Source organism: Ciona robusta, chromosome 6, assembly GCF_009617815.1.
Source record: "Ciona robusta chromosome 6, ASM961781v2".
NCBI lineage: Eukaryota > Metazoa > Chordata > Ascidiacea > Phlebobranchia > Cionidae > Ciona > Ciona robusta.
In genome coordinates this window covers 1,864,914-2,152,010 of record NC_143240.1, presented here as the reverse complement: position 1 = coordinate 2,152,010, position 287,097 = coordinate 1,864,914, and the positions used below count along the sequence as shown (strand labels likewise).

General features: G+C 35.0%; 27 protein-coding genes, 1 long non-coding RNA gene and 3 other non-coding genes across 55 annotated transcripts; 19 read left to right on the top strand and 12 right to left on the bottom strand.

Moving 5' to 3' along the window:
- The first annotated feature begins 388 nt into the window (after positions 1-388).
- On the top strand, positions 389-9,642 carry LOC149734842 (uncharacterized). 3 transcript variants are annotated; one of them, XM_089879704.1, is made up of 23 exons: positions 389-508; positions 817-883; positions 1,177-1,209; positions 1,345-1,503; positions 2,113-2,235; positions 3,205-3,237; positions 3,686-3,844; positions 4,798-4,920; positions 5,190-5,222; positions 5,557-5,712; positions 5,936-6,058; positions 6,120-6,152; positions 6,228-6,392; positions 6,624-6,749; positions 6,930-6,962; positions 7,164-7,289; positions 7,559-7,705; positions 7,845-7,877; positions 8,196-8,354; positions 8,519-8,641; positions 8,695-8,727; positions 9,071-9,199; positions 9,464-9,642. In XM_089879704.1, exons 1-23 carry the CDS (start codon positions 449-451, stop codon positions 9,538-9,540), a joined length of 2,253 nt encoding a protein of 750 aa, XP_089735830.1. In that variant the 5' UTR covers positions 389-448; the 3' UTR covers positions 9,541-9,642. The 3 variants fall into 3 exon arrangements, with proteins under 3 accessions (XP_089735830.1, XP_089735832.1, XP_089735831.1); XM_089879706.1 differs by lacking the exon at positions 8,196-8,354; XM_089879705.1 differs by lacking the exon at positions 817-883 and having other exon boundaries at positions 425-508.
- Positions 9,643-9,835: 193 nt separating this feature from the next.
- On the bottom strand, positions 9,836-52,288 carry LOC149734838 (protein CMSS1-like). The gene is made up of 8 exons (XM_089879728.1): positions 51,409-52,288; positions 24,290-24,393; positions 22,309-22,426; positions 21,950-22,012; positions 21,642-21,777; positions 20,950-21,068; positions 10,659-10,747; positions 9,836-10,041 (listed from the first exon to the last, which is right to left on the bottom strand). Exons 1-8 carry the CDS (start codon positions 51,482-51,484, stop codon positions 9,958-9,960), a joined length of 789 nt encoding a protein of 262 aa, XP_089735854.1. The 5' UTR covers positions 51,485-52,288; the 3' UTR covers positions 9,836-9,957.
- On the bottom strand, positions 10,928-16,324 carry LOC149734841 (uncharacterized). The gene is made up of 7 exons (XM_089879715.1): positions 15,617-16,324; positions 14,662-14,784; positions 13,975-14,097; positions 13,231-13,499; positions 12,321-12,913; positions 11,855-11,967; positions 10,928-11,671 (listed from the first exon to the last, which is right to left on the bottom strand). The coding sequence occupies exons 1-7, from the start codon at positions 15,905-15,907 to the stop codon at positions 11,459-11,461; spliced, it is 1,725 nt and encodes a 574-aa protein (XP_089735841.1). The 5' UTR covers positions 15,908-16,324; the 3' UTR covers positions 10,928-11,458.
- On the top strand, positions 26,894-41,601 carry LOC149734840 (uncharacterized). Of its 3 annotated transcripts, none has more exons than XM_089879701.1 (19): positions 26,894-27,037; positions 31,760-31,835; positions 31,990-32,245; positions 33,728-33,845; positions 34,191-34,335; positions 34,524-34,621; positions 35,030-35,161; positions 36,100-36,258; positions 36,405-36,596; positions 36,833-37,048; positions 37,281-37,472; positions 37,870-38,028; positions 38,371-38,523; positions 38,815-38,913; positions 39,065-39,172; positions 39,371-39,595; positions 39,877-40,120; positions 40,508-40,668; positions 40,921-41,601. In XM_089879701.1, exons 1-19 carry the CDS (start codon positions 27,014-27,016, stop codon positions 41,047-41,049), a joined length of 2,886 nt encoding a protein of 961 aa, XP_089735827.1. In that variant the 5' UTR covers positions 26,894-27,013; the 3' UTR covers positions 41,050-41,601. The 3 variants fall into 3 exon arrangements, with proteins under 3 accessions (XP_089735827.1, XP_089735826.1, XP_089735825.1); XM_089879700.1 differs by lacking the exon at positions 26,894-27,037 and adding an exon at positions 30,848-30,993 and having other exon boundaries at positions 40,511-40,668; XM_089879699.1 differs by lacking the exon at positions 26,894-27,037 and adding an exon at positions 30,848-30,993.
- Positions 43,479-50,754, top strand: LOC149734839 (uncharacterized). The gene is made up of 14 exons (XM_089879710.1): positions 43,479-43,687; positions 44,220-44,292; positions 44,599-44,662; positions 44,770-44,979; positions 45,698-45,844; positions 46,208-46,373; positions 46,769-46,950; positions 47,005-47,139; positions 47,413-47,543; positions 47,930-48,076; positions 48,420-48,529; positions 48,832-48,976; positions 49,201-49,344; positions 49,685-50,754. Exons 1-14 carry the CDS (start codon positions 43,539-43,541, stop codon positions 49,913-49,915), a joined length of 2,034 nt encoding a protein of 677 aa, XP_089735836.1. The 5' UTR covers positions 43,479-43,538; the 3' UTR covers positions 49,916-50,754.
- Positions 52,289-53,107: 819 nt separating the features above from the next.
- LOC149734837 (uncharacterized) lies at positions 53,108-66,369 on the bottom strand. Of its 2 annotated transcripts, XM_089879713.1 has the most exons (11): positions 65,857-66,369; positions 64,819-64,887; positions 64,652-64,768; positions 63,990-64,108; positions 59,489-59,664; positions 58,947-59,035; positions 57,976-58,209; positions 57,623-57,802; positions 57,030-57,253; positions 55,224-55,427; positions 53,108-53,622 (listed from the first exon to the last, which is right to left on the bottom strand). In XM_089879713.1, exons 1-11 carry the CDS (start codon positions 66,323-66,325, stop codon positions 53,536-53,538), a joined length of 1,968 nt encoding a protein of 655 aa, XP_089735839.1. In that variant the 5' UTR covers positions 66,326-66,369; the 3' UTR covers positions 53,108-53,535. The 2 variants fall into 2 exon arrangements, with proteins under 2 accessions (XP_089735839.1, XP_089735840.1); XM_089879714.1 differs by lacking the exon at positions 64,819-64,887.
- An 8,929-nt stretch (positions 66,370-75,298) lies between these two features.
- On the bottom strand, positions 75,299-80,377 carry LOC149734836 (dynamin-like GTPase OPA1, mitochondrial). Its single transcript, XM_089879702.1, has 2 exons — positions 77,335-80,377; positions 75,299-77,000 (listed from the first exon to the last, which is right to left on the bottom strand). Exons 1-2 carry the CDS (start codon positions 79,939-79,941, stop codon positions 76,719-76,721), a joined length of 2,889 nt encoding a protein of 962 aa, XP_089735828.1. The 5' UTR covers positions 79,942-80,377; the 3' UTR covers positions 75,299-76,718.
- Positions 80,378-80,515: 138 nt separating this feature from the next.
- On the bottom strand, positions 80,516-85,120 carry LOC149734835 (rRNA methyltransferase 1, mitochondrial-like). 3 transcript variants are annotated; one of them, XR_016385166.1, is made up of 9 exons: positions 83,750-83,863; positions 83,525-83,567; positions 83,296-83,410; positions 82,930-83,077; positions 82,237-82,433; positions 81,852-81,945; positions 81,393-81,516; positions 81,079-81,206; positions 80,516-80,763 (listed from the first exon to the last, which is right to left on the bottom strand). XR_016385166.1 is itself a non-coding variant. In XM_089879724.1 (9 exons), exons 1-9 carry the CDS (start codon positions 83,837-83,839, stop codon positions 80,726-80,728), a joined length of 981 nt encoding a protein of 326 aa, XP_089735850.1. In that variant the 5' UTR covers positions 83,840-83,863; the 3' UTR covers positions 80,516-80,725. The 3 variants fall into 3 exon arrangements, 1 of the variants encoding a protein (XP_089735850.1); XM_089879724.1 differs by having other exon boundaries at positions 81,079-81,210; XR_016385167.1 differs by lacking the exons at positions 80,516-80,763; positions 81,079-81,206; positions 81,393-81,516; ... (1 more) ...; positions 82,237-82,433; positions 82,930-83,077 and adding exons at positions 84,493-84,679; positions 84,940-85,120 and having other exon boundaries at positions 83,312-83,410.
- A 3,944-nt stretch (positions 85,121-89,064) lies between these two features.
- On the top strand, positions 89,065-98,278 carry LOC149734834 (uncharacterized). 4 transcript variants are annotated; one of them, XM_089879719.1, is made up of 6 exons: positions 89,065-89,274; positions 92,826-92,891; positions 95,481-95,578; positions 96,095-96,228; positions 96,621-96,778; positions 97,379-98,278. In XM_089879719.1, the coding sequence occupies exons 1-6, from the start codon at positions 89,119-89,121 to the stop codon at positions 97,982-97,984; spliced, it is 1,218 nt and encodes a 405-aa protein (XP_089735845.1). In that variant the 5' UTR covers positions 89,065-89,118; the 3' UTR covers positions 97,985-98,278. The 4 variants fall into 4 exon arrangements, with proteins under 4 accessions (XP_089735845.1, XP_089735846.1, XP_089735847.1 ...); XM_089879720.1 differs by lacking the exon at positions 89,065-89,274 and adding an exon at positions 90,629-90,699; XM_089879721.1 differs by lacking the exon at positions 89,065-89,274 and adding an exon at positions 91,474-91,602.
- Positions 98,279-100,920: 2,642 nt separating this feature from the next.
- Positions 100,921-106,736, top strand: LOC149734833 (uncharacterized). Its single transcript, XM_089880342.1, has 6 exons — positions 100,921-101,177; positions 101,976-102,198; positions 102,720-103,023; positions 103,503-103,677; positions 104,101-104,612; positions 105,048-106,736. Exons 1-6 carry the CDS (start codon positions 101,117-101,119, stop codon positions 106,572-106,574), a joined length of 2,802 nt encoding a protein of 933 aa, XP_089736468.1. The 5' UTR covers positions 100,921-101,116; the 3' UTR covers positions 106,575-106,736.
- A 1,765-nt stretch (positions 106,737-108,501) lies between these two features.
- On the top strand, positions 108,502-116,873 carry LOC149734832 (uncharacterized). Of its 5 annotated transcripts, none has more exons than XM_089880338.1 (11): positions 108,502-108,685; positions 108,848-108,918; positions 110,989-111,173; positions 111,457-111,591; positions 111,894-112,329; positions 112,709-113,023; positions 113,351-114,155; positions 114,344-114,474; positions 114,843-115,078; positions 115,262-115,607; positions 115,811-116,873. In XM_089880338.1, the coding sequence occupies exons 1-11, from the start codon at positions 108,591-108,593 to the stop codon at positions 116,212-116,214; spliced, it is 3,159 nt and encodes a 1,052-aa protein (XP_089736464.1). In that variant the 5' UTR covers positions 108,502-108,590; the 3' UTR covers positions 116,215-116,873. The 5 variants fall into 5 exon arrangements, with proteins under 5 accessions (XP_089736464.1, XP_089736466.1, XP_089736463.1 ...); XM_089880340.1 differs by having other exon boundaries at positions 108,503-108,685; positions 108,851-108,909; positions 110,986-111,173; positions 114,840-115,078; XM_089880337.1 differs by having other exon boundaries at positions 108,503-108,685; positions 108,851-108,918; positions 114,840-115,078.
- Positions 116,874-117,678: 805 nt separating this feature from the next.
- Positions 117,679-119,334, top strand: LOC149734831 (uncharacterized). The gene is made up of 2 exons (XM_089880343.1): positions 117,679-118,163; positions 118,537-119,334. The coding sequence occupies exons 1-2, from the start codon at positions 117,792-117,794 to the stop codon at positions 119,200-119,202; spliced, it is 1,038 nt and encodes a 345-aa protein (XP_089736469.1). The 5' UTR covers positions 117,679-117,791; the 3' UTR covers positions 119,203-119,334.
- Positions 119,335-119,774: 440 nt separating this feature from the next.
- Positions 119,775-164,151, bottom strand: LOC149734830 (rap guanine nucleotide exchange factor 6-like). Of its 5 annotated transcripts, none has more exons than XM_089880331.1 (36): positions 163,854-164,151; positions 163,515-163,642; positions 162,537-162,620; positions 144,735-144,810; positions 143,724-143,861; positions 143,552-143,653; positions 143,113-143,254; positions 142,482-142,618; positions 141,946-142,107; positions 140,375-140,527; positions 139,433-139,594; positions 138,838-139,017; positions 138,488-138,611; positions 138,057-138,173; positions 137,606-137,764; positions 135,862-135,943; positions 134,425-134,612; positions 133,429-133,583; positions 132,836-132,921; positions 131,678-131,786; positions 131,134-131,251; positions 130,696-130,846; positions 130,189-130,400; positions 129,742-129,862; positions 129,197-129,408; positions 128,632-128,862; positions 125,573-125,739; positions 125,233-125,299; positions 124,725-125,057; positions 124,092-124,267; positions 123,636-123,832; positions 122,096-123,273; positions 121,712-121,892; positions 121,047-121,213; positions 120,509-120,634; positions 119,775-120,212 (listed from the first exon to the last, which is right to left on the bottom strand). In XM_089880331.1, the coding sequence occupies exons 1-36, from the start codon at positions 163,923-163,925 to the stop codon at positions 120,175-120,177; spliced, it is 6,231 nt and encodes a 2,076-aa protein (XP_089736457.1). In that variant the 5' UTR covers positions 163,926-164,151; the 3' UTR covers positions 119,775-120,174. The 5 variants fall into 5 exon arrangements, with proteins under 5 accessions (XP_089736457.1, XP_089736459.1, XP_089736458.1 ...); XM_089880333.1 differs by lacking the exon at positions 135,862-135,943 and adding an exon at positions 136,277-136,349 and having other exon boundaries at positions 163,854-164,150; XM_089880332.1 differs by having other exon boundaries at positions 133,429-133,580; positions 163,854-164,150.
- Positions 164,152-167,796: 3,645 nt separating this feature from the next.
- Positions 167,797-178,540, top strand: LOC149734829 (glutamate receptor ionotropic, kainate 2-like). The gene is made up of 21 exons (XM_089880021.1): positions 167,797-168,075; positions 168,334-168,452; positions 168,685-168,814; positions 169,196-169,302; positions 169,968-170,096; positions 170,510-170,654; positions 170,959-171,095; positions 171,376-171,492; positions 171,683-171,784; positions 172,138-172,338; positions 172,739-172,876; positions 173,627-173,792; positions 174,200-174,408; positions 174,700-174,940; positions 175,211-175,343; positions 175,797-175,920; positions 176,111-176,280; positions 176,542-176,621; positions 177,016-177,135; positions 177,475-177,534; positions 177,896-178,540. Exons 1-21 carry the CDS (start codon positions 167,877-167,879, stop codon positions 178,108-178,110), a joined length of 3,042 nt encoding a protein of 1,013 aa, XP_089736147.1. The 5' UTR covers positions 167,797-167,876; the 3' UTR covers positions 178,111-178,540.
- LOC149734828 (solute carrier family 2, facilitated glucose transporter member 5-like) lies at positions 178,155-182,317 on the bottom strand. 2 transcript variants are annotated; one of them, XM_089880025.1, is made up of 5 exons: positions 181,329-182,317; positions 180,720-180,844; positions 179,861-180,552; positions 179,369-179,763; positions 178,155-179,223 (listed from the first exon to the last, which is right to left on the bottom strand). In XM_089880025.1, exons 1-5 carry the CDS (start codon positions 181,467-181,469, stop codon positions 179,095-179,097), a joined length of 1,482 nt encoding a protein of 493 aa, XP_089736151.1. In that variant the 5' UTR covers positions 181,470-182,317; the 3' UTR covers positions 178,155-179,094. The 2 variants fall into 2 exon arrangements, with proteins under 2 accessions (XP_089736151.1, XP_089736152.1); XM_089880026.1 differs by lacking the exon at positions 181,329-182,317 and adding an exon at positions 181,054-181,225.
- A 1,633-nt stretch (positions 182,318-183,950) lies between these two features.
- Positions 183,951-189,883, top strand: LOC149734827 (gap junction alpha-4 protein-like). 2 transcript variants are annotated; one of them, XM_089880035.1, is made up of 10 exons: positions 183,951-184,022; positions 184,240-184,330; positions 184,789-184,901; positions 185,091-185,228; positions 185,522-185,623; positions 186,016-186,123; positions 187,922-188,110; positions 188,452-188,573; positions 189,054-189,187; positions 189,684-189,883. In XM_089880035.1, exons 1-10 carry the CDS (start codon positions 183,990-183,992, stop codon positions 189,752-189,754), a joined length of 1,101 nt encoding a protein of 366 aa, XP_089736161.1. In that variant the 5' UTR covers positions 183,951-183,989; the 3' UTR covers positions 189,755-189,883. The 2 variants fall into 2 exon arrangements, with proteins under 2 accessions (XP_089736161.1, XP_089736162.1); XM_089880036.1 differs by having other exon boundaries at positions 189,054-189,191.
- A 759-nt stretch (positions 189,884-190,642) lies between these two features.
- LOC149734826 (gap junction beta-2 protein-like) lies at positions 190,643-198,901 on the bottom strand. Of its 2 annotated transcripts, none has more exons than XM_089880034.1 (10): positions 198,805-198,901; positions 198,392-198,482; positions 194,838-194,950; positions 194,155-194,289; positions 193,772-193,876; positions 193,419-193,526; positions 192,719-192,907; positions 192,439-192,560; positions 192,058-192,201; positions 190,643-191,254 (listed from the first exon to the last, which is right to left on the bottom strand). In XM_089880034.1, exons 1-10 carry the CDS (start codon positions 198,835-198,837, stop codon positions 191,200-191,202), a joined length of 1,095 nt encoding a protein of 364 aa, XP_089736160.1. In that variant the 5' UTR covers positions 198,838-198,901; the 3' UTR covers positions 190,643-191,199. The 2 variants fall into 2 exon arrangements, with proteins under 2 accessions (XP_089736160.1, XP_089736159.1); XM_089880033.1 differs by having other exon boundaries at positions 192,062-192,201.
- Positions 198,902-198,904: 3 nt separating this feature from the next.
- On the bottom strand, positions 198,905-204,099 carry LOC149734825 (uncharacterized). The gene is made up of 2 exons (XR_016385190.1): positions 201,195-204,099; positions 198,905-201,110 (listed from the first exon to the last, which is right to left on the bottom strand). It is a non-coding gene; the product is annotated as an uncharacterized LOC149734825 (long non-coding RNA).
- A 574-nt stretch (positions 204,100-204,673) lies between these two features.
- On the top strand, positions 204,674-204,745 carry Trnaq-uug (transfer RNA glutamine (anticodon UUG)). The gene has a single exon. It is a non-coding gene; the product is annotated as a tRNA-Gln (tRNA).
- Positions 204,746-205,732: 987 nt separating this feature from the next.
- On the top strand, positions 205,733-205,804 carry Trnaq-uug (transfer RNA glutamine (anticodon UUG)). Its single transcript has one exon. It is a non-coding gene; the product is annotated as a tRNA-Gln (tRNA).
- A 399-nt stretch (positions 205,805-206,203) lies between these two features.
- Trnaq-uug (transfer RNA glutamine (anticodon UUG)) lies at positions 206,204-206,275 on the top strand. Its single transcript has one exon. It is a non-coding gene; the product is annotated as a tRNA-Gln (tRNA).
- A 19,935-nt stretch (positions 206,276-226,210) lies between these two features.
- Positions 226,211-230,705, top strand: LOC149734821 (ras-GEF domain-containing family member 1B-like). The gene is made up of 9 exons (XM_089880024.1): positions 226,211-226,366; positions 227,153-227,234; positions 227,303-228,019; positions 228,140-228,361; positions 228,500-228,637; positions 228,719-228,901; positions 229,100-229,561; positions 229,649-229,772; positions 229,939-230,705. Exons 2-9 carry the CDS (start codon positions 227,166-227,168, stop codon positions 230,079-230,081), a joined length of 2,058 nt encoding a protein of 685 aa, XP_089736150.1. The 5' UTR covers positions 226,211-226,366; positions 227,153-227,165; the 3' UTR covers positions 230,082-230,705.
- A 144-nt stretch (positions 230,706-230,849) lies between these two features.
- On the top strand, positions 230,850-237,655 carry LOC149734820 (uncharacterized). The gene is made up of 16 exons (XM_089880022.1): positions 230,850-231,502; positions 231,664-231,887; positions 232,061-232,201; positions 232,418-232,556; positions 232,819-232,981; positions 233,141-233,285; positions 233,439-233,594; positions 234,058-234,098; positions 234,574-234,699; positions 234,777-234,964; positions 235,190-235,441; positions 235,823-235,995; positions 236,414-236,543; positions 236,707-236,798; positions 236,883-237,040; positions 237,378-237,655. Exons 1-16 carry the CDS (start codon positions 231,362-231,364, stop codon positions 237,470-237,472), a joined length of 2,364 nt encoding a protein of 787 aa, XP_089736148.1. The 5' UTR covers positions 230,850-231,361; the 3' UTR covers positions 237,473-237,655.
- Positions 237,656-237,743: 88 nt separating this feature from the next.
- LOC149734819 (uncharacterized) lies at positions 237,744-247,875 on the top strand. Its single transcript, XM_089880042.1, has 16 exons — positions 237,744-238,823; positions 239,124-239,335; positions 240,251-240,391; positions 240,605-240,743; positions 240,859-241,018; positions 241,341-241,485; positions 243,611-243,766; positions 243,971-244,011; positions 244,367-244,498; positions 244,705-244,892; positions 245,292-245,546; positions 245,829-246,001; positions 246,208-246,337; positions 246,582-246,682; positions 246,940-247,121; positions 247,420-247,875. The coding sequence occupies exons 1-16, from the start codon at positions 238,701-238,703 to the stop codon at positions 247,596-247,598; spliced, it is 2,457 nt and encodes an 818-aa protein (XP_089736168.1). The 5' UTR covers positions 237,744-238,700; the 3' UTR covers positions 247,599-247,875.
- A 579-nt stretch (positions 247,876-248,454) lies between these two features.
- LOC149734818 (vesicle transport protein SFT2B-like) lies at positions 248,455-253,781 on the top strand. Of its 2 annotated transcripts, none has more exons than XM_089880041.1 (5): positions 248,455-248,771; positions 251,532-251,633; positions 251,920-252,081; positions 252,286-252,321; positions 252,610-252,914. In XM_089880041.1, the coding sequence occupies exons 1-5, from the start codon at positions 248,703-248,705 to the stop codon at positions 252,736-252,738; spliced, it is 498 nt and encodes a 165-aa protein (XP_089736167.1). In that variant the 5' UTR covers positions 248,455-248,702; the 3' UTR covers positions 252,739-252,914. The 2 variants fall into 2 exon arrangements, with proteins under 2 accessions (XP_089736167.1, XP_089736166.1); XM_089880040.1 differs by lacking the exon at positions 248,455-248,771 and adding an exon at positions 250,019-250,183 and having other exon boundaries at positions 252,610-253,781.
- LOC149734817 (C-X-C chemokine receptor type 4-like) lies at positions 253,202-259,811 on the bottom strand. The gene is made up of 8 exons (XM_089880030.1): positions 259,674-259,811; positions 259,281-259,397; positions 258,413-258,599; positions 257,802-257,969; positions 257,318-257,508; positions 255,606-255,807; positions 254,897-254,983; positions 253,202-254,478 (listed from the first exon to the last, which is right to left on the bottom strand). The coding sequence occupies exons 1-8, from the start codon at positions 259,753-259,755 to the stop codon at positions 254,286-254,288; spliced, it is 1,227 nt and encodes a 408-aa protein (XP_089736156.1). The 5' UTR covers positions 259,756-259,811; the 3' UTR covers positions 253,202-254,285.
- A 3,663-nt stretch (positions 259,812-263,474) lies between these two features.
- Positions 263,475-266,459, top strand: LOC149734816 (U8 snoRNA-decapping enzyme-like). Of its 2 annotated transcripts, none has more exons than XM_089880038.1 (5): positions 263,475-263,612; positions 263,902-264,036; positions 264,565-264,680; positions 265,069-265,210; positions 265,738-266,459. In XM_089880038.1, the coding sequence occupies exons 1-5, from the start codon at positions 263,598-263,600 to the stop codon at positions 265,942-265,944; spliced, it is 615 nt and encodes a 204-aa protein (XP_089736164.1). In that variant the 5' UTR covers positions 263,475-263,597; the 3' UTR covers positions 265,945-266,459. The 2 variants fall into 2 exon arrangements, with proteins under 2 accessions (XP_089736164.1, XP_089736165.1); XM_089880039.1 differs by having other exon boundaries at positions 263,554-263,705.
- LOC149734815 (palmitoyltransferase ZDHHC3-like) lies at positions 266,198-267,986 on the bottom strand. Its single transcript, XM_089880037.1, has one exon. The coding sequence runs from the start codon at positions 267,870-267,872 to the stop codon at positions 267,033-267,035; it is 840 nt and encodes a 279-aa protein (XP_089736163.1). The 5' UTR covers positions 267,873-267,986; the 3' UTR covers positions 266,198-267,032.
- A 414-nt stretch (positions 267,987-268,400) lies between these two features.
- LOC149734814 (uncharacterized) lies at positions 268,401-270,209 on the top strand. Its single transcript, XM_089880031.1, has one exon. It carries the CDS (start codon positions 268,581-268,583, stop codon positions 269,775-269,777), a length of 1,197 nt encoding a protein of 398 aa, XP_089736157.1. The 5' UTR covers positions 268,401-268,580; the 3' UTR covers positions 269,778-270,209.
- Positions 270,203-275,671, top strand: LOC149734813 (coiled-coil domain-containing protein 83-like). Of its 2 annotated transcripts, none has more exons than XM_089880028.1 (11): positions 270,203-270,341; positions 270,521-270,605; positions 271,039-271,207; positions 271,679-271,788; positions 272,313-272,370; positions 272,731-272,905; positions 273,557-273,664; positions 274,125-274,246; positions 274,618-274,766; positions 275,065-275,269; positions 275,448-275,671. In XM_089880028.1, the coding sequence occupies exons 1-10, from the start codon at positions 270,229-270,231 to the stop codon at positions 275,266-275,268; spliced, it is 1,293 nt and encodes a 430-aa protein (XP_089736154.1). In that variant the 5' UTR covers positions 270,203-270,228; the 3' UTR covers position 275,269; positions 275,448-275,671. The 2 variants fall into 2 exon arrangements, with proteins under 2 accessions (XP_089736154.1, XP_089736155.1); XM_089880029.1 differs by having other exon boundaries at positions 275,065-275,274.
- A 2,707-nt stretch (positions 275,672-278,378) lies between these two features.
- On the bottom strand, positions 278,379-286,245 carry LOC149734812 (G protein-coupled receptor 84-like). Its single transcript, XM_089880027.1, has 8 exons — positions 283,781-286,245; positions 283,159-283,356; positions 282,043-282,198; positions 281,423-281,603; positions 280,381-280,581; positions 280,039-280,130; positions 279,704-279,814; positions 278,379-279,322 (listed from the first exon to the last, which is right to left on the bottom strand). The coding sequence occupies exons 1-8, from the start codon at positions 283,900-283,902 to the stop codon at positions 279,085-279,087; spliced, it is 1,299 nt and encodes a 432-aa protein (XP_089736153.1). The 5' UTR covers positions 283,903-286,245; the 3' UTR covers positions 278,379-279,084.
- Between the last annotated feature and the right edge of the window lie 852 nt (positions 286,246-287,097).

Here is a 287,097-nt window from a genome sequence, read left to right as displayed (position 1 = left end):
TACAAACAAGCTTGGAGTGTTTTAGACAAATATATTAACCAGAACAAATATATTATAACAGCGGAACACGTGAACTTACCGAAATACTAGAATCTTTTCCAATAATTGTCAAAATTTGCAGTCGCTGGACGTCTGATCTATTCTATTTTTTGAGGGTGAGGTCCTTTTTCTTTTCAAAGACAGGGGATGAGGTCCTTGTCAAGGATCTGGGATTTAGGCCAGATTTGGCCCATTACCCCAACACCTAGGAAGCCCATTTCAGTCTTTTATACGACCGGTGCCGCTCCATCACGAGCTCCATTGACAACAGTTCAACCAACTCCATCACAGTCGCTAGACGTCACTAGAGATGAAAATATTTTCGCTTGCAGGTAGAAAAGAAGGAAAATATGGCCAAAACGTCTGGGTTTCATTCTGTAATGGGATTTTGGATTAGTTACAGTCAAAAATGGAAGCATGGACCGCCTGGTTAGTTATTATAATGCTAAATTTCACCCTAGCATACAAGGTAATCTGTAAATATGTTGCATCAGCTGTTTTTTTGTGTATGCTGCCGTGTGCGTAGATACCTTTATGTAGATTTATCTATTAAAACAAAAACTTTGTTTCTACATATAAAATAAAGAAGGTACATAAAATATAGCAAATGGGTATAACGTAGCTATCAGATATGACGTAGCAGATAGATATGACGTAGGGATTAAATATGGCGTGGTATAGCGATCACATATTAGATGTGACGTAATATATATGCGATGTAGCAGTTAGGTATGACGTACATAGGTAAATAACATATTTAACTTTGTAACGTAACAGGTACATTGTGCCGGCCTCGGAAACGACGACGAATTGATTTTAAATACAATAGAAAGAGATTATCCTGGTATAAAAATTCATTCATTATATATTTTGCATGTTTCAATTTAATCCCCCCAAAAATAAAAACTTGTAAGCGGGTACAAGGTGTATGAAACAGAACACCCGTTTTATAACGACTGTCTTTACCCCGCCAGCAGGCGATAAATAAGTTACATTCGTTGGTTTGAATTACAACATTGCAAGATTTATACGGTTAGATATTTATACTTAATAACCATCGCAGTATTATTTTTATTTAATTGTTTTCATTTTACGTTTCGTTAAAGAAAAATTTAAAGTTGATTTTATTTATTACAGAAACAGTAAGCGAGGTACATACTACATTAGCAGGTAAAACTTTTTAATGCTATTTTTTTTCATTTTCTAATTACAATTTTTTAATTAAAAATATACCTAAAGTTAAAAGAAACTACCTTTTTTCCTAAACATTTATTTTTGGCGTTTTCTAATTACCGTCGTTTACAGTTTCCTGTTACGTCACTGCCGATAACGTCACCAGCACGGTCCAGTCGATACAATGCCCGAGCGGATGTGACGTCACAGACGATAAATTGTGGGGCACTGGGGTGTACTCGGGAAATTCCCGTATATGTGCTGGGGCAATACACGACGGCAGAATAACAGGTACTTACTAGCTACCCTGGGATTCGAATCGACGAACTTCGGTTCTCATTTATAAAATAGCTTGGATCTGTAAAATGGAAACAATTATAACATAACGTTAAATGTTTATTTTACTAATCTTTTACATTATAACAGAGTAATACAGTAAATTTCGTATCGTTTTTTCTTAGTGTATAATATCTGTTTAAAATATAGTTTTGTACTGTGGGGTAAGATGGATACCGTTAACACATAATATCCCATCATTTATACTTGTGTTTTTAACAATTAACAACGCTATTTTATGGTCACGAGAGGATATAATATGTAGGCTATAGTAGGGTGGGGAAAGATGGGACACCTTTAGCATATACCATCCAAATATCCTGATCGTGTTTTAAACAATTAACAACGGTTTATGGGAGTCGTGAGGATACGGTTTTATAATTCTTTGAATTTTCATTGTTTCGTACCAAATGGGACGAGAGAATAGAAAGAAAAGGTGTTCTATCTTCCCCTACCCTACTATATACTTTATGGTAGGAACTGGGGGTCACAATACATAGTCTCCGCTTTTTAGGTTTATTTTTTTAACTGTTTAAAATATTAATGAGAACATTTTTAAAACAGCTGAATCCGGGGGTCTAGTCACAATACGAAAGCTTAAAGGCCAAACTTATTACGACGGCACAATGCAATTCAACGTCACAAGCAGAAATCATACAAGATATAACTCATCATTTCAATTTCAAAGTAAGATATTTTATATGAGCCAACTCTGGCCTGAATCTCAGGTCTAATAACGTGTCATGCTGCAGGACCTCGTCCTTATAGAATAGAATGTATATATACAATGTTGGGGTAATGGGCTAACTTTAGCCTGAATTTTAGGTCCAATGGCGTGTCCCGCTTTGAGGCCGCGTCAGTGTATAGAATACAAGAAAAAACTCCTATCTAAACTCCGACTAAATTTTGTTCATAAAATTTTTGGCGATCTTCTGATTTAACAGAATATTGACTATATATGAAAATGACGTGCGTTAAATTTTCGTAACATTTTGACTGGAAAACTGCAAACAAACACATGGTATTATAATTATTTATAAGCTTGCCCGAGGACCTACACGTTTAAGGGTGGCATGGTAAAGTGTTTGTATAACATACAGTTAACGTTGACGTACATATACTGTTGACATAAAAGCAATATTGCCCTTTAGGTCAAAATTCTAATACAGTGGGGTGGGGAAAGATGGGACACCTTATCATTCTATTTTCCCGTCACATTTGGTAGTAAACAAAGCAAATTTAAATAATTATAAAGTTGTATTCTCACGACTTCCATATACACCGTTGTTGATTGTTTCGATCAGGATGTTTGGATCAAAAAGATTAAAATTGGTTTTAATCTCTTTGTTTAGATATAATGTGCTAAAGGTGTCCCATCTTACCCCACCCTACTATATAATAGCATAAACCGTTAGCACCTAAATTGCGTATTTCCTAATCTCGTTTTGAACAATTAACAACGCTCTAATAGATCTACGGTTATATAATTCTGTAAATATTTTTTTGTGTACTACCAAATAAGACGAAAAAAAGAATAACAATTATATAAATTATGTGAACATTTTTTGTTTAGTACCAAACTTGACAAAAAAGAATGAAAAAATTTCCCATCTTCCCCCACCCTACTATAACACTTAAAATGTTGTTCTATTTCAGGCTCCTACGCAGGCAGACAACCGCTTTACGCAGGTAAATGTGTTGTGATAAAATATAGCTCTTATATGGTAAAGTGTGAACCTTTTTAACGTATATACACATAACATTATTATAGGAGTTATATCCCTGTGAATGTACCTTACGGCGATTTCTGTGGTTTGACGAGTGCACGAATAGACAAATAGACGTTACCTTATTAATTAAATCGGATTATCGTTTGAATTAAATACGGATTATTACAACAGTTGTATTTTGAAGGTTATATATATACAAAAAATTCGCATGTTTATATACCGTACTCCCACGACTTTAAAAGCGTTGGTAATTGTTTAAAACACAATTAGGAAACATTGTGCACTAACGCTATACATCTTACCCCACAGTAATATAATGGCTGCGACTTTCTCTACATAAAAAATAAACATTTTAATAAAAATGTTACATAAAACATACTAACTGTTTTAATTTTCACCGTTTTTAGTTTCGTGTTTGGCCACAGCAGAATTCACTCACGAAAACGAATATCTTGTCATATGTCCGCCTGGTTGTGACGTCATATCCGGGGGGTTATGGGGCACGGATCGTTACAAGATGACGTCATATTTGTGTGGAGCTGCAATACACGCAGGAGTGCTGAACGGTAAGTATAAAAAGTTGTAAAAAAATAACTTTATTTCGGCACTTAGAAGGGTTATTTTTAAACATCAACTTAACAAAAATTTAATTACCCCCAATTTCCATGACCATATTAGTTAGGCTATTAACTATTTGAGAAGGTATATGTAATGATTATATATATATATATACATAATGAAAGGCATAATGAAAGCCTTTACATAATGAAAGGCATAATGAAATAATGAAAGGCTTTATTTAGTAATAATTTTTTTCCAAAATCAAGAAAAGTAAAATTAACAATAATGAAGTAAACAGCCCACCTTCTTACTAAACTTGATAGTGACAAAAACTCTTTTGTCTTCACAGCGATTGTATATCCGAACTTTCAACAGGTGCCCGCATTGACCGCACATTTCTGTGGATAGAAAACATTTAATTAAGACTTCAGTTGTTTTAATTACAAAGCAAAGGCTAGATTTTAATTGAAGTTTGGTCATAAAACGCGCTATGTGGTTCTGTGCAAAAAGTTTACAAGTGTTTGATTTAGAACTTTAGAAAAATAAAGCGCTGTACAAGTTTATTTTAACTATAGATTAACGAGACAGAAAGAGGAGTTCATTATGTTAAAAACCCACAAATGCGTAGAGAGTCGCAATTCATGGCAAGTATACGTGTGAGAGTGCACGTTCTATTATCCTTTGTTTAAAATAAAAACGGAGATAAAAAACCAAAGTGATTAAATCGCGTGAAAATCACGTCGCAATATAACGAACATTATTAGATAACGCAAAAGCGCCTGAACTTTTTTGTACAATAAAATACAACATTATTAAATACGTGCATTTTGACATAGCTAATCTTAAAGTAAAATTGCAACCTAAAACACAATGAGGAAATATGGAACGTGGGTGCTGGCGGTATCCCATCTTACCCATCAGTATTATATATATAAAAAAAATATTTTATTTTTTCAAGCTACAATTGGAGGTCGTTTCTCTGTAATGAAAAAGTCGGGTCAAAGGTCATTTAACGGGTCAACCAGCAACGGTGTGACGTCACGAAGTTGCGGTAAAGAAAATGTTGGATTCGTCATCAGAGGTGACGTCATAAAATCATGGAATTTATTAGGTCATGAAATAAATAACAGGCTAAAGTCTTTAACACGGAGTTAAAATTGTAATTACAGATTTTTACTTTTGACATTTTTACTCAAGTATTTTTACCCATAGACTACGTGTAACGACTGTCAACTAGTTGCTAATTCCATTCTTTTTGCTGTGTTAATCAACTATTTTCATTTTTGTTTTGAAGGGAATATTTAAAACGATATGGTATATAAGTATATAACATTTTATCGCGTTTTTCAGCTTGCCCACAAACGCTCTCTGCAGTAATAGCAGGTTAGTACCTTCAGCCCTTTGTCTGTTATTGTGTATTCTCTGTATGATGTGTATATGCGGTTAAGGACCGGTAGAACCAGTTCTCTATGCCTGGTATAATCAGCTTAACTGAATAGGAAGAGCTAGAAGTGAAAACAGCTTTACTTTATATGCTTGTTGGTGTATGACGCATATAATCTGGTCGACTGTTATGGGTTGACACATAAACTTTAAAACGCCCGCTATTTAAAACTTTCAAAACTAGTTTAACAGGTCTAAAAATTTTTAAGAACTGTAAGTCCGAAAATTGTTAAAAAATTTACGATAAAATTTTGGAACGTTAATTTACCCGTAGTGACGTGCGATTTCCGAGCTGATGACGTCATCGAAGATGTATTTACCGTTTCGTGCCCGTCCGGCTGCGGTGTGCTTGGTGCTGTTATAGGCAGTGGGCCATATTCTGTTACATCAAATGTGTGTGGAGCTGCAGTACATGACGGAATACTAAAAGGTATTGTCTATATATAAATAGTATACTGTGGGGTAGGATAGAACAACTTTAGCACAAAGTATCCAAATGTTCTGATCTTTTTTTAAACAATTAACAACGGTCTATAGAGAAGTCGTGGGAATACGGTTTTATAATTCATTGAATGTTCTTTGTTTACTATCAAATGTGACAAAAAAAAACAGTAATAAGGTGTCCCAAAAAATGATAAGGTGTGATTTTTTAGAATTCTTGGGCGGTGACGTCACAGTCCGCAAAGTAACGTGGTCAAATTCGTACCAATCAAGTCGTCGTAACGGAGTGACGTCAGAAATGGGAACTACATACACTAAATCGTTTGTTCTTAAAGGTATATATGTTGGGAATAGGAAAAATTATGTAGAATGTAAATTATCTTCTTAAATTTGCAGACTCAACTATGCCATACCCTGAAGTGTTAGAAGGTAAGTTTTAAAGTACAAATATACAAAAGCTAAAAAAGGCTAACAAATATTTTTTACATTTGCTCGTTTCTCCAGTTTCGTGCAGCACCAAAGCGTCGGATATTTTGGACGACACATTTACAGTCGCCTGCCCTGGGAACTGTCAAATTTTCCAACCGCTAGACGGCGTGGTTGGGACTCGAGTTTATGCAGAATCGAGTTCTATTTGCAAAGCAGCGCTACATTTTGGCAGCATAACTGGTAACTTTAATTGCTCTACTATAAAACTGAACGCGTTCAGATTGTGTCATTTTTGTGGCTATATAGGGTGTTGTACCATATGTGTAAACGACGTCATAAAAGTGACGTCATTAAATTATGACGTAATATTTGCTCCATAAAATAAAAGAGGTGGGCCATGGCATAATGAAAGTGACGTCGTCAAGGTGCGTCGTTAATGACGCCATAAAAGTGACGTAATAATATTTTCAGCAAACAACGGAGGTGTGGTAATTGTAAGAAAAATGGGTAAACTGCAAAGATTTGAGGGGTCGCTAAGAAACGGGATTCAGAGTCACTCAAGTAACTTGGAAGCTGAAAGGGCGTTCGTTTTTGGAGGTAAGAAATGATCATACCTGAATAGGTCTTAAACTCGGAACCCATAGATCCGCAAACACATTCAAATTTAGAATGACATGATAAATTAACATATCATTTAAACGTCTTGTGAAGTTCTCGTGATTTAATGTGTTTTGGGAGCACTGTTTTTAAATCATATAATGTTAATTTTTATTGCAGGAAATTTAGAAGAATTAGATCTTCCTTTGAAAGGTACGAAAAGTAAACATGACTCAATTTTTCCACCGCTTAGTAACAATGCATTTCAACCAATAAAATTCGCTTTGTCACTTTTGGTGACTCGTAAGCTGGCACGCGGTGAAAAAAAAAACAAACAAACAGAACGCCCGTTCCATAACGACTGTCGCTTTCCGGCCATGCGAGGGTAAATAAGTTACATTCATTTATCTACAGTGTCTTGCAACTTTGCGGCACACAACTCACTGCAAGCAGAATTCAACGTAAAATGCCCAACGGGTTGCCCGCAAGTAAATACAGACAACGGAAGATTCCCAGCATACACAAGCGTTTGTGGAGCAGGTAAGACTAAAAGGGGCGCAGAAAGATAACAAGTTTAAGAACCACTGATCTAAATCGTAAATTTCATAAATCGTATAGTTAGATTACTATATAAAAAACTTGCTGCACTTTTCGTTTATTTTCGGACTAAAACAGCTTGACTTTATAGAATGCCACTGTCGTAAAGACAAATGTATTACAATAGTACGACCATAAGAAAATCGCAAAATTCCCTTGGCAAATTTTAACCCGAAAGCAACTGATTACATTTTCTATACTGCATATTCCAGCAAATAATTTCGGCACTGAATTTGTGACCGTTATCAAAACAACTGGAATGTTGGACAATACAGCTGCGTTTAAAGACCGAAGGGTTGAACGTTCGAATCCCATTAACACCGAAATGTTCGCTTATAAAGGGGAATTCGTAGTAATTGGTAAGAAGAATTGGGGTTTGACATTTGTATAAAATAGAACACCTGTGTTATAACGACCGCGTTTTCCAGCCACGCGAGGATAAAGTAAGTTACATTCATTCATATTTGAGTAAAATTTTACAAATACATATTTTTTCAGAACAACAACATCCATCTTTACGAGTTGCAGCAGGTAAGTGTTTTTGTTTCTAGTTCATTTTGGTGCATATTATTGGTACCAAAAACTCAGTAAAAGTATTGCAATTGTCAACAATTTTTTTGTTGTCGTTTTTTTTGCTGTATACACCAGTTTACTAAGCTACCACCTATTATACATTTTCAAGGCTTCAGAGAAACAAAGTTATTTTGTAATTCCCAATGCTTAAAACTCTATAAGATGTACATGTTTTCTTCATAGCTAACTCTGGTCCAAACACCCCATGGTGTACCTTACCATTACAGGATAGAATACCGTTTTCTAAACCCGAAATAAAATTGTTAAAACCTTTAGTTTCTTGCACCACACGGGCGGACCAAATTTCCAGCCAGGTGTTTATGGCAGTTTGCCCACAAGGCTGCTTAAGTGTCCAGCATAAAGTATGGGGTACTGACGTTTTCACTGATGATTCTTATATCTGCTCTGCTGCTTTGCACCAAATGCGAATAACAGGTAATTGTATTATCATGAACATTGTTTTCACTATGTTTGCCATGCGTTGTTTAACATACAATTGGCAAAAATGGGTAGAATGTCCCTATAAATCGCATGGCGTGCCTCGTCGTATAAGACCCTATCCATTTATAATAGAATTTGTATATTTCGCTTTATTCCAGATTTTGGAGGGCTGGTGACAATACGAAAACAGCCAGGTGTTCGTTCTTATCTGGGTTCAACTGAGGAAGGCGTCACCAGTATGTCACGTGACCAACCCTGGGATACGTCATTCGTGTTCCAAAGTAAAGCATGTTGAAAATTAGTTTAATAGATTTTTAATTCGTATGTTTTTTAGATACCTACAGACACAGTTCTTCGGTTTTCACAGGTACAAAAAATAAACTATTGCATGCTTTTTTAGTTAGTGGAAAAATACTAGTCCCGGTATGATTTAAATAACTTTACCACATAATACACTTTTCAGCAAACATTGTCGGTGCGCGTGTGTTTGGGCAATTGCTCCAACTCAGTGATCACTTATTACAAGTTGTCTAAATTGTCAGCCATATATTCAAAATGTTGCCTACAACTTGTATGCGGGCACGAGGTGTATGAAACAGAACCCGTGTTCGACGGTTGTTGCCCAGACACGCAAAGATAAATAAGTTGGAAATACTTTTTAGATTTATTCAACAACCGTTATACCTAACAAATAAACGTATTTACTGCAGTGCGATGCGACACGGTATTTTCTGCGTTTAGCGACGAACGATTCGCAGTGCTCTGTCCACCCAATTGCTTATCAATGACAGACGAAACTTACATTTGTGTTTCAGCAATTAGAAATGGAACTATAACAGGTAAACCTTTAGCACATAATATTTAAATCTCCTGATCGTGTTTTAAACAATTTACAACGGTTTATTGGATTCGTGAGGATATGATTTTATAATTCTTTGAATATTCTTTGTTTACTACCAAATGGGACGGCAAAGTAGAATGAAAGGTGTCCCATCTTTCCCCACCTTATTATATTATACGTGCTTGGACTTTATGCATAAAGTCATAACAACAGACTGTTTAAATTGGCTTTAAAAGTCTAACAAATATCATTTTAATTTCAGACGCTGGCGGTGTAGTGACTGTACAAAGCATCGCTAACGCAGACCGTACGATGATCGAAAGTTATAGATTTGTATAACCAATTAGGCAACAATATTGGTGTAACTGTGTTTGGATGTGTGTTTTTACACCATAAGTGACTTTTTTTGCCGAAGAAATTAAATCACCCTTTGATTGTGAACGTGAAAATGGGACATTGAAAGCAGGTTCTAAAACACGGATATTCTATTGTGTGACGATTAGATCACTAGAATATAAAAAAAAAAAACTTTAAAAGATCAAGCTGAAAGAAAAGAGCAAAAACGTTTTTTTTATGGCCTAGCAATCCCCTTGTACCTTATTTTTATCTTTAAAAAAAAGTATACATACTACACTAACTTAAAATGGCAATTTATTGCATGAACGTAAACCATTTACTGAAAAAACGAGCCATGCACACAAGCAAATTTTGAACCTGTATGACGTCAGAAAACCTCATTTTTTGCACAAATTCAAATCAAAACAACCCGATTTTTACATGGTGTTTCTTACAAGCTGGGATCACGCAATCTTTTAACAAATTCATCAACGACGCACGAGCCTGTAACGAATATTGCGTGTTTGCTTGATAATTTATATTATACCAACTTTGGTTAGTGCTTAATGGCCATAAAGGAGTTGTACTAATTGCCAACTATAAATGCATGAATGAATGTAACTTGCTTTATCCTCGGGTGACTGGAAAACGACAGTCGTTATAACATGGGTGTTCTGTTTCATACACCTCGTGCCCGCTTACGAGTTACCACATATGTAGCTTTGTACTTTTTGTCTGCCTGACAACTCAGACCGTCAGTGACCACTGGGTCGGAGCAACCATAAAGAAAAAGTAAACACTACCAAAATTGCCTGCTTTGTAATTTGCAAGCGGATAGAAAGTATATGAAGCCTTAACACATAGCACGCCATAGGATACCCATGTTATACCTTTGTCAAGCCAAAATAAAAAAAACTTTTTGTACCAATTTGGTTTAAAAATCACATCAAACTATTTTTTTGTGAGAAAATAATAATAAATCGTTAATAATAAATCTAAATTTTAAATTTGGTCTTTCTGACTGTACTTCGTCTAAAACTTCATATTTTTTAAGCCTGGCACCAATTTAAAGTCTATATAACAAAAAAATTATATTAAAAATTTAGATATAACCATTTTACCTCTCGTATGTCAATTAAACGCTTTAGTTTTACATCTCTCCAATTCCAATCGATGACAAACGCTCGAGTGTGTTCTAAACTGAGAGCATCTGTAAGAAAAAAGGTATTTTGAGAGCATTATTTTCCAATCTAGTAAAAAAAGTGTAAAAAATAAAGAAAAATGTGCAATGGAAATAAAACTAAAAGTATATTGTTACATAATATGTAAAACATGGGGTGAAATTTACACCCAACACTCAAAAACCGATTTAAGTCAAAAACAATCAAAGTGTCTGTTGTAGTACTGTATTGTAAAATAAAAAAAAGAAATAAAACACACAGAAAATAGTCACAAACTATGAAGGTACAATAACAAGACAAAGCGACAACATAAGCGGAAAATAGCACTGGTAATGTACAAGTACGTTTGGCAAAACACTATGCAACAAAAAAATGTAGTATCATGTAATTAAACGGTCAGAAAAATCCTCATGGGGTAAAAATACACAGAAACATTTAAAGAGTGTGAAACCATAAGATAGACTAAGAGCTGTTAACAAAGTATAAGTTGTTTTCACTGATTGTTTGGTGTTTTTAAAGTGGCAAAGACGATAATGATAGTATGTATACAACTGAATTTGTAAAATAAAAGCGCATTTTAGTTTTTAATGTTGTAAAAGCACCTAGTGTAAGAAAGTGCAGACACTTGAGGTTACTACCCAAGAAGAATCGATTTATTTTGGTGTGCTAAAGTGGAGCCCATTCTGAAATTTGAGTACCCATCCCTCTTAAAAAGAGACTTCTTAAAAATAACTGCTATTTCAAACACTTGTGTTCTGATTGGTCAATGGGGAGGGTGGGGCAGGGAAGCCTTCTGATTGGCTGCTTTGTGATGATGTAATGGATAATGAAGGGCTGTGATTGGACCGTCTCGTTGATGTGGTTGAATGGTTTTCGTCAATACCACTATCAACAGCGGAGGGCGCTGTTACAGCCGAGAATGTGTCAAGAGCGCAAGGCTTAAGATTGGGGTTCTAAAAATAAAAATATAAATGTTAGTTTCTGCGATGTATAATATAATATGAACTTATTCGATAATCTGGCATGCAAATAAAATAGTGGGACAAAATTATGGTTTTTTAACCCAAGCACAAATTCAAACATTCACATACCAATTTAAAGCAGTATTAGAAAAAAAAAATTATAAAAAAACTTACTGAGTCTATTCTGTTGATCGTCTCTTCTACACCATCTAGTGATACATCATAATACATTTGCGAAACGCGCACTGGCTCCCTCTCGTGGTAACGTCTACGAGGAATCCATTTACCTGGAACATAGAACAACAATTAATTATATTTCTGTTAAATTAACATTTTTTCGACTAGTTCTATTTGGTATGATGCATTTTTTGTATAGTTAACTTTTTTTATTGCAAGGCTTGACAGGTGACCTGGGATTTTATGCTTGAATTGGTGCAAAACTTTGTGTGTTTTTGTGTATGTTAAATATATACAGGTCAACTATTTTTTTTATGTAAAATTAACTAAAAGAAAATCTTTAGCCTCTTCTAGTTTGGACTTTATGCTCTTTAGTTATAAAGCAAGGTTTCATAGCATGAGTTATAGAGAGGCCCATATAGAATACAAAACAATAAAAAAAACTCAGTCCAATTTAGCCTACCTGTTTTTCTTCTCCTTTCAGTGCAGCAGAATATGCAAGCCACAATGAGTATGATAACAAAAAGGACTGCTATGCTTATAAGGGCAATAACAAGGGGTAAGCCTAAACCACTTGCTCTTGGTTGGTGTGTAGGTATACTTGCATCAGTAACTACATAGGTACTGCCATTGGATGTGTTTAAATCTGATTTTGTTACAGCATCAAATGTAGTTGATTTTTCATACGATGATGTCATAATGTTGGATTGTGATGTATTTTGATTGACAGCTTGAGTAGTGTAAGTTGTAACAGAAACATTATCGTTGTCAGAACTACTTCCTTCATAAGCTGTTATGTCTGTTGTAGATAAATGAGTTTCTGTTGTAGTTGAATTGACTGTTGTTGGTGCTAAAACTGTTGTAGGTTCAATTTCAGTTGTTGTTGTAGCGAGTGTTGTCGAAATTGTTGTTGTTGTTGTTGTTGTTATACATTCTTGGCAAATCTCAGTTTGATTTTGGCCACCCGGTGACCCATCTTTGTGATGGTAGTCTTCCACATGGTGGCAGTGGTGAGCTTCTACAATATTTCCAGCTTTGTTTAAGCAATCTCGAGTTCTGTGAATGGAAACAGAAAAAATAAATCGGTTTCCTGAACTGTCAGGCATCAATTACAAAAAAATAAAAATATGCTAAGAAATAATCACCCACAAAGTTACATACATACAGGATCAAAGTGTGTAAACATCCACTTTGTGGTTGCTGCCCCACCACGCAAAGATAAATAAGTTACATTCATTATTTTACAAGTTGTTAAATACGGTGACAAAAACAGCTAAATTTCCTAAATTCTAATCATCATATCTATTCTACACGGACTCGTATAAATACGGCTGTAAATACAAAAACAATACAAGCATAAACATTCCATTTACCTTGTCCTTTGACAAGCTACAGGGCTTCCACATTCACCCCATGTTGTCCACTCTTTCCAACGATAACAATTTGATTCGTCCAATCCATTTAAACAATCCTGCTGGCCGTCGCATACGCGAAATGAGCCAATACATTCTGCAGTGGTTGTGTTAACACCAGGGTCTTTAGGGTCAGCACGGAGAAAAACTGAACACCTGAACTGCATTAGACAGTAGCGACAATTGTGTTCGTCTGAGCCATCCATGCATTGCTTTGTTCCATCACAGACCTGTAACAATATGTGCTGAATAAATGCATGTAACTTATTTATCATTGGTTGACAGGGTAATGCAGAAGTTATAGGTATATATGTTGGTACGAATGTAATTTGTTTTATTTTTGCGGTTGTTGTTGAAACTACAGTTATTATAACATAGATGTTCTGTTTAATAATTGATACACCTCTTGACTGCTTATGTTTGTAACTTGGTGCGTAATTGTTTATTTGTGTATGACTAACAATTTTGACAACCCATTTGGAGCAAGTGTCTTGGCCAAAGACACATATGCTTACAATGGTAACAGAGACAAGTCTTAAACTGTAATAATAGCTAATAGGTAATGCATGGTATGTATGTGAGTGTCTTGCTTTGCAAGCATTATCGATATACATGCGTTGATGTTGTGTAGTTTAAGTATCTTGTCTACAGTGCAGGCGTAGTTTGCACTTGACAAAACACTTAAATTGCTCCAAAGTAACTAACCTGTGATAAAGGTATGCATCTTGGGTGTGCTCCACCACATAAGAAACCATCACATTGGCCACCATACCAGTTACAACCGGTTTCATCCAGTCCCATTTCACAATCTTTGCGCCCATCACAAACCTGCAAAAAAAATCAATGTAAATTTTTGTTGACAAAATTTCAAATGTTTTAAAGATATAGTAGGGTGGGCGGGGGAAGATGGGAAACCTTTGGCACATAATATCCTAATTTCCTGATCCTTTTTTAACAATTAAAACGGTCTATTGGAATCATGAGGATACGGCTTTAAAATTCTTTGAATGTTCTTTGTTTACTACTAAATAGGACAAGAAAATTGAAGAAAAGGTGTCCCGTCATTCTCCACTCTGCTATATATAGAAATTAGTTGCCACACACGAAAATGCATATTTTCTGTTTCCTTTTAACATAGTTTTTAATGACAGATGTATAAGGTGTATCAACTGTATTACGAAGTATCAAATCGGAATGTTATATATGCCCTAAATAGATCTATGACAAATGTTATAACAAGTATGTGAAGATAAATACGTCTTTTTGTAATATGTATAAAACATAGAAAAGTTACCAAAAGTTTAACATGGACTTCTTTAAAACAAACAAAACATCTATGGCTTCAAAAAGATCAACACCAGTTGGTTTAATGACCAGTAAACGACAAATTACCTGGTTGGTTCCAACGCATGGGTCTGTATCATGGGAATCGTTGCATGAGAATTTGTTTGTACCGTTACATTCACGGCAGTTGAGTTCGTCGCTCCCATCCACGCATTGCTTCACACCATCACACTGAGTGAAAGTAAAGTTAACATATGGAGGCATTGAATTTAACAAGGTAGTATTAATATTTTGCTATATGCTATGCATGTGGGTATGAACAATTTGTGTATAAAAAGACATCCCTGTTATAAATCGGCGTGGGCATAAAGTGTAGGAACACACAATGTGTGTCTGACAGTGAGCATGAGGTGTATAAATACACCATGTACGTCTGGTGTATAAGGTGCTCGTGTTATAACTCGACAGTGAGCATGAGGTCAAGGAATGCAGCAAGTGACGAAACAAAACATCACAAATCCAGGTCAACTACATAATAAGCTTTATCCAGTCGACAACGGGTATAAGCGCCATAAGAGCGTCTTAACAGTAATCTGTACTCTGTTTTACGCCTACGATATATCGAAAGCAGGGACGACCTGACCTAATTATGCAGTGGGGAAAAGGCCAATTAAACGACGCATTAGAGTCGTAAGAATTTTTAACGACTTGTATTTCGTTTCACATAGGAAATAAATAGGACACGATGCAGCAGTTGGTTTGTTTGTAACTGTGTTAGATTTTTGCCGGTAATTAACAAAATTTATTAGCTGCATTTGACTTGTAAGCGTGTACCTAAAAATTGGCAATGAAAATCGTTATTAAAAAATAACTGTCGCGTTATAGCATCTGTCTTCTACACCAGTCACACATGGTGTAATACACCTCATGCTCACTGTCGAGTTATTAAATGAGTGTATTTATACCAACATGCACATACGTGTCGTATTCACACACCTCATGCTCACTGTCCAAAAGTATGGAAAAGATAGGATATCAAATTAAATAAGTGAACATAATTTACCTTTTCCCCAGACGAGCAGGTTCCTCCTGGCAACGAGGGTATTACGTCACAATTGCCCCTGGCAACCAGTTGCCCACTACAGCATTCGTAATTACTTAATCTTCTTCGATTGATAAGTCGTGTTTGTGACGCATTTCCACACGTCACACATGCGAATGTGATGTCATCATATTCGACCCAACCGTCGCTCGTTATTGTGACGTCATAACGGGATGGCTGGCACCACCTGCGCTCGGCTGCACCGAGACTAATTATAACAACCAATAAAAAACCTTGAATCCAGTAATACATATTTTCAAATAATTTCCGTCTTGATGCTAAAATTGTGTTTTCTTCGTTGTTTACAGTTTTTAACTAAGTCCTTATTAAAAAAAAACGCTGGATAATACAATGTATTGTGTTGAATAGAAACTCTTTTCTTTAAAACTGACACTCTATTTCAATTTAAAATAAAATCAAAGCTGCAAAATTGTCCTGTACTTATAGTTTAAGTGAAAACTGCCCTACGTGGACGTTCTTAAGTCTTGTAAACGCCCATCCTTTTTCCTTGTAAGTCTAATCTGCATTTGTAAGAGTAACAAAGTAATCTGTCCCTAATTAACATTAACTACAAGTACACACATCATGGGAAAAGCAAATATTTAGATTTCGGATTAACTCAATTGTAATTGAAATACAATGTGTACCACAGCTGCTTTATTACATTATTAGACTTGTTATTAACTGCCTTCGCATAATTTGTTTGTTAAATTTGCAATAAAAAGTAGGCCTTATTAAAGCTAAAATGTATTTTACACCATAAAACATTAAAGTAAAACGCCACAGTCAACGCCAAGTGACCTGCTTTACTAATGCCTACCAATCTACCATTATTTCAGACATTTGCCTTCATTTTACAGCTGGCAGCGACTGAAATACAAAACATTTAACGAAAAACGTCAACAGTATACTACGCAAGCAAAAGGGTCTTAAAGGCGTTTTTTACTATAGAGTGGCGTTGTTTCTCTTTTAAAAGCTCGCTTTGTATAACGAACCAACGACTCGTGAAATGCAACCTAATTCGAATTTCAGAGCACTAAAAACTAAACATATAAAACATTTCTGCATTATCAGTATAGATTGCTATTGTAAACCGCTAACTAGGGTAATGGGCCAACATAGGTTTAATTTCAAGTCCCCGGTGTCTCGCCTTGGGACATAGCCCGCATAGAACCTTCACTGTACGTTATAGCGTAACTGTTAACATATGCACCAGTTGCCGGGATGAGCAACTGTCTAGTGACTCTTGTCGACCATTGCACCTGGTATGTGTTATGCTTTTTCTTTAGAGACCGCCGCGTTTCTCGGTGGTTGTATTATAACACCAGCACCTCCGCTTTTGAGCGAAAACTGCTTTGAAATTGAACCCAGAATATGAGATCTTATAGCACGGATTAGTTATCACAAGATCGGCGCCTTTTCGGTACCACGGCGGGGTCCGCGGCACCTCAAAGTCGGCGGTTTGCAACCCGATCGCCCGATCTTCTATCTAAATCGATTCATAAGCTAAACTTAAACGGGCGATAACTTTATTACTTATAATGAAAAGAAAACAAGTGTCTTGGCATCGACTTATATATGCCCGGAAAGGGGTTTAGTGTAACGGTATGTGATGCTTATGTTAAAAAGACATATATACAAATACAGCTATACAATACATTAGAAAAGTGATTATCAAATTTTCTACTTGCGTGCACCTTTATATTCATGCAGAGATTTTCTGCAGCTCAATTCAAAAAAGGTACTAGTCATAGATTTCGTCATTTGCTATTAACTTGATTGATTTTAATAAACCTAAATAGTAAATAAGTTGTACGGATAATATCTTCACGCTTACAAGTATTACGCGTGCAATACCTTACGAACCACTACTGTATAACAAAATACGTATATACCAAACACCGTAGAAAGGTATCATAATACCACGTTAACTACGTTCTAAACGTTCTGCAGGTATTCCATATATAATACGACGCAGTTATGTTAATGCAGCTGCGTAATTCGAGACTGGTGATTTAGCATTCACATTACCAAATTATGTTTGCAATCCTAATACATGTGACAGGCGGTTTAAATATTACCTACACTCTAAGTACTATTTAATATGCTTAGACCTTTGGCTTAGGCTAAGCAGAAGGGTTCACATTATTAGACTTGTCGATGCTAGCTTATGGGTTTAACTAATACTAATTAAAATATAGACCGAAAACACTATATGTAATAGTCCCTACAATTTATAGAAGGTTGGGGTAAAATGGTTCATGTTTTTATTCTCTTTGCTGTCCTATTTGGTAGTAAACAAAGAATATTTACATAATTCTATAACCGTATACCCGCGACTCCAAAATATCGTTGGTTATTGTTAAAAACACGATTAGACAAAAAAGGACAATGAGTGTTGACGATTTTTATCTTAACTAAGAGTACTATACTAAAATAAAGGCTAAAAACATTCTGTAACTACTTCATATTAAATTGCCTACTATAAACGTTTTCTAACTAAACTAGTTGGGCAAATGCTGATAGAAAATATAGGCACTGTACACAATAGCTAACACACATATCGTTCGCTTTGACTTTTCTTAAATTATTCAGAGTTCTAAAACAGAGAAGGCACCTGTTTAGGTAGATTACTACGATTGCGGTAACATTTTGTTCGGTAAAGTATAAGCGTCGATAATTAGAAAAAAGCTATTTCAAATTAAGACTGCACTAAAACAAAGAACAACGAAACGCAATTAAGGGCGAATATAGATTAGTCTGTACATGCGCAATTAAATACAAAATAAAAACGAAAATGCATTTGCATGTTCTCTATCTACGCAATATACTTATATATATAAACGTGACGGGTATAAAGAAAAACGGCCCTCGTATAAATAAAGCGAAGTTATTTTTTATAAACACGAGGCAGAATAAAAACAATCTCTAAAAGCTAACACGCATCCCTATATCGAAGACATGTGCAGGACTACCCAGCTTTTATACTTATGCAACGAAATTTAAACAAGCAAAACGACCCGATTTAAACCCTGGTTACTTAGTAAAAAAAAATCGATTTTTTAAACAAAAACACGTAAGTAATGATGTCCAAAATGTCGGAAACGCGTCATAGCACTCATTATTAGGTAACAATACATTACGAATTGTGCTGCCAATGCCTAATAAGCGTATTTGGTTATGAGTGTGTTCATTTAACCCCAGAATGACCTTAAATGTACCGGAACAAAAAAAGGTCAAAACAGCAAAAAATCGAAACTATACGAAATGTAGTAAAACTAAAACACAACGAATATTACTATATTAGGTGTACATATAATCGCAATTATTTTTTAAAGTGACGTTTATTGTTTAATAACCAATTGGTATCAAACTTTAGACAAAACGGAACACAACTTGAGAAATTTAGCTCAAAACAGACACTTAAATACGTCCTCAAACGGCCTACGTATATAGTCAGAACTTGTCAATTTTTGATATAGCTAAATTTAACAGTCGTCTTTGAAGTAAGCGGTCGTTTTATAAAGGCCAATAGTTTAGTTAATATTCTCAGGGATTAGAGTTACATATAACGCGATAAATGTACGGAATTGACCTGGAACACAAACCAAAACACATCGACATATGAGAACGAAAAACAACGGCAAATAAACTAATAAAATCTTCACTATATTATAAATTTAAACTGTGAAGTAATAGGCCCTCTGTCCTAAATCTAGGCCCATAACATATATCACGCTGTAGGACCTCACTAGTATAAAGAATAGAATTAAAAAATTTTAACTGTAAACTATAGGGTAATAAGCAAACTCTGGCCTACAGTATAGTTCCCCTGGTGTACTGTGCCGTAAGACCTCATATAGTATAAACCGTGATATACTTCTATATAACCTTTAAGACCTGTAACTGATCAAAAATATTTTCCTTTTTATAACTAATACAATTTTTTTTTCGGTCTAAATAACAAATACTTAAACTGCAGCGTAGCTCTATGGTAGTCTCTATTGTTGGCAATAACAAATAATTCAACTTTACGTAACGCAGCGCCAAGTTACGTTAAGCAAGCATATTTCGCTGCATGATCTTTTTAAAACAGTACACACGCGTATACATGCCTTGCTTAATACGCTGCAAGTTGTAACGACTTTCTCTGGTATTAAAATACTTTGCTATATCGCTTTTAAAGAATAAACGAAGAAGTCTATTGACATACATACGCCCTACGTATTTACACATATTCACGGATATTACTTATTCCTAAACGCTAGTGTAATAGTAGGTAGGGGTAAGACAGGATTTACTTTACAGTGCATTCTCACGGCTTTAAAAGAGCGTTGTTAACTGTTAAAACAAGATTACGAAATATGGGTATTATGCGCTAACGGTATTCATCTTATACCCCACAGCACTATATACTAACTCAAGTTATTTGAAACAGTTTTTGGATTGCACTTGCATTTTATAGCAAGCATGACGTCATCATGACGTCATATTCGGTGCCCGTTCGTACCGGTTTGAAATTCGGAAGCCTACAACACCGGATATCGCGATTACTACTGTATTGCTCTATTATGACGTCACAATAGTAGGGAAATCGGCGCGTGAGTATGAGTCGGATAAGGTGTCAGCAAAAAACACGATAATGAGAATTTTAAAAGTTATTACATGGCAGAAGAATCGTCACAAAAATAATCACCCTTAAGTTACATATGTGGTAACTCGTAAGCGGGCACGAGGTTTGTGAAAAAAACATCCATGTTATAATGACTGTTGTTGCCACGTGAGAATAAATAATTGACAAAATAAAAAAAAACGGAAAAAATCCGAAAAATACAAAATGCGTCAAAATGTCTACGCGCGTGTGTCGTCATTATTTTTCATAGCCAAAATTTATTTTTGTAAAAATTAAATGTCTCGTTTCGATTTCATTCATATACGGCTCACGGAATATGTTTTAGGGCGTTAGCAGTATGAAGTTACAATGATAGAAATTGTTTTAGGATTAAGTTGGCAGTTTCCGGACAGGAGGTATTATGACGTTATAAGGAAAACGCGCTTTGATTTATATGTATTTTGTGACGTCATAATACGGTACGTAATGGCACGGAAATGGAATAAGCAACAACGTTTTTTTCTTTTTTTTTAAAATTAAAAGTATTTTAGACGAACATATAAAAAATATGGTTACCCGTATATTAGTTACTGTACTATATGCCCCAAATTAAATTAATTTGAGACTAAAAATAAAAAATTGTTGTTACTACTGTAAAAATAGAAAGTTAAATATGGTGTACCTTGTAGGATAAGAGATCGGATTCTTTCCGGTGTGCCGACGGCGAAATGAATGACGTTTTCCCGCAGAAGTTTGACTTGATCGTCGATCTTCATGTGGCGCGCAAATAGCTTTATCGACCTGGTTTATACGTTATGGACTTTAATTATACCGTTAAATGATATTCCTAAAGAGATATTATTTCTATTTTATATAGGTGAGAACCTATGGCGAGCCAGCCATGGAATTTAGTCCCAAATTAGAAATGGAAATGTTCACTATAAAAAAAAAATAGAAAATGTTGTTTCTCTGTCCAATTTTAGGAAATATATTTCTGATTCAGCATCATGTATAAAATAGACCATATCAAAATGGTTGAAGTTTACATATTCTAAAGAGTGAGGCCATATACGGCGTAACACCCTGGAACATATATAGAGGCCTACAGCGTGTTTGCTCGTTACCCTGACACCCAGGGTGCTACAATTAACTAATCACCGACCACTGGGTTGGGGCAAAGTTCGGTATAAGTGTTAAGCATCAAATGGTAGCTTAGTTTATGTTAAGCTGAAGTAATAGTGTTTATGCACACATGCACAAGAATTTAGCTATTTATTTGCTATAGTTATCTATTCACACGCGTAAAACGTGCGCACATACGCGTCCTGCTGCGTTAAAGCATGTAAAAAGTGCCTATTTTTGCTAATATATTACCTTGCATCTTTGCCCTTAAAAGTCTTTGCTTCTGTGTTAAATTTCGACGCTCGAAGTGCGTTGCCACAAACCACGATGATCAGAGGCGACATCTTGTGACTGTGAGCTGTGCTTAAACGATGCCACTTGGGGGCGACTGTAACAACACATTAGTTACAAGCATTCTGTTACTTCTGCTACCAGGAAAAATGTAAATAGTCTTATTCTGAAGACGTTAATAAAGTCTTGTCGGACGGCATACAAAACGTTGGAAATACACTATGTTTTTAATACCAGATGAGTTTATAAATTAGGCATTAGGGACTTACTTTGTTTAAAATACGACGTGGTAGTGTGTTCTTTGTCGACATTGCATGCTGTGAAATTGGATTCTAAAAAATGTAAGAACTTTGGAATTAATCACTGTTCAGTCCTTTTTTAAGACATTATAAGACAATAATTTTAAAAAAGTTTGGGCAACAACGATAGTTATAACACGGGTGTTCTACTTCATACACCTTATGTGCCTGTTTACGATTTACCACGTATGTGAATTTGTGGGTGATAGTTTTTTTCGATCTGGCTAAAACTTTAAACAATTTATTAAAAAACACTGGGTTGGAACAATTCCGTTTTTTCCCAAGCACAACTCGAAGATGTTTACGTCATGATGACGTAACAAAATCACCTGTTAGCGAAATGTCCTCAAATTCGAGCTTGGATAATTTACTAAAGTGAAGTTTGAGATAATCTCGTAACATCGTGGGTGAATCCCCTTGATCGGGAAGCTTAGCTTCAGTAATTCTCTGTTAGTAAAAATAGAAAAAGAAATTATTATAATTTTTTAAGTAGTGTTATAGGAGCAATGGTAAACTGTTTAAAAAAGAAGTTTTTCTAAAAAAATTAAATAAAACGGTGTTCTGAAAAAATATTAATTTTTCAAATATTGTCAAAAGAAGGAATGTTTTAAAATCGCGAAAGTAGAGATATCGTTTGTTTTTTACTCAAAGTCCACTAATAATTTTAGATTTGTCTCCCCATAACTTAGAACTTGGGTTGAAAACACAATATTGCAGTCTGTGCATAAACCCTGCGTGTGACCTGTATGGCTATATATGGCTTCGTAATGTATTGTTACCTACTCATATCACGGCTTTCGTTTTTGTTTAATTTTTAGTAAATATTTTTATGTTAACAAATAAGTGGAAGCTAAAAAACAAAGCTGTAAATTGAGTGCAGATTATAGGTCATGTGGCTAATGCATTTTATATCAAGATTTTAAGTTATTTTTACATTTTAATTTTTTTTATTAAATCTCCGTTTTAGTGTTGCAAAACTACTGATGTTTGAAACCAGTATATGTTAGCGCACATTGTCATGTTTAAACCTTGTGCAACACTGCATTTTTTGAAGATATTTTTACATTTTAATGTTTTATTGAACTAAACTCCGTTTTAGTGTTGCAAAACTATAGATTTTTTGAACCGGTATATAGTAATCCACATTATAAAGCCTAAGCCTTGTGTAACACTGCGGCAGCATATATGCAAAGGACCGGATGCTAAAGGTTAATTTAATCAAGGCTTAATACTGAAGGTTCTAACACGCTTATTTATCTATTATAAGATCAAAAGCACGCTGTATTAACCCTGGACACTTTAACGCATGCTTTTACGCAGCGGAACGCGTGTGTGCGCGCGTTTTACGCGTGTGAATGGATAAGTATAGCAAGGAAATAGCTAAACTCTTAAGCATGCGTGTGTGCATACTATACGTAAACACTATTACTTAAGCTTAGCTTAAACCAGCTGTTAAGAGTTTTGATATGTGAAACTCTAATATAAGTGTAGCAAAGGGATGTGTTTATGCAAAGCATTTAGCCAACACAATAATAGCTTCAGTTAGACTGTATACAGTGTATGGTGTATAACAGTGAGGTTCCATTTACTTGCACATAACTGTATTATAGGTGGTAGCACAGCGTGTAGGTATGTATTCTACAGTATAGTGGAAAGACAGTCTAATATTGCACATTAACAAAATAAACATTAAAATTAGTTTTAAAGTCTTGAAAACGGTTTCAAAACGAAACACAATTGCAGTTATATTCCAGAAATGCAAAAGCCATTGTAGTTAATATTCAATAAACTGTCCCAGTTTTAATGCGACAGATTAAATTTGCATTTGAGCAATACATATACTGTATAGCTGAAACACATTTTCTGTTACACAAGGCTAAAGCGTTTTAAAATCGAACCAAGTATGATTTTAAACATAACATGTTTTAACATTTGTTAAGGTTCAAAGTCAAACGGTGGCACATATACCCTTTTGGCATGGTCACTTTTATGCGGGTAAGTACTCGCATATTTACTCGCAAAAACAAAGTTAACACGCATAACGTCATAAGCGTGTTACCTGCTGTAGAAGGTTGGTTGTTACTCGCATTATGCGAGTAAAGAAAAGTATTGTGATAGTACAGTTTCACTTTTAAGAGATTAATCATTTTCGGATATTATTTTTACAGTTTTTAGTTGCGGATCGTTATTCGCATTAACTTTTTACCATGCAAAAAGGATACTAGTGTGTTAGGACAATGTGCTAACTAAGGCTTAAATGCCAGTCCTCACAAGTATATGAAAAAAAAACAAAATACCCAAAATACCCACTTTTCTGTTTCGCCTTTTTTTCTTTTTCACTTCTGGTTCCTCGTTTTCTGAAACTACTATTCCTGAAGTCGGTTCGTTCAGTTTACGTTTCATTTCTTTGCGTTCTGAAATAAAATACAATTGGTTTAGGATACAATTCATAAAATATTGCTTTATAGTTCTCTTAAAATTGGTAAATATGTTTAAAAATGAATATAAAAAATATTTGTTTGGTTCAATACAACGTTACAGCTCATATATGGTAGGGTTGGGGAAGATGGGACAACTTTAGCACATAATATCCAAATATCCTCATCGTGTTTTAAACAATTAACAATGGTCTATGGGAGTCGTGAGAATACGGTTTTATAATTCTTTGATTTTCTTTGTTTACTACTAAATGGGACGAGTAGGTGTCCCATCTTCCCCCATTCTACTATATGAAAGTGAAACAATTGTCTTTATTTTTTCCAACAGTCTGGTTAAAATAGTAAACCATCTTTAGTTAGAAATTAAAAAACAACAAAAGCGTTTTGAGTGTTTGACGTTTTAAGAATATTTATATTGAAACTGTAGTAAAAACGTTATTTTTTAACTTCTGACATTACTGAAGATGGGTTTAATTTTAAACTGAAATGTTTGGAAAATTCAAAACAAATCTAGGATATATGTGCATAAAAAACGAGATTTTTTCGTCAGTTTTAACACACGAACATTGCAATATATCTGGGTTACAATTTCTGTATTGAAAGCAAGTTTATTTTATTAATAGACCAAGCAGGGCATTGCTATGTAGTTTTATTGCTCCTGGAAATTATCATGAGTTTTGAAATATTTTAGCGCACAGGGCACTTTGTTGTTGTTGTCATGACTAAGAAATTTGCGGTATATGTTCCATTTATTAAAAGCGTTGCGGGAATTTCGATACTTGGCAAAAATGTCACGCTTGGGAATTCAGTATCTTATTCAATGTTGTTTTCGAATAGATCAAGACAACGCAATTATGGTGACGTCACTGTGACGCAATTGATTGAAAGGATCGATAGACAAGGTACAAATGAAGTGTGAACTGAAAGAGAAGTTACTTTAGAGCAACACTATAACTGGTAGCATGGTTTTCGCACCATAATTTAGATCAAAGTGTTTAAAAGTTGGAGACCATAATAGGATTGTAAAAGAATTAGAAATATATTCACTGGTAATGCTAGACGTTATATAGTAGGTTGAGGTAAGATGGGACATGTTTTCATTACTTGTTCCTGTCCCATTTGGTAGTAAACAAAAATCTTTACAGAAAGCATTAGAAAATGCCATTTCTAGTTGAAAATTAATTTAGTATGTTTGGTAAAGACGAATAAAAGTAGTTATATGGATTCGAGTAACACAGAATATTAATTTTTTTAAAGAAAATAGCATTCGCTATAAAAAACGGCTGTCATAGCTCGGTTGTTTATTCAATAGTGTTGTTATTACAGAAACAGTGCCAAAACAAATGTATTAACCTATACTCGTGCATATTAATTAGAATTGATCTAGTTAGAATAAAACTGTCTCTAATGCCTTAGAGGGCAATAACATTGCACACGAGCAAGACGCATTCTGCATTATTGTTCCTAAATCACACCTTTAGGACTAAGAGCTAACGGCTGGCAGAATGGGTCGCAGGGTAATGTACTTAGCAACTGTTGGTATGCTGTTAACGACCAAATGGCATGTAAGATAAATACAAACTGGTTAAAGTTGATAATGTGTGTTAGGACTGTAGGCGTACACGATAGGAAAGTTAGTTTAGATAAGAAAGTTAGGTGTAATTTGCGATGATACAGTTTACCAGGCTAAGGTTTTAGTATTAGTTAACTGTAGGGTTAAAGCAGAAACTTAAGGTTTAGGCGTCAGAATGTAACAACAAAAAAGTGTATGTTTCAATTCAAGTGAATGGTTGAAAGTTTTCCAGTGAATGCCAACACTATTTTAAGAATATCAAAACACTGACTGAACATTACAAACCATGCAATTTTTAAAATAACATAACATTAGAGTACATACTAGTACAAGGTAAGAAAGACAACCATATCAAAACAATATCCATACACCAACAAACGCTAATTCACAAATGGTGTGCATTTATACAACAACTAATAGAACTACTTTAAAAAGATGCATTAAGATAGTTCAGGTCAAAAGCAAGACTAGCAACAGACTAAAGACCACGAGTTCAAGGTTATTGATTTTCGTTTTAAAGCAGTTTCGTAGCTTTGGAAATGATTTCAATGCTAAATAAGACTCATAAGAGTAAAGTATTTCTTTGCGCCGTGTGTTACAGTGTACTCTTAAAAGTGTTTGCGTTTTAAATATTTGAATTTTCGTTCTGTTGCTTTTTTGGGGTGGTATACCTTATTATAAGGCCAAATTTTTGACGTTTTCGAAAAAAAGAAGTGCTACTATAATAAAAAGACTTCGAAAAGCTGCAAGGATACTTGTTCAAGTAATAACAATACAGAAAAACTACTTTTCCTCTGCTTTGCCGACACTTATAGGCTGAAAAATGACACATCACCTTCAAAATTTAAATATTTCAGAACCCCATGCGTACTGTCGAGATAAATGCAAATTAATGATTAAAATATTGCATTTGGATATTGGAGTTATGTTCAATCGATTTAATTCTTATCCCAGAACGGTAGGTGAATGCGAGTTTTAATACAGAATGATCTGCTTTGACTGAAAGGCTTGGATTAAACTGCGATGTTTCGAAGCAAGAAATCTTCGGTAAGTTTACATTATTTTTCTCGTGTATTGGAAATTGGTTGGGGTAAGATAATTTATTTTTTTCAATTTTATTGTCCCATTTGGTAGTTAACAAAAAATATTTATAGAATTGTAGGAACGTATCCTCGTGACTTTAGAGAGCGTTGGTATTTGTTTGTAAACTAGAAAAGATGGGGTAATATATGATAACGGTATCTCATCTTACCCAACAGTATACTAAATTATTTAATGCTATTAAAACCAGGCAAAATATAACTGATTTTTTGCACGCAAAAAAATCCAAAATGTCTATTAAAAGCCAATGTTTCGTCAGTCATACCTAAATTTTGTATTTCTTGGACACATTTTAGTTTTTAACTCGTAAACTATTACTTAGTTAAGTCTAGTTACCAGACGAATCTTACAAACAAGAGTGTTTTTTGTATGGAATTTTGTTAAAAAACAACAATTTCATATTCATTACTTTGTTGTTATTAATACGACAACGGGTGTAGTGTGGGTGTGATTAACGTTAAACAAATCGTAATACGCAATCGTGTGTTTGAATTGCAACAGTTTCGTTTTTGCGAGTGAAATACTGCGTATGAAAAGGTAGTTGCTGTTGTAGTGCAAGCGGTATGAAAACCTGTCTGGTTTTATATGGGTATAAGGCTATACAGTGAGACAAGGCTAGGGACTTGGGGTTAGGGCCAGAGTTTGCCAAGTGTCGTAGCACCCAATTGTAAAACTATACGAAATCTTATAGCAATAATTCTGTGCCTAGAATATCGACAGTGCAGTTAATTGTAATATTTTATTGGTATTGTTTATAAAAAGACTGGTTTAGTATTGGTTGTAGGCTAACGCCTTTTATCCAACAATCTTGTGCTTTGCATATTTTTCAAAACTACAACCGAAGCAAAAATACTTTGGTTAAAAAATACAACTCCAGCAATTACTCTTAGACGCAACCCAACGCACACGTGCGGGGCATGCATGATTATAAATTATTTATACCCCGTGAGAAATTCCCGTGAATTCGACCCGAGGCGGCCAATACATGTCACAAGGAATGGCTGCGTCTAGACGATATCATTTCCACAACTTATCTAAGGTTGGCATGATATAAGCTGATAGCCTGACCTAGAGGTCATTTAGACGAGACATTTCAGTCGTTTTAACGCAGTGTCTATTAGTGTTAGACGATGTGAAGAGGCGAAATGAAAATAAGTGTCATATATCATTCGAAACGGGTTACTTTCTCATGCTTGTACAGTAGGATGGGGGTGGAGCGTGTTTCATTCTCTTTTCTCAGCCTATTTCGTAGTAAACAAAGAATATACAGTGGGGTGGGGGAAGATGGGACACCTTTAGCACATAATATCCAAATATTCTGATCGTGTTTTAAACAATTAACAAAGGTCTATATGGAAGTCGTGTGGACACGGTTTAATAATTCTTTGAATTTTCTTTGTTTACCACCAAATTGGAATAGAAAATGGAATGAAACTGTGTCCCATCTTCCCCCACCCTACTATATACAAAACTTATATAATCCTAACCCGGCGATTTTTGAAAGTGTTGTTAATGGTTAAAAACACAATCAATAAACACGGGATATAGGAGTTACCGGTATCCAATCTTACCCCACAGTGCTATATCAAGCACCTAAATAAATGAAGATTACATAAAATATTTAAATTACTTCTAAAAGCAAAGTGAAATCCAACGTTTGATTCCTAACCCTGCATGTATAACATTACAAGCAGTATATTGAGTGTTCAAAGCAAACTAGGTTTTAATTTCATAGTGAACAGTGAACACTTTCGTTTTTATATATAATAAGGTGGGGAAGATGGGACACCTTTTCATTCTATTATCCTGTCTCATTTGGTAGTAAACAAAGAACATTCAAGAAAATATAAAACCGTATCCACACGACCCCCATAAACCGTTGTTAATTGTTTAAAACACGATCATGGTATTTGGATATTATGTGCTAAAGGTGTCCCATCTTCCCCCCCCCTACTATATATAGTTTCTGCAAGAAAGGCGTGCCAAGCGATGCCTAAGTTTCGCAGTAGGCGTGAAATTGTACGAGGGATAGTAAATTAAATCTGAAAAGAGGTCAACGACTTCGAAATCAACACGCTGAGTTAAAATACTTTGTAGAGTGTAAACAGAGCATGTTGTAAAAAGATATAAACTATGTTAGCGCTGTAGCAGCAAACGCTATTGCAGTCACGCGTTTTAGCAAGTTTTGTTTAGTGTTTTACAATATGCGAGATTTTGTTTACAGTTTTTTTTGCCAGGATACCTTTCGAGAGAGTAAAGCGTATGATATGAGTGACTTATTACACGTAATAATGTATTGGCATGACTTGTACTGATTGTAGTTTACATTATGTGATATAGTAAGGTGGGGGAAGATGGGACACCTTTTTATTCCATTTCTCGTCCCATTTGGTGGTAAGCAAAGAACACAAGAGTTTAAAACACGATCAGGATATTTAGATATTGTGTGCTAAAGATGTCCCATTTTACCCCACAAGACTATATACGAGCTTATATATGAATTTTTCTAATTACACTCAGATTTGTGACATTTCATACAAGATAGCCCAACGTATGCTGATAGTGACTTATTTCATGTAGTACTGTATTGCAATGGCATAAACGTTTCTGTTATGTGATATATGATGCCAGTATTCTATGCGCATTCTTTAATTACGTTCAGCTTGAATCAATACTATGTTACGAGATAGCCATTTCCCATGAGTTTAGATTGGTGATGACGTAACATTATGGGAACGTTTGGCTTGCCAGTAGCAATTGAGGTAGCGCGTCGACAGAGTACCAGTATATGAATAGGCCTATATATCAACAGCATGGGATATTAAAGGCAGAGGCGGTTAGACTATTTATTGGGCGAAGTTGGTGCCCAATGGTCAATGGGAGTTATAAAGATACAGTTTTATAATTCTTTGAATGTTCTTTGTTTACTATCAAATGGGACGAAAAAAGAGAATAAAGAGCTGCCCCATCTTATAATACACAATGTACTAGCATAACAAAGTGTACGGATATAGACTGTTCCTGTTTTATATAAAGGAAGTATATTTCGTGCAAATATCGCTTCAAAATTTGCATAAGCTGCCCAGCGATTTGCGCAAATTAAACGATCGTTTATGACGTAATGTCAGACCTATTGTATAAGATTTGTTCTACGAAACGAACAGACAGTTTTTCGCACATTTTGTCAAATCTGCATTATTAAACTCAGTGTTTCAAACGATAAACCCAGACACGCAGAATCAGAATAGCTACAACTAGACATTGCAGCTGTGGTTTTGTAAACGGAAACACTGCTTTTATCTCTGCCACAATGCAGATGTATTTCCGATTAGAGGGCTATGCCACAGACAGAAGCATTCTGCGGGTATAGCGCTGATAACGCTTAACGGGAGGCGTCTGTTTCGTATCAACTCTCTTTTACAAGGGCAGTAATAACATAAAAACAGCTGCGCTAATAAACGCTCAGCAGTCTTAGAGAACAGGTGTCTATTTGTAGTCGCAGTCAAAGCCGATCCGATTTAAATTCCCAGTCGCAGGTTTTAAACCAAGATGAACACGTTTATTTTGCATGCAAACAAATGCTTTGTATTAAGTAAACGTTAATACATCGGATTTTAAACTTAAAACGTCATAATTCTGAGATAGCCGGAAGGTAGAAGTAGTTATTAATTATTTTGACATTGATATTGTGTATTAGTATATGGTAGTGTGGGGTAAGACGGAACACCTTTAGCACATAATATCCAAATATCCAAAAACGGTTTATCTAAAAATTTAAAAGTTTTTCTCAGAATGGACTGAGTGTAGATTTTGTATTTGTTTAGGATTTTTGTTTCTTTTATTCTTTCTGTTACCTTATGGATACTGATAATGAAACGACGAACATTGACTTAAGCTTTATGGTGAGCAGGTGTTTTCTACTATATAGTAAACGCCATGTAGATACATTATTGATAAGCAAAGAGCTTGTCAGAATGAGATGGGTTATCTATAAGTTGTACATTTACTCGAACAAGCGACTCTAAGCTTTTTAAACTTCTATTCTATATGGGTTTGATCCTATCCTAACTCGTATGGGGACCCGGGATTTGAGCCAGAAGTTATAGTTAAATTGTAGTTATGAGACGTATGAAGTTAAGCATATAGTTTAAAAACTTGCATATTAAGTCGCCTTTGACCCTAAATTTACGGATTTTTGAATAGAGTTTTTATCATACGGATTACTTTATTTTTTTACCATTTATGATTGTAATTCATAATGATACATTCAGTATTGATATAAACTATGTTAATCGAACACAGCATTAAGCTAAGTTGACTTATCACTACTCTTAGCAACTTATACTAAGTAGCGAATTTCCGCTCTATAATAAGATTAGTTTAATACTCGACAAGCCTGATTTGGATTATTAGGGCAATGCTTATGCTAGGATAAGTAAGCTACATTAGACTTATAAATGCTCATGCTTTGCATTTCGCCCACAAATATATTCGTTGATTTAAAATTTCAAAAACAAATAAAGTAAATTGGTCTATACTCTCTATAGAATAGTGTAGCGTAGTCAGTTCGAAATTGTGTTCTATACTATATAACCAGTTGTTATAGTTCGTTTGTACCATGTGTTAATTCGCTGTGTGATAAGTATTGAAATGAAAATGCTCTTCTAGGTTCCCAATAAAAGCTCGCTGGACAGAGACACGGGAACCGTGGTACGAAAAAACAAGAAAAAATCGAATCATAGAGGTATCCTTTTCATGTATTACAAATATTAAATAAGAATTTCACATTTCCGGACAGAACAACGTTTTTTTAGAGTCGGGAGGATACGGTTATATAATTCTGTAAATATTCGTTGGTTACTACCAAAAAAAACTTTTAAATAAAACTTTTATTCAAGAACCGCCGTGCGAAAACGATGACGTCAGTGGTGACGTACACAAAGACAAAAACGATCAACATGACGTTATCATTGCCAACGGTACGAACGACATGGATCAAAAACCAGAAACTGGTGAAAATACTTCAGAACCGAATATTAACTTAAGCAGAGACGAACTACTGAAACTTTTAAGCGTTTTTGAAGGGGAGTTACAAGCTAGAGATGAAGTTATATCAATATTAAAGACAGAATGCTCACAAAACCCGGAAACGAGGTATGTTTATGTATTGTATATTTTATTATAAAATCAATACCCTGCTGATACAATTAACGGTGAAGATTGTGTATCTTTATATATAGGCCTATCACTCGGAATGTAATCAATACTACTTTAAAGTTATTTTTTTTAAATATATTTAATAAACCAAATATTACTGTTACCAGAAAGGCGTTATAATTAGTATTCCGTGTATGGTATTACGATTTTATATTTCATACGTTCTTAAAATTTATGTTATCGCAAGAAAAATTGGTAAACAAATACCTTTAAAAAATTTGCAATGCAAATCTGAACATTTTAAACGATTTTGAACTTTGCATTTTTCGCTCGATTAAAATGTGCCATTCGGGGATTTTAATCCACAGCATCTACGCCAGGCAACTGTTAAATACTGTGCGAGCATGACTAAGCTTGTACTATGGACAGGTGGTTCAGTTTAGCTGTCACAGGTGTTTTGTTTCCTGTCAAACAAGAACTATGAACTGTCATTCACAACGTGTGCGTGACATTTTCATATACTGTAGCGTAGCCTACTCTTGTATAGCAGTTCCATTTAGTATTACTTAACAATTTCAAACGAAACAATAACCATAAACTAAAACTACGAAAATTTACGACCAAACGACGCTATACGACCATTAACAACTTTGATACCAAAGCAGCTGCAATCTCGTGTCTTTAATTTAGACAAATCATATGAGCGTTTTGACATATTATGTTTAACTGACTTAACCCCCCAAATGATTGCAAATAACATGACATTCAAAACGTTAGTGGAATATAATTTACGTCTTTTTTACAAGACTAGCATTTGAAAGTAATACATTGTGACTGGTAAAAACGACAACAAAAAACATTGGACTTCAAAACAGGGTCATTAAGACTATGCCGGTACCTAAGGTTTTGCTGCGTGGTATACCTTGTCACTAATTCCATTAACATGTTCTCGTATATTAAACACACAGTGTACATCATCTGCTAAAAGTTAAAACGGTTGCGGTTTGATATATTAATGGCATACCAGCGATATGAATAGGCGGCCACAGTCTTGGCCACGAAATGGGGCGTGCTTTTTACTGATGAATGATACGTTCATTACTCACTATCTACATAAGGCAGCTGTTATCGTATCCATTATCACTATAGAAATATTAACCGGATTACGAAGTGGAATACATACCAAACAGAATAAAGCTGTCAGAAATATATAATCCGACACGCCTAAGCCATAAGCGCTAACAAATATGTTAAACTATTCGCATTTATATGTTGACAAATACAAAAGTGCACAGGTGCTTTTTCTGCCTTTTTCTCTAACAAAAATTGTGTATAAATAAGAGACAATCTACTACAAAATTGAATCCACCCCTTAGAAAATTACTTTATTCTTAATAAAGTTATGCTACATATATTGCTATGTATACTATTATGTATACTAAGTGTATTGAGAGTTTTTAACTATTACTTCTTTATCAGGTACGGACTTACAAGTCAGCCGTTAAAGGCGCTCCAACGTGACGCTGCGTCTTTGGATCTTACAACACAAACGCCCGAAAGCGAACAAACAAAAGAACAAATGAAAAAGATAATTCAGGTTCGTGATGACGTCATAAAATACGCATTTTACGAAACAATGTAGTCCCGATTCCCAAGGGTAACAATTAAAGAGATTATACAGAACGTGACCGTGTATACTTCTTTGGTATTGCATATGTACAAGCTTTATATAAGACGTATGATTAATCAATTAATTAGCATTGGGTCAACAAGTATACAGCTATGGACAAAGAACAATAAAAACGTTGTATAAATACAGATACCTTTATAAATATAGACACACATAAAACACAAAAACATACACACAGGGCAATCTTAAAATTACGTTGTACCACTAAAAAGACTCCTACAAACGACTAACAACAAAATAATTACGTTGTAGCATCAAAAAGACTCCTACAAACGACTGAAACAGATCCTTCTGACATCGGAGGACAAATATCAAAGGATGGGAATCGAACTAGAGGAAGAGAAACGGAAGCACCAAGAGTACATGATGAAATCAGATGACTTCGTTAACTTATTAGGTATGGTAAGATGACGTCACTATGACGTATAATATTTTCAATACGTCATTGGAAAATGTTTGGAATTTAGTTACGATGGTGTTTAGTTTTAGTATGCAAGCGATTTTCGGGTGACGTATCTATGACGTATATGGGTCGTGACGTCACTGTTATGATTTGGACTTTAATCTTTAATGAGTTTATTGCAGAACACGATAGAGAACGTCTAAAGCAAATTATTGAACGGGAAAAATCAACCCATGACCGAAAAGAAAGAGAACTCGTTCGAAAACTTCGTGAAAATAAAGTGGGTTTTGTAATACTAGATATTATGCTTTTCGTGGCTTAAAACAGTTACATATTCCGTTCTTATATTAATCCTGGTCTGCTAGAAAATGGGCTTGGCATGCGCGTTAGGCAAATCGCATGGTTATGCACATATGGGTAGCAAAACACATGAAATAAAAACAAACACAATTTAATAAAAATGGGGAAATCGATTGGACCTAGGGTCAGAGTTTGTCCATAGCCTTGCTATGGTCCTATGTAGTTTGGCCTCGGTTAGGAAGTAGCGCTTTAAAAGGGGCAAAGGCCATTATAATAACCTTGAGTTCAACTGAAACCACGTAAGTACGTGGCTAAGTTTACACGCACGTCGTGGCGTCGGGTACGTCTTTAATGAAATTAAAGCGCTAACATATATGTTGGCATATAGGACGAGCTATCGCGGTTGAAAAGTTTATCATTGGAGCTTGTGGAAGAGAGACAACGACAGCTGCAGGCGCTGAATGAACAGAGGCAACTGGCTAGCACGCAGAAACGTCAGTTCGACGAACTACAAGCGAAGGTGGGAATGATTGCAGCCACTAACACATTATATATGTGTTAAAGTAATCGTATGTTTTACAGACAAGTTGTACTGGTCACATTATTATATGTGTTGTAACTGCCGTTCATTTTATCAAAATGTTCAGTTAACAGAATACTTATTAACCACACGATAAACTTTAACAAGTGAACTATCGCTCTTCTATTTAAAAGAATATCGCCATAATGCTAAATGTTGTACGCCGTTTTTACTCCATTTTAAATCAAATTTTACTTAAATTAGATAGCATATTAATCACAACATGTTGTAGAATCTTAAGTTAACCGTATAACGTAGTTACGATAAAATTTAAGCGAATTTTTACTTAAATTTACCTGACTTGTGTCGCATTTATTAAATTAGCAGTTTTAACCTAATGGTAAAACATAACGGCTGTTTAGAAGTTAACATAAATCAACTTCCAAAGGCAATTTAAACCATATATATTATCCACAACTTGCCGACGAGACAATCTATAAAATCGTTAGATTGGAAATCGGTATGCCCGTCGATAAACACGAAGATAGACCTTGTATAATGGTCTTGGAATACACAACGCCGATGGCCTACGTTTTAGTGGGCTATAAAAGTATGCGGAATCGTTGCGTAATCTAATTACGCTTCACTGTAAACGTAGCTACAATTAGTAGCACGTTTGCATAAAAAAAACTAGGTTAAAATCAGTAAATAAATGTCACAAAGATTATAATAATTTGAATCAACAAAAAAGAGGAATGATTAATAAAACGGCATTATAGCAGCGTTTCACACTCTACAATTTATGCCGTCTATTACCTCATTTGGTCGTGAAGTAAACTCGCAAACTTGGTATGGTTAAGACATGCATTAGGGCCTGGGAATTAGGCCAGAGTTGTCTTAATACCGATCAGGCAAACTTATGTTTAACCTACATTTAGGTGACAGAGGCAGAAAAATTGACTGAAACTGAAAGAGAACACGCACTACAGCTTGAGAATGAACTTGAGGAACAAACAAATAAATTCTATAATGAAAACGAGGAACTTACAGCAAAACTTTCGGCACAAGAAGAGAAAAATTCGCAATTGGAGGACAAGGTTATAAGTTGTGCAAAATAGAAAAACATCAAGTGTATTCATATTGATAAAACATAATGTCACTAAATGTATGCTCTATGTGTTTTGTGTATAAGAATACACCCATGTTATAACTCGACATCAGGTAAAACGAATGACAATTCCAGATTACGACTATGAGCAAGCAGATGCGAAAATTAAAGAGCGTGGATAAAAATCTTCGAAAGACAGATGATCAGCTTTTCCGGATCAGAGAGAAACTAGAACAAGAGGAGAAACATGAAGACCTCTTGGAAGAGGTTGAACTCCTTAGGAAGACTGTAAAGGAGATGCAAGAAGCAGAGAAAATATATGCACAGGTAAGATTAACAGTCAAATACTGCCATGAAAATATAAAAAAATCTTGAATAAATACATCTTATCAGTTGTAATTGAATATTTCTGCAAGTATATGAATGGTAATGATAGACATTGTTATTTCTGTATGGGTGACATCAGGGTATGTGCAAGCTTATGATTTATCATGTATGTTACTTTGTGGGTGATTAATTTCTAAAGATTTGTTCGTTGTTTTGTCACCATCTTCATTATCTAGGCTCAGGAAGAATGCAAAGATGTGAGAACCGCTCTTGAATTGGAAGTTGAATCGACCAAGCTGATGAGAGTAGACATGGAAAAACTAAGGAAGAACGCTCGCAACCAGAAGGAGATGGAAAGATGCATTGAAGAGGCAAACTTTCGTTTTGATGAGATCAAATCTCAGTTTGAATCGGAGAGCAAAAAAGCGGAGAAAATGAGAAAGCAGTTGGAGGTAAGGGTGGTGGACATAAATCACTTATTTATTCTCACTTAGTGATATGCTGGAAGAGCGGGTTTGAACATGGGTGTCCTGGTATGCATGATAAACAGTACCATCATGCACAAGTTTTAGGAAAAAGTTCAGTCTCATTTTTGTGGTGGTTTGGCTTTTTTGCAAAGACGAAAAAATTCGCAATATTAAAATGTCTGAGAGAAACCCAATTTACAAAAATTTATATTTCCAGGAATACGAAACTAGAATTGCAAAATATGATGAATGTGAAGCAGCCATGAAAATGGGGGAGACAAAAATAAAACAATGCCATCTAGTGATCGGGGAGCTACGTGAAGAAAGAGATGCCATGGAAACAAAATACACGCTGGAAACTGACAAGTGTGGTCAGTGTAAAGAACTACTGGAAGATGAAAGAAATAAGGTGGGCAAGGGTATATTGGACATTACAGCTGTTGGTAATATTATTTATAACAAAACAGTACAAATGCTATGGTACAGGATACGTCATTTTAACAAATCATGTCTAGATATTTGCCAAAACAACAATATTACAAAAACAACAGAAGCCATATATGCCCACATATGTTTCCATGTTGGTATTAATATTCTTAACAAAGCAGGGCTCAATGCTTTGGTACAGGACATTTGAATAAAATTATGTTGAACTATTTGCTAACTAAAATAACAGTCTTTTTCCAAAACAAAAAAAGCTATACATGTTCATAACATTATAGTATTAGGAAAACGGATATGTCTGAACTGTGGCATAAAGCAAACGTAACAACAATACAATAAACTTTCTTTATTACACCATAAAGGTTACAGAGGTCACACAAAAAATGATCGAAGAAAGCAAGAAGGTTCTCAAACTTAAGGAACAGCTGGTGGCACTAGAGAGCAAAAAAGCTGAAGACGCAGAAGTTTTGCATCAAAAAGTTGAAGCGCTCAAAGACAAACTTGACCAATCAAGTTCTAAGGTTAAAACAAGTTAAACATTTCAGTTTGATGTATGTATACACTCCAATGTCATTTTAATGTTATTATTTGTATTCTCAATGTGAGTTCCCCATTACATGTGTGTAATTACACTCAGTAACATCTGTACTTAGTTACACCAAAGTTTAAAACAAAAGTTATAATTGTTCTCATTTTTGTAACAAAATATACAACTTTACAGCTTTACAAAAGCAACTTTACAAAAATATAAAAGTAAGGCATATTAAATTAAATTACCACCACATTTTCTTACAGAAGAACCACTTATACACACTCAGTTTAACATAAGTTTTCTATATTAAACTATGTGCATCCTACTGTAGGAAAAGGTTGTGCAACTAGAAACTACAATCAACAATCACCGAAAGCAAGTTGCAATGCTGAAAACTAGACTTGATCAGTTGGAAAATGAAAACAGTTCCCTGGAAAAGCAGGCAGCTGGTGCAAAAGAGGAAGAAAAGAAAGCAAAAACAAATGTAAGTTAATTATATGGATGATTATGGGACAACAGGCTTCATTTGCCTTGTCATACATGTATAGTCATTAAGATTGAAAGACCAATATAGTGGTTAATGTTACTGAACAACTTAAGAAATCAGTTGGACATTTAGAAAAACCAAATTAGAAGTTTTCTTTTTTAAACGAACAAATTCTCGAAAAAGTCAAATGTTTGAGCTGTTATTTCAACTTGATTTACTAGAAAAGTATATTCATTATGGGAGAAGCAGTTACTACGTTTCACAATTTACCCAATATATCTTCTTCAGTTAAAAATATCCACTGATAAACTGAAGAAACTGGTGTCCCTTGGACTTAATGAACAAGTGGTAGTAGCCAAGTATGAGGAGTATAAGCAAAGACACAATGTAGGTTACAACTAAGTAAAGTAGGCCTATTTTAAAAATATTGATAATTATAATTTGTAGATTATAAAGATTTGTGAAATTTTCATTTTTTTAAATATGAAAATATTATACTTTAGTAGTGTTAACCACACTTCATTGCCCTTTACTACAGGAACTAGAAACTACAAACGCATCTTTAAAAAAAGAACTAGAGCAATTAGAAGGCAGGATCTTACAACAGAAGGATCCAAATGCAAATAACAATAATATTCTATTAAAGGTAACATCAATAAACAATAGAGAGACCATAGGCACCAAACCTGGGGTAGCAGGGTAGACAGGCATGGAATTTTTGACACTGCATTAATCAGTAAACATTTTAACAAAAATTTGTATTAAAAGATTGTACATCTAACTACCCCTGCATTTTCATTTTTTAAAGTTTTGTGACAATAAACCTAACTCGTTTCCTTCACAGGGAATATCAATGTTACATGCATCTACGCAAACAACGGAAGAAAGAACAAAATCTCCTTCTTTGTCCAGCAACGTACCAATCCGAAAGCCTTCTCCCACTCCTGGGGAGTCAGGACGCTCTTCTTCAGTCAGGAGGTCATCCGGACATACTTTAACGAAGAGGGATTCAGTAACATCAATAAATGGAAGACATAAACAAAGTGTGACTTTAACTCCAAGTAAAAAGGTGCATTTTTAAAATACCAACATGTAGTAAAAGAAAACATCAGTCATACTAAGCTGAAATTCTAATCATAGCCCTTATGGGAACAAAAACATGTTTGAATTAAACATTAGAAAGACAAGGACTGTTTAATTACCAACTTACAAGTCCTAATACTACACATACTATATAGCAAGTACTTAAATATACACATGGTATAACAAATGTTAACAACAAAAATTCCTAGCCTGTCCTACTAAAGGATCTCATAGCTTTAATAAATGGGACATAACTTTTAATTTCAGCCTGGAACCATCATAAAACAAGACAGTAGCAAAACAAAAGGATCCATTATGGTGAGACTAAATGGTGCCAGTGATCCTGCACCTCATCCTGTTTCCATGACGATCACACATGATCCTGGAGAGGAGACTGCTCCAACTTTTAAAATCATCCGCGACCAGAAAACGGGAAGTCCACACATTGAAACAAGTGTTAATGAAGGGAAGAAGGGAATTCAAATTCGAATGAATAACACAGGAAAGACAGGTAAGGGTTATAATGGTTTGTAAACTGAACAAATGGAATTGAACTATCTAAGCATACTTATGTGAAAGCTTGAACATCTGCTAAGGTATATGTGACAGCACTTTTGGTGTCGGGCTACAAGACATGCTTTGCTGTAGGACCTCATCCATATATATGATATATAAACCCCAGGTCCATAGGGCTTCACCAATATACAATATACGGCTTACGGTTATATAATGAGCGTTAGCACCTTGGGTTTTGGGACAATGGAACAACTCTCAGTCACTCTCTAACATAAGTCTCCCAGCAAATCAACTTGTATTAAACACATATATAAATACACCTATAAAATATAATACTCTCATGTCTCTTCTAATGCTAGCTCCTTACAAATAATGCTACCAGCAGACAAAACACCTACCACAAATCGTCCACCTAGTTCCTCTTCATTGGGAAGATCTACCATGAAAAGTAAAGTGACAAGCAGAGTAAGTATAACTCCAACGACAAGCAAAACACGTTCAGAAAGTAAAACAAGGTCGGAGAGCAAAACTAGGAAATCACTGGTAAGCTAAATAAATTTTATGTGTGGGCAATATTGGGCAGACTAGATTAGGAAACGATTTTCAAATACAATAAACCTGGAAGATGCACAAATATGGAAAATGTATTTCTTAATCTTTAACATTATGTATAAAGGTGGCTGTACACAGTATCCGGCATGCGAATTCGCTTGCGTTCATATGCGTCTTTGCATACAGCAACAAAGAAAACATTTTAAGACAATAAAGACCTTTAACAATTTGTTTCATATGCAGCAAACCACACGCAGACCATCGATCTCACCAACAAGGATTCCTAAATTCCGGACTGGTGCTGCCACGCCCCCTGCCACACCCACTATAAGTAGAGCATCACGCACAATCATACAAAGCAAGCCACGTTAGAAACTCTACACTGATGCTGCTCACTTAAGTTTCACTCCATGAGGTACACTGTGCCTATTGGCGCAAAGTGAAGATAAATATGTGTTTTCAGTACAAAACACACCAAGTTTAGAAACCTAAACTTAGCAAACTAAAATATTAAAAATAAACCACACTTTTAAGGCAAATTTTGCTGTTATTGAAACACCATTACAATATGGCCTAAATGAAAAGGTATAAACTGCCCTTTTCTTTACAATAAATAATAATATCTACACTCTTATAAAGTTGCAATTTCTTTTACACATACTATCTTTTAAACTCTAATTGTACATTATTTTCAGAAGCAAAAATCTAACCTATGATTTCTCTTTTATATCTGGTGACTCTATAATGTGGACAAATGTTCTAGAAAGAATTCGTATCTATTAGTAAACATTTGCAATTTTTCCGCCACATATTTTTCAAATGCTACTTTACTTTTACACTGCATGTCCACAGTCGCTTGTTTTACGATTATTTATATTTCTAACAAAGCTTCCGAATAAAAGATGGTATTAGATTTTAAACAAATCTCTGTTACAGGCAGACATATTTTATTCCATAACTTCTGCAACCAGACATTCTGTAAATAATCTTTAAACAGCTTATCTGGTATAAAATGAATTGTGTTTCTGCCGTTTCATCTGCTGTCCAGCAAGACTTTAGACATATTTTAAATCTAAAGAAGCTATTACGAGAAATTTGTTATAAGTCCCCACATAATGGTAACGACAATGCATGCAACAAAATAGGAATGTTGTATGGTTTAGCAACTGAAACTAAAGTGTAAGAAATAGAACAGGTACTAAGATAGTGTCAATAAAATTATAAAACTACCAGTGATTTGTCCTTAAACTCTATTAGTGTAGATGACCCTGTCTACCAATTAATAAATGAAAGAAAGACATGAAATTGATTGTAAAAAAAATCTAAATTTTACAAAGTAGAACATAATTGTACGACATCTTAATGTGTCAATAACCCCAAATACTGTAAAACCAATTTTCAGTGTGAAAAGAAAAACCACAGAAATATGTGTATGTTTCATTAACAGTTATTGCTGTAAATTGGCTTGACAGGGAATATAATAAAAACATAGAAAAATAAATCTTTAACATTCAAACCCTGTTAATAATCTATGCATCATATACATCTACATTAAACTATCCCAACTGGCATGAAATAAAAAAGCTGATGACTAACCGAATAACTTCCTGTTAAACAGGAGTTTAGCTTTCTTAACTAGATTGATGAATAAACAAAACAGTTGAGTGTATATTGTACTGGGTAATATACAAGTTTCATACATAAGGAAATAATAGGTTTATTAGTAATATAAGATGAGGTAATTTAGCCAGTAGTGCAGCTTTACTTATGGAAAGACCAAGTATGTAAACGGATGTTTTAGCGTGTAAGACTCTGTAATTTAGTTGGTTCAGACTCTAAGATGCATATATACATATTGTGCTTGAAAGGGTTCAAAGAATTAGATTGGGTTTGTAATAGTTTATCAATTTATCATAGCATGAGCGGGCAATGTTGACAGATTTAAATAGAACAGGCGTAATGAAATAGGTGATTTTGTTTACATATTGATTAAACAGTCTGTCCCTTTTGATTTTATTATCTACATGTTTAAAACAGGTTCAGGATGTACGAAAAATAGACCTACAAATGCCAAGCAGTTATGCAACAAAATATTCAAATTTCTCAAATAAGTAAACACAAATCAGGAAGTAGGTATTATTATTATCACCCAGTCTATATACCACATATAAGTAGCAGACAACACAATCAGAAATCAATATATTAGATTCTATATGTGGGTGAGGTCTAGGGGCTTGTGATTTAGACCTGAGTTGGCACATGACTCGAGGAAATCAATAGATTTATGGTTTCTGTTTACAGAGCACACAGGGGTCTTATTGTAAGCTTAATAAATGGCAGATTGTATCCAAGGCTTGTGGTCAATAACAGTATTAAAATCATATGTTACCAATATACACAATGTATTAGCACAATGTAGTGAAAGTGTATGTTGGTGCCTATATCAGCAGTTTCATAAATTCAGCTCTTGATAGGTCTTGATAGGTCTTGAAAACAGTAAGTTTAGCTAAGCCTAATTAACATTATAGAATTAACTAAAATGTTTGAAAATACTTCGGGAGTTCAATATTTTAGATCTAACTCAGGTTTTTACTTAAAATAGTAAACATATATATAAAGGTTTTCCAGCAAGAGTGCAAGACACAGTAAAACAGTTCCTGGATAGCAAATTCCCTGTCTTATTCATTTATATCCATCAAACCTTTGATTTACTAACATAAATTTAAAAAACAAACACGAATCAATTTTTGAAAATACCTTAAAAGGCAGTGTGTCTAACCCATGTATTTTTCTTACATAGGTTCTGATTTAGCTGTTTAAACTTAAAAATCAAAAGTGTTTTATCAAAGACATGTTTAAGAATGTCTGGGACCACAAACTACGAAAGAAGGTCAAGATCACGGACATATACGTCAGGTAACCTCCCAGAAATGCCCGATCAAGGCGAGCTACGACGCTCCCATACCACAAAGCAAGCAAACTATGAGAATGTTGCAATAGAAAAGTACAAGTAAGATGGAATATGATATTATGATTATTTGGTTTTAATAATTGTAAATTGAATGCTTTCATGTTGTAAACCAGAGTAGTGGGGTAATGAGCCAACTTTGGCATAAATTGATGCCCCTGGCATGCCTCAGGGGAAATATAAACAGGAAAATATACTTGTGCACATGTAAAAACACCCACGCAAGCAAAACTGTCAATATATAATGCAGAAACCAGAGTGGCAATTCAAACAACAAGGAAGAAGATAGAACTTAAGGCTTCAGTATAAATGAGATAGTATTACAACTTTAGCTATGTGTATATAGACAGCATGTAACTGATGTAATTTTCTAATTCCTCATATAACAGACAAAAAAAAGACAAATATAACAGACAAAAAACAGACAAAAAAAGGACAAATTGTATAGCTATTTGTGCCATAAAGCAAAAAATGCCAAATTATCCAAAGTGTTAGCGTTTATTATATTTATATGTTTCGTCTAGTTATGCAGTTTATATACAATGAATACTTATGTGAATATAACCATATGCAGTTCAACAAACACAAGCAAAGAGAATATACCAAAGATACCACCCAAGAAAAACAGGCATGCAAGAAATCAGAGCGTAAGTAAAATAGGCAAAACATATTCTCTGGTATAACTGTAATAAATTCTGTGAATCTAACCCTGATCTGGTGCTCATAGAGTAAAAGACTCTTGTGTGAAGAAATGGTTAGAATATGATGCTACAAAATATGTAACAGACAAAAATCCAACAAATTGTATAATATATATATATTGCCTAAATGGCATCGTCAGAATTTTATTCCAATAGAATAATTGGTTGGACTTGATTGAAGTCTGTTACGTACTTCGTAGCAAGAGATTGATTCTCAAATACATTTTGAATTTTACCACCTTTTATTCACAGGACAATTTGCTCTATAAAGCAACTTCTTTTGACACAAATCAACACTTTGACGAAAGTGAAGAAGGTGAGCGATTTTCTAAACTTTTAGGCTGTTTGTGCCAGGCATTTGATTATCCACACTATAGTAGTATCTATGCTTCTGTAATACAAAAATGATTTTTTACACTGCAGGTCTTTATATATCTCATGATGAAATTGATTCATTCCCCACCCCCTCTTTAACAAGAGGCATGAGTGAAGATGTGGCAAGAGTGAAACAAAAGCGTTCAAATATTGCACACAGGGACCAAAGGTGCACGGTGCAAATACCAGGGACACGCAGAGTACAACAACATCGTTTACCACCTAGTGATTCTTACACAGGATTACCCTTATATGCGGGTACGAATAAATAAATGAATGTAATTTATTTGACCTCTGTGGCAGGCAACGACGGTTGATATAGAATGGGTTTCTGTTTCATATAACACACCTAACGCTTACCAGTTGTCACAGATATAACTTTGTGGGTAATTTGTTTTAATGTATGGCTAACGATTCAGACAACCCATAAAGAGCTGTTGAACAAAGAAACTCTGATTACAAACATATTAAACAAAAGAAAGGGGTAAAAAATAGCATTTAAAAACAATTTTATGAGCCATCAATTGCGGCAAAACAGTCTGACAAAACTGACAACAGTCTAGTAGGTAAAAAGTTCGAACATACGGTAAAAAAAGTTCAGGCAACATGGCACGAGGTAATGTTGTATCATAACTTCCTGCTTTATTACCTCCTACTCCATTGTTACAAACAGCAAGCTACAATGAATACATAGTAACCAAATCAAACCACTGCTCCATGGAGGAAATTATTTTGTAATATAAACATAGCTGTTAACATAATAACTGCAATAAATTCTAGAAATCTAACCCTGATCTGGTACTTAAATAGCAGAACAATTTTGGAGTAAAAAATACAGTCAAGATCTGATGCTTTAAAATATGTAACACAAAAATCAAGCAGTGTACAATATAAGAGACATATATTTTTTAAATGGCAACATTTGTCTCTTATTCAAAAAGAAGGTATTAACATACATTGTAATACAAAAACTTAGGTGTTAATAAACAAAGAGGGCCAGGGTCTCCAAGGCTTGAAGCTCCAAGAATCCCAACTCGAAGTTACAGCCCTGATTTATTGGAGGAACCTCAACATGAAGATATATTCGCTTATTCTGACAATGATTTCTCACTACCAACTTCTGGTAAGAATTACATTGGTAATAAATTTAACACAGCATCTCAACCTAGGATTTAGGCCAAAGTTGGTCTATTACCTCAGTAGCTCAGTTGTTCAGTCACTACACTTATATATAAGCCACTGGTATAAATTTATGAATGCAACTTGCATTATCCCCCAGTGGCCGGAAAAGGCGTTCCTTATAACGCAGGTGTTCTGCTTCATACACCTCATGCACACAGTGGTAGAAGCGGCAAACCTTGAACTATAACATCTGGGTTGGAGGCATCAGATGCGCTAACAAACTGTGCCCCAGTGCCTATACACTATAAGTCTATAATGTACCTCTGCTTTATACATCCTGACTAAATTACATCTCATATCACAGGTAATACTTCCCCTCGAGTTATTCAAGACATACCAAATCAAGCAGTATCAGCTAAGCTAGTACAAGACTTGCAGAAGATACGAAACAGAGTTGCAAAGTTCTATAGAAGAATACTCGATCCACAACAAAACCCAACAGCATTAGTTGACCTAAGGACTTTTCTCGGGTAAGGAATTAGCATAATTTTTTACTCTAAAATGAAAACAAAAAATTGAGACCACTGTGAAAAAGTGTCATGATTTAGGCAAAGTTTTTTGTCTACAAGATGTTTCTCTTTACAGGTTAAAGTATTATATGCCTCAATTGTATAAAAAAACATTAAAACTTATCATATTCGACACTAGATTTATGTTATGCATTAAGTAGTTCTACAAGACTAACGATAAACTTGTAAGAGCTTTCAGGAAAAAACACCAATAACAAATAAAAACTTATTTCAATTTGTATGCAATTGGTCTCTCACTAAACTTAAGTATTTGTCGAAATTATGGAAAGGACTAGGACCCCAAACTGACTCCTGGTTATGACAGTTGATTTAACTTTTTAAACTTTAATGTTTAGATTGTCAGAGATATCAACTGTAGATTCCATAATAGAAGGTGTACATGCTTCACTTACTGCTGAGGCTTTGTCTTGCAAAGATGAATCAACTAAAGAGATTTATATTGTTGACTTTTGCAATTTCAAAGACAAATCAGACCTGCGGCGACAATTGATCGACATGTTTGCAAAACCTGGACCTCGTAAGTAAAACCTTGGCTACATGAAACTGAGTAAACTTTCTTCTTTCCCTACAGCTTCAGTGTCTTACCAAGATGTTGATGCAAAGATGAATGCCGTGATAACAGAGTTTAGTGCATTGGTGGAAGAACTAAGAGCTACCAGGAATGAAGCAATTAAAAGTCCTGCACATGCAAGGGCACTAATGCAAGGTACTATGTTAAAATGTAGCTTTTATGAGAATTGCAGGGTCAAATTTGTGGTCAAAAGCTATGTATATATATGTTTGGTGCTGAATGTCAATTTATTATGAGAGTCTTTTTGTATTCCAAACACGCATGGGAGCTTTCTTATACACGAGACACACACACAGCATTCAAACCCTGTTACACTTCATGCTCACTGTTCAGTTAAAACTGTTGTTACCTCTTGTTTAGGATAACTTAACAATTAAAATAAATCTATCTAACAATGTGTTTTTTAAGCTTCAGGACATGAATGCGAAGGATTGGTCCGAACGCTAAAAGATAATAAGCTGTGGATAAGATGGGGTACGCCTACTTATCTACCCCCATTGTCACATCTATACATGCATAAACATCCACCCTCCTATGAGGTAACAATACTCATTGTTTTGCTGCTATAACTACCAGGCACAATGTAAAACCTGTCTATTTTTTTTCCTGACAAAAATCATGACCGATACTTTGCACAATTGTTTTATTGAAAGCCCATGTAAATTTGTTTGGACCAGAACAAAAGTTTAATTTAAATAGACTGTATTGGCTGTATATTGTAGTAAAAAAAAGTGTTAATTATAAAACAAGTCTGCACAATTTACCATAATATGCAAGTAAAATCATTCTTTGTTTGACTTAATTTAGTAACAAGAATATTTTAATGGTAATGGGCCAACTCTGGTCTAAATCCCAAATCTTCTGATGTGCATTGCCATAGGACTTCACACATACAAAATAAAGTTTTTTTTTTTTATTATTTTAGACAAGAAAGGCTGTGACAATCTCGTACATAGCAGAAAGAAAACGTTCGGTGCCAGAGTTAGTAGGTTCAGTTTCCAGTGTTGAGAGTTTGTGTCCTCCAATATATGGAAGGGTGAAGTGTGAAGGTTCAAATGAAATCAAATGGCAGGTAAGATACAGACACAGCGATTATAACAAACTTATGGGACCCTTTGACTCTCTAACTATACTATGTATATTGACTCTCTAACTGTACTATGTATTAGAATGTCTGTTGAAAAGAGTAAACATTTTTGATAGCCTATGCACAATTGCCAAGAGTGACTTTGCAAAAAACAAAGAAACATTCCGTATACTTTACTTCAAGGAAACAGAAAGTATCATATTTTTTTAACTTATACAATTTTTAGTAGCCATATGCCAGTTACTGATCACAACAGCATTTTACACATGAAAAGCTAACCATAAAACAGCTACACTGTTGTTCTACATCCAGTACACAACATCCACAGGTGACTGAGTTTAATGAGGCGAGTCACAAGTTTGAGAACCGAGAATGTAGTTTACCTTCCTGGTTAGAAGACGACAACCCTGCAAGAGCTGTTCTTAATTCATCTAACAGGTACTACTACATACAAAAACACAAAAAAAATATATTATAGGTATGATCAAAGCACTGTTCTGAAAAAATCAATGGATATATTATGCGAAATAAATAAAAAATATTTGCATAGGCCTATCACAAAATGTTTGTATAAACATTTATTGATTTATGGTTATCCCATGAAAAAAAGTCAGCTTTTTAAATTCTTATCATAGATTTGTTCTAAACCCAATGTATCATTTTTATTCACCCCCATCTGCTCTGCCAAGCTGAAAACCTATGTACAAAAAGGCAAAATAATCAAACGTTTTTTCTGACAGATCTTCATTTTCAATTGGAGCTCACCCCTACTCACTGTATACTGTGTATTTGGTTGTAATTAAAGATTTTACAATAAATGAAGATGCAAAGCTTTATAGAAGCAGAACTGGCAAAGATAACTGGGCTACTCCTTCTAAATATCAGGTAAGAACTCTTTATGATGTCCATTTGTCCACAAACAAATCAAATCCACACTATTTATATAACAAAAGTACTGTATAAAGTTGCTTCTATACAAAAAATGCACATCGGGTTGATGGAATTGATTCAAATACATCTAGTTCTAAGTTCTGAACACGCAAAGTTAAACAAGTTAGATTTATCTGTGACTGTGTTATAAATTTCTAAACTTTGCTTTTTTTGTTCAGTTTTACATTGGAACCTCCAGCACTGGTGTAATGTTTAAACTTGTCCGGGGTTCTGACTCTCATTGCGAACGAACTCGAAACGTGCTGCAAGATGTGGCAGAGTTACGACATTTCCGCTGCTATGAAGGTTGTGACTTAATAGAGGTGGGTTTATGATACAATAATCATAACAGACAAAGGAAGTTCATGCTCCACCTATGACCTGACATGGCTGTCTGTTTATCACAACACACAAACAGAGTTATATTTTACGAAATAAAGAAGTTTAACACATAAGACTGTACTGTAACTAATCTACAGTAACACCTAACAACTACAAAAAACAACTGTAGCTAATGTACAGTAACAAATATAAATCAAAACTGTAGCTAATCTATATTGAGTGACAACTATAACAATAAACATGTTGTCCAGAATTGCATCAAGTCTATACTGCTAAACTGATTGTCTTTTTTCTAACTGTATTAACGCTTTGTCACTGTAGGCAAATTTAGCTCTGTCTTGGATTCGGCAGCAGCCGAGAGCTGTTTTTGTTCTCAATTCTTTTCTTGCTCAAAATATGTCCAACTGGTCCCTGCAAAAGAAGAAACCGTTCCATGAGAGAATGCTATCTCTTGCTAGCCATTTAGCAGAGGGTAAAAAACTGGGTGGAGACTTGTATGATATGCGGTATGGTATGAATGGGACTTCTACTATTCAAAATGACGAATGGTAGTTTACTCTGTACATGACATATCAATGATAACACAAAACTGAGCATGTTAGACAATGTAAAATATTTTGCTCCTACTACTTCCAGGCATTATGTGTTTTACTTTTTATGCAACTAATTTTCTCGCACAATAAAGTTATTGTGCTGTCATGCGGAGAAACATAAGTTTTCAAATAAAATCGATAAAATTTATTGTTCCAGAAGATCAGTTATATAAAGAATGTCAAATATTTCTATGATCTAATTGTTGGTACTCCTGCAACTGTATTGTTGATTACAGTTATTAAATACCTGTAGATCTAATTCAGTGTATAACAGCATATGTTGTTAAAACACAAATGAAATGCCTTGTATACTATTAAGTGGTGCAACCATTTTAGGCAACTTTAAGGCTTTGTAAATATGAGTGACAACTCTAAGTATCACTTTAAGCGCATATACCTGTTTTAACAAGTGCTTCTTAAACTTTTCTATTATGTTTTGCATGGCAATCACTTTCACATTTTTTTACAACTCACAAGACATCTTAAATCCAAAAACAATTAACACAACTAAAATTTTCACCTAAAACTTAATCATACATAATATAGTCAAATGGTACAACACTATACAGTATGAAAGAGCTTTAATCTTGTACCATTTAAACTGCTTTAAACAACACCTATGAGACTACATTTATGAATTATGACCACTGTTCTAAGTCTTGGACTATCAATTTGATTACAGCAGTTACTTTTTACACTATTATACATTTGTTGGTGTATGTTTTCCACCCTACTCTATCTGTTGTCAAAATCATCCCAAATTAAGTTCCACCAATAATAAACACTGCTTATAAATGAATCTGAATAGTAGAATACTGCTTTGACAATTGTGCATACAGAACACTGGCATATAACAAGGTGTTAGTGCTAATACAAACAACAAGACTATTAATACAAGTGCAACTTATGGTGCAAACATAGGCACTGGAGTGACACATGGAACTAACATATGGTATTTATGGTGGTATTAAGGCACTGAAATTTGTTACTTTTACGTTTATAAAAAGCTAAACGCTCCGCAATAATTCTGGTATACGCATACCACAACGCTGGTTATTTGGTTAATTTGCGCCGATAATATCAGTCATTTTATGCTTTTGCCAATAACCGGTAAATCACCAAAAAATATGATTGGCAAGCCGATAACTGGTTGTGCCCTATTAGGCTCCTACCTTTTCGTAAAAAAGAGGGTTCTCTTTACACCACATCCTATATTAATAAACCTTTATAAGCTATTATAGGCAGAATCACCAATTTACAATTACTATGTGTACCCAGACTATTCACATTCTAAGCAAAGGCCCTATTCTATTCCTACATATGACCCATTGAGTGTACACCTTGCATGCCCATGTTAGGTGCCTATTAATGCTTAAATTAAATCCTTACAGTATGTATTCGGACTATTAAGTAATATTTATACTTTATACAAAAAGCAAGTGTTTGACTAACCACCATCATCACTTGCGCCTTCTTCTTCATCAGAAACTGCCGTTTGCCACCATTCTTCACTAAGGTTGTCGGCCATCTTGAAAAGTTATACAATGTTTGAAAACTACTTTGCCCTATACAGTCAACCTAATAAGTAAGGAGATGTTTTTAGGTTGAGTCAAACAAACACAAAATTTGTACACAGCCAAAAATTGATCAAACACAAAAAGCATTATGAAATGAAACTGAAATATGGGTTTTTAAAGTGAATTACATTTAAAATGTCAACTTTTACTTTGCAGAAGGAAACTTATCTTCTCCATAAATAAATGTAAACCAAAACATTACCAGTATACCTGATAGAAAACAAGTAACTAGCTAAAACAAAGCTACCAAAAAAAAATAAACATATAGTACAACTGCACACCGGTTTAAGGTTACCAAAAAAACATTAACAAAAGTAATTAATTAGTTTAATTTTCTGATTTTGTCGTTGTATAAAGTTTTGTGTGAAGCTCCCCTTTTTTAGGTGGGATCTCAGGTATGGATAGATCAGGTCTGTACCACATATGAACACTGTGTGAGCCCAGGAACATTGCTATGAGGGAAGAAGATACTGTTTTCAGGTAGAATGGCCAAGAAACACCATAAGGCATGATGTGGTGGGTATGCAAAATTATACAGTTGGAAAATAAATCAAACAAAAGGTTTTGCTTATTAAATGAACAGAAAGTGTTTTTGGATGATTTTTAATTTTAGGCCTAAATTTCTTTACGCAAGTTCAAGCTAAAAAAACTGTTTAAACTTATAATAAAAGTAAATTATTGATTTTTTCAAAGGGAATTTATTTAAATTAAGTGTTTAATGCAGTTTAAGACAAGCCAAATATATGCTTATTAATTTTCACAGTTTTCTTTTGCTTTGATTGCTTCTTGAAATTTCTCTTCAATTATTCTCTGCTTGTATTCTTTTTCTGATCTATTTCTTCTCCAAACGTCGTAAAATGTTTCACCTCGTCCTGCAGCCGGAACTTTTATCATAACCCACTCCACAGACGCTCCAATGGCAAAAAACAGTGGAACGAATTTGTATGGGCTTTGTCTTTTTATTGGGTAGTAGTAAAGAAATGTCTGGACCAGTCGACCAATAAACGTCATACTAGAAACAATTCATACTTTACAACTCTAAAATGGGCCAAATATGTTTAAAAATCAGGTTTTGTTACTAGAATATTACAAAAAGTATTAGCCGTATTTGTTTTAAGTATTTGTGGCTCCAGACCGAGGTTATGGTTTATATTATGTACTACTGGCTTACTCATATACTCAACTGCATTTTTACATAATACATTTGATAACTGTTCTGTTTTGAAACGTTTTAAATGGCTTTTTCTTAAACACGTGAAAATAAACAAGCCAAATCTTCGAACGCGGGAAATCCCCGCGGTACTTAATAGAAATGTCACACATTTTCATAAAAAACTTATAAAACGGGGGAGTAATATTTAGGTCACAAATCAGTGTACTCATTCCAGCTTTTTATGTGTTTAAGTTATCATCGGTCAATTTCCATAAAGTAGCCTGTCCGATTTTAAATAAACCTTTATAAACTAACTAAATCGGACATGACGTATTTTTCAGTCAAATCTAAATAAACACTTCGTTACCGTTATTTTCTACGTACATAAAAGTTAGAATCATCCAAAATATAGACAAACAAATTAAAACATCAATGCAAAGTAAATTTTAATACCATGAATTCTTACTCGAATGAAAAAACACTTTATCGGCAGCTGTTAAACTAACATGCACTAAAATCGACATAATTGTAAAATTTTGCAGTGTTTTAGTAAAAAATAAAGCAGGGCCAACTGGTAAACACTAAATACTGTGTTACTGCAATATACCAACTTGATTTAAAAGTTAAATCACGTTTCTGATTTGAAGAAGTGGTTTTAAAACATCTTTTTAGGCGGTGGTTATATAATTACAATAAATTATGTACAAAACGGAAGGAACGAGAAAAATAGGAACATTCGTATCATTTCAAACAAAGTACTTGTGCAGTCATAATGCGACTGAGGTCAACTCAGTCGAAAGTCTTAGGATAGAACAGTATACAGGCTACGCTGTATGTTTAAAGTGGAAGTTAGCATTCGTGTGTCTCCTTGCGAGACTCTAGTAACACTCGTGTACATTCAGTTTGGTTGGTGCGGCTTTCATTCTCCGTCTTTGCCTGGTAATAAAAACAATATCGTTACGGTATGTAAAAGTAAGATATATTTTCTTTTAGTTACGTTTATAACATTGATAGCATTTGTTGTAGTCTAGTTATAGCAAGGGTATTAATACACTTTAAAATGTGGCGCATTCATACACCTGATGCACACTGTCAAGTTATATAGTAGGGTGGGAAAGGATGGGACATCTTTTCATTCTGTTTTTTCGTCCCATTTGGTAGTAACGTTTAATAATTATAAAACCGTATCCCCATACACATAGAGTATAGACCGCTGTTCATTGTTTGAAACACGATCAGAATATTTGAATATAACATACGAAAGGTGTCCCATCTTCCCTTACAGTACTATAACATGTATGTCCTATACAAGTATGGAGTGTTCATACACCTCGTACTCACTGTCGTGTTATAACATTGTAAAGATCAATCTTAAGCTGAAATAGATCAATATTCAAATACAATACGGAAATACGTATATGGTTGCAGATAGTGTTACAGAGAAACGCCCTTTAAACCAAACAAACAGACTGACTCAACATGTTTGAAATAAATCAAACGTGTAAAAGTAAACTTATGATTCATGCTGTTAACATACTTAGCATGAAACATTATTGTTTGGTGATTTATAAATGTAAACAAGGACATGACGAGTAATAGATTCTCTGTAAACAGATAAACAATCTTGATATCAACAATATTATTAACACCGTTTCCTATACAGTAAATGTACCTATATGGTGGAGTGAGACCTTTAGCTTTAGCACATGATATCCAAATATTCTGATCGAGTTTTAAATAATTAACAACAGTTTATGGGAGTTGTTATCATACGGTTTTATAACTGTTTGAATGTTCTTTGTTTACTACCGAATGGGACGACAAAATAGAATGAAAATGTCCCATCCTCCCCCACCCTACTCTATAACCGTTTTCCTACGATTCTAAAATACCGTTGTCAATTGTTTAAAACACGATGAGGTTATTTAAATATTGTGTACGAATGTTGTCCAATCTCACCCCACGTTACAATATCAGCGAATTAAACATCTGTACTTGTCAATGAGTGTCAACCGGTAAAAGGGTTAACGACCCGGGCCATCCAGTTCAATACGTTGTTGTGTGCGTATTTTATTGTTGTGGTGGCCAGAAAGTAAAGAGAAACTAGCCACACGTGATCAAACCCCAAAGGATTATATAGCATGTAAACAAATCTGGATTCGTATAGACGATATAGGAATATAGGTAATAAATCCATTTTCGGTTGCCTACTGAATAAATTTAAATATAGTCCTGTATGGAATGGTTACTGTTTATTCGGCATTGATCATGAGACGCATGCGTTGTGAACAAACTATAAATTAATACTTGTTCATTTATTTTATCATTGGCGTGCTATAACATCGGTCGTTTCGCTCTGATTTCCTATATTTCGTTATATCCATTAAATACGCCATTTTTATAGTAATCAAAAGAGTTAAATAGAAAATCTATGTAATAACACTAGTGTTCTGTTTCAAGCGCCTCCTGGCTTAAGGATTTAATTAAGACTCAACTTTTCGCTTGAACTAATGTAATTTAAAACTTGATACACTTACCGGCTCTGTTTCACTGTAACCGTTCGAATCTTTTTGAGATCGTTTTCTAGCTATCTCTCTCAGTGGAAAGGAAAACTTATGCTTTTTAGCATAATCACTTTGTCCGTTACCCGAACCCCCGCCGTGGTACTCGACCTCGCCACCTCCTGAACCTCGGCTCAGTCTTCTTACACCAACAAAGTTGCTCAAGCGTTTGGTGAAATTCTACAATAAAAAATAATTGAATATAGATGTTTAAAAGTATCAAAATTAAATAGGCTGTGTATGTGTCTGAAACGTTAAAATGTATAGAGGGGATGACGCAGTGGTTTGCGCGCATGCCTCTAGACTTCTTGAGTTATAGGTGCAAGGCTTTTAAAACACTACTGCTGCCATTGGGAGAATATGTGTCCTTAGGCAAGAATTTGGTCTAATCCAGTGGTCACTAATAGGCTGTCTAAATTGTTACGAACATAAAACATTCGATAAATTATAAACGTAGCAACTCGCGTAAGCGGGGACGAGGTGTGGAAATCAGAACACCCGTGTTGTAATGAACCACCCGCGTTATAACCCGTACCATAACGATACATCGATTACCCCACCATTCAAGTATGAATAAGTTACTTTCTATTTAAAATTCAGATCAAATTTTTGCGAAGTGTAAAAAATTATCAGATGACATGAAGGTGTCAAAAGTAAATCAAAAACAATTATGATGTATAGTAGGGTGGGGAAAGATGGGACACCTTTTCGTTTAGTTTTCTCTATTCATTTGGTTTTAAACAAAGAACATTCAATGAATTATATAACTGTATCTTCACGACTTCGACAGACCGTTGTTAATTGTTTAAAACACGATCAGGCTATTTGGATACTATGTGTTAAATGTGTCCCATCTTCCCCCACTCTACTATTACTATTGTAAACGTAGTCTGCGACTCGCGTATGCAACTAAATGTTTTTCTACAAACAAGTATAACGTAAAGCGAGACTCAAATGACCGAAATTGAATTTTTCAAATTTTAAAATTCAGATGAAAAATCCGCGAATATTATTTTTGAAATCATTTCTGCAAGAGTTTTAATATCACTGCACAAAATCTTGGCATACTTATCAACGGTGTCTTTCCAAGTGTGCTTATATCGACATTTTGTCACTTAATTTGTTGCCATATTGATTTAAGTGGCCCAATACGTCGGGCAAGATTGGAATTCGTTATTTCTTCATGTGAATTTCTATCTTTGCCCAATTTAATTGAAAAATTAAAACGAACTTCTTATACCTTATAGTGCATTTCTCAAAATCGTATGCTCTTAATGTTTTTTTTTGTTAATAATTTATATTTTATTTTATGCAAATTTGTCCAGCCTAAATTGAGGTACAAGTGTATAGCATTACGTGATAAAGCTTTTTTGATAGTTTAACACGAAAGGAAAACTTTATGGTACTTATATTGTATATTGTATGTCAAAATGTACAAACGCTAATTTAATCTTTTAAATATTCTTTGTTTACTTTCATACGGTACGAAAAGAGAATGAAAACGTACTATCCTAAACTGCTATATCTTATGGGCTATTAAAACCTTATCGGTTACAATTGGAAGGGTATTAATAGTAAACAATCAGCGAGATATATAAACGAAAATCACCGTATAAAAATGAATGTAGCTTATTTATCCTCGCGTGACGGGGCAATAAGAGCCGTTATAACTCGCTATGTATTGTTTCATACACCTCTTGCCCGCTTACGAGTTACCGCGTATGTAACTTAGTGGGTGATTTTAATAATTGTTAGGTGTTCTGTTTTAAATAAGCTTCTTACCTGGTGGTCGCCACTATGTGTTCCGCCCTGTTGGTGTACTCCAGTCGCCATGCTTCCTTTGCGACCCATTCTTCTGCGAGCCATTGCTACACTATCCCGAAACCTTGTTGTGAAGTTATGACTCAAGAAGCTGTACAGTATCGGGTTGATTGCGGCGTTGGAGAAACTAAACGCCACAAGAAAATGCTCGATTCCGTAGCAAGGGGTCACAGAAAGGTCAAGTCCTAAAAAATTATAGAAATATAATCATAATACAGTACTGTGGGTAAGATGGGCTACTGTTAGCACCTGAATCCCATACTTTTTTTATCTTGTTTTAAATATTTAATAACGCTTTTTTAGAATAAAGGGCTTTATGTACATAAATCTGTAAATAATTTTTGTTTACTACCAAATGGGACGAGAAAAGATACTATAAACATGTTTCATCTTATTCCTTTGTAGATAAGAGAAGAACTTGTTACCATATGCATATAAAGAAGAGCTGGGGGTCATAATAAAAATCAATTCCAAAATGACGTAAAAACACAACAAACATACAAAAAAGGCTCAATTTTAGCCTAAAAAAAGGCTCAAAAGTCCCAAATACTTACCTCGTATCTTAGCCAATGTAAAGAGATGGTTTGGCAGCCAACATACGACGAAGCATACCACTAGTACAGCCACCATACGTGTTACACGCTTCCTCATGCTTATAGTACGTTTCCCAGTCATGTTTGCAATCTTGTCTTCGGATGTTTGGAGCCGTTTTACAATCATTACATAACTGATTGCTGGTATAAAAAAAAATATTAAAAAACGAAAATATTTAGTATTTTTGTTATAAATTTACTTTAATAGTCCAGCGCCGTGGCCTAAAAGGTACCAGATTCGATGCTAAATAGTGGCAAGACTATATAAATGTGCTAATGTTGTCTCATCTTACCCCATAGTACTATAAACTTACTTATCACTATAAAAGGTAGAACAAATCCAACGACAAAATCAACCACAAGCCATGTTTTGTACACCTTCTTCTGATGTTTATGCGAACATGTGTATTCATGACTTTGATTGTTGCCAAACAGAAAGCTATCGTTGGTGTTAAACAGTGATTCCCGGCCTCTGTTGTAGTCGTGATTGTAAACTGGAAACACTGGCTTGCTCGTGGCGTCTACAGTCTCGGTCTCGAAGTTATCGTCTGTAAAGAAGTTAAAATATTGAAAAAAAGGTTGTTTATTCTCTCGTGGCGGGAAAACGACAGTCGTTATACCACCGGATTTTCATTGCATACACCCCGTACGTATCTCGGTATCTGCATATACCAGCTACCATGTAGATAACTCTTTAGATTAATGTTTTTATTGTGCAAGTATTAACATAAGAAAAAAAATTGGATCGGAGGAATTGCAGTTAAGTAATTTGCCCAAGAACACACACGCCCACAATGGTATACAGTAGCGTTCTATGTCTCCCCGTTTTTTTGGCGTGTATCGCCGTATAAGACATCACCCATATAGAAACAAATTACAAGTTAATAAACCTACGTAATGTGAACACATGTCTAATAAACAGCAGTCATGAGCAATATCAGAGACCTAATAAACATAATAAAACAAATTGTGTTAATATTTGACATCGGACGTGAACTCTTGATGTGTTATGTACTGCCAATAACAAGCAGTGCAATATATTTAATTACAATTCAATATAGATCTGTAGGGTGGGGGGAGATAGAACATTTTTATTCTATTTTCTCGCCCCGTTTGGTAGTAAACAAAGAACATTCAAAGAATTATAAAACCGTATCCTCACGACTCCTATATAGACTATTGTTTAAAACACGGTCATTTAGATATTATGTGCCCAAGGTGTCCCGTCTTCACCCACCCTACTATATTTAATTACAATTCAATTTAGAACTGTGTGTGACATTACCTTGAGCGGTGACCCCATCGTCAGTGAAAAGACCTTCATCAAAAGCTGTGGTTGATTCAATTTCGGGTACAAGTTCATAGTCAGAAGCCCTGTGATGAATATTGATTTAACAAACATTTATTGGTCGTAATATTAGTGTATCTGCAAGTACAAGAAGCAGTAGGGCACCAGTGGTATTCCCGCAAGGATAAATGAGCCATTATATATTGTACTCCATGCACAAGTAATGTGAAATGCATATACATGTATATATACACAAATACACATTGTATATACATTTTGTATTGCGCTTTTTTAAATTTGAGTACAATTTGGATTTTGGAAACACAAGATAACGTTTTAAGTCTTTTGGATGGAGTTGTTTAGTTAAAGAAAATTAAGTTACATATGTACACCACATAATAATCGTTTTATAGCGACTGCTGTTGCAAACCACGCAGAATAAATAAGGCTCCATTCCTATACATTTATTCATTTATTTATTAAAAAATTTCGTTGGTTAAGATAAGTTATTGAGGCCAGGTACTATTACTTCCACTTACACAAAAATATAAGTTTCCGATTCATTAAACTTCACATAACCAGGGAACATGAGACGGCAGATGGTTCGGTCTACCACTTTCTCTGTACGAGCATACATTAGTATTGGTATGGTCATGCAACCTGCTGCCAGCCATACAACAAGGCATACGATCATCGTACGTCGCCGTGTTCGGAGCTGGAATAAAACAGGGTTATACAAAATAGGAATATTGTAAAATAATGAGGTTTTTAAAATGGAAAGACATTAAAACCTTCTTAGTTAAAATGGCACTGCTACGCTTTAGGGCTAAAGGTAAATTTTTGCAACCTCGTTCGTATCATATACATAGTGCTTGGACGTATATGTGTTTTATAGAAATAGGTTCACGAAGGGACCTTTACGCGACGTCGAAACGTCGGTACGCAAATAAATGCCAGGAGAGCTATTTTAGAAAACATAGCCTACTATTCCTAATTAAATAATAAATTAATATTAATGTCAGTATTGCCTGCTATTTAAAATAATTTAGTTAGACGAATCATTTCCGAAATTATGATTGTTTTTGAGCTACGGTAAACCGCATTATCAATTCAAAACTGGCAGGATAGAAAATTCCTCGAATTTGGCGGATACTTAATTCAATGTAACGGGTAATTGGATTACACGACTGCATTAAAACAACACCTGAAACTTAAGTAAACAATTGGAAACGGTAATTTCTCTGGCTAAAACAAAATAAAAAGAATAATAAATCTTCAGACCTTGTTAAGCATAGTTCGATTCTCCAAGAGACGTTTTGTCGATATAATGATTTGAAGTTTGTATTTTAAATCATTTTATTTAAAAGAACCTAAACCGCATATGTTACTTCGTGGTTATTGAACTGTTTTTCGGAAGTTTTTAGAAAAGTTTCAAAATAGCTCTTCGTGGGTGCGAAGGCGTCATGGTAAAAAAAACGGAAACAAAAAAAAGGAAAAAAATCTTTTTGAGGACTTCGAATTCTGAACTCAATTCATAGCAAACGGTCAGGCGAAATCAATTGATTTATAAAATATATGGTTTGAAAAACTTCTCGTTTTATTATAACTTGAACAGTTTGATAATTAAACAAAAATTACCTAAGCACAAAAATACAGTAATGTTTGCACTTTTCCAATTTAAAATAAAAGACCGAACACGTTTTGAAACAATTAAATAACAATTCCATTGAACAGATACACCAGGCAATATAATGGTCGTTATATTTAACTTATAGTGTAGGCCCTTTTTAAACAACTAAATCTTCACGTGTTTTCCTAGTAAAGTATACAATCTAACTTTGTAATTCAATGCATTAGATAGTTTGAAAAGTGCCAGGACAATTTGTAATCAAATTTTTCTGTATCATCATAAACATGTGTATATACAAACACGTTCGTCTATGAATAATGAACATAATACAGTTTGTTATTCGATTCCGTATGTAGTGTATATACATCCTAATTGAAGTCAACAGGATAAATAAAGGACAGTCATTTGTTTATGCAAAAGGATGTTAAATTAGGTGAGTCATACATTGTAACCAATACAAACATATAACTACAATACAAGGTACATATGCATAAGTATATGCAAACAAACAAACAAATGTTAAGAATCGTAAAGAAGAATTTCCTTGGTTAACGGAATTTCATAAACGTGTGCAATTTCATTAAAGCTGACCTATATAGTTTACCAGTATAGATGTGAGTTTTTATTAGGGTAAACTATATTTGTTGTTCTATTTTGACATAAAGAGACGGTATATAAGAAATAAGATGATTTGCTTTCAAATGTGACACATACAATATACAGAATGTTTAAGTTATAATACATAAGTTTCATTCATTTATATCTGCACACCGTTCAGAAAATTTGATTCTTTATACGTAATAAAAAATTTGATTGTTTAGCTTGCGCTGCTACGCCAAGATGCAAATATCACGTGTCCTACAATACATCCGAACGTGATTGGGCTAAGAAACACAGCGTTTGTGACGTAACAATGAATGCCGATACGTGTGCGCCGGATGCACGCTTTCTTCCGGTTGCAAGAACGTGAAGTGAAACAACGACTGCGCGCGGTAATCGATGTTTCGGTCAGTATTATGACGTAATAAATCATGGTGGCCATCGGCCAACCAACACAAAAGAAATGTTGTTGTTTTTTGAAAGGCGTTATTCTGTTTCCGGTAAAGATCAAAAACATGTTTGATCACGATTTGAGTTGCTGAGTTTCGTGCGCGCTCATATCACGATAATTGAACGCATTAAAAGTGCTTGCAAAATAACAATGTTTCGCAGAATACAGCCTATAGGTGAACTTTGTATATTACGCAACAAAAACATAGTTTTAAATGTTAATTACATCGGAAAACGAAGTGCAAATTTGTTTATTCCTTAAAATTACCTACATTAAGTGATTTGTAGATGTTTTTTTTAACACGTAATTTGCTGAATGGTAAACAAATTAACTTGTATACCGACAACAACAAAATCCACGTTTTTAACGATTGATTGAAAACAGCTTTCGTTCAAATTCAGTTATAACGCCATGTTGATAGCCAAATATCGTACGCCATTTCTTCTTAATACCTAAATCACCATTTAAAGTGTTTGACGGTTATAGTAAAAGTTGTATCGATTTTATTGACTCATAACGGGGCAGTAAATTCAGTTTCGAAAACTGGCTTACAAAAAGTTGGCTATTAATTGATGCTTAGTATAAAGTTCGCAAAACGGTAGAGCCCTTATTAAGCCATAAGTGCTTTTCTGCTTACATGTATATGAAGAAAAATTGATCTAAAGTTTGTTTTCTACAACGTTTTCGTATTTTAAATCGGCATGCCGTCATGCCTCGGATTTATACCGAATTTCGTACCAAAGTTTTTCGTCCAAGAATGCATTTATACAACAGATAAAGTTTTAATTGGCCTGCTATCATGCTAAAATTGAAGGGGGAGCGGAAATTCATGAATAAATTAAACAAAAAGCATCGTAAATGTGCTCACCTACGGTTTCATTCATTGATTTAGGCGATAGTCTTATTAAAGGGTCAATATACATTAAAAATCATGGCTGCTAGCAAAGTTATATTGACACGACTGTCTGCATTAATATTTATAATCTGAGATATACACCTTAACTTTAGGAAGGTAATTGAGGAAACTTTCCATGGCTATATAGCATGCTGGGAATCAGCCTTTAACGTCATGGCATGAACGAATATGCTATAGCACGAAAAGTTTGGTAATATATCTTATGTTCACCGTCAAGTTATACCATGTGTACCCTTTTATACACCGGAAATGCATGATGTGATTTCTACGCACCAAATGCCCGCTGTCGAGTTATAACATATAGGTGTCTTCTCATACAATAAACATATGTGACGTTGTGTTTATACACCTCATGCGCACTGTCAAGTTATATCATAGGTGTCTTCTTATGTTTCAGACACAAATGGTGTATTTATATACAGCTCATGCTCACATTACAGTAGTACATATCATATTCTGAAACTCTAACGTTATATTACGAATATAGCATTGTTGTAATAAAAAATCGATGTCCTAAGTCCTAAGACACTTAACTATCAATTCAAAATTCAATTTTGTTCTATTGATCTGTTCAACTTTAATTATTTGCTTTGAAATTGCAAAATCTTGTCAAATCAAATCAAAACAATGTGCAGCATTCTAAAACATGCCACAATAGATACGTCATAATAGATATTATGTGCAATACGAAAGTAATCAAATTTACTTTTGGGAATACAAATGCGAATCAAAAGACAACTGACAGTGACAGTTTGTAGTGCAATACTGTCAGTACATGTGTTAAAATGTTGTAATCAACCTGTCAGCTTATTAGGTTTGGCAGCAGCTCGATGATTTTCTTATTAATAAAACTGAAATACGCCTCAAATCTTTGCTTTAAAAAGTCACTGAAGCAGTTTTACATGAGAAAAAAAAAACAGTTGGTATACTGTACTTATACTTTTCCGAGTTAATTACTAGATTGTTGTAGGCTTTTAAAAATACAAAAAGAAAATACTTAGTATGTTTTTATCGTAAAAAGATTGGTTTGTTGTTATTTTAGTCTCGTCTTGCAATAAAACAAAACCTAGTATCCTAAAATTGACCTTGTTTCGGACGTCGGACTGACAACGTTGTTTATGTAAACCAAGAGATTTGTTTCTACATTGATTCAGTTTGCCATTCGACCGTTTGCCCGGGTCATACAAAACCGCGAACCCCTGAATTTAATTATTAAACACCTAAGAACAGGTTTGCCCTATTTTGTTTAACATGTGTTTTCTGAAAAAGCGCGAAATTGAAATAAAGTTTCTTTAAATTATTACCGCTTTACGTCACAAATCAAATTCGAGTAACCAGAATTCAGCCAATCAAAAGCCATGAACCGCTAGAGCCGTCCATAAAGGAGTCTAATTGGTCCTAAGGGACCGATAAAAGCGTCCACTATGACGTCATAATGCTTACCTGGTGGGACTTTGTGCTGTAAGCTACAGCAACGTAGCGATCGACGCTCATTGCTGTTAGAAAGAAAATCCCAGCGTAGTAACTCAAAAACTTGATCGAATGACACAACGTACATGTGACTGTGGATAAAAACACCTCAATAGTTGCTTGATACAGGAGCGAGAACTCGCGGCTCCAAAATAAACAGCAGTAATTGAATTACACAGCGCCATTATTTAATTACTGAACTGTCGCTACAGTAATCCAGCAGCGTGACCGACTATACTACTAAGCCAATGTCATTGCTGTCCAAGGCGGAATTACGAAACTATTAATAATGTAAGTTACAGATTTTTATGGAACAGCCCATTATTCAACTTTTTTAGTCCCCAGAGAACACACATAAAAGTAGATGGTTTTATAAGTTAAATAGGTAAATTATCTATGGTTGCATAGAAGTCGTGTACTTTAGTATTAATATTTAATGACGGTACTGGAATCGAAAAGCGCAAACTATTTTATTGGGGTCAAGAGAAGGTATACCGAAACTATTGTGGTGTTTAGTGTTAGGTTTCTGGAAAGTATTGTACTAAACTTGATTAGGGATTTAAATCTATTGTGCATCTGAAAATGGTCCAAAAGTCCAGCCCTGTTTTAAAGTACCTTAAAACACATATACATACATGCGCCGAAGGACCAATTCATTGCAACTTTCTGAAGGCCAAAGATTGGCAAAGTCAGTAGCAATGCGCTGTCTGCTATAGCCAGTTGAACGACGTACATAGCGGTCACAGTTTTGCCTGCAAATACAAATAATTCAAGGCAAGACAGTCGTTAGCTTACCTTATACCAGTATTCTGTAGATACCCTCCTTCTGATGTTTTTCGTTGGCTCACGTTAAGCAACATTGAAAACATATCTGAGAAAATATAATAAAACCAGAAAGTTCGCCCTACTTCTGCACTGGTTTTATTATATTATTCTCACAAAGTGTGTATATATATATTTATAATAGTGATGTATGAGGTTCTACGGCCAGGAGACCTGGAATATCAGCTAGAGTTGGCTCAGTGCCTACATTAGCTTTATGGGTGGCTTTGTGTATAATACATACTATTTAATAATGCAGATACAAAATCAACACTAGAATATTAGATTATATACCAGCAGTCAAATATGCAAAAAAAATTCTTTTAAATGGACCAAATACTATCTTTAAGTTTTGCAGGTTTAAAAATAAATATAATATAGTGGGGTGGGGGAAGGTGGGACACCTTTAGCACAAAATATATAAATATCCTGGTCGTGTTTTAAACAAATAACAATGGTCTATGAAAGTCGCGAGGACAAGGTTTTATAATTCTTTAAATGTTCTTTGTTTACCACCAAAATGTACGAGAACATAGAATGAAAAGGTGTCCCATCTTCCCCATCCTACTACACTATATTTTTTATTGGTATAAGGTTATGCCAAAGGGCCCAATATTTAGGTTGTCAATTCGCTCCTAAATAAATATAGTATTGTGGGTGTAAGATGGATACCGTAAGCAGATAATATAATATCCCATATTATCTAATCGTGGTTTAACCAAGCTCTTCAGAGTCATGAAGAAACGGTTATGAATCTCTGTAAATATTCTTTACTACGTAATGAGACGGAAAAATGAAACAAAAACATGTCCCATCATACCCCAACCCACTGCAGCATATACAAAGGCTATTTTAGGACATTAATCGTAATGCTTTGCCTAAATAACCTTGTTAGGCAAAGTAATAAAATTACACACTCAAGGTGTTGCTGCAGAGAATTGATTATCTAATATGAGCATTATAAAGGTGGCATTTAAATTTCAGCATTTTAAAGGGAGAATAAAAAATCCCGAATTACCGATTTCACGTCCAGCGAAGATAACGAAGAAGACAACCCCGTTCGCGATCAGGCCCACAAATGTGATTATTGCGTAGATAATTGCCAGTGTGATCTCCATAGGCTTAATCGCCTTTTTATCGTAGCTCGGGTCTCTACCGTTATAATCGGCTTCGCCATAAACCAATCCTTCGTAACCCTCTGCGTACTCGATGTCGGCAAATATATTTGGATCTCCGTTCCCAATTAAAGATCCCATTTTGTCGCTTTCTTCACCAAGATCAAGATCGTAAAAATCGTCATCATTTGTCTTCAAGCCGTCGCCTACGTCAGAAGCTACGTCATCACCGATTCCGAAATCAAGCCCATTCCCGGCTACGTCATTGCTCGTTACGTCATCAAGCGAGTTGCTGTCACCCGTCTCTTGGGCATGGTTAGGAGCTAATAATAACAACAAGAGTAGCAGTGTAAAAATAAACACCGTTTTCATAATGCGGCTCAATGCGCTCTGGAAAGGGTAAATGTGAAAGATTAAATACTTAGCAAATAAAAGTACGTCTTAAGCCTTTAAAACATTGTACAGAAGATAAAAGAAATTAAACATACGTATTGATGTATTTATAAACCTTTTAGAATCTCTAACATTTGAATTGTTACATGTGTAAAGATATATAGTAGGGATATGCGACACCTTTAGCACATACTATCCAAATATCCCTGATCGTGTTTTAAACAATTAACAATGCTCAATGGGAGTCGTGACTCGTTAGGAAACGGTTTTGTAATTGTTTGAATGTACTTTGCTTAATTTATTACCGGAACAAAAAAATATGCTCCATCTTCCTCCACCCTACTATGTCAAACACAAAACTTAGCATAAAAATCTTCCCACAAAGTTGCAATTACCGCAAGGTGTTCTCTCTCTAAATACGCGTCAATTTAAAACGGAAGCATTAGACAGCTCTGGTATATAATCCGCTTACTAATTCTTCCTATTACAAGCACCCAGATGACAGCTCGGTCAATCTATCGCGCAAAGAACGAGAGTTTATCCTTTAGACACCTTGCCGGAAATTGAGTGATTTGTAATTTAACGCGAACAGTTCTGTATTAGGAACTATAACAAAACGTTGCGAATACGTATAATACATAATGCCAAGATGAAATATTACAAACATGACAGTCAATGTCTAAATTCGGGATTCGGGAAGTTGGAACACATTTTCATTCTATTTCCAACTGATTTCACCAATATATAGTAGAGTGGGGGAAGATGGGACGCCTTTTAGCTCCATTGTCTCGTTCCATTTAGTAGTAAACAAAGAACAGTCAAAGATTTATAAAACTTTATTCTAACGACTCCCATAGACAGTTGTTAATTTTTTAAAACACGATCAAAATAGTTAGATATTATGTTCTAAAGGTGTTCCATTATCCCCAATCCTACAATATATATATATATCTCCAAATGTGTAAACTATAGGCTCGCCCTGCACCATATACTATACTGCGCGATTGATATACATATACTACCGATTGCAAAGTCAAGTCCGAAATCAGAATGCAGTTTCTTTAAAGTCTGCCCTTTTTATATTGATCGTATCGCATAGGCTATTGTATGGATAAAGCCGACAAGAGGAGCATCACTATTGTATTAAATTATTTCTTTGAAATAACTTGAATAAATTTCAACGTACGCGTTTTGATATGAATTAGTAATAGGCATTGTCGAGTTACATAAATACATGGTTATAGTTTTACATCGTAACAGTACAATGTGTTACACCTAAAATGACATCAGTTGTTATTTATAACTCACTATGAGCAAAAATTACACAATAAAACAATAACAAAAAAAGTAGGGTAACTTATAATATTTTTGTATAGCTTGTATAAACTGTTGCAAAGACGTTTTTTTCGTACCTTCGTTTTGACGATAAAATATATATTTCTACTCGTGTTATTCTGTTTAACGGAGTACTATATAGAGTCAAATCTATAGGACAAAATTAAACTAGTTTAGTTTTAATTGTCTTTAATAGGCTTCGATTTTTTGCATAATAGACATTATATAGTTTAGCTAAAACTGCAAAAGATTAATTTCGATTTTTTGCACAATTGACGTTTACCTATGACGACATAATAATGATTTTATGCAAACGGTCGTAAGCAATGTAAAAGCTTGGAGGTTTCTAAAATTACTTTCTTCATTAATCTACATTAATTATGTATTACATTGCTTTCGGTGACCTTATTTTAACGTGGATTCCTATATACGATCATGTAGCGGTTATGCTTTAAACGTTGAGGGGAGGGAATTTATGTTGTTTGCTTATTCAAGGGAAAAATTAAAGCAAAAATATAGGCCGCATGTTTTGTATTATATGTTTTTGTTGTGCGATTAAATTCCGGATAGAATTATTAGTTTGTATATAGGATAACATGCATACGATATTTTCATGTTTTAATAATTTATGATTCTCAGTTATTATAGCCCTGACCCAAATTTTTAATGCTTTATGAATGTTGTTGTAAAAGTTAAATCATTCGTATTTCGTATAAGGGCTTTACCAACGAAAATTAGTCTTAACAAAAAATGTCAATTTAAAGTATTATTAAGCACGATAGTAAACTTATTTCCCCCGCCACTTAAATTCTATCAAAATAAACTGTCAGATGCGGTTGCACTCACAGAACTGACCACGTCTGTATAATTACACGCGAACCCATTCTAAGGCACTATATCCCATAACGCTTAATTCAAATGAGAACTGACATATGTAATGTACAGAAAACAGAACTTTATAATAATACTACTATAAGTTATTACAATCTTAAATTAAACTTTAGGATTTTATTTCATATATTCGCTTTGCAGATGATTTGTATATTCTTGTAAAATAAAGTTAATGATTTTACAAAATATTTCTTATCCATTCTATTTTGGTGACGGAAAAATGAACCCTCGGGAATTTCATGCTGTTCTCCCGGACCGCGCTGGTATAGCGCTATGCAGCATAACAATTTCTTATTTAGAATGACTGCATAACTATAACTGCAGCACTACGTTACATTATAAAGGATAGGAATCCGTACGCTTTAAATCTAATGTGACGCGTGGGAGAGTATTACACAAAACAAGAATTTAAAACTACTTTTATTGTCATTTGCTGCTTTTGGTCGTCATTTGCTGCTTGTTTTGCGATAAAGTAAATCGGTATATAAGTAACATGTTAAATAGAAAATTAGTAAACAATACAATAAAACGTACTTACGTATTGTACACTTTTATCCCAACAAATTTCTAATTTACTTTTACAGAAAAGAGCATAAAAAAACAACTTGACAAAATTTCTTACATGCTCAAAACACTAGTTCATAACATTTTGCAGAGAAATTAACTCAAAGCTTATCGAAAAACAAAAGCAACTGCCTTGAATTACCAACGCGAATTGAAGGTAATTATTACACACGTCGACAACGTTGTCTAGTTTTGAGCACGCACGCCAGACATTGAGCCAAAAGCAAGGTTGGTCGTTCTGTACGCACGAATGCAATGCAATTCGCATTTTAAAGTAAAAACAAGTCTATTTTAAAGTAATACAGATTTAGTACGAGGTAGGGTAAGATGTGACATGTTTTGTCCTCTTTTATTTTACCGTTTGATAGTAAACAAGGAATATTTACAGAATTATAAAACCGTAGCCCCGCGACTCTTAAAAAGCGTTGTTAATTGTTTTAAACACGATTAGGAAATATGGAATTTAGGAGCTAACGATGTCCCATATTATCATACCATACTATTTTTTACGATGCAACTTGATTCTATGAATCTCAATGCCCAATATAAAACACAGTTTAAAAGTCAGAGTGCACACAATGTTAATTTAAACAGAAAATAAATCCTATTTTTTGCCACAATATTCTATATAAATCTCAATACACGATTGCAACTACCTGCCTGACAGAAATACTGTGTTTATAAAGGTAAAAAAATCGTTACTAATTCGTTTTAAAACCTATCTAAATCAGAATATCTTTTCCCGCCTTGTCGCACGAGCGCCAGAGACAAATGCAAAACAGAATAGGAGAGTCTGCGTCTTCAACTGTATTGTGACGTAACACTGGGTGACGTAATCGTCTCTTTCCGCTCTCGGGGCATGTGTTGCGCGATATATATTACGGCCGAGGCGCAGTGTTTATATATACTACAAATGCGTTCAAAATCAAGGTTATATTGTGGGTATAAAAATCAACCACAGTTATATAGTAGGTTGGGGTAAGATGGTTTATGTTTTTTCTCTTTTATCGTACCGTTTGATAGTAAACAAAAAATATTTACTGAGTTACATAACCGCATCCTTGCGACTCTAAAATAGCGTTGTTAATTGTTTAAAACACGGTTGGGAAATATGGGACAAAATACATAACGACTTTTATAACGCCACTAAATACCTAAGCTTTTAACACTCTACATACTTATTTAATTAGCCTATATTTATTCTATTGCATGCTGATATTGACGACTGTAAAAAAACAACACATTTTACTCGATTTATATAAACTAAAACAACCTACCGTCTGAATAACAAGCTATATTTAAGTGTCTTACTGAATCAACAACGCATACGTGATCATTGAGAAAAAAAAACAAAAGAAAAAATGTAACTTGATACTGTAGGAAATACACCTCTACGTCAATCGGTATATTTTGCCGATAAAGTTACATCTGTTTGCCCGTGTATTGGTCGCATGCTTTCCAATGTTATGTATTGCCCGGGACGTATTTAAAAATACGGTTTTATAATTCTTTGATCGTTCTTTGTTTACTACCGAATGGGACGAGAAAATAGAATGAAAAGTGTATCCATTTCACCCACCCTATTATATATATTAGGGTGGGAGAAGATGGGACACCTTTCACGCATAATAACCAAATATCTTGATCGTGTTTTAAACTATTAACAACGGTCTATAGGAGTCGTTACGATACGGTTTAATAATTCTTTAAATGTTCTTTGTTTACTACCAAATGAGACGAGAAATAGATTAAAAACGTGTCCCATCTCCCCCACCTTATTATATACCACAAACCTTGCGCCTCTTCTTTTATATGCATCAAATGTTTAAGTTCTATTACGTTTATTAGTATTGAACGATTTGCTTACTGTTTATAGGCTATACACTAATACTGGTAAGATAACGCTTGTAACGTAAACAAGTCAATAACCAATAAGTATGTTTACACTTAAACCGTCATTGGTTATAAGTCATAGCATACATTAGTTTTAAATTTAGGTAAAAAACTTTTACACTTAACTCTAAGTAACTGCATTACTAATGCGTATGGAGTTGAAAAAAACACAAAAAAACAGCATAGTTTTAAAATTAGAAACGAAAATGTTACTATGGCTTTACCTACATCACGTTCATCGTTATTATTTTGCATTGAAACTGGCTTAACGCCGCCTGCAGAACGGAAACGATTGTTGCACGTTTTCTACGACGCCACAGACTATAGCTTGTTTGTAAACAACCAACAACAAATATAGAAAATCGTAATCAACAGAGACGATAGCTCATTAAGAATGACGCCGACGGTTAATATAGTGGGGTGGGAGAAGACACTTTTTCATTCTATTTTCTCGTCCTATTTGGTAGTAAACACAGAACATTAAAATAAATATGAAACCATATCCTCACGACTCCCATAGACCGTTGTTTATTGTTAAAACTCGACCAGGGTATTTGGATATTATGCGCTAAAAGGTGTCCCATCTTCCCCGACCGTACTATATAGACATACACTATAATACATTGAAGCTCGACGGGATGCATGAGGTGCATCACTTTCAACACGATTAGGATATTTGAATATCATGTGCTAATGGTGTACGCCCATTTCCCCCACAGTACTATATAGGTCCAGAAATAAGTTATACCGTATCCTTAACCTAACCACAAAAACTGTGCTCTCACTGTTCTAACTAAGTTAGTATCGAACCAAATGGATGAATTATATGCCATACGCCATTTAGTATTATAATTGACGACGTTTTATTTCGTTACGTTGCGAGTGCCCAATCAGGATAGAAAAATCAAGTGAAAAGCCATCTGTGAATTGACGTGTTTTTTGGGAATCAAAACAGTGTTGTAAACAAGATTTTAAGACTGTATACGGATAATAATCATTAAAAAGGTCACTCAAGTTCCCACAATCTTTAGAAAATCGACTTTAAGCATTGGAGTGGCAACTATGTATAAGTTGCTCAATTCCCACCAACGAGATTAAGAAAGACCAAACCAAAAAATCGTGTCTGTTTATCCATACACTACACACAGCTCGACAGTGCGCACAGCAGTGGCAATCATAGATAAGTCACCCAAGTTTCCACCCACGAGGATATAAATGACCGAACAAACCAAAAGTCATGCCTTACTTTTCTAAATTGCTTGCTAAACTGACTGAACAGTCCGCCAGTCAGTTAAAACTGAACAAAAGTACAACATCTAGATTCTATACTGTTACATAGACACTTCCAAATTCCTATATTATAACTCTGAATAACTGCACAGCGATATGACTTTTACCTAGCCCTATACCTTAACAATAATCTAAACTCATGGTCACTGCTGGCAGTCGTCGCTGCCCTATATGAGGTCTATTGAGCTTTGTAAACACAGCAAAATACTCCCTAACTATAAATCGATATCATTTCTTATCAGAAGATCCAAGGTTTGTTTTGACAATTATTTTCTACGATTTTATTAAACATAAAAATTGATAATGTTCATGTGCAGGTGCATAGACTATGATACAGATTAGTTCGTTATTTTTTATCTAAAAAGTGTAACGTTTATAACCAAAACACATATAAAAGTAAAAAAAATCTTGTTTAAACTATAGCTAAACAAAACAGTAAAACACATTCTAGTAGTTATTAAAGCTCTGAAACGAAGCCAAAATTTTTGTAGCTGCAACAAATTAATAAAATAGAGACTGACTTAATTAAAAAACGTTAGTCCTTTTATAGACCTAAAAATAAAATCAAAAACAAAACTGTTCGGATATTCGGACTAAATTAACATAAACAAGACGGAGAAAATATTCGAACATCTGCCTTGGCTTAATTTTCGACCACCTAGGTTATAAAAAAACAAAGTTAAATCCCACCAAAACTGACAATTAAAACCAAAAAAACGAACATCCTTGCCTAATTAGCATAAACAAGATAGAGAAATGGTTTTCCCAGCAGGCGCGTCTCGATATTCGAAACAAAACGAACTGATTTAGCCTTACTATTTGACAGGGCTTAAAAACTGTTTTCAAACCAAAAACGGGAAAAATGCGGTTGCTAATATTACGCTATATAAGGTCGTTTTACGGAAATACCATGGAAATGTATAGGAATTAGGAACGCGTATATATGGAAATTTGTGGTTACTTAACCTCAGTATTAGACTTGGGAAAATTGATTTATAATTGTTTGTGGCCGTTTTTATCATTTCAGAGTATAATATATAGTAGGGTGGAGTAAGATGGGACGTGTTTTTCATTTTATTTTCTCGTCCCATTTGGTAGTAAACACGAAACATTTAAATAATTATAAAACGGTTGTTTAAAACACGATCAGGATATTTCAATTTCAATTTCTAAAGGTGTCCCATCTTTCCCTATACCCCACTATATATAGCCGAATGTTTAATTATTGATATCCAATTTTGTTGAACGGTTCTTGGACATTTGATATGCAGCTGTGATAATATGGTTGTTCCTATATCAACACCGCATAAGGCTAAATAGAGAGAAGCTATGATATAAAATACAGTTCCGTGGTATATATGTATATAGGTGGCTTAAGATGGACACCGTTAGCACAAAATAAACAATCTTTATTCTTGTTTTTATAATAATTGCTAATGCTCTTTCTCTCAGAGTCTTTAGAATACGAATATATAATGCTGTCATGGACCATCTTATCTCGACCGATTATATGAAAAAAGTCCTATATTGCGTGTAGATGAAATATGCACAATACATATAGGTCTAATGTATACACTCAATAACGCTAGGCCATACGTAATGCGACCAGGGCAAATATAAAGGCTTGATAGCAATATACAGGCTCTACACTCTACAGATATGAGATAAATAAATCAATACGTATGGAATAGAATATAACAAGCGGAAAGCGGGGCATTGAATCTGGCACGTTCTGACATTATTGAGCGCTGAGCAATGTCTTGCGCATATTTTAACTACACGCAAGATTACTTTTTAATATCGTATCCAAGTATGCGTCCCCTGAGACACATATGTACGCGTGGCGTTTGAATTGTGACGCCAAATTAGTAATTATGATGTCATAACGACCGCGAGACGGATGTTTTAGCACTGGTTTGGAATGACAAAATTCGTTATATCAGCTGTCAGTCAAATGAACATTTTAAAATAACATACAGTGCGTGTCGCTTGGAGCATATGGTATAATAGATGATTGGGGTAAGATGGTATACGTTTTCATTCTCTCTTGTCGTAATGTATGTTTAGTAGGTTGGGGTAAGATGGTATACAGTTTATTTTGCTTTTATCTTATTATATAGTATGTTGGGGTAAATTGGTTGACGTTTACATTCGCCTTTTTACCGTCATATTTATATTAATCAATACACAACTATCCTATCCTCATGACTGTAAAAGTGCGTTGCTAATTGTTTAAAACACGACCAGGAAATATGGAATAATATATACTAACTGTATTAATTTTACACCCTGCTAAACGAAGAATTCAAAACACGAATATCGTAGAACTGTTACTTTGTACTTACGTGTGTTTGTATCTTCAATGGTCATTTTCCGGCTGTCCTGAACTTTTTGTCAGAGCAAACGCCATTGTTTTTGGCCTGTGAGTACTAATTGATGGTTAAATTGCTGTATTAGTGGTATTTATGTATGTATATGTAACGTATGTACGTTAAACATATATGTATGTAATAAATGAATAACTTACTTTATCCTCGCGTGGAAAGAAGACGGTAGTCGTTATAACACGGGTGTTCTGTTTCATACACCTCAAACCTACTTATGAGTTACCAGGTATGTAACTTTGTGGAGGATTGTATTTTTTCTGTATGGCTGAAAAAATAGACAACCCATGGGTTGGACCCATAAGTGACTACTGGGTTAAAGCAATTGCCGTTAAGTGTCTTGCCCAAGGACACGTACGCCCACAGTAGTAGCAGCGACGAGCCTTGAACCCGTATTAGTTCCTATACAAATAACCCTGTCTTAAATTTCGCAACATCGAAAAAAAAGCGAACAGAAAAATTAAATGCATGGCTCTTTAGCGCCCACTGACGGACGGATTAAATTCAAAATCGCAATTATTTTAAAAGAGAATTAAAGGATACTTTGCATTAGATTCTCATACAACGAACGGAAGTGTAATACGAGACCAACTCACAACATATTACGTGAATTTATTACGACAAATCATATAGATAAACACTTGGTGTAATAATATGCAGCGCATGTAATATGCTTCATAATATTTAACACCAATGCAACAGCATATGCTTTGACATCCCATAAGAAGCTTAGGAGTTAGGCTATTATGATTTTTGATCATAAATTATCTATATGGCAGGAAAAATGCCAAACAAGAGTATTTTCAACTAGTTGTAAGATTTTTATATCTTTTTCTGATGGGTTGTATTTTGTATCTTGATTTATGCAGTTGTGTAAATAAAATGAAAAATATTTCATCTGTCGCAATGCATGCAAAGGAAAGAAACTGCTTAACTTAAACAAAACATCACAAGTTCACACTAATTGCAATTAATTCAATGTCAGGACATTTCCTTTAAAACTCACAACAAAAACACAAACAGACATTCGTAACTGGCAGTCTGATTGGACTAGTTTTATAAACAAATTCACCAAGTAATAGAAAGACTCAAATTGAAAAAAGTTTTCGACTGAAATAAACCAATACAATAATTAATATAAAGTTATAAGGTGTTCTTATTGTTATTGTAACAAAAATCTTATTGTAACAAAACTTTTAGTTGTAATGTTTCTTTATTAATGCAGTGTAAAATGCAGTGTAAATTTCAGGGTAGGCCTACATACCCTACCACCCCAGGTTTGGCGCCTTCCAAAAAAATGTCATGAATAGAGACAGAAGTATTTAGTCTGTAGCATGTCAAACTTACAATGCTGTATTAAACATTTAAAGTCAGTGACAATTGCTAATGACTTTTAAGTTACATGCATGTATTTATAGTGTCAAATATTTTTAATTAGAATAGAGTTAAAGCATTACACATATGGCTCCTAAGAATATATATATGTATATATATATATATACATTATTATATACCATCATTAATTTAAAGGAACACAAATGAAATCTGAACTCTTCTATTAACACAGTGTAATAAGTTGCTCATACCATCTGTATGATATTAATTAAAAATTTGAAAGGTATTTTTAATAGCTTAAAATTTTAGTCAGACTGAAAAACAAAACAAAAATAGCAAATTAAACAACTAATTCAAGTAGTGGTAAATAGTATTGTAATGAATAAAGGCAAGGATATTAAATCATTTGTAAAAGTGAGTTATAAATTAGACAAATGGGCCCATGAGTGCCAAACTTTTAAGATGCAGGGATAGTTAGACACACAATACTGTTAAACACATTTCACCAAATTGGCTGTATTGTTTACTGATTATTGCAGTGTAGTAAATTCCGGGTTAAGACTGCCTTCCTGCCACCCCAGGGGTGCCTGCTCTTTTACAAACTGCAACAATAAGTGAAAATACTGTGCTAGTGCATTACATTAATGCTATTGTGGATAAATAATTCAATTTTAAAACACTCATCTCTCTTTGCGAAGTGCTTCAATAAATTCTTCAAGTTTTTGTTGTACATCCCTAACTTTTCGTAATTCCTCGGCAAGCTCCACACGCCTCCCAGTCAAAAGTTTTTGTTTTAACTCGCGATTTTGACCAAAGTCTTCTACCACTTCTTTGACCTCATTTTCAAGCCTGTGAGCTTCCGTGTTCATCACTTGCTGACGAAGAGCATTACTTGTGATGCTCAGCATCTTTTGGATTCTCCAGAAGAGGACGACATCACTACAGTCCACGTTTTCAGCCTCCTGAAAATAAAACATTGATTACTAAACCCTCCACTATAGTACCTGGATAGTGGGTTTGGATAGGTTCAGAACTAAACACTGACAGTCTGACAAAATTGTGAATGGTTATAAATTTATGCATGTGTCTTTGGGCAAGACACTTTGAGGCAATTGCTTAAACAAATATTGTCCAAATAGGCAGCCACACAGAAGAAGGCAATAAATCCTGACAAAGTTACATACATGGTAACTGGTAAGCAGGCATGAAGTGTATGAACATTTTAAAACGATGTTACAAATTACAACGACTGTCACAAGTTCACATAAACCATGTAAAACTAAAAGTTAAAATTACCTCATCAGCCAAGCTTTGGGACATTCCACTTGCATGGTGTCGGTAAAACTCCCTTCTACATGTTGTACACCTTGATAAAGCAGTACTTAGGAAATGCTTTCTATAAACCAACTGCCATGTATCAATAATTGCTTCCTTGTTAACTTCAATTCCGCGTGTTTCTAAATTTTTTCGAATCGTTGTGAGTTCATCACTGGCAAGATATGGCCCGTGTTGTTTTCTCGTATGAAACAGGTTCTCAAGTTGGTTAAAAATTTCATTTTTCTGATGTTCTTCCCAAGTTCTAGACTTCCAGTGTGTCCATCTATGCCAAGTCCCATGTCCAATAATTTCTTGTATTTTTGACTCGGTTTTATTCAGTAACATGCCCAAATTATCCTCAATAAATTTCACTGCACTTTCCCATTGCAGTTTATCGGAAATTGAACGATCCTCTAAAGCATTTAGCTGAATAACTCTAAGAATTTCCAAGAAATCACTATTCCACGTGTGTCTTGATACAGCTTCATCTCGTACAGCTTGCCGAAGAGCTTTAAAAATCGGATCTTGATTTCCATTTGTGATTTTTTCTTCTGGATCAGTGGAGTCAGACTGCAGAACTTTTGAGAATTCTTCTAATAAAGTCTCCTTCGCCACATTTATAGAAGCATTAGGTAAAGGCTTCTCTGCCCACTGCTTAAGCTTTATATCAACTGTTGTGTTAAATGTGCCAGGGTCTTCAGACTGCGCAGCAGGCAGGTAAATATTCTCAATTACGTGGTTAGACACATTATCCCACATTCGAGTCTGCAATGTAGCCTCCCATTTTTGTGGTGGTATATTGACCAGAGAAAGCATGTCATCAAGAATTTCATTTTTAGCTTTTTCAAATAATTCGGTCCTATCCAATTCCCTTACGCGAGGAAAATTATTTTTCCATTCTGTTTCTAAATTAAATCGTGTAGCTTTAAACGCATCTGCTTGTTGCTCTACAGATTCTCTTACCATTTTCCAAAAGCAGTTTGAGACAGCATAGCTTAAATTTGCAGTTGTCAATTGGCTTGCTTTTAGCAACCCGGATTTAAAAACCTTTGAATTAGAAAAGAATTCTTCTTCATACTCTTTAATGTCAGTAATACTACTATTAGCACTGCCTTGACCAGTTACCACAGCAAAATAACCCAACGCTTTCATTGGGAACAGTTTTCCGTCCAAAATTTCTTGGATTCGGCTGGGATTGGTGATATTTTTTTCAGCCAGGTCGACTTTGGTTAAAACAAAGATAGTTCTGCGGCCGGAAGGGTCCATTTGACTGACTAGGTCTGTTACAATGCTGCGTTCTGCATCTACAGAGCCGTCTTGAATGCAGAGGATTATTGCATTGGGATTTTCCATGTAATGTTTACTCATGTTACATATTGCATCCTTAGTATCAGGTGCCATACCACTGGTAACAGTACTTATCATGCCTGGAAGATCCACTAGTACCATCCTCTGCAGACCTGGGCCCTTTACAGTGAGAGAAATCGTGTCATTACTGACAGTTTTACCATCAGAGCAACTACTCTTCATTCTGAGCTCAATTTCATGTCGTAGAGATTTTAATTCTTCTTCTTTCGAAAGATCAAATTCTCTGGAGCTGTCACGGAATTGTGCAACGTGATTTGGACCTTCGCTTAGCGTGACTTTTACAGGAGCTCTTGTCATCATTTCTCCTGAGCCACGAGGAAAAATTCTCGCTTGTGCTATCATTTCTAATACACTCGTTTTCCCGGCACTCTGGTCTCCTACAACCACAACTCTAGGCAAGTGATCTTGGGTCCTATAGTTTGTATCATAATCAGCCAATTCGTCCAAAACTTCAGAGTACATATCAATTAAAGATTTCTTAATTTTTCGCCGGTAAATATCTTTATCGTCTTTGGAGAGCAATAGTTTTCGCAAATTGCGGTTTTCTCTTTCCAACTTTTCAATAAGTTTTTGATACTTAAGTTCTACATCCACTACTTCTCCTTGTAATTTTTCAATCTTTTTTTTATCGTCATTTGGTTTTCCATTTTTTGATGATTTTGAGTTCCCATCTGGATCTGAAGTGGTTAAAAACTTCACACCAGCGCTGCTAAGAATACTTGAGCTCGTAACAGTACCATCTTTAGTGTGAGGCAAATATGAGTTTATTACATCAATATCAGGCCACTCATAGTTCCTGTACCGCTCCTTTAAACTATCATATCTAGCTCTGCCCTTATCAAAGCGATTTCGAACAGCAGTACTAACATGCCAACGTACATCACCGGATCTCTCTGCCCAATATTTTACATCGGCAAAATATGTTTCCAGTTTTTCACTCCATGTTTCGTATGTATTTTTCGCATATACCCCAGTACCAACTGTAGCCCCCACAACCCAGTATCGTAGTTTGGTTCCATGATTCACCACAAATTTAGCGAGACTACCAATCCCTATTTCTCGCTTTTGAAAGTCATTTGTTGGGCTTTGTTTCCGCAAAATAATTCTCTGGTCAATTTTTGGTTTTACATTATGATAAGTCCTGTAGCGCGCTGCATGATAAACAGAGTTCAAATTTCTTGACAAATTTGGGAGCCTCAAAAGTCGCAAGAACTGCATTCCTTCTTACAATTCATTGAACAAAAACAGCAGAAATTTAATTCATTTCAGTAAAGACTTAACAGCTGTTGGAAATTTTACAAGTGGGTAACAAAATGAAGTATATTTATAACAAGTAGTCTGTAGGTACGTTTAAAATAGCAGGCCTTATAACACCTAAATAGCATTTGCACGCTCTCACACAGTAAAGTATATAGTTGCATTCTTCATTTTCTTTACGCAAAGTAAGCACAATTTTGTCACACCTTTTACGTCACTATTTTTGCAAAATAAATCAACAGTTACGTGTATATAATCTACAAGACTGTAACTTTTCATTAAACTGAAATGCGATCCATTCTACAAACGGTATGTAACGATACTGAAAATTCGACCAAATTGTCCTGACGAAAACTGATACATGCAATCTACTGCGTTGCGCTCTTGGACAAAACTTGCCACAAAATGACTACAAAACCTATCTAAAAGCTACTGAAATGATAAATTTTATGTTGTATAAATAAAATGTAACTAGACTTTAAATACCCAGTGTTTACGGAAATTGGGAAATGTACACAAAGTATTACGCAATACATTTGAAGCTGATTGGTGACTTTTATTGACGCATGATCACATAAGAAAATACAGAAAATTGTTTAAAAAAACTAAAATAAAAGATAAGAAATGTGAATCCAATAAAAGGCACAGAAAAATAGTAATGAGAAAAGATAAATAACTCCTGAATCTGAATTGAATGACTCCGTTTGCGCTGGTAAAACTGAATTTCACATTTATTTTAATTGAACTATCTTCTGTTGAGCAATATTTGATGCAATATAATCGCTGTAAAAAGAACTTATGCATTAGAAAATATGGCATGGGTAAAATGTTATGAGGCCTCATAATTTAGGCAACTAAAACCTAAAGCGGCCACAACGCTTTCCTAAAATAAAAGACAACAATTTCATTAAGCTGTTATACTAAAACTACATATATTCTTAGAGCTAGGGTTAAGTGTCTTGCCCAAAGACACATACGGTACACCCACAACAGCAGCAGCGACGAGCCTTGAACCCATAACCTGTAGGTCAGAGTCTAATTGCAGCTACTGGCATGGGCTATCACATAAATTTAAATGCTGAGTTTTGTGCATTGTACCTGTTGCTGCAGACACATTCAAACAAGGTACTGACAGTTGAAGATTTTCAGTGTTTGTTTTTAAAGGTTTGATCGTCAACAATTTGGTGCAAATTTCTTTTACATCAGAAGGTATACCAGACCCTTCACTACCTGCAGCATAAAACAACATTTAACAAAATTTGCTATTGATTTTGTAACTAGTTAACATTTTTGATGAATTAATTAAAATATGAATGTATTTGTTTGAATTAAATATCAATAAACAGAAAGAAATTCTTTTACCGTTGTACATGTGCCATAAAATACAATGCAATGTTACATATATAACAAACCTAGAATAAGCAAAGATGGTTTTGTAACTTTGTGTTCAACAACATCCAATACAGGGCAGTGAGTATTATTATCCTCGCGAAAAATATCTGTACCCAATATCTCCCAATTTTTCTCTGACATATCCTGTAGAAATAATTCAACTTTAAAATAGTGATATATTGTATTATATATGGGTGAGGTCAGAGGCAGGCCAGGAGACCTGAGATTTGTGCCTGAACTGCACCATTACCCGAAAAATAAGAGAAGTTTTCTCATAAGAAATAAGATAAACATGTATGCATCTTTTCAAAATGCCAGACATACAGTCCACCTCCATAAAAATATACAGGCCTAGTTTTAAAGCCATCAAGTAAAATATCAATTCGAAATATAGGGTAGCACATAAGTGCAGGTAATGGGCTAACTCTGGTCTAAACACCAGTCTCCATGTAAGGCCTCGCTTAAATAAGATAACTGACCTGTATAAATTGCGTTGGTTTTCTCACAGAATATATTTGCATTATTTCTGTAGCACCACTGCTAGCTTTACATGCACTCGAAGATAGAGGGGCACTGAATGGATCGCATAGTTTAAAATCACACACTCAATGCTGCTACCATTGTGGGCATGTGCATTTTTTGGCAAGACAATTAACGACAATTGCTAAAACCCAGTGGTTACTAATGGGTTGTCTTAATTGTCAACCACACATTATCAACAAATTGACAAAAAAGTACATACGTAGTAACTTGTAAATGGGCACGAGGTGTATGAAACAGAACACCCATGTTACAGGTTACAACAACTGGCATTGTCCGTCCTGCTAAAATTAATTCATTTTTTCAATGTTTAAACATACATACCATTGAGGCGTCATAATAACAGCATGTACACCAAGAAAATGACAAGTCCGCAAAATATTTCCAACATTCATCGGGTCAATTATGTCATATAGAAGAACCCATACTGGACATTGTTCCGACTTATGATGTATTAAACTGGTTATAGTATCTTGCGTTAATGGGATAACAGGTAATTGCCCAACTTCAAGACATATGCCCTGTAATGTATGAATAGCCTTTTAGCATAAATAAACGTAATTTGCTGTCTTGTCACTCTTGCTTTATTCTGACATGGCTGAAAAACGACAGTCGTTATAAGTTAACACTGGTGTTCTGTTTCATGCACCTCTTGCTCTTTTACAAGTAACCATGGATAATGTAACTGTGTAAGTGATTTTCTGTATGACTGACAATTTAAACAACCGATTAGTGACCACTGGGTTGGAGCAATAGCAGTTAAGTGTCTTGCCCAAGGACAAATATTAACTGCATACCAAACTGGTATGGTGAACAAGCTTTGGTCAGATGCTGGGGCTCAGTGGTTAGACGCTTTAAACCAACTGGTCACTAGTGAGTTATACTGTTATACCATCCTAGGTATTGGGGACATGGGCCAACTCTGTCCTAAATATCAGGTCATATGGTAAGCCATGCTGCAGGACCTCACCCATGTGGAAAATAATAATAAACAAGTGAAGTTTTAAAATAGCCTACCTGGTGTGGAAACCCCTGCGTTATTTCAAACAAATCTGAAACAGAAACAAACTCAATTGGAATATTCCTTTCCTCAGCTTCCTTCAGTGAGGTTTGAACCCTGGGATCCTCTGGTTCTTGGACTTCCCATTTTGAATTAATAAACATTCTGCAAACAAAAGGAAATTTAAAAATAAATAAAGTGTATTTTTATAGCCTATATTGCTGTATGGCAATGTTAAAACCCATAAAGGACTACTTGGTTGCAGCAACTGTTGTTAAGTGCCTATCACATGAAGAAACACCTAAAATGGTAACAGAATACACCTAAAATGGTAACAGCATCATTTGACAATACATTTTAATTAACTATCTGCACATTCTTACTTAAAAATTGGTCTTCGGGAAGACAACAGCGCAAGGTTACAAACAGATCGCCCATAAAGAAATTCATTTCCAAAATCTGAAGTTTCAATTTTATCAAAACGTTGGTGTCTTGCCTCTGGAAATAAACACACTAATTAACTTGAAAAAAATTAATGGAGACTGCTATACAGCTTCACTCAACACCCATAATGTTATTCTTTAAATTATAAATATAGTTCTTGGCTCTTACTTGTATTATGGTTCAGATTCGTTTTTCTCTTTTGTTTAGAAATCTGCAACAGTAAATGCAGTGACATTAACATTATATTATTAGGGAAACAGAACAACAGCACATATTTTTGGGATAACGTCTTTACCTTTTTGCATGAACAAGTGTCTAAGTATACATAAATAAAATGATCCCTGTACAACTACAATACGCTACACACGAATAAAACTATATTTATAAACGTACTTTAATTGGTTTTGAATCTTTTCCATATTTTCTTAGTATGTGACGACAAGATGAAATGAGTGAAGAACTTCGAATAAAACAAGAAGACATGCTACTAGAGAATTTAACAAACACCTGTAAAACAAAAAAATCATAACCTTACACTTATTTTCAGAAAAATTCTCACTGATTATTATGTTATATTTGCTTGTTATTTACACTGTGTGTCAGCAGCTGCTATTTTGGTGCAGTGGTTATGCACCTCTAACCCAGAGGTTACTGATTCAAGGCTTTCCGTTGGTACCATTGCAGGTATACACCATCATTATCCAGACTGCAGAGTATGGCAGGTGCACGCGCGATTTTTTTACAGACTTTTGGTGATGCACGCCGCAATTTGTCCCACGCACACCAATTAATTAAACAAAGAAAAAAATACGTATTAAATTAAGTGAGATTTCCTAACGTGGCTTAAAAATGTACATGCTTTGCACTCAGATTTTTAATGATAGCACGCGCGCACGCGAAAAATAACCGTCTTGCACGCGCGAGATCTCGTCAGGAACTGCCATACTCTGCAGACTGGATCATTATAGAAAATATAGGCCGTTAAAAATTCTAGAAAAATACAGAAACTAAACAACTCCCTTCTAATAACTTATGACTGTACAGATTATTTCAAGCTCACTGTGGGTGTATGCTGTCATAATAGGACAATAGATCAAAAAAAAATGCTAGAAAAATACAGAAATAAAACTAAATACCATCTAATGACTTATGATGTACAGATGATTTTAAGCAGTTTGTTTCACGCTTTCATTCGTTCCAACTTCTTTAGCTTCATCTAGCAAGAAATCGTCAGGATCATAAATTACTTTAACAAGTAATGAACAACTTGGGCAGGTAGCAATATCTTCACCACTTTGTAACTCTTCAAGTGATATTTCAAACCTGTAAAGGTAGTGTTACCAACATGAACTTCTGATAAACATATATGGTGCGAAACATTTATGAAGATTACTGATTTGAAATACAAATAAGTTATTGTTCTAGTTTATAAATTGCAAACCAAATAAAACATATATATATACATGGTCATTTTGACATAAACATCAAAATCTTAATATAAAACTCAAATTCGCCAACAAAAACTGTATAACAATCACATTATTCTAGCAGGAAGCTACAATTTAGGCACAAAAAAAACATACTTATCTCCGCAAGGACAAGGGTAATAATACGTTTCAGTTTCTTCGTCAAATTCAAAGTCTTCTATCTCGACTTCGTCATGAATTACATCAGTCATTCTTATATAAGTTTAAACACATAAGGAACTAGCTATATATGTCTTTAAAAAAAGGGGGAAATCAAGTTATAGTATTTACTAAAATACGAAAAGCAACTTTACTATGGGCACGTGTTACAAAATACGGGGAATCCCCTATGGTCAGTGTTACCTATAAATTTTCACATTTTTTCTTAACATCGTATGCTTATTGTTGTTGCTTGTACATATTTTGTTGGGGAACACTTGTTTTAAGGTATCATATTTGTGGAGCAATAAGACACTAATGTCTTCCACAACCAAACGAGTTTTTTTGAGATGTAGATGTAATATTTTGTAATGTGTGCCCGTTTATTCAGAGCTGTGCCCTTGTTTTACGCTGTTGGCTCAAAATAATCAATTCAAGGGCAAGTGCGAATAATGTCAATGCCGAAACCCTACTCAAACCGACGAAAGTACATATGAAACTTCTTACTTCTGTTTGCCGTTAAGTTTCTTATGTGTATCAAATACACACTGCAATCAAGCAGAATTGCGTTTTCGTATGCACACCGCGCCCCTTACACCAAATTTATTAAAAGTTGATTTAGATTTAATAAAACTGCTGGGTGACAGCGCTGGGCAACGTTGCTATTTGCTGGCCGTGAGATAATACGTGAGCATATATAGTCTGACTACGTAAAGGCTACGTTAAGTGCCTGTATTGTACTGTGGGATAAATTAGGATATTTTTAGCACATATTGTAGTTCTTTATTCTGTTTAAAATATTTAACAGTATACTATTTTAAGACTCGTACGGTAACGTAAGACAGGAATATAAAGCGGGGCGAGAAGATATGTATACCATCTTACCCCAGCTACTATATAGGTAAACTAGTAGAATATACACAGCTTAAAGTTTAGAAATTCAGTTAGTGCAAGTTTTATTGCATCTAAATTGGTTTATAAAGACATCGTAGCGTTAGGTATTACACCAATTCAACTTAGTAGGAGCATTTACAGTTATTAGAATCTTGCCTACCGTCACGTATAGGATTTAAAACAGAACCAAAACTTTCAATTTGGTTTACATTTATCGGAATTCAGTGCCCTTTTAGGAACGGCCGTATAGCCTATCGGAAGTAATCATATTCAAAAGCAAAGGTGTTCTTAATTGTTGAAAACACGATTATGAAATACCATGTTACAGACAGTACTATATATTGTATGTGAAACTTGTATAGCTATTCTATAATGTTCACACGGTATAACTTTTACCGGGCGCTTAAGCACACAAGACTTATCTTGGCTATTGATTTAGCAATTGGGTATATTAACTAGGTGATAATACAGTAGATATCATCATAGGCAATGAACATGCTGTATTTTATTGAAGTTAATTAAAATGGCAATCTGGTCACTGACCAATACTACTCCAGAGCAAATAAATCAACCTGTTTACGTTTTAAAAATCGCTTTGTGACGTCACAGAGCGATCAATGATCAAACAAGATGTGTAATACTGGAATGCCTAAATTGATTATGTGTGTTTGCAGACCAAACAATGTGTTGCGTTTTACACTTCAATCAGTAACTTGTTTGCTTAACCACGCAGTTACTGCATACTTTAAGGACTAGCAAAGACGTACTTAAATCTTTGGAGTAGTATTTAAAGTTTTATTCATTTTTTAAACAGATTCCCGCTAAAAATTGTGTTTTTTTTGGGGAGGGGGGACAGAAAGACAGACTGGCACGATTTTGATTTGTATGCTATCTTATATACCAAACTGTTCAGGTTTTTGCTGTATATACACTTATACAAAGTTGAGCGGACGTTCGAACGGTTATAAATGCAGCTTTGCACTGTATAGATATATATAATAGCACATATGTTTGAACTATTTTAGGGCGCGTTTTACAGGCGGCTGTTTGGTTATGGTTAACCTTTTCGTTACAAATTGTAAGGGCCTCGTTCAAGTGCATATAGAGTCAGGGAACCTAACAGCTGGTTAATGATTAAAACATCGTTGCTGACGTATTAGCACCCCATAAAAAATAAAGAGCTATACAGCCTGTTTCGTGGTCTGGTTGCAAAACATGGAAAATCGGCTTGAATGCGCGGACATATGGTAATGTGTGCATAGAATAGAATACCAAGGGCGTAAAAAAGGTATTTTAGTTTAAAATACGAAGTCAGTTCCGATTATATGCTTAAAATGTAAGTCTATTTTAGTGAGCTAGGTATGTTCTTTTACACAAGGTTTATTTCAATCTCTCTACAAGGGCCTGTGTTTGCGTAATCGTAAATCAAAGGTAATAGACTGTGGACTCGAATCCCACTGCGGTTGCTACTGTTAAACATTCATATCAACTAATACCTGATAGGCACAGTAACATATAAAACAGAAAGTTCCGTAAGAATACATAAGTATAGTTATATGATATATATCTATATAGGCGCATGTAAGAATATGACAAGAGTACTTGGTATGAAATTAATTCGTAATTAACTCATAAGCTGGCACAAGGTGTATTAACACCCGTGTTATAACGACTGTCGTTTTCCGGCCACGCGAGGATAAAGTTCATGCATTCATTCAAATTGCCCGCAACGATGTTTTTGGGGGGTATATTTAAACCTTTAAACAATCTTAGAACTACAGATAAAAAATTAGAGACTTTTTTACCAAATGCATATTTTCACTATTAATATCGCGTTGAGTACACTCTATAATAAGTTTTAATGTGTTTAGCGATTAAATAGTCGTAAAAATTACAGGACAGGGTTAAAAGCGTTTAAGGTGGTTACAAAATTCCAAAGGTATTCCAGTTTATAGTTAAGCTGCACGCTCGCAATTGCAGCAGTGAATTACATCAAAGTTATATTGACAATAGGTCTTCAAATTAACCGCTAAAACCACAAAACCAAAAGGTTGCTAACCGTACAGTCAACCCTTGAAATGGGCTGTTTAATGTTTTATTAGTTTTAGGGGCACGACATTTCGCTGAACGATTTTTATAGCGTTTAAGCAATATCGGATGGAATTTGGGGGGTTAGCGATTTTTTTCAAGGGCGAACGTAAGACAACTGGAAAAGAGAATTTGCGTAAGAAAAAATGTATAAGCAAACAGCCACAAGGGGCGCTATAGGAACAACTACGGAATATACATCTTGCGTCCTACACAGGAAACAAATGTGTCATATACGCAAACGCGCAACTGCTCATATAGTATACGTGGTAATATTAAATTCACAGTGGTAACATTTACTATAAACTTTGTGTCGTGTGTATGAATTGTATATTATACTTCAACGAATTCGCATTGGTTTAGTAGTATACAGTATATTATGTACCCATTATTTAACAATTTTGCGTTAGTTGTTGGTGATTGTTTTTTGGGGGGATTTTTATGTATGTCTGACCATTTATACAACCTATTAGTGACCACAATATGTTTATTAATTTCCATTAAGTGTCTTGCTCAAAGCCCCATACGCCCACAATGGCAGCAGCGACAAGCCTCGTTCCCAATTTTCGTGTGCTTTTGTTCTGTACACGCGACTAGTTTAACCTTGCTTTTTGCAGCGATTTCGGGTCGCAGGTATCTGTAGCAGCGGTGGTAGATCATTAAGCTCACAAAAACCCTGTGTTTTCTAATGCCAAGCCACAGCAGATAGCAGAGGCCGCACATGGACCGCAAATCATTCACCCTTTACCTGCTGAGAGCTCATAAGCGATCCGGTCCCCTAACCCGTAATGATGTTTGCCCTTGCCCTAACCACACTGCTTTGTGAGCGGCGGAGTTAAAATGGCCGAAAAACCGCGACAAATACCGGGAAAATATACAACCCCTAATTTTTAACCAAATTTGGACTTAGCTAGGATACGAAAAATTTAAATTTGTAAATATTTAAAGAATTTTAATGTGGCGCCCATTGTATAGTGCAAAACTTTTTAGGTTTTTTTATGAAGAAAAAAACACCTAAAAACTGCAAAACTACCTAAAAATCTTCTTACAATGTGAAAATTAACATTATTATTATTTGTTCTTTGCTTTCCAATAGAAAAACAATAGAATTTCATTTTTTACAACTATGTAATTTTGATTACTGAAATCCGAAAGATGGCGCACGAGAACGTGACCTTTGAACCCGAGACGGGGGTGGTGATGACGTCATTCACAACCGTCCACCCGAATATGACGTCATTCAACAATGGTGACGAAACAAACGGCAAGCCATACAAAGAGCGCTACCTAGAGGAAGCTCTGGCGTATGAGGTAAACGTTAATTCTTACTTAAAAAAATGTTTTTTTAGTATCATGTTAGTACTTTTCCTATTTATAACATTACGGTTAAATATTTTATTTTTCAATTTTGTGATTCTGTGCATATTTGTACTCTGTTTTTTTTTGCATTATTTCTACAAAATGGCCATGTGTAATTCGTATATTAATATGAGGATCTGAATAGAAGCGGTGAAATGAACCCGAAAAAAGGACTAATATAGTATTGATAATACGCGTAATATGTTTAATATTTTCAAGCCCTCTTGAACACCATTCATTCGTATAGCGTAATAAAACAAAAAGCAAATTTTTTTAACTATAGAATTTTAGATTTAAACACTCCGCAGCGTTTTAGCTGTTTTTTTTCTTGGTGTATAATACACAGACCTAGTCGTATGTACATTGAACTAAATGAACCGTTTCTTTACGGCTCAAACATTAAGGTCGCAATGCTTGATGTGTAAAGGTGCCAATATATCAGTAACCAAGTACATTACGTCAAAAGGTACAACTTTAAAATTGGGTATTTAACCGCTTGCTAGCACTTTTGAAAACAAAGGCCAACGATGTGGCTAAACAGTGAAGTAGTATGGTCTACCCAACTCCATTAAAGCAAAACGGTTCAAAACCGTTTAAAATTTGAAAAAAAGACTTTTTTTCGAAAATGCGCTTGTTTACTGCAGTTCGGTCGTTAACCTTTGCAATTTGGGATACGGAGGATGGTTATTGTGATTTTTGCAATACCCGCAAGGAATTAAGTCTGTAGGGCGAACGAACCTATACCCTAATCGTCTCTTTAGTTTCAGCAGTTAAAATGAAACTCGACGAAAAGTTGTTTTTACCTTTCCGCGCTGGTTAGAGGCGCACGGTTTACTGCGTATGCGGTGTACCGCAACTTGTGTATCGCAGACTGGCTAAGACAGACCAGCCCTACGATATAGCAGCACTTATACTGCTCGGACCACACATTAAGCGAACCAGGAAACAACAAATCTTTTTTTTAAGCCAATTCAACTCGGTATACGATAAGACTGTGTGTAGTTCATATTTTCTATGCGTTTGGCTATAAACGAGTGCTTCGCATACTATAGAACGCTTAGGTCGCCTATTGCAGTGGTTCGCGACGGTTTTTAGCTGCATTTTAAAAACTATTTTCACTGTGTGCGTACAAAACATTGTGTAAAATGTAGTCTTTTAAATCAATTCTATGAAACTTAAGGAAAAATGTTCCTTTGAAATATCGCTAAAGCTATGATCTTAGCTTATTACAGTTAATGTTTGCGCATCCATGAAAAAGATTGGGAAACACTGCTGTAAACGTCACTGTGACCTTATAATACACATAGCAAAGTTACATGGCAAGTCGTTAACTTGTGCAGGGCAAAGGACATGGGCTTAAACTTTAGGACAATAAAGGTTGTACAAATATTTAGAATATAAAAAATATCCTTTACGACCGTTTAACTGTATATTGGATACTACAGCGGAGCTATGCATACGAAATTAACAAAAATCGCTTACGCTTGCATAATTTCGTTGTATGGGATTACCATTTGCATTTTTTTGTTTGGATTTTTTTGTTGTTTTTTCCTCCACGGGTAAAACACTAAAATGGAAAGCGAGTTACTCGAAAAAGAGTTTTTTTTTCTCTTATTTTTATACGCTATCTTAGCATAAGAATTTAGGATTAGCCTATACATATATATGATTAAAAACTGATTAAATTACAAGGACATACCGTCTATTAAAGTTATGATGTGTAAAACATGAAAGCAATCAGTTGTATAAAGCACACTGGCTGCATTTTTATCTATACGGGCTATTTTTCGGCGCCGCGAATTAAGTTCCAAATAATACGCGCGACGGTCTTGGATTAAAATTGTCTGTAGCATTGAAAACAAAGCTCGGTTCCTACAACGAGATCAAAGAAACTGCGTTTATGTCCTTTTGATATCAAAGAAAATCTCAAACGGTCAGCAGGGGATTGCCATTGTGATATCATAATGTGCAAACAGCTGTGACCATTGAGATATTATTTGTTCACGACTGCAGAAGCCCGAAATTTTTACTGAATAACCTGCGCGGTTAGATAAAAGATTTTTACTGAAGAAGTTGTAAAAACGTTATTTGCTTGTTCACGTTGTGTTATGATCCCCCTTTTTCAATTGTTTAAACTCCTGGTTAAGGGTTGGACTTACGTGCAAAAAACGCACCCTTTTTACGAGCGTTATATATAACGGTAAAGTTATGAGCGATCCTGCCTATATGCTCCGTATGTTAGGTTTGGATATACCTGTACGTGACTTATAACTAAATCTGGTACGTAAGGTATTTCTTATTGGGAACTATTAGTATAGAATTTACTATTTTTTGGACAAAACGGGAAATTATGTTAAAATACATTAATATTATATATCAACATAGGTATCGGGAGTTTTTCGGAAAATAAAAACGTATTATGAGTTAGGCGTAAACGGAATATAATTTTGGCATAAAAATATGATTAACGTATTTTGAAAAATGGTAAAAATATTTCAACATTTTTATTTATCTAAAATTTGAAAAATCTGCTGTAATATGTTTTATTAATTTCAGTGTTTCAATGATTTTAAAATTTTACATATATTAAAACATTATGACTTTAACTGACAAATAGCATTGCAAATTTCTGCAATGTTACTTTTAGATTAGTAACATGTGTACAGTTTAGTATCATTTAATCTCAGTGATTAAGAAACGGTAACTCAATCTTATAGAAAATCGATATTCACCATCGCCACCCAATGTGTGATTAACTGTCCAGTGATGACCAGCTATATTTTTCCAGTGTTTCCAGCTATACTTTTGCAAAATGCCTAAATAAGGCGAACTTTATGTTATGTAAAAACCGCCCGAAAAAAGAACGAATAATTACTGAATTTGCATTTAAAATAATATTGTGATTTATCTACCAAAACAGCCAATAAGGGGTAAATTTCTTACCAAATACCACCAAAAACAGTCGACTCTTACAAAATAATTCCTATATTATAAGTTAACATGTATATACCTACAGTCAAAACTAAAACGACAATTTATTTTTGGTTAGATTTACAAACTGCATTAAAGTTATTCGTACATGGTGTAGTTTTCCAATTAATTGTTTCTAATTGTAACGTCCTTGTAACGACGTTGTTTATTGATTACGCTACACGACTGTCGGTTGACGCTATTGTTTCGCTAAATTACAAATTAACGGGCGCTGCATTGGCCGTGCAGAGCGAAGGTGTCAATTTATATAAAGTCAGACACACTGCAGCGTACACATTACGCTTGCATTGAGTCTAAAGCGAACCATAGGATAGATATACAAAGGTACTACATTAGTATATACGGATACAACAGCTGTACTTTAGAAAAAGGCAACAATTTAAACTAAGGCTTGGTTTATAGTTAATAAAGTTTGCGCGTACATATACTGCATTTAAATTTACGGAGGTTTTTCAATTGTTTTTATTACGTCATAATCAATTCTCGAATATAAACAAAGACTTGCATTCTAGAATACCGAAGCAATCGATGAAAACGAGATGGAATTGGCAAATCGAAGAGACGAAGAAGTATCTATAGTGAGTTATCATATATATGTATATATTATTAACGTATTATAAATTATTTCATATTACTGTATGTATGCTTATGTCCATTTAAACGTAAATTTTAAAAGGCGTAAAATCGGTATACTATGTAGCATAGTCGTATTATAATGTATTTGATTTACTGTTTAGGAATATATTGGTTTGGGTTAAAATATAGTCTGTGTTTTCATTCTATTTTATCGTCCCAAAAATAGTAAACGAAAAATATTTTTATAACTGTATCCAGAAGTTTAGGAAATATGGGAATATTATGTATTAACGATATCCATCTTATACCAAGCAGTACTATATGTCAAATTAAAGTTATTTTATTTACAATGGCACAGATTAAAAACACTATCAATATTTAATTTTTGGACTTTTATTTTCTCCCTATGACTTTTATAGTCATGTATAGGATTAAATAAAAGTCGATTTAATAAAGCGCTTCGTATCGACCGTTGTTTAAAACTCCGTTTTGAATACACAGTTTACTTTGACTTATGAAGGTATAGGATAAAGGTATTGTACTAAGAATTATTAAGTCGTGGTTGGGCTGTAATAGAATTTGAAAATCGTGTAGTTTTTAAATAGCAGAGTTTGCGAAAACATGGTGTGTTTTGATAAAACTGTGGTATATGCTCGTTAATTCAATGAAATTCGCGTGCCCAGGCAGTTATATAAAACAGTATGTTCCTTTATAGGGGAATTATATTGTATAATGGGATGGGAAAAATAGGACACCCTTTCATTCTATTTCCTCGTCCAATTTGGTAGTAAACAAATAAAAACATTTAAAGAATTATAAAACCGTATTCTCGCGAATCCCATAGACAAAATATTTGGATATTATATGCTAAAATGTCCCCACACTATGCTATATAATCATAACGTTTCAAGAGTTGTAAAAAAGCGGTTAACTTTATCACAACAAACTCGTAGTGTGACTATATTAACACCGTTGTTAAGCAGCCGTCGCATGACCCTTTGCCATCGCTGACATTTAATGTCATTTGCAAGAGTAAATCTGACTTTAACGAGCATACTGTGATTTACTATATAACACGACATATATGGCCTATAACTGCTGGCAACTTGACATTGAAAAACAATCGTAAACGAATATTAACTTTACGAGTATGTCGAAGTTAGTATATCAAATATATATGTCAACACTATACCTGTCGCAGAGTATACATATAGCAGGGTGGGGGAATATGGGACACCTTTTCGTTTTGTTACTCGTCCCATTTGGTAGTAAACAAAGAACATTTAAAGAATTAAAAACTGTTTCCTCAAGACTAGACGTTGTTAAATGATTAAAACACGAACAGAAAATTTGAATATTATGATAAAGTCTTCCCCACCCTACTATATTACTGAAAATGTATAAAAGTTACACTTACATATTAACTCGACGATTTTCGCATAAAAAAGGTCCCTTATACATCTATACAAAACAACAGTAAAACGAAAACTAACTGGGGTTATCTGGAACGCACTAAAAGTTTAGCAAGAAACAAAAAGCGCCTAACACGCCGCAATCAGGCAATCAGTTAGCGGCACAAAATCGGGAAAACTCGATAGTGATTAGAAGTTAGCGCTAAAACAATTTAAACATATATATAATACTGTGGGGTACGATAGATACCGTTGACATATCATATACAATATTTTCTTATTGTGTTTTTTAATCTTCATCGCTGGTTTTGAGTCGTGAAGATACAATTATTTAATTCTGTAAATTTCTTTGAAACGCGATCAGGAAATATAGGGTGGCATGTTTCACAACTAAAATGACACTCTATTTCCGTAACTTAGTTATATATAGTATGGTGGGGGAAGATGGGACACCTTATCATTCTATTTTTTCGTCACATTTGGTAGTAAACAAAGAAAATTTAAATAATTGTAGAACCGTATCCTCACGACTCCCATAGACCGTTGTTAATTGTTAAAAATACGATTAGGATATTTAGATATTATGTGCTAAAGGTGTCCCATCTTCCCCCACCCTACTATAGTAACACCTGTGTTTCGCTGTTTTAGTACCATGTACGCAACTCTGCATTTTTAGCGATTTTAGTCTTTGCGTTTAGTCCCTCGGGTATTTTAAAAGGGTGCAATTAGGTGCCTTTATTTTACGTGATTCTCATTCGCGTCTTTTTTTTCGCATCACCTGGCCGTTAGTTTAGTAATTAATCAAAAGAACTGCACTTGGTCCCGATGTACATTCATATTTAATGAGACCATTTGCAGGCGTCATTACTTTGATATCGATTACGTTGGGGAAATTGGTATTATAAGTGTGAATTCATTTGATTTAAATACAAGCCAAAACACCTGACTAGCATAGCCACGCTTTGTAATATAAGCAATGGCTATATAAGTTGTACTAATAGTCTTATACACACGTTTTTATATAACTTTAGCAGCCACGCTTTTATTTATTTAAAACTTTTACTTAAGTAGTTTTTTTAGAGCGTTGTAAGTTATTTAAAACAAGATAAAAAAGTATGGAATTTGGTTGCTACGCTATCCATTAACCCCACAGTACTATATGTTTTATTTATATTACAGCAATCGCGTAACGGAAAAGGCTCGCAAGATGTCGCCCAAGTGCGGGTAAAAGACCCTCCGCCAACCCCGCCACAATGGCAGCTGTACATGCATATCGCGTGAGTACTATGTCATATAAAACCTACAAATCCCAGCCCATAAGGCCGTGACTACTTCGGCACCTTTACGAGTCCTTTGTCGAAAAAAATTACAATTTGTTTGCTATTGAAATTGACATTGTCGGTATATGCTTATACAGTCCATTAATCTTTTAGTGTAAAATTTAACGCCTCGAAACTGGATAAATAAAACAGCTATAAACTTTCAGGGCTGTTGCTATATGACCTAGTATTGAACCAATTAAATTCGAACACGTTAAATCTGCTATTTAAGCAATATTAAGTATACTACATTCCAGCTGGGAAATTTTCTGTTATAACACTACAGATGCTTGCCTAATGTTTAATCTAATATGAAAAAATACATGTGTGTGCTATTGTATATGGGTGATCCAACAGCGTGCCACGCCATTTGAATTTAGGTTAGGATTGGCCCATTATTACCATATAGTCACGTAGTTGGAATACAGCGATCAAAAAGACGTTTTTTCTGCAATTTACGTTTAATTTTTTCAGTTTTTTCGCCATGTGTGGCTGCCTATGTAGAATCGGCACAGACAAAATATTTGGAACTCTTGCCGTTATTGAAAATTCCGGTGAAGTTGTTAATCTTTCTTTTATATCAAACATGGTGGGGAGTTTTGTGCTTGGTGAGTATTGAGACCATTATTATTGATAGAATTACTTTGTTTTAAACATACGTTGTATTTATAGTACTGTGGGGTAAAATAGAAACCTTGGCACAAAATATCCAAATATTCTGATCGTGTTTTAAACATTTAACAGCGCTGTATGGGAGTCGTGGGAATGCGGTTTTATAGTTCTTTAATTTCTTTTGGTTTGTTACTAAATGGGACGAGAAAATAGAACGGAAAAGTGTCCCTTCTGTCCCAAACCTATTGTATATACATGTAAATTAATTCATATAATATTTTTTACACATGGGTAAGGTCCTACGGTGTGGTATGCCATGGAACTTAAGACTTATGGGCCACAGTTGGTCCGTCGCGCCAACCTTCAACTAATATATAAATCAATCTAGGAGCACTCAACGCATCGCCAATGGGTAGCACTCGGCTAGGAGCAATGTACAAAGGTCTCACTACAGGGTTTTGCGGTTCATATACCACATGGTCGAAATGGAACCAGCAATTAAGCTTGGCTCTAGTCGGTGAAACGAATACCGTGTCTCAGTCGCAGGTGTGTGGATAGTTGTATAACTTATTTACCCTTGTGTGACGGGCAATGAGAGTAGTCATAACACGTGCGTCCTGTTTTATCCACCCCGGGTCCGCTTACGAGTTACCACGTATGTAACTTTGTGGGTGAATATTTTTTTGGACTATTTCTTTTTTGTATGGCTGACTTTTTTGACAAATCTTTAGTGACCACTGTATTAATTGCATTGAATTCTATTCTATATGTGTGAGTACATATTAGCTTGTGTTAGTAAATACTGACTTGGTTAAATTATAGTTATTTTTAACCTCCGCAATTAGGAATACTGCTGTTGCGCTACCTATCTCGTGACTGTCATCGCAACGATTGAGATTATCACCACATTATAATTACGTATAATTGACCTAACTTACTGGATTAAAGCAAGAGTCATTTTGGATCATAAGATTAACTTCCTCAAGACTCTGAAAGAGCTTTTAATCAATTAACAGCGGTTTATAGGAGTCGTGGGGATATGACTTTATAATTTTTTAAATGTTCTTTGTTTACTACCAAACGGAACGAGAAAATAGAATAAAACGATGTTCCATCTATACGTGCCTTAACAATACATTTCTCCAGGTTCTGTCCATCGTATCTTGGTTCATCGGCTTCCATAGCTTTATTGGTTCCTACTGCGTTGGTCTGGATTTTGGAAAAGATGTCGGCGGTCGAATCGGCAAAAAAGTATCGCCGAATGGACCAAAAATCTCCAACATTGCGGTAGCCGTGTTATTGTTCTCTGCGGCGGCTGGATTCATTGTAGGCGTGATTGTAGACCCTACTCAAACTGGCAAGTCCATTTGGATGGCTGTTTTGTTTGCACCATTTGGCGCATGCATTCGGGCGTACTTGGCCAAGTACAAGTATGAGCGGTTTATGCTACCGTTGGGTACATTGCTTGCAAACCTCTTGGGCGCCCTCGTGTTGGCGGCTATACACGTAATAAACGTCCGCGCGGTGACGTGCGGGAGCGGTACAATATGCTGGGGGTCAGTGGTTACTTATGGTATTGGAACTGGTTTTTGTGCGTGTCTTACTACAGTTTCTACGTTTATGAGCGAAATCTACAAACTTAGGCCAGCGAACCCGAAGTTTGCTTACGGCTACGCTATTCTCACCGTCGTTATATGCCAAGTGCTGTGTGGTATTATAAATGGCATTAACTACAACTACGACACTTATTAAAAACCTATTCCTCCAGAACAAATGAAGTCGATTACGTCATGGTGGTGTATTATGACGTACCGCTTCTGCTATTGTTGTAAAATCGCATGCTTTAATAAACTAACATATGTTTTGTATAACCGTTTGTTTTTTTGTACGATATAAGAGCACCTTTTTCCTTCAAGTTTGATTTTTCTTTTACACACTAATATTGTAATTTACTAAGCCAATGTTGAATCGCACTAACTTAGGAATAACTGCGTAATTTAAATGCTCGTTTTTTTAATTGCTAATAAAGTTGAAATGTAACTATAACTTTTATTTGTCTCTTCGATTACGGTAAAATAGAAACGAAGGGAAATGTTGTAGGTTGGGGGAAGTTGGGACACCTTTAGCACATAATATCCAAATATCCAGATCGTGTTTTAAACAATTAACAACGGTCTATGGGGGTCGTGAGAATGCGGTTTTATAATTATTTGAATGTTCTTTGTTTACTACCAAATGGGACGAGAAAATATAATGAAAAGGCGTCTCATCTTCCCCATTCATACTATATCGGTAAAACGATTTTATTGGTATTCCGTTCTATATTACATTACCTATGGGTGAGGTCCTATAACAGCGAGCTAAATCAGGGAAACTGGGGTATAGGCCAGAGTTGGCACATTAAGTACAGTGCAATAGTTTAGAGACAAAGACTCTGTAATAAAACTTTTATTCTGTATGGGTGAAGTCTTGCAGCTAATAGGCACATAAGGGGCTTTTTAGGTTTAATTAAAAGGCCAAAGTTTGCATATTATGCCATATAACAAAAAACAATATTACGCAAAAAATATACGCACTACCCAAACAAATCCACGCAATACATTAACAATATTACGCTACTACCTCGCGCACATGCGTAACGGACGCAGATGACGCATCGTGACACCGGATACCTTGCATTGCAGACCCGGAAGCATTTGGTACGTAAAAGAAAATTTCGAGGTTTTAAAAACAAAGTTTATGTACAGTTGATGGATTATGGGTAGCTTACGTGTTCGTTTATGAATGTAGACAAATAATTAATGTATTGAAACCGCAAGCGCTATACTGTGGGGTAAGATGGAAAATTTATGGCAGTATTGAGGATGTGGTTTTATAATTCTGTGAACGTTCTTTGTTTACTATACCAAATGTGACGAGAAAATATATTTAATTCTTTAAAACACGACCAGGATATTAAAAAAATAATGTGTTAAAGGTGTCCCCAACTACTGTATCATATTTCATATTTCGTGTTTTTACCAATTAATAACCCTATTTTACAGTCACGAGGGTACGGTTTTATAAATTTGTAAATATTTTTTCTTAATACCAATTGGGACGAAAGAAGAATTAAAAGATGGACCACTTATCCTAACCTATTATACTGGAGTTTAGATATTTATATCACCGTGTTTAGGAACTTATGTGAAGTTATGTGCATGGCTGCATATAGCCATGTATACGGTATTTTAGTTTCCGTGTACGGCAGAGCAGGCATGACTTTTGTTAGTTCTGTAGCTTCAAAGTTCGGGGTTGGCGAATTCTGTTATATGCGTATATGCATGATTGCACTTTTAAGTTTTTTGTATGGGGTTTCTAAGCTTTCAAAATGTGTAGCAGGGCAGGCATGAGTTTTGGTTAATATGGTTACTTATATTTTAGTAGGTGGAAGCATGAGGGACTTATCTATGGTTGCCACTCCCATGCGCACAGTCAAGTTGCTGAAGCTATTGCAGTGTGTGAATAAGCAAACGTGACTAATAGTTTGATTCTGTGTAATAATTCGTACCTTGAAATTTTATTACTGATATAGTACTGTGGGGTGATGCAATTAAAAACGATCTGTATTGGAGTCGTGAGGATACGGTTTATTAATTCGTTTAAAGCCCCTTGTTTACTACCAAACGGGACGAGAAAATAGAATGAAAAGGTGTCCCACCTTTCCCCATCCTACTATATATCGTGCTATTGTAAAGCACACATATATTGCTTATGGCAAACGTGTGGTATCGTTACAGGTCAATTGTTGACTAAGACCACGTCGAAGCCGAGTAGGTTCGACTTGTAACGTTATACGGATAAGTTTAGGAAATTTTAGCGTATGCCTTTTAATCTACATATAAACTGCTGATGCAAATCGTATACCGGAAAAAGAAAAATTTACCAGCAAAAAATGATTACCTAATAAAAAACGTTTTTATTTCGCTGTAGGTGTTTTAGTTATACCACATGGGCGTAAAAATGCAACGGAATTATAAGAAAATAACAAAATATAGCTTTAACTGTTACTCGCTTATCATTTTTTTCCTAAAAAGCTGTACATATATATACGATTTCTGCAAAAAAAAAAAAAAAAAAAAATTTCACTATTTAACAGGTTATGTTTAAAATGCCATATATACATCATGGGAAATTAGCATTGTTTATGCCTACCATGTAAGTTTGTTCACAAGTTTGGTCACGAGACTGTTTTCATAAATTTACTGAGTCATGCGAAAGCGAAAATGACGTCATTTTTGACCCATTTTTTTCTGGACGGTATTTTATTCGCGCGATGGACCGTGTATTTTATACTGGACTACAATAGGACTTACAGTAGACAGTAGTTTGGAAAAGTTTTCGGCAAGAAAATTTTTAGTACCTTTGTAGGCTAAGTTTGCCTTGACTTTTTGAGACGTACAATACGTTATGGGGCAGACAATGTGCTAGGCCATCAGGCATATCTAAACAACAAAGCCAGTGTATATACATTAGTGTAAGAGCATATATTCCTTGCGGCTAAATTAGGTAAGAGGTATAAGAAAGGACTTTGTTATGGTGTAGCATCATGTGTGTATTTCACTTGATTTTTACACGAGCTAGTTACTTTGCTAGTTACACAATGTTTTTTAGTTAACACAACGGAGAGTTAGCAAAACGACAGTCGTAATTATATAAAATATGTCAAAACAGCAGAAGTGTTTTACTTTATTTCGAGTGTATAAAGCAAACAGAGCAATAACAGCAATTGCTATATCGAAAACCATGTACTAACTCAATAAAACAACCATTTTTTCCAGATTATAAGCTATGTGTAACTTGAACTACTGAATTTGCAATTGGGTAAAAACAGGTATAAAGAAAATGAATATATTGATATTCTTAACAACTGTAAGCATTTTACTGTCTTGTTATGCTGAATCAGGTAACCATCTATCTTTAAGATATATATTATAATCTGTATACTATAAATTTGGAAAAGCTGTTTTGGATTCTTGTTATGCCTGACAGCAAGCGTAAAACACACAATTTTCCGCTGAAATTTCTTCCAATTTGAATCGTAACGATTAAAGAGACAGTCTGTAAGAGGCCATATCATATCTGTGCTTTATACACATAGCAATTTCACTTTTATAGGACAGACTGAAACCACGCGTTTTAAACCCTTAGGCATAAGTACTTTACATCATAAATTACGACATATGTGTTCGTATAGGTGTATCGCCATGAATGAACGAATGTGACTTGTTTATCCTCGCACAGCAGTGCAATTTTATAAGTTATAACACGGGTGTCTTATTTGATACACCACGAACCCGCTTACGAGGTACACCATATGTAACTTTGTAGGAGTATGTTTTTTTCTATATGACTTACAATTCAGACAACCCAATTGCGACCATTCAAAAAACGATTACGTTGAGTGTCTTGCCGAAGGTCACATACTCTAACAATGGTAGCAGCATCAAACTAAAATAACATAATTATATTTCAACGTGTCTAACCTTTATCTAAAAGACATTATCTTCAGTAACCACCATCTAATAAATCTATATGGGAGTAACCACCATCTAACGGTCTATATGGGAGTCGTGAGGATACAGTTTTATAATTCTTTGAATGTTCTTCGTTTACTGTCAAATGGGACGAGAAAATATAATAAAAAGATGTCCCATCTTCCCCCACCCTACTATATTACATTCCTAAATCTCTGCCTTTCCAGACATCAATGTATTCGAGGTGTGTGGAAATGAAGCAATAATTACATTAGACGAAGTTTGTGACGGAATCGATAACTGCCAAGATGGGTATGCCTCTGATGAATGTAACTGCAACGATACGCGTTTCGTATGCGCCAAAAAATGTGTGCGTGCTGTTAACTTATGCGATGGGATAGATGATTGCCAAGACGGCTATGCGAGCGACGAAGACAACTGTAATGGAGGGTAGGTAATTTGAAACGTATTACAAGAACACAATACTTGAGAGTTATTCTGTTTATTTCCATATGGGTGAAGTCCTTGTTAGAGGACCTAGGTTTTAAGGCCATATTGTTGCATCCCTAAAACAATTATATAGTAGGGTGGGAAAAGATGGGACTCTTCTCATTCTATTTTCTGGCTCCTATTGGTAGTAAACAAAGAACATTTAAAGAATTATAAAACCGTAGACTCACGACTCCCATAGACCGTTGTTGATTGTTTAAAACACGATCCGGATATTTGGACATTATGTGCTAAAGGTGTCCCATTTTCCCCACCCCCCCTACTATATAAGTATGAATGAATGTAACTTTTTTATCTTGTCGTGGCAGGGTAATGACACCGCTCGCTTAAGAGTTACCACGTTTGTAACTTTGTGTGTGATTATTTTCAAGAAACGTAGTTTAAACATGATTCAGTAGAGTTTTACACGGGTCGTGCAGTGTTTAAATTTTTCCAAATTCGTAATATTTATATCGTTTTAGGGGATATACATTCGTAGGTTCGAATTGTAATCGTCGTGACGCAGTAAAATGCGCCGATGACGTCACATGTGTACTTCTAAACCAACTATGCGACGGTGTATACGACTGTCCGGACGATTCTGATGAGATTTTCGCGGGCCCAGGTCTCAAATGCGTCATCAAATCGTCTCGTGACGTCACGTGCACGTTGCCCCAACCTAACCTCTATGACGTCACAGGGCAATGCGCCCAAAACGAAGATCTTTGTTTTGATAAGAACGGCGAAAGAACAGACATGTGTTTTCAGTGTCTCGATGGTTCACACGTAAGTTTTCGTGCAGTTACAACTTAGGAAGTTGTGTATATAGTTCTAACGTTCGACCCGTCATATTTATTTGTGTCTGTTCTATTTATACTAAAAGCAACGTCTATATTTAGATGCCAATAAAAAACGGATGATGTAATTTTAGGCAAAATAGATTTCCCATACAATAGAATTGGTTGGACGTTTTTGTCTGTTACGTATTCCGTAGCACTAGATCGAAAAAGCATAAACCATAATGCAAAAGTAAAATAATACTCGCACATACGCGAATATCCCTAGGCGCCAAACGTTTTAAAATGCAGGGGTGGTAGTATTACCTAGATGCACATTCCTATAAAACAAATCTAACTTTTTTAAAAATTGAAAGTTTTTAAAAAAAAATGTGTTTCGATTTACCATTTTAAATTGCAGGAAGGCAAGGATAGTTGCATGAACAGTTCTATAGACCAAATCTAACTGTTTGAAACTTCTTTTTACAGATTATCTCCCGATTTCAAGTGTGTAACGGTATTTTGGACTGTAGTGACTTCTCAGACGAATGTTTGTGTGAAACGATTAAGACAAAAGAAATTTGCCAAGATCTCTATGTGCAAAACATTCAACCAAGCGTGTCGTGCGAAGGTTGGTCGGAAAATGATGACGTTACCAACATAGGTGGGTAGTGACGTCATGAAATTGACTAGGTCGTGACGTCATGATTTTTTTTGTGAATCTAAGTACACCAGCAACAGTTATAACTTGACGTCACCAACATAGGTGGGTAGTGACGTCATAAAATCGACTAGGTCGTGACGTCATGATTTTTTTGTGAATCCAAGTACACCAGCAAAAGTTATAACTTGGTGATCGTATAAATAACTTAATATTTTGGAAATTAAAACACGACCAGGATATTTGGATAATATATGCCAAAAGTGTCCCGTCTTCCCCCAGCCTAACTATACATTTGTGTAGCAAATGTATTTAAACCAATTTAGGCCTGAATCATTTGAGATAAAAAGTTGTATCATACATATACGCTGTTATGCTTGTATTTATACTGACCCGAAAATTTTATATACATGTTTTACCCATTAGATTCGAACATGTGGATAGAAGCTACGATTCCCTGCGGAGACGGTACTTGTACACCGTCTAGCGGTGTGTGCGATGGGTATTATGATTGCGACAGTGAAGCAGACGAAAAATATTGTTTTTCGTCGTCGTCCCTTGAACTGATTGATTTTCTAAACAGCAACTTGAGAAAAGAGAACACTTCAGTTGCTGCTTTATCGAATCGTACCGATACAGAAAACCGTAAAAACGGTACAGTTTTTTGCAGTCATTTTGCTAGGGGCTCAATCTACGCTAATAAATGCGATGGTAACCCAAACTGCGACGAGCTTGGAATAGACGAATGCTTGCTAGAATGCGAAGAACGTCCCCCCTTTTGCGACGTGAACATAACTTGCCTATGGGCGCCACAAATTTGTGATGGGATTTGGCAAAGCGATGTAGACTGTGGGGAACGAATTAATGAAGAAGAATTGAATTGCCCGGGACGGTTTTACTGCAAAAATGGCGTTTCTATCAGCATAAGCATAACTCAGGTAAGCAACGGAGCTGTATGTAATATAGGACTGTTAACTTACGGCTGGTGTTTAGCGTTTTAGTTATATGCTTTTAAAATCCAAGTACATTTTTATCACTTATTTATTCTAGTGTGGCGGGACAACCTAAAAGTTATACAAAAAGGTGTAGTAGCGTGGGGGAAGATGGGACATCTTTGTAAACAAAGAACGTTCAAAGAGTTTCAAAACTGTATCCTTACGACTCCCACAGACCGTTGTTATTTGTTTAAAACACGATCAGGGTATTTGGATTTATGTGATAAAAATGTCTCATCTTACCCAACAGTACACCATATCTATAATATATTGCAAAAATTATGTATCCGCGTTTTAAGACCCTTTCTAGAAAAGCCTTTGCCGATTTTTAGAAAAATTTTATATATTTTTTAGATTTATTTTCATTTAATTTTAAAGGTCTGTGACGGAGTTATTAACTGCGACGACGAATCTGATGAGGCAGTAGAACGAAACTGTGAAGACGGGAGATTTTACTGCGAAGTTCGAAGAAACAACACTGATAGACTTGTTAAAGATGCCTTTTTTGTGCACAAGAATCTTATGTTTAACGGTCGATTTGACTGCTCTGATGGGAGCGACGAGTGCCCGAGTACTTTGGATACTAACGCCTTTAGTTCTAGAGACGAAATGATAGGCAGTGCTGCATTAAAAGGTATATTATGGGTTATTGCGCCTTTGGCTTTGATTGGGAATTTGGTCGTAATTTGGACGACAACCAAAAAGATCTTGAAAAAAGCAAAGAACCAGATTTCGGAGATACATTACTTCATGGTTTTGAATTTGGCGATTGCTGATGGCCTAATGGGCGTATATTTGATCATAATAGCGATTATGAGCGTGCAGTTTTCTGGAAAGTACTGCTACATGGATAAAATTTGGAGAAGCGGACAACTTTGCCGCTGGATTGGAGCATTACTTGTTGTTTCTACTGAAGCATCAGTGATGATATTACTAGTAATGGGCGGATTCAGATTCTATACAATTTTCAGACCGTATGGGTCACAGTTTTCTGAAAAGATGGGAATATATAACAAGCTGTTGATCCTTTTAGCGTGGCTGCTTTCAGCAGTGCTAGCTATTGTACCTTTAATTTTAAGCGATTTTGACAACCTGCTTTGGGTCTCAGGAGTCTTTTTCGTGGACGATACAGTGTCTAAGACCGTTTTTGCCGAGTATAATAGAAAAGTCAACGAGCTACAGAAATTGGCTAACTTTACAGAAGTTGTAAAGAATATAACTACCGCCAATGGAACTACTTTATATAAAAGTAAAATTCTACCTGATGTAATGATGCGGGGAACATTTGGGTTCTACTCGCAGAATAGTATTTGTTTACCAAGTTTATTTACAAGACCCCCTGATCCTGGATGGCAGTTTACTGTTACGGTTATAACATTCAATTTTGCGGCTTTTATAATGATGGTGTTATTCTATGGGCTAATTTGGAAGCTGTCAAGCGAAGAAAGGGACAAGTTACTTGCCGCAAATGTTCCTACTGGCGGAAAACTGAATTATAAGAAGTGCAAACTACAGGCCCGAGTTACCAGGCTGCTATTTACAGATTTTACATGCTGGATTCCAATTTGTATAATGTCTTATATACATTTAAGCGGGATTGACATTAGCGGTAATGCTTACGCAATATGTGGAATCGTACTACTACCTATTAACAGTGCTTTAAACCCGCTTTTGTATGCTGGATTACTGGACAAGGCCTGGAAAAAATGGAAACAGTGTTGTAAAAAAGACAATACAAGCCAATCTGGTGAAGGCAAAAACAAGAAGGGCTTTTTAGAAAGGTTTCAGTTAAAAAATTCTAGAAGTAACGATTATGAAATAAATTCTGAGGATCGGCCAAGTGCAGAATTTGCTGCTACGACGTTAACTACTATTAGCGGATCACCAATTGTTACGAGAAGATAGTATTTTTTAAGTTTTGTGTTTACAACATAGTTTTACTGAATTATCAGCATTTATTTTGTGTTTTTCATACGTCGTGTAACATTGTATAGGTCGGGGTGAAATGAGATTTTTTCATTCTATTATGTTGTCTCATTTGGTAGTAAACAATGAACATGCAAAAAATAAATTAACCGTAGCCTATGATTCTAATATGTGTCATCAGCTCATTCTACCTTTCTTAGTTTAGTAATAAACGTTTATGAACCCTGTACTAGTGTTTGCTTTTAAGCTCTAGGGGTCGCAATTAACTTAGGACCAGCTATTGTAAGATATAGTAATATGGGGTAAGATGAGACACCGTTAGCATATAAATCCCATATTTTCTAATCGTGTTTTGAATATTTAACAACGCATTTTAAGTCGTTGGCATATAGGTATTTCTTTATATAAATATTCAGATGTCCCAACTTACCCCCCTCCCCCCCTCTTTACATTATGTTGTTCAGTTCGACGGTTAAGTTCTATATATGTATGAATTCAAAATTATTGTTATCTTTTAAATAAGATACAGCATACAATTTAAGACACCGTTTTTTATTTTAAAACGGATACCAGGTAAAGAAAAGTAAAACGGAATTTGCTGTCTTTAAACAATAAATGAACTCACTATATGAAATCATAGAACTGTCTATTACGTCATAAAGAGCAGCTGCAACGCTTAGCGACGAAGACATAATTGTGGTTTGTTCGCTTTTGGCATGTCAGTTACTATTTTCTATTCTAATGAATTCAATCATTGAAGTACAATTATAATTACACTAAAAATGGCATTATTACGTGACGAATTTTTAATTAATATGTGCCCAGTTCTGTAATGTATTTTAGGTATTATGTTTGTTGTGTAATGTGTTTTATATTATATAGAAGTATGGGGAAAAACGAGACAGCTTAAGCACAAAATATCCACGTATTCTGATCGTGTTTTATAATTCTATGATTGTTCTTTGTTTACTACCAAATGGGACGAAAAAAAAGATGCTCCATCTCCGCCCACCCTGCTGTATTATGTAACATTTTTTTATTTATAACTATTGTGTGACCTGAATTTTAGAATATGCATTCATTTTTCGGGTTTTATGACATTAACATGTTGTGACGTGACATAAGATACAATTGATGCATTGCACAACTTACGTCTGCTATTCTACTAACCAGTTATCTCAAACTTGCGCGCGGCAGACTGTCTTTCACACGTACCTATGTTTTACTATGTAAACTTGTATAACCAGGAGTACGAACCGTTGTGGAAATATTGGAAGTATAAGTACTGAGTCTGAATTAGAGGCGCTATCTGTAGTTAGAATGCAAAAGGCGACTGCAAACTTATATCCCTTGTGTAAGGCTCATGCATAACAGTCTAAGAATAGATATTTGAACAGGAGCCCATAGAGAAGGTATGAAGTCAGCGTAAAACTTCGCATATCGATGTGGTTTTAAAGTTTAAACGTATAGTAACCATCTCTCTCTCTCTATATATATGTATAAGAACACTTGCCTACGATTTTAATAAGTATAGAGTGTTTAACTGTTTACCGCAAAATTGTGATGAATATTTCATGTGTAAACTTGGCCTGTTAAGCTTGTGTAGCTTAGAAGTGAAGAGAAGACTCGTATTTTGCTTTTGTAATAAAACAAGATCAGTTTTGCTTATATGGTTAATCGTGTTTTAAACAGTTAACAACGGTATGTGGAAGTCGTGAGGATATGGTTTTATAATTCTTTGAATTTTCTTTGTTTACTACCAAGTGAGACGAGAAATTAGAATGAAAAAGTGTCCCATCTTCTCCCACCTTAATATATACTGTGAGAAAACCAGTATTTGGCCAGAAAGTTTCAGGATTAAAAACTTTATTTATAACTGTTACTGTAAGGTACTAAGCAAAATAGAAACTGTTTAGGCTGCTAGGGCTTTAAGGTGTTTACGTTATTTTAAAACAGAATACATTGAAAAGCTTTGAAGTTTGTATAATAGTTAAAATGTCGATCTCGAGCGCTTCGGGTTCGAATCCTGACGAAGGGGGTCAATCGTCTGACGAGGAATTACAAGAGGAACAGATACCGCATCAATCAAGGTGAGAATACGAGTGTCTGGGCAAACAATTGGTTTTGTGTTATTTCCCTTCATGAAGTGTAATGCCCTGGACATTTAATTATACCTGCTAATATTTACACTTTTGTTAGAAAACCAATGACTTTGTTTTGCAACTGTTTTAAATACACAACTTACATATTAGCAGCGGATCCGAAGAATTCCGAAGCGTTCCGAACTCTCCCGAACAAGCAAACGAAAACGAAAACGAAACAGGTGATCCGCTTATCCAGCATTTTACAATATGCATGGAATGTACACAGTTTAACACATATAACATCTAAGCATTGACAAGGCTTTTATATCGAGACCCCTATGTTATACGATTATAAGTCGTCAGTGAGCATGAGGTATATAAATACTAGTCTGGTGTATATGAAGACACCTAAGTTATAACTCGACAGTGAGCATGAGGTGTATGATTACGCCGTATTTATCTTGTATGTAAGAATGTGCTCATATATTATTACTCGATAGTGAGCATACCGGAAGAGACTGGCGTCCACTATCTTTATATAACAATAATCTACAAGATTAATCTCAAAATGAAAGAATTCTTTGTCATAAAGTGTATAAGGTTACAGTATACAGAATGACGTAAGGAACACAGGCCTACCTATAACTTGTGGTCATATATTAACGCTAGTATATATATAGGTACTACATTACGATAAACTGCCTCGAAAAAGCCATTGAATGGTTGCCAAATCTGGTTTAGTTTTTGGTTCCATATACCCTATTTACGAGGTATCAGTTTAAGAGGGAACTGTATGTACATAAGTTTAAAACGGAACTATCGGTATAGAACGTCAGGGGGAACTATTAAATAACCACGAACAGGAACATATGTGTTATAGTAGAAAAGAATGAGTATACTGACTGAAACATTTATGTTCTATGCCTATATGGTGTTTCGTGGTCAACAGAGAGTCAGTTATATACAGAATCTTGTGCGTAAGCAATAGCACCTGTCAGATATAGTTTGTAGACAGCTTAATTGGAACATTGCGTAAAACGTTCTGCTAACTGTATAAGGATACAGACTTTGGTGACAGTTTCTGGGAAAAAAAGTGACGATGGAAAAATGGTTAAGACTGATGTCTTTGTAGAAATATTTGTGAAAAAACAGTGTGCATGTATGGGTTTAGGGTTTTATTAGCTGTAGCATTTTATAAGAAGTAATACAATGTAAGTCAAATTTTTAGATCAAAAAGTAGCGATTCAGAAAAACAGATATGTAGTAGAGTACTGTAGAGGAGGATGGGACATCATTAGCGCATGATATTCATATATCCTGATCGTGTTTTAAACAATTAACAACGGTCTATGGAAGTCGTGAGAATACGGTTTTATAATTCTTTAAATGTTCTTTGTTTTTTACCAAATGGGCCAAGAAAATAGCACATAAATGTGTCTCCCACCCTACTATATATACTCTGAATTGATACATGATGACAAAGACTTAGTATGTATGAGAGTGACGGGTCCCTATTAATTCTATAATGTTGTCGGTTTTTGTAGCCTTATTATACTGCAACACCAATGTCTTGAACTGTTTAGTTGTAAAGTTAATGAATGAATGTAGCTTATTTATCCTCGCGTGCCAGAGCAACGACATTCATTATTACATCAGTGTCCTGTTTCCATTGTGCCCGAAAACGGTTAAATTTATTTCAATATAAAAAACGTCGTTGGTAACTTTATAGCTTATGTATTGCATTTTTACAATATACATACTCGGTTTTGCCATTAACTGTCCTGCTACCACGCAAAACGCATTGACACAGTTTTAATGGACAAATCGTCTGCATAAGATGACGTAGGCGACAATGACGCGCAGCTGATATACGTCATAAGGGAATTTGTGAAGCAGACTACTCAGATCATTTTGGTTCAGACGTAGTTGAGTCAATATATTAAAGCGATCAGGATCTTTATCTTAGCATATGTATTGTATTAGGCAAAATGCATTGATAAAGTATGTAGACAATTTGAGGTATTCCAGTGTATTACACTCGTAGTATAAATATAGTATAGTACTGTGGGGTAAGATGGATACCGTTTCAATTTAACAAACTCGTTTAAAGTCATGAGAATACGGTTATATATTTCTTTAAATGTTCTTCGTTTGCTATCAAGTGGGAAGATAAAAGAAAACTAAAACATGTACTGTCCTACCCCAACCTACTATATACATCAGAATTAAAGCGTAGTCAGAAAAAAATATTATGATATTTTAACTTTAACACATAACATTCTACAACGTTTTATATGTTTAAAACACAGGTGTTTGTGTGGCTGGTATACCTCCTCGCCAGGAGGCTAAAAAAGTTTGTCGCAACATCTCAAAACTCCTCCGGGATAAGAAGTCCTCCACAAGAGGATCTCGCATGTTTAGAAAGAGACGGAAAAGATCAGAAAGATTCGCGATCATAGGATACGGGACACAACCAGTCGAAGAAGAAGACACTGTAAGAACCTTTTTCTTTTTTATCTATAGTACACCTTATGCTCGCTGCCAAGTCATTTTTTTGCATTCGGAAATGTAAACGCTTTCGTTTATCTTATACGATATTAGATTTAGCACTGGAGTTCAGTTGGAACCGACCGAAATGGTGTTCTGGTAGTTGCATATGGAACGTTTTAACGATTTTGCGTGCCATCCTTTCGCAGGGGGCTGAATGGTTGATTTATAATAGACCTGTCCGCTACCAAGCGACTGTTTACGTTTTACAATTTAAACCTTTTGTACAGGATTGCAGTGTTGGGAGAGAAAATACCGACTCAGTTATATCTTTTGGTTCAACTGACGACGAGATATTAGCTTACGATCGACCAGGGCCGGATAACGTACTTGAAAGAGAAAGCAGGCTCTCGGCCGCACAACAGGTGTGTGTTACATGTATGTACAAGATGTTATATAGTAATATGACTTTGTAAATAATATGCTCGGTACGCATAAGACATAAGAGTTAATATTGTGTATGATTTGCAGAGTAAAGTTATGTTACAATTAGGTTATTGTTTACCTTTTGTTAGTTTAGGGTCATTTGGGAGTAATTGGCAAACTTTAGCCTAAATCCCATGTCCTCTTGGTCTGCCTCGCCACAAGACCTCACCTAGCCTACTGCTATACATGGAACCCACTTTAAAAATGTTTATTGTTTTTAATTTATGAACTTTTGGTTTAGATAATTCACAACCAGCACAAACACCTCGCCATGGACGCCGTTCAAATGAAAGGTAAAGGAGCGAAGTTATTTGCACGGAGGCAAAGACGAATGGAGAAGTATGTAATTGAAAATAAACCAGAAGAAGAAGGTCTTGTATCGGATGCAGAAAGATGCCAACCTCATCCGAATTTAGGAGCACAAGGAGCGAATCCTGCATCTTTTGAGATGAGCAACGGAGAAGAGAGGGGCTTTACTCCGGTTTCGTTTAACAACATCCATTCCTGTGCTCCGAAGCAAAATCCAGGAGCAGCTCCGCAACATCCGTTTGGAGTCGTCCGGGTGCCAAAGGAGCGAGAGCTGGAGACAAGTGAGGATGGATCTGTAGATTACTCTTCAAGAAGAAGAAGATCAGGAAGTAGGACAAGACCTACTCATAGAAAGGCATGGGAAGATGGTATGTGTATGCTAAAATATTTGATACTGTTAAGGTGGTTGTACACAGTATCCAGCGCGCGAATTCGCTTGCGAAGTCGTATGCAAACCCGTGGGCAATTCCGCATGCGGCAGCGAAATCCGGACAAAACAGACAAAACGGACAAATTCAGGATACTGTGTACAACCACTTTTAGAAGTTTTATTGCACCTGGTCTGTTATAAGATAGGGTGTCGGAATAATGTGGTTACCGTCAGCAGAATCTCGTATTTCCTAATCGCGTTTTAATAATTAACAACACTCTTTTAGAGTCGTGAGAATATGGGTTTGAATTTCCGTAAATATTTTTTGCTTAATACCCCTAACCTACTATATATCTTATTCATATTCACTCATTCAGATAGCAAAGGTCGTTTTGCGAGCGCTGATTGGTCAACAGATGACGAATCAGCTGACCGAGGTCGACCGATGAGAATGCAGCAGTCGACTGATAGACAGAGTGGGTTCTCTTACAGAAAAGTACAACCCCCCACACCAAGCGCCCCAAAGCCCCCAATTGCACCCCTACTAAATCTAGATATGCAACGAGCAACAAAATTAAGGGATCAAACTGAACCCAATAGTGCCGGTTCAATGTTTGCAACAACCACGCCACAGAAAACCTGGAGATCCGTGAAGTTTCAGCCAAATAAAGCAAGGCCAAAAACACCAGCAGGTAAAAATAATTGAAGCATGCATTTTTTTAATTTTCTTTACTGCAGTTTTTTATGTATATTTTTATTCGTAGTAAAGTACACCTATGAATGAAGGACACTTGCATAATTACATAAGCGGGCATGAGGTGTATGAAACAGAACACCCGTGTTATAACAACTGCTAATGCCCGTTGCGTAAAGTAAAACAGTGCCATTCATTTTTTATAGTCATAGGATATTTTTTATATATGCCTGTTAATTTGGGCAACCTTATAGTGACTACTTAGTTTAAGCAATGCTAATGCATTATCTTAACCTGTTATATTAAAACTGTGACATTTTTATAGCTCAATCGCCTCAAGTCGCCTACCCATTAAGAAACAAAACGGAAAACTTTACTTCCAAGCCAAAGCCATCTTACCAAAAGCCTGCACCAGTTCGTGTCTGGTCAAGAGCACCAGCAACCAAAACGCCAGCAACAAAACCACAGCCAGTACAGTCAGGTTACATTCCTCCAAAATCTCCTTCTGTAGCTTTACTGAAAGAGCCGCTAAAAGTAAGGTCGCCATCTCCGTTTAAAACATTCGAAAACATCAGCTCAAAAACACCGACACCTGCCTGGCGACCTGAGAATTTAGAAAATCAAACCGATGACATTGGTACAATTACCGTTCTACAAAATGGTACTGATCCAGCACATAAAAACGAAGAGAAATCTCAAACAAATAGTGAAGTCATTTTGCCAATTGTAAACGTAGCCAATACACATCAACACATAATAGATAACGGTAATGAAACTGAACAAGAAATCGAAGATATCACTCGAAAAGCTGCAGAAAGAGATGAAAAAAGCTTAACAACACAAAATACTACTGCCCCAGCAAAGTCCCCTAGTATGGCGCCAAAGTTACGTCCGGTTTCGACTCCAATACGGTACCAGCCGTCTCCAGTTAGAGGTATAAGTACACCAAGTCCAAACCCTGACCAAGTTACCGAAAAACCGAAGATTGCAGCTTGTTTAAAACTGTTAGACCCCTCAAAAGGAAGATACGAGCCGAAGATGGAATTGGTTTATAAACAAACTCCTACACTTGGTGCAGTTCTGGACGGAGCTGCGCCTAAATCGACCGAGCGACCGCCCTCACGAAATAGGTATGCCAACTTGTATAGCACAAACAAAGAATATCACAGAATTATATAACCATATCCTTACGACTCTAAAAAGCGTTGTTAATTGTTTAAAACACGATTGGAAAATATGAGATATTATGTGCTAAAAGTAATATTCTTTTTTAAGTGAACAATTATTGATCAATTACATCAACGTTATTACGTCACAGTTACGTCACGCAACAATTCAACAAACCGACCTCCGCGAACCAGGGAATTCCCCCTAGCAGTTACTCACGGCCAAGCAAACCACGTGACTCTCAAATAACGTCATCAAGGCCTTTGGGTGCAATAGCCGGAGGTAGAAAATCAAATGAATATTAAACACCTCAAAAAATTACACACAAAGTTACATATACGTGGTAAATCGTAAGCTGGCACAAGGTGTATGAAACGAAGCACCCGTGTTATAACGAGTGACGTTTTTTTGGCTACGAGAGGACAAAGTAAGTTACATTTATTCATAATAACATGGGTACCGTTTCATATCTCGTGCCCAAAAAACATATCTCGTAAGTGGTGGAGAGAATGATAAAAATACATTCAAACAAATATCTGTAAATAGTTATGCCTAAGAAAGGTTAAAAAACACTAATAATATGCCAGCAGTTAGCATTCAAATTATCACATGCCTATATAATGTATTTATTTGTGCTTCTAATACAGCAGGGCTAAAGGGCAAAGGGGCTCGAATATTTGAAAAACAACAGCAAAGAATGGAGCAGTACACAAAGGAATGTAATGGGAATAAAAAGCCACTGCCCCCGCCGGAGTTACAGCCTTCGAATTATCGAAAACCCTTGAGTAGCTCTACGCTGCCCAAGCCTTCGCCTGGTACTAAAACAAGGGAAAACATGGGCCAAGTGCTCGGAGAATTTCGGAAGGTTTCGGATTCCGATTCACCAGTGAGTTGGAAAAGCTATATTTGTAGTTGTTTAAGTTTTAAATGTGACCACACCTTTTCATCTATGGCGTGTTTTAACAACTGTTGTTTTGATGTTGATTCCATTCTCTTTTTCTTTAAACACCATAATCTAGTGCCTAGGCTATCATTTTCAAAGATACTGATTTTCAATTATTTCGTTAAGAAACGACCGAGTGCACATCGAAAAGGGCGAAGCAAGGACCCGTTTCATTACCAGAGTTATTACGTTGCACGTCGCCCCCCATCAGCCGCTGACTTTGTTTGCACCGATGACGCAATGTCAGATACCAACTCAGCTACGTCATCATTGACGTCATCGTACGATATGGGGTCGACATGCTCTTCCAGATATAATGACGTCACGCAACGCCAGAACGATGACGTAAGAGGGGAAGTACCAGCTAGGAACATGGTCAAAGGCCCTCCACCACGCGTGGCTCCAAAACCAAAAATTGAGAGGTTTTTGAGCTCGGATTCAAACCCGAGTGTTATAGTAACACCAGTAGCAGGTAATTTAGATTGACAATTCAAGTATAGGTCATTATTTATTCAAACAAATCGCACGATGCGGTATTTTACTATATATATACCCGTTGCGGGGGTTCGGCCTGGAGGTACGGGTTCGAGGCTCGACTGCTACCATTGTCGCCGTACCCATACTCATCCCTGGGAAAAATACTAATACACACTAATATATTATTTAACTCTTTAGGTGAAATGAACGCTTTTTCGGCTGTACCAAATGGCATCGGCCAAGCAAAAGAGCTTAGCCCAAATGTGATCACGAATGGCGTTTCGGGAAATACTGAGACCATTAATGGAGGTCCATCTTCTACAACTATAAATAGCTCCGCACCTAAGCCCGCTTTTTCTGTTTGGTCCCCAGCAAACGGTACAACAGAGCCACAGTTCCCAGACCTGCCCCCTCCGCCCAGTTATCACGAAGTAAGTCCCGTTTCAGCAGCCGCGGTATCCAGGCCAAGATTTGACGCAAAAAATATGCACCGGCCAATGTCGAACGGAGGTGTAACAATAAGTAAAGTTACCCCAGGGGTGACAGTTGCAAAACCTCGTTTTATTGCAAACAAAGCACCAACAAAGTGGCAACCTTCGTAACTCAAATTGAAACATTTGACAAATTGCAGTATTTGTACAGTCATTGTAGATTGGGGTAAGACGGTCAATGTTTTCATGGTCTTTTACTGTCTCGTTTGGTTGTAACAAATTAATATTTACCGGAGTTTCTAAGTGTATCTTTGCGGCACAAAGAGAGCGCAATGAAAAATATAATGTACTAACGGTATATATCTATTTTATTCCACAGTATTATACATATATATTATTACATAACTTATGGTACAGCATATTTACTGAGTACTAAAACATCATTTTCGCGTGGTATGCTGCAGATTCTATTAAAATATGCGAGTTATTTTAGACAAAATTGTTACAGTTTTTGATATTTCTCGTTGCATGTTTTTAAAGCGAAATTTCACTTTGTTTTAGCGCAAATGTATTGTAATTTTAATTTCTATTGCATGAGTGTGTTATATCTTATTATTAGAAGGTTAGTGTTTGGATTATGCATTACGGGTACTTATACAATACAAATGTCAGTAGAATGCAACTATGCTTATGCAGATATGGCTTCTGGTGGTGGTGTTATGAACGGCATAGTAAAACTGAATGATCGTATATTGCGTTTGTCTTTCTATTGTACATAGTATTCTGATGCATCAATATTGTGAATATTTATAATAAATAAAGCAAAGAATTGCGAAAGTTTTCTAAACCGCTTACAAAATGTACCAACTTAAACAGTTTACAGGTCTACAAACACGTACAGCTAAGCAATATTGTTAACTGTTAAAAACACGATTAAAGAATATTATATGACAACGATTCCCATCTCCCCCCTCAGTAATATATATCGGAGCCTATCCTATTCTTTACTATTATTACGACGAACTCGTAGCAAGAGGCTTTTACAAACCACAAAGCAGCCGCCGGAGTAAAAGGTTAACTGTTTCCAACCTGTCAAAACTGATATGTGCCCACAGTAAGATAACCAATAAAACAGCAAGTCATTCCTTTAAATAAACCAAATACCAAACTACTAAACAGATGTTTTTAAAACATAAACAACACAAAGAAAAAAACACTTTCAAAAAAATGTAAGGTTTATGTTTGAGGCACAAAAGGCACGGTTTCATAAAACTTGGTCAGAGGTATATAGGTACATAAGTTTAATAATAATACTTTAATATTGGTGAATTAAACTTGAATTATTCATGTATTTATTAACGATAAAGCAGGTTTTGATGTATTTTTTCAAAGAGTTCACCTAAACGTTTAAGAACCGCTGTTTAAAAAGGTAATACATTCATTACGGTATAGGTAATTTCATTTAATCGACCTGCGTCTTAGTATAACTGCAGTCTTTAACTTGCCAGTTGGCGGTTCGAATTAAACACGCTCTTAACTCCATTTAGACGATTTAGGAGTATGACGCACTTCCACAAGTGTTCATTGTCCCAAGAGATCAACTGCAGCCTTGTGAACCATCACCTGACGGTTCGAAACTGCTTTCAAATAGCAAGCTTCTGCTGCGCCGGGGAGCTGGCTGCAGGGCCTTGTATGTAACTCTAGATACGTTTTTAGTTCGTTTTTACATTTGTTGGAAAATCTTCAAAATGGTTGTTAGTCACCATCAAGTTAGAACTAGTACATGGCGACCTGTACCAGCACCGACTGGGAAGAAAGACAGCAATTTGTTATTCATACGGAATCCGCCTATGGCGCCTCCAAAACCAAACGGAAAGTTTTATGTGTACACGTACGAGCAGCCTACCAACGGCCATACCCCCCTGATGTATTCGCAAGCTAAAAAATTGCCACCACATACTCAGTTCGTAGTAAGGCAGTCACAAAGTACCAACGGACCGAGCTATAATTTTCCTTGTGCGAATGAAATTGTTGAAACGAACGGCAGACAAACACCTGAAGTAAGGTTGAAGGAACGCTACAAGAAAAACGAAAAAGGATACAAAGTTATTGCCGATGTGGTAGGTAAAGTTTTTTTTAAGAACCGGTAATAAGCTTGTAAATACATCAATGCTTTTGTTAATAGGCTTACTCTTCTAGCTTGGAAACCATTTTTTTTTTCAGTGTGGCGCTTCGTAGGGCCTACCAATATAGAATGTAATATAGAGACGAAATCAGTACGTTTAAAACGTAACGTGGTTGGCCTGAAAAATATACTTAATGTAAATCTCGCCCGGGAGTATTTTACCCTTATAGTAGGATTTCATTCCCCAATGGTACTCGGGCAAAATGTAAAAAATACGTACCAAGCATACGAGTACATCGTAAAGTAGTGGCTGTTGTCCTGTATTTTTCGTTCAGGGCAGGATTCAAATCGATTTTGTTTACTTACAGTCGCCAAAACTTCGTAGTTCCTCAAAAGGCGGGAAAATGTTCATCAGACAGAAGAAGAGAATGGACCAGTTCACTAGTGCAGAGAGTAAAGGAAAGAGATCGGAAGATCCAGAAGACGACGAACCAGTGGGCGTGGAAGAGCGAGCTACTCCTTGGAATTTAGCTTGCGAATCGGGGCAAAGTGTTAGGTATATCCCAGCGCATGTATACCACAACCAAATGACAAAAGAAGTCACGGAAAAAGGTTCAGTATTGCCTCCTGTCTCGAATCCCAACTTCATAGAAAGAGCTGAAGTAGAAGATTTTCCGGAGGTTGTACATCAAGGTCCTCCTAGAAGATGGAACATCTATGATGCTCAGATGACTCCATCTCGATGCGGGTCTGCGCCTCCGGTGTTTTATAATTACGAAGATGAATACGATACCGATTACAATAGTTTTGCCAAGCCTATCAAGTCGGGATATAAATTCGGAAACAAATTGGGAAATAGGTTCGGAGTTCCAACTTCGACTATTACATTCAACGCAAGAAGACATGGAGAAGCACCTCACTGGAGGCAAGGGATGTTCAAGAATAGATCTGTCTTTGTAACACAGCCGCACGCTCATTTGGATTTTAACGCAAAGCCAGTAGGCTGGAGTCGTTCTTTTGCTGAAAACTACTGATCTGCTTAAAATTTTACAAGCTCGAAGGCGCTTTGTTGTAAAGTTACGCTTATTGTGTAAAAGTTTAATTAGATTTATACTAGTGGAAATGGTTTTGGTTGTCTTGAGATGTAAATACAAGTCAAAACGGTTGTTAATGTGTTGAGTATTAGAATATTTATTTAGGTCTTTCTATCCTTTGTGGGTAACGTCTTTGTCAAGGACCTGGGATTTAACCCATTTCCCCAACACATGAGAATTCCAACAGACACTTATGTATACAGCATACTAAATAAAAGATCAGAATTTTGAATTAAAACCTAATAAATAACAATAAACCATTCAGTCATATTAACATTTGAATATTGAGGCTTTCTTGAACAGGAAATATTTGAAATCTCACTCTCGAAATGGTAAACTTTTCGACCAATATTAGAACATTTCATCAGAAAACCTGTAAAATAATCAAAGTTAGACAGTTTTTACAGAGTTCTTATATAAAGGAAGTAAAACTCACCGTTTGTTAAAGTATATTTCTTTTGTAATTTGGTCAACTGTCTTGTGGGAGGGTAATATAAATCAGCACAAGTCAGTTTTGATATGATAAACTTTCATTTAACAAAGATTGCGATAAAATTGGTTGCGATAATTAAACAAAAAACTCATTATAAGGGTCTGTAGGGGGTGTATCTACTCCCCACTGTTTATTATGGCTTGGTGGTCACTTGAGGATGCAGAGAGCCAGGTTGTCATGGCAACGAGCCAAAAGGCGGGGAGTTGGGTCTTTTGAAAAGAGATGAAAAAATTCAATGCACAGTCAAGAGTACGCATAAAGGCACAACATAATAGACATCAAACGTCAGCAAAATAAGATTTCAATGGCGTTAAAACAGCGATAAAACAGCTCGGGGTAAAAAGCGACGTCGCAATGGAACTCGGAAAAGAGGGCGTGCGACGTTAATAAGGGGATGATGTCATAATGAGATGATGATGTCATACTTGGGATACTTGCTCTGTGTTTTCATGTGCGTCTAAAAAAATAAAAAATATAAAATTTTAACTTTGTAGTGAATTATAATTAAGAATACTTTCACTGTTTGAGGTATAACATGGGTGTATTCTTATACACCAGACACACATAGTGTATTCATGCACCTTATGCTCACTGTCAAGTTATAACATTGGTGTCTTCTTATACACCATACATACATGTGTATTCATGCACCTTATGCTCACTGTCAAGTTATAACATGGGTGTCTTCTTATACACCATGCATACATGGTGTATTCATACACCTCAAAATTACATACAGTTGTAGTCACTCACCAATATTAAAAGATCTGTAGTTATTTAAAGGAGCAGGGAAGCGACTTTGCTTCAAGTTTATTTGATTGACAGCTTCTGTATAAGTCGGGAGCGATCGGCGTTCTAAAGGTGCAACACGAGTTTCGGCTGTGAAGGAATATGGCAAATTAAACAAATTGTTGTGAATGCTATGTTTCTATTATGTGTGGGTGATGTCCTGAAATGTGACATGGGATCTGAGATTTAGGGCAGGGTTGGCCCATTGCTCCAACACCCAGGGTGCTACAACCCATTAGTTACCACTGGGTTGGAGCAATGTCTGCTGAGTATCTAGGCCTAGGACACATACACATATCAGTATCAGGATATTTGATATAAGTCATGTTTTATGGCAAGGGACACTAGGAGATCTGTGATTTAGGTCCGAGTTACCACGTTACTCTAAAAATACACAAGTACTTTAAGTGAAAACTTTTACACCAGGTATATATTGCATTTTCAGGACAAAAAACAATAGCCAATATTAACACAACAAAAAAAATTATTTATTAATACTTACATGGTGTATAGCCATTAGTGATCACATGACCATTGCCCATCCAACCATTACAAGTGGTTGAAACATCAAGAGAGCAATGCTCGGTTGGTGTTAGGGGTGACAGAGGTGGTGACTCTGAAGTTGGACTTGTTGTGGAGCTTATACGAAGTTGACGGGAACGTGCAAAGCTGGAAATGTAAGAGGTAAATTTAAGGGTAACTGATATTTTGTATAAATTTTAGTAGCTGTTTGCCACTCTCAGTTTCATGGTCTTTTTGTTAAAGCTATTATAGTGTGTGGATCATCAGATTTGACTTATGGTTGGTTTGGCTAACATATTGTATAGTAAAAGAGATATTTATTTCGCCAAAACGGCATCGTCAGTCTCTTATAAAAATACAGTCCAAAAAAATGACGAAACAATTCTGTCAATTCTACTATAGCATCATTCTGTTACTTCTGCTACCAGGCATAATGTAGATAATCTTTTAATGGATGATCTGGTATGAAAACGTAGTGTATTTCTGACGTTTCGTCTGCCATACGGCAAGACTTTATCAAGAAATGGCAGACGAAACATCAAAAATATACCAAGACTTTATCGAAAAATGGCACGCAAACATCCAAAAAATACTACGTTTTTTACACCAAATGAGCTGTTGAAACATTATTTGCAGCATTTTTACCTTGATGTGCGTTGTGGTGGTGCAGGCGCAGGTTTCTTTGTTTTACTTGTCACTGTCAGTGCACTGATAGAACTCCCATGCAATAAAGTGGGTTGAAGGGTGTGGGGTGGTAGGGGGTTTTGGGGGTTGTTTGACTTTGAAGTAAGAGGGGTCGCCGGTAAACTAGCACTGCTGCCCCAAGCTGTGAAATAAAGAGGGGTTGAAAGAAATTTAAAAAAAAAAAAATGATTCGAAAATTTTTTGGGAGTTAAATATATTAAAATATACCATTTTTTTAGCGGACACAAGGTGTATTAAATGGAACACCTGTGTTATAACTGTCATTGCACTTTCGATTGGAAAATAAGACATTTAGTTAAAAAAAACACACCTAAAAATACTTACCTTTCATTGTCTGTTGATTCTTTTCACCATCTAGATCTGTTTCATTCCAATCCTGGCTTGTTTTACGCCGTAACTGTGGACCTGGTGACCCGTTTATCAAATGTTGGGGTACTTGGGTGCTATGGGGCAAATGGGGGGTGGTAATTATACTGCTATTAGGGGTCATGTCGACTGGGATGGGGTATAATTCGTATTGGTTTGAATGGGGGTCATATTGTGGGGTTATGGGGTCCTGTAACGCGCTTTCTCCGTGCTGGGCACTGTAATTTAGGTAGGGTGATGTCGTGTTTAAGGTAGTGGGTCTCGGAATTGGGGGGTCACGACTAGGGTATTGCCAGTTAAGGGATGGGTCCTCCGCACGAGCGGGGATAATTCGTGAAGTGTTTGGGGTAGAGGTAGGGGTGTTATGGGGGTAAGGTGGGGTTATGTGGGGTCTGGAGTGGTTGGGGGTTGAAAATGAGCTTCTAGAGTCGTTAGGGGTGTGGTAAGAGTGGTTGTGGGAAAACACATTGTCATTGCAGGGAGATAGGGGTGAGGGGTGGGGCAACGACGCTTGTTTTATCATCGATTTTGGGGATGATGTTCTTGCTGGAGGTGGTAGACGTATACGGGGGTCTTCATAGGGGTTAGGGTAGGGTACATTTAACGCTGGGTCCGATTTACTAAGTTTGTCGGATAAATTTGAGTCTTCAGAAATCGGAGAGTTCTTATGACGCTGAAGTTGTGGACGTTGTTTCTGCAGCTCTAGAACGAGTTGGTCTTCTAGTAATGCTTCTGGTGTTTTAACTGGTTCAGGGCGATGATATGTTATATGGTGATTCGTGTAAATTTGCCGACTTCTCATCATAGCATGGCGTTCACAGATTAAGTAATCGTGGATGCCTTTAACGCCGCTTTTGCCGAAGTTTCGCGGCATCATATACATTGGTCTGCTCTGCCCAGGGGGCACATGCCCATATATAGTCATGGGTTCACCTGGGTGACCCCCATGGTCAACGTGGGTGACCGATTGGGGGTAAAAGTTAGAGGGAACTTTAGTATCTGGTCGCGGGGTATCCCCATGACCCCTAAATCCAGATAAAAAAGTCTGTTCTACTTTGTCTTCTTCCTCTAATTGAGGAGGAGGGTTAGATCTTCCGTGACGAAGATGCGGGGATAGCTGGCTCTGCTCGTTGATCCTGAAGAAAAAAAGATGATCCAATAAGTCATCATAACTGTTTGGAGGATCTTACTTTTTTAGTGCAGTTATAAAGAGTGTGGAAAAATTTCCAAAGTTGGACGAAAATATAGAATTTTTTAATAAATCCTGGAAGTACTCAGAGTAGAACAGAAGTCATTCTGAGTTTAATGAAAGGAAATTTTGAAAATTATTGTCCTTTTGAAGTCACCGGTTTCCGGTTAAAGTTTATTCAAATGTTCACAGACCAAAAAGGCACCAGTAATTGGTCTTTTTGTTAGAATTGTACAACTATGACTGCTTGGTCAGAGCTATATTCATATAACATATCATAGTTGATAAAAATGGTGATTTATCTTTAACCTGTGATGCAGCTGATCTAAATGTCTTCCCGGATGTTGCCTTTGATGTCCTGGATGGTGGTGGACTCTCCCAAAGATCTCAGCATCATCAGAAGGATTAAATCTCGTCGAATCGGATGAAATCGACCCCACACTGACAATGCCGCTGTCAATGCTTGGTGTTCGTGGCATTTGTGGGTGGTTGGGTAAAATGAGTGGCTGAGATAAAGGGGTGAGTTTTGTGTATTAGATTTTTGAAGTTTAATATGACTGAAAGAATGACTGTGTTCCATTGTATAATAGGGTGGAGGAAGATAGGACATCTTTTTATTCTATTTTCTCGTCCCATTTCGAGTAAACAAAGAACAATTAAAAATTATAAAAAAATACACCGTGGTTAACAGTTTTTTTAACATGACCAATTTACCTAAACAATTGTTATACTATTTAAATATTTCTTTTTTTATCAAAAACTCACTTGGTGGCTTCCAGGAGCACTTAGAGATGGAGTGGAAGTTGAAGAAGACATCTGATTCATTCTTCGGTCTGGGATCGATGACATCATCGCTGATGACATCATACCACCACCGCCAAACGAGCTGCTTCGTCCGTTACGTGTTTGTTTGATAACAGGGCGTTCATGATGGCGACCAGCTATGGGAAAAATGTTTTTTTTTGAGGATGTTTTACTGGTATATGTATTTTATATGTTTGCCTGAGACCTGGAAAGTAGGCTTATTGGTCCCAGTCTATTCTATTCTATGAGGGTGAGGTCTTCAGTTAAGGCTTTAGATTTTTAGTTTAAAATATCCGAATTAACGTATTAAAACCATAAGGCTTTGAGTGATGCACCAATTCTGGCCTAAATATAATGTCCTATTGCCGAACATACCATAGCACCCCACCCACATAGAAAATAATTAAAATTAAAAAAAAACATTATGAAATTTAGTTTAAAACATACATATTAATGTAATAAAAAAAACCATAGATAAAACCATAGATGCTTAAGTAATGAACCAATTTTGGCCAAAATATCATGTCCCACGGCTTGCCACACATTTTTTTAATACCACATCACACAGAACTAAAACCAACAAATGACATTTACCTCCTGATTTCACAGTATCTGCCGAAGAGCTTGAACTCGTACGACCTTGCTGATGATAGTGGGTGTGTGAGGGGTGTGAAGCCAACTGGGGGCCGGTGGTTCCCCCACTTTGGCCCCAACCTACTGGGGACGATGACCGTGGACTGCTACTGCCTCCTAGTGAGGAAAGTGACGAATGGGTCGGATTTGAAGACGAGACTGTCCCGAGACTAGATGCGCTCGCGATACTTGAACGAGAGCTGGATGTGGCGCTACTGCCGCCCGGTGGGAAGAATTTGCGAGAGTTTATCGGAGCACTTTGGATGCTTGGGGAGGGGGGTTCAGCTACTACACCTGGAAAATAAGAATTTTAAGGTTATATAGGTATACATTTTTTGTAAATATTTTTTTTTGTAACCACTACAAAAAAAATTTTTGTGAAAAAAAAAGGAATTTTTCAGGTAATTTAGAAACTAGAAACCGACAAAGTTGGGCGACATTTTTGGTTCTGGGAAAAATTCAATTTTACCTGTTGGTAAACTGAGTCTGTTGTTGTTTCTGTTGATGTTTTCGTTTGCTACTGAGTGTTGCGCATCCTGTAAAGTAATGTAAATAATATGGTTGAAAAGTACATTAGAACAACGTACATAAGCATTTGCAAGGACACTTCAGTATTTTTGTCTTGTCATATACATTTTATTTCTTATTTTTACAAAAATTTAACAAAATAATGATGGCCTAAACTGGGTACACCACTTTTCACTGCATTTCTAATTTCTATAACTTTAATAATATTTGACCAATACTTCAGTATTTTGACATGCAATAAAAATTCAAAAAAACCAACAAAATATATAAATTTGACCCACTTCTCTTCGCTTGGGTGACATGTAGGGTGAAGTCGCGGGTGAAAGATCATGACTGCTGACTGACCCATTTCGCCGGGTACCCAGTTTTTTACCCCCAGTTTTGTCGTTGCCCCCTCCTTCTTCAGAAAGGGATAAAAGCTTTCGTAACGCCTGGGGTGAATTGGCACCTATGGGGGGTAGGGGCATGTTATTAAACTTGTTTTATGATATTCGTTTTTTATATGGGTAAGGTCCTATCGGACCGCATGTGGCCTGTGATTTGGACCATAGTTAGTTTATTATTCCAACAAAGTGGTAGCATATATGATCGACTAATGGGTTGGAGCTATTTCAGTATTTATATAGATTTCTACAGCACGACAAGCCATATGGCATGGGATTTAGGCCAGAGTTGGCCCGTTACCCAAACACCAATGGTGCTGTATTACATATGTGACCACTGGGTTGGAGCAATGCTTGTTAAGTGTATTGCCTAAAGACACATACACTTTTAATAGTATCAGCATCGAGCATTGAACCCGGTATCCTTCCGTTACAATGCAAGCACCTAACCACTAAGCCATGGTGCCTAACTAACAGGCTTGTTATATGTAATAAGTTATATTTGATAATTTATCGTACTAATATATGATTTACGACTAGTAAAAATGGTCAAAATGAAGCAATACAAACAAGTTATCCGAATTATAAAAGCTGAAAGCTGAAATTTCGGGAATATATTGTGTTTTGTTACAATTTTTGTTAATTGACAGCTAGTTCAACATTTCTATAAAACTAGGGCTTATATAGTGCTTATTTTGTATATTGCATGCAGCATAGTGTATCATACCATGTTGAAGTGCTTGGTGCAGAAGAGAAGGAAAATAAAGAAAAGAAATAGTGAGACAGATCGTAGTTGTATTGACAGATTAACAGATTGTAGAAATTAAATAAAAAACGCGGAAAAAAATGAATTAAAACATATACATTTACAAAAAAAAGAAGTTTTTTATTAAATAAATGGCAATAAGTTAGTATTTAACATTATACATAGTGTATTATAGGTGTACTGTTTTATAAATTTCGCACAAAATCTGAGGTGACATTGGTAAAATGGAGTTATACTCATAGTCGTCAAACTTAGGGAACCTTATTGATTAATGTGGTGAATGCAATGTACTTTGGCTTTGCTAATTTGTACAGGCACCTAACAGCAGGGTAAAATTTGTTTAGGCGTAAAATTGGGGTGCTAAATCATATAACGTCACCTTTTTTGAAAATTTGGGGTGACATGTCATCCTAGGCACCCCTAACTTTACGCCTATGCAGTTTACAAATAATTACATTCATAAAGAACTGGATTGTCGCCTAGTTTTCCAAGTTTCCAGTGCACTGCCTATTTCTACAGGTGTTGGAACTATTTTAGCACATTTAACTTTAATTCCAGCAGAACTAGCACAGCTATAATATACAGTAGATAAGGTAGAATGCCGGGGCAAAGGTACTGTGTATGAAACACGATATAAATCAACAAAAACGGGGCTTTCTGATCGTTTATTATAATCAGACTGTTTAATACAGTTTTTATTGCTCTCAGCACATAATTTGATGGGCTGGATTTTTCTGGGTGCGTTTGTGGAATAGTTTTCTGGTCTTTTTGTGGTTTTTGGGTGTGATGATTTTTGACAGAAAATTGGTGGTTTGCTGGTAAAAACTGGTGAATTTTCAGCAGATGAAAGCAGATTTTGAATGATACTGTTCGAACTGCCAGTATCACCAAAACCGCTATCACGATCACATGATGGTAGATCATATTCATGATAAATATCATGATGATGTTTTCGTGAAATGTTTGATGTGAGTGATTCACATGAGTTTTGTAGAGAAAAATCATCACTATTACGATTTTGTAATTCATGATCATATGATTTATTTTCATGAAGTTTTAAATTATCATCCTGTGATAATATTGATATCTTCTTCACTCTCACGTGATTATCTTCATAAATTTCAGGTTTTTTAACCGGTTTTGACCAGTTTCCCTCTTTAAATGACTTTGTAAGTGAACGAGATCGAGATCTGATTGATTTTAAAATAGACCTCGTCGATGTACGACCATTTCTACCACTTGGCGGCACTTCAGAGCAAGTTTTTGCATTTTTCGTTTCTTGTTCATGTATGTGCAATATTTCTGGCCCGCTAAGGGTGCGTGTGTGCCTTGGGGGCCGCCTGCGCACTCCCGTCTTGGCTTGGGTATCAGATTTTATAATATTTCTATTGGGGTGTGGGCTAGCATCTTGCTCCGGTGCGAAAACTTTGATAAGGGGTGGTTGGTGGTGGACTTAAAGGAAGAGAAAAGAGGAAAGAAGGCAAAGTTAGAAAAAAGGAATGGGAGAGAAAAACAAAAAAGAGAGAAAAAAAAGACTGATAACTAGAATATCATGCATTTTAAATCAATATTTTAATATTAAATACAAAATTAAGTTTTTATACTAAAAAATGCTATTTTAATTAATACAGTGAAGTGTAATATAACAGTGTGAATCTTTTGTTAATACTGTTAAAGTGCTTGTGTATGCATTGCAAATATATGGGTGCTTTACATACAACAACAGTGGAAATTAATATACATTACAACTACACTACAATTTCAATATATAGGAATTTTAGAAGGGAACAAATTCAATAAAATTAAAAGGAACATTTTTTAGTTTCACTGTGTAAATTTTTTGTATAATAATGTACAGGGTCCTATGTTAGTTTCAGAAATGTGTCCTGTATAGGCGCCAAACCTGGGGCGGCAGGGTGGGCAGAAAACCCCCAAGTGTTTAGCAGTTTAGAATTTTAATCTTGACCAAATATATGAAATTTAGTTTACAAAAATGTGTCTAAAAGATACCTGCCTTCCTTGCATTCAGAAAAGTTTGGTGCCTATGCATTTGTAAATTAAAAAAAGTTTGGCATTTAGGCATTTATAAAAGGCTGGGGCATATGCATTTAATAACAGTTGTTTGGTGCAGATTTTTTAAAAAGTTTGGCCTATTTTTCTCAGTATTTAAAAGATTTTGCTCTTGACTTACCAAATTTTGGGAGCGATGAAACTGGCATCTTTTTTCTTGTTGGATGAAGGGCTATTACTGGTACAGCAGCGAGCTGAGGCTCAGAGTTATTCCTGGAGTGGAGACTGCTGCTTGAGCCGTTAGAGGATGTGCGGAGCGGGAACGCTGGAAGAGTCTTGGAGGATCTTGATGGGGAGTCCGAAGGAAGAGATGCGGTTGTGTTTCTTCGTTTTTGTTGGTTGGAGGCACTCGCTGGAAATGTAATGGTTGAATAAATAGGAATAATAATAAATTACGCAGAGGAAACATAAGCCTATTTAAAATGAAAAGCATTTTTGAAGATGCAAAAAAAATATTTTTTTTGTAAGAAAATTTTTTAAACTTTTTAACATCACCAGAAATCGTTTTTGTATGAAACAGAAAAATGGTAAATATCATAAATATGAACATGTATAAACATCTAACCAGATAAAAGCAAAAACATTTTAAAACAACTGTAACTGTAACTGTTGAAGACATTGCATTAAGAACAAAAAAATCACAGAAAAAAGATTAAAAATTCAAATAATCGTAAACAAGTACTTACGTATAACAGATTCGACAGCTTTCGACATTTCCATTAATTTATCTTCATCGGAAACGACTTCTATTGACTGCATGTATTGTTTGACGCGTCGTACGTTTATCTGATCCTCGTAAAGTCTTCTTACATTGTTAAACGAAGACCTACGTCCTCTGCGGGCCAGGGTTAGGTAGATAGGGTTCTGGCTGCCTTTTTCGGACTCTCTCTGCTGCGCACTAGTGTAAAAAAGAGCGTAAAATACAAATGACATAACAAACAAAATTTTTTTTTTTTTTAAAAGATTTTTTTTTAATTTTCAATTTGACAAAATAAAATAGTTCGCTGCCTTTAACTGTTAGGTTGTAGGGTATAGAAACTAATTTCACTGCTGCGTAATATCAATAGTAATATAATAAATAAATCAGGTAATAGTCAAACCTAAATCTCATGCTCCATGGCATGCCACACTGTAGAACCTCACTCATATAGAATGTGCATACACAATGTTGGGGCAATGGACCTCACCCATATAAAATAGAAATTTATCTTTATGTGAAAATACAACTTACGCGGCACTGGGTAGAATCTGGGTACTGTCAGGTGCACAGAGACGACACACGTTCCGAACTTCTTTTCCAATCATTCGCATTTTCTCAAAGTTGATTAATCCTTCAACCTTTGTGTCGTTACCTATTGGTGGTTGTTTTTTTTGTATGAAATGGGCACTCAGTTAAAAAACTTTGGGTTAAGACCGTATATAGTGAAAAAATGAGACGAATTTAAACATGTAAATGGGTAAGAACACATGTCACTGCGGGGTTGGATGAATTTGTTAGCACATAATATCCCATATTTTCTAGTTTTTAATAATGGTTATAAAATTCTGTAAATATTCTTTGTTTACTACCAAACTGGACGATAAAAAAAACTATTTCTAAGTAATGCAAAAAAATGCATTTCCTACGTTTTCAGGAACACAATATACATGCTTAACAAATATAATGGCAATGGCTTACCGAGGTCCAAAAATGTGAGATCTTTTTTAATGACTGGTATATAAGGTATCACTGGTGGTTGAGATACCATCTCATTTAACAGGGTTCGGTATTTTGACATGTTCCGTGACGGATCCATCAAGGCTTGTAGCTCTTCAAATAAACGGTTTGATTTTGCCGGCACTTTTTCCCAAGTTTGCTTCATTCTGGATACAGCTCTGTACCCTAAACCACTGTTTTAGGAAGAATTTTGTTAAAATTCTAAAATTTTAACCAAAATTTACAAAACTTACAGAATGGTCAACAAAAAATTTACAAAATTTATAAAAACTTTAACAAAATATTTAAAAGATTTTATGAAAATCACAAACATTAAATAAAAAAATTCAAAAATGTTATAAAAATTTAAGGATTTCAATAAAAAAATCAGAATAATTCAATTAAAAAATTTACCAAGTTTCATAAAAATTATAAAGTTTTACCAAAAAAATCACACAATTTCACGAAAATTATAAAATTTCACATTACCTTATAAGAGCAAATGTTGAATTTAAATTCTTGAGTATTTTGCAGTGATGCGCAATCTTTACGAAATGTTTAATTATTTTCGAACGTTGAATTAAGTTTGGTTCATTGCATAAAGTTGTTACTACCCAGAATAACTCTCGATTCACAAGATCTGAGGAGGGCAAGATGGAAAATATAATGTAAAACAGCTTGAATGGTTGTGAATAACAAAACCAACACTTAATCAGCAAAAAATGTTAGAAATTTTCTTTTTTTTATTCAAAAAATATTAGAAAAGATAGTTTAAACTACACTTTTGCTGCCAGGCATAATTAAAGTCTTAGCCTAAAAGTGTTATGGTGCATTTATTTAACTAAAACTGCCATTTAAAAAAATGTACTTTGTTCAGGTAAAACATCACAATTTTTCTTCATAATTGTAGAAAAAAATGTCCATTACCTTCAAAAGCCTTGAACTGTGTAAGTTCTGCATCAAGGTGGAAAAGATCTTCAATAAAATCAGTAGAAGCCGTGGCTTGGAACATTTTATAATCCTTTCGTGTCAGAAATACCGCAACCTGAATAACAACAGGATTTAAACAGTAAAAAAATCAGGTCATTTTTTGACCATATAGTGCTGTGGGCCGAGATGGATACCAGCATACAGCTACCATATTAATTCCTTATTGTTTAGTAGTGTGGCCCTTGTGGGGTAAGATGGATACCGCTAGCCGTTAATATTCCATATTTTTTATTCGTGTTTTAACAACAACAATGCTGTTTTAAAGTAATTAAGGGGAAGATTACAGTTATATAATTGTGTAAATTTTTTTTGCATAAAATAACGCACATAAAGTTTAAATAACAGAATTTATATTGTAATTGTTTTTGCATATGTTTATCTGCTACTAAATTTTACCCTGGATTTTGAACAATTAACAACGCTTTTTAGAGTGTTGAGGGTACGGTTATATAATGCATTTGAGTATTAACACAAATCTTACCTCAAAGCAGTTTAGGTCTAAAAATGAGAAATTTGCTTCTTTTAAAAGATCGGGTATTTGCTCGTCTGGTAGGAGCTGTTCACTGTTCATCGTGTTTTTCAAGTAATATCTGCGAAATGGATAAGGGATTAGTAATGGGGGCATAGGCGTAGCCAGAAAAAAAAGGAGGGGGGTTAGGAGGGTTTTTTAATTAATTTTTTTTTGGTATCAAAGGGGGGGGGGGTCGCGACACCCTAAACCCCCTGGCTGCGCCACTGAATAGGGGTATAGGGGTACTAGGTCCAATGCTCGATACTGATAGGTGTTTTTGTCCTTTGGCAAGACACTCAATGTTTTTTTTCTAATCATTTGATTACTAAATTGGTTGTAGCACCCTGGGTGTTGGGGTAATGGACCAACTCTGACTTAAATCTTAGGTCCCATGGCATGCCACGCTGTAGGACCCTGATGTAGAATAGAATAAAAACTATTGGCAAATGTGTCACTGGGCAAAACACTTATTAACAACTTCAACCAAGTAGTACAAATTGCCAGCCAAACACAAAAAAAGCAAAATCTTCCAAAAAAATAAGCACCTAAAAAGTTACAAATGTGGTAACTCATATGCAGGCACACCGTATACCATAATAACTTGTCAAACTAAAATTCTTAGACCAATTTCCTAAAATGCCAATACTAAACTGTACTTCAAACAGTATACATGATTAAATAACATAAATTACAATCATAAATCAAAATTTGGGCTGAAAAATGAAATAATTTTTGAAAATAACTTTTAAGTTTTTGCATTTTTAACTTGAAAGGGAAAAATTACGAGCGTTATTTTGTAGCAATTTTTCACTGACATTTTTTTATTTAAAGAATAAATAAAAAGTTTTTTTTCTCTTACTAATAAACAAAATCTGGGGTGACATTGCTAAAATGCAGTTACACTTATAGTTGTCAAACATAGGGAACCTCATTGATTAATGTGGCGAATGCAATATACTTTAGCTCTGCCTGTTAAACATCCAAAGTTTTTGTCTGTTACGTTTCCTAGCACAAAATTCTGACTGTATTTCTTTACACAAGAATCGTTCAACTCTATGAGCACCAGATCAGAACAGATTCGCGGAATTTATTACAGTTATTATTTTTATTAATTATTGTAGAACATACCTTGAGCCTAATGGTATATCAGCCAGTTTAGAAAGTGGATCAGGTAGTTTAGATTGCTTCACAAACTTTTCCCCTTGTACTGACACCTATAGGGTGAAATGATCATAATTTAAAAGGTATATGTGTAATATTTTGAAACATTTATTAAAACATAAAATTAGAATTCATTTTTTTTGCAAAGTAACCATGTATGCTACTTTAAGAGTGGTTATTCTTATATGGCTGACAAATTAGACAACCCATTAGTGACCACTGGGTTGGAGCTATTACTGAAAAGTGTCTTGCACACGTACAGTTTCATTACAAATTTGAGTAAAAAGTCAAATTAAAACAGCTAGTGCGATGGCCCAGTTAGTTAGCAGGCCTTGATATAACCTATAGACTACAGGTTCAAGCCCCTTCGCTGCTACCATTGAATTTAATTCCTAAACCAAAAAACAACAATTATACGCCCACAATAGTGGCAGAGTAAAGCCTTGAACCTATAACCTCTTGCCCAGAGGCAAGCGCTAACCACTCTGCGTAGCGCAAAATCTAGTATTAGTAAAACTTTTAAATAAAAAAAAGTCATAATTATTTTTGCCCCAACATACCCTGTATAAAGCATAGTCTTTAAGATCTTCTGTTATGCCAAACTCTTTGCAAGCCGATTGGACAGCATCACCTGCTGTTGTGTCACGATTTACGAACAAGAATTTATGCGTTTGATCAGCTTTGTAGACTTTGATTACATCTTCTGGGACTTCTGCTATGCGTGGAAATAAAAGTTCATATGGTTATTTATAGTCATATATTGAAATTACAGTAGTTTTTTTCATATATATGTTGTTATAGTCTGATATTTTTAGTTTATTTTTTATAAAAAAGTATTGTTACAGTTAGTAATATAGGGTAGGATTTGTGTACTATAATTTATGTGTGTGTATATATATATATATAAAATGGCACCAATATATATACTATTATACTTGGTTTTATTGTTAAAAATATAGTTGGTATAATATAGAACTTTACAATTAGTTAAAAAAGGGGTCACTTATATTACTTTAGTTCATAATTATGTACTGACAGTTCAATGCTATTTCTGTTTATGAAATTCTAACTGTGTCAGGGACAAAAATGAGAATGCTTTTGTGGAAAATACATACATATACTTACAAAAAGGCAATAAAACTTAACTGGCTTTGAGTATAAGACTACATACACTTGGACTCTCTAAAAATGGGACCAATAAGCTTACATCCCAGGTCTCAGGTGTGCCTCACTGAAGACCTCACCCTCATAGAATAGAATAGACTGGGACCAATAAGCCTACATCCCAGGTCTCAGGTGTGCCTCACTAAAGACCTCACCCTCATAGAATAGAATAGACTGGGACCAATAAGCTCACACCCCAGGTCTCAGGTGTGCCTCACTGAAGACTTCACCCTCATAGAATAGAATAGACTGGGACCAATAAGCCTACATCCCAGGTCTCAGGTGTGCCTCACTAAAGACCTTACCCATACCAAATAAAACTGTCAAAAGCCCCAAAATATCCTTAATACAAAAACCTTAACCCAACCTAAAATTATGACCCAGGTTTTTACCTGCTAAAGTTAAAAGCTCTGTAAACCCTGCAGGATCCAGTAAGTCAGGATTACTCAAACTAATGGCAGCAGTTTGTTTAAAAGACCTCAATCCATCAATGGTATTAGAAGAACCAGGGACCATTCTTTTTTGCTCGGAAGATTCGGTCAAAAAACCATCATCCATTGTAACTCTAGAGTCTCCTCCACTGTTTGTTTGTGTTTTTGTGTTGTTTTTTTTGTAGTGTTGTAATGATTATTTTGTAGTTTTTTTGTTTGTGTAATTTTTTAGCGCAAAATTTTTTTTAATTTTTATTTTTTTATTGCAAATTTTTTTTGTTATGAATGAGTTGTGGGAATGAAATGGATGTTTGAATGTGTGTGAGGATAATTACCATGCCGATGTGTGAATGTTTGTGTGGGGAGAAACATGCGCAAAGTTAGAATGTGCACCACACCACAATGCTAGCAGTGTTGACCAGTGAAAAACATAAATCAGTTTTCCAACGGTCAACACTGAAAATTTACTAAATTTTCAGTAATGTGCAAGATAACTTTCAAAGTGTTTTATTGCGCAACACTAAAATTTACTAAATGTTTGGTGATTCGCAAAAAAATTTTTAAGTTTTCGTTGCACAACACTGATAGTTAAACAAGCTATAGTTAATTTAAATGCAGTTATTAAAATTTCAGTATTAGTATAAAATGCATACAATATTTAAATATTACAAATTAATTATAAAGTTTATACTGTTAAATTTATGCAAAAAAAATTGTAAAAAAAAGGCATTTTAACGATATATATACTCATAGAAAAAAGTCATTTTAACATTTACATAAATAAAACATGCTATATACAGAATATATACAAATATACATCATGCTTAATCAAGTAAGCTACATACATGCATAGTTACAAGCAATTTAGTACGACATGCATTATTGATGTAATATGATTAATGCAAACTCATTTTATTGCACTACAAATGCTAACCACCATGCAAATTAAACTAATAACAAAATAAAGGTTGAAAATTTGGACATTAGACAGATTAAGTTAAGCTTTTGTTTGTAGTTCAAAAAAAAACACATAATTTTCTAATCTTTAAATCTTAAATTTTTATAAACAAATTTATTATTTTAAGGTAGAAATATCAAAAATATAGACTTAAGATGTGATTAGGGGCTTAAAATCTGAATGTGGCTTAAGTTATTGGTGATTAATGCATTAAAAAGCGAGAAAAACACCCAATTTCAAGTTAGTACATGCAATTCAAATCATGTTTTGTGTATTCGAATGTGAAAATAAAGTAAATAAACTGAAGTCTGATTTTGAGAAATTGTATCATTTTCAAATGACAATTGCAACGAAGAACGCTCAGATTTTTTCATTTTTTTGTAGAAAATAACGTTTTTTTTCAACCAAACTAAGATTTAACTGAGGATTGATGGACTTACTGCCGGTTCACGTAGTCGGTAAAATTATTTTCTTTTTTGAACATTCTTTTTAATTTACTCGTGGCCCTGCCGAGAGTTCCACCTAAAAGTTGCATGTTCTAATAGAAATCTTATACAATGGCAAATTTTTGAATGAAACCCTTTTTTCTCTTATACAATAAGACGGACATTTTTTTCCAAATATTGTATTTTTTCCTATTTTTTTAAACAATACATTTATTTCTCCTATTATTAAGTAGGACAGAATGACTAACAAACAACCGAAACCTTGCAAACTGGACCAAAACATAAATATTTTTTACAAAACGTCAAAAAAACAACGCTCTGATCTAAATATGATTCACAATGTGATGTAAATGTGTAACAAACGTGTGAAAAACTACGACAAACATGCTCTAAACGTGTTGTAACTCACTCAAATGAAGGCATCTTGGGCAAAACGTTAAATTTTGCCATTAAACGTTTCGTTTTGCCGCCTAAAGAATTGCCTACAATATGTTTTTGTTAGTGTCTATTACTTATAAAGACAGAATACATCGTATTTGGCAAAGTATTCTGCTACACTAATACAAAAAGCTGCTAAATTCTGCTAGAACGTTAAGTTGGCACCTATATATGTATAAGTAATATACTAACTCAGTAACACTATATTTTGCTAAAAGCTTCTTAATGGCATTTTATGCCCAAAAACAGCAACCTTCTAAAGCTTGTATAAAATGTGTATTTGTTTTCTATATTTTTTATAGATTTTGGACAGGCAGTTCCAAGACCTATTATAATTATGAATTACACACCATTTTTGCAGGTGTATTAAGTAGTAAAGCCAGTTTAACCTTTTTGTGACAAACTGCATATATGTATATATGTATATATACATATATATGGGTAAGGCCCTACAGCAAGGCAAGCCATGGGACCTGGGATATAGGCTAAAGTTTACCCATTACCCAAACACTAAAATTAATATATATATATATATATACATGGATTTGCTACAAAATAGATTACATTACAATAACATCTACTGGCTTCACTACTATTTAATTGAATGCTGTGGCGCAGCCAAAGGGTTTTAGGGGTTGTGACCCCCCACTTTAAATAAAACTAAAAAGTATCTTTAAAAAAATTTTTTTTACTCCCTTATTTTTTTCTGGCTGTGCCACCGGTTTAATGTGTTATATACTCCTATATCTAATGCAAAATGCCATTCTACATTGGTTTAAAAGTAGTTTTCCCACTACCAGTCACCACTAAGAGCTGCGCTATAAACTCACACGCGAAAATACCGAATATGTAGACTTGAGGGGAAGCTTTGGATTTTTTCAATCAGACTCAATTTTCGAGATTTACGAAACTTAGGCAGTAACTCAACTGTGGATTTTTATATACTTATATATGTAACAATCGCCATTATTGTTAAACAATTCAAAAACACCCATACAGTTATAAACGTGGTAACTTGTACAAGGTGTATAAAACAGAACACCCGCGTTATAACAAATCTTGTTTTCCGGCCACGCAAAAATAAATAAGTTACATTAATTCATTCAACTTGTATGTTCATATATATATAATCAAAGGAATTTTGTACCTTGCATAGCCTTAACCATAAAAAATGCTAATTTTCTGCCAGATTTACTACCTTTCCTAATATTTTATCATAAAATACCTAATTTTAAGCACAATTTTCTACATTTTGAAGATAAAATAGTATAATTTTAATGTTTTAACCAAAATTTCGTACCTTTTTTGTGTTTTTGGTCAAAAGCATCTGTTTCACTCATCATAGTGAGAGACATTCGACCTCCACGCTGCCCGGGAGGGAAAAAGATGTTTTTTTCATCCGTTTTGTGCTTTTTCTTCTTTTGAGGATTACTCAGTTCTGAGACCATCTCTTTGAAAGCTAGATGAAAAAAACGTCAATATAGAGATTGTTTTTTATATAGTAGGGTAGGGGAAGATAGGACACCTTTTTCACATAGTATTTAAATATCCTGATCGGATTTTAAAAAATTTACAAAGGTCTATGGGAGTCGTGAGGATACAGTTTTACAATTCTTCCCAACAGTAACAACAAAATGACTAAAACAGACACTGATAAGGATTATTTAAATTGTACAGTTATTTTATGCATAATAGTAAGACTCTGCTTATAATAATCAACTCTGGTTTAAAAGTTCCAATGAACAACTTACCAAATAAACTTGTTTTCAAAGTAAGGCGTAATTCTGTGTTTTTCTTCAAAATCGCTGTAGCTTTTTCTAGAGTTAGTTTTTCAAAGTTTTGACCGTTTACTTCAAGCAGTAAGTCACCTGTGCAGAATTTAAAAGTATAACTAAAACTTTAACTAACAACTTTTTATTTACCAAGGTTTTTACAATTTTGGGAAAATTTTTCACTTATTCTAAAGGTTTTGCATATTTTTTTCGCACTGAAAATGTGCATAGTGTTAAGGTTTTACCAATATTTAATGAAAAAAATCATTTGTGAATGTTTTAAAAATTTAGATAAATTTTACACTCATCCCATGCTTACATTTTAAATGCATTTTAATATAAAAAATACGTTTTAATTTTTTTCATAAAAAAAGTTAAAAAATATATATTTTGGTTTCTATGATACTGACCTCGTTTGACCCCTTTAGTTTCACCCTCCGAACCTTCTAGAACAGATGAAATGTAGATAGGAAAGTTTTTCTCAGACCCCCCAAGAATTTGGAAGCAAAGCTCTGCCTCGCTGGAAGGACGAGTCTGGTGAAAAAAGATATTTGTCAAAAAGATGTGTCCAATTAACTTACTTTTTTATAGATTTTTAATCTATTTTATTAAGACCAGGTCTTACAGAACGAAAAAACTTACAATTTTAAAAGTACATTTGTGTATATTAACAAAAATAAATAAATTGACAAAAAACTTGCAATTTTGAAAGTACAACTGTAAATAATAACAAAATTAAATAAAATTGACAAAAACTTACAATTGTAACGGTTCTGGCTTGGGCTTTAGCTGTACAAGCAATGTTAAAGAGCTTAGTTTGTCCATGCAAGTTTGCTTGGTGTAATTTCTCCTCAAATTTCTCCAGAACATTCATCATACGCCAGTCACATTCAAAGTCATTGAAATGATTGTTTATCCAGAGAAGTATAACGCGGATAACCTGGTAAATAGGGGGTTTTAGGGGTAAATAGGGGGTTTTAGGGGTAAATAGGTGGTTGTAGGAGTCAATAAATAGGTATTGGATTAAGATAAATATGAGTTTGGGTATAAACTGTTAAGGGTTAGATTATACAGCTGGACTGTTGGATTTACATAAGGAACTTATGCGGATTTTTATAATTTATAAATAATCAGTGTCGAGTTATAACATGGGTGTCTTCTTATACACCAGACACACAGGGTGTATTCATACACCTCACGCTTACTGTCAAGTTATAACATAGGCGTCTTCTTATACACCAGACACACATTGTGTATTCATACACATCATGCTCACTGTCAAGTTATAACATGGGTGTCTTAAGCACCCTTCATTTATGCCTATAATTCAAAATATAAAAGAAGAAAAAACTTACTTTATCTCGAAACATAACGCTGTCAAACCACTCGAGTAATTTGTTTGATATTTTCAGCGGGTCGTTGTTAAAAGCACGGTACGTTAGAAGAAAATCTTCTGTATATGTTGTGTCTATGGAATTCTCTTCGAGCAGGTGATGCATTAAACTGTCGGCATTGCCCTGTTGGCATTTGTGTTTATTGTTAAAATACTGTAGTATATTTGCTACTTAATGTGTTATATAAATTTGCTAGTTATTTTGTTACATAGGGGCAGTGGCGCAGCCAGGGGGAGGGGGGTTAGGGTGTCGCAAACCCCCCTTTTTTAAAACCCCGAAAAAATTAATTAAAAAAAAAATTTAAAAAAAGATGAAAATTTTTTGATTAAAACCCCCCTTAATTTATTCTCTGGCTGCGCCACTGTATAGGGGTATAGTAGGTTTGGTTACGTAGTAATTAATTATTATACTCGTTATATATATTAATATAACTAATGTTATTTTGTGATACTGGGTCCTAGGGTATATATAGTCAAATTTAATTGGGTATAAGTAGTTTATTGGGGGGGTAACAGTGTTAAAATAACCGATAACATAGGGAACCTCATTGATTAATGTGGTGAATGCAATATACTTTGGCTCTGCTTGTTTTTATAGACATTTAGCAAAGTAAAAAGCTGTTTTATATTTGAAATTGAGGCGCAAAGGAAATGATGTCACTTAAAATTTTGGCTTAATACCCAAATTTTAAAAGATTTAAAAATTGGGTATTAAACCACAAACACAGAGCCAGATAAAACACAAACACTAACCCAGAATAAACAGAACACATTGGAAAAATATATACCATCATATATTATCACAAAAAATCCCCCAATGTTTTGCCAATGGCATACAAGTACAACACAAACACCTGGCCCAATAAACCACAAACACCCAACCAGATAAAACACAAACACATACCCTAATAACAATGTTTCCAATCTTCGTTCCGCCTTCAAATTCTCGCTTCTCTTTCACCATAACAAGATCTCCAGCTTCATTATAAACATTCTGTATATTTTCTTGACCTTGATGGAGAACTTGGCAATACTCAGGCTGGGCTATGCACAGGAACTGAAACCAGAAAATAATTTGAATATTAGGAAAACAATTGACTGCTTTAGGTGTATTTTACTATTTTTAGCAAAAAAAATGACGTGTTTTTAGATTTTTTATTAGGTTTTAATACACCTTTTTCTGGCTATGCACAGGAACTAAAACAAAAACATAATTAATATATCAGAAACTTATTTTAGGGTCTTTTAAAAAGTATGTTTTACTATTTCTACCAGAAAATGATTACATTTTCAATTTGTTATATGCAATTTTAAACCTATTTTTAGAAATTTTGCAAGTTTTAATACATTTTTTCAGGCTATACACAAAAACTGAAACCAGAACATAATTTGAATATAGAGAAAAATGACTGGTTTAGGTGTATTTTGGTATTTGTAGAAAAAAAAATGGTACTGTTCTTGTGGCCATGCAGAGGAACTGGAACTATAACATAATTTGAATATAAGGAATTTTTTTAGGACTTTTTTAAAGGTACTTAATCTATTTCTGCCATATTTTCAAGTAAAAACGATGCCTTTTTAGATTTAAGTTCTTCATATAATTTTTAATTATTTAAGTTATTAATAATTTTGCAAGCTTTTATACATTTTTTAAATTAATGCATATTAGATATTGCCATTGATTATTTGCCTGTAAATTTTTAGATAAAATCCATCAATTTTCAAAAAAACGGGTTGTTTTTTTTACAAAAAATAAAACGTTCTGCTAAATTTGAAAATTTCCGAAAAAACTTGTGTTATTTTTGGCAGAATGTAAAAAATGAAAGTGTTAAGTACACAGACTTATTAAGAACTGTTGTATCCTACTAAAGGTATACAGACACATGATACACTATGCAACACACACACAACTAAAATATGTGGCATTACCAGTCAGGCTGAAATTTTTGTAACGTAAGTCACTCATAATCCTACTTAAACCAACCTAACTTACTTAACTTAAACTTGAACTTTACAAAAGTGTTGCCATGGAATTTTTACAGTGTTGCCATTTTAAAAACAACAAATTTTGTTCAACTTTCTATACCAGAAGGAATTTTTTTTATTATTATAAAAAATCATGACAATTTGGAAACAAAACATTTTTGTATAAAACTGTGTGTCTAACTATCACTGCCTTTCAAGCATTTATATAAGTTTTGTGCCCATAAAGGCAGACGGTATAACAATATGAATACATTAATAAATGTAACTTGCTGTATTCTCACAGGGCCAAAAAACGACAGTTGTTATAACACCGTGTTCTGTTTCATACACCTCGTGCCCGCTTACGAGTTACCACGTATGTAACTTTGTGGGTGATTGTTTTTTTCTCTATGCCTGACAATTTGGACAACCCATAAGTGACCACTGGGTTGGACTAATTGTACACATAATATCCATTAAAGAGTTGTTACATTATGAATTATACCATACCTGACAATCGTCACACATTGTGTACATAACTCCATTATGCTGCTGAGGTTGGAGAGTGGGTTGTACACCAAAACTATCCCCCATACTCAAACATACGTCTTCTTCTGTCCCATCTTTACGGACTTGTACATTCCCGTTGATTATAACTGACCAGGAGTCAAGCTGTATGGGAAATTAAATCTTATGTTTTGTTTTGTATTGGCATCTTTTTGTTTGGGTTATAGCTTTTGAAAAGCAATCGTAATATTTTGAAAAACTGGAATTAATTAAACAAAGTAAAAAAGAAAATAATGTCATTTTTCATATAACAATATATAAAATAAAGTATAAAAATGTCTAAAAACAATGAAAAAAACATTCTATTAACAAAAAACAGAATTTTTACAGTTTACTTTTTAAATAGATAAAACATATAAACAGATTTACCTCAAAAGAGTAATTTTCTACCCTTTAAAAAACTACATCAAAAAAGGGTTTTAATGTTTCTACCAAAATGGATTAAAAAAAACATAAATTGCATGAACTATATCCCATACCAATTCGTTATCCTTAAGCACAACAGTGCCAGCTTTTTCCACCCATGCAAAAACCATCACTTTACATAAAGCTCTTCGTATGGGTTCCGTTAAATTTGAAAACGCTTGCAAGCTTTTTGTGAATTCAAGAAGAATTTCTGTAAAATATTTTTTATATAATGAATTTAACTAGCTTTATCCTCGCAAGCACAGTTGTTATAACACAGGTGTTTCATACACCTCATGCCCGGTTACAAGTTACCACCTATGTAACTTTGTGGTTGATTTACTTTTTTGCTACAAGGCTGATAATTTAGACAACCCATAAGAACCACTGCGTTGGAGCAATTTTTGTAAGTGTCTTTCCAAGAACACATTCGCCCACAATGGTAGCAGCATTGAGCCTTAAACCCCTGTGTTGTCGTTGGAGTCCGAGATGTAGCGGCATTGGTCGCATAAAAACTTAAACGCGCTTCCCGGGTGTTGGGGTAACAGGCCAAATCTGGCCTAAATCCCAGGTCCTTGACAAGGACCTCACACTCAAAGAATAGAATAGACTAATAGAGCCTTGAACCCATAACCTCTTAGTTGGAGACAAGGTCTAACCACTCCACCATGATGTTAAACAATATAAACAATAAACAACCTATACCTAAATCATCTCCGTTTCTATCCGAAATATCTTTCTTTAAAACATCGATAACAAGATCTTTGATGATGATGGAAGAAGAAGAATGAAGTGAAATGGAATCTTCCTCTTCCAGATCCTGCTCTGAGTAATCATCCATCTCTTCCTGGAAGATCAAAGAAAATTAAGGGTGACTTTAGGAGTAAATTTAGGGGTGTCTGCAGTGACGTGTAGTCCCAAATTTTAGAAGAAAAAATATTGAGGACAGTTGTTTTAACATTTTAAACCTTGAATTGGTTCCAAGTAGTTTTTTAACAAGTAGTTTACAAAATGCCGACAAAACAATGACCTTGAATTGGTTGCACCACTTTTCACAGGTGTTTAACCAGCTGTATTTAAGTGACAGTATTATGATATCCTTACAGAAACATTAGTGGACCCTAAATTCATACAAAAAACTTACTGTGTCTTTTGAGAACTGAGATACATTGTCCCCCCCAACCATTATTTGACCATTGGATGACTTATGCATACTGTTGCTTCTAGACTGGTGTAAGGGTGAACTCTGTTAAAAAAACAACAAATAAAATATTGGAAATTTTGGAACCACTGGGTCATGGGGGTTGTAGCTTTACCTCTGCTGAAGATGTGTCAACTTCGGCGACGCTGTCAAGTGCACCTCGTGGCGAATGATGTCCGGTGTCATGTCGTAGCATGGCATGAGGTCGAGAGGGCATTCCACTGCTGTGTATTGCCATGTCGGGGTAATCAATCTGAAAAAAAAATTGATTATCTTTTAGATTTTTATAATAGTTTAGGCAAAGAAATATTTTTAAATACGAAAGGAACGTTTTAAATTTTAAATGCAAAAAAAATGGAATAGTGAAACCATCGTAAATATATGTATAAAAATATCAAATGAAACAGCAAAGGTTAAAATTTTTCTAAAAACTAAATGCAAAAATATAGCAAAAACATCATAAAATGTGAAAATATATATATAAAAACAACTATAACAGCTCAGTTTTAATATTTTTAAAAAACTAAATGCAAAAATTGCAAAAACATCATAAAATGTATAAAATAACAAACAAAACAGCAAGAGTTTTAATATTTTTCCCTCATAAAGCATGGTATCAGGTTATGATCAGATAAGAAATGAGTGGTGTGTTATATACATCCCCAGGCTTATAACTTCTAATGATCGAAAAGATAAAATACCAGAGGTCTAACTTGTGTCTTAACATATCCGGTATATGTACTAATATTTGGATACTGCTATTAAGTACATAGTGTTACATGTTATAAAGTTGTGCATATAGTTGATACATTGATATTTACACTGTTGGCTATACTCTATTAGTATAGTTAAAACAATTGCACTTTTTTCTCACTGACAAAAAAATGTTTCAAAATTACTGTACAAAAAATGTACGAAGCTTTTAATGTTGTAATTTTAAAAGATTAAAAAAGCATGTTTATATGCAAGAATAAGCTAACACAGTAATTTTTATATGATATTTTTACACAGTTACTGAAACTACAAAACGAATAGTGCAAAAAAATACAACTTTAAATAAGTTTTTTTTTGTTTTTACGTTTATTTGAACTATGTGAATTATCAAAACAGTTAAATTAATACTTACTGCGATCATTTCAGAAGATTCCAGAACCAAACATTGGCAACCTCTTCGTTTTGTACCAGGTATTTGTTTACCAAAGCTGTGAAAGGAAAGACAGAAATTGATAGATGATGTTTACATAACTATATAGTATGTTATGACAGTTATCACACTACAATAAACCTGCTGTTATGTATCTATGCCTGTGAACCTGACTGTTTTGTAACACATTTGAAATTCTTTCTACTCTAAACACGATACTGTACAGAAAATTGCAATTTTAACACTTTCTAGAAATTTAAATTGAAAATGTACAAAAAGTATTATTGCAAAACTTTCTAAGCACTTTTTAACACAAAACTTATGAACTTTGCAATTTCAAAAAATTCTATGCAACTATACAAACAAAATGTAAAAACAATATAACTGAAACACTTTTTAAGGGACTTTTAACAGAAAAGGTGCAGAAAAGTACAAATTCAACATTTTCTAAGCAACATTTTTTCTCTTAAATACATCAAATTTAGATTGTAACAAAGCTTTTACTTATAAGCTTGCAGTCAAAATATAAGAAAAAAACAACCAAATTACACTGTCTAATACATCATCAAAATACAAAACATACCCCTACGGTGACTAACAACTGTGTTAAATGGGTTGTAGCTTGTATTAAATCATAACATAATACAATTTGTATTTTTTATGAAGCTTAGTCATATTTCCTGTTATGAGATTTTATCTAGCAGATTGTTTTATGCAGCAAATAGTTTAAAATGGGACACTACTACTGAATTATATCATACTACAAGTTATGTTCCTATTTGTATGAGAATTTACATGAAAAATATGATTTTAAAGTGTTGTTTTGCATTACGAATTTACACTGGTTTTTAACCCTACAAAAAACATAGTATATACATGTTATTTGCTATACACTAAAACTGACATGCATTGGTTAGTACATAGAGACTTAATTGCTTTAAACCATTCTACCACTTTCTAACAGTAGTTTTGAGTGTAATTCAATACATTTCGCTGACCTACTAAAATGCACAAAAGTTTTTAACTACTAAAGTATTTTAGTAAATGTAACTCAATAAAAACAATGTTTTATGACATTTTTTACTCAATAATTTAACAATCAAGTGTAGCAAAAAATACTTGAAAAACTTAATATAGTAGGGTCGGGGAGACGGGACTCTTTTAACACAGAATATCCAAATATCCTCATCCTGATCCTGTTTTAAACAATTACCAACGGTCTATGGGAGTCGTGAGGATACGGTTTTATCATTCTTTGAGTATTATGTGTTTACTACCAAATTGAACGAAAAAAGATAAAATGAAAAAGTGTTTTTCCCCACCCTACCATACAAGTTCAATTTCAACACATAATACCGACTTTTCTATTGAAAAATTGTAATAAACGTAAAGCAAAACAAACTACATTGAAAAGGCCTATCTAATTTTGGATACGAAGCTTAATAGAGAGTAGGGAATGAGTTAACCTTTACAGCGAGATGAAAGGCGTGCGAGGTGTCCCTTAAGAATTAAACAAACAAACGTTGAATCGCTGAGTATTAAAGCACTGCCTATGACGTGTAACGTGGCGAATATTAAACGCAATTGATAACGCATCAAGGGCCTACTGTTATGTATTTTACTATAGGTATATTGTAGTTATAGGACTGTGGGGTAAGATGAATACCGTTAGCAACTATACTACATACTTCCTGGTCGTGTTTTAACAACTAACAACGCTATTTTAGAGTGTCGGGGCTACGGTATTTATATTATTCTGTAAATAGTCTTGTTAACTGCTAAATCGGTCAAAAAAGGAAAAAATATGTCCCATCTTACCCCACCCTACTATATTTATACATTTATATGTCTGCAAAAAGGATTCACGCAATACATGAAATGCACTGGTTTAGAATACACAACATTAAAAAAATGCGCGCTAAAAAATACGGCTGTGTTTTGGTACTTATGTAGCATTGAATTTGCCCGTAAACTAGCTCACACCTAGAATACGTGAGCACTCAAGCATGAAGCGGACCACGGCACGAAAGAACAGGCGCTGGAAACTATACGCGATGGTTGCGGACGAGTGCAAACGAAAACGCGACAAAAATCGGCCTACTTAGCGTATCTGTACTATACTGAAGTGTTAACACACAAAATGGTCTGATACTGTCAGTAAAATACTTAGCAGAAGTTTTTAAAATGGTAATAAATACATATAAATGCTATGTTATTAAATAAATGCACTAATAGTGTCAGTTTTAGGCACTTGATTGTCAGAAATTATAACAATTCGCATTAAACACAAATAACTGCTCTGCTAAATGCTATATTATCAAAAAAAGTACTGTTTTTTTTATCAATTTAAGACTCTTAAATTATCAGAAATCTTATTATTCCGTGTTAAATACTATTACTATACATATACCTGTTTCTGCTACAATCTATGTACCATACAAAATTGATTTTTTCAGTTTCATCCTTTAAGGCACTTATATTAGCATAAATTTTAACAAATAATTGCTCTGTCTAATACTATGAATCATAACTAAAACTTATGATGCAATATACTGCCTACACTGACACAGGAACGAAAGTAAATTTCCACCACGCAACTGAAAAGCTAACCCACGCAAAATGGTTATGCTACAAAAAACATAAACTTTGACCGTATCAGATAAACAAGTTACTTGGACTAAATGTAAGAAGTTAATTTCCGCTTCAGGGTTAAAAGGTTGCCATTACAAATACACATACAAACGTAATACATAACAACACGCGAGTAAATTAGTGATTAACCAATTGGCTATAAGCCAGGACCTGTCTTAAAGTAATACGGTATGTTAAAACGACTGAAATACATGTTTATAGGCGGACGTGTACCTATATGCAGATGTTTTAATACCAGAATGTAAATATACGTCAGGCAGGAGGTTTACTACAATATAAAAAGTTACGATTTTGTTCACAAAATAATCTGTAAGGTACTACGTGTTTATCTCAATGAAAAAGCTATATATATATAAGTATATAGTTAGAAACATCAATTAATTTTTTTTGTGCAAAAAGTTTACAATTACGTTCACAAAACTCAAATTTATAAGTTACCTTTTCAATCTAGTATAATGAAACGCTACATATATACATATATAAGTACCAAAATCTATTCTCAATCTTTACAATTACACAAATTAAATACCTGACTGATATAATTGGCTACGATGACAGACTAACCGTAACGGCACGTAGTAGTTACGCCAGTCTAAAATTAATTGCTATCTCCGTACGGCTGAATGTGTTTTCGAGCATTGTACGATGCAAGGTAGTTATTACGAAGCACCAGACAACGAAGAAATACTACTAGAAAACGTCTCTTTCGTATACTTGTTTATCTCTGCTTTTTAAGTGCGCACTTGAGCTAATTTTTCGACAAAAAAAAAACAGATTAATTTTGCAACAAAGTGTATTAAACCTGTTTTAATCTGTTGAAGCGTGACTATATCTGCAATAAGCCTTTGAATTATAATACATCGTCAATAAGTCAAAGTGTAACATACGCGACAAAAATCAGACTGACTAGGAACGAGTAAAACAAATTACATAACAGTCTTACTAATTTGTCTCAGCAGAATACGGTTTTCTTTATATACAAAACGTTACGCCAGAAAAATGTCCCAAAATATCTCGCTGCCTGGGCCTTGGATTTTCTGTTATCTATATTTCTAATAAATCTTTTGAAACCAGTTTTCCTGTTCCGATTAGAGCTAGTTTTAAGACAGCGCGCTTTGATGCCTTCTGCTTAGTAATGTCTCACGGTACAATAAAGTCAGCTACTATCTAGCTATTCTCTGCTTCGTGACGCAGCGCCTATTAGTCACCGTGTATCAACTGTACGATAATGCGGACAGGCAAGCACGCTGACAGGCGTAATCTACATGTTTACATTCCTATGCTCATCTATGCTTGCTGGACACGAAAATCCGTCAAAAAAAATGCAGAAAAATTCGTAAGAAAGAGAGACGACTTTTGCGCTCGATTTTCACAGGTATTGGTGTTGTGACAGCGCCGATCGCCGCCGGCGTGTTTTCGATCGTTGTGACAGCTAAGTCGGCGACGCGTAACGGCCACGGGTGTACGACGACAAAAAAATTTCATTTGGCGCGAGTGACGGTGTTATTGTGACGTCATATTGCACGCATTGAAGCGTGAAGAGGGCGAATCAAGATTATCTGTTTAGGTAATTTCCCAAAAGTTATACAATTCTATTCTATTAATAATTTCAAAAGATAAAGATCTTTTACATATCTTACTAGTTACTACATTTGGCATTAATTTTGCATCAAAAACATTAAAAAGTCCCCCCCCCCCAAACATTATATATTTACTATATATACTCGAAATTTAAAAGATCATGATAATTGACTTATAACTACGTTATCTCAAATTAAGAGCGTCGAGTTTTGGTAAGGGCATCGTACCCTAGGCTTTGGCGTGAGCCCAGACTAAGAGGCTACACCTTAACCGCACTAACTACACGGTGCTTAACTTTCAGGTCGTCTTCACAAAAAAAGGTAAAGCTAATACTGAGGACTGAGTAATGAGACAACCTGACGATATAATAATGAACTTTCTTTGATAAATACTACACTATAATTAATATAAATGGTTAAACATAACGCAATAACTCGGTTAAAATAAATAACTACACTGCAATATTTACAATATAAATCAACACAAACAAAAAGTGAAAAAGATTAATTGCTACGCTCGTTTTTCATACTCTTTGGCAAAACTGCTCTGACTAGGGTTATTGGTTATTCACTGGCATAATATAGCTTCGATTTGCTATATATAAACAATATAGAAACAAAGCGTGTTTTTTAAAGGCAGTGAAACATGTAAGTCACAATACGCGTTAAAACAATAGGCTATACAATAAGTAACGTAATTTTCGATTAAACAGCAGACTACACAAAACCCTTTACTGTGAAACGAAGTACAGCTATTGTTCTACGTAGTGTATTATGTAATACGTGATTTTCGCTTTGAAATTGCGCATTAGAAGCATAAAGCTATAATTAGCGAGTAAAATAACCATTAAAAATTCCGCCAACTTGAACGGGTTTTATGCGGTAATTTTTTTGGTTTCATAAATCGTGTTTTTTCTTAATGAGTCAGCATAGACAAATTGGTTTGTGACGTCATAGTTGCTGTGCGGAAGTGGTAAGTCACTTGGAAAGATGGACATTACGTTTCCGAGTTTGGAAAAGCTATTTTAAACCATAACGCATATAACACCTCATATAGATACGTAGAAACCGATGAATGCAATGTGACTAAGCCGTATGTCATGCCAGTCATTATGCATTCAGTTCTGCAACGCAAATACCAGAAATGCCAAATGCCAATCAAATGATAACTGAATTAGCTGCACTCACGCTACGGCGAACTTGTAGCTAAATAAAAAACTCACGCGAAGCATTTTTGCGGTTTAATTGCGACGATAGAAAAAATTGCGGGTATTTTGACAGTTAAATTGTGACGTTTTGAATTATATATGTGTATGTGTCAGTTTATTAAGTGTGAAGTTATAATATTCTATTTATAATTTGCGCAAATAACGGTGGCGGTTTCTAAATATAACAGCGCAGGAAAACAATGTAAATTTTCGAGATCAAGGAATATGGTCTCCTATGAGACTGGCCAGAGAAAGAGACAATTTACTATAATGAGTTGTGGAGACATATATCAGTAGGGGGGCATAACGTTAGTGGGTTAAAAGTACTTTTCCAATGAAATGTGTCAATAAGTTGTCTGTAAGGACATTATCAAAGGCAGTAACCGCGTTTTTATATTACACGTTAAAATCTATACGTTTATTCGTTCATTGAATTGCATTTTACAAAAATATTACCAATAATAAAATATAGCAGGGGTTAGATGGGACGTGTTTTATTTTCTTTACTCGTCTCATTTGGTAGTAAACATAGACATTAAACAGCGTTGTTAATTGTTAAAAACACAATCAGGAAATATGGGTATCAGGTGATAACAGTATTCCATTTTACCCCACAGTACTATGTCTGGCTTTTAAATTAAAGGTACATAAACCAGAAGTACAGAATACTAAAAACCACAAAAAAGAGAATTTTAGTAAACGTATGTGTTGCAATTGAAATGCCTACCACAATTATAACTATTTATTATTATGTTTTATTACAAATTTTTATAAAAATATAAACTTGTATATATATCTTGTTTAAAGGACAAAGAAACTGTTTTGCGTTTTTTACTATAAATTAGTAATTTTAAGATTTAAATTATATAGTAGAGTGGAGGAAGTTTGGACACCTTTAGCGCATAAATATCCAAATATATATCCTGACCGTATTTTAAACAATTAACAACGGTTTATGAGAGTCCCGAGGATACAGTTTTATAATTCTTTGACTATTCTATGTTTACTAGTGAATTGGACGAAAAAATAGAACGAAAGGATGTCCCATCTTCCCCCACCCTACTATACGCTTCAAAGCAACGTGTATTGGACCCCCAAATAATACCCCTTTAAAGTGTGCGTGGCACGCAATATCTGTAGTAGCAACATGCACACAAAGCCAAGTTACACACACGATACGCATCAGTGAATATGCGAGGGTTGCGAGGAGTTCAACTGACATCTATAATTAGCTCGTACCTCATGCACGCTCGCCAGAAACGTGGGCATGCAAAGAATGTTTTGTTTTCTGCTAATATATAATCACGCTCAGTGTTATAACGTGACAACAACAAAGGGGTTTTATGGGTTTAGTTTAAATGCTTAAACCTTTTTTCGTCGCAAATCAATTAGAAATCTTTGATAGACGTGCGAAAAAGTAGAAATATAGTAATTCAATAACGACGTTTGCCGTTTACATTTATTGCTAAAATTGCATTTACCAATGCAATAGCGAGGTAGCCTACACAAAAAAGCCTAAAAACGACCTAATACAAAATAAAAACTGACTTTGAAAAAAAATGCGCTGTTAAAAAACAAACGACTTTATTAAACAATACTAAAACAGTTAAATTAGTGTTTTGTTACTACTACATAAGAGTGAACATATTAAAAGGTTATTAAAAAGACACCCAGTTTAAAAACGACTAGCTTTGTCAATATAGTTAAAACGTGAACGTCAAATCTTAAAACACTGCTATACACTTGAGACGATAGGCTGGCTGTAACTGAACTACATTGAACCACTTACAACTAATAGGACGCTACAGAGTCGGTCGAATATAAAATGCCTTTTAACTGAGGCTCTATTTGGAGCCCCAGTGAAGGTCAAAACACTTTAGATCAAAACAGGTGTAAAAAAAACTATATTATAGTACTATAAGGTAAGATGGATCCCGTTAGCACGTAATATCCAATGTTTCCTAATCGTGTTTTTAACAGTTAATAACGATTTTTGAGAGTCGTGAGGATACGGTTATATAATTCTGTAAACATTCTTTTATTTACTACCAAATGGAACGATAAAACGGAACAAAACACGGACCATCTTACCCCAATCACTAGATACGTTCTGTATTAGGTACAATTTCTACAAAACCCTGACTCTGCTAACTATTAAAAACAAACGAATGATTTTTCGGTTTCAAGACGCATAGTTCTACACACAGTTTTACTCAACACCTAAAATATCTCAACAAAACAATTTCCATGGACCATCTTACCCCAACATACAATATATATACGTCCACTATTCAAAACAAAACTCCTGACTATGCCAATAAAGAAGAACTACAGACTTTTCGGTTTCAAGGCATACAGGTATACAAACACTTTCACGGTTTCACTTAACACTAAATTTCTCAACCCAACAATAACTTTCTGTTCCACTTTCACAAACCATTATCAACGAGTAAGCAACTCCAGCCCAAAGCCACAAAGTATTACCAACTTTCTCCACAAATTGAACTTAATTCTCCAGCGAAATTTACCACATATTCGGAAACCGGCTCTAAGAGACACAGTATAGGCAATGTAGGGTGATTCGATATACCGACAACCACTTTCTCACATATGACGTAACATTGAAAACAGATAATAAAAAATAGTTCCCCATTTTTGGCAGTAAAAATGTCTGATAAAAATTGAAGTAAAATTTTAATGAGAAACCATAACAAAAAACTGACTATAAAAATATTTTAAAAAATGGTTTAAATTATTAGGTTAAGATGATTTTTAGGGGACAATGGGTCAACTCTGTCCTAAATTTAAAATAATATAGCGTGTTTCTCTGTAGGACATAACCGATGCCTCGCTGTAGGACATAACCAAAAACATAAATTAATAGAATAATACAGGACTTATTCTAGCACCTGGTAAATCAGTTTATTATTATCTGACAGTCTAAACAATAAGGCCCCGATTCGGTAACGATTACCGCTGCTGTAACTAGAACCTGTATGTTTATATAAAGCAAGACAGTCTTAATTCGAGACTTGTTTACAAGTTCGTGTCGCTTGGCGGATTTTCTCATGGTATACGCTAGGGGATATTAGACATTAAGTTACTGCCGATTGATGGTTACCGACTTTTTGATACCAGGCCCCTAATCAGATTATGAAATATAGTAGCGTCTTGAAGGATCTGGTGTTACGAAAACGTAACGGACAAAAATCAAGTCAAGCCAATTTTATCCTAAAAAAATCCCCTACAAAGTTACATACGTAGTAACTCGTAAGCGTGCACGAGGTGTATGAAACAGAACACCCATGTTATAACGACCGTTGTTCCCCCGCCACGCGAGGATAAACCAAGTTACATTCATTCATTTTTTAACAGTTTAATTATGACTGAACAGTGAACGTATACACTGTACACGGAAGTCCTTGTCATTGAGCTATACTGCAACGTATTATTACTACGTGTGTATGCTGTGTTTGAATTACAGGGTTGCTAGAATTGCATGCTGTTAGGGCGGAAAGCTATTGTATATTCAGTAGCTTAGCAGACGGCTGTTATTACAGGATTGGACCTTTTTAAGAACGTAATTGCCGGTCAAAGTTTTGTAAATACATTTATGTGGGGTGTATTACATAACAGTATCATTGTAAAACCGTATTTTTTTGGTAAGACAGTTAACGGACATTGCTCCAACCCAGTGGTCACTAATGAGTTGTAGCACCCTGGGGGTTGGAGTAATGGGCCAACTCTACCCTAATCTTAGGTCCCATGGCTTGCCTCGTAGGAGAACAGAATTATACCGGTTATACACATTGTCAAGGGCTATTAGTAGCTTATGGCTTTACTTCTTAACGCCTATATTAACACTGTTTAAAATATAATGGGGAAGTACGCATAGACGACACACGCAACTCGCAAAAGCCCTGTACAATTTCAGTCACATTTTTTGCTTATTATCGCCCTCTGACGGCTGAGTTTTTCTACGTCAAGCAAAATAAAAATACGTCATGTATGTACATCAAATGACGATGTATACTACAATATCGGTATTTCAGTTACTTTTAATGTAATAATACATAGTACTGTATGAATAGCTAGATATTAAATAGTGGTTTTAATTCTAATTGGACTTTGAAATTGAAAATTCGTCCCAATTAAATGGCGTAATAAGCAGTTTAAAATCCGTTCCACGTCAGAGCTAAGTTTCGTATTATGTTATGACTAGTTACGTTACATGTTAATATTAAATTATTATAAGTATGTAAATTGTGGGGATTTTTGGCTTTAAAATTGGACGAAATAGGCAGCGAATTTACAAAGTAGTTTCGGTGTGTAATATGGTGAAATGGTCCAAATTTTTTATATGATATTACTTAATGCTAAAAACTGCTAACGCATGAAATTAGCAGAAGAATTGCTATTCCATATATTAGTATATTGCATGTCAAAAATTTTACATCAAAATCTTTACAGCAAAACGTACTTTTTTTTGCAAAACACTTGCAATTTTATTACTTCAAATATTTGAATTTTGCTCGATTTTACTTAAAAAATCTTGCTTTGGTTTAGAATTTAATGAAAAACTACCCGGCAAAGACCGGCTATAGTACAAAAACAGATACATTTGAATTTTGCTCTCTTTTTTTGCTCTAACTGAATAGAAAATATTGTTTTGGTTCAGAATTAAACATTTAAATCTAATGAAAAGCGGGTGTATATACGACACTACAAGATTTCTTATATACAATACAAATCCATTATAGTACTTTTCTCTATTTTATTTTATGTATAAATATACAGGAAAAACGTGTTTTGGCTCAAAATTAAACATTTAATTTTAATAAGATTTGGTTTACTGTTTGCTAAAGTTGCAATTCTACGTCAGCGAAGTCTATAAATAGTAACTTATAGTTGAATAATACACTTTCAATGGGCACGAAGTAGGGTTACAAACCGGTGCCAGTGTTGCAAAACATACGTTTAGTGGTTTTATTTTAACGTGTGGCAAATAAGGAGCGAATTTTTCGGAAACACATTTTTTTAAATACATTTTTTTAGGAAACACTAGATATCAAAATTTTCGGAAACACTGGCCGGTTTTGTGGTGTTAAATACACAGTGTAGAAGCATGGGAGCTTTCGTTTACTTTGTATTCCACTTAAAACGATATAGAGTCCTAATGTACCTCAAGCCACAGTTTAAAGTTACACAGTACAATACAAAAGGTGGGTTGTAGCGCTGGGAAAGGACTTTGTTTTGGCACAATAGTTTCCAGTGACTGACAGTCACAAATGGTACGCTATAGTGCCAATTTAACACCATTATTTCGTAACACATCTGTTCCCGTATCTTACATGCGAACTTAGATTAAACAGTTAAGAAATACGGCCGCCATGTGTGTAATACATCATGCGCCCTGTCCTGTCGGTATGAATTATTTAAGTATACCACAACAGCGTAGAGTGATATTGTTATTTGCGGTGTACGCTTGAATATATTTGAAGTATCCTTAAGTTGTAACATTCAATTTAGCTATACCCTCCACGCTAAAACGTAATACACGATATAGTTTCAAGTACAAACAATATTTACAACTAGTATTGTATTGCTACGGAAACGGAAATCCAATGTATTTAGTCTGCAATTTGGCTAGACTTAAATTACTACGTGAGTAGTATAGTAGGGTGGGGTAAGATGGGAAATGACTTTATTCTTTTTTATCGTCTCAATTAATAGTAAACAAAGAATATTCACAGAATTATATAACCGTGGTCTCGCGACTTTAAAAGAGCGTGGTTAATTGTTAAGAACACGACCAGGAGATTTAGATACTGACAGTTTCCCATCTATCAGATGGCATCTTATCCCACGGTGGTACATTTTACTAAAATCCGATGTTTAGTCTGGCATACCGCAAAATTTTATTTACACAAGTATTATTGCAAATTTAAAATAATATTGAAAAACGCAAAGAACCAGACAAAAGACGCCACAATAAAGTAAATATATGCACAGAGAACGTTAATATTGCATAAGATCGGTCAAGAAAACGTGACGTTTAAGTCTCTATACGTGACTAGGCTGCGACGCGACTCGATTTAAACTACAAGGGGCTTTAGCCGCTTTACTATATAATTCAACATAACATTCTTACACTGAAAACATAATAGACGTGTTAAAATTAAAACTGTTTTCTGGAAACACATGCCAAATCTGGCTTAATTCTAAGTAGCATTGCGTATTTCGCCGTAGGACCCAAGACATAATATAGAATAAATATGAACTTAATAGTGAAACAGAATAAACAAAAATATGTTAAACTTTACAAACATTATAAGCATATCATTCAAACAACTAAATAACCGTGTACTCGCGACAAAAAGTGTTATTAATTGTTCAAAACACGATCAGGAAATATGGGATATTCTGTGCTAAAAGTATAGTTTCCCATTTTTACCCACCCTACTATTAAACGCGGCCGTATAAATGCTATGTAAAACACCGATCTTGTAAACGCGGTTTAAGTGCTATTGACACAATAAGTACACGCTTATGTGCGGTAAAGTGGACAACAACATTGAAACGATAGATTGACAAATACGGATATCTTTCTAAATATGACAACAGCTATTGCAATTTCCGAAACCTAAATATGCTCACATTGTGTAGCGAACGTTGTAATATAACAAGCACTGTAAAAGTATAACAACTAACTTAACGTTAATATAACAACGATTAAACTACACATCTATACGCCTAGTAGCAAAAATATAACTAAATTTTAGCAAAACTGTTCAAAACAGCAAGATATTTTGTCTAGCAAAAATAACTATATATCTATACTAGTATAGTCTTTCTAGATAGTAAATTTAACACCGAAAAACGAAAACTGAAATGCACGTAGCAGTATAGGTTAAACTTCTTGCTTTTGAAATTGATTATAAAGAAAACGTAATTGTTGCACGCGTGTACGTCATAGTTGTAATAAATACGTATGGGACGGAAACAAAAGAAAACATGATATTAATCAGATACTAATTTTTCACGTCTTTATTCTAGCGGGGTAGTATTATACGGGTAGTTAGTATATACACTATACACATACGTTGTATATTCTGACCTATATACTATTTTATATGGGTGGCGTTCTACAGAGAGGCCCGGCAGGGACCTTGAACTTGGAGCCTAAAATAGAGTAGAGCCCGTAAGATAGTAAAACTGCAAAAATCTAAATATGGTTTTCGTTTTTATTTCGGTATCTAAATGACGTCATAGTGCATATTATGACGCAACGGTCAAATAGCGTTTATAGAAAAGCGCGTTTACATATGGTTTTGTATATCGCCTTTTAGGGATGCATTGTAAGATAAGGACGGTAATAACTAAATAGCAGACATAACAATACTAGGGTGGGAGAAGATGGGACACCTTTAACACATATTGATATTCAAATATCCCGATCGTGTTTTAAACAATTAACAACAGTCTATGGATTTCGTGAGAATAAGGTTTTAGAATTCTTTAAATGCTCTTTGTTTACTACTAAATAGGACGCGAAAATAGAATAAAAAGGTGTCCTACTTTCCCCCACCCCACTATATGATTAGAAGTGTTAATCATTTTACAGGCAAAGAGTAATACAAGTAATGTATTGTAAACACAATCAATTTAGTTGTTGTTAATATACTAATTTAACTAATTGCGTGCTATTTATTAGGCGTTATTACTTTCTAAATAAATTAATTTTGAAATAAAGCGAATACACAAGAGAGTTATAAGAAAAACAATTGCAAAGTTATTATGCAAGTTAACTGCAACACTCTTTGCGTGACAAATACGTAACATCATATATATATATATCCATATGATAGAGTACTGTGGTAATGTGGGTTACGGTGGATACGATTAGCACATAATATCCCAAATTTTCTAATCATTTTTTAACAATTAACAACGCTCTTTTCGAGTCGTGGGAATACGGTTATAAAATTTTGTCAATATTCTTCGTTTACTACCAGTACGAAATGGGACGATAAAAGAGAATAAAAACATGAACCATCTTACCCCCACCTACTATAACTATAACACGATAAAATGGAATGAAAACATGGACCGTCTTACCCCAACCACCTAATATAATGTTTATTTATTGGCCATCCGTGGTAGACTGAGCACATTCTGTCGAAATATCTCTTTTACCCGATGAAAATGTTTCTGTTGGTTTTAGAAACCACCGTTTTATTTTATCCCCACACTGAAATATTCATTGTAGCATGCATAAGACGCACGGCTTTAAATTAAACATGTAGTATAGCACATCCGTCTTACTGAGAAGAACGACGCGTATTATGTATGCAGAAATTTCTCACATTATAAACGCATTTCGATATGACTATTATGTGGCTTAGTTAGATTAAAGCCGTTTTTTTTTAAGAAAAAAACTGTTTTTGCTGGGCTAATATATTTATAACTTTTGCAAGCAAAATTGTCGGCTATATTGCATTACACTTTACCGACGTTTTTTACTATTTTACTGACTATATAAAAAATTAAACAACAATCACAGTTACAACGTGTAATATCGTACGTAAACTAAATAAGCATAGGGTACACAACTTAAACACAACACAAGTGCTACAAAATTCGCGAGAATCGTCGAGCAATATGAGTGCTAGATCAGGACTAAATTTACGCAACAAAACCCAGTTAGGAGAAAACGATCTATTATACAACTGTTTATATTACTACTATATACAAGGCAGCATAAACTACGCTTAATAACAGAGTTTACAATTACAGTGTAAACTGTCTAAACGCAGCAATAGGTCAACTCTGGTCTAAATCCCAGGTCCCAATGCCCGCTACGCTGCATGACCTCACCCATATAGAATAGAAACTGCAACTGCCTAAGCAATATTTTTATCTAAACTGTTTTGAATTAATGTGTTGAGATAAAATTCCACAGCCAAAAGCATAAACACTTCAGTTAACCTCTCTATAACAAATTGGACGGAAACTGAGCTCGTTATCTCTGCATAGTAAATATGTAACTAGAGTCACTGATAAAGTTGCATAAGTACACACAAGTATGTACGCTTATATTGGCAAACTAAAGGCTTGGAGACGTTATTTGATACGCGCGCTTTTGCATTGACAAAATGTATCGTAATTTACTATTTTGTTTTTGCATTTAAAACAGTTATACTTACATTTAGACGGTAAAAGTAATTTGCATTACAAAATACGTATCATAACTTTAATACTTTTATTTTTAGTTTTTTACATTTAATACAGTATTTTTAAGTAAATGCCTTGGCGAAGACGGTATCTCACTGCACAACTTTTCTTATTTTTGTATTCAAACCAGTTTTACCTTGCTTTAGCAAAAATTTGCATTACCGAAAACCTATCTCACTGCAGTACTTTTAAGTTTGTAAAAAATAAAAGAACTAAACTTCAAATCATTTCTAACGTAACTGTTTTGTCTAACATGCTTTACTAATTGGCTTTGCATTGAAAAAAAAAAACTATTCCAACTGCCACTATTTTAAAAGCAAAAGTTTTACACTGGCTGTAATGCATTTACCAAGGCGGGAAATGCTTTAAAATGGCTTACTACAAGTTACAGCTGCATAACACACATCAACCAAACGAACAAAAGTAAATCAATTGTTTCCTATACTGAGAATACGATGCAGTATATCCTGTAGCTTAAAAGGGTTTAAAACCCTATTGCGGGCATTGCTATTACAGTTTCTGATAAATTAATCCTCATATACGCCTTTGAAAGCAATAGGTTTAATACTATGCTATGATACATTGAAATTGACAAGGGCCCTTAAGTAGATATCTACGCTAAACGATATAAACCATTATTTATAGGCGGTTTGTACGCAATGTACTTGAATGACACAGTTTTATTATTTAAAATGCCATAACACTTAGGGTCGGTTTAGGGTAGGGTTAACCGCGCTGTTTAATTAATTGCGACGATAAATGTAACAATAAATGCAGCGTATTTGGACCAACGCGTGTGGTATTGGTTTTCAATTGGGAAGTCGATTAATCGTGGTTGGAATTCCATTTATGTAATACGCGGTTATATAAAGGAGAAAATCCAGTTTTTTCTAGTTAGATCTGGTATATTAGGTAACCATAAGAGAGTAAATATAGTAGGGTGGGGTAAAATGGAATACTGTTAAAGCTTAAATTCTATATTTTCTGGTGATTTTTTGGACAATTATGAACGCTTTTTAAGAAACGTGGGGCTACGATTATATAATTCTGTAAATAGCCCTTGTTTATTACCGAATTAAAAGAGAAACTCGAATGAAAACATGTCCGATTTTAATCTACCCTACTCTATGCTAAGTAAAACCATGGTTAAACGAAAAAAGCAAATCCCCAGCGGGGGAGACACTGTTGGAATTCAGATTAAAACGCTTGGAATTCTCGGTTTTTCAGACCACACAACGGTTTACAACAGTGTTATAAAAATGCCAAAAGTCCAGTTTAAGGTGTTCTGTAAGATTATGGTGTTAAACTCAAGGAAACGATGTATTAACGCTTGGTAAAGAGGGAATTTAATGCAATAAATATATTTTGACATTTAAAAAGCTAAACATAGCCTAACTACCGAAAACCAGACATTAACTACCAAAAAGGATGCTTTTTATAAACAAATACAGTAACTGGTTTAACTGTATGTAAAAAATGTATTTAACTATTAGGTAGGCTTTTGTATAAGTTATGGACCAAGAATCTAACGCAGTATGTTAATACGGCGCTTACAATTACGTCCTAACGATATTCCAATTTCGCAACAAATAAAGTAACTTTTTCACAAGGAAATATCAAATGGCTTAGTTAAATACAAATTCGTCTGTAGTATAGAGTCTCACGGACTAAGAATCTAATACAGTATGTTAATACGCCGCTCACGTAGACGTGGTATGCCTTATCAACCGTCTTGACACGGAAATAGGAATTGAGGGTTTACAAGACATCAGCCAGCCACGGTGGTAAAGCGGAAGACTCCACCGACTCAAAGTACACAGATACAGATCCGGTACTTGATAAATATAGACACTGCCAGTGCAGGAACGAACCCACACACTGACACACACATAATAGGCCTATATGCGTTATGCAGCTTTGGAGTTGTATTGTAAAACACATAATTCAGTCCAAGACTATAAGACTAGGACATAGTTTTTGAAATTAGGTGGTTACAATTTAAAAAGCAATATGTGTATTTATATATATATTTTTAAGCTATTATAAAATAACCTATAAAATAGAAGATAAAAAAACGACGCCTATGCAAGACACTTATACAAAAGTAAAGACTCCAAAATAGTAAATACAAATAGCCTTGTTCAAATAACAGAGCATGATTAATATGTACCAGAATTAAACTATATATACACAAAGCTCAAAAGTAAATATAACACAACTGTTAAAACAAATAATATAAGGCATAGAAGGCATTCGAAGCTATAACAACAGCACGCTATATTGTAAATTTTCTGCTTGGCGTTTTAACTACATCAATAATGCACTTTCAAAAGTGCATGTATAATTGCTAGCATATAAAACTGTCACTCACAATAGTTAGCTACAGTATGTAAGTTTAAAAACAAGTTTTTGATAATATTCTCATGAACTTTATTACGAAACTAAGTGACTATTTAGCCCATAGGGAATATTTGTCTCTCAGATTACTTTTGACTGCGTGTCTCTATAGACAGTTAGTTAAAATTAATATTAATACAATTTACAATAGCCTGTTATAAGAAATATATTATATAATCAATTCACATAGCGCATATATAATTAAAGCCAAATTTAACAGACTAAAAATGTAACGTTTTAACTAATAATAGTTTACAAAGCAAACTGCCACCTTTGACTATTAATGTTTTGGGCCTTTTGGCACTACAGTTTTAAATAAAAATTAAATTTTACTCTGCTGTTGGGTGTCTATAAAAACATACAGAGCCAAAGTATATTGCATGCGCTACATTAATTAAATGAGGATCCCTATGTTTGACAACTATAACTGTATTTTAGCAATGTCACCCCAGATTTTACCCTGCTGTTGGGTGACTATAAAAACAAGCAGATCCAAAGTATATTGCATGCACTACAATAATTAAATAATGAGGTTTCCAATGTTTGACAACAATGAGTGTAATGAAATCAAAAATATCACTTTAAATTTCTTTAAAAATTAAAAAAAAACTGACACCTATATACAGTTGAAATCTAAATATAATTTCCTCCACACAAATTAAGCGTACACTTAAAAACAATTAAACAAATGTCTAAAATAATATGTATCTCACCACGCATGTGGTAGAAACATAGACCCTTGTATAAAGACTGATCCAGACATGAGAATGTACCAACATCTGCACGCATCATCTTTCCTGTAATAATTACAATTATTACATCAACAATGCAATATAACTGGGGGCAAAGGAAGTGTAGAATGGTCAATGAAGTGGTGCCAATGGAATTTACTATGAGCCAAATTTAAGAAGTGCCAGAAGAAATACGTTAGGGAAAAAATACATAAATTGTATTTCTTTATTAAAATGTTTTGCGATTTAAAACTGCAAAATGTTTACGTTTTTAAAAGTAATTTAAACAAATAAAATGTTTTGCGTTTTCAAATTAAAATTTATTCTTATAAATATATATACATAGTTAAAAACATATTCTTGTGGGTAAAACTTATGTTTAAATTAATTTTTTTAACACTAATAGACAGCCCAAAAGGAAAACAATACAGAAATATTCATAATGTTATACTATTCCATTTTAATTTTTATTTAACTTATGATTTGGACATTTAACAAAATGGTTTAACTTATGGTCATGGGCCATGCTACAGATTCACAGTACAGCAGCATTTTAACAGCTGTGTAAATAATGTAACAGCTGAAAAGGCTAGCATGTAAGATTCTCACACTATAATAGGCGTAATTTTAGGGGTGCCTGGGATGACATGCCACCCTAACTTAACACGTTATTTAATGAGATTCCCATGTTTGATAAATAAAACGCTTAAGTGTAACAGTATTTTATCGACGTCACAACAGATTTTACAATGAATTTAAAAAAATTTATACCTATGCAATAGGTGCCAAACTTTTTAAAATGCAGGGGAGGCAAGGATAGCTAAAAATCCTCCAAAAGATGCCAAAATGTTACCACTGTTTACTGATTCAAACAGGACAGAAAATTCGAGGGTTGGCCTGCCTACCCTGCCCACCCAGGTTTGGCGCCTATGGTCAAAATCACACTTAATCTATACAAACCTGTATAGAATTTCATTTGCGTCATGTTTTTCGTATCGGACCAAGGTACAAATACCGCGGAGACTTTGTTCCCTCATACTTGAGAGGATTTCCATTCGATTGAGACGAGAATAAATGACATTTAACTCCTGTGTGTATGATTTATGTAATAAAGGAAATAGCACAATGTTATGTAGGTGTATACAATGAGTGTGCATTTTCCGAGTCAATTTTTATGAGTAATGCCTTGGTTCTAAAACACTGTTGCATAAATTTGGTATTAAATTAAGAAATTCAAGGCTGATGGTAGTTTTGTATGTCAAAAATTACAGTGTGTTAAAAGTTAACTTTGTTTCTTACCCTCTCTGTACGGTTGTCTCCTTTGGTCCGAAGTGCGAACACGAACTCTGGGTCCGTGCTGCATAGAGACATTTTCACAACTATTCGTGTAAAGTTTTCTACTCCCCAATCATGTTAGTCCACTGTAGGTCCCCATGCACGAGCCCGACAGAAAAATCGGAATTCAATATTTTGGCAATATAACTTTAGAAAAATTCAGGATCTTTTTAAACAGCAACTATTCAATGCTCAAGTTATATATATATATATAAAGTTAATCAGTATTTACATAAGCCAAAATCTGAAATAGAGCATATAATAAGTCAAATAGAAGTAGCTAAGTCTGTAAAATTTAGCAGTAAAGTTATAATACCTAAGTCCTAATGAAACAAACATGTTAAAATCCTAAATTTTTATATATATACATTCAAGCTCATTTTGTCCTAGCTGTGAAAATGTCAACAAAACCTCAATTTTTTAGGCTGGCTTGCCCACAGTCTATGCATATGACTCACTATATATATATGATCTAACCAGTAGTTTCCGATCACAGTCACAGCGTCATTCATATTTAAACACAATGTATGAGTTACAGCGTAGGCAGAACTTTAGGGGTGTCTGGGTTCCATGTTACCCCGACTTTTAAACAGGCGCAAAACCATATGTTTTAGCAGCTTAGTTTAACAGATTTTTCTTGCTGCTAGGTGTCTATACAAACAAGCAGAGCCAAAGTACATTGTATTCCCCATATTAATTAATGAGGTTCCCTATGTTTAACAACTATGGGTGTAACTCTATTTTAACAATGTCACTTAAGATTTTCTGAAATAACTTTAACTATAAATAAGCTGGTGTATGGCCTATAGGATGGCCTATAGGGGTACACCAAGTCACACTGTATAATATTACTAAGTTTACAACAGAACATGTAAGTTCATAAAAGACTGCCTTGATAAAATAACTAGCTAAACAAATACATAAATATATGCTTCTTTTACACAATGGTTTCAGCTTTAAAACAAATACAAAACTGTGCAAAACCTATGTTACAATCGAATTATAGAAAGTTATATTAGAAATAGCTTTATAAAACCAAGTTATGAGACATTAAAATATAGCATATAAGGTTAAACAATAAACAAACATATTAGATTACAGATTTATCAAAATAACTAAAGGTCTCACATGAGTGTATTTTCTGACATTCTGAAGACATTACTAGTGTTCCAGTGTGCGCGCGTGAACGCGTATGTTTTGTGCGTGTATGTGCGTGCGCGTGTCCGGTGCCCAAACACAGGAACCAACACATGCGTAAGCTACATTTCCTTAAAGCCTCTTGCTTCGTGACTTGCTGGTCAAAATAGCTTCCAGAGTCTAGGTATACTCATACAGTGCCAACTATTATTTCATTATATCTATAACTTACACATACAGTAAACTGTATATATATAGTTAACAGTGGAAGAAAATCTTAAAGCTGAAAACATACTAAAACATGTATAGACCTAAATGATATGTTAAAATAAAAAAAAAACTAGCTGTAGACTACAACACACAAATTAAATTATTGAATCTAACAGTTTGTATTTGAAAAAGAGATTGGCAATGCTATTTAAGCAAAATATAACATATTATATGTATATATATTTATCTCTTATATAAAACAATCTGCTAGACTTGATTTTCGTCTGTTAGCTGTTAGGTATTTTGTAGCTCCAGATCCTGACTGTATTTTATTACATATTAAACTGCTGAACCAAATTATGTGTAACATCACTTATTTTAACCTGTATGTTCCGCTATACACACACACACACACATATATATATATATGTATATATACAAATACCTAACGTATGAGGTTTTAGACAGGAAGCCAATGAAATAAATCATTTTGGTTACGTAGCATGGTATATAATAACTTCCTTTATAAAACAGCAATGTACAATGTTATACTACGATAACTAATAACATTTTCAAGTTGTTTTGCTACTGTATAATACAATTGAATAAGCATCATGAAAAGTAGTCTAAATAGACCACTAAATATAGATATGAATGATTTGATGTAATATGTTTTGACATATACAACCCAATTTTCTTAGCATAATTAAACCCATATTTAATACAGCATGACAGCTTAAACGCAAAACACAATTTTTAGTTCAAACTTTTGGTTTAAAAACTAAAACCATTTTCAGCGATGTCAGAAGTTGGAAAAAAAGGCGGTCGTGTTTTTATTTAAACTTTTTAAACCAGAAAACCTGTGTTTTATGCAGCTAAACTGACATTGATTAATGCTTATATATATATAAGTGTTATTATGGCATATGCCAATTTAAAAAATTTTGAATTAAACTGTAGTTACAAAAAACTGAAAATACGGAAACATTGTATGTGCAAGCATGAACATTTTAAGTGACTTTTATTGACATAAATCATTGAATTAGAACAACAGTTTAGAACTGCAAAACATAGGCATAGCCTATTGCAATTATATTTATCACATTTAATAAATTTAAGTGAAACATATACGTTACCAAAATATATTAAAAGTAAAACATTGTATGTCCAAAACTTTTAAAAGTGACTTTATTTAGTTATTAGCAAATCACTAGTTTAGAATATCAGTTTAGAAGAAATGTAAAATCCAATCCTATTTTAAAAGAAACACTAAAACAATATATATATATTATATAAGCTTTACATGCGGGATGGTTATGCAATTTAAACCTAAATTTCATATTCTGTATTAACTGATTTTGGTAATATTGCACTTTTCGCACATCATTAAGTTAATTTTCAGTACAAAGGCCTGTCTTTTTAATAAATTAAAAAGTATTAAAAAAATACACTGATCTCATCTTGTTATCAAACATACTAATTTGTTGTTATAAAATGTACTCAACTTTTCGACATGAGCTTTTAGGAACATATTATAGGTAGGGTGGAAACCATAGCAGTAAACATGTAATTATATAATCCTAAACTGTATTATGAATACATGGACAAAAACGTCTGATCTTTTAAAACAAATTTTCAACAATTTTTGATTGTGGTAAGTACTGCAGTAGTAAATTTTTCTGTTACTCAATTTTTTTCCTCAAAACCATTAAACTTTACTTATTTTGGTAACAAATGCACGTTTTAACCTTAAAGGCGAATTTCAGAATGATTTTAAAACATTTTATAAGACTAAAAACCAAATAAAACAGCCGACGAAGTAACAACATATACACCCAATTCTAAAGGTCCCTGAAATAAAATTCCTAGACAGTGCACTACCGCCCTCATGCCGCCGATTTGTTAAAAAATAGGGCGGGAGGCATTTCTTACGGGGAGGAATTAGTGTTTTACACCGATAGAAGGCAATTATGTTTACGTAGGAAAAAGTATGTGCTGTTTAGCTTTATTAAATGTTAACATTGCTTAGAAACTCATATTTTCTACTAAATTTAGCAATTTAATGTAAATAAGAAGGGAAATATCGTAGGAAACGATGTAAAAAAATGGTTACTTCTTTTTACTTTCACTCATCCGTTAATATCGCATTGTACAAATGTATAGGCCTTATATTAGGGTGAGGTGTGCGTCAGGGCAGGCCAGAGAAATACTGGGGTTTACCTAATTTATTAAACTAATACAAATGATCTGGTTTTATGCATTCAAGCCGGTGTATATCTGATAAGGGCCTTTGTCTGATAAAAACACGCCTACCGCTAAGTCGATGCTGTGTGCTTGTATCAGCTCTAGAATTACCACCGTTTTTCAGGTAAACTGTTAGATAGAAGACAGATCATTAGAGTATTAACAGAACGTAGACTTTTGTCGCTATCATTTAATTTTAAACGAATGAACAAATGTAATTCATTTACCTTGCATGGCGGGGTAATGGCAGTCGTTATGTAACAAAGGTGTTCTGTTTCATACGCCTCGTGCCCGGTTACAAGTTATTACGTGTGTAACTTTGTGGGTAATGAACGCGGATCTTTAACTTACTTTTAATGCTAGATTATCCAATAAAATTTCCGGTTCAACATCAAGATGATATCCAAGCCGCTGCCTATGTTTTTCTTGTGTCTACTACTTGGCCAAGCAAGCAGCAAGATCATTATACAGACAGCAGTAATATACGATGACTATTACGCTGATTCATTGCCAAGTTTCAGAAAAGCGATTGCAGATACAAATCTACATGTATTACATACGGAGTTTTATCAGAATAATATGACAAATATAGTTGGTAAGTCCTTACAGTGGATTTAGTTATTGAGATAGTAGAGTGGGGGAAGATGGGACAGCTTTAGCACATATTATCCAAATATTCTCGTGTTTTAAACAATTAACAACGGTCTATGGGAGTTGTAAAGATACAGTTTCGTAATTCTTTATAGGTTTTTGGGTCGGGAAAATATAATGAAAAGTGCCATCTTTCCCCAAACACTGTAAAAGTTTATTTAAGATGAGTAAATGAAAAGACTATTTTATTGTGACCTCCTAGAAACTATCACGGCCGAAAAAGTATCCAGTCTTTTCATACTTGCTAAGTTCATAAATTGTACAGCGATGGTGGAACTAAAGCAAGCTGTTACTGTATTCTTTATTGGGATGGTTCGACAGGTACGTACAGTACTGTATTGGCAAAATACACCGGGTTCGAGTCCTAGTTCTGGTACAATATTATCTATACTTACAGTGTGGTCCTAAAATATGCGTTTTGTAAGTACCCCAAGTTATTCTGTACATTTAAGGTCTTGTGGCACAGCACAGGGACTAGAGTTCACTTTATTGTATTAGCACCTACGTAAAGTAGTTTGTGTGACCCCGTGACGTAATCATGACGTCATTTCAGCACTGCGAACCGGGCGACAATTTTCTGATGTATATGTACCCATCACACTTCGACGTTATGGGAGCTATGTACGATGCTATAGAACAGTATCGATGGAAAACTGCCGCTGTATTTTACGATGAAAGTCGAGGTGATTACATAATTATAATAATACATTATATGCACATGCGCCGTGGGAAAGTTGTATTCTAGAGTTAAGGGTTCGAGGCTCGACGCTGTTACTACTGTGGGCGTATGTGTAATTGGGTAAAAGACACTTAAGAGTAGTTAATCCAACAGAATGGTCCCTTACTAGTTGTCCAAGTTGTCAGTCATACGTTACAAACATATATAAACCCCAAAATAAATACTTATTATAGTTACATACTTGTTAACTCGTATGCGGGCATGAGGTGTAAGAAACAGAAAACCCGTATTATAACGACAGTCGTTGCACCGTCACGCCAGAACAAATAAATCACATAACACACATATACATCAACACTAATGATAATATTTTTATACTTCTTAGAGTTGGCTTTCGGATATCAAGATTTAGATTTAGCAAGACAGAGAGGAATTAACTTTAAGGTTTGGGTAATACCAGAAGATCAAGATAAAATGTGGGGAATTCTAAAGGTATGAAGGTGTATATAGTAGGGTGGGGAAGATGGGACACCTTCAGCACGTAATATCCAAACTTCCTGACCGTTTTTTAAACAATTAACAACGATCTATGGGAGTCGTGAGGATATCATTTTATAATTTTTAGAATGTTTTTGTTTACTAATAAATCGGTCAAGAAAATGAAATGAAAAGTTATCCCACCTTCCCCCACCCTATACTATATGTATAAAAATAACTAAAGAGCTGTATATATTTTTGCTTTAGCCAACGATTTTTAAATACAAGTCCTTATTTAAAACAATAGTTCCTACTAGGTTCGATTAAAACCCCTAATGTTTAATAGATATACCGGTATTGATTAACAAAAAAAAAACGACCAAATGGTTTACATTTACGTATTTAAGCATACTGACGTTTTTGCCTTATAATATAATGCGATAATATAACGAAACGCATATCAGCAAAAACATAACATCCACAAACATATTATAAGGAGATTGCGGCCTTATATGAACGCTTCAACGCTTATAAGTCAAATTATCAAATTAGTCAAGTTGTAAACTATAGCAACTGATTTATTATGGTTTTATTATTGAACACTATAGTTACAAATTTGCTTGGCTATAATTAATAACAATATCCTAATTACCAAAAATGTAACAAGTTTTCTTCTATAGTCTGTACGGTTGCTGGGATACAGGACTTATATTCTGGCATGCGATTACAAGATTGCTACTTCTGTTTTAACAAAAGCCGTGTTTTTGTCAATGGTTAGCGAAGTCAATCATTGGATGTTACCGAGCATTGTAAGTTGTTATATAACTTTCTTTATCCTTGCGTGCTGGGAAAACGAAAGACGTTATAACATGGGTGTTCTGTTTTATACACCTCGTGCCCGCCTATGAGTTACCACCTATGTAACTTTGTGGGTTTTATTTATTTTATTTTTTTACGTGTGGCCGACAATCTGACAACCTATTAGTGACCACTGGGTTGAAGCAAATTGTCGTTATATAGTTGCCATAGACACGCTGCATGACTACATACCCACTGTCGAGCTGACAAACTGTATACATGCGACGCGTTATAACCTATATATTGTAACCTTTCACAAAATAACGCTAATTTAAATGCGCCCCATGCCCTTTGTCGAGGTCTACCAAAACCCACAGCCTGTTATATGAAATATTAAAAAAATGTTTTTATTATGACGTCACAGGAGATGCACCCGCTTTTGCTTCAGGATTTTCTGGAATCGAGTGTCAGACTGACCGTGATAAGCGCGAAAATAATTCGCGACGTTCTCGAAAGGAACTATGTGTATGAGAACTCTGAACGCCATGCGAGGGACGAAGTTATTACTGGTGACGTCATTGGTTACTTTATGACGTCATGAATTATTTCGTCATTGGCGAATAATTTTAACAAAATGTATTTTTATGACTGTTTTAGCCGTAGCGTCATAAACACAGATGATGTCACTTTTAATCATAGCGTTATCAACGTTTATGAACGTCACTTTTATGCATGACGTCATCATTACCAAACGATTTCACTTTGACCCATGACGTCACTACACTTTTGACCATGCCATTATTAAAATTGAATGATGATACTTTTAAAATGACGTCATCGTCATTAAATGACTTTTGTTTTACATATATACAGCAATCACGACAGATGCTTTCAACCGGATCCGTAGATCGTGCGACGAAGCTATTGCTATTGGTTGTTTCGATATTCCGTTGTCGGAGGACAGTCAGTGCGGAATTGATCAGGGAGCAAAAAGTTTCTCACTCGGATCGGTAGGTGGCGCTAGTGGACATGATAGTAATGTGGCACGAGGGGTACATGTTCGAGGCACGATGCTGCATCCTTTAGGGGTGAATGTGTCATTGGCAAGACACTTAACGGTCATTAACTTATAGATAGTCAGCTATTGATACAAAATCATCACCCACAAAGTTATACATATGATTTTTCGTAAACGTACGAGGTGTATGAAACAAAACACCCGTGTTATAACGACTGCCATTGCCCCACCATGATAGAATAAATAAGTTACTTTCATTCATCTATTCTCAGTATTACTCTGTTGGAACATGCACTGAAATGTACATGCGAGGCTTGAAAGAAATCGGACCGACAAGAATCGAATTTTTGGAGCACCATCTCGAGAATGAAAAAGGCACAATGAGCCTGGTCAGTTATATAGTAGGAGTATCACAAAGTTAAATGACTTTGCGTTTTTACTTTCTTTTTACTTCTCGTTATAAATACGGGTGTTCTGTTTCATACACCTCGTTCCCGCTTACGAGTTACCCCGTATGCAACTTTCTAAATTAACTTTTGATTAAAGTAAAAACAACTAAAATCTTTTTTTCTAATACAGCAAGGTTATTGGAAAGACAAGTCATTCGAACCAGGTTACATTCCATTTGTACAAGCTGCAGTTGTGTTTCCTGAAGATCCGTTAAAAGTTGGAATCGTATACGTAAGTAACATTTAATAAACAAACAAAAATTATTGTTATTGTATGTTATTATTCTATTAAAATGATGATAAAAACTTTGTTTAGACAAATATGAGAAAAATTCGACTTTTACGCAACTAAATTTTCTGTTTAATTAACATATAGTAGGATGGGGGAAGATAGGGCACTTTTTCATTTTATTCTCTCGGCCCATTGGGTAGTAAATGAAGAACATTAAAAAAACTTTAACCCGTATCCTCACGACCCCCATAGATTGTTTAAAACACGACCAGGATATTTGAATATTATATGCTAAAGGTGTCGTATTTTACCCCACCCCACTATATTTCTTTTACGCAATGATGACATCACAGGAGCTACCTTGGGTCAAATGGCACGTCAACGAGCTGACGTCAGAGACTACGTATGAAGGGTTTTTAATCGATCTACTGGAAACTTTATCTCGGCGACTTAACTTTAAATACGAGTTATATTGGAATGAGAAAGTTGGGCCTAACAGAGGCAATGAAAAAGAAGTGGACGCAGAAGTGAACAGACTGCTAGAAACCAAACAGGTTGAGTCGTTAAGGATGACTGTATATTAGGCATTCGTGGTATGGTGGTTAGTTCGTCTGTTTATCGGAAATATTAATAATCACCTACATAGTTACATGTGGTAACTCGTATTCTAAGTGAGCATAAGGTGTACGAAACTCAACACCCGTGCTGTAACGAATGTTGATGGCCGGCATGCGAGGATAAATAAGTTACATTTATTTATACACAAACGGGTGGATAAGTTATGCCGGGTTACGGCCTACGATATATCCTATTTCTAAAGTGCCTCTATGAAAATGATACATCGAGTTTTAACTCGGCAATGAGCATAGGGTACACCCTCTGCGCCTAGTGCATTAAAAACTATTCTAAAACCTATAACAGTATAATCATATAATTACCTTTGCATATTTTTAGGTGGAATTTGTCCTTTATACTCGTCCTATTCTCGGTGGCAAACTTGGTAAAGAAGAATTATCAATTGCATTTCAGCAAGTGTCCTACTACATGGTAACACTCGCTTCTGGAAACGACGTACCAGTTAATATATGGCAGGTACGATGCAATAATTTTGTCTTAAAAAATCATGTGTCCTACTATAATAGATATAGTACTGTGGGGTAAGATGGAATACTGTTAGGTTCTGAATCCCATGTTTACTGATCTTGTTTTAACAATTAACAATGCTAATTTATAGAGTCCTAGGCTACGGTTATATAATTCTGTAAATATTCTTTGTTTACTACCAAATGGGACGATAATAGAAAATAAAAGCACCTCTCACCCTACCTCACGCAACTACAAGTTATGCCTATCTCGAACTATATAAACTACCTATCTTATATTGTAATAGCTATTGTAGCCTTTGATAGTTTGGCATATATGACTGCTCGCGTAACTGACCTGCTATTCCTAAACTGAAACATTCGTGAAAACACGCAATCAAATAATCAACACTGCAGCGCAAGACACAGGCCTTTTACATTGTAAAATACGAATGCGCCAATGGCAATTAACACACCCGCATTATAACTTGACGTGATTAAAATAGAACACGTTTCAAATAAAACACAAATACGTTTTACAACTATATGACATTCATAAAAGTTATTTTCCGCGCGCAGGCTATGGGACAATACGGACCAATTATTAACCTAATTGGGTTAAGAAAAGAGAATGGGAGAATCGACCATCTTACCCCAGCACCCTAACTATATTATTTTTGAAATAGTTGTATTTTTACTTATATGTACTTTGCATTTAAACCAAAAAATGGTAAATTTTAAACAATTCCCTTTCTTATAGTTTCTTGCACCTTTTACGTTCGATTCTTGGTTTGTGCTATGGGCATCTTTAATCGTTGTGAGTATATTCCTTGCTGTTGTGAATCATTTCAACCCATTTGAGTGGCGCAAGATGGCGCTAGACGACACGAATGATGACGTAGGGGTAGAGGAATTTAATAGACTAGGTGAAAAAATAATTAAAGACGTTTTTAACGTTTAACACCCAATACTAGATGTAACACATTTATTCTTGTTTAAACACGGATGTATTCATAAATACAAATCCTCACTGTAGGGTTATAACATAGGTTTTGTTTTCTATCTCTAATATGCCGTGATACATGATATAGTACTGTGGAATATAATGTTTGCATTTATTATCTCGTATTTTCCAATCGTGTTTTTAACAATTAACAAGGTTATTTTAGAATCGTGAGAATACGGTATATAGTTCTGTAAATATTTTTTGTTTACTACACAAATGTGACAAGAAAATGGAATAAAAACATGTCCCATTTTACCCTATACCCTACTGTAATAAAAAAAATTATCGTATTTAAGTGAAAACACATTAATTGTATATATTACCCAGGGTTCGGCAATAGCATTTGGATGGCATATGGTGGTCTTGTACACCAAGGTGTTGACATAGAACCACGTTCATATGCAGGCCGTATGATCACTGGAACGTGGTGGTATTTCACTATGTTAGTAATAGCAGCATATACTGCTAACTTAACAGCTTTCTTAACTCAAGAGTTTTCGGAGGAAGTAGCGTCACTGTCAGAGTTATTGGATCAAGTAAGATTGTTTTTTTTTTTATAGAACAGTTTATATTATTCAGTGGTTATAACGCGACAGCCTGTAGCCCAGACGGTACGGGTGCAAAGCTCGACGCTTCTATACTATTGTGGGCGTATGTGTCGTTGAGCAGGACACTGGAAGGCTATTGCTCCAACCCAGTGATCACTTGTGTCTAAATTGTCAGTCATACATTAAAATAGTCTAAATAATCATTCACAAAGTTACTACCTGTAAACTAGCCATTGTCATATACCATGCAATTTCACATTACAAAACTTTTAATTCTAGCCACACTACGACTATGGGACTACAGCAGATGCTCATATTATGACGTATTTTCTACCCCATGCTGAAACACATCCCTTCACTACAGTATGGCAACATCTAAAAACTAACCCGGCAAACGTGTTCAATACAACCGCTGAAATATTTGAGAGAATTTCCCAAGGCGGGTTCTACTACCTTGCTCCTTTCAGAGAAGTGGCAAAAGCAGAGCAGCAAGACTGCTTATATTCAAGGGTGGGCGAAGGTATTTATTTGTAGCTTTTATATCATTGCTCTTTGCGAAATTGTCGCTTTGTGTAGGTGTTGGAGTAATGGGCCAACTGTTGCCTATACACCCCAGTATATGTACCATGCCCTTCGGGTTTTACACATATAGAACGCAATACTTCAACAAGAGAAATTCATTAAACAATATCTAGTAAATACATAACCAATTAACAGGACCTCACCCATATAGAATAGAACATGCAGTTTTTTAGTCTAAAACTTTCCTATCGGTAAATTTACATTACAGGTTTCTGGGATTACCAATATGCTCTACCGTTTCAAATCAGTTCTCGCTACACAGCTGTATTCAGTGATGCCATTGCATCGTTACGCGATGACGGTACACTACACGAGTTAGAATCAAAATGGTTTAATTTCAGGTAAACCATAAACAGTAAATATTTTCAAAATTTATATAATAATTTGGTGTATAGATTGGTGCATATATACTGAGCTAAATATGCCGTTCTTATTGTTTTGTTCAAATACCGTTTTCGTGTTTACGTCACCTACATTTGCACTCGTAACGATTTGACTTTAGTTCCCCTTAAATATGTACTGATTCAACATGATTTGACGTAACACAGATTCCTTCGGACTAAAAGTGTTTTGTTTTAAAACTATGGCCTAAACCCTAGGCCCTATATACCAAAGGCCTCGCACATATATAGGGTAGAATTAATAGCTTTTCAAAGCAAACTATGGCTAAATTTAAAACCAAACGCCAAATAAAGCCAAACAACACAGTAAACTTGGTATACGAGTTGTCGGCATTGTGCAATGTGATATACAATGGTGTGTGCTTATTTGACAATCTGTTTTACTTTACAAAGGACCGAATGCACCGAATCATCTTTCGATATTGAATCAAACCGACTCGGAATCGGTAATTTGGGAGGAATGTTTATCTTACTTGTGATTGGCTCATTCCTATCGCTGATGGTGCATTATGGGGAGGTGAGCGACGTCACGATGAGGTGTATATGATGACGTCATAACCACGTGTATACATTGCGATGTCTTCGTCAATGTATACTTTAAACTCGCATTAGGTGTCCTAAGTCGTATTTTACAAAATCACGAATTTGATTGGGATGTGACGTCATTAATAACGTATAGTTTGACCTCATAATGTCATCTGTCACAGGTGCTGTGGTCGCGTCGTCGGAAATTAAAATACTTCCGGAACAAAAGCGAGAAGAAAGAGACGAAAGATGATCTCGTGACTGAGATGAGGAAGAAGAGAGAGCAAGAGAAGAAGGAGCTAAATCAGCAACTAGAAGAGTGGGAGGGAGGGTACGATTACTGGGTTAACAGGTGATATAACTGTTTATATAGAAACTATTGGGTTAATTGGTGAATAGCATACATGAATAGGCTGTGACAGTTAAAGTATAATTGTTTGACTAAGGCTATGAAGTTCACATAATGGATAAATTAAAGTAGCTTGTTTGTCAACGACAGTCCTAATAACACGGGTGTTTTGTTTCATACTCACACGTGCAAATTTGTGAGTAAAATCATAGTAATACAAGTAGGTTAAATCATAAGTAGTAGACTAAAGTTGATATTTTTTAGGATGGACCGCATTAATAAAACATTGGAGACAATTGATGAACAAACTAAGCATCATAAGCGTAAGATCACTGGAAGATCTGGTAGGTACCACAATCCAATTAAGACTATTATAATAATGAAGTATTTCCTTCCAAAAAAATATTTTTAAAGGGTTAAAATTTATTTTTAAAGGGTTAAAAGGCTTAGTTGTAAACGTTGGTAAAATAAAAAATAAAAAAATTATCTTAACTTTACTATATTTGAAGCCTATATATATATATACCCCAACGTCGAAACGTATAAATCGGTAACTAATTTGTTAACAGTAAATGCAATGCAAACTTTTAAGTGGAATACGTTGGTCCCAGTAGGCACGGTATATATATCTTAAAGATTTGTCCATTCTGATAGTGCAGCGTTATAGTTACTTTTTTAGTACAACTTTAGTTACATTGTTTTAATTACAACTTAAGTTTTTATACTTTTTAAATATAGAGTCCGATTCTGAAGACGAAGATAACCAAGACTTTAACTGGTGGACAGGTGCGTATCAAAATATGACTCAAGCCATATCTGGAAGAGCTCATAAAGAAGCAGAACTACAAAGAGACACAGGTGAAAAAAATTGTCTCCATTTCGTAGAAATTCTCGAATTATATAGGAATACAGGCTGGAAGTTGACATGTGCGAGACAAATCGTCCAAAACAGAAAATGTTCAATTTTAACTTGATTTGTAGTGTGCGTAAACGCGCGAACTTATACCAAACTGTACTTCTTATACCCTTGATAGATTTTTTATAGTCATACGTCCTTATTTGCACTGACGATTTTGGTACGTTACAGTTTAACGTTACGGTTTTTCTTTATAAGCTATGTATTCTATATGAATAAATCTACTATATATGTCTTAAAGACTTAAGCTATACATAAATTTAAATACAAAATTCTTTCAGTTTTGGCGGAAAATCCCGACGAAACGGATATCCAAACAGAAGATGACGTCACCATTTCAGGTAAATACATATTTACAAATGTGAAAGTGAAACACCGAAAATAGCTGAATATTTAAAGAATAACAAACACGAAATGGCGTTCGATTATACAAGGGCGGGTCATACGGCGAGGAACGCCATGGGACTTTGGATTTAGACCAGCACAGTAAGCTCATTTCGACAACGGCTGTATATAAAAATAACCACTTTTAATTACAGAAAATAGAGTATACTGTGGGGTAAGATAAATGCCGTTGGCACTTAATGCCCAATATTCCCCCAAAATGAAAACATGGACGCCAATAATTTATAAACACCATCTTACGCCACCTTAATATATTATGCATCAACAGAAATCAAATATACAGCTTATTCCACTTAGGTCTGGACAACTTTAGTTCAATATGCCCCCCAGAGTTCCAGGACGCCCCTGACCCCCAAACTGAAACCGAAACCAAATCAACGCCCATGACGTCACCGGCTGCTGACGTAACCGTGACGTCACCGGCTGTCGAGGAACGACGACAGCAACTCGGTCGCCTCGGAAGAATGCTAAGTTTTAAAGAAGGGCGAAAGAATTACGACCAATGGGACTAATCTTATACGCGTGTCTGTAACTCATTGCGAAAGACAACAACACATTTTAAATGCCTTCGAAAACTTTATTTTGAAAATATTTAAATGGTCCTTTTTCACCTAATTGGAAAATATATAAAATGGTTTTAAGTAACAAAAATTGAATACCTTTTTAAACACGCACTTTTAGCACTTTTGGTTACGTATAAAATGCAATGGTAGCTATAATTTTGAAGCACAAACAACAAAAATGGTGATTGAAATGGCCTATAGTGAGTCTTAACACGCTGGGTTATAAATGCCCAAATCTTTGGTGCAATAATTTTAAAAAATAACACCTATAAATGGAAGTTTAAAAATTGATTAAAATATCTGATGTGTACATATATATATCAATTAAAATAGTGTAAATATATTTGCTGATTTATAAGCAATACATACACGAGTGATAGTTGCGGTTCATCATTACTAAGAAAGCCCGCAGTATTTAATGAACTGGAAAGAACATTAAAATGCTCTTAGGTGATGCGCGCGGTTTTAAATTTAGAAAACAAATGTGGTTTCGGATTTTTTTTCTTCGTAACGCAAACCGGTATACATTGTTTGTAATCAGGTCACGCGTAAATTAATACTTTTGCGGTTGCGTAGCCATATTAGATTAATGGCAATATGTCAAAGGGAAAATGCCACCGGAAATACAGCAACTAAACGGAGACGTAGTTCTTGCGTGCGTTTAAGACACGAATTGGTGTCAGTTCTACATTTTGGGAAACTTTGCAGTGAAGCAATAACGACAAAATGATGGAGCTTTTAAATAAACCATTAGGAAATAATACACTAACAGTGCAATGCTGGTTGGAATTTGCATGAACTTGCGAATGAATGAACTTCGGGCATCTATATTTCACTATACTCCACAACAGCACAGAAAGCACTCATGCCTTACGAGTTAGGACTGAGTGTTTTATAACACTAAGAAAGCACATTAAGCCACGTGTGTTTGAGTTACACCTCTTGTTTCGCTACTTCCAGCATTGGCGTGGAGTCGACATCGGGGTCTTTTGCTAACTGACGCTGGATTTCAGCGGCCGATTTCCCGCGGGTGTCCGGAACGACCCGGAAGATGAAAGCAATCTAAAACAAGCACATTATAATAGATTGCCCAGAAAGTTATCATACACCATCAAGCCTGCTATGCCCAATTAATAAAACTATTTCACATGCACTGTGTTACGGGAACGAGGATTACTGCTACACAATATATGTTAGTTGTACGTACCACAAGTAAAATAAGAGCCAGGAACAAAAGGTAAGTAAATCCTCCTGTGGCCTGAAGCATATATGGAGCTCCGAAGGACACAATTGATCCTTCACACCAAAACACAATTCCTGCAACCCATAACGCTGAAGGTCGGACAACTTGAGTCGTTAGTTCGGAGGAGAGGGAGAAAAAAGTTAAAGATGGACCGATTGCTACGCCGGCAAGATAAATGACAGTAGCAACAACGCTTAAGTAAGCCATTGATGGAATAGCTTTACCAAATGTAGCGATTGCAAGTCCTATTAACGCTACAGAGCTAACGCTTAGGCCTGTAAGCATACTGGTTCGGCCCCCAACGCGTAAAAGAAAGAAAGTACCACAAAATGAAGCGAGAAGGGAAAATCCGAAGGTACCTGTAATGTACGAAAGGTGTTATATTACAAACCGACAAACTAGCCTAAGGATTTATTACACTCTTTGTAAGTTTAATAGTATTTTCTTTGTACTTACCTATTGAAGCATAGGTCGCGTATTCCTTTGGTATGTTCGCGTTTATAAAGATATCATCAGTGTATTGAGAAATAAGCTGGATGCCGACTGCCTGTAAAGAACTCATAAGCATAATACATACAAGAAGTTGCATTCGGTACTTTGGGTCTTTGGCTATTTGAACTACACTAGCTTTTTCAACGGAAGCATCAGCTGCAATTTCTTCTTTTAAAGCTTGAAGTTCTTTTTCTAAAACATCCGGGCTGCCAGTCCGAAGTTTTGTAAGCAAAGCCAACGCCTCTGAATCCCGTTGAGCTTCTGGCTTGTTTTTCTGCCGTAATAAATACGGTGGTGTCTCAGGTAGCCAATAGTAGCAGACCACATAGACTACTGAAAAGAGTCCAGGGATAATCATAAAGTAAGGCCATAGTTCTTCGCCACCCATTACTTTTACATGGCCGATTCCATTCCCAAGCAAAGCACCGAGTTGTATAAGCCATCCGGAAGGACTCTGCCATAGGAAAAGGGTCTGTCGGTTAGCTGTTTCCGCAATGTACAGAGGGCAGGACGCAAAAGCCAAGCCACGCGAAATCCCAGTCAGAAAACGGCCGACAATGAGGATTTCGTAAGAGTTGAGTATAGGCGGCATTGGGCCCATACATATTGCAGATATAATCATGACAACGTGAACTGACAGCATGTTTTCCTTTCGACTGTAACACAAAGAATAAAAGAAGTTTACCAGTCTGTATATTCGGAATACGCGTACATGTATTTAGCTGCGAGAAGATATTTTGTTTACTTTTTATCCTTATAACTTATTCTATTATCTCTTGGTCTTTGAAATTAAGTCTGGTCAACACAAACAAAAAACATATACCTAAGCTTCGCCATCAAGAATCGCACTATTATAGAGCCGACCACTGTACCGACGATAAGCATGGCTTGTGACAATGTGATGATAAGTTTTGTGAAGGCGGCGCTTGCTGGTTCACCATAGCGGATCTGAAAAACATGGTGTAATCGGTTACTGTGTACGAATACAGTTGTAACGCAGCACATATATAACTATATACACCAATAAATAATAACCCCGAGTTCAAAGGCTTAAAAAAGGGCCACGAACAATGAAAGGTCGAGAAAAACTTTTCTTGGCATATAATGGTGTCAAACTACATAAAATAGACGACCAACAGAATAAGATTGAAACACACCGATCATTAATTCCCCCAGGCACTTCCTACAGTAGGCCCATGTGCCTGACAGCTATTTAACATTTCCTATTCAATTTCTAAATTGGTAACGTTGAGTACAACGCACAATTATAGAAAGGACCAATCTAGAAAATTATGAAACTAAACATTAGAGCTTCGGATACCAAACCGATTCTTAATATTTAACAGTGTAACAACTTTTAAAAGGCATGCCTATTATGATTTTAAGCGGGCGATGTTTAAAATCACTCATCCCTATGACGTCATAAACTTACCACGTGGCTGCTATTTATAAACACTTCAATAGAAGCTTTGGTCGGGTTTAGTGCAGCTAATACCATGCCAAAACTTACAAAAGTTGTAATTTCTGTTACTAACATCACAAACACACAGTACGGCGTGTTGATTTTTATCATTTTTTAAATGTTTTCTGTTTACTTTCCAGCCATAAACTCTATAAGAAACAAAGAATGTTAAAACTGTCATTATAAACAGAACTGGCGCACTAAATTATATTGCCAATGGAAGCGCAAACGCTGTAACACACAATATATAAGCAACATAACCTTTCTCAAGGGAGAAAAGGTCTACACCGCCCATAATTTAACAATTCAGGCCAATTTCTTTTTTTACGGCTTCTTCTTACGAACCGTTTGAATAAAATTGTCCCGCCTCACGTTTAAATTGCTTCCTATTATGACACAATAAACGCTCCAGCTGCTGCTTTTAGTACTGTTGGCAGAATACTAGACCCTAGCTTCTGCTCAACTAAGACATCGACTACAAATGCAACATAGCCTATACACAAACCTTTTGATGTCACGCCACATTGAGTTGGTGGAAAACTAGACACTAGCTTCTGCCTAACTGTATAAGACCTCGACTAGAAATACAACATATACACAAACGTTTTAATGTCACGCCACGGTGAATGTAAACAATTTATGGCAAACTTGTTTGACTTATCCTGCCTGCCTTGTACTGCATTGATACTAACGTCTGTCAGTACACGTTATTACATGACCAGGATCTAAAATGACCCTGCAAAACTTATTTACACTATATTAGCTACACCAATATTGACACTGCCTTAACTAGGGTTGCATATGGACATGGAACGCCTAATGAGCTTCCTATCCTGTAGTTAACTACTTATCAACCACAATGTCTGCCACGCAACAACACAAGCCTATGTACTGTACTGTACTATACAACTGCTATACAACTTGATACTCTAGAAGCGTCTACACTACATCCTGCACTCTGCACTTTGTGCACTATACACCATCACGCAAACGAAACGGTCCGAACCTGCTCTGGCGACTGACCAGGCTTTAAACAATGAATTCCTCAAACTCCATTCAAGCGTATCTAACCTTTTTAATCCACACTTGAGAGCTCGAACAGGATTCTGCTCACGTAATAGTTGCCTATTATATCACAATACGTTTTGAGATATGGCTATTTATGGCTAATTAGCATGTTTTCCTGACTTGCTTATTATTAATCGTAATACATCTGTTATTTTAACTTGCAATTTAAACATAGCGTTTTAATTATTAGAGTACTGGTGTACAAATACCTGCGTTACAGGCTTTTGTGATTTATAAAAATGCATGAATACAAATCGGCATTTGTTTGCAAAACACATTTGAACCCCCGGGCTAAATTATTTTATACGGAAATGTCTATATATATAACATATTCAAAATTGGCTTTAGACTTGTATAAAGGGCGAGTTATGTCTTAATTATGGTGCATACGTAGAGACTATATATAACATAGCAGCGTTTTCAAATTTATCTGCATTTTACCACCATGCAAGAGTGATTGCTTATCATTTGTTTGTAAAATACGCAGAATTTTACCAAGAAATCAAGATTACGCAGGCTTTACAAGCCGGCAAGGTCCGAAAACCGACCACGGAAGGAGTTACATAACGTTATATACCCTCTACAGCATTGCAATATTCCTTCATACTTGTTTGCACATGTTATAGCCACTTTGTCCCCGTTAAAACATAAAATATTAGGTTATTTTTATAACGGAAGTACGAAACAATCGTGGAATAATGCCGATTATGAAGTAACTGAAAATGGCTAAACTGTACATACCTATTCCAGTTTTAGAACATTTGGTTATACAGAAGCAGGTACGATTTTGCACCTAATTATTGGTTAAACTGCCTATAAGACTAGTAGCTTATCGTGTATACTATATGCAGAAGATCAGCCGCAGCAAATACAGTCAGCTTAGCCGTATAATAGCGCATCTACCAGTCTTTCTCAAGTTTTTTGGGGGGGGGCTACCAAACCGAAATATTAGGCCTACATTCATAAAAGCTTTAGTGACGCAATTTTTAAAACTACATTTCACACAACTTAAGCGAACAGCAATAACAAAGACTTAACTATAATAACAACAAAACCCGAAAACTATACCGCTATTTAGACGTTTAGTTATGACTTATAAACGGCGACTTCTGTTGTGTAAAACCAAGATTATTTTTACACAGTTTTTGCCTATATCTTCTTGCCTATTTTTTTGCTCAGATTCCTGCTAATTTATTAATATTTAATACTGCAGTATTTATTACAAACGATCTGTGTGCTGTTTTTTTCCAACCTGACCCAGGGTTCGAGAATAAATGCTATAAAGATATTTTTAAAAACACCCAAACGCCTACCAGATGTTAATCGCTATTAAATTACCTCATACTAAAATATCAAATAACTCCTATAATAATATTATACCAGCATCGATTTTTATATTGTTTTTGGCGTTAATAGAATATACAGTGTTTGTTTGTTCTCGCTCGTTAAAAATATATCTGCTGTCTGGATACTCAATTACAGAAACATAATTTACACGAAAATAACTATCTTTCTATGTGTTTTAGTGACGATTTGTTTTAAGTATATGTAATACAGTACATAATGTGGCCATTACTACAAAAAATCTCGGAACAGGTTAGTAATTTTATGTACAACCTTTTCTTCTTTAAATTAAAAATTAATTTTGGATAAAATGACCAGGCGCGTGAAACAGAACAAACGTGATAACCGCTGTCGTTGCTCCACCACGCAAGAATAAATAAGTAACATTCGTTCATTTTATCATTTATACACGAATACACCATTAAACTAAAAAAGTATCGTCAACCTTTTATTAAAATTAATATTTTAGGTAACGAGGTACGAAACCGTTGTAGGGCCGGTGTGGCATGTACTTGTGTTTCTCTACCGCCTTATAGTGGTAATTACTGTCGGGGGCGCAGGTAAGTTTGTGAAACATAGCATAAATGGCTCATAGGAATTACCTGTGTATAAACTATCCGTAGTTAAAGTTTCAAAAGCTTTGGTCCTAAAATTCTGGACCCTATAAGTGTAACTATAGCTTATGTTGTGTATGGAGTTTACCTTATACGCATTTTTCACTGACGTGTTTTATTTATTGCCGTTTGCTGTTAAATCCTTTCTCTTCGTTGTTTAAATATAGTAGGATGGGGGAGACGGGACACTTTTAACACACATATCTGAACAATTAACAACAATCTATATGGGAGTCGTGAGGATACGTTTTAATTCTTTAAATGTTTTTTGTTTACTACTAAATGGGACGGAAAAATAGAATGAAAAGGTGTCCCATCTTCCCCACCCTACTAAATTTTGTTATTTTGATGTTTTGAGTTATCATTAATGCGACCATATTTTTCTTTAAAAAATGCATTTCTAGTGTACGGAGATGAGCAGTCTGCCTTTAAATGTAGTCAAAAAATCCCAGGGTGTGAGAACGCTTGCTATAACAGCTTTGCCCAAATATCTCATTTACGGTTTTGGGCATTTCAGGTAAATTATAAAAAAAAAACTTTGCTTGTGCCCTGTTATTTATGGTTGAATAAAAAAATGACATATATATATATTATAGTTACATATATAAAAATATGTAAATAAGCTTTGTTTACTACAAAATGGATCAAGAAGAGAAGAAAAAAATATGTCTTATCTTACCCCACCCTACTATAACTAAATTCTCAGATACTTGCGATTACAACACCGACTGTGTTTTTCAACTTATACTCGAGCTTTGTTTCTGGCGAGATCCGTAAATTAAAATCGTCTGAGGAACAACTACGAATTGTGGAAGATAAAAGAGACGGGCAACTTACACTAACTGTGAGTTAAAACTACGAACTCTTTACCCCACCTTTTATCCATAGTGTATTTTAACGACGAACGTTTTGCTGTATATATTTCTTTCTATTTACTACTGTCGAAAGTGCTAAAGTCTTGGTAAAATACAACATAATTTGGCGAATGCAATATACTTTGGCTCTGCTTGTTTGAATAGACACCTAACAGCAAGGTAAAAGTTGTTTGGCTTAAAATACATATAGTCACACCAGTGTTTCAAAAATTGGGGTAACCTATCACCCTCAACACCCCTAACGTTACGCCTATGTCTACAGAACACATTGTCAGAGAGGGAAATCGGAAAAATGACGCGAAGAAAAAGAGGGATTGGTAACCTGAAAGTGAAACTCGTTTACTCTGACAACGAAATAAAAGAGGCAAGCCATATATATATATATATATTAGGGTGGAGAAAGATGAAACACCTTTTTATTCTATTCCCTCGTCCTATTTAGTAGTAAACAAAGAACATTTAAAGAATTAAAACCGTATCCTTACGACGTCTATATAGACAGTTGTTAATTGTTTAAAACACGATCAGAATATTTCGATATTTTGTGCCAAAGGTGTCCCATTTTCTCCCATCCTATTATATGAGCTGTTATTTTCGCATTGAAACACACTAGAAATTCGGCGTTTTTTCCCTAACTTATATATTACATTTTTACATTTTGATTTTCCTATGTTAGGTTTTCCAGCAACTTTTTTGACATTTTTTATAAATCATGCTGCTTTCTCATAAGGTATTAATTGCGTTATGTTTTTATAGGTTCCAGTTACGAACAAAATCAAAGCAGCGTACTACGTGAGCGTATTATTGCGATTGGTTTTAGAAGGGGGTTTCATTTATCTTGGATATGTTTTGTACAATATCCCGGTAAGTGATAGAGTACTGCTGTTGGGCGGGATAGGACACCTTTTGCACATAATTTCCAAATATCCTGATTGTGTTTTAAACAACAACGGGAAGTCGTAAGGATACGGTTTTATAATTCTTTGAATATTCTTTGTTTACCACCAAATGGGACGAAAAAATAGAATAAAAAGGTGTCCCATCTTCCCCCAACCAATATATAAGAATTGTTTATAATTGCAGTATCGTTCTGTAGTTCTGTACTGTTATATATTATAACTTTATAGTCTATTAGCTTATCATATGTTTATAGTACTGTGGGGTAAGATGGATACCGTTCATAATATCCCATGTTTTATAACAATTACCAACGTTTTTTTAACAATTACCAACGCTATTTTAGATTCGTAATGATACTTTTATATAATTCTGTAAATAATATTTTTTTACTACCAAATAGGACAATAAAAGAGAATGTAAACATGATTCTTACGTCTTACCTAAATGTACTATATCATGTATGGACTCGCGCTTGTCCTATTTTAAGTCTTAAAAATGCACAATAACAATAACGACAGGCACATATAATCTATTTATCTACCTCATGCCCGTTATAGGCGATATATAACGTTGGGAAAACCGTGATTACTTCATTTACAAAACCGCTTATCTACATAACAATGCTGATAACTGCGTAGACCAACTGAAATAACGTTGTATTTTGCAACGTCAGCATATATTATATGCACGCGTGGTACTTCTATGTTGATACCATAGCATATAGCTTTGATTTATATGCATACATGACGCAATACAGACTGCTGTTGTCGTTACTGCCTGTGTTATATTATTGAGTGAAGGAATTATTTATCCACGTGTGTCCAAAAAACGACAGTCGTTATAACACTTTCCCCTTTCTTGAGTTGTTTCCAAACTATAAATGGGATTTAGGTATTGACGGTAACCATCTTATCCTACAGAACTTTATGTTAGGTATTTTCTTTTGACTTAATAGGAAAACGCAAAATCTACTGCTGAGTAAACACATACCTAACTCTTATATAACTATAGCTTAATACGTATAGCAAATATACAAGTAACAATTAAACAAATACAAAACTATATAACTGACTCAATATAATGTAAAAGATACAATTACATATCAACTTGACGCGGCCTTTCACATAATATCGCTTACCAACATAGCCACACAGAACAACAACAACGAGAACTAACTCAAAGTTTTGCAAAGCAGAAAGCGCCTAAACGGCCGCAATTAGGCAATTGGTGGGCCGACGGCAGTATGTGCGGGAAAACGTGTGCTAGAAGCACCGTCGAATACAGTTGGCTAATTAAGTGTAACGAACAGTATGCTATAACTATTCAACCAAAACCTGAAAAACACATTTGTATACAACACCTCAAAAAGCATACGAAAAAACTTGCTATAACATGTATTAGAAGTGGTTTTACCATTAAAACGACTGACGTTTTGCTGCTAATTCCCTTTTCGCTATTTCAACCAATTTCGCTTTCGCTATTATATTCAAAAAGATAGATAAAACTTATATAGTATGGTGGGGGAAGATGGGACACCTTTTCATTCTATTGTCTCGTCTCATTTAGTACTAAACAAAGAACATTCGAAGAATTATAAAATCATATCCTCACGACTGCCATTGACCGTTGTTTATTGTTTAAAACACGATCATGATATTTGAATATTATGTGCTAAAGGTGTCCCACCTTCCCCCACAGTATATACTATGTTACGTGATATGTTTTTTATTACTATATGCTAATGCATTATAAACCTATATAGATATATGCGTCTTGTGTCGGCCCAAACTGCAACGCAAGATCCACTATTGCAAGTGTATTATGGATGAAAGTGCCTTCAGAATACAGATGCATTGGCGCGCCAGGATCCGAAGTTTATAACATATGTAACATGCATTATGGGCCTAATGCTGAACGAGGCTACGTTCCCTGTATAACTTCAAGAGCAACTGTAAGTTAATTAAATGAGAATATAACGTATTTATTTTCGCGTGGCGGAGCAACGACAAAGTTATAACACGGGTGTTCGGTTTCACGCACTTCGTGCCCGCTTATAAGTTATTTATCACGAATTCAACGACCCATGTTTTCATTTTTATCGCCCCATTTGGTAGTAAACAAAGAAAATTGACGGAATTATATATCCATATCCTCAAGAATCAAAAATAAAATGTTTAAAACACGATTGGAAAATATGGGATATTATGTGCTTACGGTATTTTTCTTACTTCAAACTACTATATATATTATGAACAGCACTGTTTAATCTGTTTTCGCATATATTTTCTATAGGAAAAGACAGTCTTTCTCCGTTATATGACCATTCTGAGTGTCATCTGTTTCATACTATCTGCTTTGGAACTTATTTATCTGACTATCAAATCCATTTGGAAAAAAAGCTCAAATAACAGCAGGTTTTTATCTACGTAACTTATACGCCTTAATGTACTTGTATATGTTTAACCATTATTACAGAAAAAAAAAAACGCTAAGTTACTGACAATTTAGACATTCCATTATGTAGGTGACCACCCAGTGGCTTGCCTATAGGTATAATATGTCCACAATGGTGGCAGCAATGAGCATATAATACGATGGTCTCTGTCTTAGCCCTGGACCCGGTCCGAATTTTTTATCATTAATACGAAAAGGTTTGCATTTTTCACGTGAGTGGGGTCTTACAGCGTGGTACGGCATGTGAACTAAGATTTGCGACAAAGTTGAGTTACTACCCTGACACTCAGGGTGCTACAATCCATTTAATAACCAGTAAGCAATGCGCAACTCTGGCTTTAATTTTACGTCCCCTTACGCGCCTTGCCGAACCTTACCCATATAGACATTTTAGAACTTTAGCTCAACAAAAACAAATTTGTACAATTTGTACTATATAGATCCAACCTGCAAAAATCAATACACCCTGAGCAGTTCTATTTTCCTTCGCCACCCCAAATAGCCACAGCACCTAGCAAACTGTACGACGAATTCAATTCTTCTGGTCTGGTTGTACCAGGAAAAAATGCGAGCAGTAAGTACGTAATATTGTGGGTTTAGCAGCAACGCTTTTTGATACTTTTATTTAAGTAGTTTAATCTGCAGCGTGTGTAAAAAGACTTGTTTTGTTGTATTAATTCACCTGATCTTCGCTACTGTATCCAAATAGATAAAGAAAGACTCTTCATGTTAATATAGTGCCAACTGTTGCCCGCTAGTAATTGTTTCGCCTGTCTTTAGCCCGGCACAATGAAACAGAACAACTGTGTTATAATAGACATTGTCCCGCCAAGCAAGAATAAATAAGCATGTTACAACACGGGTGTTCCGTTTTATACACCTCCTATCCGTTTACGAGTAACTGTCCATGTAACTGTATGGTAGCAGCGACGAGCCCTGATTCTATAACCTCTGGGTTACAGAACGGCGCGCTAACCACTGTGCCATAGCGCCTATAACAACGAAACAAGCAATTGCCAAAAGATCTCTTTCACACTTTGGTGCTGATTCACATTTGTTTAATATTTCAGAGGAGCTGAGAAGAAGTGAGTCGAAAGATGGCGACAGAGAGTCGTGTAAATCGTTGCGTAGCTACGTGTGATGACGTCATCGTGAATAATGTTGAACACATAAATGTACAGTTCTTTTTTCGATTGTGTTTTTCGTTCCGTTCTGAACACTTGTTTAAACGTGTACAGTTGTTTGTTACAGTAAACTTACAATAAGATCAGTTGTGATACACTAATTATAGTTACCCTTATGTACATGTGATACACTAATTATAGTTACCCTTATAGAATTGAATGGACTGGGACCAATAAGCCTACATCCCAGGTAACAGGTGTGCCTAACTAAAGACTTAACTTTTTATGGAATAGACTAGGACAAAACCTAAAGGCCTAACTGTGGTCGCCTCACTGAAAACGTGCTTACACATAACAGAATGAAAATAATAACAAGCCTACATCCTATGTTTTGATTGTGCTTAAAGAAGCTCTTTTATCCTAAAAAAGGCGTAGGCCTATCCAGAATAGGTATGAGTAGACTATAAGTCTAAGTACATTTGGCAACGACCACGTAAGAGACACACTGTTACAAACGCTACTTCAGATGGTGTACAAATTATGACCGCATCACGATTAAATACAAGGCCTGTGAAAATGGTGTGTAACAAAACAACAGTGCTGTTGTGGGCTTGCTGTAATGTAAAGCTTAATCCGATTCGCATCGTGTATGTCAGTACATAAAAGGAATCTTAGCGTTGTTTGTGCAAAGCCGAGATTACAACATGCGTAGGTAGAGTCATAATCTATGGCCAACTGTCTTTGGCTAGCGGCAAATATAGCCAGAAGCCAAGATTATAGTTCAAAAAGACTCCAAAAACAAATAAATCAAACCGCAGAGTTTCAAAAGATGCGAATGCAGTTTAAACGACATTGACGAAACAATGCATCTTATGACGAAACAATGCCATGAAAAGACCGGGAAATTTGAAAGAATGCATTTATTTACAGTTTACACGTGGTATTGCAAGTAATAAAGCAGCAGTTTCGTAATCTGAGAAAAAAAACTTAGTCTGTAATCCCAATCGAATATCACAAGGATAACTAAACAATATAGTAAGGCCGTTGGTTAAGGAAGACACTCAAAAAGTAGAAAATATTGGCATAAATCAGGCACTGCTCTTTGAGCCGAATTCACAGCATTCAACTTGTGGAATGACATACGAGCACAATGTCTAAAAAGCTGCAGAAATTTCGTTTTTACAGAAAATCAACTCAAAGTGGCAAAGCAATACTCACCATATTGGGCGAAAAAAACACACTTAAACTTAAAAACAGCAGCACAACATAACATAGTACATATAGGAATGATCTAACCATTGACAAAGTAAAGTAAAATTATTTTATGACTGGATTGCAACTTAACTTTTAAAGCAGTGAGAAATGAAATTGTGTTCAAATGCTGTTTAGCGAAATTTAAACATAGCTTTTAACTGATGCAGTTTCGGACATGTTTTCCTTTTCCAAGTTATGTTGGTCTTGCTCATGAATCTGGACTCTCTTTGTCGCTGTGTCGCTGTTTTGGTACCCTTGGTATTCTAGAAAACAAAACAGCTTTAAAAAAATCGCCAACCACGTTAAGATAGTACGATGGCGTAAATAGGACATATTGACCCATTTACATTTGGTAGTAAATAAAGACTATTCAAATTACATGGCCATTGCTCGCGAATCTTTAAAAGAGCGTTTTTAATTGTAAAAAACACGATCGGGAAATGTGGAAAATTATGTGCAAACGGTATTCAATGGTGCCAACAGTACTTTATGCATAAAACTGTCGAGGCTTATGGCTCTAGGCCAAAGTTGTCATATAGCTTACAGGCCAAGAGTTTAAAGATTAAAAATGTTTACACAACAGAGTAAAGTGAGCATCAGTTTGTTGTGCTTTAAAACAATAATTTTCAGCCGCAAGTACCACCCAAAAACAGGTCACCATTTTCTTTAGTTATTATAATATTAAACTGTTAGAAACGTTATTTTTTATATGCATACAGTTACTATAGATAAATATTTATATGCATACAGCTTACCAGTTTAGTGAAACTTAGTTCTCAATTTACTATTGTATGGTTTTATGGAAACCGCTTTAATGTGAATGATCATATATTAACTTTCACCACAAGTTACTTGTATAGTTTGTTACTTGCTAGTCTTATATTTAATATTAATATTAGTTCGAAAATTTGGGTTGCCGATTATAAATGATGAATGAATGTAACTTGTAAATCCTCGCGTGGCGGGGCAACGACAGTCGTTATTAGCGTGTTATCGCTTAAAATATTAAAAAATAGTTTGATTTGAAATGGCAACTGAACAACGTCGGGCAATTTCTGTTACATACTCACTGCCGTTCGCTATGCGGACAGGTACAGCTAAAGATGGGTAGAAATTTCCTTCCTCAAAGTATTTGCTTGGAGCTGTCGGGGCAGTAGAATAAAATACAGACTCGTTTCGTGGTCGGCTACTGCTGTTACGGAAGAGATGCCTGAAAAAAGTGTAAAGAATAAAAAAAACGTTTATTATGTAGAAAGGGTTTCGGATTTAAATAAAAGTTCAAACAGAAGTGCTTAATCGTAAAACTTGTAATTTTACGAAATAAAAGCACAATTATTTCCAGACAAGGTATGTTTTGGAATTAATCCTTTGTTTAAAATTAAAATTACCGCAAAAATCCATTTAACGAAAGTTATTATATTTTTTTCTGTAAAGATTGGAAACTTACTTGTGGGTGGGCTTGCGTTTTTTCCAGAATCGTCGAATTGAGACAATAACAAGTTCGAGAGCTGAAATTACGAAGCAAATTCCGCTTAGAATGCTCATGTAACAGAGAAAGACGGTCTTTTCCTGTTGATAAATTACATAATATAAATTTCGCATTGGAATAGGTTAATGAATACAGTACCACTGTATTGTTGTTTGCATCTTGCGTATTGGGCCAACTTTGGCCTAAATGTCACGCGCACACAAGGATAAAGTAAATTACATTTATTCATTCAACTTACATAAGGTCGAGACACAAAGCAAGGAACGAATCCATTATCTCTAACGTGCATGGTACAAGCTGTGTATACGTCAGTTCCTGGATTACCCTCGCATTTGTACATTGCTGGCACTCTTATCCATAAAAAGTAAATTGGGTTGTTGCTGCCTGGACACATGGGGTCTGTGGGAGTGTGTTGGCATTTGGGGTCCTGAAGAAAAAATCTTAATTAACAAAAAAAGAGCGAATTTGGTAAAAATTAATAGGAAAATTAAAAATGGGTTATCATTTGTATTAAAAATGGGTTTTACTCTTAACGACTGTTATTGTGCTGGTTTTTTATGTTATTTCAATAAATTTGCTCAGAGAAACCAATTAAACTTTTTATTAACATATTTATTAACATAAGCTACTGTTCCCACGTATAAAAAAACACATATCAACAGCTTTTCGGCACGTTACATTCCGGTCTGTCAAAAGCAATTTTAATAGGAGGTCGGAAGTTCTGGACAAATAATAATGTGTCAGTGTAACTCGTTAATGCTGGCACTTACACCAGTTGTCTGGGAGTCTTTCTATATGCTTTGGGCTGTTATAAAATTTGGAACAAATTTTCGGAAGAGCTGTTTGATAGGTTAACACTGAATTAAGATTGCCACATTTTAACAAATGAATAAAACGCATGAGAGTAAGGTATAGAAATAAGTTTTATTATTACTCACCATGAGTTTAAACAGGGTGTAGCCAATGTAGATGAAAACTCCTTCCATTATAAGACGGATGATAATGCTTAAGTAATATGCGTAATGGATTTTGTTGGTGTATGGAATCTAGATGATATTTGAATGTAAAAAATGAGTGAGTCCATAGACTTACTTATTTTTTCACTAAAGCGTGCATATACAAATTTAGTTCTCTATAAAGTGAAATATAGCTTAGATTTACCTATTCGTATGTGTTTAAAGATACTATACCAATTAAAATGGATCAGCGGACATCTAAATTATATTTATTTTTTCGGATTTTTTTACACATACATTTGTGTGATATAAACATACATAAGTTATGACTCTACCTCTTTCAATTCGTTTCCAGAATAAATTTTTCGGACTTTTACGTGCCCGATGCTCTTGCGACGTTTTGACATTTTCTTGAAGTCTTTCTCGTCTTGGGCGTTTTTCTGTAAAAAAGTACATTGGGATAAGATGGGATATCGTTAGCTAATTCCCATATTTCATGATAGTGTTTACAATAAACAAGGTTTTTTTACCATCGCGGAATACGGTTACACAATTCTGTAAAAGTTTTTCGTTTACTACAAAATGGGACAATAAAAGAGAATGACTATTGCGCGGTAATGTACCACCTCGGTGTCCTGGAAGCCAAATTCCAATTCATACCTCGCTATAGGACTTCACCAATATATAATAGAATGTTAGAAAACATAGCCATATTTACCGGTAGCAAATGATCCTGGTCCGCTTCTTCTAGTTGTCGAAGATGATCTTCAGAATTTTTTAGCTTCTGGATTTCACCAGACATATACATTGAGTAGAAATGAAAGAATACTGACGGGGTAGCGACGGCCAGCAACTGCAGATACATAGTATTAGGTTACGTGCGTTTTAACTTTAAATTTAGGCGAAATTGACATATTTTCCTGATATTATACTATGGTGTATAGATGGGTACTGTTCCTACATTATATCGCATATTTCTGATCGTGTTTTAAACAGTTACCAGCACATTTTTAAAGTCGTGAGGATATATTTATTTATATTAGTCTGTGATCATTCTTTGTTTACTACCAAATGGGACGAGGCAACAGACTGAGAACATTGGTCATCTTCCCCAACCTACTATAATTCGTTAACTTGAAGATTTTTTTATATGTTTTGAATGACTATTAGAAAACCGACCGATTTTATATTGCTTGGTAAAATCGTTGAGACTTAACGGAAATAATCTACGTAACTTGTAATCATATACAGCCCAATAACAATTGTAACATAGCGGACAAACGATTTAATAACCGTGCTCTAACAGACTGAAATGATCCGACTATTATTTCATTAAACTGACGGCTCTATAACAATAGAGCTGTCTGACGTCACAATCTAATTATGTCGCAACAGACTAACCTGAAACGCCCAAAACCTCATATGGGACACCTTGGCGAATTGGTTGTAGCATATGTTCTGGCACCCGACGACATCTGTACTGCATTTGAATGCAGACTGTTCATCACCGTAAACTGTAGAATAATAAAAGATGTTTTAAATTGATTATTCGCACATAATGTAGTTTTAATAATAATAACGGAATAGGATGAAAGTATAGTAGGGTGGGGTAAGAAGGTTCTTTCCCTTGTTCCATTTGTTAGTAAACAAAACATATTTACAGAATTATAAAACCATATTTTTACGCCTTAAAAAGAGTGTTGTTAATTGTTTAAAACAGTCAGGAAATATGGGATTTATGTGCAAACGGTGTCCCATCTTACCTCATAGTACTATATATATATATAGCATGCAACAGTTTAAAAGTGAGATATTACGATACAGCATAATTAGCGAAGTGACTTGACCAGTTATACGTCACAGTAACCCATTGTTAGCGCGTCAACGCGATTGTGACGTAACGATTAGACACGACTTTGTTACAAGGCCACGCGTTTTATAACAATTACTGAAGAGCGTCGTTTAGAACGACTTTTAAAAGCTCTCAACGCATTCAGACACGCTTTCGCTTTATTTCAACGTCGTATAAGATGTGCTTTTAAGAGCTAAAATTCAAGAAACCACTCAAAGGGGAGATTTAAATAACTTTCGCGTTTTCAAGTATACTTATTTTTTCAATTTCTTTGTTATATTACAATTAGGCTCGTGTAGCGAACGCCTGGAGTTAGAAACCAAACCGATTATATAAAATTTCTAATTATTAGTCGCGTTTAATTAGAACACGCACGGATAAAATGCGCCAAACGAAAAGTTGTCTACGTTTTCACGCCCCCATAATTTATATACACGCCCACAAAGTTAAACCAATGGCCTTCGCCGTGTGTGTCACAACGAAAGGTAACATTTATGACGTCATAATACTTCAGGCATTACTAAACTATAAGTCATAATGATGATGCAATTTATACCCAACACATGACGTCACGTAGGGTATGAGTCATGACGTCACAAACGTATCCCAACTATGTATCGTCTAATTAGGTCAAAGGTCGTACACACGTCAGCTTTTATAAAACTTAAGTCTCAAAAAAATAGCTGACTGGCATACAAAAGTCCAATACTATATAACAGGATAAACAATATTTTCAAAGTATACATATATATATTTAGTAGGGTGGGGGGAAAGGTCACGTCTTTTTATTCTATTTTCTCGTTCCACTTGGTAGTACACAACGAACATTCAAATAAATTTAAAACCGTATCCGCACGACCCCCATAGACCGTTGTTATTTGTTTAAAACACGATCAGGATATTTGGATATTATGTGCTAAAGGTGTTCTATTTTACCCCACAGTACAATGTACATGGTGACGTCGTCAAAATGTATATTCATCGAAAACAGACTTAAAATTATTTCGTGCTATTTACAGTTTATATGCTATTACTTTGAATAAGCGTTCTTGTTGTTCGGTACGCTGTGGTTCTTTATACGATGTGAAATTTAATACCGAAACGCTCTTCGATTTTAATGGCTTTTAAAAGCTTTGTAGTTGATTTACGAAGCAATGATCTATCTATTAAAGTGCGGAATAAAGTTATAACATTTACTGGGCTTTAAATACACGAACAAAAATATATACAGTTTAATAAAAACAAAACTTTGTAGGAATTTTTATCAGAAACTGCTACTAAAAATATCATGTGTCAAATATTTTATACAAGCTCTATGTTCAGTTTTAAAGATTATAATATCCCTTTATATTGCTTTATTATAAAGCCGTGTGTTTATATTGATTTATTTCGATACATATAGTAGGCTGGAGAAAGATGGGACACCTTTAGCACATAATATCCAAATATCCTGATCGTATTTTAAACAACTAACAACGGTCTATGGGAGTCGTGAGGATAGGTTTTATAATTCCTTGAATGTACTTTGTTTTAACTGAATAGGACAAGAAAATAGATTTAAAAGGTGTCGCACCTTCCCCGACCCTACTGTATAATAAGTTTCAAACTGTTCAAACTGAAAGCAAAGGAAACCGGTAAAGATTATTTGGTGCTTGAAAATTCCTCATTCCCAACGGGGTAGCTTACTTTTGGCTGGAATAAAGTGGTTGACCTATTTTGGCGGCTATTCACACTTACTACTAGTCGTGCTAAGTAAACTACGAATGTACGCTGAGCGTGAAATGTGACTTAAAACGCGGAAAAGATGTTTAAAGTGTAATTATGCAGGAATGCGTAACACGAATAAAGATAAAAATCGCATAAATTTCATTTTAGTAATATAGTAATGTAATGTAAGACGAAAACCGTTAGCACATATTATCCCATATTTAATAATGGTGTTTTAAAATTGTAACAATCGCATAGATACGTTGCATATTTATTGTTTCCTACCAAATGGGAGGATAAAGGAAAATAAAACCAGCTTATACCCCAACCTACTATATGTGTTATGTATAAAGGAATGTTTTAACCTAAAATAAAGTTCAATTTAATTTAAGCAAATGTTGTGATATATATAATTCGTGTGCTTTTGGTCTACATTTGCTTGCGGTATTCCAAATATGCCTTGAAGTTCAATTGAATTGTTTCAAACTCACAAAACGCAATTCGATTTTAGGTCGCCAATTTTAAAAGCAATTGAGAGAATTGTGGTAAGACAACGAACGTCGTTTTGTTTAATTTGATTCTGTGTGCAATACAAGAGAGTGCCGAAATACGTTTCCGCCTATACAGACGTCCCACATTTTAATTGAATTTCAATCGCTTTTTATACACTACGACTGTAATATACTATCTACTATCTATTGATACGTATAGTAGGTGAGGTTAAGTTGGCCCATGTTTTCACTGTATTTATCTTTCCATTTGGTAGTAAACAAACAACAATTTCAGAATTAGGTATCGTATGGACTCTTTAAAATATCGTTTGTAATTGTTTAAAGACTATTTAAAAATGTTGGACATTTCGCGCTAACGGTGTCTATCTTACCCCACAGTACTTTACCTACATCATATAAAAGAACCCGGTTTTAATGACCAAAACTTAAACACAATAAAAACAAAACTAGGTTGTTTTATTAATGGAGCAAGGGCTATGGGCGTGTGTGACTAAAAAAGGACCACGAACCGTAAAAGGAAACTATAATATGAACACGAAGGAAAAGGCGAAGCCATTTTCGAATGCACACGTCATTATCTAGACTAGGTCGTGTCGTACAATTAGCCTACGGCAGGTAAATTGTACATGCGACGAGACAGCAACCTATAATTACCTTGTCGCCGAAACCGTGTTAATAAACATACCGCTCTAACGCTACGTTGAGGCATTTACGTAATATTAAAAGTTTTTTGAAGAAACCGAAATGGTTTAAAAAATATAAACGAAATAAATATAAAGCCTTTGGTAGTGTTTGATTGCTAGCCAATTATAAGTTAATTTAGATTCTGGAAATGGCAATTATAAATATGAAGCTGTAATGTTTAAAACGTATGATTTAAATACCTGCGCCGCCGATCGTTACGACTACAATCAGTCTGAATACGAAAACAAGAATGTACCACAGCTGCCCGAGGAAAGTACTGTATTTGGTCACCTAAAAAAACAATATTAATTAATGCTTGGGAGCCATAAAACTACTTAAAACAATACCTAAACAGGCCTAACTCGGAGCAGTAATGCGCTGATGGAGATTAGATAAACAGCGCTAATACACATTTTGTAAACGCCTGCAGACATTGGCAAAAACGCTTTAATAAAGCAAATACCTGAGAGTATATAGTATTGCTAAAATCTTCTAAATACATGGTCGAAAAGGAGCCATAAAGTCGTAGTCCAAAGACGCAAATTCAATTTTAATTAACTGGTTAAACGATACAGCGAATCAAGAAGTCAAAAACGAACAATAAATGCCGTACCTGTTCAGAAATCTTTTCTAAAAGATGCCACATGGTGCTTGATCGAGTTACTTCAGTTTTCTTTACAATAAGAGTCAAATTTCGTTTACAAATTTCTGAAAATGTTAAGATCAATTAAGGACTAGAAGTAACAGAATAGAGCGCTCAAACCTACGCGTGTGTAAATTCTAAACTCGCTCTAAGTTAAATCCTTTCAGACTCTGAGTAATCGAACAATGTAACCACATCCTACTCTGCGCGAACGATCTAACCCTTGCTGTATATACCAGCACATAGAAACCGAAATCTCCGTATTTCTCTACTTTTAAAACCCACAAATTGCTGGTACCAGTTGTCTCCAACACAACGATGATCTTTTGACTCAAGACGCGACAACAACTATTCCCAAATGATCGGTCTGAGCGGAAGCGCTATTAAAAGAAAAAAGGCAGAGAAAAAACGCCGATAAGAATTCGTCGCACTGATTGGTTGGTTTTAATCACGTGTCTATCAATCCGATTGCGAAAATTTGCATTCATCGCTATGGAGACGAGAGATTTAAAAAGTTTCATATTAGTTTGAAATTTCAGCTTTTCATTTTATTTTGTTGTCCCATTTGGTAGCAAACAAAGAACATTCAAAGAATTGTAAAATCGATTACTCACAACTCCCGTATACCGTTGTTGATTGTTTAAAACACGATCAGGGTATATTAATATTATGTGCTAACACGATCAGGATATATTAATATTATGTGCTAAAGGTATCTTATCTCCCCCACATTTTTATAAATTTTAAACGCTATTGCATAATACGTGTACATTAAATTACGGGTTTCGCTAATTTTAGAATAAAGTAGCAGCCAGTATCAACACTGTGGTAAAAACCAACTTATACCCGCAAAGCTGGTCTTGATAATGAAAACAACGCCGGATTGATAATGCGGTTATTTCGCATCTGGCTAGAAAACCTGTACGCGAAACCGCGGTTTTACACTAGGTTGCAAAATCTGCGCATTAATCTATAAGCGCTCCGTAGATTTTGCCGTTATGGGAATTGGAACTTATACTACAGCGCTGGTAAAGAATGTGAACGTCGCTGTGAGCTTTTACAATGTGTGTAACTCGCCTTTAAGCAAGCGCGCTGGGAAATAATAAACAGTCGCCACAAAAGTTATAAATACGTTTCTACGCAAATCCCAAACGACGGACCACGCAAATTTGCTTTAAAACTAAGCTTGGCTGCCTTTTGACGTGTTATATAAATAAAAGACTCCCAAAAGCGTTGCCCTAATTCGCTGTTTTGATCTTTTGTGACTTCACACAAAAGGAGATTCTGGCACACGCTGGGCAAGACGCATCGCAGGTCACATGAGTTCTCTCTTACAGGCGAATGCTATGTACTCTTAATTACATTGACAGTACAGAGTCCAAAAGAATACTTTAATATTCTATACACTTTCTAGCTTTCAAAATTCTCTGTAATGCATTACCCTTTATTGCTACATAAGTGTATTAATTCACAGAAAGCAGCTACTCTTACAGCTTTACTTATGTTTACTACAAAGCAATACGTTTTAACTCCTCGAGAACTATAATCTACACGTGCAACCCAATTTAAATACCGCACGGGTGTAACTTAAAACTTCTTTCCTTCTCTGTAAGCCGCTTTATTTCTCTTTTGCAATGATTAGCGAAGAAAAATCGTGATAAGCGAGATATTCGCTGACATCTGACTGTACATAATTCCTATTATACAAACATGCTGTCTGTACATTTCAGTTTACGGTTTATACTCCCTATTGTGAATAGCCTAAATGTGCCAGTGTAGAACTATATGCAGCTATCGACCGACTGCGCTTATATTCGTATTCCTTTTGTTGATATACCCATATCTAGCACACTGTACAAAAACAAAGCGATTTTCTCAATACATAACAAGCGAGCTTTGATTATAGTAATCATAAACAACTGCCTAACCCTAACAGATTAAAGTTGTGTACGCCTGTTACGCCATAGCACGCAAGTAAACATGCATTAGTCCTGTGTAAAAGCGCGCTAAAGTTAAAACCCATACGTCCCTCAAAAAGCTTGATTAGAATTTGATACTTCCCGTTTAATAAGAAGGTTTAATTAGTTTAAGCATTTACCTTTCTGACTTGAGGTAAGGTATTTATTATTTGAAACTAACTTAGTTAGACTTGCCCTTTTTATTATTTTAATTAATGTTTTTTGTTTACGTAATGCAATAGAATAGTCAACTGTAAATTTGATTATTTTTCCTGTTGTATAACACACAATATAATGTGAGAACAAATGTATATATTCCTGTGAAACAAAAATGTGGGCATTTTAGGTTAGAAAATTTAGGTCTTATAAGAATTTAAAGTAGGTTAGGAGAAGATGGTATACCTTTTCATTCTCTTTTCCCGTACCATTTAGTAGTAAACAAAGAACAATCAAGAATTATAAAACCATATCATCGCGTTGCTCAGACCATTGTTAATTGTTAAAAACACGATCAGGATATTTGGATAATGTGTGCAAAAGGTGTCCATCTTATCATACAGTACTTATATTAAGCGGTTAGAAAAACGATTTACGTATGTGCAGATAGTCGCCAGCCCAAGTAAAAATTTAACAATGTGTATTACAACGCTGTTGAAAAAATTTGAAACCGTTTTGGCAGTTTTTAAATCCCCCCCTTTCTTATCACATACAGCTCATGTTTAAGAAACAGGACTACTGCGAACACGTGCCAACCTTTTAACAGATACTTATAACCGCAGTATGCTATCGATCACCGCCGGTCTATCTGCAGTTGCGACTCCCGAAGAGTTATCGCCAAATTTGACAACTTTTGCAAAAGGCGTTAACATGAAATTAAGTCTGGAGTCTGATGGCGCGAAAACGGTGATTTTTTTTGATCTGCGCAGTTGGAGTTTGCGCATTTTGTCCGTAGTGCAAATAGACACTTTACACCAAGAATTACTAACGTAAATTTGATTACCTGCTGAATTCTATATGTAAAAGTTAAGTTTTTTTACACCCACAGATAGAGAATAGAACGGGCGTTATTAATACGTCTAGTAAACTCGTTAAGCTCGCGCCTTTTTATAAGGAAAAAAAGTTCCAAAAATATAATTGCCTCCAATTTACATATGTGGTAAGTCATAGGCGACCACGAGGTGTAGAAAACAGAACAACCGTGTCATAACGACTGTCTTTGCAGTTATAACCAATCGTCCTGCAGACAGCTTCTACGAAAGACACACTTAGCCTACAGGTTCGAAGAACTATGTATGTATACTCTGCCTGGTATATAGATAAACCAATTCCTTTTAATGGCCGAACAGTCCCGTCATTTAGTCATTGGTTCATCTCAGTGGTCCAAATTTGCATTATGTTTTAAACGTTTTGAAATATAGGTGCATTTAAAAATACAGATTTTGTAGTCAGCTTTAATACAAGCAATAGCCAAAATATATGACAATTGTATTCATTCCATTTTCTTTTTAAAATACTAATACCATCTTCACTGTCAGAAGTTTATAAAACTGATTATTATAGCTTATCTGGGGATTTTATATTTGTACGAATCCCTTCTAACGCCAACTTGGCTTTCCAGCCTTTTAAAGCCCCATTTTACCCCAAACCGTTAATTTACAAACTCGAAAAAGTAGAACAACAAAATATATAGGTGCCTACTCAAACAAGAAGCACCAGTGACCTGATGAAAGGAAACATAAACCGAGAAAACTAAACAACTGTATAGTTTTGTACGAAAATAGTATCGTTACATTCATCTTGACTATTTGTATACAAAAGTGTACAAACTATTACGCGACATCAGTTAACTCCTAATATAGCAAAGTACGGATCCAGGATTTAAGACAGAGTTGGACCAATACCCCTAAGTAGTGGTCAAACGGATCATTTTTTCACAAAAGATCACTACCCTAAAAATACAGTTCAAACAGATTACGTTTTCCCAATTTGTCTGTACAGATATTCTGGTCATCAAAGGCCTACATTTTCGTTGTCGTTCTAACTTTCCCAGAATGCCATACCTCACGTTTACAATACAGAACGTTGTCATTATATCAGCGGTTACAACTATCGTGGTCTCTCTCAATTATACGTCTAACATAACGTTCAGTTTAATAACATGGTCGATAATTTTATAAATGGTCTCCTGTCCAGGATATTAAAAGTACTTGCTAAATTGCAATGTAAGCAATTTGAACGCCTTGGTATTTTTAAATACAATTGGATTGTTGGTTTAAATAGTTAAGTTACTTTTTGCGATACGGTTTTGCTGCCCATGGCTAGTAACAGGACAGGAGGTGTATGGAACAAAACACTTGTGTTTTAACTACTGTATTCCCCTCACGCGTCGATAAAAACAAGTTACATACATTTACTATTCATTACCTTATTAAATAAATTACATGCATTTTTTTATTAACTCATTCATTAACTCGAGCCACGAAAAGATAAAACTGCATTTATTCATTCATTCATTAATTCAATCCCACAGTTATTTTTAATGGGACGCCTTTAAGCATATAGTTTTCCATGCAAACATCTTAACTTAATCCTCTATTGTACCGCCTAACCTAAATCCTATGCTTGAAAGGACACGAGCTGTAGAAAGTGGGTCAATACTTTGCATGGGGTAAATAAGTCGACGGATAAATTATAGCTCAAAGGATTTAATTTAATTTCTAATATACAAAATCGCTGCGGGTTTCGCTTGAGAAAATTGCCGTAATTGGTTTTAATGAACAGTTGGTCTGACTGATGGTATACGTGACCGTAACCGTAAGAATCTATTTGTAACAATTAGCCAAAAAATCGGTTCGTTACAATCGTGTTAAGAAATGCGTTATTTTTGTACCTTGAAGTTGTTTAACAACATATAGTAGGGTGGGGGAAGATGGGACACCTTTAATACATAATATCCAAATAGCTTGATCGTGTTTTAAACAATTAACAACGGTCTGTGGAAGCCGTGAGGATACGGTTTTATAATTCATTGAATGTTCTTTGTTTACTACTAAATGGAAAGAGAAAACTAAACGAAAATGTGTCCCATCTTCCCCCACCCTACTATATTTGTGTGAATCGAGTGGTTTTTTGAGAGATATTTTTGTTAAACGCAGTATTTGAATGATTTTTTTTGTTAAACGCAGTATTAATGGTTACGAACATACAATTAATAAAAATATATAGCTGTTACGGCTTTCTTAGCCAAAATGGTATACTACTTTAGACGTAAAACGTTTATATGGTTCTGCTCTAGTTCATATTACTTCAGATTTACCTTTTTTTGTCGGGTTATCTTCAAGTAGTTTATTTAAAGAGTTTTAAATGCACATCTATTGTGTAAAACCTGGTGTAGGGAATCAGAGCATAACACGTATCAAGCTGTACTTGGATCCTCATAGGCCATCGCCAACTGTAAAGAGCTCTTTGTCGCCACCGTGCGGGTACATTTTATTGACATTCCAGCTGTGCTGTAATACCAAATAATAACTATTACTTAATTATTAGGCGGTTAGAAATATTTGTTTTGTCTATTTGAAGAAAAATTTGAAATTGTATCCTAATATTGTATTGCTGGTTTGATAAAAGATAATGTTACAAATATTCACAAAAAAGAATAAATGTATTCCAAATTGCGTTTACAAAGAATAGATATTGTAAATAAAATATTATCATGCCAGTTTCTATATTCTAGTTATAAAACTTATATTTAATTATTATTACATTTTGGTGCATTTAACCTTTCGGTTTTTTACTTATATTTAACATTGGGTGTAATCATTGGAGAGATGCCATGACGCCACGTCTGTTAAATACGCAGTTTCGTCTGACTTTTCCGACGCGGTCCCGTGGTGTAACGGTTATCACTCTGGACTTTGAATCCAGCAATCCGAGTTCAAATCTCGGCGGGACCTATCAATTTTTTTTTATCATTTACTGTTACATTTTTAATATGCCACATGTTAAAATTTAGAATACCACTATAATTAAAATTATAGACACGAACTACCAGATTCTATATATACTCTGCGGTTTACGTTTCGCTAACAGTTTTACACACATATATAGGCTACTGATAACTATATAATTATTAAACTAATATGGTTAATACATAGTTACATAGGTATGGTTAATAGGTATGGTTAATATGGTTAATACATAGGCCTTACCTGATTTTTTCGCGGCAAACCTTATTAATAAAAAGCACCCTATTTTTACACAATAAATGTTTTTATACAAACTGTAATTTATTGCTATATAGTAAAAGTTTTCGAACATACCTGATTCTGACTCACGATTTGAGTAAACCTTAATAACTCATTCTGTGCTGGGAAGCTGTTTCAATGCAAAACTACACAACAGAGAGCAAACTTCAGGCAGCTTGAATCGAACGCATTGCATTCCAAATCATAATTATTACTTACTTTTTCTCACCTAGCGGGGCAATTTTGCAAGCAATTGGGTGTTCTGTTACGCCTCAAGCACAGCTGAGAATTAAACGTGTTGATTGTTTTTGCTGTATGACTGTATCTCGATGCAGTATGAAGTTTTAAACACAAGAGTCTTTTACATAAAAGGGATGTGTCGTAATCAAATTAAAACGTACGGCACCAAATATACTGCATAGCATTGCACGCTTAATTCACATAGTGTTAACACGCGGTAACTTAAAGTTTGTTGAAGTCAAAATCCAATCTATTTGACCTTGTAGGTGCATGGTAATTATAGGTGGTATATTGCAAATCACATATAGACCTTCATACGGTGTATTTAAAACGCCCGCAAGATTTTTCTAAGTATATAATGTACCGCAATACATGATGCTCTACCGGAAGTAGTTATACTGACACTATCTTCTGTTTTATGAGAGTAAATATGGCTTGACGAGTAACAAACATGTCGGTCCCGTGGTGTAACGGTTATCACTCTGGACTTTGAATCCAGCAATCCGAGTTCAAATCTCGGCGGGACCTCTTATATTTTCGTTTTTTGTTCGCTTTAAATCTCTAAGCAAAAAAAAATTAACATGGCGGCGAGCATGGTTTCCAATATTCGGTTCTTTCAAACTCGTATAGTCTTCAAATGACACGAACAATTGTTTCTGCATGGCATTATGCAAACTAATTTTACAGTTGCGTGCACAAGCGGTAACTTAAAGGTTGTTCAAATTTGATGTCCAAACTGTTTGCATTGTTGGTGCATAAAAAATATATGGTATATAACGGATCACATATAGACCTACATACGGTGTATTTAGGACCCCTGAAAGATTTGTTTAGGCGTAAAACATATTGCTCCATGGGAAGTTATAATACGGATACTCTCTTGTGTTTAATGAGACTAAACACAGCTCGGGAATTATGAAACATGTCGGTCCCGTGGTGTAACGGTTATCACTCTGGACTTTGAATCCAGCAATCCGAGTTCAAATCTCGGCGGGACCTCTTATGATTTGTTTTTCTTTGGTCACTTTAAACCTGCAAGCAAAAAAGGATTTAATTTTTTTAAATACTAGTAAGCTAATCTTAGCTGCGCCAACGTATTTACACTGCCTTCGGCCAACATTTTAACACTTGTACAGTAATTGGCCAATATAATACTGGTACATTACGCCTGAAATCATAGCTTTAGGATATTTTCTTGCTAAAACCAACAGAAAATTGCTTTTTTTAATCGATGTCAAATTTAAGACCAAACATTGAGTAATTACCGCACTACTGTCATTTATATAACAAGTGGTAGTTGGTCACCCATTGGCAACAGCTAAAGTCACGGGGTCGTCGCATGGTGACGCTCATGCTCCACACCATTCGACACATTTAAACCCTAAAATACTTCAAAATGTCCAGAGAACAAAAGTTATGCATTTACCCAACCAAATAAATCAGCACTAAACTTATTAACAGTTTATCAAATAAATTGTGGCATTTAATTAAAAGTAGACACTGACATATGCCTATGTATGATTCGGGGTAGGATGGTCCATGTTTTCATTTTATAATCTCATTTGTTAGCAAACGAAGAACATTTACACAGTTATATAACGCTATTTTCGCGAATCTACAATAACGTTGTTAACTAATAAACACACAATTAGGAAATACGGGATAATATTTCTTAACGGTATCCATCTTATCTAATGTTACTGTGTTATACACCAGATCCCCAGTGAGATTTAGTTTTAAATATTCTGATATAAACCTTTTTTATAGGTCAATGACTTTTATTTTAATTTCCAGGGTATAACCTTCACTAAAAAAATAATAAATCCTAAATTACTGAACAAAATATTACGTCATGATTTAAAATGTACGAAATCAAAGGACGACATAATATCTCAAGGGACAAGATACCAATAGCTGTAATGAAACTGTCGTATGATGTTAGACATGGCAACTGGACATGAAAGCGTTTGAACATAACCATTGAACTATTTGATTCGGTAAACCAATAATGAATTATAATATAGGAATACCACATTATATGAGTGCATTGTGGGGCAATGGGTACAGACTACTGTATACTATACAGTATAGATGGACAGTATGACTTGAAATTGGTTCTTTTGCACTGTGTAAACTGTTTTATATACTAGGTTGGTGGAAATACATCTATTAGTTGTTAAAAAACGAAGAAGAATATGAGATATTATGTGCTAATGGTAGCCATTTACCTCACAGTAACATTCTATGTTAATTGGTTTTTGATACAGTGCACAGTACACACTTGTTAACTTATTTGGTATATAACTGCTTCAATAAGGCTTCAGTATACACGTTCAAGTGTCGAATACGAGTAATATACATCGAAAGAATTGCGCAGTTCACCGCCGAACAGGCATGGGAAAACGACGCTCTGATTTTCTCATTCTATTGAATAAGGATCGGCCAGTAATTGCCCCCTGGATTACTTCCCTGTTTTCAATAGAGATCATACGATTCCGTCCGGAGCGAAAGAAACAATGGTTAATATACCATTGGGCTTAAACTTGGACGTGATTTTAATTCAATGGTTTAGGAAGTGCGGCTGTCTTTGTGGTAAGCAAGCTGCCGAGCATGTAACGAATATAAAACGTCAAGACGAGCCAAAGCAATTCCTATGGCGTTTAATAACCAATTCTGCTTTCTATTTTTGTAATTGGACAAGAAAACTTACATTAACATTTAAAGAAATTAACTATTTCTGGCTGAACAATTTTTTCAGCAGAAATACCCTGGCTGTTCTTTGCCTTTATATCATAGCCAAAATCGCACAATAGTGAACTATATATGGTCAAAGTATACGTGATCTGCGCTTAAGTATATTACATGCTATGATCGACTTACAAAGAGAAACCAAAACATTCTTGTAATGTGCAAATGCGATTGTAATTCGTCAGCAGAAAACAACAGTAATGTCTGGACATTTGACGTTATTTCTCTTGTTAATCAGAGACACTATTAGGGTCATATAAGGCCGAAAAGATTTACAAGTAAGCATACAAGGTATAGAGACACAAGTCTGACTAGGAGACAACAAAAACATGACTAGTGTAATAAATTACCGCCACGCGACGCCCTTGTTTAATTATTGCCATAGGCGAAGGTTTTTGACAATTTCTAAAACGTCTGTCCCAGTTTTATTGACGTTATTTACAATTTTGACCACTTTATAATATTATTACAGAAAGGTACATGAAATTTAAGAACAGACGTGTGCCAGTACTTAAACACCACCTGGAAAAATTTAATTACACCGATGCGATCAAATCAATATAAATTGCTTTTCCACACCTGGATTTTAATACACAACAGAGTGTTAAGATAGGAAACATCTTGTTAATATGACCTTAAAATGAGTTGAATATAAGATGAAATAGTAACATAATAGCCCTGGCGTTTATAACATATAAGCCCACATGAAATATGCGTTATATATATCTCTTTGAATACCGTATCTAATATAATGTCAAATTTATCAACAAGACACGTATGTGCAAATACATATATGCAAGCCTGCAAAGGACTTGGTCAAAATTTGCTACCAAAAACATATATGCGTATATATGTAATCCAAAAAGCCGTAACGATATTTTGCCCAAAATTTCGCAGACGGACTTAATAACCCTATTCAAGCCTTAAACATGACATCACTATCTAAAATGGCAATATGAACCCAACAACAGCAGCAGAATGTTTTGATTCAAACATAGTCATTATTAAAGTGAGAATTTCTCCGTCGGTGTGACGTACGTACGTTGACGTAGAAAAAACTATCTACTGCTGCCAGGCCACCAGTTGCATGATTATACATTACTGAGAAAATAAATTAAAAATTTTCGACCAGAAATGTGATTATACATTACTGAGAATGTAAATTGAAAATTTCCAATGAGTCGTTTAAATATATACTCAGTTTAGAAACCTGTATAGACACATTCCTAGTAAACTGAAAATTAAGGTGGTTGTAAATGGAAATGTATTTTGTAAAAAGGGTCCTGAAATGACACCGTACATTCTTCCACACCGTTTTATGGATAACAAAAAAACGGAACAAATGAAACTTATTCATTCCCTGGGAGGGGCAACGACGATCGTTATAACACGGGTCTAATGCTTTTATAGCTCACACGCATTTATGAATTACCCTGTATGTACCTTTATGAATGCTTAATTTTTCTGTATAGCCGACAATTTGAACGAACCATTGAGAATTCAGGTGTGCGACTCGTTCAAAAATTAAAGGAATCCGCAATGGAATTATGATAGGACTCAAGACAAAAGATGGATTACTTGTTTTCTCGTGTAAGAAGCACAAATACTACCAATATAATGCGATTTAATATTTAAGATTACGCAGTCCCATCACTGTCTAACACGAGTCGCATTTAAATCCTTTATTTGTGCGGCGCCGTGTCCCAGTGGTTAGCGCGCCAGTGGTATAATGGACCCAGTGTTCCTAATGGGTTGTCTAAATTGTCAGTCACATACTAAAAATTAATAAGTACTAACAAAGTTACAATTTTGGTAAGTCGTAAGCGGGCACGAGGTATATAAAACAGGGCATCAGTGTTATAACGACAGAAATTGCCACGCGAGGATAAACAACTTGTATTCCTTCATTTGTGCTTAAGACACCATAAACAAAGACCAAAGCTGCTTAAACACACACTTGTTTACTTCATAAACGACAACAATCACTCGCATTGTGACGCACGGATTGAACTGTGACGTCACACCACGAAGATCAAAGAAGTTTATAGCGATATTAACGATGACGTAATAATAGCGATTATGAGTTATCTGTACTAAGCTAGGGATTTGGCTTAAACATTGTTTGATCGTTAGTTCATTACAACGAAATTGGAATTAATAAGTGTCGGGTTAATGTATTAGATTATAAGGATTTAATGTTTAATGGAATAGTTTATTTTACCGGATATCAATCTACGTATTATACAACAATTATTACACTATAAGGAGAATTCGAAATACCCATTTATGATAAAGCTAGACACTGTCACCTTTGTGGGTGTATTTGTCCTTGGGCAAGACATTTAAAGGTCATTGCTCCAACTCAGTTGTCTTTTATTGGCTGTGCAAATTGCCAGCGATACATAAACAACAAAAATGTCACCCCAAAATTACATATACGTGGTAACTCGTGAGCGGGCACGAGATGTAAAACAGAAAACCCGTGTTATAACGACTGTCATTGCCCTATACCATGTGAGGACAAACAGGTTACATTTATTCATAATGTTGAACCTTATGAATACGAAAATATGGATTTAGACCCTTTTATATTACAAAGAACAAAATAAATGATAGCAAATCATTTGGTTTGGTGTATAAACCCCATACTGAACCACAGTGCTTAAACAGCTTTGCGAAATGTAAAATAATTTCCGTATCTGAAAAAACAACCATTCAAATCGTATACACTGCCGTTTGAATGAATAGAAGTTAGTTTTACCTTTATGCGGAGTTCGAACTTTTGTTTGCTTTTTCTGTCAGTGATAAAATCATAATTTGACGGAAAAGCCGCACTCTCAGGTTGCAAAAATAAACTCGGTTGGATTCGAACACCGTTAAACACGAGAAAGTGTGCGGTATAATTGTTTGTGTAAGTTTTTCGGTGATTCTTAGATTAGAAATCTATACACTTTCCGTGCGTCAATTTAATTTATTTTTTCCAGTGGTCTCAAATGTGGTTCACCCTAGTTTTACAACCCGAGCAAAAATACATAGGTGTAACTTGTAAAAAGGCACGATGTGTATGAATAGAAACTTATGTTAACGATTAGACACAAAATCCCGACGCTTTTTCCTGTTGTTCCATTCAGTATTTGACGCGTTTACAATTTTACAGAACGTCAGTCATTTAAATTAGAGAGAATTTCACATAATTCGGGTGCGATCCTTTCACTTTAGGAAACAGACAGGTCAAAATACTTAGTCAAGGTCTATGGCTTGTTTTCGAACGTGGCATCGGAATGCGCGTCGCTATATCATCCAGAAAGTGACTATTATCGAGACGAAGTGGCGAGAATCGAGTAATTCTATGGTTACGGTTCGAAAAGTGGTAAAAAACAACGCAAGACTACGAATTACTGCCGTGAATCGTCGAGTAGCGTTATTGCGCGATTTGGAAATAGAATTATCACCGAAATGAATCTATTATTACTGTAAGTAATTTGAGCTTCGTAACAGTAGCTATCGTGCGAAATCCGTTACGCGTATGTTTCGAAATATAGATTGGCGTAAACACATTGTACAATACAGGTGTTTTAAAATAAAGAACACTGCGGCATAACAACGGGTAACAGGATATCGGAAAACGAGGGAACAATTGTCTCTGTGACATTACAATGTGACCATATTCAAATAAAACAAAGCGGAAATTGGACAGTAAATATTGAACATATTGACTCAACACGTGCGTTTGTAGATTATTCTTTCGGATTACTCGATTTAGACGTGGCGACGAACGCGAGCCAAATCACAATGTCATCGTATGACGCTCAAAATGTCGTGAATAGCACGAAATATCGTCGTATTTTTACACACGTCACACCTGGGCATTTTAAACTGACGTCATGGTTAAACTGACTTTGCTTACGTCACAGTGAGAATTGTTTAAGTCGGGCCACTTCGAGATAAAAGAAAGCAGCGTGTTTTTGTAAAAACTTCGTCGAGGACTTTCGTATCGTTACAAAACAAGCTTTGACGTTTAAAGGGCGTACATTTTTGGCTAAAAGGGAACCTTCATTTGAGAGGTACATTTTAGCGCGTTCTATTTACATACACCTCGTGTTACATTAGCGCTACGTCTCATCGAATGCTGCTTTCGATATTAAATGTCACACCTGTTGTGAGGTGTACAGCCAAAGCAATCTCGCAAATGCATTCACAATAATGGTAATGGGGTCACGTACAGAGCAAATAGAGACGATACAATTAAAATTTGACTAAGACATTGCAATCCGTTTTCCAGTAAGCTTCAAATTTAATATTTTAGTAATTTTTTAGTAATAAAGTTCCAGTTATTCTATTCTATGTGGGTGAGGTACAGAGTGACACGACATGGGTCCTACGATTTAGGTCAAAAGTCCTAGTGTATGTGTTGTTTTTCAATTTATATGTTCTGGCTTGCTTGACAAAATGTGCACAATCAATGCTTTAATCTAATTATACACTACATGGTATATAGCATGTCTTAAACACACTATACCCTTATTATGTCAATGTATAACAGGAGTCATACTATAATACCACTTGGTTAAACGAAATTGACATAAAAGGAAAAGTAAATTGAATTATAGAACTGTTCATTGATCATACTGGCAGTTAATTTTTAAGACGAAAAGTTTCCGTAAACTACAGCGAGTATTTACCGTTATAGAATCATAAAGTTTAAAATCAACAGAAACAAGAGAGCTCAGCTCAAACATTACGAATGAAAATTTCCGATAAGTGGGTGACAAATATGACTAAGATTTTCGTTAAGCTGTCGCTGCCTTTCATTCCGGCACTTTCGCGACGATACGGTCTGTCGTGTTTCCTGTATTTTGGAATAGGCGACAGCGATAAGAATTGAACATCATATTTCCTTTGTGTGCATTGAATCGACATTGTGACGTAACAAGGTGAATAACAGTTCGGCAATATCAACTTGAAAGGCTGTTTTCATGGGTATGAGTACTTTCCATAGTATATTATATGTTCTACACTGTATTTATGGATAAATAGTCGAAAAGACTATAATTTTACCAGCGGGTTATCGTTTTATATCGTGAGCTTCTAATGAGCGATGTCTAAAACGGTAAAAGCTGTTGTGTTGAGTTGGAGAACACCAAAACAACACTTCCAATGAATAGACTTCTCCTCACGACAGAGTAAACCGTTTTAAGCCGAAAAGGTATTGTGTGGAAGGCGAATAAGAGAAGTGTTGACATAAATTGAAGCGGTAATCTACTTAGATAGGGCGCAACCGTTTAATTCTTAGTCTACCCTCGGCAAAAGACCGTGTATTGACTTGTGTTGTATAAGGTGGATCAAATTTCAGCTAAATGAGGCGATTAAATGTAATTGGAACTTTGCTATCAACAATACTCTGATGAATGACGTACTGTCACGTGGTGAAAACGTCACGTGGTTTAGCTGCTCGCGCAAGACACGTGTATCTGGTTAGGATATTTTCCTACAATTTTACATGAACTACGGAACACACGGAAATGAATCAATAAAATATCTAAAGGGTGCATATGCGTTACTTCTGCTTGGTTTTAGAGAAAAGAAATAATGATTTTCGTTACGAAATAACAAACAAAAATATTCAATAATTATAATGTGTTCCCGTTTCGTATGGAAGTAGTCAAAAGTTTCTCATTGTATTTATTCAAGTTGATTTATGACGAACTGTTACGGAAATTACAAAATACTTCCGTTGGAGAAGTCACAAAATGAACAAAGTATACTGAAGCTAGTAGACCGGAACATCTAGATGATTCGGGCTATGGTCCTCTTTAAACTGGTTTAAACCTGTTCTAGGCTAAGTGGGTCAAACAGGTCAAGTGACGCATCAAAAATTTACGTTGTGCTTCAAATACGCTCAATCTAAGTTACCGGGGCTATATCCAGGCCATATAATACATTGATTAAGTAATAGCTCATATATAGGGGCTTGGTTTGAATTATAACGCAGTCCGGAATGTTAAACGTGTAATTTAGGGCTTAATATCTATAGCATAAAAAGGCGGGGCGCGAATTTTGTTGCAAAAAATACTTCGTTACAAAATCTGTACGAAAATTGACATTTATAATTTATTTAAACCATTTCCGAACGGTAATTATATTAGTATTGTGACGTTATGTCTTCTGAGAATGTCCAAATGTTATGTCATACCGGTGCATTAAGATTACATTAACACGCTGTGATTAACAACTAACTGCAAATGATTCTGCACCTCTTCCGTTGTGATATTATTATTAGCTGAAGTGACTTGATACGACCTCTGTACGTCACAGGAAAACGCCTATGCATAAGCTATCAGTGGTTAATTACCTGGCTAATCAGAAGCCAGCGAAATCGTGATAAAGAATGTTGTATGATACAGATATGTTTTGAAACGTCATGTTTTTGTTTCTTGCCAATCATTACGATTGTTTGCTGGCACCATATTTTTTGTGGTGTAACATTAGGGATTGCCAGGTCATAATTAATGTTCTGCACGTTCAGCCAGTCAAAATATGGCAGAATATTGTGCCAATTTGGCACTGCCTTTAGGATTTTGTCACCCACAAAGTTACTCATGAGACAACGTGTAGCCAGGCGCGAGGTGTATGAAATATGACACCTCTGTTATGACATTTTTTACCCAGGCACACGAGAATACATACGTGCCATTTCATTCTCTTTTATCAATGTTAAATGGGATTATACACAAGAAATCTTATGTGTACCGCCGTACCGCCTTGATGCTAATTACGTTTACCAGATATACAACCACCAAATGTTTTAAAGGAATGGTAAAAAACAAATTCTATGATTTTTACAACTTCCCTAGGAATTTTCTCCTTTTGCAACCGCAGTATGTTTAGAAATTCTTGGGAACTAGAATGTTCCGCTATACGAATGGAATGTCAACTTTTACACAAGAGGAAGCCATATTTCTTCACTAGCTTAAGGGTTTACATGGGTGGACAGCCAAATAACGCGAATCTTTAACAGAGAAGAAAACTTAGATATACAGAGAATTATATGAAGCGTAAAACAGAAGTTTTCGCATATTTTAACTTAATTAAAATGTTTAAAAAGGCACATTTTACACAACATAAACGAAACCAAATTTCCGCACCACACAAAACCAGCTTTAAAACAAACAGTTTGACAAGCGCTCGAAAGGCTATAAATTAGAAGAAAAAAACAAAGCGTAATTTCCCCGTTTAAGTGCCTGGACAAACATTACCATTTGTAAACCAATAATTCACGTGGGATTTTAATCCCTGACCCTCGTTTCGGCCAATTTACTGAGTGCACGATGTTTTACCCCAAAATACAGTTACTCAGATTTGGGCAAAGCGTGAACGTAATCCACACCTATAGCACGTGTTTTGTAATCATCCAAATCCTACGCTTGGTTGAATAGAACAACAAGGTAAACGAGAAATGGGTTAGCATGGTCTGGGAAAACTACCCTGACTAAGCCACCATTGCAAAACCCTATAACCCAGTGAAGGAGTTGGTATTGGGGTAATGGGCCAATTCTGTTCTAAATCTTAGGTCCCATAAAACATAGAAGCAATGACTAAATATTTATGAAACTATAGGTTGAGATATGTGGTTTCTACTAAATCTTTATGTCTTGCGAAATTACTGTATAAATCGTGGCTTAAAAGGGTCATGCATAAATTTTATATTGGTGGGAGTCCCATGCATTAAATACAGTTCTATAACAAGACTAATACATTATTCTGGCTAAAGCACAACTGCATATAATTAATCGGTTTTACAATTGTATTTGGCACATTACATTCAATTTGTTCGTCTGCTTTACTTGCACTATACGAGACAAAAGCGAAAGCACGCCAGCTGGCATTGCACACGCGTAGTTCAACTTTAAATCAATTAAACCAAAACTAATTAGTGAAAAGTTTGTGTAATTACCGGATCGGTTAAGCTGCTCTAAGCAGGAACTTGGATCGGGGATTTAAACCTCCGGCGGCCGATAATTGATCCTACAATTCCCGCGGACCAGCTGCGCTTTGTTCCGGCCTTGCACCCGGAGTGACGTAATTGGTAATGACGTAAGCGGTGACGTAATTATCGTAGTTCTCGGCAAACTTTCGATTGTTATTTTACAAAGCTACGAATTTTACGAAAAATTAAACAAATCTGGAATAAAGAAGAGTAATTACTGTTAGGTAACAGTTTCGTTTGTTGCATAACTGCACGGGCACACGTGGCATGGCTGATTAGGTTTATGTGTAATAAATACCTTAAAGCATGCGATTGCAACGTCACAAATGTATTGAATTGCGGCGCCGGCTTTGGAATTTAATGGCGCTTGTTCAAGTGCTTACGTAGGTCTATATTAGATTTCCTGGCTGCGTGTGTGAGCCCAAGCATAGTATTGATTCTTAATGCGGTTTAGAGCGAACAGACTCCATGTCTGCATTAGAATGTAATACGCAACTGTATATACGCCACAACTTAGAAAATGTACATTCAGGAACCTTATGTAAAACATGTAAACTCTGCACACTTAATAATACAGAGACATACACGAGAGCATGTACATGAGAAAGTGCGTACTTTACAATACAAAAGCATTTAGACAGTTTTTCGTGTTCTTATATATGAAACATGTAAACTCTGCATACTTTACAACACAAAGGCATGTAAGAATTTCTTGGTTTTCGTTTTTTTGCGCAGATTAAATCTCAACTCACTCATGCGCTGACATGGATCAAAATAAAGACCAGCATATTTGAACCGAGTCCAGTAAAGGCCTCACACGAGCAATGCATCGGTTGGACCGTGTCAATCACCATGACTCGGTGTTGGGCAACAAACAAGGCAGCAAGCGCGGCTTAACCTTTCGTAGGTTTGCGTTTGCACTTCTGTTCAGCCGTAGCGCCACTGCTCCAATTTCTGCGGCAACTCATGACCAGGTTGCTAAAGGGGCGCGTACAACGTTCCGAGTATATGTGCTTAGAGTAATGGGTCCAAACGAACTTATAACACAAGCGAATGGACCGTGGGTAATGTACTAAAATAGACCTTTAACGCACAGGGGGTCAGTTATTTGAAACCAGAAAATGTTCAAGTATGTGCAAGGAATTCCTTGGCCCGACAACTGGGAGTCTAAACCACGTCGCCTTTATAAAACGTGCTGAAGACCAATGCTGTGCAAAAACCACTCCTTAAGCGCTCTGTTGGTCTGCTAATATATCCATTGATATTTGCATTATTACATATTGGGCTAAAGGGAAATAAAGATTTGATACTAAAGGCCTCGTATTTTGTGCAAAGTAAAGGCTTTTGTTTCACCATTTTTCCGTCGTTTTGATTTGGTGACTCATGTTCTATTTTGTACCGGTGGATCCAACGGCGAGGCACGTGAGGGACCTAATGTTTATGCCAGGATTGGCGCACTACCGTTTTTGCATGTCTGTGTTGCTATACCAAAGAGAAACAATTAAGTTGTGCAATCTATTAAAAGTTACGCGAGTTTAACGGATACGAGTTTTGGCATGATTAATGGATTTGGGAGATTTTTTTTAGAAACTGGGAAATTACTGATGATAAACAACACGAGTAAGATTTTAGAATAAACATCGTTCGTGAGTAATCGTCTTTTTCCTGCACAAAGTTATTTTTCAGCTAAAATCGTGTCCAAGTATTAACAAATTTCTGGGAAGAGCTATAATGCAGGCTAATTAATAAACATCATGCTTATTTGTGGATGGGTGTATACTGTCACGAAATGGCAGTGTTTGTTTTTAGTTTGGAGCTAATCAAGTTGTCAAACTAACAAAAAAGAGGAACTTTCCAAAACATTTGCACTGTTGCACAAACTGTTTAGGATTTATGGTACGTTGGGATGAGAAGGTCCAGGTATTATTATCTTTCATCGTCCCATTTGGTAGTTAACAAAGATTATTTACAAAATTATACCCGTATCCTTACAATTCTGAAAGAGCGATTGTTAATTGTTAAAATCACGATTAAGAAATATGCGATATTACGTCGTAATGGTATCAATCTGCCCAACCCTACTATAATTATTAACACAAAAGAAATCTTAATTCAGGTTGGCTTATCAGGTAGGACGTTAATAATTAATGTGTTATACAACAGGTAATTGTGTACATGCAGAGCCCACACCCTACATGGTTAAACAATATTTCTAACAGGTTAAACCAGTTGAAAGTGCAATTGCTTGAATGCAAAGATCAAATGCTGCAAACCCGCATGTGGCACGATCGATTAAATATCATAAATCTACGCGCGTACATGACAATGAATGAACGATATCGTGAGTTCAATTGATTCCGGCACCCGCGTCAAATTATGCTGTCGTATTAAGAATGTCATAAGTCGAACCAATTACTTAAATACGTCAGAGCAAAAACAGATAATTGTAATCCAGAATATTGAACGAAAAATTAAAAAACAAAATGTATTTAGCAATATACGGGGCAAGTTTCTGAGGGCGCGCCTTTAGTGTGGGTGCATATATATCAACATACGAAAAGTAATACGAAATTTCGTCATTTGAAATTGCATATATATCAACATACGAAAAGTAATATTTTTCGAAATTTCGTCATTTGAAATTGCGAAAATCAAAGGCCAGTGAAGCGTGACTGTGCTGCCAGTGGCGTTACGTAACTGGTTAGCAATGTAATTGGCGCATACCGGGAGTGGATATTATAGCGTGTGACTACTAGGTCGGTGAGAGATATACACGTTGTGGTGGTATGGAATGCGGCTCTTGTGTGTGACACGCTGTTATTATGAACATACACAACGGAAATACATAGAGAACGCTAAAATGCACAATTAGAGCTATACCTTGATCCGGTCTGGATCTCCCGGCTCGCTCTACAGGTGCTTACTGTACACAACTGCATGTGTTAACATTTCAATTGGAATTTTTAAACGCTGTATGGGCAATTAGTTCGCCTTGAGGAAAATGAGCGCGTTCCCACCAGCAGGGTATTTGTAACTTCACTGTGTCGATTGTTATATATGAGATACGGCGCTGAGGTTTAAGGTGCAAACGCAGTGTATGTCAGTGAACAGGTACATGGCATAATTCCCACGTTAGATGAACTTATCGTATGCTATGTTATAGGATCTTGTATATGGGCATTCTAGATGTAAATTAAAACAGTTATTTTAAATGGAATACTGCTTTGTAAATTCATGTGAATCTTGATATCCATTTTCTCAACCATATTTGTCAATGTTTTATTTGATCTGTTACCCTATAAAATTTATCTTGAGTTGTAAATGGCTTCGTCATGAAATTAAATATAGCTGCAGTTCCGTATTTAAAGTGAGAAGTCCTTATCGACTTGTATTTCATTACTATTCGAAGCCAAAACTGTTCCAAAGGTTAACATGAAAAATGTATAAAAAATACAATATCCAGGCGTGTATAAAGTGAATTACAAAATCCCACGAAACTATATGAGCATAGCTCAAAACATTCATTGATTTTTGGTTAAGAAACAGCATACAGAGGTATCGTTATACTAATACATTAGTTGCGTAAGTATACGGTTTTGTGTATTACAAACGTTAAGTCAGACAAAAACAAATCAATAGTTAGCTTAGGACCATATAACGGCGGTAATGGGTAGACCAATATTGGAATTTTAATCTAGGTAAATGTATATTCAATTAAGACGTTGTAAAATAAAGTAATTGCCTATAATGTGACGGTAATGGAATTCAGAGCAAAGAAATGGAAATGTGGGCTGAACGGAGTTTTTAGTTTAATTTCCTATACACTGTTTATTACAGAACGGATGTGTGTTTTAAGATTTCGTAGTTTGGCCGTTTAAATCAAATAAATGGCATTTATGACAGCAGTGCAAGTCACATCACGTTATTCATTAGCTATAGGGTACGGATCAGGGTAATTTCTCAGAAACTGAAATATCTAGAAACGGACTTCCATAAATTTCAACACCAAGCTATAAAACGTGCCAAAACATCGTCAGAACTTAGAACATTATTTCAATTGACTCAGCGCGTGGAATAAAACGTGTTAAAGCGCACTCGTCGACGTGGGTTAGAAAATAGAACATGCGCTAATCTGTACATACGATTTCGTAAACGTAAAGCGAGGTGTGTAGTGTATTCCCGAAGCGTTAGGTCATAAGAGAAAGTTTTTTTCACAAAGCTGGTGTTGTCTAGATATCTCTATATCTGGAAATGTTCCTTTCTCCTACCAATTATTTCCCCTTTAAACTTGACTTGGCATTTAACATAGCGATTATACTGAAGAGAAAACGTTTGGATTTCAGTGATTTTGGAGATATATAGAGAAAGTGTGTTGATTCGAACAAAGTTACGCAACATTGCTTGAACACATAGTATCGTCACAACTATAACCACTTCGCTGTTGTGGCACAACAACAAAATAATTTAGGTACGTTTACAGTCGTCAAAACAAGTTTATGACTTAACGATGCTCGGACTTGCCCTTACAAACGTAGGAATTCTCGTAAAGCACGCATATTTCGTATTGAGAACGTTTCCAAGATATTCTCTATAAGTTTACATTCGTTGACTTAATCCCACGGGCTTTACGATCTTATTTACGCAGCCTTTTAAGTCTTCGTTTGGACATTGTAATGTTTTGAAGTGTTCACAGTGTACGTGCGGAGGACTGGCTAATATTTACTCTGGTGCAGTTAACTATTCACCTTTAGGACGTAATGTTGTAGGTTTGTGCTATAAGCCTAACTGTACACTTTCTTTGTATTGTAACGATATCGCAGCATTTTCAAGGCCATACTTAAACCACGAATCCGCAATTGTATTTTCAATGCTTGCATTCACACAACTTGGGTACTTTGCAAAAAGACGGCTATTGTTTAAGTATATAATATTCAACATTTTTAACAAATGACAACTTTTGTCTGGAGTCGCGAGGATGGGGTTATATAATCCTATTAATATTCTTGTTTTACTATCATCAAATGAAATGATAAAGGAGCAAGGAACATCTTATCCCAACCTACTATAGTTCATACTACATGCACAAACATGCAAGTCAAATACGAAAACATAAATTTGATATCAGCAGAATTACAATGTCCTTATTAGGTACAAGTATTAGCTGGCTATTGTATCCAGCTGTGCCTCATGTGAAGGCTTATTGTTATCCCAAACACTATAGAAACTGCTTAAACGGCATGTTTACCAAATGGCTAACCTGTTTATCAAGGTTAAGCAAGATAAGCGATAACGCTTAAATACCAAACAATTAGATTCCTCATGCGCTATGTGACGTTTATGAAGAAAAACGATGCAAAATAGCCACGGAATCTAAAGTTAGTTACAATTCCACAAAAAGACGTTTTGATTCACGATCTTGGCAATTTTACTCGCTACGAAAACCCAAAATAAACCGAACCCAATTGCTCATTTTGAAACTTGTGATATTTTTCGCAAGATTCGTTTGTTTTATGGTAAACGATACCAAATCACAACCAAGAAGTGATTTTTCACGAACTTGCACCTATAAAACATGCTAACCAACACATTTTGGTAAAGCCTTTGTTTTCTTAGGTAAAGTTTGATAAATTAGTTGACATAGAGATTATAAATTACGACTTGAGCGAAACTGGTTACGACAAACAGAACCTCATACGTCAGCAGTGGTTATTACGTCATAGTAGGTTTGTTCTGTAGTGTTTATTGCGTCATAATAACAATTTTGATAAAGGCAAACAAAACCTTTGTAGGGAATATTGTCAAAGTTTTTGCAGAAGTTGTCGCGTCTATAGTCGGATAAATATGTGTTTGAACCTCAATAAAACACCATGGACTGTTTACGTCATAAAGACTACTTTGTGTGTGAAGTGGGCGTAACATTTGTTCATTGTGACGACACAAAAAAAAGAAAAGTAACGGAAATTTAAAGAAAATTCAAACCTCAATGCATTGGAAAGTTATATAGCACCAAAAAAGCAATACAAAAAACTCATTAAAGCGACAAGTATGTAAAAAGGGCCTCAAGGTCGAATATGGAAAATACAAAACCGGCAACGTTTCGGGTTCGTTTTAACAAATATTTACATAAAACTAAAGCACAATCTGTCGCTCTTCCGCAAGTTTTCCGTGCAGGAAAGCGACCTGTTTGTCAACTTATACCTTGGACCGTACCCGGTGATAATAGTGAGGTGTGACGTAATAATTGCTAATTATCTGATTATCCAATGACGTCACGTGCAAATGTTGTCACTAGAAACATAGACAACAAGGTAATAACCCAACCAGAGAAACCACTACCGTTGTGGTGGTAGTCTAAATTTAGCCTAAGTGCTGACCCGTCATTAGCATGAATACACGCAACGTATATTCCCAGCACACATATTCTAAAACAGGATACACAGTAATAATTAGAACACCGGTACCACGACCGAAACGGTATTGCAGGTTTCGTTCCAGTTGCGATATTTTAAACGGGATTTTTTTTCGTCGAATACTAGTTCTGTGCGAGCTAAAATTTCCGTATAGAATAGTCCAACCAAAAGCACGCAGTAGAAAAAAAACATGGTAATTATTTTAATTTTACGATTTTCGTACCAAAGCGTGTGCAATCAAATGAATAACGTAATAATTCTATATTAGACAAAAGGCGTCAAAACATCGGTTACGCAACAAACTATATGGAAAAGCTCTTGTAGATTAAACGTTATTTAAAGCCTCAGAGAAACAGTTTTTCCATAAAAGGTACTAGTAACGAAATTATTGTGCAATATTCTAAACAGTGACGGTTAAATACTGCGACCATTTTCGTCCTGGTCGAAAATACGCAATGGAAAATCCACTGTCATAATAAAAAAAAATATATATATATATATAACAGAACGGATAAACCTATAAAAGCTGTATAACGTAATGAAGTATTTCATTTTACCAAACGTCTATTGTAGTGCATAAACACCGTCTTAATGAGGAACAGGAAGAGACCAGCAGCGCTAAGTGAGGAATTGTTTTGTAATAAACAGAGCACCCGAAATAGATGCTGACGCTTCTATGCACTGTGACGTGCGTGCATTTAGTTACCTGGCCCTTTAATCAGCTACTGGTGTTGCAAAAATTAGCCATTGTGTTTCAAGAAGAAATATGCATAGGGAATTATCCCAAGATGGTACAGTAACGTGGGGAAACTTCCGAAAAGCGGTCGAAAGTGAAACTTGTTGATCAGTTCTCGTTCACGAATAACTAGTATTCTTGGTAGCGGGGAGTTTTGTTTTTTACGGTACGTTCCAGTGATTGAAGCGGGTGTTTCTACCCGGTAAATATGTTTTTCGGTGCGATGGTTTTTCAACCCGGTTCTATTTCAAGAGTTGTAAAAGCTGTTTTCGCATTTTGGCGACCACGTGGCATAATCCGTTATTTTAAAATCCGATACGGAGAATTGACCAGAGAATATACGCATGTCGATAAATTGGCTGTTTTGGCCGAGATGGTCCGATTTATCATTCGTATCGTGACGTGAAGCACAAATCTGTTAACTCCAGGTCGACAAGGGTGGTTGCGTTTCAGGTTTCTTGTGTTTTGTTGCTCAAATTCGCTCTGTTGTAGTTGGAAAGTTTACAATAGGAGCGGCGGAGAAAAGGAGAGAGAAAGAAGAGAGGGGATTACGTCAGAGAGAGCGAGAGAAAAAGGCAACGGTTGTTAGAGCGTTTGTGTTGCGTTCTATTCTTGAGATTGGCTTAGTTTACTAGTTGGTGCCGAAAAGGTGGAGTGATGTCGCCATGCGTACGTGTTTCAGTGAATTAAATAGTATATGGTGAATTTTAACACGAATATTAACAGTGAGATATGAGATATATAACAGATACCAGGAAATAGTTTTCAGGTGTTTTTATCGTGGTAGTGATTTTTGTTATGCAAAAGGTACGCGCGTTTCGGTACCAAGGCGTGCCGGCTAGACCGAGTACACAAAGCAGGGATTTCGCAATGTTCTATTATTTGGACTTGAATCAAAGGTTAAAGCTTATTCAGCGTACAGTGAATGCGATGCGTATTGTGTGTGAGAATTGGATTGAATTTGTGTCTGAAATAATTAAAGGAAATTGGATGTTCGCACGCAGGCACTTGACAGCAAATTTGGCGATTGCTGGACTCTTGAATGGACGTTACGTAATTTGATTATGGAATTATGTATGATAGTCAAGTTTGAATGAACGTTACTACGTAGGTGTACACGCGTAATCATGCTGTCCAGCTTTAAATTCGGCAGAGCTGCTTAATTTTCGTACTCATCAAATATACATGAGACGCGAGCGTACGCACGGTACAGGATATTCTCATTTGCGTACTCTGTTTCTGCTTAGCGCGGTGTCTATTAGCGAGCTTCTGCAAGATTTATTAGTGGTTTTGTCGTGGACTACGCAGGGGAATGCGTTGTACTCTCTTACTGCTGTGCGCTGGATATAGAATTTTGGGGTGTGCTGAAATGTGCATCGACAAAACGTCACCTGCGGTTATTGTTATGCGTATATGTTTGTCTTTGTGATGGTAAAGACCATTGATTCAATTGTCTTGCCTGTCAAATCAATTATGATTTTTCTAAGGAAAGAAGGGCGTGCGAGTGCGTTGCTAAAACAGGCGCGGCTTTACCAACGCAAAGGTGTATTTTCCGTGCGATTGAGTCTTAAGAGTAAAAATAGCTCATACCCGTCTTTGTAGTTGGCAAGCGCTACATTGGAATGGGTCAAGGCGTAAGTTATTACAGAATTACATTTAGTCTGATGGTATTAGTGGGCCTCTTAAAGCGCTGGTGGTGATTATGCTCGCTGTGTTAGAGCTAGGACAATTGAATTCTAGTGCAGCGGACAATAGCGAACGGATTAAGAGTACACTTGACTGGCAGACGAATCGGGACTGCTATGTTCTGGCTGACACTACGATTGCATCAGTCACAGCGAGAAACTGTTTGCACAGTTAGTTTAAATAGACGACTACTCAAACCAGACGTATAGGTTCAGGGCAAAGTTATCGCGATAGCAAATCGTATTTTTTCCGCATGTTATTGCAACTGCGGCCGGCTATCACCAAATTCGGTGGGAATTGCTTCTGTTGTCGTTGCCTGCAGTATAACTACGTCACAGATTCACCAACAAGCAAGCCAATTGCGGCGCCTTGCCAGTCTTTCGGCGGCTGCAGTTGTGTTGTATTGCCCAATGAGTTATATTTGGATGCGTGTTGATATAAGAGACGCTGCACCACAACATGCTTGTGTCATATCTCAGAAACGCATGTGAAGACAGTTGTCAAGAAAGGGCCTACATAAACACAGTTCAGAATACAAGCAATAAAGCTAGTACAAATGTATGCAAATTTTCGCATGGAGGACCGAAGCAATGGAGTTATGAATACGTTTTCTGATTGCATGGTACACAAGTGTTTATAACCAAGTAGAGCAGTAAGTCGTGCTTTGTAAAACTTTCGATTCATTTTCATACTCGCGGAGTTTACGTGTCGTGCTATGGCGAATCACGGATCAATGCATATAATTATGGCGCTTGTAATTTCGATTTAATTGGCTTGCGTTAATAACATGTCTCATTGGTGTTGTTTATGTTATTGTCATGAACATAGCTTGGTGGAAATGTTTTGTTTAGGTTTTGTTGGCTTGTTTATGTTACGCGGCTTACGTGTAATAACAAAGCAAGTTATGTTTATGATATGTCGAATGTTTAGTGTGGAGGTTCTTGCGTTCAGATTGTGTTTGTTGAACCATCTCGCCTGCTCGTTTTAATTATAGAATTCGCGCGGCTGCTGCTCGACGTCACTCGCTTTCGCAGATTTGTGATTAAAGTTGTTGCCTCTGTTGCCAGTGGCCGCAGCGCGAAGGGCATTATCCGCGCGCAATTGTCATTGTTTGCGAACAAACAGAGGCGCTGCCATGTATTGTGTACTGTATGATTTGTAACGCCAAGGTAAAGCGTTGGTGAAGTATTAAAAGTAGGTTTAGTTGTGTGGATTAAGTCTAGCTGATTTTAACAATCTTGACTCGGTCTAAGCTTACAGTAATTAACTCAATGCAGAGTCCAATGACGCGGATAAGCTCTAACGAGTTTACGATTCACTAATTGTAGAAGCGACCTCAATACAGTGCTGTAAACTGAAGATTGAACTAGTTTTAGTTCGGTTTGAAGCGTGTGCTGTTGTTCTAACATGGTTATATTTCTCTTACAGCATTAAGATTTATTTCTTTTGATACTGTTTGGATTTTTTACTGTAAGGATTATTTCATTTGAACCTGATTTGGATTTACGAGGATATTTAAAACGGTGAGTCACGATACATGTTAAGATGTAAGCGTACACGATAAGAGCTTTATTGAAAAGATTTTACGTCTAGTTGGATTAGGTTCAAAGTGAATAATATAAGTCGATTCGTTAACTCGGTCGATAGTAATGTTTTACGAGAAACGAGTTAAAACCAACCGAAAAAACCGCAAGCAATTACTAACTCCGGGTTTGGGTATGATTCACTTGGTAGCAGACAAGGCTACGATTGTGCTCGCAAGGCGTAACTTGGTTTAGAAGCACCTGCACACCACGAAATTAAGACTGGCGTTCAACCACATTGACATGACAAACACGGAGCCTCAGCTTCTACTTTCGGAGTTATTTTCACCCACAGCGCGGAGTGTATAAAAGTTTCAGGGCGTTCCTTTGATAAGACATGGAATTCCGGTGTTATTCTCCAATGATTAATGACTATAGGGATAGAATACTTGGCTTAAGCGTCTGTTCGTGAACTTAAGTTTTAGCACTGGCTTATAATCTGTTTGTTGTCAGTCAGCAAAAGATTATACTTCGTGTCGAGCGCCGATTCTTGTCCAGTGTCGCCGCGGGCACGGAGACAGATTTATCCGGTGAAAAATCGATAAGAATCCAGTGAAAAGTTTTGACAGTAAGTCGCCAAACACAGCACTGACGCACACAGTACTTACTCCGGACCTTTTCGTGCTTAAGTCCCCTTTTATCTGATTTCGATTTGCGTGCCGCTGTTTTGACCGATGTTTTACGTAACATGCCATTAATAATTTTCTAACCAGAACTATTTTTCAGATCAAAATCAAACATGGAAGAAAGCTTACAGCAAGAAGCACTCTTGCGCCACCTTCTGTTAAAAAGAACTAGCACAGCTGAGGTAAGTGTGTTTGCTTGAAGTTTTAATATCTAGTTATAAGGGAGTTTTTTTTAAATGTAATGTTTTAGGATGAATATACCTACACATTCCTGCTCGGTTCACGACTCTTTCAATCACCCGACGAAATACTCAACAAGCTTAGCACCTACGCAAAATTGACCTCGGATTCCAGCGCGCTCGCGACGGGAAACGCGTGCTCGAAATGCCGCCAAGTTCACTCCACTCCACGAGGGGCCACCGGAGTGCAAGGCACCGACTTCCGGATGCACAAACAAGCAACGACGAGCCAGGAAACACAACTTTCGGAAACCCTTATCGTGGACGGCGAGGAGACCATACGACGCCGCAGACGAGGTAGAAGGCGAACGCAAGTTGAAGCCGAATCATCCAAGCCATTGGCTGTCGCGAACCTTTTGGCTGTTGATTGTTCATCGACAGTTTCCAGAGACTCTGGAATTCTTTCCGCTGTTCTAGAACTCGATGAGCTCGACAATACGAACAACAACACTCAATTGTTGCGTAGTATGTCAACGCACACCGACGAAGTTGACTCTTCGTTGCCACCTAGCGACGACAGCGGTTACATACTCGACGAGAGCGACGACGCAGTACAGTGCACCGCATGCCATGCTATGACATCAACAATTGAACCGGGCTTTGACGCGAAGCAAAGGCTAGTGATGGTTCTTCATGACTGGGTGCAGCATTTTCCTACCGATTTCAAAAACAAACAAACAAGAGCTTCGCTCTCAGAAGTGGTGGAGCAACTTCAAAATCAGGATGAGGTAAGAAAACAATATAATATATAAACATATTTAATTAGCAGTGTACCTCTACTAGTTCAGTCTTTGATACTAGTCTTTCTTTACAACAATGTGTAATCCTATATTTATTATGATTTACAGAACCTTAGCGAACTCTGCAGCCAAGTGATGGGAAGTTTAAGTCAACACACTGTTGTGCAAGAGAGCTATGAACGTCAATTGTCTGACTCTGATTTGGAACATGAGTTACAGAAGACAGTCAACTACAGAAAGTCAAGAGATGCCATGATCTCAGTGTTACTCGCAATTAGGGATGCAACAGACGTGAACGAAATGGCCCAACAGATGTGCATCATTGAGATGGTAAGAATGAGTTTAAAAGTAGAAGCAATACGTACACATTACGCATACGAATGTTAAAAATACTGCAAGATTGACTTTGGCGTTAGGAAAAATACATATACATGCAGATACTGACTACATATTCCACTTTATTTACAGGAGTTTTTAAAGCATGTTGGAGCTGATGAGTTTCTTCAGATGTTTGCAGCAGATGCTTCACAATCTAAGACTAATCTTGGGGCTTGTGTGAGATGGTTTAACAGATTAAGCAGACTTGTTGGGACCATCATACTAATGGTAAGTAAATACAATCATTTTCTGATATCAACAGTTCATTGCTGTCAAGGAAAAAGTAAATAATTGAATTTTTGCTTGCAGTGTCGTAAAAGAAAACATGCACGTCATGTTATCACCATGTTCGCAAGAATAGCAAACAGATGTTTTGAGCTTTCCAATTTTAACTCTGCAATGGCAATCTTGTCTGGACTCAGCCTTGGATCTGTTACCAGGCTGAAGAAAACATGGAATAAATTGAAGCTGTCTGAACTTCATCAACTACAGGTAAGCAAGAGTAACAATATGCAATTAGACTAAAAATTTCGGCATACGACTTGGGATGTGGACCTGAACTAGTCTGTTAAACCGCATCACCCAGTGTACAACATGAACCTTATCATACAAAATGTTACATAAAGAATTATTCACTTTATTTTCATACAAGTAATCCAATTTGGTTTAACGTTGTTTCTTTTCCTTCAGAATGCTTTTGATCCCACCAACAACTTCCAGCAGTACAGAAGCATCCACTCATCCCGTGTCAAAGCACTCCACCCTATGACATCATTCGATGATGATGTCAGACAGGATGCGGCAAATCGACTGTCAATCATTTCTCAAAGATCAATAGCTTCAGTTACATCCTGCTGCTCTCAACATGGAGACTCTGGGATTGAGTTTGATCACGATACATCTCCATCTTCTGTCTTCCTGAGTTCTCCAGAACCCATGACATCACCAACGATGACATCACCGATGATGTCATCACCCACCACTAGAACTCCAGCAACACCATCCCATAAAAAGCGTTTCAAATTTGATACCAAATCAATCCAACAACAGGAAGGGGTGATGGTGCCATTCCTTGTGTTGCTAGTTAAAGATGTTTATTTCCTTAACCACGCAATACCTACTGTTCAAAGTGATGGGACAATAAACTTTGAGGTAAGACACACACTACATAATAAAGTGATAGCAAACTGTATGGTCACTACATATAACATTTGTAACAACTAACACCCTATTTTGCAGAAATTAAGAAAACTTGCTGAAATTTTGCGGCCACTTGAATCATGGAAGAAAATGTCATCTTCTTACCCGAAGAAAGATGAATTACACAGCTTTCTTCTTCATTCCCCAGTATTAGAGGATTCAGGTAAATTGACACAATTATTTTTAAATTGTTGAATGTTAAATATATTTGTAAATAAGTAGTAATTACACAAAATGGTGAATTTCTAATACTTTCCTTGTATATATAATTGTTTAGGCTTTAGGCAGCTAAGGTCATTGCATATCTCTTATACTCGATTTTTCAATAGATTTGTACCTGCTTTCATACAAAAGAGAAGCACCGACCAACAGATTTGAGAAACAGCAACTGAAGACTTTAAAATTTGCTCAAGAAATGAAGAAACGTCAAGAAACTATGGCCAGCAAAAGTTTAAGACGCAAAACTTTCTGAAGAGGCTAAATTGACATTGGCATTATAATGCCTTGCAGTTATGAACGCCAAGAGAGACACAGAAAGAAGAATCAATCAATAGAAAGCAAACTGAATGATTACTTACTACTGTTCAGTCGTTTACTTCCAATTTTATAGAGTAGTGTTATAGTTAGTCTTCCCGCTAGGTATTCTGTTGTAGAACTCGACTTGAGTCCAGTTTCTGGGCTTTCCAATTAATACATTCCAATCTTAGATCAGTTTTGACTTAGTATTTCCACAGCACTATGTGATTTAGATTTAAGACCCACTTGTTTTGTAAACTTGTTGGTAATTTTGAATATTCCTTTTTTTGATTTTTGATATTTAACACTGATCGTGCGACGTTCCTTAAAGTTTATATGGCCCTAGGCTTTTGTAAAATCGCATATTTTTATATCAAGCTTTATAGCGCAAAATGCTGTGTGAATTCGTTACTGCCACTTGTTCGCTTTTTATTGTAATTGCCTTGTTTCAACTGTAGATTTGCGCCAAATTCATGTCAAGTTCAAATTATATTGAGCCATTGTTCGCATAGGTTCAGTCACCGATGTGGAACAAATAATTCGCTTAAACGTAAATAAAGGTGATGCTTATTACACACAAGTAGTCCTATATTTTGTTGTAAGTTTAACATTGCAGGAAAGCAACAGAATAGCCTACATATAGTTATCTCCATGCAAAAACAGTCTAAGTAAAAAAATCAACTCTGGTCAATATTCCAAGCCCCATGGCATGCTTCCTTGTAGCACCTAAGATATACAATTATACAGAATAGGTTGATCTGAACATTACATCACACTGAGTAGTTGTTTAGAACCAAGTTAACATAAACATAAAGTGAAACAAAGTTTGTGATTGTATTATATATTTGTACATGCAGATTTACGATTCTGATACATGCATGATGTTTTACTCTTGAATTTAGATATACAGCATTACTTGACTTTTATGGTAGGTACAATTATTATTTCGTGCAGGTACAAACTTGAATTTTGCGTTGGTATTTTATACAAGATTAATTTCTTGACGGTGGGTAGAATAAATACAAATAGACAGAGGTGATGATAGAATTTATATATTAAATTTAAATCGATCATCCTGTGTAAACAACAGAGGCACTCAAGTTGTCGCATCTCAAAATAAGCCAAGTTAATTATTGAAACAATATTGCCACTGTCATTAGAATATAAGAATTCATCATTTTTTTTCTGACATACCAAGGTGTGGTCACTCTGTGGGAAGTTACTGTGTCTTATGTTATGAGTATGCTATTGGAAACCAATATGGCAAGGCTGATAATTCTTCTTTTGCTCTGCAGCAGGATTTGTCAAAGCAGTCACATTGAAGGGGGCTCTGTGTCATGGAAAGTCACTCAAGACAATGAAGATGGAACATACAAGGTCAGTTTTGTTTTGTTCGTTCAAAATAATTTAAAACCATATGACTCTTGCGCTTTTGATTTTGGTATACAGATGAATTTTAAGGTTTCAAGATGTATGAGAATGTAACATACTGTGAAAAACTAAATATTCTAATGTTTTAAGGAAATATGTTTGTTTAGGTTCAAACTGTTATTCGATCTCATTCCCGCCGTTCTGGCAACACATGTAGATCACTCTTGGATTTTAAATGCGTGGTTCGAAATGGTGGATGTTATAATGCTGAAGATTTGAGATCACCTTTCAATACATGCCCAAACACAATTACAAATGATGGGAAAATATCAGACACGTCACAATCTGTTGTATATACTAATGAGCACAAAAATGAATATATCACCAGAATGTAAGTTTATCAATGTTTTCTTTCAAAAATATTTTTTTTTGTCATGCACACTTTTTTAAGCAAGTAGTTTGAGCAAGTACTTTATCCTTTATAAAGTTCATACTTAAATGCAAACATACTTAAATGCTACCACTTTTCGAGAAAATAATGCAATTATTATTATATTTCTACAGGCAAGAAAGTTGTTGTTGGAAAAATGCTTTATACGACAACATTATTGACTACAAGATGTCTTATCACATGGACTTAAGTTTGCGAAGTGACACAGGTCTGCCCAACTCAGCGCCAGCTCTTATCTATCAACCATTTGCTAAGTAAGCATCTATGTATTTGCTAAATCAATAACATTCGAGAAGGTAACATACCGAAAAAATGCAGGTTTTATGCTAAACATTAAACTAAAAGATATCCATGAACAGATTGTGGTGTTTGCAGTATAACCGAAAACACGTTCATATAACTGTATGAGAAAGCACCTTTACTTAACCTTTTATTACCCAATTTAACATACTGTATTATGTGCATTACAGTGTCAGAATTGGCTGTCCAGAGGCAATAAAAATCCACACACTAGATCAAGATGTTGGAGATATTGTAACATGCAGATTTGGAAATGCAGAAATTGAAAATGGAGATATTGAGCGGTATCCATACTTTTCTATTAATGAGGTGGGTATAGAACTATTGGCAAGTACTTAGTTAGTAAAACACTATAAACCAACAAACTGATGATAAACTGGGCTTAATATCGACAATAAGCAGATACCAATTGCGGTATGTTAAAACAAAGTTTTTGGGTAAGCCTTTATTTTCTTTAATGATAAGAATGAAGTGTGTGTAAACATATTAAAAACCAAAAGCTCAAATAGACAAATTTAACCATTTAAAATAGTGAATCCTAATTATGTCATTTTGGATACCCTTGCCTTAGGAAGAATGTGAGCTTGTGTATAATGGTGGGGGGTCTACGGGAGACATAGCTGTTTCAATTATAGCGGAAGATCGAAAAGGTACAGCTGGTATGTCGAAACAAAGCAAGGCAGTTAGGAGTCAACCACCCATGAGTTATTCATCAATCCAGTTCATTGTTCGAGGTAATTCATAATTTGGACAGAATAGCAAATATATACATATTTTTAAATAAAATGCTTCAATTCTTGTATTTCAATATTATATCTTAGACCTCAATAAATGATATTATATTATGGCATGCAAAAATATTACAAATTTACCACAAACAAAACTACCACCAGTTTCAACTGGACCACTGTTATACTCATCCTGTTATGAAAGGCCAAGCTTTATTGACCCTACCCCACCGGAAGGGCATCTGATGCAGGTATCAAGTGGCCACACTTATACAAAGACTATAAGAATACAAGGAGTAAATTTTGGCAGGTACAGGTTCTTATGACAATATGTATTGCAAAAGTTATTATAGCATATGACCATTTGACCAATACCACTAAAAATATGACTAATAATATTTTCCTAATGTGGAAATATTAAGTTTGTTGGAATAAACATAACGTACTATTATTCCAATTATAGAATTGAACATCTCAGTGTGGTATCTCCCTATACTGTAACACAAACAGCCATCGTGCAAAGAAGCAGCTATGTTTATGAAACTGAACTTCGATGGACAGTAGATTCAAATGATAATGGCATTAGTTATATTTGTTATGCTGCATCGGATTCAAACAGGTACTTTTCCAAGCAAGAAATATAAGCAACTAAAGATACCTTACCTTGTATTAATAACATGTTAATATGATGTAGCAGAGTGTGGGAAGATAGGACACATTTTCATTCTATTTTCTCGACCCATTTGGTAGTAAACCAATGGATATACAACAGTAGTAAAATAAGAATAATGGGTGCATTAAACAGTGTGGTAGTATTTAACATATTACTTTGTTGTGGGTCGATAGCCATTTTACTTCTAGACCTGCAACCACACGCCGAGTCACCTGTTTCATTTAATCAGTACAGCAATAATTACATTTACATGACTCTATCTTAAAGATTGTGATGTAGTATTCATAATTGTTTAATTTTAGTTTAACACAACAGCATATGCTAATAGAATGACCACTGTTTCAAAGGAAACCGATAAGTCTATACAAATTACACTTTTTAAACCTTAACTGTATAATATTTCTGACAGGCTGGTGTCCAATCAACAATGCTTCTATGTTGAAATAAATGGTGTGTGAACTAACAGTAAGATATGGCTAGCAACGAACAACAAACAGATATGATTTATAGTTTAATGTGTTTAACCTTTATCAGTGCTTAATTAATGCTTTTATAACAATAAATCATTGTAAAAGTTTAAAAATCAAAAGTAGGGCTTGGTAAATAGATACGAAAGATAAGTAATATTGGACCACCATAATCAAATAGGAGTATTGTATGCCTTCACTCATTCTTATCATGAAATTAAACTTTACATTGGAAAGTTCCAGAGCCTTATTGAAACTTTGTATAGGTAACCAAAGATAATAATTTGAAAATTATTTATACCAAAGTACACAGATTCTTTACCATTCTTTACTTTGAGTCTTCTATTGTCTGACATTTAAGAATATGTTTTCGCAGTTTATGAAAATTTTGAAAGCTATTTGATAAATATGAATGTTTTTGATGATCTTTTTTTGTGATATACAATGCCTGCTTTTAGGGGATTGCAACAAAAATAATGGTGGATGTTCCGACAACTGTATCTCAGTTACAAATGGTGGAGAAAACAAGTGTGAATGTGGCAGAAGCTGTTGGGAGCTACATGAGGACCAAAAAACTTGCATGCGTGAGTTAAAAATTTACACAGATTAAAGCTGCAACATTGTGTTCACACTAAATTAACATATTATGCTTATGTTATAGCAAAGCTTGAACACAATTGTGACAATGATCAAATTGAAATAAGAGTTCCAAAATGCGCTGTTGATGGTCCCATTGGCGTTGGGAATTTTGACCCAGATGTTACACCACCACCTGAGTGCAGAAGTGTTGACACATCCACTCATCATGTGTTTAGATTCAACAAGTACCAGTGTGGTACAATTAATTCGGTCAGTTTTTATGATATAACCAAGCAATCAAGCATAAATGATTGCAATATGATTTTGCAAAATAAAAATAATAAAACTTTTGTAATGTTATTTTATAACTTAACAAAACCTCTGAATAATAGTACTAGTGTAGTAGTGTTATTCATACAATCTGTTCTAAACCAATATTATATATAAATGTTTTAATTAAAATGACCCCACTGAAAAATACATTCTTCATTTCAGCAAAATAGTGTACAAAACTTGTACTTCAATGTTATTACTATGTGGATTGAAAATCCAAAAGAAGATTCAACTGGTTCTTCGATCATAACAAGAGGTTCATGGTACGAGATAGACAGCACATGCACAACAGAGAAATACTTTGATACAGAGGGAGAATATAACCCAGAAGATACAACTACAACCATTACAACAGAAGAAGGCTTTGGGGAAATTAAAATTACATTGGAATATTATAAAGATAAAACTTTTCAGGTGATTTTTCATAATTTTTTTAGCAATCTTTACTATCTAAATAGTAATTTTTACTAGTTCTAAATACAGCTACTAAGGCGAGTAGGCGATGAAAGTAAATTTGAAATGTGTTAAGTTGTAAAACCTACACACTTCTAAAGACATTTTTCTTTAATAAATGTCGAAAACCTATTTGACGAACAAAACAGATCATAGGCTTTATTCAACCTTAACGAGTAGGAAGGATTATACAATAAACACAGGAATGTTAATAACGCGTGTTTAGGCGTACACGTCGCACAATAATTACTAGCGTTGCCAAATGTCAGAAGATTTTGTTTAACGCAGTGGGGAATAAAACTAAAGTAAACACCATCACAATATATTCATTTACAATTTTAGGAAGCTTATTCACCCTATGACTACCCACTCGATTATGAAGTTGGTAGCACAATTTACTTTGCCATTGAAGCAGAATCCGAAAAAACAAATGTTGAATTATTTACTGAGCAATGTGTTGCACAGCCTGAGCCAAGACCTGCAGGTGCAGAGGATTACATTATGTTGTACAATGGGTAAATACACTAGAATTATGTAATGTTAAATTATTCGATACAAATTGTGGGAATAAATATTAATAACATTTATGTTGATTTTTAGTAATAATAACATCATTAAGCACAGAAGATTATTATTTGATCAGATAACAAATTCTAATCGTAATTTGGATTTCTTAGCACTAAGTACAGGTTAGAATGTATATATATAGTTTAGTACTTTGATTTTTATCATATAACGAAAACTACTTTATGTCCAAAATTAACAGCAAATTTTAATGAGGGTTGGACCAATGTTTTGCATGTCATGTTGCAAGGCTTGGACATGAACGAAGGAGTTGTCACTGAGATAAAAAAGCGTACATTAAATTTTGCTAGAAGTACACTAGTACAGTCAAGTGACTCAAGTCCCATTATTCTTGTGTGTTATTTTCAGATGTATAACTGATCCAACCATGCAATGTTACCAGTCATCCAACCCAATGATTAATCAGTTTAGTATTCAAGCTTTCCGGTTCAACTATGAAACTCAAGGAGTCAGTGAGAACACCAACGTTCTAATGAAGGTATGTGGAAGTTAAGGCACCTGTGTTTCATGACTATATATTTTAACACTGATTTTTTTTAATTTAAAAGTCGTGAAACCAAGACAATGTAAAACCTAATTAATAAAATGCATTTTGTAATAAAAGGACAAAAAAAGCATTTTATCATAAAATTACATTTTAGTGCTCAGTTCTGGTTTGTGTGCAAAATGATAGATCTTCAAGATGTTACAAAGGCTGCATAGGAGGAACATACAGTGCTAACTCTACCAACAGGTACACATTTGATCTAAATTTATATAATCTACTGTAGACCACATTATTTTTTGAAAATTAATGTTATTGTATTTACACTTTCAGCAAATCTGCTTCTACTTTTTGCGGTTCAACCTACAAAGAAGCACATTCAAGTTCATACTCCAGTTCTATAGAAAAACCAGATATAAACGAGGTGGAACCAAGATATATTCAAACAAGATTATTGAAACTTGACGACCCAAATATAATTACCTTTAAGAGTAAGCAAACCCTTTAAATATATAAATTTATATTCCTACATAAATCAAGAATTTTCTGATCAGTTTCAATAAAAACATGACAGTTAATAATGTAAGATAAAAAGATACCACTCTAGCGGTTGCACTTCTGCCCACACGACTTTCACTTCTTATGTTTATGCTTTAATTCCCACTTTACTGAAGCTTTTATAATTAAAACGAAACACATGAAATGAAAGTCGTAACTTATAATGAAATTTACATATATGATCTGAATGTAACTTACTAACTTTATCCACGAATGTGCTAATACATCCAATACTTTTTTTTTTGATATTCACAAAGGCATTCTTTTTAGGCAAACCTGGAAGTGCATCTACAAACGCGAGTAATATGTTTGCCTTAGCGTGTATTATTTCCACTGGAATATGGATAAAGTCTACATTGGTTTGAGAAGATAACAAACTGTAGTACTAGTAGTAGCTATAAATAATTATTGTGGTATAATTAATTTATGGAATGTATATGTAATAAAATCGCAATAATCATGCAAACATAAAGGTGCTACCTCAGTAATTACTGCAATGCAATTTTCTAATGTTGCCTTATTAATAAACCAAAGGACTAAATGCTGAATAACATGAAAGAACAATATATATATATAACACTTAGTTCTAAAAAAATACTAAAACCAGTAGGTGTGACATATGTAAATGTGTGGAACTTTCTATTATTATGCTGCTTTATAATATAAGCAATAGACTTGTGACCCACAAGTTATCAGAAAAAAGCTAAAATCGATTCATTGCGCAACAAACTATATTGTACAAAGACAAATGTAAAAACAACCAGTACATGTTGGCTCCAACAAGCCAATTACATCATAAAAATGAGCAATATTTGTACAGGTTTAATAAGTATAAGAGTAAACTAAACAAAGTATTCTTCGAACACTTGAGTTGACTTTGTTTAAAACATCAGCAAACAACATATGTTATGCGTTGCTTGTAACAAATGACCTCGTATAATCTACTAACCTAGCCCTCTTGTTCGCATAAAAAAAGCCCTCAAATATGCCATATTACTACTTTGACAGCTTAAAATGGGCGACTTAAATTCTTGACAACGATAATTTAGCACAATATAATGCTAGGGCCAAAGATTACTTTATTACATTTATTCATTTATTACTGTGCTATCTAACACATTACAATAATTTAAAACATTTATTGGATAGGCCAAATTCAAGAACCCCAGTCATGTGTAAGGCTAAACTTGTGTGACAATATTATGTTTCAAAAGTGACTGAAACAACAGAATAAAACCGCAGGTTTGGCTCGAACTACTATCACAAAATACGCTTTGTCTAAAATCTAAACTCTAGTGATTAAATTAAGCCTTTGTAAATAACAGGTCTATATTGTTTATATTATCTTAACACAATACGAATAACATTTTTTAAAACACATGTTGCAACTTTTAAACAAACAGTAATTACCCAATTAGGCTGATAACACATGTATGTTCAATATTGACTTATCATTAATTCACTTGTAAAATATTGGAACAACCTCAGCAAGGAATGGTCAGAGTATATAAAGATTCTTCAAGTTCAAATTATGTTCTTCTAATTTGGTAAAGCAAAGTTTTCTTATGGCATAACAAAGTTGCAGTCAACGTAATGAATGTGACAAATATTTTGATTGTTTTATTTCTTGTGTTCAGGAATTGCAATGGTGATCATATGCAAGGGGGGTCTGTGTCATGGAGAGTTATGCAAGAAAATGATGATGGTACTTTTAAGGTATAATTACGTTTTGCTTATCTTTTTAAATATACCCATACGACTGCTTCCCAATTTCTTTTAACTAAGTACTTATTTGTTGGAATGTGAGTAAAAACTATAAAGGTTTATATGGTAAAAATCGACCCACAAAATTACATATGTGGTAACTTGTAAACGGCCACAATGTGTATGAGACAGAAATCAGAATGAAACAGTGTTTGCCGTGCTTTTAAAGAATATAAAATTTTCGTTAACAGATTTTGATTTATGCCAGGCAAAAGTTGAGCAAAACGTTTATTATTTACTGAAAATGTACAGATTCAGCATTTAGTACGATACCAATCTAGCCGTCCTTGCTCTAAACCCGACAACTTTCGATGTGAGTCCAGAACTGATGGATGTAGTGATTATGAAGATCTAGTGATCGTTGATTACACGTGTCCCAACACAATAAACCTAGGAATTACATCTACTACATCACAGTCTGTTGTTTATAGTGTTGAAAAAAAATATGAAGACATCACCAGAATGTAAGTTTTAAAAAAAAACTTAATATTGGCATGTTGTCCAATGTCTTGGCACAGTGGTAGGGTTTGTATTGTTTCCAAAGGTTATGGGTTCGATGCTGCTAACTTTGTAAAGATTTGTGACTTTAAGCAAGACACTTAAAATTTGCTGGCCCCAATCCAGTGGTCCATATTATCAGCCATACAGAAATAAAACAAAAACAATTACACACAAAACTCCAATCTAGATAACAAGTATAAATGAAGGAATGTGACCTACTTTATTCTTAAGCGGCCGGAAAACGACAGTCAATATAACACGGGTGTTCTGTTTCAGTCAATATAACTAGGGATGCACATTACAGAATTTCGAATCTAGGAGATTCGAATCCTTTTGTATTCGAATCTAATTACGGGATTCGGTATTCTGTTTAATGACGTCATCACACGTCATCTCATACACTATATTAACAATTTTTAAAATTTAAGAATTAAAAAAAAAAAATTTTTGTGTTTGTGAGACTTTCGAGAGTAAACGTTTTACAACGTCTTTTCATAGCCTGCTATACGTTTCATGACGCAAAAACTACCCAATAGTACAATTTTTGATAATTTTACAGCTCATGATCCAACAAGGCTACTATGAAAGAGTCTATAAACTGACTTATGTGGGTAAAATTATTTTTTCCTATAAATATAAAAAGATTCGAAATTCTAGATTCGGAATTCTAGATTCGAAATAAAGTATTCTAGGATATCCTAGAATACCTAATTATTCTGTAATGTGCATCCCTAAATATAACATGGGTGTTCTTGGTAATAGTGTTATACCGACAGTCATTGCCCAACACACAATGTAAAATAGGTTGCATTCATTCAAAAGTCATGGAGTTATGTTAAATACACCCATATATTATTTCCCTTTTTCAATTTTAACAGCCAGGAAGGGTGTTGCTGGAAGTTTGAGCTATACAGAGGCATCAGCGATTATGCAATGTCTTATCATATGGATTTGAGTCCACGCAGTGACACAAGTTACCCTAATTCCTCTCCTGCTCTCATCTATCAACCATATGCTTTGTGAGTTTATATGCCTAATTTAGCATATTGTAGGGTGGGGGAAGATGGAACCCTTTTTCATCCTATTTTCTTTTTTCGCAACGTATAACCTAATACATGTGTAATTAAATGCCTATTCTGGTAAATGACAGGTGAAGTGTTAGTAGAATTTAACTTGAAGAGTTATTTACTTAAACACACCCAGTATCTTGTAATCAACCTTTTTGATTGCAGTGTCAGAATTGGCTGTCCAGAGGCAATAAAAATCCACACATTAGATCAAGATGTTGGAGATGTTGTAACATGCAGATTTGGAAATGCAGAAATTGAAAATGGGGATATTCAGATTTACTCACATTTGTCAATGAATGAGGCAAGAATAATATTTAGATATAACTTTTACAGTTGTTTAGTTTTGTAGGACCCTTCAGTAACTTCAGCTTCACTGTGTCGGAATCCTAAATCTGCCATTTTATAAACATTTATAGGAAGAATGTGAGCTTGTGTACAATGGTGGGGGCTCAGCGGGAGAAGTAGCTGTTTCAATTATAACGGAAGATCGAAAAGGTACAGCTGGTATGTCGAAACTGAAGGCAGTTAAGAGTCAACAACCCATGAGTTATTCATCACACCAGTTTATTCTTAAAAGTAAGTGTAAGATTTGAATCCATAACCTAATTTTGTCATAATGCATTAGGTTACATTTAATTAGATATTTTATTCACAAACGGGATATCTCTGAAATACATAATACCAGCACCGCCTTATAAGTTATAACTACATGAGTTCAAAGCTCAGTGCTGCCACAAATGTGGCATGTGTGTCTTCGGAGAAGACACTTGCACGACACTGTGATAAAATAATTTCAAACAATCTATCATTTGCTATTCGCAAATCAACATAATTCAGGAAAACTACCACATATTTTTTAGTAAAACTACCGCAGACATTGTTAGAGCTTTATGTTTAGTTTCAAATGGACCTCAACAGCAATCAACTTGTTATGATCGTCCTACCTTTATTGACCCAACTCCACCTGATCAACATTTACTGCGTGTTGCTGGCGGGACAACATACAACAAAACCATCAGCATTCAAGGTTTAAAAGGAGGCAGGCAAGTTTTAGATTTCTTAACAAATACATAGATTATATAGTGGGATATAAAAATATAGCTTATTGACTAACATAATTGAACCTGTTACGTGCTGTATAGTAGAGAAATGTTTTGGTTGTTTATACATAGGCGCTGAATGCGGGCCTGCAAGGCCTGCGCGCAGGCCCTCACAAATACCAGGGTACTCCCGCAGGCCCTGAAATTTTAATGCGTGCGTCATGTTTATTGCCTTTCTTACGCAAACTTATAGATCATATTCGCGCAGATAATACTAGGATAACTCGATAGGATCATTGATATTTCCATCAAAATATCAAAACAATAAAGATCCAGCATTTATAAATGTTTCAGACCGCAGTTTTAACGGAGACGTCAGTCAAGGTACGTTTCGGTTGCCTGGCAACTTATCGTGCGATAAAAGCATTTGAATCTGTGGCGTAACAACATTAGAATTTTTACAAGGTTAAAATAAATTCGGCTCAATGTTTGGTTTAATAAATATTCCAACATGTTCATTAAACGCATTTCAAGTACCCCACCGGATTTTCAATAGAATTACCCCGCCGTCCAAAATTGCCGTCACAATAAAACATCATATACTTACACCACAGTTTACTCTAGTTTCGACGTGTATAGGAGGTTGTCACGTAGCCAGAACCCAAAAAAGGGGTCGGTCTAAAACCTGCCGTCATATTTAAATACTGCGTTATCAGGATCGCTTATCAGTATCGGCGTATCGTTAAGCCTACAGTTGTTAATACATTCTTGAAGTAATAAAGTCGACCTTTACCAAAGTTTCCCTCAACCACGCATAATCCTTTGTTACGATATAGTGGCGATTCACACTTTGATTATTTGCGTCATAATAGCATTTGATGCGTCGATTGTTGACGTCACAATGCCAATTGACGCGTTCATTATCAGAATTCCAGGAGATAACAAACTGAATGTTCTACGAATCTACGTTCACGGTGGAGACTGTTTTAACCCAAATTCACGTGAACACATGCGTTAGTTTTCTACTTGAAACAGATTGCAACGAAATACATAGCTAGCGCCATTATATACAATTTCCCTTTGTTGTACCGCGACCGTATCAGAACTGAATAACATAAATAATGGTGACAAATGGTCTGTATTAAACACAATTAAAAATTATCTGTCTTATCATTTAAATCTTTTTTGTACGGCGGATGCCGTTGGATTTAATTTTCTACTTACAGTCAGCTGCCAACGTAATAAAAGAGAACGAAATGTCCTTGCGCATACTACAGAACTCACGTCTCTCGTGAAAGTTAAATCAAACGTAATGGCTAACCCACGAAACAGGCAAAGCATATAATGGCAATCACATAAAAACGATTTACAAACGTTTTTAATAATACGATTTACAAACGTTTTTAATAATACGATTTACAAACGTTTTAATAAAAACGATTTACAAACGTTTTGTGCAAAGACCCCACAAACACAAGATTTATAACAAAAATAACATATGTAATGTTCAACAGCAGCACAAAACTTTCGTGATGTTATATTAATATTGGATGGCGTCTAAGTATTATTTCGTCTAAGTAGCTCAGTGTCTAATAGTGATCGGCGGGAATTATTTTATTTCTTGTGTTTTTTAAAACCACACAGACGATTGTATAGCTTGAAATATAGCTCAAAAGACACAAACAGTTTGCCAACAGTGCATTTTTTGTTGTTGGTGGCTAAAATATTATTGGTACAATGCCACAAATATTTGGCATACCCTGGCATTTTGAAAGTTCTCCGCCTATGTGTTTATACCAACATTTTTATTTGGCGCCTAGAAATATAGGAGTGTAAAAATATACATAAACACCAACCGGTATTAACTTTATTGGGAGTATTTTTCAGAGAAGTGTGATTTTTAGCACACTTTATTTTTTTATAGAAATATAAAATACAACACACTGATTGGTAACCTATAGGCTATGTTCATTAAAGAACTATATTGGTTAGGCTATACTATTTGTGGGCACATTTTCAAGTACCCAAGCATAAGTGCATTAGAGAAATTTTACAGGATTAGTGTTTGGTTAAAGCAGTGTATATTTTACAGAAATATGTGTTTGACAGCATGCATTATAAATTACAGCATTGAACACCTTAGTGTTGTTTCATCTTTCGATGTGACAAAATCAAACATTGTTCAGACAAACACTCATGTCTATGAGGTTGAACTTGAATGGGTGGTGGATTCAAATGACACCGGCACGAACTATATTTGTTACACAGCATGGGATTCGAACAGGTATGTATATGTTCAAAATAAGTGCCTAATACGAGTATTTATGTACTAAAAAGTTATGGTGGGCAAAAGCTTACATGGTAGCAATAAATGTAAATGGAGATAAAATTTAATGGAAAACAAAAGGTTATAAGTGGCCTATGGCTATGCATGAGATTCGAAACAACAATTTTAAGAAATTTATTCTTTGATTTAATTTTCTTGCAGTTTTGTCTCTAATCAACAATGTTTCTTTGTTGAAGTAAATGGTAAGTGCATACTTTACACAACAGTATAACATTAGAGGCGCTGAGCTTGTAACAGTATATTACTATTTTTTAAGCACTAGATTCGAAACCAGAGGATGTCAGGTTTTTTAAAATGCAAGAGGTGCATTAAGCCATCATGTCCCATTACAGTAGCAATGTTTAAGCAACCTTATTCTAGAAACCAAGTTATAACTTGCTGTATTATGTGAAGACCCCATTGTAAAAAACATTTGCTTGGTAAATAAGACTGAAGGTCAATCAGTCTGGTGATTTATGCAATATCTGCATATTTCCAGTATTACTGGACACTGAACTTAGTACTTAACTACTTAAACATATAATGTGTGTAATGTAGGGGGATGTAGCAAGAATAATGGAGGTTGCACTGACAATTGCATCGTACTTGAAAATGCTGGTGAAGAAGAATACAAATGTGAATGTGGGAGAAGTTGTTGGGAGCTACATAAAGATCAGAGGACATGCATGCGTGAGTTTAAGTATTTTAAACTGTAGTTGTTCATGTTTTGATGTATGTTTGACTTTTTATAAAACAATTATTACAAAAAAAGCCCGATAAACAAAATTAAATTCAAAGAAGTACAGAAATTATAAAACACTTTTTAAGTTAGTTAGACTTTTCTTGACCTATAAATAAATTCAAAACGTAGTTATTAATATTTTGTATATTTACAGCAAAGCTTGAACACAATTGTGATAATGATCAAATTGAAATAAGAGTTCCAAAATGTGCTGTTGATGGTCCTATTGGGGTTGGGAATTTTGACTCAGATGTTACACCACCACCTGAGTGTAGAAGTGTTGACTCATCCACTCATCATGTGTTTAGATTCAACAAGTACCAGTGTGATACAGTTAACTCGGTCAGTTTCTTTGGTTATGATAGCTAGTATCTAAAATACCCAAACAATTTGGCAGGAACCATAGCACAGTGGTTAGCCAGCTTGCTTCTATTTAGGCAGTTAGGGCTTCAAGGCCCGCTGCTGCTACCATTGTGAGCATATTTTTCTTTTTGCAAGACATCTAATGTAGTCCCTTATGGGTAGACTGAACTGTCAGTCATAAGTTCAAAACATACCCTAAAATAACCACCCACAAAGTCACATATAAAACAGAAGTAAAGCTAGATTTCATGAAAATACCCATCCATTTTAGGAGCAATTACAACTATTTTAACTTACCCCTATCATAGTGTCATAGGCCTAGGGGCCCTATGACACTATTTTGTCAACCAATTTGTAAACAAAAAACTTTTACTACAGGAAAACATTGTCCAGAGTTTGTATCAAAATGTTGTTACCATGTGGATTGAAGATCCAAAAGAAGACTCAAGTGGTACTGGAGGTGGCATAACAAGAGGTTCATGGTATGAGATAGACAGCACATGTACAAAGGAGAAAGCTTTTGATACAGAGGGTGAATATAACCCAGAAGATACAACTACAACTATAGTGGTGGAAGAGGGCTTTGGTCAAATTGATATTTCATTTGATTATTATACGGATGAAACATTCCAGGTAATTGAAAAAATAGGTAGATTAGGTAAATTAAAAATTATATTAGTGTAATGCACTTTTCATAAGCGTTATGTTACAGAAATATACTTTATAGCTCCTGCACATAGAGAAGCCCCCACAACCTAATGTGTTAAATTTAAAAGAACAATAATTATGCTTCAAGAGGTTTTTCTATTATATGCTATAAGTAGTCCTACAGCATGGCATGTCAGGAGATCTGGGTTTTAGGCTGAAGTTCGGCCATTACCCTGAAAGAAGTTACTAATAGAAATGCATTTCTAGGAAGCCTATTCACCTTATGACTACCCAGTTGACTTTGATGTTGGCAGCAATATGTACTTTGCAATTGAAGCTGAATGTGACAAATCAGAAGTTGAATTATTTACTGAGCAGTGTGTAGCACAGCCCGAGCCAAGACCCCCTGGCGTGGAAGACTACATTATGTTGGATGAGGGGTAAATGCACTTGCAATGCTTTAAGTTTTGAATTTAATGTAACTTGCTTTATCCTCACATAGCTGGTAAACAACTGCATTATAACACGGGTGTTCATACACCTTGTGCTAACTTCGAGTTACTGTGTGTGTTTTTAAAATGCACAATGTCATGTCAGATATTTTAACATTATACAACTCAGCAGTTCATTTTTTAAAACTTTTTAGATGTATAATTGATAAAACAATGAAATGTTATCCTTCAACCAACCCAATGATTAATCAGTTTAGTATCGAAGCTTTTCGTTTTTCATATGAAACTGCAGGAGTAACTGAGAACACCAATGTTTTAATTAAGGTAACTGTATTTCATAACTTGTAGTAAAAGAATTTAGCAGATTTAGAGTGGTGGAGTGATGCAATATATTATTTTAACTAATTTGTATTTATTTGTTTTGTTTTTATTGAAAATATATATTTACCTTAATATGATACGTTCTTTTATTATCCGGATTAGATTTCACAGTTGAATGAGTGATGTTTTGTTAAATAGGCTATGCGTTTTAACCAAAAATGATAATACAATATTACATATATTTTAGTGTTCAGTTCTGGTTTGTGTGCAAAATGATACAACTTCTAGATGTTACAAGGGCTGCATAGAAGGTTATAACAGTGCTTCATCCAATAATCTCATTAACAGGTATATAATTTGTTTTTTTGCACATCTGGTATAATCTACTTTAGCAATGATTGAAATGAACAAATCAATGATTGGAACAGCCTAAAAATCTGTCTTTGTTATGGTATGTCTAGCTACAGTCTAACAATTTTTTTAGAAACAGTGTGAAAACACAATGAATTCTAACTAATAATAAAAGTAACCCCTATTTATCAGAATTATGTTTGATGTTTAAGGATTATTTAATACATAAAAGATAAAAGCTGTTCTTTTTTTAGAAAAAGCCGTCAAAACCTATGTCCTTCAATATACAAACAGCCACAGGCAGTGACATACTCAAATAACTCTGAAGAGTTACCACATATAAACAAAGTGGATCCTAAATATGTTCAAACTGATCTGATACCATTGGTTGACCCAAATGTAATCACCATCAAGTCAAAACCCGAAACAACAACTGGTGAATAAATAAAATTGTACATATCTTGTAAAACTCAAAAAGCATGATTTTTGTGTTAAAAATTTACATTACGAATACACACAAGAGTTGAGTAAGTAGTTTTATCAGTTTAAGGCGCAATTAAAATGTAAGTGAACATTCATGTAAAATGTAATAACATTCATTTATGCTAGCGCCACTAACGTTCTGCGCTGAAAAATACATATTAACATATCATTATAATGAATCAAATTAGAATATTTGCCCTAATTCATTAAGCTGTTCTCTCTTTCTTACTAAACCTTCTTAACTGTTTCAGATGGCAGTACTACATTACTTCCATCTAATACACCAACTAATATTGCTATCACAACTACTACAAGAACTAGTGAGCATACCACAACTACTACAGATGGTGCCCATGCGCTTATAAGCAACATGCTTTATACAATAGGCATTATTTGCACTGGATGGTGGATACAATTTTCATTATTTTAAAACAAATGAAACAGAAACCTAAAGCCACGCAATAAAGCCTATATAAATGTAAATCTTATAACACCACATCGAATTACTACAGCAATTGATATAGTTAATATATACACTGATATTTACTACCAACGCACGCTACTGTATGCTGAAGTATTTAAATGATTTACCTTGATTAATTGCATGATGTATGTTTGTTTCGTTGATTCTCTTCTGTAGCATGATATAGGTTCCGTTGATTCTACCCATTTTGGCCTACACTTCAATAAAACCAATATAACTTGAACTGTGGTAATTACTTTACAAAACAGCACTACAAACAACTCAAAGCGCACCTATATAGGCTAGTCCAAAACTGAATCAAGTTATTTTGCCTCTGTTTCAAAGATAATTTTAGACACGAAATTAGGAGTTTTCGAAATTAAAATGCACAGCTGGAATCAGGTAATTATGAATAACATTCTAGCTTAACTCTAAGATGCTTACCAGCTATGGTAATACGGCAGATGGACATTCGTATAGTCGATATAAGCATTAACATTTTAACTGCAGTGCTTCGACAGACCACGTTTTAAGTCAAAATGTCGTCGACCAATCAGAAGGCAGAACTGAAATGACTCAAGGCTTTCTCGTCGTTTCTATGAAATTTTACACTACACAATTTAAACACAAAGTAAAATGTTATTATTTATATGTGATATTTAAACAAATACGGATTTTTTTTATAATTTTTATATTATAAAATTCTGTTTATGGATATATCGTATAGGCTTTCTCGCCAAAAACATGCGATGTTTCGACAAAATCACGTGATGATAGGGCACAGTAAAAATTTTCGTAGGCCGTAAACACGAAAAAGAATGGACAGATTTCGGTTCTTATATATTATTTTTTTTCTTACATTTTTGGTTCTTCTACTAAAACTGGTTTGGAAGAATGTAAATTCGCATGTTGTGTACTTTTTAAGTTTACGTGCTCGCACGACAATCGCTTTAAGTAGTTTCCGTTAATTGTAAAATTTCCGACAGTTAAATAGTTGCCTACAAACAGTTTTTAACGTGTAAAAAGGCAGTGTACTTCGCAAGAGGTCTTTGGACAGCTTAAACAAAAGCTATGGACAAGTTACGAAATGTGTTAAATGGAAAAGAAAACGACGGCGGCGAAGCTGGTCTTGTGACAGCGGTAAGTTACAAAACACGTGTTCGTGACGATATGATAAGACCTGCACATGATTGAAGTGTATCACATGACGAATGCACGAATTTTTTGTCTGTTTATACTGTAAAATTGATGTTTAGACGTTCTGTGAGATTGTTAAATAGTTTTTCTTTTAATGCCAGCAACTGAAAGAGTAAAATCTTACACACTGCATGTTTGGTTTGTTATTAACACTTCTCTTCTTGTTACATCATTTTGTTCTGTGTTGTACTCTATATGTGTTAGCAGGTATACACAGAATGACGTTTTATTGTTCTTTTCTGCTATGCCACGATTGTGTAGAATCTCTTATCTATATAGTGTATATATAAGTGTCAAACCTGGGGAGGCAGGATAGACAAGTTTCCTTTCAAAATTTTTGTACTGCATTAATCAGTAAACCGTTGAAGGTTACAACCAAATTAGTTTCATGGAAATGTGCCTCTTTACTATTTCTGCCTCCCTTGCATTTTAAAAAGTTTGGTGCATATGAATATGTGCACTTATTTCTAAGTTTTGTAGTAAAAATCTCTCCGATCGTGCATTTTGTCTTTTAATGGACTAGAGAAGTTTTATTCTGGACTAGAGAAGTTTTATTCAAATAGAGCTTACAGTTATTTAAAGGAAGTCATCTTAATCATAGAAACAACAGCACAATATATATAGTAGAATACTGCATAGTATTGCATAGGCATACTCATAACATGATTTGTTGTTATATATGGCAGCTTCAGAATAAGAGCATATAGGCCTATCTGTTGTTGTTAAACCCTTTAAAAAGTGCTTTTATTAAGTGAGTTAAAATTTACCACAGTTTAATTTGTTTTATGATTTAAATTTATTTATTTTGCTTTTATATCTTATAACTTATATTTATTATAAATATATATACATTATTATCATTGCCTGTTAATCAAATCATTTCCATATTCCAATTCATTCTCTTAAATATTTGCAAGTAAGATCAATTTCGATTGCATGTGACAGCAGAGATTAAGTTAGATATTAATAATGCCAAAGCAGCCAGTTTGCAACATAATACTGCAGAAAAATAGGCTACAGTATAGTCAGGTCTTAGTGTGTTTTGTAGTTTGAAGTATCTATTCTAGGCTCTATTTCTAGGTTGTGTAAACAGCCAAATTAAACAAAATCTTGTCTTTCCTAATTGTTTAGAATTCTTTGTAACTCAAAATTTCTTAGTGTTGGTTTATCTATGCACCTTTTCTTTCTTTGTCACCAGCTCTGCTAACCAGGCTTTTGCTACACAGACATAGTGCTTGTTATTAATACTCGAAAACTTGTAATATATAACAGCTATAGTTGTTATGGACTCACTGAGGCGAGTTTTAAACGGAAGAGAAGAAGAAGGGGATGAAGAATCTCAGCTGTTTGGGAATGTAAGTCATTGGAGCGATGAACAAAGTTTGAAAATGTTTTATTTCCCTTTCTTTTGGTTTTTCTATTCTATATGGACGAGGTCCTGGTTAAGGACCTTTGATTTACGCCAAATTCGGCAAAATTTATTTTACTTTACATCAAGCATCAGCATGTAACTTTTAGTCAATGAAATTCACTACAGCATGTTGTAAATTGCCATGTTAGGTTAAGCTTTCACTGTTATTATCATGCTACAGTGATGCAAGATGAATTTTATGGGCCAGACCTCTATATGTAATTAAAACCAAAATGGTGTAATTCTATTTTCTCAAGGGCTTTTGTTAACAGTTTACATATAGTTGCAGTTTAGTTATAGGCGCAAAAGGGAGAATTTTAGTTCCAATGGCCACAATTGCATGCTCGTAGGTATTTCACAGTTATCTAGACAATTTATTTTGCTGCTCCGCTGTTCAGGAAACACTTAATAACTTGATTTTCAATGCATTTCATATTCCGTTTAACAACATTCGTGTTTATAAGCTTTACAAGCGATATGGCCACATATTGTTTATTGCTTAAATTTCATGTTAGCCTAGTTTCCTTTGATGCAATATTTGTAATTTAATAACGATGTCCATGCTTTTTAAATAAAAAACATCTTATTATTAAATTGTGCTAAATAGCATTAGCCTATGTAATGTAAATACAGATCCATGCAGTTTGTAGTTTTACTAGTTTTTGTGGAATACAAAGAAGTTTTCTTATATAGGTTTTATGTTATTCTAGTAGTTTTTCTGTGAATTGATTAGTACTGTTATATGTCTTGTATTTATTTTTGTTTTGCATGTCTGTTGCATGAAGACTTTAACTCACGAAGCGCAAACAAGAGTTGGTTTTTCTTTCTTTTTAAAAAAAGATGTCCGCTGATTTGGACATAAAAATTTGTATTTTATTCTATTAAACTTTAACGCACTTTATAAGTTAATTCTTCATATATAAAATTCTTTGATGACTGTTCTTTCTGTTCTTTCTGTTCTTTTTTAGATAATGAATTGTATTGCCATAAAACCATAATTTTATTTTCATAAACCTCATGTCATGATCATTTCTCATATGCAGAAGTTAAACTTTACTAACTTATCTACAGTTGCTGGCAGTATACCACTTTTTAATAGAAATACCTTGATATAGTGGCAATAAACATAGACTTTTAGTCAGTTTTATTACAAACATACATTACAACCCATATTATGGCACATTTTACTTCATTGAGCTACAAAAAAATTAAAATTTTATTTAAAAAAAAAATCAAATCTTCATATTATAGATAATATTATAACTTTTAATAAAAATTAATTTCTTTTATAGGTCACAGGTGGGGGAGACAGTTGTTGTCCTTCTTTGAGTTGGGAGACAAGAATCAAAGGTTTTATTGCTTGCTGTGGTCTTGGGATTCTTCTCTCTATCATTGTATGTTTGTGTTATGTTGAAAGCTATAACTGTGCTCAGTATTTTGTAAATTATGCAAGGTATTTAGGCCTTGAATGTGTTTTAAGAAGTATGGCACCATGTTTTTTGATTAGTTTACAAAATCTGGAGTGACTTCCTTTTGCATAATAAATTAGTAACCTGATCTTCGTTACCATAATAGAAAAAAAAAACAGTTTTACTGGGGCATTTTTAACCTATTTTTTAATAACAACATATATATGCAATATTTTTTTTACATATTTTCACATTTTTGTATTTCTAACAGGGTAGCATCACTCTTTTTTTCGGAAATCTTGTTTCATTTGCTCTTCTGTATTCGTTTGGAACTCTTACAGCTCTTTCTAGCACTCTGTTTCTTAGAGGTCCTGTGAGCCAAATGAAAAGCATGTTCAAGGAGACGCGTATATTTGCCACTATCATAATGCTTGTAAGACAAACTTCATTCTTAGAATTTAAATATCTTGAAACTGATTAATATATTTTTGGATTAAGAAATTTTTTTTAGGGATAAACCAAAATTTTAGTCTTGAAGTTTAATATATGTTTTTAGAATGTAGTGCTACTCAAACTACTCAAATATATTTGTTTTATACTCTACCAAATAAGATTAATCTAATGTTTCTTTTTTTAGTTAATGGTTGTTCTCACACTGTGTTCTGCTTTTTGGGTAAGTAGATTAGTGTTCAATAAGTTATACTGTTTGAATTTAATATAAAATATGCCTGACCTATGGCGTGCTACGCTGAGGGACCTTGCACTATGTGGGCAAGGTCCCTCAGCGTAGCACGCCATAGGTCCTAGGATTAACTTCAGGATTGGCCTCAAAATGTGCCTTTTAAATGAGGATATTCATACCTAAACTACTTTATTAAACCATTGAACAAAATTCAAATGCATTAGTGGTACTACAGTATTGTTCACCATTTAAAACTAACATTTCCTTGTATATTTTCAGTGGAAAAACGCCGGTCTTTGTCTTCTATTCTGTATTCTCCAATTTGTAGCTTTTGCTTGGTATTCAATATCTTACATTCCATTTGCAAGAGATGCAGTGAAGAAATGTTTCAGTGCTTGTTTGTCTTGAATTGCCACCCACACAATTTACGATTGCAATTCAAAGCCCTTTTTCTTTTTTTTATCCTAGTACTTGTTGTATAGCCTTGTGAAGATGGTCTATATAACACTCTCTTTAAATTCTATCAACTTTTATAGCCTAACCTATGTAAAGGTCTTTAAATAAGATGGACCATTCTACTACATTGATTACGGATACTATAGCAATTAAATTTATTGCAATCTGGATTAAAATGTCTTTAACTACAAAATTCCCGTTCCAGAAAACTTAAAATATTTGTCAAACCCCGATGGCTGAAATCCAGTCCTATATGTAGTATATGTTGTACTGCTTGGCCATATAACAATTTTCAGCACCTACGGTCTTCGCAAAAAGTGAATCTAGTAACCAAGATGCCTTCTCCTTGGACCGAGCAGTAATGAAGTTTCTTGCTTACCTGTTTAAACACCCCTTTGGTTGTGGTCTTATCTTGTTTCTTTCTTCACCTGTTCGTGCCTTCCATATTATATTGTAGTTTCGTTATTCTTTAGACTGGTGGTTCTCAACCTTTATTAACTCTTCTATCATTCTTCATTCACAAATTTCTAGAATCACTTATAAAACTAAATTGTACAGGACAAAAATATGAATCCTGATTTTTTCAGTAATTGTTTAAATATTGTAGGCAATAATTTGTTTTCATGCCATTTGGAAGACCTTTATGTACCAAAAATGGTACGTGTAATATATAGGTTGAGAACCACTGCTTTAGATTTTGTTAAACAGGTGTATTGCCTGCATAGTTTGGTATTTATTGTTTTGTAGAATTGTTTTAACCGGAACTTAAATTGGTAAATGTGCTTTAGCTGTTGACAGCATCTTAAATATAATTTCTGTTTATATTCTAAATCAAAAACATTTATTCAGTTGATTGGAAATAATTTTACAACATTTTATGTAAAGCTGTTTCTATACACCAGTGATTCTAATCTTAATAAATAACTATTAGGTTGTCCGGGGTTAAAATCACTGGTATTACTGACGTTACACTATTAAACTGTTAACAATATGTATATCTGTGTTTTCGCTATTTGTTGTCGGCTTATTCTATTTATTAGAACCACATATAAAGCAAAAGTCGCTATGAAATTTTCATTGAAGACACTTATTGTGCAACAGAAAGAACCATAAAATGAATTATGTGGTCAAGTGAAAAACGATAAAAGAAATAATAAAAAGCGCCCTTGATTAATCCCAAGATTGGAACCGTTTTTAGTTTATTCATGGGTTACTTTCGATGCCGCATGTGGCACTACAATTGCAAGTTGGCAACAAGTTGTAACAAATATAACGGCAAAAATGCGAGACAACGCCGAGGGTGGGAACCCGGAACAAATATTCCGCCGATAACTATGCGATAATGGCAGTTGAAATAAATTCAAGGTAATAAGGCCTTTACAAAAAAGATGTTAAAAGGTTGTTACGACTATCCCTTTTTCAATTGACATAAGTTTGTTACCTTTCTGACCAAAACAGCTTTTATATCAGTAGGCCGATTGGCAGTTGCGCTATGGCGATTACAAGGCGCTCGTTCGGTGCAGTAGAGGTTGCATGTTCGTGCCTTTTACTCTGGTAAGGGGGTCCATGTTTTTTCCCATTGGAGGAGATTGTCCACCGTCCTGCAAGAGCGTTACGTTTGTTCTACCATTTTGAGGCGTTTGGTTGCCCTCGTTTTCAACTTGGTTTTGGTCGTGCTGTTCTACAGGAAGCCTGCGGTAGAAGCGGTGGTTTTATATTCATGTCAAGTCATGTATTAAACATAACAGGGGGCTAGGTTGGACCTTTGTTTTCTTGTTGTCTATACATACATGGATTATTCATATTTCCGGTATATACCGAAGTCGTAAGGGTATGGCGTATTGATCGCCCAATGCACACTATAGAGTTTCATACACCTCATGCTCTCTATCGAGTTATAACATAGGTGTCTTCGTATATACACCAGACATATGGTGTATTCATACACCTCATGCTCTCTGTCGAGTTATAACATGGGTATTTTTCTATACATCAACCACTCATGGTGTATTCATGTATTGATACACCATGAATGATTGACAGTCATATATATATTATAGCGCCTTTCTTTCTCTGCACATTCCTTCTGATACTGACGTCAACAGCACACCTCATATTGTAATTCCTTTTATTCCGAGTCCCAACGCTTAGTTTCGTCATTCGACCACTGCAGCACTTGATCATTTTAAGCTGGTCCCTTAAATGAAATTTAATATTAAGATCACAAAACAAACAACTCCCGGGGGGATCAATTTCACACCTTTAATGTTATGATCCAAAGCTTGCGCAACACTTTTAATATTACGACGCTCTATTTTAATAAATTGCTTTTTAAGTACCGCTCAGGGACTCGAACCTGGAACGCTAGGATATTAAATACCTTCAAACAATGTGGTAAAGCGTATTTGCTCAAGACTCTTAACTGGTTATTGTTTTCAGCCATGCGGCACCAATTGATCAAAATTAATGTCAAGGGTAATTTATAATGGATCATGTGAAATGGGGTATGTGAATTTTACCGTTTATTTGAATTTTACTTCATAACCTACGCAATACTTGTAACAGCATAAGGTATAGGGTTATTGATTAACATGAGGTACGGGAAGACCTGTTCTAACGGCCTTGCTAATAAAATATATTATGTTTGTTGCAAAGTGTGGTGAATAAAAGGTCATTACGTTTTATACACTTCGTTCGCGCTTACGGGTGACCACGTGTAAATTTGTGAGTCATAGTTTTTTCGGATGGAAATGTTTCTGCATAAATTAAAAAATTCATTTCTTAGGATGCTAAGCAATCAAATTTCCCATATCTCTTACCTGAACCTTTTGTTCAGCCAGGCGTATAAGATTGGGTTTATGCAGCTATTAAACGCGACTAAACAATTCGAAATCAAATTGAGTTCATAAGTGTGAAGCTCTTTCCGTTTTCCCTCATTTTCCCCCAATGTTAGCGCGTGTATTATAGAGGTCACGTGGTTGGGAAGCCAGCAGATCACGAACGCAGCGATCACAGCAAATACTGGAAAATAGTGTTTTGTTCAGTTGTTCTTGTTCTTTTTAATTTCATTTTCAAACATTCCACTTTTTAATTCTGACATCCTATGTGATATTTTTTTATAATTTTGTATATTTCGCCAAATAAATACGTATGGTAGCGTACACCTTTATTAAATTCACGCAAAGAATTGACGTCGCCACTGTTTGTTGCACTATATATCTTTAATTAATCTTCTCAAGCCCTGACCCCGGTTGCAGTAAATATGACAAAATAAAGTGCATGAAAAATGTGGTATATATGTAAGACAGCAGACGTGTGAAACATTTCGTTAAACTGCAAAGTTAATGTTTTAAATCTGTGGAGAAAGCTGGTTAAATTAAATCTCAAACACCCACGCTAATCAATACTTGACTTTGAAAAACGAATGATTTTAAATCTTGTAATCAATTAAAACAACATTTTTTGTTTTTCTACGATGGTCTCTTTAGAAAACGAACTAGTTACAATAAAATATATATAAGCTGTAATAACGTGGCATGTGCTTTGTCATATTCTTATGATACAAACATAAACAACTGTTGCAATCTCCTACCACAGCAGTCTTTTATTCTAACAGCTCATGAATTAATCATGGCATTTAGGTTATAAGGGTTACAAATTTAGAGATTTTTAATGGGGTTAACGTGGGCCAAGTACAGTATTTTGTCGTAAAGTGGGATTTAATAATATGTTTTTTATTCTCTTTTGTCATTCCTTTGTTGTGGTAAACAAAGATTATTTACAGAATTGTATAACCATATCATCACGACTGTAAATGTCTGAATTCTAAAAGAACGTTGCCAAAAAAAATGTTAGGAAATATGTTATGTGCTAACGTTATCCATCTTCCCCACAGTGTATTATAACTTATTTATAAGCTGTACCGGCATTTTAAAATCGTCTCCTGTATTATTTTAATGCATCCCAAATGGTTTAATGCATGTGCAAGCCCGCAAATAACACTTTGCTTGTTATAAACCGACCATAATTCTACGTGGTTATATTTATATAATTTGCGTATCGCCAACATGGGGTATATAACACGGTTTTCACATTAGATCTAAAGTCATTGTCATTTATACTACGCTTTTATGCTATAAGCGCCTTATCCTTTAAAATCGCTGTAATATAACGGAAAGGGTCCGATATATGCAAAACACCCTGCGTTCGGGGCTGTTTTTCCAGTGTCCATATACGTCAAGGTGCATTAAAATGTCGATTAGGGCCTGACTCTTATTAGATTTAAATATAGTTATAGGCAATGGAAGCCAGAACAAATTTACCACAGGGTCTAATTTATAACTGCCCCTTGCGAAATAAAGATATATGCTACCTTCGTGGTAATGCCCCATATATAGGTTTAATGTGACCATCGTATTCGAAGACAAAACGATAATAATACCTTTTAACGTTGGCTTTTTTCCACAATTAACCTACTATACGATTTTCACGTTAGTGACCATATGTGATATTTTCATATGTTATACCTTACCCGTGATTGTAACTCTCATCTGCATTGACGATTTAACAGTGACTTGTTGGCGTGTGTGTCGTAACCGCATCACGACCAGAACGTAAGAAATGATTATCACAATCAATGGCAGTGTAAATCCCATTAGAACACGACTTCCGAAATAAATTCGTTCCCAGACGTAACGATCACCAGTGTCAGGCATGCGCCACCTGTTAAATTTATTTATATTGTAGGTTGGGTTCAGCAGAAAACAGTGGTTTCCAAAACCTTCACAAGTGTGCCATTTTTCTTTTTCTCGTAAAAACAATTAAAAACGCAATTTTTACTTAACATTTACTGTTAAATTGATTGATTTTGGTAAACCTAAACAAGTTGCCTGGAAGGTCTACATGTACCACAAGTGAACGCATGCCATAGGTTAAGAGCTACATACATAATGTAACGCAGTGGTACGCATGCATTAGGTTAAAAACCACATATAACGTAACAATTAGGCACTTACAAACATCTTGTAACGTTACCAGCAGGCGAAGGTACTATCTCAGTCTTGCGGAACCAGGCTAGTGACGAAATAATGGCTGCAACAAACCATATTATGACGCAAGAGACCTTTGCTTTTATTATGTCCCCATAACTGCTGGATTGTCGCTTACGCCTCACAGTTTTGCACCTGTAATATTAATTTAAAATGATGTTAATTTTTGATGGATTTTCCTCTATTTGACGAGTTATGCAGGGTGAAAGTATACAACAGCGCTGAAATGATGCATAGACTTGTCAAGAAAAACCTGCCATTTATTAAAAAAAGCTGAAGCAGATTACTTTTGTGGTCCCCTTAAGCTTTAACATCTGTTGAGGTCCATGCGGTAGCACTTCGGCTGTTAGAGTAATGAGCCAACTCTAACCAAAATCCCTGGCGTGCCGCGCGGTTGGACCTTATACCCATAAGATTAGAACCATATTTTAAACAGACGTTTCTTGTTTATCCCGAAAACAAAAATTAATATGCATAAAATTGCCAAATGCGATATAGTAGGTAAACTAACAGTCATTAAAATTTATGAGTATAATATAGGGGTCGTAGTGATTAGTATACGAATATTAAATTCATACCTGTTAACTGCCATGGCTGCCAGAAATAGGACAGAAGCGTGCAAATTGATAAGAGTTACAGCGCTCAGCGCTTTGCACATGAAAACACCAAGAAACCAAACCATTTCATATATTTGTTCCACGGCCCAGAAAATAAGACTGCTTGAAAATAGCAGATCGGCAAAGGACAGGTTAAGAATAAAAATATCTGACAAAATAATGAGATAAATTAATATTTCAGTTGTTATATGTATGGTTAGCGCTACTGTTTAGCTAGCGACTGTAAATATATGAGATTAGCAGTCGTTTAAATTATTGATTAGACGAGAGCTGCTTAAACTATTTAAGGTCCTGACTAAAAATGTGATTTTCAGGATCTGTTCGCGACTCATCAATAAAAACTAATTACCTTTTTCATAAACTATTTTTATTAAAAAAAAGTTTTGAGGCATATCTATAGTATCTCTGGGCATATAGATTTAAATCATTAAAAGCACCGAATAATTAATGGGCCAACTATTGCATATATCCCAAATCCGTGCCTCGGCGTAAGACCGCAGCAGCCGAGCGCTGAAAACCTAAACATTACATTTGAGTGAAATATGCTTATACGCTGTATCTTCTGTAGCCTACGTGTTTGTGATATTACTATAACTTAATAAAATCACGTTAACATATGGATAGTAGGGTGGAGGTATAAGAGACACCTTTAGCACATAATATCCAAACATCCTAATCGTGTTTTGAACAATTAACAACGGTGAATGGTAGTCGTGAGGATACGGTTTTATAATTCTTTGAATGATCTTTGTTTACTACCAAATGGGACAAGGAAATAGAATGATAACGTGTCCCACCTTTCCCCACCCTACTATATATCTTATAACACCTGTGGGCGTCTTAAACTTTGGCACTATCATCATAACTACGATGACACAAGCATTTCCAATCGTACCAAACACGAACACGAACATGTAAACTACTATGATCATGATTCGAGCGTATTCTGCAAAAAAAACAGGCATAGTATTTTAACCGAACATTTCTGAATATAATAGTGTAGGGTAAGATGATTACTGTTAGCACCTCATAACATATTTCCTAATCGTGTTTTTACAACGCTTTTTGAAGTCGTGAGAATACGGTTATATAATTATGTAAATGTTCCTTTATTTACTATCAGATGGAACGGTAAAACAGAATCAAAACATATCCCAACCTATCTCACGTTAGAGTTTTTGGATAGGGTTTGCAACGTGTATTACAGACTATATATACTTGCCTGGTATAAGAGTGCTGTAGCCTTCAGTCGTAGTTGATATCTGTGGCGTAGATGTTGTGTTGACGATGCCATTAGAATTCATCTTTTCTAAATAATCTTTATAAAATACAAGGTTTCTGTGCAAATAAAATGTAAATGCATAACAATTTGATGCATTTTCGAAATGAAAATCTCGCACAGTATTGTGTTATATACCGATACGAAAGCTATAATATTCGATTTTTATCTATTTTTTATTTATATGCACTTTAGCGTTAAACCAGATATGACTTTAAAAGGACTTTAAAAGAATTAATCGATTTCGCTGATTGGCACTATATATGCGTTACTCAGCTATTTATCCTATATAAAGCGTGGCTATGCTTTAGCTTAGTAAGCCCTGGCACATACCATGCATTCTATATTTTCTAATCGTTTTTTACAACGCCTTTTTAGAATCGTAAGAAAACGGATAATTTTTGTTTCTTACAAAAGGGTTAAAGAGAATAAAAACATGGACCATCTTATACCTCAACCTGTACTTAGCTTTCCTACTATATCAAGTTAATCATCTTGTATACGACTTAATTCTGGCGATGCCAAATCAAGTTTTTTTCACCGGCGTAAAGAAATCTCTGATTCTCTGACCCCTATTTTAATTGTAACTTGGCGCCAGCGCCTACACACACGTAAGCTGTTAACGCTATTTTCTAAATTAAAGCTAAACCCGCATTTCTGTTTCGACTGATAATTTATTTTTACTTAGTTTAACCACCTAGAATTGGGTAAATTAGAATAGAAAATCACCTTTAAAAATGTATGTATATAAATTCAACGTGTTAATTGTTAAAAAACGCTAAAATGACTGCTGTGAATAAAACTTGCGAATTTCGCCCATACGCAATTACCGTTGGGAAGTTTTAGAACGGGCTGCTGCATTACTAAATTAAAAAGTGAAAATAAAAATGTCTTTGCCCACAATTCGCCAAAAAACTACAATACGCGTGCTGACATAGTGCTTACTAATGGGTTAAAATACAAATGGGAAAGGATCAATAAAATTATGACAGCGAGTAAAAGTAAGTCTATAATTATTTTCCTTGAATAATTCAGCGCCTGCACTAATAAATAGGACTTTGCATAGTTCTTCATGGGCGCCTGTGGAAAAGTGTCCTGCCCCCATTAAGCCTTTCTCTAAAAACTTTCTAGAAAATTACGAATATGCATAGTTACTGAAAAGCGGACACGGGATTACATACATGGTGACTCAAAAGCGAGCACAAAATTACCTACTTGCATTAACTCATAAACGAAAACAAAATAACATGTACGCAACTCCTAAGCGGGCTTAAAATTGCACATCCGTGGCACCTGAGCGTGTATACGAAACAAAACACCCACGTTTTAACTTCCTAATTGCCCCTCCACGCCAGAATAAATAAGTGGTATTCAATCACGGTAACGGCGGCAGTGCGAAAGAAACAAGGTTAACGAGCTTCCTTACGATAAACTGAAATATTAATAATCCATTGAGATATTAAATACAAATCCTGACAGCTGGAGAAATATTGCCCTTTTTCCACTTTTATGGTTTGTGACTGAATCATTCATCACTCTCGTATCTCAAATAATCAATCAGCTACTGACGTTTAGGAGCGGAACGGGTTAAACAGGCAGGGTAGGGTCTGCTTGGTTCACGGCTAATGAATGTAATTATATATTCCAGTTTAGAATTCACTTTTGCTGTTTACGTCAATACCGTTTGCACGGAATTTTGTACTGAACCATTTTGCTTTGAAATATCAGTCTATACAATACAATGTTAGTACTATGGGAAAAGGTAAATACCGTTATCACATAGGATTCCGTATTTCCTAATCGTGTTTTTAACAATTACCAACCCTCTTTTACCGTAATGTGGATACGGTCATACAATTTTGTAAATACAGCTTTACTACCAAACAGAACGATAAAATCTAGGATAATAAAAAATACCGTATTGCCCCAACCTATTATGGTTTTTATTCACCTCTTTGATCAACATCAAAGAGAAAGTCGTTAATACATGGTATAAATAGTGCATGGAAAAGCCCATCGATTAAAAATCTTGACTGTTTAACGACTATATATCCGACGTATACGGCAAAAAATCCCGCATATTATACAAATTAGATGTTTAAACAAAAAACGCTCAAGTCTCGACTGTTAGATTTCTGCTGTTACTATATTAGGCTTTCCTTTTATAACGTAACTTTATTGTATCGCTTGGTAACAAACGTCAGAAAAAAAGCGCACAGTCTGGTAGTGTGTATAAGCAAGCCAATTGATCGTTAACCCTTTCCTTTCATTTGTATAGACGAGCGCTATTTTAACCGTATACATCTATATAAATATAAATATTTTATATCTATATTCCGCTGGGACAAATACCACTAGCTGTGTTAATATATGAATGGCCTTTTACGCTGCAGATAGTATACCTTATTGGTATTATGACTCTCTCATCACGAATTCAAAATCAAAACGCCCCAAATATTTTGGCGCATGTTTTATTTATTGTTCCGCGAAACGTAAACGCATCGACCCATTTTGAAATTTGGACAGATTTACTAGGAAAAGGTTGTTAAAATGGCAGCGGTTTCTAACAAGCTTGACTAATCAAGACCATGTATGCAAATTCCGTGTCATTCATTTCCGCTTCCTATTTGCGGTAATGGGAGATGTTTCTTATTTTTTATAATATAGTATATAGTACTGTAGGGTAAGGTGGGACACCTTAAGCACATAATGCCTAAATATCCTGATTATGTTTTAAAGAATTAACAACAATCTATGCGAGTCGGGGAAACACGGTTTTGTAATTTTTAAATGTTCTTTGTCCACTACCAAATTGGACAAGAAAAAAATAAAATGTGTCCTATCTTCACCCACCCTGCTATATTTTTCTCTTATTCTCGTGTTTTTTTTTTATTCACTTCGCACTAAAGATTCAGGGTCTGAAACGCTGTCACATTTCTGCTAAACAATGACCCCACCGCTGCAATATTAATGATTCTAAATGAAACTCTTTTACAAACACAACTCTTTTTATATAAACATCCCAACCACAAAAAATGCACTAATGAAAATTCTGTGTCATTCAATCTTTGCATTGCATATGCATATTTTTGGGCAATTATATTGCACCCAAAACGTTCCTGCATTCGAGAACTAATATTTTGTATCCCATATCGGATAGCCTACATTATAGTTCTTACCGGAATTCGAATTACCCAAATGCATTTTCTCCTTTACCACTAGAGCTCCACGCACTAATACAGCTTGGTTTTTCTCTTGCTCATAAGCGAATCAGCGTCAATTTAGGACGTGATTAGACAAGGTTGTCCTTGCATAAATCAATTAGTCGTCTTACTGTAGCCATGAAACCCACAAGTATCTGTAACGTAATCTAGACCTAAATTAGACATATCCTTTAAATGTACACAAGATCAATAGAAAATTACATGCAAAATATTCGCTATCGGACCAGTGTTTTGTTGTAATGGCTAAATATATGTCCATATATACGTTGGCCAATTTGTGTTAAAAGCCACCAAAATGTTTCCCCACTAAACTTCGGTTTATCTTAGTCTATGTGCGTCGTTGTAGGCCTGCTGTTTGTTTCTATATGGTTTAGTTTTACCTTGCTTGGGTATATGTAAAATGTATATAGGTATTTTAATCCTGTTTTTATTTTTCAAAAACTTCTTTAAAAAAGTCGTCCTTTTTATATTTGCGTAACACTTCGTATTGTTGCAAATAAAATATCAACAGAACCTTCTCTGTCTCGTGGCTTACTAGTATGACGTCGATTTTTCACACTTAAATTGGTTACCATTAAAAATTGTGTCCCCAATTTTACAATGTCATACGTATTACAATCACGGATTAGGGGAAACACCTGGGATGTTTTCTTTTAAGGTAAAAAGTTTTTGACTAAAACCAAAATTGCAATTTATAATAGGAGTCCTTGTCTAATTTGGAATTAAACTTTGAATATCAGTCATGGAAAGCGTAAGTTTTATATTACTGAATTAAATTTTGTAATCTTAGCTTTACTTTTATGAGGGTACAACAATAATTATAATATTTTTCATTTTAACATATAGGTTGCGTTACTTATTGTCTGTGAGGTGTTATATTATTAAAATTATTAACACCAATTAATACGCTTATAACCGTGATAACTAATTTGAGTCCATTTTTAAAGATTTTGTCCAAAAGAGTGAACAGAAACGAGACAGAGATCGAAATAGGAAACAGAAAGATTGCAGCTCATGCATTTCTGTATTCACCATCTACTAAGATCTTGTTTAATAGCATACCTATGCGTTATTCTATAATGGTGAGTATAACCCTAACATATTATAAATATATATATAAAAATTTGATTTTTGGGGGGTGCTGATAATTTGGACAACCCATTAGTAACCACTGGGTTGGACCAATTGCCGGTAAGTGTATTGCCCGAGGGCACATACGCCGCAGTTGTAGCAATGATAAGCCTTGAACCTATTACTTCTGAATTAGAAGAGGCAACCAAATTTGCTAAGCCGCCGGACATATTATTGTGACTTATTGAGTGCTGTGTCACAGTGTTTAGCATGCCTGTCTGTAACCCAGAGGTAATGGGTTCAAGGCTCTTTGCTGCTACCATTGTGGGAAATGTGTCCCTCATTGGTAGCTAATGTAATTGCTTTAACCCAGTGGGCACTAATGGGTTATCTAAATTGTCAGCCATACATGAAACAATCACCCACAAATTATATGCATTGTAACTCATACGCTGGTGTATGAAAAAGAACATACATGTTATAACATCTGTTGTTTCCAATTTAAACAGTTTTTCAGCATTTTTATTTAATACTTGTAGATGCAAATACGATTTGATGGAAAAATTGGATTTCCTGGTGGCTTAATTGACAAAGGTGAAAACATTGAATTCGGATTAAATCGAGAATTACAGGAAGAGATTGGACTTGAAGAAAAGTAAATTGGATTCTTTAGTATTGATTCTAGTACCAAATATATAAGTCACTAAATTGATAAAAAAAAATATCTTACAAACAGGTAATATTTTAATAAAAATGTATACATGGATAAAAGAAAAGCAAAGAACACATTTTTTGTTAATATTCTTGGTGTTATATGTTACAAACGTATGACATTATTATAATGTAGTATGTTATGTATATAAGGACAAAGCTTCAATAATATGCTATGTTTTTTTTAAAGAAATGCAATGCACAAAGTAACATACATGGTAACTCATGCGCTGGCACAAGGTGTATAAAACAAAACACCTGTGTTATAACGACTGTAGTTTTCCGGCCACCTAGGATAAAGTAAGTTACATTCATTTATTTTTTTTCCCCAGATTTTACTTGGATGAGACTAACTATGTTGGGTCCTATGTTACACCCAAACTTGTTGATCATTTTTATGTCAAAGAATATTTTGAAAAGGATTTGGAAAGAATTGAAAGGGGTGTGTTGGAAGCAAAAGACTGGGGTGGAGAGGTAGGTGTTAATGTTGGGTCTATCCATAGGTGTAACATCTTTTGAATTGGGAATTTTAGGTGACATTGTTAAAATGGCGTTACAAACACATTAAAATCTGGGGTGATATTGTTAAAATACAGTTACACTCTTAACTGTTGAACATAGGGAATCTCATTGATTAATGCGGCAAATGCAATATACTTTGGCTCTGCTTGTTTGTATAGACACCTAACAGTAGGGTAAAACTTGTATGATGTCACATTATCACCCTTGTTTTAAAAGTTATAACTTTTGCTATTACCCACCATACCATTTGTGTTGTCTACAAAATAAATATATGGCTGACTATTTAGACAGCCAATTAGTGAACACTGGGTTAGACAAATTGCTGTTAGGTGCCTTGCTCAAGGACACATACGCCAGAACGGTAGCAGCAATGAGCTTCGAACCTAAAAACCTATTGATTTGAGGCTCACGCCCTAACCTATGTGCTATGGGTGCCAAGTAAGCTTATATACCTAAATACTTACACTTCGTTCCAACAGACGTTAGGGCTCTTAAGAGTACCGGTTCATACACTTCACGACAATAGGAAACCCCTGCCTGCATTTTTGCTGCATAACTTCATTGCTGACGCACGAGATCAGCTTATACATAGCATAGTAGATACAGATGTACTCAGTGAGTCAGAAATGAATAACATTTTGGTAGAATCACAACAATTGAAAGACAAAATGGTTCAAAAACTGTGACTTTATTATTAAATTTAGGATAAATGCAACTTCTTTGGATAAATGCCATTACGCTCATTATTTTTAAGTTATTGTTTTATACACCTCATCTTCGCATACAAACTACCGATAATCATGTAGATGTATATATATAACTTTTTTGGGTTCTTAATTTTAGGATTTTTTCCGTTTTCAAAGTAGCACTTCCTTTCTAATGTTGTAGGCTATTTTGTATTTTACCCTGTGTGTCAAGTCTCAGGTCAAAAAAACGTGCTACATTTGTTTTTCTTTAATGTATAATTATATCGATATAATTTTGTAAAACATACGCACTTGTGGTGGGAACAATGGCCCTAAATAAGATTACAAAGAGAAAACTGCATATAGGTTATAAAGTGTGTGTTATTTACAACTATTCAGTAAAGTGGTTTTATTTAAAACATTTGGATATTATTTGTACACATTGGTTACATTTTTAATTTAATATATTTTCTGTGTAAATATTTAGAATAATAAAAAAATTATAGGGAATATTATTTCGGTTAATTTTATATATATATAGCTAAAAAATCACAGGTTACAAAGTGCAATTTAGTGGGATTAAATTTCTTGGCGTATGAAAACTCTGCAGATTTAAGAGTAAAAGCAACATACTATATATAAAAACACTCTAACCTACAATATGTACATTGTGTCTGTATCTAAGTTACATTTAAGTACATGCCACTGTTAACTTTGGGGCAAAGTTTGTATGCCAAAAGTCAGGTGTGCTTGCATAGGCTTATACCAGGGTATATGTAGTGTATACATGAAACATTGTATGCTGCTAATGCTAATGTAACATATGCAACATGAAAGTAAATGTGTGTAAATACAATCGGCAAACATGCATTACAGTATGCATATTACTATTTCCACTCTTTAATAATAATTGTTTCAGTGCCCACAGCTTTAAGAACAAAGAAAATTGTAATAAACAGTTTTGAAGTGTAGTACTATACTGCAGTATCAAAATCTGCACATTTATAAGTCTATAAAGTGATGTTGGGTAGATTTTTGTGCTACAACACAGTTGTCTTCATTGTCTTTCAAGATAGTAGTACAATGCCTCACACAATATACTGGTATACATCACTTTTAGCAATTGAAGGTTCATAGCATGGGAAAAACCAATCTTTTGAAAATTTATCACCAAAAACAGACTTCACATTTAGCCATTTTGTTCCTTTTCCCCAATGCTTCTCATTTTTAAGCTGTTCAATGCCTGTCTCATTGGAGCAAATCGAATGCATTTGTGTACAGAACATAATCATAGTGAAGAGAAAAAAGAGAAGCCCTTCAAAAGTTAAAGTGATGAGAAATATAACTGTCGCAGGTGGTGAATAAGAGGCGCACTCATTCCAATCATTAGACGCGCATTTTATCACATGCACTACTATTAATATAAGAGCATGTAGCGATATTGAAGCAATGTAGAATGTGAAAAGAACGAAGTATTTCTGGTTTGATTCACCCACACAGTTATTAATCCAAGGGCAATGATGGTCCATTTTTCGTATGCACCGTTTACACACGCTGCAATGGTGAGCACGCTCTGGTTTTATACTGTAGCATTTTGCACACTTGTATACAATTTCCCCCGGTTGTAAGTTCAAGCTCTCAAGCTTTTCTTTTGTAGCATTACCCTTTGGAATCGCGCCAGGATCTGTAGTCATTGACTTAAAATGTGAAGATAAAGCCAATATTGCCAAAGAATTAAACAGCAGAAGGTTGAAAGTTCCGTAAATTGGCTGGTTAAATATTTCCGGCAACAGCATGACTATATTCACTACAAACTGTGCATAAAGCACCAGTCCCCAAGTTATGAATACACATATCAATCCACATACGTCTTTAACAAGCCAAAGCTTTTTATGTCCGTTCAAAAGTCGTATTAATCTTCTCATCATATTGAATGTATCACCAACAAAATTTCGATATTTTCCAGTGTATTACCTTTTATTTAACCCTAAATCGTACATATCGGTTTGCTGCAAAATACAATAACACAATCCTGTTAAACCAGATTATACTAAACATTTATACGTAGTTAACAATGGGTTACTAAGAAAAAATACGGAACACACAAAGTTTAACGTATATAAATAGGCTATCTGCGGAAAATTAAACTGTTTTTAGTATATTATATAACTAATTGATTTGGGTAAGAGCAGTTTAAACTTGAATCCCAAGTTTAATACGTAATACGCGATACTTTTTAAGAAATAAACATAAATAAGTTACGAATTCTAACTTTTATCTTTTCTCAATAATTTCATGTCCTACCAAAGCTTTTATGCAATCAGTATAACAACGGGACCATAAATGTCTGTGGGAAAAAATTGGTTTTAGATTTTTTATTATTTTTAATATTTTGCAAATTCTAAACGTTAAAATGTATTAAAAATAATAACATTGATGTAAATAATATTTTGAATACGTTTCATATCTTGATAAAGACTGTATAAGATATTAGTTTATATTTTTGTTCGAGTAACTATACGACTAAACACTTTGTTGTGTTGTTATGTATGCGGTATACGCATTGTGTAGTAACGCTGTTTTTGCAATTTTAATCGATATTTGCAGCTGGAATATTGCATTAAATTCATTAAAATATGGCTGCAGATGTCAGTGTACCAAAGCACCATGTGAAGCAAGAATATTGCGACGTAAGGCCGAAATACAGGCGTGGAAAAAAGCGAACATCTGTACGAGTTTTTACCGTTAATTCCGAATCAACCTATCTCGTCGTAGCTAACGTTCCAGCTACGAAGCTTGAAAAAGATCTTTTAAAACTGTTTTCTATATACGGCACCATCGTAAAATGTGAAGAATTAAAAGATTACCCAAAGGAAGAATTTACGCAAGTTTTTCTGATAAAATATGACGATATACAAAGAGCAAAAACTGCGAAAAAATCTCTTGACGAACATTATTTTTTTGGAGCTATGCTGCATGTATGTTATGCTCCAGAATACGAAGCAGCTGCAGAAACAAGAGATAAAATCCGTCATCGTCGTTTTTCCGTCGTTTCGAGAATTAAATTTTTGGAAAAAGAGCGTCCTGGAAGTTCAAAAAATTCAAAAGTAAAGCAAAAGTATGAAGTAAAGAAAAATGCAAAGCAATTGGAACCATCAAATACAAATTCAAAATTTAAACAAAATTCAACAAATTCAACTTTTCAACAAAATTCAGACTTTTCCAAAAACCCAGCCTTTTCAGCACCCCCGTGCCATTTAAACGGGCACAATATAATTGGCCCATGTTACCCTATCAATCGTAACTACCACCCTTCCCCACAGTGTAGCAACAGTGCAATTCCTCTCTTCTTGCCACCTCCTCCCCCACCTAACAATTTCAAGATTTCGAAAAAGTTTAACCCACTTCATCAACGAAATACAGACCATTTTGAACCAAGAATTAAAAAAAGAAGATTAAACCAAGATTTAATTGAAGAAAATCCAATAAAAGTTGATCATTCAACTTCACAAAAAATTATAAAATTGATTCCCAAAAAACCTAAAGCAGAATTTAAAACCAAACCTGGGTATTTTCACCAAAAAATTCAAACAAAATCAAGTTTTGACACTAATGGTATAAAAGTATCCCACGCTGACAAAATTAATGATAAACCAGATAAAAATTCTGTTCAAAATCTTCGTACAGTTTTACCCCCCGTTATAAAACCTCCATTTTTGCCACGGCATTTTGAGTTAAAAAATATTGAAGAAATAAATAAAGTGGATTTGGATGAAAAAGGAAATATCCCGTTATTGGGAAGCTTTCTGCTTGAAAAAAGAAAACCATCTTAGTTTTATTTATTTTTATTTCTATTTCTTTAGCTTTCTTTATCACTGTTACTGTTTTATATATTTCTTGACTTTTTACATACATTTATTCAATTTGGTTTTGGCATAGGTGTTACGTTAGTGGTGCCTGGGGTGTCATCTTACCCCAAATTTTAAAACAGGTTGAAATCATGTTTTTAGCACCCAAATATTACACCTTAAAACAGATTTTCCAAAATTCTCTATATTAATTAATAAGATACTTGTTGAATAAGTATATGTTTAACTGCATTTTAACAAAGCTACCCCAGGTTTTCCAAAACGTCTTGCCTTTGTTTTTTATGCTTATGGTTAAGTTTAATGGTAGACTTTTAGGTTTCAAGCTGTACAAGTGCTAAGTTTATAACACCTATACTTTTACTGAAGAGAATTTTGTACAACTACATTCTTTCCCACAGAATTTTAAGTTTAAATTATGGCTAAAAAGGGAGGGAAAAAGAAGGGCAAGGGGGGAGGGGGTAAAGGAAAAAAGAAGGGGGAGAAAAGAGAAGATGAAATGACTTTAAAAGAAGCAATACTTGCCTTCCAGTAAGTATAGAAAAAAATTAAAAATAAAAGATAACTTTTTTGTTAAAAAACATATATTTATGTATGATTGTGGGATTTAATACACAGTTTTATTTTTATGAGTAGATTGTATGCTAAACCTGTCTTACCTGTTATTAATAACCAAGATGTTAACTGATTTTGCATCTATTGTTAACTAGGATTCAAGTAAAAGAAAAAGCTTCGGAAGATTTACAATTCGAAATAAAAGGATTAAAAGACAAAAACAGAAGGTTTAGAGATAGAGTAAGTTTTAATAGTATGATTAAAATGTTCAGTGTTTTTTTAAAATTAGAATAAAGCGTAAAAATTCAAATAAACAATTTCATACACCTAGTGCGCGTTTACACATACACTCACAATGGTGGCAGCATCACGCCCCAAACCTGTATCCTCTTTGATTTCTTAGGTTTAGCCAGGTCTACTTATCGTGGCATCGGTCTAACACAAAGCACTTACACCCTTATAGCTGTGGCAGCGTCAAGCTTTAAACCCGTATCCTCTGATCTACAGACTCTAAACATTGTGCCACAATGATAACAGTTAACTGAAATGTCCATAAAGTTTTTTGGGGAACTAAAAGGGGTAAAAAATATATCTTTTAATTTAAGCTATACCGACTGACACTTACATAATTATACAGTAAAACATATTTTATATTATTTTTTTTAACTTCTAGAACGCCCGATTATACGAAGATCAGCAAATCCACATCAAAACCCTATTACGTCAAGCTAAGGAACAAGAACATGAGTTAGAAGAAAAAGAAGTTTACAACAGTGAGCATGTGGAGCAAGCACTTAGGGAAAAATGGGATGCTGCAAGAAATGAGGATAAAGAACTTGATGGTGAGTGTTTATAATTGAATCTATAGTGCTATGGTTGTATAAACTTCTAAAGTTTGGGTGACATTATGTTTTGCACCCCAATTTTAAGCCTGAAATAGCTTTTTCCTGCTGTTAGCTGGCTATGCAAACCAAAGTGGCAAAGTATATTGTATTCAACACTAAACAGAGCCAGAGTATATTGCATTTACCACATTAATCAATGAGGTTTCCTATGTTTAAGTGTCTTAGACACTTTAAAGCTATATAAGTTAGATACAAGTTGATACAACGCTTAAATGTGTTGGTTAAAAATTTAACAGTTTTCTGAGCATTTTAGTGCATTTTTATGGTAAAAATTTCTTCCTTTTTTTATCGTATGGTTTTTTATTGGTGCAAACTACATATATTTTTCTTTTCTTTGGGATGAGACTGTCTGTTAGTGATTCCCGATGCTAAAGTTTTGCTGTTTTTATCTTTTCATTTATTAAACAGACCTATATAAACGCATTGAACAAGTAGAGCAGGAATATGCTAAGATGAGTTCAGATGTTGAATATTGGACCGAATATAAGGATGTGGGAAGTGAAGAGCATGCTAAACAGGTGCCAGTCAATTTTAAATATATCTAATTATCTATCTATATATACTTATTATATATAGTAGGGTAGGGGTAGGTAGGACACCTTTAGGATATAATATTTAAATACCCTGATCGTGTTTTAAACAATTATCAACGATCTATGGTAGTCGTGAGGACACAGTTTTATAATTCTTTAAATTTTATTTGTTTACTACTAAATGGAACGTAAGAATAAATTAAAAAAGGTGTCCCATATCCCCCCACCCTACTATAAAATATATGGTATATATAATATGCACTAGCCTATGTTAGTATAGGCATATCAACTTTACATAATAAAAACTAATTTAATTTTGGACATTATTAGATTTATGTTTGTACATGCATCTTAAAATACCTATATGCAGTGTTTAACCATGTAACTAGTGTCCTCAAAATAAATGTAACATTATTGTGGTAAATGGAATACCCATGGACCATATACTATAGCTATAAGCATATAGATAAATCATGTATGGTACTTCTATCTTATGTTTTTGTTCCCAGATACATCTGTTGAACTCTGAATTAGAAGATATGTTACGTAACTTCAATGATATGTGTGGTAAGTAAGATACAAGTACGGATACTTTTCCATAAGTTTTTTTAACAACATATAATAACAACTGTTATGTTAAAGCTTATTTCGCTCTTGACCTTGGTCATATTTATTCACTAGGCCTAGACTTTTAATTTAAATGCAAAATAGTATTAAATTGTTTTATTATTTTTAAAGTATTAAATTGTTTACTAACGAATGGGTCAATAAAAGCGATTGAAAATATGTTTCATTTTACCCCAACCCATTAAAACAAAATGAAAACATGTTCCATCTTACCCCAACCCACTAAAACAGAATGAAAATAACAAAATAGTTCTATCTTATCCACTAACAACTATACTTCTAATCTTACCCACTATACAGGGCACCTAACAAGACAACTAGAGGCTGCAAAATACGAAGTAACTTTATACAAGGAGGAGTGCATGGCTGAGCAACAACATTTAGCATCAGAGAAAGCTATGGAGCATTTAGACCCTGCTAGTGTACAGGAGGTGCATGAGAATGAATGGCTTAAAAAGGAAGCTCATATCCACAGGTTGGATATGTGTAGTATAATAAGCACCAAACTTTTGTAAATGCAGGGGAGGCAGAGATAGCTATACACACAAAGGTAATGGGTTTAAGGCCCGACGCTGCTACCATTGTGGGCGTATGTGTCCTTAGGCAAGACACCTAACCGCAATTGCTCCAGCCCAGTGGTCACTAACGGGTTGTCCAAATTATCAGCCATAAAGAAATGAAAAAATCCCCCAAAAAATAATCACCCACAAAGTAACATACATGGTAACTCGTAAGCTGGCACGAGGTGTTAAACCCATGTGATAACGACTGTCGTTTCCCGGCGACACGAGGGTAAAGTAAGTTACATTCATTTCACGCATAATTATGTGAAACAATTTCACTCTATTGGCTGTAATGTTTACTAATTAATGCAGTGCAGAAAATTCTAGAGTACACCCTGCCACACCAGGTTTGGTACATTTGTATTATGCGTTGGTTATAACCCAGGTGCTTTATTTCATACACCATATGTACCGCTATGCGCTTTTAAGTTATCTCCCATGTAATTTCATAGTTTTTTGACAGTCATTATAACATGGGTGTTCTGTTTCACACAACTCATGCCCACTTGCAAGTTACCACATATCTAACTTTAAGAGTGATTGATATTTCTGTTTATTCTTAGGGAAGAAGAGCTAAACTTACTTAGACTTTTGGATGAACTTGAAAGTGAAAACCTGTCAATTATAAGTGAGTTGTTGTATTGCAAACAAGAAGATCTTAAAATATCGAGGTAAGAACTTTTTATTCTAATATTTTGATTAAAAAATGGTTCTATGTTTGTATTTACAAAGTACAAACCATGTTGTTTTTTTAAAGTAATGTAGTAATTTATGGGAAACTGAATGTTTTAATAAGTTCCATGCAAATAGTTGTGTTTTTTAAACTATGTTAGTTTTATGTTCTATTCTATATAGTTGAGGTCTTACAGCAAGGCACGCCATAGGACTTACCTATTAGGCAACACACTTTTTTGAATACAAGAGAGGCAGGGATAGTTAGAGGCGCATTCATACAAAACAAATCTAACTTATTGGTGTAATGTTTACTGATAAATGCAGTGTAGAAAATCCAAGAACAATTCTGCCTACCCTGCCACCCCAGGTTTGGCACCTACGGACTTTGGACTAAGGCCTGAGTTGGTCCATCAACCCAATTGTAACTAAACATGTAACTGTTATCATTTACTCTAGGAATTTCTATATGACACAGTTCGAAGAGGATGAAATATTAAACCAAGATACAATGCATGATATGGACCTGAAACAAATGTCTGTGTATCAAACTAAGGATGATGATAATAACAGTGTTAAGGGTAAAGTGCTTTACTGCTTTGTATATTGCTATATGTATAATAGGTACATAAAAATTTTAGTCCACGACACTGGTCCCACTGTTTGCATGAATGATATACATAAGCGGCTAGGGTAAAGATATCAAAAAACTTTTACACAAATTTCATAACCTGTCGGGCAGTCAAGAAGTGTATGAAACAGAACACCTCTGTTATAACGGCTGTTTTTACCCCACCATGCAAGAATAAATAGGTAGATTCATACATTTATTCGATATTAATGTAAAAATTGAACATAAAATTTGCAAAAAAATAATTCACGGACTTTAATATGGTTTACTGTATTTACACTTTGGCTTCCAGGCATATTATTGTCTTATACAAAATTTTAGCCATAGAGCCACGCCCTATGAGTGCCGTGCAGCGTGCAGTGGAGCAGAAAGTTTTCTCAATCCTCCCAGAGCAAGAGGAGGAAGAGGAAGAGTGGGAGAATGAGATAATTGCTCGTCAGGATCAAGATATCAACATATATGAAGAGAAAGTAATTAAATTTTACCTTTTTTAACAATTTTCCATGTTTTTTGCTTGCAGGTATTGTTTCGTTACATTATTGTATTTAAGTCCTGTAAGATGGCAGACAAAATGTAAAAAATACACTATGTTTTTATACTAGATAAGCTGCTGAAAGGTTATTTAAATTATTTTCTAGCCCAATGTCCCATGGCGTGCCTCGTCACATGACCTCACCCAAATAAATATAACGTAACACAATTTTCTTTATTCAAAATGCTCATTTACATATTCAATGCAATATTTTACCCATTATTTTCATTCTACAGGACTTCCTACACTTAGGGCCTTTAGAAATCAAGCTGTTATGCGTAACTGGAGAATCCAAACCCATACACCCTTTAGATGCAAGTCTACAGATTGTAGATGGCTCCAAACCCGATATGGTTACAAGACCAAAATGGCCAATAGAACCGCCTATGATAAGAGCAGCACTTGAAAATCCACCTGAACTTGAAACAAGTTCTACCTAATGTAAGGTACTTAGTATAGATTACAATGAATAAGTTAATGATTGTAACTTGCTCTATCCTCGCATGGATGTGTTCTGTTTCATACACCCCATGCTAAATTACAAGTTACCATGCATTTAAATATCAGTTTAACAGCTATGTTATAAATTTCTAATAATCAAAATACTTTTGTTTTTCAGGTTTACATATTGGTTCTCTCTTTTATGTTTGATTTTGGTTTAAATTACAACTTTCTGTACATTTCTGTGCCTCCAAAAAGCATTCCTATTGGACCTATACTTTCTGTTGTGCTTTTTTACTTTGTTTAGATACATAAATGTCACTGTAATATATGTGCACTTCATATATATATGTTTTCATTACTGTGCCTACGAAAGCTTCAATAAAATTTACATTGTAACTAGTAAGCGTTGTTGAAAAAAATATATTGTGTTTTTTAATGTTTTATCTCTTTTATTTGTTGTTGATCTATGACGTCACATTTTACGACGTCAAAGTGACGTCATAACCACTGCTTGACGGGTAAGTTAATGGTTTTAATGCAACTTCTTATGTTCCTGATTCTTTTACACTTTAGGTTGTCAAGAACAGAAAAACAACATCACCGCTTATGACATCATAACTACTAGTGACGTCATAAACATGTATTGTAGGTTCATTTGTGTTATACACAGCGTTGTTAGGCTGCTTTTGTAAAGCACCTGTTATTGGTTTGGCATAGTGTCTGTGGGATTGCTTATCCGTCAAAACACATGTCAGAGGCATGGGAACTTAACATGTGTTCATACATACTAATGCAACGTTCTATATATATGTACACAACGTGTGGAAGCACACGGAAAAGATAACACCTGTTTCACGCATATTTACAAAGTTTTGAATTTTTTTTAAGGTGACACTTTGCAACATATTGTGGAAAACAGAAGCATCTGTATTATGTGTTTACTTGTCTTCTGGGAAAACTGCTACTGTTCGCTTATGTACACAATGCTAAAGAATACTCCGTAAATAAGTGGCTGAATAAATGCAAATTATATAGCTTATTATATATCCTGGCGTGGCAGGATAACCGCAGAAGAAATCGCGTATCTTATTGTATGTGTCTCCTGATCACTTAAGTTTACGACTTTCCGTTAAGTGTATTGCCCAAGCACACACAAGCTCACATTGGTACCAGCAGTTATATTCAAACCTATCAGAATATATCCTTCCCAGGAATTGGAACCTTGCATGATAACAATATAGCATTACACCAGAATATCTTTTAAATGATTTAGCTAAGTTTTAGTACTTACTAAACTTTAGTACTAAAAATGTTTAGACATGTTGTTTGTTGCTTAAATTCATTTGCCGCTTTTCCAGTGACACTACACCAACGCGTAGTTAAGCTTCGTAAGATTTACTAGCACTTCATAAATGAGTGTCCTGGCACGCCACGTGATTATTTTAGCTTATAGTTAAGCAATCAAAGCACTGTTTGCATTCAGCCCCGCCTGGTTATATCGTAAATTTAAACTCGTAACCCCATTAAGCGTCACAATGCACATGATTACGATAAGACAAATGTTCCCGCCTAAATTTAAATTATAAACACCGATTAAGTTTTTCTGGCTGTGGAATTGCTTTTGGTATAAATAAGTAAATAATATTATTCATAAATTGTGGGTCAGTGCATAAAACTACATAATGTAGCAACATGACACGGCACGTATTAGCAGATTATCTTTTAACCGGCTATATTTAGTAACAAAGCTTCGGTACATATAGCCTTTGATACCAACTTACCCAAAAAGAACTACCATGTTCTCCTAATTCTATTTTCATGTTACCCATTTGAAAGTTCATAAAACGCCATGACTATAGTTAATTATTCGAAGGTAAACAAAGCGCTTAGATCCATAGTCCGCCGGTTTCTTAGTCGTCTGCGCCATATTTGTCTTTCGTTGTCTTACGTTTACCTTACGCCTACACTCCAACACGATAAGAGTTAGCAAACATTGCCTCTCTATAATAATAGCCTCACCCTATGGTTTAGAACCGTGGTAAGCTTAACACTTGTTCCAACACACGTGGCCAGTCCTCGGCTATATAGGCGGAGCACGTACGCTTTTGAAAGGCAAATTTGAGGGGCGCAAGTACTGATATTTAGCTTGCACTCAAACGGTTGGGTAAATTTGAAAAGTAATATGTAGCCTATGGTGATCGTTAGTAAGGTATTTTTTGTCTACTTTATCAGTTGTAGCGATTTCTTGCGGCTGTTTATGATATATTTAAAGGTAATGACCAACATTCGATTCACTGTGATTAATATTATTAAACTATAATTTACAGGTGCTTTTTGGACAGTTATTTTTAGGTTCGTGCCGTTGAATGCAGTGTATTATCATCGTAAAGCATCAATTCTACGCCGGCCGCTCCGTATATGTCACACATTCTGTTTTGAAGTGTAATGTCTATGGAAGCAGTGGGCGTCAGAATAATATCAACTATTTAAGACCAATGCCATCCTACAATTCGTACTTATATTAACTGCGTAGGCCCTGTACCCTCGTTTCTTGTTCGACAGTGGGCATAGGGCACCAAGAAACAAAAAAAGGGAACAGGAATCGTTGTTTAAAACGCAACAAGGTTTTGATAATATCATCCTCAAAAAACAAAACATTATTGAAAATATCGTTTGTTTCTTGTGCCCCTTGTTCAACCGTCTCATTTTATTGGTTCTTTATTACGTCTTTCCTTTGGCCAATATTTGCATAGGTGATACAGGTATACCAGGAAATAGGACCCGGTTCGTAAATTTGGAAGCTAATTCTTATATTCTCATGTTTATTATTGTAATGTATTGTTACTCTTATAATTTTGAAGGACAATACATGACTATACTACCGTACATTTGTTTTCCATGAAAATGTTCAACACACATGGTGTATTCACCTCATGCTCACTGACAAATTATAACATGGGTGTATTTTTGTACACAAGACAGACATATGGTGTAATCATACACCTCATGTTCAATTTTGAGTTTCAAATACGGTATTTTTTTATACTTCGGACACACATGCTGTGACACTGTTCTATGCTTACTTACAGTATATAATATAGTGACGCAGGATAGTTATATTTTATTCAACACACAATGAAAAAATAAAATATAATCATTAAACACAAATGAACAAAAAATAAACCAAGTTTTAACAGTGGACACAGGGATTACGTTCCGTTACAAAAATAAACGCTAATAAGCGGATGTGCAATGTCAAAAATATTCGGAAAAATGCAAAGGTGTATGTAATATAATGTCACTTTGTGCAATATATACGTACAGTAGCAGGAACAATGGTATAAGGTGCCGTTTTAAATTCAAACAGATTTTTCCCAATGAAGTGTTTAAAAGAGTATAACGTTAGTCGTGTTTTTTTAAGTTAACCCGAAAAGCAATATCATATTGGAAAACTATGGTCACATCGCAAGAAACATAATGAACTTGGGCAAAAAATCTCAATTTTTTTACATCTTTAATATACGTATAGTAGGGTTAGGGAACATGGGACACCTTTTAAATTTATCTCGTTCCATTTCGTAGTAAACAAAGAACATTCAAGGGATTATAAAACCGTATCCCTACGAATCCCATAGACTGTTGTTAATTGTTTAAAACAAGATCAGGATATTTAAATATTATGTGCTAAATGTGTCCCATCTACCCCCACAGTACTCTATATATGTATATGTATGTCCATTTGATCGCTTGAAATGACATATCTGCCTTTGAGTTCCCATAATTGGGTATAATCAAGCAGTTTAACGGTCAAATCATGCTGAAGGCTGCATTGAAACGTTTATTCCAACTTTGTGCTTCTGCTGAGGCGTAGTCGTGCTCAGAGAATCGTGCATAAAACTTCCACGAACACGCCCAAAGAACATGAGAACAAGACGCTTGTATTCTTTGCGGAATCTTCTATTTAGCAGGACGTAAATAATAGGGTTGATAGAACTGTTGAACCACGCCATGTTAGATGCTGCCATGTGTACACGAACGTCAAACGCTCTCCTGTAAAAATATGCGTATTGTGAATACATGTGCTTGTTTATCCTCACGAGTTACCAGTGACCACCTATGTGACTTTGTGGGCAACCATTTTTTTGAATTTTCTTTTCAATGTAGGCTACATGGCTGACAACTGGACAACCCATAAAGTACCACTGGACTAGATTAATTACCGTTAGGTGTCTTGTCCAATACACATACGTACACAATAGCAACAACGTCAACCAGAAACACGTATAGGCCTATCCTCTGTGCTAGAAACTAGCGCGCCAATCACTCTGCCACACTTTAACGTATAATACGATAACTATACGGCGACATAAACTTGCATTGCAATAACTAAGACATATAAGAAAGGGTATAGCTTTAAGTATAACACAATACCTTGTTGCGGAAGGTGGCAAGTTCACAATAACACTTGGAAGAAATGTTATCATGAATCCAATACAGATTGTTACACTGATGAGCAGCATGCGTCTGTTGTCTTTTATCCGTCTACAGGTTAAGGATAAGAACAGTTTATGAAATAGACGTTTGATCTTGAGCATATACTATAACATTTATTTTGTACGAAGAGATGGTATTCCCACACCATACGTTTAGTGTCGAGTTACAACATAGGTGTCATCTTATACAGCATACATACATGGTGTATTCATACACTTCATGCTTATTGTCCAGTGAATACAGTATACACTGTAATAAAACAAGCAACTCACTTTGCATTACTCATATCAGCACTGCTAGTTTTTCGCAGCATTATACTTTTTCTCAAGTTGTTTTTATCCTTTACGATCGACACTGATCGTTTCTGTAAACAAAAACAACAAATTAAAACTATTATTTTTACATAGTATAATGGTCACGCCTTTATTCGAAAAAGTTCGTACTTCTATTTTGTCCACATGGTGTCACAACTGTCGTATTACCGTTACTATCAAAGCTTTCGCTATTATTGTACAGCACTTCGACCGTGACCCAAATTACAAATTTTAATAATTCGGTTCTTATTTCAACCCCTACTACCTAAACCCCCTTAGGTAAGATTCGAACCCACTTACATTCTGGTCTGTGCTTACACTTTTTGTTGGACTGGCCTCGCTCACAGAAACCGAGTTAATGCCTGTCGCATTTGAAGCGCTCCTCCCTTTCCGCATGGTGGCGTGTATGCGCTCACGCTGCCTATCAAGCCGTGTGAATATGATGCTGTATAAGACCACCATAATCACAAGTGGCAGAAACTGAAACACAGCTCTCGCGACCTGTAATGTAGGCATAATTCAACACGTTATGAAATAGATTTTGTATACGAAAAGTGGCAAAGGGAATGGTTATATAATGTTTTACAAAAACCGACATTTTTTAACGAAAAAAAAATTTTAAGAAAACTAATTTCTCAACTAAAGAAAAAATGTCCCAATTTTACGACATTCAGGGTTATATTCGTCCTCATGCGCCCTGTCGGCTTATTGGTGCTGTATAGCTCAAAAAACGTAGTTGACAAAAAAAGTGCAACTTGTTGATAACAACGTGGCGTGATGGCCCTAAAGACATGGCTTCAAAAACCGGATATAACGTAATAAACGGTTACTACGCATGCGCAGTGTAATTTATCATGATCGAATTTTTAATTGTTAACAAAAACCTGTCTGCGACGGTTTATGACGACATAACAGACTTCCTAATTATCTTACGGTGCGAATAACACAGTTAATGACGTCACATGGTGACACCATGAACAATTCCGAAAGAACAACTTATAAACTTAGACATGGTGGAGGGTGGGGTAAGATGAATACAGTTAGAACATAATATCTCATATTTCCCAATCGCGTTTTTAACAGATAACAACGCTCTATAGGATAGTAATGATACACGGTTATATACGTCTCTAAATATTCTTTGTTTAATATCAAATGGGACGATAAAAGAGAATAAAACATGGGGGAACCTTTCCCCAACCTACTATATAACGGGACAAGGTGTTTAGTTCACCCCTAGTATAACGACTATCGTTGCCCCGCCACGCTAGGATCAATCAGTTGTATTCATTAGTGTTTATATGTTACATTCACGTATTCATTAATATTGTGGTTATATTACCTGCATGTATTCGTCCCATGGTACGCACACAAATGTGCAAATGAATTGCTTTGGGTGGAAGCCAGTAATTGAGTTGGTAGGGTTGCTGGGATTCTGTTTTGCGCATATTGGGTGTGTGGTTAACATTGGTATCAAGCAAATTGGGGCAAAAGTCCAGCAAAATACGAGAATACATATCACCCTGAAGAAAAATGGTTTAGATTGAGTAATGTGTACATACGATGCTGTATGCTAACTTTTGTGTGTCCATATACATCTACAATATTTCACTGTTGAGTTATAACATTAGGTCTTCTTATACACCAGACACATATATGTTGTTTTTGTGCACCTCATACTCACTGTTGAGTTATAACATGGGGGTCTTCTTATACACCGGACATGCGTTGTGCATTTGCACACTTTATGGTCGCTGTGAGATATAACATGCTTATATTTTTACACATCAGACACATCTAGTACAGACACGTCATGCTCCCTGTCCAGTCATGGCATTGGCGCTTTCTTAAAAACCAGACATATACACTTAAACACCCCATGATCTCATACACCAGATATATACTCAAACACCTCATGCTCACTGTCAAGTTATACAACCATCATAATTAGTTGAATTTTACCTTTGTTTATTAAAGTAGTCGTTATACTTTCCCGGCTTTACAACGCCAATGAATCGATTGACGGTAATAGTAACTAGAAATACAACGGACGTATAGCCGCAACAGAAATAACTGTAGGCTTGAAATCTCGCTGTAAAATCGTAAGGTCCAAATGGCCTGAAAGACAAAGTATAACATCATTATTTTTTTTATATTTCTGCCTGTAGTTCTTGACGTTTTAAAGCGTTTGTATATGAATCAATCTATATTCAAAAAATGGCATGCTGGGATACGTTATACATACGTTATAACGTGGGCTAAGTTACAATGTATAGATAAGATGTTTCATTCTTGTTCCATCGTCCCATTCGGGAGTAAATATAGAGTATTTACAGAACTATATAACCAGATCCTCGCGGTTTTAAAACAGCATTGTTAGCTGTTAAAATTATCAGGAAATATAGGATATTTTGTGGTAACGGTTTCCCATCTTACACCATTATTGTATATCCTTCGCGAGCCAAAATTTGAATATTTTTAATTATTAATAAACTCCCGGCGGCAAAGGGTGTTGCCAATTACATAGCTTATTTTAATAAGACTGTAAAGCTATTTCTTTGGGCAATATACTACTCAATAATTTAACAGTAAAGTTAAACGTTTGCGTCAGGTAGCTGGTAGTGATCTGTAAAATCTCATATCAAATCGTGAGGCGTTTCTTTATAGTATATTTTACCGTAATATATACATATAATACATATATAACTGGCCGTTATAACTGTTTCGGAAATAGCACATACGTAAGCCAATATTTTGTGCCTGCTGAAATAATAGGCTTTAACTCTTATAGCCCATTTAAATGTTCCAGCCACGCGTAGTGTATTATAGGGAATGCCATTTACGATGCTAATAATAAGCAGTAGCCCTTGTGATTATGTTTAATGCTGTAAGACATTGTTTTTAAAGTGGTAAACGGATTTATAAACCGTTTTCGTAGCCAATACTATAGTAAGAATTCATGATAATATGTAACTTGCTTTATCTTTGTGTGGCGGGCAACCACAATCGTTATAACACGGGTGTTCTGTTTCGTGCCGGCTTATTTAATACGAGTTACCACGCATGTACTATACTTACCACGCCATTTGTACGTATCCGGCCAAGTTAAATGGCAACATGAGAGAAGCCGTTAAAAAGTCCACAATACTCAAGTTAACGATGAATACATTGAATGTTGTTCTCAGCTTTGAGTTCGAAAAAAATGCAAGAATAGTCAGAAGGTTTCCGATAGAACCGACAAAGATTGCCCAGATTGCGACGCAGATTCCAAAGTACCTGAAAATAAACAAAACATGACTATATCTTAGAATGATTGGCCTCGCCCTTAATTCTTGTGTTTGTTTATAAGTGTATTTGCCCGGTGTAGTATTTAGCACGCCTTTTTCAAGCCTAGGGGATAGGTGGGTTCGAGGCTTGACGCGGCTACTATTGTAGACGTGCGTGTTTACTTCGACAAGACACTTATTAACGCCAATTGATTCAACCCAGTGGTAACTTATAGGTTATAAATTGTAAACCATACATTTAAAAACAATAATAATCACCCACAGAGTTACAAACGGGGTAATTTGTATTCGGGCATGAGGTGTTTGAAACAGAACACCCATGTCATAACTATACCGTCGCTACATCGTTGTGTGACAGCAATATAAAATCAGCAATAGGCCTACTCATTTCTGTAAAATAAACACTTTTATACCGAAATGAACTTGCTCGTAAATAGTCAATGTCAGGTTGTGTTGCGTTCAGTTGCGTTACGTTCAGTTGCGCAACCGTTGACACGACTGTCGCAGCCATTGTTGTTCCCAAACCTGCATCCATTTATGTTCTGCCAGTGTTATTATACTATACTTTCAATGCACTTTGTTTACCTAAATAAATCCTGAAAAATCGTAAAACGTTATTTTGTATCCAAAACGGTTTAATTTCTGTGCACCTTTCCTATACCCCTTTGTCTTATGCCACACGTAACAATGTTGATGTAAAAAAAGTTTCTTGCTACATCCGCTAAAGAAACACGACCAAGGAAGTTATTATGATGTCACGGAGGATTGTCTTATCCAAGCCAGCTTATGCATACATTTTCATTACTTTATATTTATAGTACCATACGGGGTAAGGTGGGATACAGTTAGCCCGTAATATCCCATATTTCCTAATCGTGTTTTTAGCAATTAACAACGCTCTGTTGGAGTCATAAAGATACGGTTATACAACTTTGTAAATAATCTTTGTTTACTACCAAATGGGACATTAAAATAAAGCAAAACATAAACTATGTTACCCCAACCTACTAAACAATTTTTTGATTTTTTTCTTCTAACATTTTTATTATAAGAGTGTTGTCATAAAAAGGAATGTAACTTTAAAACGACAGTCGTTATAACAGCTGAGGATATTACACGCAAGTGATGTAGCTATCCTGTTTATAAAAGTTTATAGAACAAAAGACAAGCATCCGACACATACACCAACCTATAATAATTAAACACACAGAAACGAAATAAAATTACGTAACTATTGTGGGTTAAGATGGACCAAATCTGGTCTCCGGGATTTTACCTATACGCTGACATACATAAATAACATATTTGTAGCTTTGCTACAATTTTATCAGAAAAATGACAGAGTAGAAACTCGTTAAACACACGAAAGAGCGTACATTAAAACAGAAAATTCGTAATCAAATTTTGGCGATTAACTATGGCATAAATTATTACGAAAAGTCGTTAAAAATGGTTAACAAACAAACAAAAAAACGTATGTGTTTTTTAAATGTACGAAAATACATTCAAGGGTATAGTTTAAATATTTTCAAAGTGTAATATGGCCACGTCTTTTTTTGTGTTTACTCATGCAAGATTTATACGGCGATTATGGTTTGATCGATTGCTTTGGCGAGCGTTATGTATCAAGTCATCTTTTCCACTTATTGGCCAAAAATATTTAGCCCGCACGTCAGTCATCCCAGCAAATAATAAAAATAGCAAACAAATGTAAATTTTTGTCGTTTTAAAAGGCTGGACTCCAAACTTGAGAGTAGCGTATTGATGGTACTTTGGGGTAAGACTCTCCATATATTTTTACTCTTCTTTCCGTTACATTTGCTGGTAATATAACCAAAGAATATTTACAGAATTACATAACCGTATCCTCGCGACCTTAAAATATTGTTGACTTTGTTGTTAATTGTTGAAAATACGACCAGGAAACATGGGATATTATGTGTTATATATCCATCTTATACGCCACAGTGTATTTATCATGACACTTTCGTTTTAACAAAAAAAACCCTCAGAAATATAACCTAAACTTTGACAGGTATATAACTATCCCTAAACTGCAGCAATGCGTAAAAACATCTTATCATTGTTTTGCATTTATCAGGTCGAGGCGGAAATTTCGTAACAACCATTCGTGTTATGCGTGTCAATGTGTCCACACACGATTTGGATACCAGTACCTCTTACAATTCAAATGCGTTACATGCAAAATCAACAACAATGCTAAAAACAAATAAGGTGTATGTTTTTTTTAAATTTAAACATAACAATCAGCTTTTTATAAAGTAAGATAGGGGAAGATGGGACACTTTTTTATTCTATTATCTCGTCCCATTTGGTAGTAAACAAAAAACACTCAAATAATTATATAAACATATCCTCACGACTCCTATAAACATGATCAGAATATTTAGATATTATGTGCTAAAGGTGTCCCGTCTCCCCCACCCTACTATATATATAACTCAATTTAGTATAGCCAGAACACGCGGCAAAACAACACGCCTTTATTAAATCAGAAACGGCGTATATATGGTTTAAATCCGGCTTTGTGACCAAACATGCGGCATTGATAAACTGATATCTGACGATCAAATATCATTGCGGGTTCAATAAATTAGGTTAGAACAAATAAGCTTTTGTTGTGTACTGTAGCAAAACATAACTGCAACCCTCATTTGCTACATTTCCTTTATTATACTGCACAAATACCTTTAAAAGTCCTTTTATATACAACTTGAGCAATTTTAAGCCTTTTTATGCTGTTGATATTCAAGGTACATTTATCCCTATAGTTTACTTTACTCATTATAAAACTGAATTCTAAATCGTTTCCTACATCAATGTACCGCGTCACTACCACCCACTGTGCCATTCAAAAGTTCTACACGTAATAAAAAGGGCAAGGTACTTGTTATTTTAACGAACGTTTGGCCTTATAAAGCGAAGTCTGACTTTTTCTCTCGTTTATAATTAACCCGTTTTTAATCTTCGCATTCAGAACACTTTTCTTCGACGTTTAAAAACCACAGGGATTTTTTATAATCGAAAATACGATATTTGTAACCCTAAATAACTTAACTTAACCCAACAGTCGGTATAACGCTATGAAACAAAACTACTAGAGAAAACACACATAAATATTAAAAAAAGGCGTGGCTGCTAAAACCCCGAACAGTTTATATTCTCTTAAATCGCTGTACGTGTATGTTTATAATCTGGTATACGTTAAGCGCCATACTTGGTATTTAAATACGCTGAAACAGAAGCCCTATATCTATTATAATGGAAATTCCGAGGTTACTAACTATTAAACGTACCAAAGCTGTTATTGTTTTGATAACAGTAGCGATCGTGCAGTAACTAATACAAAGGTATCGACAAAAGTGCTGACTTGGTGTTATTACCTTAATCTACCACTTATGGCTCAATAATCGTCTTAGTTATGACGTCACAGACTTTTGAAGTTCATTGTTACGTCACTGGAATTATTTTATTAGTCGCGACGTTTATAAATATTATGAATGAAAGGGTGACTTTATTTTAACATTTCGGTTACAGTAACGTATAGTACTGTGGGGTAAGATGGGATACCGTTAGCACCCAATGTCCATTATTAACTGATCGTGTTTTTAATAATAACAACACTTATTTAAAGTTGTGAGGATACGGTTAAATAATTCCTTAAATTTTCTTTGTTTATTACCAAATGGGACGATAAGAGAGCATGAAA

Coding starts and splice junctions, on each gene's coding strand:
- LOC149734842 (XM_089879704.1), top strand. CDS start 449: ATGGAAGCATGGACCGCCTGGTTAGTTATTATAATGCTAAATTTCACC. Junction 4,921..5,189: donor TGTTGGATTCGTCATCAGAG/GTGACGTCATAA, acceptor CGCGTTTTTCAG/CTTGCCCACAAACGCTCTCT. Junction 6,963..7,163: donor ATTAGATCTTCCTTTGAAAG/GTACGAAAAGTA, acceptor ATTTATCTACAG/TGTCTTGCAACTTTGCGGCA.
- LOC149734841 (XM_089879715.1), bottom strand. CDS start 15,907: ATGTATTACTGGATTCAAGGTTTTTTATTGGTTGTTATAATTAGTCTC. Junction 13,500..13,974: donor GATGCATACCTTTATCACAG/GTTAGTTACTTT, acceptor ATATTGTTACAG/GTCTGTGATGGAACAAAGCA. Junction 11,672..11,854: donor CGATCAACAGAATAGACTCA/GTAAGTTTTTTT, acceptor TTTTATTTTTAG/AACCCCAATCTTAAGCCTTG.
- LOC149734840 (XM_089879699.1), top strand. CDS start 30,949: ATGGATACTGATAATGAAACGACGAACATTGACTTAAGCTTTATG. Junction 33,846..34,190: donor AAATGAAAAAGATAATTCAG/GTTCGTGATGAC, acceptor ATTACGTTGTAG/CATCAAAAAGACTCCTACAA. Junction 38,029..38,370: donor TTGACCAATCAAGTTCTAAG/GTTAAAACAAGT, acceptor ATCCTACTGTAG/GAAAAGGTTGTGCAACTAGA.
- LOC149734839 (XM_089879710.1), top strand. CDS start 43,539: ATGTCTGGGACCACAAACTACGAAAGAAGGTCAAGATCACGGACATAT. Junction 47,544..47,929: donor AACATCCACCCTCCTATGAG/GTAACAATACTC, acceptor TTATTATTTTAG/ACAAGAAAGGCTGTGACAAT. Junction 48,977..49,200: donor CTACTCCTTCTAAATATCAG/GTAAGAACTCTT, acceptor TTTTTTGTTCAG/TTTTACATTGGAACCTCCAG.
- LOC149734838 (XM_089879728.1), bottom strand. CDS start 51,484: ATGGCCGACAACCTTAGTGAAGAATGGTGGCAAACGGCAGTTTCTGAT. Junction 24,394..51,408: donor AGGCGCAAGTGATGATGGTG/GTTAGTCAAACA, acceptor ATTTTATTTCAG/AACGCAAAGAAATGAAACGT. Junction 10,042..10,658: donor GTTTAATTGACATACGAGAG/GTAAAATGGTTA, acceptor TATTCGTTACAG/GCTCGTGCGTCGTTGATGAA.
- LOC149734837 (XM_089879713.1), bottom strand. CDS start 66,325: ATGAAAACGGTGTTTATTTTTACACTGCTACTCTTGTTGTTATTATTA. Junction 59,036..59,488: donor TCGGAAACTTATATTTTTGT/GTAAGTGGAAGT, acceptor TATTCATCACAG/GGCTTCTGACTATGAACTTG. Junction 58,210..58,946: donor CGATGGGGTCACCGCTCAAG/GTAATGTCACAC, acceptor ACTTCTTTACAG/ACGATAACTTCGAGACCGAG.
- LOC149734836 (XM_089879702.1), bottom strand. CDS start 79,941: ATGCAGTTCTTGCGACTTTTGAGGCTCCCAAATTTGTCAAGAAATTTG. Junction 77,001..77,334: donor CCCAAAGCTTGGCTGATGAG/GTAATTTTAACT, acceptor TTTTATTTTCAG/GAGGCTGAAAACGTGGACTG.
- LOC149734835 (XM_089879724.1), bottom strand. CDS start 83,839: ATGTCTTCTTGTTTTATTCGAAGTTCTTCACTCATTTCATCTTGTCGT. Junction 81,946..82,236: donor GTTATTATGACGCCTCAATG/GTATGTATGTTT, acceptor CGATCCATTCAG/TGCCCCTCTATCTTCGAGTG. Junction 81,211..81,392: donor ACCATCTTTGCTTATTCTAG/GTTTGTTATATA, acceptor TTTATGCTGCAG/GTAGTGAAGGGTCTGGTATA.
- LOC149734834 (XM_089879719.1), top strand. CDS start 89,119: ATGGCGCACGAGAACGTGACCTTTGAACCCGAGACGGGGGTGGTGATG. Junction 92,892..95,480: donor GAGACGAAGAAGTATCTATA/GTGAGTTATCAT, acceptor TTTATATTACAG/CAATCGCGTAACGGAAAAGG. Junction 95,579..96,094: donor CAGCTGTACATGCATATCGC/GTGAGTACTATG, acceptor TAATTTTTTCAG/TTTTTTCGCCATGTGTGGCT.
- LOC149734833 (XM_089880342.1), top strand. CDS start 101,117: ATGAATATATTGATATTCTTAACAACTGTAAGCATTTTACTGTCTTGT. Junction 103,024..103,502: donor AGTGTCTCGATGGTTCACAC/GTAAGTTTTCGT, acceptor TTCTTTTTACAG/ATTATCTCCCGATTTCAAGT. Junction 103,678..104,100: donor TGATGACGTTACCAACATAG/GTGGGTAGTGAC, acceptor TTTACCCATTAG/ATTCGAACATGTGGATAGAA.
- LOC149734832 (XM_089880336.1), top strand. CDS start 108,591: ATGTCGATCTCGAGCGCTTCGGGTTCGAATCCTGACGAAGGGGGTCAA. Junction 114,156..114,343: donor CGACCGCCCTCACGAAATAG/GTATGCCAACTT, acceptor ATTACGTCACAG/TTACGTCACGCAACAATTCA. Junction 115,079..115,261: donor TTTCGGATTCCGATTCACCA/GTGAGTTGGAAA, acceptor TATTTCGTTAAG/AAACGACCGAGTGCACATCG.
- LOC149734831 (XM_089880343.1), top strand. CDS start 117,792: ATGGTTGTTAGTCACCATCAAGTTAGAACTAGTACATGGCGACCTGTA. Junction 118,164..118,536: donor ACAAAGTTATTGCCGATGTG/GTAGGTAAAGTT, acceptor GTTTACTTACAG/TCGCCAAAACTTCGTAGTTC.
- LOC149734830 (XM_089880331.1), bottom strand. CDS start 163,925: ATGTCTCTATGCAGCACGGACCCAGAGTTCGTGTTCGCACTTCGGACC. Junction 137,765..138,056: donor TTTGAAAACAAGTTTATTTG/GTAAGTTGTTCA, acceptor TTTTTCATCTAG/CTTTCAAAGAGATGGTCTCA. Junction 131,787..132,835: donor GATATACCATTAGGCTCAAG/GTATGTTCTACA, acceptor TCCATTTCGCAG/ATATTACTTGAAAAACACGA.
- LOC149734829 (XM_089880021.1), top strand. CDS start 167,877: ATGATATCCAAGCCGCTGCCTATGTTTTTCTTGTGTCTACTACTTGGC. Junction 176,622..177,015: donor TAAGATCACTGGAAGATCTG/GTAGGTACCACA, acceptor TTTTAAATATAG/AGTCCGATTCTGAAGACGAA. Junction 177,535..177,895: donor AGATGACGTCACCATTTCAG/GTAAATACATAT, acceptor TATTCCACTTAG/GTCTGGACAACTTTAGTTCA.
- LOC149734828 (XM_089880025.1), bottom strand. CDS start 181,469: ATGATAAAAATCAACACGCCGTACTGTGTGTTTGTGATGTTAGTAACA. Junction 179,764..179,860: donor CGCGACCTATGCTTCAATAG/GTAAGTACAAAG, acceptor CGTACATTACAG/GTACCTTCGGATTTTCCCTT. Junction 179,224..179,368: donor TGGCTCTTATTTTACTTGTG/GTACGTACAACT, acceptor TGCTTGTTTTAG/ATTGCTTTCATCTTCCGGGT.
- LOC149734827 (XM_089880035.1), top strand. CDS start 183,990: ATGTGGCCATTACTACAAAAAATCTCGGAACAG. Junction 184,023..184,239: donor TACAAAAAATCTCGGAACAG/GTTAGTAATTTT, acceptor TTAATATTTTAG/GTAACGAGGTACGAAACCGT. Junction 185,624..186,015: donor CTGACAACGAAATAAAAGAG/GCAAGCCATATA, acceptor ATGTTTTTATAG/GTTCCAGTTACGAACAAAAT.
- LOC149734826 (XM_089880033.1), bottom strand. CDS start 198,837: ATGTGGCATCTTTTAGAAAAGATTTCTGAACAG. Junction 194,290..194,837: donor TGAGGTTTTGGGCGTTTCAG/GTTAGTCTGTTG, acceptor ATGTATCTGCAG/TTGCTGGCCGTCGCTACCCC. Junction 193,527..193,771: donor CTGGAAACGAATTGAAAGAG/GTAGAGTCATAA, acceptor AATATCATCTAG/ATTCCATACACCAACAAAAT.
- LOC149734821 (XM_089880024.1), top strand. CDS start 227,166: ATGGAAGAAAGCTTACAGCAAGAAGCACTCTTGCGCCACCTTCTGTTA. Junction 227,235..227,302: donor AAAGAACTAGCACAGCTGAG/GTAAGTGTGTTT, acceptor GTAATGTTTTAG/GATGAATATACCTACACATT. Junction 228,020..228,139: donor AACTTCAAAATCAGGATGAG/GTAAGAAAACAA, acceptor TATGATTTACAG/AACCTTAGCGAACTCTGCAG.
- LOC149734820 (XM_089880022.1), top strand. CDS start 231,362: ATGAGTATGCTATTGGAAACCAATATGGCAAGGCTGATAATTCTTCTT. Junction 233,595..234,057: donor GCTGCATCGGATTCAAACAG/GTACTTTTCCAA, acceptor TATTTCTGACAG/GCTGGTGTCCAATCAACAAT. Junction 235,442..235,822: donor ATAAAGATAAAACTTTTCAG/GTGATTTTTCAT, acceptor TTACAATTTTAG/GAAGCTTATTCACCCTATGA.
- LOC149734819 (XM_089880042.1), top strand. CDS start 238,701: ATGAATGTGACAAATATTTTGATTGTTTTATTTCTTGTGTTCAGGAAT. Junction 241,019..241,340: donor ACACCAGTTTATTCTTAAAA/GTAAGTGTAAGA, acceptor CTTTATGTTTAG/TTTCAAATGGACCTCAACAG. Junction 246,338..246,581: donor ACACCAATGTTTTAATTAAG/GTAACTGTATTT, acceptor CATATATTTTAG/TGTTCAGTTCTGGTTTGTGT.
- LOC149734818 (XM_089880040.1), top strand. CDS start 250,112: ATGGACTCACTGAGGCGAGTTTTAAACGGAAGAGAAGAAGAAGGGGAT. Junction 252,082..252,285: donor TTGCCACTATCATAATGCTT/GTAAGACAAACT, acceptor TTCTTTTTTTAG/TTAATGGTTGTTCTCACACT. Junction 252,322..252,609: donor CACTGTGTTCTGCTTTTTGG/GTAAGTAGATTA, acceptor GTATATTTTCAG/TGGAAAAACGCCGGTCTTTG.
- LOC149734817 (XM_089880030.1), bottom strand. CDS start 259,755: ATGAATTCTAATGGCATCGTCAACACAACATCTACGCCACAGATATCA. Junction 257,970..258,412: donor GCAGCCATGGCAGTTAACAG/GTATGAATTTAA, acceptor TTAATATTACAG/GTGCAAAACTGTGAGGCGTA. Junction 255,808..257,317: donor GATGAGAGTTACAATCACGG/GTAAGGTATAAC, acceptor ACTATTTTCCAG/TATTTGCTGTGATCGCTGCG.
- LOC149734816 (XM_089880038.1), top strand. Junction 264,681..265,068: donor GAGATTGGACTTGAAGAAAA/GTAAATTGGATT, acceptor TTTTTTCCCCAG/ATTTTACTTGGATGAGACTA. Junction 265,211..265,737: donor CAAAAGACTGGGGTGGAGAG/GTAGGTGTTAAT, acceptor TCGTTCCAACAG/ACGTTAGGGCTCTTAAGAGT.
- LOC149734815 (XM_089880037.1), bottom strand. CDS start 267,872: ATGATGAGAAGATTAATACGACTTTTGAACGGACATAAAAAGCTTTGG.
- LOC149734814 (XM_089880031.1), top strand. CDS start 268,581: ATGGCTGCAGATGTCAGTGTACCAAAGCACCATGTGAAGCAAGAATAT.
- LOC149734813 (XM_089880028.1), top strand. CDS start 270,229: ATGGCTAAAAAGGGAGGGAAAAAGAAGGGCAAGGGGGGAGGGGGTAAA. Junction 270,606..271,038: donor ACAGAAGGTTTAGAGATAGA/GTAAGTTTTAAT, acceptor TTTAACTTCTAG/AACGCCCGATTATACGAAGA. Junction 271,208..271,678: donor TGAGGATAAAGAACTTGATG/GTGAGTGTTTAT, acceptor TTTATTAAACAG/ACCTATATAAACGCATTGAA.
- LOC149734812 (XM_089880027.1), bottom strand. CDS start 283,902: ATGGATGCAGGTTTGGGAACAACAATGGCTGCGACAGTCGTGTCAACG. Junction 280,131..280,380: donor GTGTAAGCACAGACCAGAAT/GTAAGTGGGTTC, acceptor TTTTGTTTACAG/AAACGATCAGTGTCGATCGT. Junction 279,815..280,038: donor GCTGATATGAGTAATGCAAA/GTGAGTTGCTTG, acceptor CTTAACCTGTAG/ACGGATAAAAGACAACAGAC.